General features: G+C 39.8%; 1 protein-coding gene across 2 annotated transcripts; it reads left to right on the top strand.

The window, feature by feature from the left end:
• Positions 1-3,967: 3,967 nt before the first annotated feature.
• LOC140071636 (bifunctional heparan sulfate N-deacetylase/N-sulfotransferase 4-like) lies at positions 3,968-238,387 on the top strand. 2 transcript variants are annotated; one of them, XR_011849178.1, is made up of 15 exons: positions 3,968-4,470; positions 27,935-29,173; positions 84,403-84,490; positions 91,200-91,354; positions 112,196-112,381; positions 126,436-126,564; positions 200,123-200,305; positions 204,774-204,870; positions 220,138-220,261; positions 222,849-223,023; positions 224,550-224,720; positions 229,686-229,795; positions 231,952-232,054; positions 233,697-234,198; positions 237,945-238,387. XR_011849178.1 is itself a non-coding variant. In XM_072119203.1 (15 exons), the coding sequence occupies exons 2-15, from the start codon at positions 28,193-28,195 to the stop codon at positions 237,984-237,986; spliced, it is 2,655 nt and encodes an 884-aa protein (XP_071975304.1). In that variant the 5' UTR covers positions 3,968-4,470; positions 27,935-28,192; the 3' UTR covers positions 237,987-238,385. The 2 variants fall into 2 exon arrangements, 1 of the variants encoding a protein (XP_071975304.1); XM_072119203.1 differs by having other exon boundaries at positions 233,697-233,807; positions 237,945-238,385.
• Positions 238,388-244,713: the final 6,326 nt, after the last annotated feature.

Here is a 244,713-nt window from a genome sequence, read left to right on the forward strand (position 1 = left end):
CTTTCTTAAATGGGTGTTACTGTGTGGTCAAAATGACACATCCCCCTAGGTCAGTATGATAGCTTGATAGTATGATAGTATGATAGCTTATATATAGACGTGACGTCTGAGGAAGGGGGCGTGTCCCTCGAAACGTCACAGCAGGTGGACGATACCACTCTGTCCAACAGTCAGAGACAAGGCAGTCTCAGCCCTGGGGCCTCCAAACATGTGAGTGTTGCGAAGAAAAAAACTACTAGAACGCCAAATGAGGTGAATTTCTTTATATCTCTAAAATTCATGTGATAGCACACTCACTAGGACATACGTACACTAGCCGAAAAAATGTTGTAATATATAAGAAGATTTAAGAAAATGAAAATGAATTGATGTAAATACATGTATATATTTGAAAGAAGTAAAACTTGATGAAACAAAAAAATGGTTTCAAATGGTTGATTTATAGGGCACTATTCATAGATATGTAACACTGCACATACACTGGACTATAAATCCGACTGGTGGAAACCTGCCAGTCTAACACATAGACAACTGCTCAAATCCTGCCTAAGGATAAATCTCCCCCAGAGACTGTAATGGTGGAGTATAGTGAAAAGCCAAATGAAGCCAAGCCACTATTAGGTAGTGAAGTTATTAAAGACAATACCAACCCATTACTAATTCAAGCTAAATTATGTTTATGAACATGAAGTTTTCACTACAGTAGTGATGTATTTCTAAGGGCGATGATAACCCCTTATCATTTTGACCTTTATTTTAAATTATATACTGTAGCACCAGTATGACCTGCAACACAGTACATGCTGAATGTCATTAATCTTTGTCTCCATTGGGGACCACAATATTCCTAACTTAATCAGAACATACAAACTCTATGTAGATGTCACCTTTGGTAAAATGAAAACCCAAGACCCCCATTTCTGTAATAACATTTTACATTTAAAAAGCCTGTAGAAAATCATAAATACACTAGTAGCCATTTATTTTACTAATTATTAACATAGGTACCTGTTACTTTAAAGGGGTTGTCAGATAATTGGCATTTTTCCCAAGTTTTTTTAAGACACAATGGGGGACATGTATCTTTATTTCCGCTAGTTACATTGGGGGATATTTATCATACGCTGGCGCTCGCCCGCCGCTGCAAGTTCGCCTCTTGAAGTATCGGGGCTGGCGGTAGCGCAGCGTTTATCCTACGCCAGACAGGGCCTAGCGTAGAAAAATACCCAGCCAACGATTATTCACGTATGAAAAGTCGGCGGCAGCAGCGAGTGCGCAGGTGCGGGGACAATAATGCCCCACGCCGGCCCACTCCTCCGCTCGGCCGGCCGCGCCCCACCCCTCTTCACGTCCTTTCACGCCCCACTGGCGTGAAGGTGGCGGATCGGGGAAAATAATCTAGCATTTGCGTTTTTTTCAGGGCCTCTGCGCAACGCCAGTCCTGATAAATATGCCCCATTATCTCATTTTTGTCGTTTTTTCTACTGCCACTTGTCGTTTTTGTCGTTTTTTGACTGCCACTTTTGCTGTCCTTTTTCAAGTGCGCCTTGGTACCTTGTGCAGTGTGTCTTATGTATCTTTATTTTCCAGATTTTCTGCGCAACTTTTTACTTATATATCACTTTTTTTCTTATTTTTGTGACTTTTTAGGTGCAAATCTGCACTTGGTCCAGGGCCCTTTTTAACATGTAAATTGGAATTATTTTACATGCTTTAAATGTTTAAAATGTTTCACAGTAACCTGTTTTTTTTAAATTCATACATTTTTGCATTAAGATTTTTTTTTTAAGTTGTTGGTTACTTCTAAGGGTGAGGTAAGGGTGAAGTGCATTACAACAGCTGAGGAGAGGTGATTTGCCTAATTACATTACTGATAATATTTCCGCTTACAAAACGTGCACCAGATTTATCATGCACATCCTCTGTTAAAGGTCCACAAAAAAAACTTGGTGCAATCTGTTGGAGCAGTACAGGGAACGCAAGATTCACAAAGAATGGCAACTGCACATAGTAAATGTGCCCCACTGTGTCAGAATGTGCGAACAAGACAAGGCTTTTTTTTTATTCACTTTTTTTTCATATTCACAACTAAACTATATAAATTTGTGTCACAGGTGCTTCCGCGACCCATCTCCTGGGTCGCGGGCGCACCCTTGCTCCTCCCCGCAGCTCCGGTCCTGGTCCCGCTTCCACGGTGAGTCCCTTACCTCGCCGCATTCCCACGAAGTGTCCGGCTGCGCGGCACGCGCAACCCGCATCCTCGGGCGTGTGCGCTGCCTTCAATAAATTTAAAGGGCCAGCGCGCCATTAATTGGAGCTGGCCATTTTCAGGAAATGACTTAAGCTTGCCTCTCCCTACACTCCCTGCCAGATCTTTGTGCCTCACAGCCTGAGAGAAAGCTCTATTGCGATTTTCCTGTTTTCCAGTGTCTCCTGCGTTCCAGTGTCTCCTGCATTCCTGTGCTTCCTGTGTTCCTGTGCTTCCTGCATTCCTGTGTCTCCTGCATTCCTGAGTCCCTCCGTGTTCCTGTGCCTACCTGAGCCCCTCCGTGTTCCTGTGTACCAGTGTTCCTCTGTGCCGCTGTTCCTGTGTTCCAGTATTCATCCGTGCTGCTGTCCTGTGTGCTGTTTTGGACCTCCTCTTGCTGACCCCGGATTGCACTCTGAAGTTGCATCTCTGCCGCCTGCCCTGATCCTGTGCTTGGACCTGACCTCGAGATTTTCTGCCGTTCCTGTACCTCAACCTTGGCCGCCACTGCAGACAAGTCACCCCTGAGGAACGACCTGGTGGTACCACTACTCTGGTGAAAACCGGGTACCACTTAGACTCCGGTCCCAGGTAGTGGCTTGTGCCATCGTCCGCAGTGGTCCAGAGGATCCACAACCCTCCAGTCTGACAATTTTGTATCTCTGTGATCATACTTACCCAAAGAATAAAGGGGATGTATCATGTCGACCGCAGAGTGAAAGTCATAAAAACAAAGCCCATGGGAAGATGTTGCAACTCTATTCTTTTGCCAATTCCACCACATTGTTTTTAGCTTACCAGTACATAATATTAATTGACGCCTTTGAATGTTTGAAACAGGCGCTCAAATAGCTTTGTATACATAAAATAGAAAAATATGGTGGAAGCAGGAGAGTAAAAAATGGAAATGCAAAAAAACAGGGAAAATGGTCTTGAAAGGGTTAAAAAATAAAGATCCTGTCTGACAATGACCTAAATTCACAATTAATTAAATTAAAACTCAGGTTTGATTAAGTGCCTGGTGTTGACCTCCACTACATATATACAACTTTTTTAAAGAGAAGATGCAGTGCTGTTCAATATTTCACAGATGCCTATACCTTACAAGCCTCACACCTGCCATTCCCTGTCAATAGCCTTCAAATAGGAAAAATAAATCACTTTTTTTTTTACTATGGAACAAGTCACATGGGACATTTTCAAGGACTCTCATGCTGCTTTTTACAAGGGATTCGCTTTGCATTGGCATCAACACTGTCTGTCGCCTGAATAAAATAAAATGTTATTATCTAAAAATCCTGCATAAAGTTTCCTGTATTCCTATGTAACCATTCGCTGACGTAAATACATATCACATATAGGATCCTAATCATGAAACTGATTTCACCCTTTCCTGACTGCTGGATCATTAGACCTTTCAGAATTCATATATGCAGTACTAACACCTTATTACTAGACCCTCAGACTTTGTACATTGTTCTACTTGCCTGATAGAATTACTGGAGAGGGGGAAAAAAAAGGATTTTCTTCTGATGACACCATTGATTGGAGGTGTCAGGAGCTGTATGTGGCGTTACACTTCTGCCTGCATGTAACACAGTCGGTGTGTAAAAAAAGAAGTGTCCCAACTGTATAGTGACAGATTTTTGTAAATCCTTGAAGACTTGTAATAAATCAGTCTGGTGTAAGAGGGATGCAGCTTTCATTGGAAAGGATCCATGTGTTACATCCCACTATCTGGATGACATCACAACAGCTTCTAGTCCTTGAGAGTCCTGAGGGTGATCAGCTGAAGGAATTGGCTGCTTCTGCCAATCATCCTCCTGCAAGGATGCTGTAATAGTGCCAGTGATGAGAGAGGGAGCAGCAAGATCTGACTCCAGCCCAACAAGACATTCAGAGCAGCTGCTCTTCCTCACATGAAATACTTTCCACAGCATCTCTGCCTCTGCTCTTCCCCGAATTCTCCCTTTTGTCCAAGAAGGAAGGTTGCATTGTGTGAAGTGTGATTCCTTCCAGCTGGCTGCCTGCTTTCACTGACTGTACGCATGGCTATGTGTGCTGCTGCTGCTATATAACACCACTGGCTTGGCTACAAGGAGTCCTCAGCTTGCTTGGCTACTGATCCAGCAGATGGTGAGAGATGACAGGTAGCCTTAACTACTGAACTGCCAGCCTCAGCCTTCTGTCTGGGAAGAAACACTCATCGACTCCTTCTACAGGTAAGTCACACTTTCCAAGTGCCCAGAACTAAGTGCACTTAACTATTAGTGTATTGATGTATTGGAACATGTGTATTATTGACATCTGTGCAACATCTTACATTATATTAGGTTAAAGGAAAGGATTTTGGGGCTCTAGAGACACTTAGCAAAATGATTTTAGCAATGTCAAGTATCCAACATACAAAAAGTGCACACTTTTCATTAAGGCAGTTGCATCAAAAATAGGTAAAATCATACATGTCCCATAGTCATATATAAGTATATTAAAGCTATTTGTGAGACTTGTAGTTGAGTGAAGAAGTAACTGGAGTGCTGTCCTATGCAATGCACTGTGTTCTTTGACTGAGTGATGCTGCTTCAATGTGTTGTGTTGTATTCACTGACTGCAGATGACACAATAAGAGTTTTATTTTTCGGCTTTCCTGCACTTTCTGATGCATAATAATTTCTCCGAACTTAATAAGGAATAATCACAAGCCCTTCTCCATTCATTACTCACTTGGATTATTCTCCAGCATATCCATGTATTGCCTCTTTTATTTCTCCATTGATCTTTTTTTTTTGATTCATTAGAGATGCTTCTCTGATAAAGACAGATTGTTTGCAGGTCAATTTTTCTTTTAAAGTGCTGCTTACAAATCAGTTTTCCCATTATCGATCAGGTCTAGATTTGTTGTTAGCCTGCCTATTTGTGACTGTATGTTATCATATGCTCCATAAAGAAGATATGAATTCTCTCTAATCACTGTGGACTGTGTGTCTAATACTGATCTCACATCTGACAGTCCAACTTTACAGAGAGTTGAAAGTAAATCACACTGTTGTTCAGTTGTTGTGATGCTGGTGAGGACTAGCAATAATAGGTGTATATAGGGCTACTTACAATGAGAGAAATATGAAGCTTATAGCCTGCAATATAGGAAAACAAAGTGTTTTAATGCATAGGACAAAGCTGAGTTTTTCATTTTGCTGTATCATTGTATAATCAATGGTATTCCTTAGTATCTTCCCACAATATGCCGCTCTTAAGGAGTTAAATGATAAAATGATTGCGTTGATACATCAGTACAGATATGATAGCTTTGTCTGATATACAGAGAAATGTCCTTCTCATTAACTATGTGGTTCTGTAGACCTTTCTTACCAATAGTTCAAATGCAGGTGCTGCCAAGTCTATTGTTTCTCAAACCATTAATCAAAAAACTTGAGTCAGTTTAGGTTCTGCATATGGCGGTATATGAGAGCTAATCGCGAAAAGAAAAAAAATAGTAGTCCTTGTCTAGCAACCTGTAGCCTTCATGCCTCTTGTAGGAACATGGCGATGTTTGACTTAGAAGTAGTGTATATACTGAATGTGGTAGACAGTGCTTATATAATGATTAAGTCAGGGACCATCTCTTCGGCTATAGAAATGCCACTGTTTACAATGTACTTTACTATGATTCACAATACTGTTGGCCTTTAAAGGATTTTCATTGAAAACTTTATTGTGATTTATCCTTGGATCTAGTCATCCATTTCTAATAAGATGCTGTGACTTACCAGTAGACAGTTCATCAGTAATTGCATAAGGGAAAATGTAATTTATCTACTTTAATAGTGATGAAGAAGCTTTTTAGCCCCTCAGGAGCTGAAGTGGTTAAGGTAAGGTTGACCTTGTTCAGGAAAACACTTTGTGTATTATTGATCAAATTTTCCAGAAATGCTAGACAATTCATACAGACAAGGAAGCCTTTCAAGCATGTGGAAACAAATAAATCTATTTACCATTCCGAAATCCCCCAAAAGTCTTCTGCATAGAAAATTTGAAGACATAAACAGAAAATACTCATCTCCGCCCCCTAGAGGGTTTATTTACGAAGTGCAGAAGATCAGTTAGCTTTCCTTCTGGTCAGTTTACTACCATAGACAAAGCTCCTATTACTTCAAGCAGCCAGTAGCAAAAACACCTGTTCTGCTTTTTCAGTTGTACTTTTGCATTATCGTGATAAAATTGGTCTCTGGTTAGTTTATTCTCTTTTATTGTTATGTTATACAACTTTCTGCATAGTTATCCCTTACTGCCTCAGCAGCTGTTCATTCAGTTTATTTTGACTTTGACATTTAGCAGATAACAAACAAGTATTATAAATATACCAAAACCAAGGTGTGCAGCTTACAAATGAGCCCATATGCCCATAGCAGAAAGGTGGAATCCTATCAAATTAGCTCTGTGACTACGCATAATACAACATTACGCAAAACAATCACGATAGTCTTGTCTTATGTAAATTAAACTATGGAGCTACAGATAAAATATACACTACTCCATGTTAAAAGTTACATTCCAAAGTAACTATTAAGTGCTAATGGTAAATCCCATTAAAAATATGAAGCTTTGCTTCATAGTTAGAATTTATGTATGTAGACATATTTTACAATCAAATTATGAGTACAGTCATAAATATGATTATGAATTTTTCCCTTGCCCCTGTAGGTCTGTAGACCTCAGAGAGTAGAACAGAGTAAAGTTAACCCGTCTGTCCATCAGTTTAATGTTCCTATAATGGATGAAGCCCTCATTAGTCATTTAAACTGGTCGTAAAATAATTGGAGCCAACACAGATATTTTGACCCATTTTAAAAAATTGTCAAAAAGGAAAAGACAAGTGATAAATGTAGAAACAAACAACAGATTTTTACCCTGGAAGAAAGTAACATATAATGGAGCTACAGTGACTGGTGCTGCAATAACATTATTCTATTAGAAAAGTCATATTATAATTGTAGTAATTTAGTCAGGAAAAGCTATGGTGTATGTTAGATAATATTGCAATCTTTAAACATCATACTCTTTAAGAAATCACCAATGGTCCAATTCTGTATATAAAAATAATATTGCTAATAATTATTGCAAAAAATTATTGTTATTGCCGGTACCCCTGTAATGTTGCAGATTTATGGTCTTCCAATACATAACAGTTGTTATTATTGGCTAATTATTAGTTTAGAACTCATTAATATGCTGTGTAATGCTCACTTCCTGAATCAAGTTTCATTACAACTGCATGTTAACTACTTTACACATGGCACATCATCAGAAACCTGTTCCATTGGCAGATTTAATAAGATTTTTAATTTTAACCTTTTTAACCTTTTAACCTTCTTAATATGATACTTGTCTTATACTGAATACTTTACTGCCCTGATACATCCCTTCAGGGTATAAAATCTTCTTATAGATTTTTCCACAGTTTTTATTGTACAAATTGCTCTACCGAACAAACTACAATATTGAGCTGGCCTTCACCACTTTCCTTACTTTCAGAGATTTCAGATTCCCCTTTTCCGGTTGCCACTCAATTCCATTGCTCTATATTTGTCTTCGGGACACCAATCAGTACTTGTACAACATGTAGTGTCATTTGCTAATTGACATATGTTCCCTGGTGTGATTCCAAAGATCAGTCAGTAAACACATTTCGACATAATATACATTAGTAGGTTTCGGTTTGAGATCCCCCATGTTATTTCAGCCCTCTGCCTTGATGTTTCTGCCTGGCATGAGATACAATGTGTAAGTAAGCAATATGCACCGATTCTCCTTGATTAACACAATGATGGACACAAAAGATATGACATCTAGAGATCTGCTGAAAGTTCAAGAAATATAGCTTTGCACTACAATTTACGGGATGGTGGGAAATTATGCAGTGTGGAAAACTGTCAGTCTTCAAAGACAAGTTCACTATAACTAGTGAGAAATTAAAATAAGCTGTCATTCCGAATGATTTCTTGTTGGGAAATGTCATCTCCCAGAAGACTTATTTGTTTTAATTAGCTAATAAATATGTTGCATATGGCAATTAGAATGTAAGTACTGTACTAGCTGTACACTAGTACGTGACAGTAAATGCATTAGCAGATTTCTATTTAAGTTATATATAACACACACATATATATATATATATATATATATATATATATATATATATATATATATATATATAATATTCAATGTGTTCCATACTTTATTTTTTTTATAAATAAAGGTAATCTAATCTGCTTTTTGTTCTGTGTCTTCTTCCTAATTGTTACAATTAAAATAAATACATTTGCAAGTATTATGAGCCAGGCCACCAGTTTTTACAGATGCAAGAACATCTGGAAAAGTCACCCACAGACTACAGAAGCTGTTGCTAGGCAATGGCCAAATTCTTTGCAGGTAGCAACAAGTATTTATAAAGGATTCTGATGGACTATAATGAACAATTACCATGGGATACTTTATGTTCTTGTGAAGTTGTGATTCATGGGAATTTGTAGTGTAATAAGTAGCACCGATTCTCCTTGATTAACACAATGATGGACACAAAAGATATGACATCTAGAGATCTGCTGAAAGTTCAAGAAATATAGCTTTGCACTAAATTGGACTACGATTTGGGGGATTGCAGCTTTTATACTAAGTAGAGCCATAATTGTTAACTAATATGTTAAGAGCCATATTCAGATGGATCGCAGTAAATCCTGATGAATCTTATGTCATATAAATGGATTTGTTAAGCTTTTTGGTTTAGGGTTCTGGCATGGACATTAAAAACTGCTACAGAACACATCTGTTCTGAAGAATAATGTATAATTCCTTCAATAATCAAATATGTTTTCCAGGATGGGATAAGGAAAACATTGCCTCTTTTGCTATTTGTAAGACAGACCCCTTAACATCAAGCATGACTTTCAAGAAGCCTAATGACATAATGCAGGATAAAAGCCAAACCAGTATATCTATTGCAGAAGGAACAGACTTTACAATAGATGTACTAAAAAGTCATGCTTGTTGTTAAGGGGCTTACAATGTATCTAAAAGGCAGTGTTTTCCCTATCCTATTCTGGAAGACTTATTTGCATATTTCCCAGAAACTCCCAGTAGAGCATCATTGGCTGTTATTTTCCACATGCCTGCAAGGCCACCTTGATTAGCAGTGTCTCCGTAAGGAGAGCTCTTAGTTCTCCAATAACCAATAAATATTCAGACACCCCAATTACAAATCCTATATACTTGATGGAAAATATGGACACATTTCTCCTAACAAATTAATGGATATACTAATATGTAGAAATAACAAATGAAACAGCTGCATGTCAGAGTGTTAATTTAGTTAAGAAACTAGTGTAATTGTCAGAAGTTGGGATAAATATATTTATTCTTTTAAAGCAGATGAACATAAACACAGACAGGATAAACAAGTCGGCTAAGCTAAATTCGAGGTACCCATGGTTCCAGACAGGTGCATAGTACACAGGGTTCCAAACAGATTAAACACAGGGTTCTAGACTACTGGATTGGGTCAGGATACAGGGTTCCAGGTCACAATAGAGGATACAATCTGGAGAACCAAAGGTAACAGCAGCACCGGATCAGGACAGAACAGGCAGTAGAACCACAGGTCACAGAATAAGTATCATGATAGAGTATATACATACAATAGATAGATAGATAGATAGATAGATAGATAGATAGATAGATAGATAGATATACAGGCAGTCACCAGGTAATGTACAAGATAGGTTCTGTAGGTTTGTTCTTAAAATGAATTTGTATGTAAGTCCGAACTGTATATTTTATAATTGTATAATTGTCTCTTTGACAATTGGATATAAAAACTTTTGGGTTGTCATAAGAACAAGGATTAACAATAAATATTAATTGCAGACCCTTTGATAACTTTTACAGCTGATAATTGTAGCCTAAGTTTAAAGTACAGTAAATTACCAACATCCAGAGGGCCGTTACTAGGGGTCGGCTGTAAGTCGGGTGTTCCTAAGTCGGGGACTTACTGTAAATATATAGTTAGAAAAAAAAAAGTTGGTCATGTGTAACTGGGATTTTTTCATGTTTGGTCTATTATTAATTTCCCACAGTTATACAGCCATTATGAAGTGGGTGGTTAATTCCCCACAAGTGTACATTTCATATTCTTTTAGAATCCTTTCTCAAGCCTGTCTATCACAGTTTATCACATTGGACTACATAGACTGAGTGATGCAACTTCTTCTGTACTCTGCCCCTAGTTACCAATTATGGGGTAATATGCAGGTTAAGGAAATGTTGCTGATTTCCATATCTATCTATCTATCTTCTCAAGCTTTAGAAAGGTGCACATTGCACCGAAACTACACCTCCTTTTACACCACACGTCATTGGAGTGCTGTTTCCTTTCTTCTGGATATCTATCTATCTCTATCCCCATGTGTTCCACTTGGTCTGCCAGCTATGCAGAAAGACAGCCCTGTGATTATAGTTATTTATGGCATTTCATTGCATAGTAAGAGTTTATTTCTAGACTTTGTAATGAAGAATAGTTTTTAAATGACTCAATGCGTTAAATGGTGAATTATACTCCTTGTTATAATTGGATGATATCCATACAATGGTCAATAAATTACATTTTGTGTTTTTGGAACATGGCTAATAGCAGCTAAAAAGCTTCAATACTCTAATCTCCAAGTTGTGAAGTGGAAATGCTTTTTACCTGAAGGCAATAGGATGACAGATTTATAATGTCACACATGAAACAGCCTTTCCCCTGCTCGTAGAACACTTGTAAACACCATATCATAATCTTTAAATTGTATACATTATTGTCTTAAATGCTTTTGTAATGTGTATTGCTTTACTACATATAGTGTGTTATTTGGGTTGCAATAAACCACATACCACATTGCATGGATGGCTCCCTTCTGTGTTCCTTAATAGACTCCAACAAAGAATATAATATGGCTGAACAAAAACCCATAGATGATTATTTCTTAATTTGCCATAGGTTTGATTCTGTTAATTTGTTTATAGAATACTAACTTATTCCTTGTACCTTGTCCCTTAGGAATCTACATTTTAGACATGTACTATAAATTTTATAGCAAGACCTATCAATATTTTTTCAAGTATTGTACCCAGAGGAATCCTGAAACAGCATTGGGAAACATATAAACTCCATATTTTCATTTGCAAAAAGCACACAAAGCTATCCACCACTGTATGCTAATTTAAAGAGGTTGTACAGGCTTCAGAAAAGGGGTTGTACAATTTCACTTTCCTCCCTCCTTTAGCTCTGTTAAAGATTTTAAATATTAGAACTAATACCAATCAGTCCTGTACAGGTTATCCACATGGAAATTGACATGAACTGACATATATATATGAGGTAGTATGACAAATTCCTGCAACAGTTTTGCAGTGCATATCTCTGCACCATATGGGAAAAATTACATTTAGAGGGAATCCACAACGCATCCACATGTAATATGCGGATTCCCTTCAGTTTTACAAAATTTAAAATCTTTTTGGTGGGGCGATTTTGTGCTGATTATAGAATAGTAGCAATCTTTTACTAAACACTACACTGGGGCAATGTAATAAAGCACACCTGACATGAAATAATTATTGTGGGGTTACAAACTCTTGGATCTCAACTTACAAGTGTTGCATCGGAATTGAAATCTAGTCCAGGTCTGACCTGACATAAATTCAACTATAACTTGAGTCAGTTTTTTGGTGTAAGCTAGAATTAATTTGGCGACCCCTCCGTAGCTACCTTGTATCCCTCCACCGCCGCTTTTTCTGTAAACGGGGCAGAATTTTGCAAATTACATGATGTGTGCAAGGAATTATGCATTTTATGACCTACAAGCCATGATACAATGGCGTCACTGCTGCAGAAAATGTTAACTTGACTCTTTAGGTTTGTTGACAATCAATTTGGGATTGGCTGATACACTACATTTGCTCCTGCTATTAGTAACTTTTTTTAAATTTTTTTTTATTACAATGTATATCCACTATATAAAAAAAGGCAAACATATATGTATATACATATATTTGCTAGTTAGGAATTAACTTGTGTGCATCACTCTGGTGAGTAAAGATTGCAATACATTTTTATTTATGGCCTTTGGGGTATATTTTATTAGCGCTCAACACAGAGGTCTTCTAGGTTAATAAATCCAGACCCTGCTAGAATCTGTGAGTCCTTTTTAAATTTTGCTATACCACTTGTATGTAAAAATTAAAAATAAAAAAAAATAAAAAGCCTTTGAGGCTTTACTAATGAATCATAATAACTCAATTACACTGTTATATATATATATATATATATATATATATATATATATATATACATATGTACACTGCTCAGTATCCAGAGCAATACAACTGTAATATTGCCTACTAGTCAATCAGGTTAATCAATAGCTAATTTAAAAAAAAAATCACAAATATTATGTTTTGACTTTAATCGTGAAGCTACTTTCTGAGAAAATATTTAATTGTTAGTCCTTATCACTGTTTATGGTCAACATTATAAGAAATATTATTGGCCAACGCATTCTATTATCAAGGCAAGTCAACCTGTGTATTGGCTTTCAGGGAAAATTTATGACTCCTGAGATCCTTGTCATGCTACAAGATAGAATTACTGGCTTTGCAGGTCAGAGGGGATAAGGATGACAGAAACCAGTGAGATGATCTAGATATTTTTATTTCTTGAGTCAAGATCTTAGAATACTAGAGGATTCTAACACTGTGACATTGATGCATGCTAATGCGAGGTAGGCCAACACAGGGTCTTGTAACCCGACAGCTGATTTTCTATAAATCATCCATGTCCATACACTCAGTAGAGAGAGTTTATTGGTAAGGTTGTGTTTTCTACAATATGTAAGCCTAATATTGAACTTCCACAGTCACACCAAAATCTGGGTATTTAGGCAAAATTATACTTATTTGTAATAAAAATATATATTTAGTAGCCACAATCACCAAGATTTAGCTATTGAATGAATATTTGGAAAGGCTGTCCCTGTGCAGCGGTAAAAACAAACAATAACGAACCACTGCGCAGGAACAAAATGCAGCCCACCAGTTATCCAAAATGTTATTATAGAGCCACACCCCTATGTCTTTCGCAATTATTAGTTTAGAGCTTTGAAATTCCTTACTTCTGGTATTTAGAATATAATGCTGTTATAGGGTGACAGTGGCCCCCCTTACCTACCAAGACCTGTGCAGCTGCTGTCTTCCCCATGAGCCATGTATTCTTTTTATTGAAATCAAGGAAAGTGAATGTTTGTAGACCAGATGTTATGCCATAAAGCTGTCAAAAACAAGATACAATAAAAATGAACTTCAATAAATATTTATTGCATGGGACTTTGATTGCAAATGGAAAAGTGTCATATTCAGGTGTTCATATATGCAGTATGGTACATTTTAATAACTTATGTTACATTTCCACTATCATCTGGGACCCCTGCGTTTCAGACACATATGATTTCTTGCAAATGGGTACGTAATTATATTGCATTTCTGCCTTGACCTTATTGCATTGGTTACATATGACTATATTAATGTGAAATACTATATCAGAATATTGAAGAATTGATTTTTTGGATGCTAGTAACAATCACTTGGAGACCACTACTACTCTAATTGCAAAAGATATGTAGTCACCTAGTTTACTGCATCTCTTCAACCTTTGGTTTTGGCTTTGTATTGTTTGACTTACGGTTTGTATAGCTATGAGAAATTCAGTAGTCATTTGTTCAGATGTAAATTGGTCTTATAATAATCATTGAATTTTAAGAATTTTAAGAAATATAATGCTGTTTTAGTTTCTACTTACATGCTGAAACTAAAAGCCCTCCAGTCTGGGTGCAGAGGCTTAAATAACCCCTGTGACCAGAATTTTACCCTTTACACCAGTAATAGCTACTGGTAAAGGTTTAAAATTCCTCCCCATATCACTTAAAATGATCTGCCACTGAGGCACTGTACCTTTATTTCTGATATGCAAAAAGTAGAAAATGTGGTCATTTATCTTTATAAAAAACCCCAATGAGTCATTTCTACAGAATAAGTCAATTCTGTAGAGAAAAATGACGCTTTCTCCAGGCTCCCAGTGAACCACACCTCATGATTTTGATTGACAGCTCCGTGTCTCTTCAGACCTCAGCCTGAAGCAGACAGGAAGTCTTCTCCCTGTCCTTACCAGAATGCTGTCCCTCTTACTGCGTGGTGTATTTAGCAGTGAGCACTGTATGACAAACTCCAGATCTTGTCACTATTTCATACACCCCTCAATGGGTTAAGCTAAAATGAAGATGGGTGGAACCAACATAGACAAAGGTATTAGCATACACATTAAAATAGGAATTTATCAGCAAAAGTATAAAGGACAAACTAATAAAGGGATTTTGTAAATCACTGTCTATTTCTCTATAACATCCTGCTAACAGACTACAATGCCTAGGGAGGTGGTACCTCTCTTTAAATGTTCTGGAGAGGTCGGATTAAGTCTGCCTGGGCTGTATTAATATTATAGCCCCTCCTTGTCTGGAATCCACTTCCTATAAATGGTAGTAGAATCAAGCTTTCTACCTGCTTTTATTCTGCAGTGTTAGGACACCTACAAACAGAACACTTGCCAATTTAGACAACAATATAATGCTTTTATTACACACCGTATATACTCGTGTATAAGCCGAGTTTTTCAGCTTATACACAAATCAATGCAATACACAAGTCAAGTAAAAAATACATAAAAAATAATAAACTTATATACTCACCCTCCGGTGGCCCCGATGTGCAGCGCTGCTCCCCCCATGTCCGCGCGGCTTGCCTTCTGGCTTCCGCGCCCGTCTTCTTTCTTCTGCTGGGCGCTGCCATGTTTCTCCCCAGGGCGGCGCCTAGTATGACTGGGGGCAGGCTGTATACTACTGGGGGCAATCTGTATACTACTGGGGGCAGGCTGTATACTACTGCGGCAGGCTGGGCTGGCTGTATGCTACTGGGGGCAAGCTGGGCTGGCTGTATACTACTGGGGGCGGCTGTTTACTACAGGGGGCTAGCTGGCTATATACTGGGGGGATATGTGACCAATGCATTTCCCACCCTCGGCTTATACTTGAGTCAATAGGTTTTGCCAGTTTTTGGTGGTAAAATTAGGGGTCTCGGCTTATACTCGGGTCGGCTTATAAATTTGGTGGGTGGCGATAGGCCCCCTAGAATGCTTGGGCCCAGGCTACTGCTCAACCCACCTGTAATAAAATTTACTCCTGAGTAGCATACATGATACAACTGTCAAACTATTTATAGTCTGCATCTGTAGATTTTGCTATTCCTCAAAGAAATGTTGAATACATTGACAGCTGGGTGTTTCTATTCCCTTTTTCAAGAGTGAGATTTTCAAAAAGTTGTATTTTATAAATCTGGTATACATCGGCTTGACAGGGAAAGCATTTCCACATAAAATGTATTTTATCTGTTTACAATTTTTAACTGCTGTATTTCAATTAAGAAAACATAGAAGACTCTGATTTTGCAACCCTAAACCTGAATGCGTTTTTGTATGAATTGTGTTTGTTACTATATACCTGTGTAGATAAACATTTGAAGCCTGAAAATTATGAGAACATATTCATTACAACCTTTTCAATCTGTAGGACAAAATGGGTTAGCGTTTTCAGCCTGCACAATTACTGGATTGTGTATGTAGTATTGTAGCATGCGATGTGTAAAGCTACCAGTTTTTAATTATCTATCTCCTTCCCATTCATTGACCTTTGATTGGTTTCCACATTTAGTTCTTGTTCAGTAGAGGCTGCTTTAGTTTACTGGAACTCACATCACATCTTAATAAATCAGTGCTTGAAACATTAATTCTTTGTGACAAATGAATGAATTGTATTCAATTGATCTAGATGACAAGAATTCCCAGAGGAAAAAAAAAAATTCTAAATAAGGGATACTAAAGGAATGCTCCTACAGACAGGCAAGGGCACATCTGTTTCTACTGAATTTTAAATTATTTTTCAAATACAGGCAGTCCCCAGGTTACATACAGGATAGATTCTGCAGGTTTGTTCTTAAGTTGAATTTGTATGTAACTCAGAACTGCATACAGGTAGTCCCCGGGTCACATACAAGATAGGTTCCATAGGTTTGTTCTTAAATTGAATTTGTAAGTAAGTCATACAAAAAATCAAGACAAAAATGTTTTTGCCCCAGTGACAATTGGAATTTAAAACATTTTTGCTGTAATTGGACCTAATATTATTAATAAAGCTTCACTACAGACACCTTACAGCTAATCATTGCAGACTGGGACTATAATAAAGCATTCAGAGAGTCGGATTTCCTTAACCTGTTCTTTATCATTTTTGCTCCAGGCAAAATTTTTTGGTCACTATGACTATTGGATTTTAAAAATGTTGGGTTGTCATAAGAACCAGGATTAACAATAAATCTTTATTACAGACACCTTTGATAACTGTTATATCTGTTTATTGTAGCCTTGGGGTAAGGTACAGTAAATAACCAGAATCCAGAGATCCTTTTGTAACTAGGTGTCGTCTGTAAGTCGGGTGTTCTTAATTAGGGGACCGCTTGTACTGCTCTTAAAAAAAATATTTGCAGTATTAGTAAATGTTTTATCCCATGAATTCTCACTGCTGCCCCATTAAAGTGTAACTGTAAAGCTATACTAATTTTACCAAATTATTATATGTGATTCCTCCTTTGAAAACAATTAGAATGATGCCTACTTTGTGCTGCTCGTCCTTTCCTTGCCAAAGTTATGACATTTTCTGAAAGTGCTAGACAAAATCTTTCTCAACAGAGGTGAAGTGGGCGGAGACTAATGTTTGTCTGTCTATGCCCTCAGGCTGAGGCCAGCTAGCTTGCCCACAGATCCCATGATGCCTTGTGTTCTCTCTCAAAGTAATTTAGCATTAAATCCATTTAGTTTCCCACAAGTAAATCCACTGAGCACTGCAAAGTGCACATACAGGATGTATATGGTGACTTGCCTGGCAGCTTAAATGACATGGAGGACCAGGGAACATGTAATAAGTGGTAGAAATCATAAGTAACCCAGTTACATGAAGTCTATAGCCTGTGCTGTGTGAACACTAAGGGTTAATAGCTTATCTGGACAGAGCTGATACTGCTGATGGCAAGTTGGAGGAAGTGAGCAGTGAGAAGAGCAGAGACAGAGATAATTCTTTCGACTCACAGACCGGAATGGGGAAAGGGAACAGGAAGATCTTGTACCTCACTATTCTGTGCAGGAGACATCTGCATACACATCCAGCTCTGCTGCATTCACTGTTACATGACCATGAATCCGTAGCTTGTTTACACTTTGTTTCTCGGACTCCAGGGCTTATAAGCACATGGAGAGGAGGCAGCCATTGCAGAACTAAGGTAATCTGAGAGCTATAGCAAGGAAACTACTGGACATAAGTAATGTAGATAATAGAAAAAGCTGTTTTACATCCCAAGTTATTGATTTGTGTTTAAAGTTCCTCTTAAAAGGTCTTTAGGAGAATAAAAAATTCCAACTAGCATGTATAATGCAGCATACTTCCGTGATCATCCATTCCAATACTATTTGCCCAGTTTCAGTTACTGCAGCTCCAGTCTGTCTGATGTCGTGAAGGCCCCCTCCCTAAAAAAAACATTGTTTTTAGTGTCTGATTTTCTTTTCCCACTATACTCTATGAAAGCTGCCCACTTATGAGCAGAGCACCCATTTAAAGGACCAACTATATATGCAAAAATGCTGTTTGTGAATAGGCCCTCTCTTTGGTGAATGATTGACTGCCAAGGTAACCTGAATTAAATACAGGAAGTCCCAGAGTTATGTACAAGAAAGGAAATTTAGATTTGTTCTTGAGTTGAATTTTTATGTTGGAATAGGTATACATTATAATTGTAACTCCAGACAATTTTTTTTTTTGTCCCAGTGACAATTGTTTTTTGCACATTTACAGTATGGGCTGTCATGGGACCAAGGATTATCAATAAAACTTCATTACAGACACCTTAGATCTGATCATTGCAGCCTGGGACTAAAGTAAAACATCAAGAGAGCTTCACCACAGGTCACACTGGGCAGAGAGGTCGGTCTGTAAGCATCTGTGGGTCGAATGCCCTAAAGTCGGGGACCACCTGTAGTTACATCATGAGACAAAAGCAGAGTTCAGTAGCTATTAGCATGGGAACAGAACGGTTAGGTGAATGTGATTATTATAAACGGTGATTTTTGGTAATAACCATAAAAAAACTTTTATTTTAATGAAGAGAAATAAAAAGTTTCATGGCCTAAGGATGGGACTAGTTCACTGCAGAAATACATTTCGGTTCATTTAACTAATTAATAACATTTGGTTCAATTAACTAATAAAAGCACACAAAAAAGCTGACCATTTGCACTATGGCTTTATGTACCTATGGTGGTGCCCTATGTAACACCCTCGTTGCTCTTCCAAAGAAATCTGATATATGATATTTTTTAGATTTCTTTTTCAATACGTCTGCATGAAATCCTAGTTATTTGCAGGTAGAATAGGGTACCATATAATTTTTTGGATCTTCTCTTATATCTCCCAACAACTCGTGTACATGACTGTGCTATTTCCATGAGCTATAAAAGTTTTGTGAAATTATATTGATAGTCTTCCAAGCATCTGTTGAGCAACTTTGGAATTTGTAAAACTGCATTTCTGCATTAAATATCTGATAATAAAACACAAATTGCCAGCCATCTGAATTGTAACATTAAAACATTGCACTGATTTAAGAATTTTAGCCTTTGCCCATTTTCTTAACTGATCTTGCCCATTATGCATAGACTATGTAAATCAAAATTCAGTCTTGTGGGAGTATGAATAATCTTTGGCAGTTGACATTTAGTCTAGTTCACATTAGAAGATCTATTTAATACAAGCTGTACCCTATTTAAATTGTTTGAAATTACGGAATACCTATTAACCCTTTCACGTGGCGTTATGCTCAATCACATAGTCTCATGTTTTCTTCTAAAAATACATGGCAGATAGATAGATAGATAGTCTGGTTTATATTATTGTGCTAGATAGAGCTTGTAATATGGTGAATTATCTGATTCAGCTAATGTATTTAAATTCATTCTAAATACTGGATAGCACTGTTCTCTAAAGGAACATACTCTATGCTTCCATTCTGCTGTGCAGTGACATTCTGCAAAAATCCCCACTGACGGCCATAAGATATTTCGCCTGAAGCCATGCATACACTATACAGATTTTCCAAGGAGTTTATATGCAGTTCTCTCTCCTTTTTTTTTCATTTCCAAATCATTTTAGTTTTATATTTGTTTTCACAGTCTGTTACTAACTTTAGCCTTTCTCTAATACACTGTTAAATCTAATTTTTCTCCGTCTGTTATTTAACGTCAGTTTTCAATCCATTCTGGAATTCACATTATTTTTCTATAATTTGTAACTTCGTGCCGTGCTTAAAATGATCAACATTTATAACAGTGGGGGTCTGGCTGTTGGCACCCTTTCCAATCAGGTGTTCGATGGGGCACAGCAACTGCTGCAGTATTGTCATTGTTTACACTGCTTACAACCTGTGCTGCCAGATATGGGTAAAGCTCCTCCAAAAGTAAGACCCCAACTGATTTATTGTTACTGATAAGGATAACCTTTCACTGTTTTGAAACTGGAAAATTATTCCTAGTCATCTTAACTCAAGTTATCGTTAAGTGGTGCAGCTGCTTGGAGTTACGTTTTTATTTATGATCTACATCCCAAAGTGAGAATTTGACTCCCAAAATAACCACAGATAATCTATGGATACATATTGGCACATGTATGTTTTATTTGTCTTTTTTTATTATCTACTTTTAGGACTTTTTTGGGCACATGTCCACCTTTGCGCATGTTTTTATACCAAAAACTACCTCCGTTCCGAGTTGGCGTAAGTCACGGTTTCTGCAGTGTTCATTGAGTTATCCCTTGATTACAGATGTTCAATTCCTGATTTTGCTGCACAACTTTTTACAAGGTCAGGGGAAAAAACATAACTGCTTCTTCCAGGTGTAGGATTTAGATTTTGGCAGATTGCATAAAATTTGCGACTCTTTCACTACAGACCTTAACTACTCAAAGACCAGATGCATCAAAAAGATCAGTGCAATATTACAGACTAAAGAAACATGTTCCCATAGAGTCCCAACTGATTCAAATCTACAAACACCCTTAAAGGTAACCTGTCATGAGGAAGGTAATTTTTCCCTGATAACAGATTCCAATAGCCTATGGCATGTTCATTTCAGAAATTCCTTTCTCAGCAATATGAATAAATGAAGTGCTCTTTAATTAATTATTTTACATTACCTGGCTACCTGCCAGCATTGTTTGAGTCTCAGGTGGGGAAGGGGGGGGGGTTGATTTGCAGTTCAAAATGCATGCTCTGTCTTCTAATCAAAGTCTGCTTCCTTCCTCCAAAATAATGGAATCCCTCCCCCTTCTTCTGTTTTTCCCCTGCTCCCTAAATGAGGAGGAGGAGAAGAGAGGAGTTAGTTTAACAGTAGTGTATCCTGCATTATAATGTAGTTTTTATTGAACTGCACAATTTATATTGTGTAATCTCATATACTGGTCAAGACTGGTCTTCTTCATGCAAAAAGTATTATATAATCCCAACACCATTTCTACAGCAGTCCCTATAAAGTCCTTCTTTATTGCACCTTATTGCACTTTAAGAATCATGATTTTTTTTTTGTAAGATTGCATTCATATTGCCCATTTGCTGTAATAATTTGTAAGGAAGAAATATTAAGAAAATGTTTATTATTTAATGTGTAAAATCCAGACAACTTTGTATGAATTTCATGGTCTACTTGAATATGACATCAGCGGTTGGCTGATCATTAGGCTAACTGCACACACATTTTTATTCTCTAAAATTTTGAGAAAATCACAGCTGTGTGTATGAATCTACAGAAAAATTTAGGGGCATGTGCGATAGCCACAAAAAACAATAGAGGAGATTTATCACTAACTTTCTTCTAAATGTTAGAACAAAACAGTTAAAGATTTTTGGCCAATGGAGTTTTTGCCACTTTTTTGCTACTTTTCCACATTTGTACCACAACTCCCTTCTTCAATAGATTTGTGGTATTTATCTAACAAATCCAGGTGTTTAGACTAAAGTTAGATGTATTCGCCAACTGTGACTTTTAAAGAAGTCGTAAAAAAGTCACAAATGCTATACAGCACTCTCCTAACTTCACCACCTTGAAAAAAAATTCAGGTTAAAAAAAAATTTTAAAAGTTCATTTTAAACAGCAATGTAAAATGCATAAAAAAACATTTGGGATCTAAAATTCTTTATTTAGACACATCAAAGGTTGTGAAATTTTAACAAACGGACAAAACTGATCATTTCAATTCTTTTTTTGGCAAGACATTTTTACTTTTGAACAAAAAAATGTTGCCAGTAAACTGTATTTTGGCTGCAACATGCAGACAATATAACTAAAAGCAAAAGGGGGAGATTTATTGGACAGCTGACTGTGAGACTTTTTTGCGCAAAAAATTATAATTTTTTTTTAAAAGTCGCATCTTCCACACCAGGGAGCAATGTTAGACTAATTGCCACAGGTGCAATGTAACACAAGGAGAATCCACCTAAGAATAACTAGACAAAGAATCTGGACAAAAAAGAAACTAGAAAACTAGAAAGAGAAAAGAGTCTAACATGAGAAATATGTGGATGAGGGCTTGTATGCTGATTGGATCTCACATAATGAACACAGTGCAGTGAAAGGGAATAGAGATGAGTGGATCTGATATTCAAATTTGGGTTTGGCCACCTGTCTACAAAGGTGGGTTTGGCCACCTGTCTATTGTCTACAAAGAAGACACTTAGAAAACAGGATATCAAAGTAAGAACCTCTAAATATTTCCTATATTTAAATGATCTCCATATTTAAAAACTGCTAAACCATGAAATACTCATAATCTGCGGACTGCTTTAATATAGCCTACATTAAGATGTCCTTAGCACAGACACATTATAGCTTTCATATTATGCTGACAAAGCTCAGACTTGCTATAGCTAAACCAGATTAAGATTCCCACAGGATATTAAAGGATCCCCTCTCCATGTGAGATCTAACTCTCCATGTGAGATCTGAATATAATGTAAAGCATCATCTCTAATGCAGTCACTAAAAGACATCTGAACATCTGAGCATTATGTTAATCCATTTTGTCATATAATCTCCCACCTTAAGATATAAATAATCATGTATACCGTAATTGCAAAAATCTGTAATATAGGAAATTTTTTGGTAGATCTTAATTATTGGCTAATATGTTAAATTACAAAAGTTACACATATTGAGAAATTAGTGCATTTTTTACAACTTTTTAGAATTTGCAGTCCATCTCATGGCACATCACCTAGAAAATTTCAGTTTTGCCCCTTACATATCTTTAACATCCATCCATTTAAAAAGTCACACATTTTTTGCGAGTTTTAAGCAACATTAAAAAAAAAAATTAAGTAACTCACTGAAACACGGACTCAAATATTACACTCTAAGAACACGTCCAAAACCAAAATATAAAATTTCTACACTAAAGATAAATGACCCCCAAAGAAAAATCACATATGACAAATTAGACCGAGAAACCAAAAACTAGACTTTTCAGAAAAACTAGAACGAGAAAAGATAAGTAAATCTTCCCCGTTTTGGCAGCTATAATAGTTATGAATCATGAGAATTTAATGGTTGTTTCCCCATAATTAACATTGACTTGGTAGGTATTATGAGGGAGGTTTTTACTGTAGTGAAATATGAAAAGAAGTGTAAAGTTAGAACATTTTCCAAAAAAAACACTGTGTGGGGGTAAGTAAAATTAGCTTTTTCTGTCTTCAAAATGACTCAAAATTGGCGTTTCTGGTGATGCCGGACAAATTTGTGACTTTTTGTGACAAAAAGCCAATGGGGAGGTCCTGGCGCAGAAGCCCTGAAAAAATCGCAAATGCTAGCGTATTGCTAACACTTTTGATTATTTTCACCGTTCCACCACCTCCTTGCCAGAGGAGCATGGAGGGGTGTAGAGTGGTGTTCGGCTGGCAGGGGAGTGGGCCAGTGTGGGGTGTTTTTGTCCCTGTGCTAGCGCTCTAGCTGCAACTGTTCATACTCCAAATAAGTAAAGAGGGCAGAGCCTCTTGATGAATCCGGCTGCGCCTGGAGGGCCAGAGGGCTATCATATGTATGATAAATATCCTCCCATGTCTTTATAAGACTCCAGGAACTGTTATCTGGTTGGGTCTATAACTAATAGCAAGTTCTCCATATATTGCAAAACTGACTAAAAAGTTAAAAAAAATTAATAAAAATGTAAAAACCTATAAATTCAAATCACCCCTCTTTCCCTAGAACTGAAATGAAAATAAACAAAATAAATCATAAACTTGTGAGGTATTGCCACCTCACAAGAATATGGATCTACCTGTCAACATGTAAAAATGACATCAAGCAAAAAATGCTTGATGTATGAAAAAGTTATTGGCGAAAGAACAGGGCTAGATGAAGACATTTTTTAACTTTTTAAAATCAATGAAAACATAACTAAACTAATATGAATTTAGTATCGCTATGATCATACTGACCCAAAAATGTAATTTAAAGCACACATTGAAAGCTGTAAAAAAAACTGCGTCCACAAGAAAATGGAGCAAATGCGGGTTTTTTTTCTACAATTTAATTGCATTTGGAATGTTCATCCAGCTTCTAAGTAACCGGTATGGAGAATGAAATACCATCACTAGGAAGTAAATTTGTTAGGAAGAAAACTAGCCCCCACTACAGTTCTGTCCACAGAAAAATATTAAAGTGATGGATTTTAAAGATGGTTAGTAATGGAAATGCAACTGTGGTAATCTTATATTTGTTATCCATGGCCTCCTTCCTTATAAAATCAACTTTTAAAATTATGCCAATGAGCTTGAAGGGCTCCTTGGGGTGTTAGAGCCCTTCCGTGCTCCAGATTCACTGGACGTGGCAGTGGGCAAGGAACATTTCCCCCCTCCGACTGTGTGTTGAAACTTCCGATGCTGCAGTGAGATTACATCAGACAGGGTGAGGGGGGAGTGCTGAGGGAACAAAGGGGGAGTGTGAGACAGTGTAACAGCCTGAGAATATAAAGTATGGAGCAGCACTGGTAGCAACCCAAGGAACTCTTCAGACTCAGTAGCATAATTTTAATTGAGTTTAAAAGAAAGGAGGCTACGGACTACAAATATAAGAAGATTACTACAGTCACTGTGCCTGGATTTATAGATGTGCGTCCCTGATATATTTTGGTTGATTTTTAGTGGCGGATAAAGTATCCATATGTATCAAGCTGTCTAAGTCTTCTCAATTCCCTGACCTTGCCTCTCACTTAGCTAAAACAGTTCCCTACCCTATACTGATAAAATGCAAACACATTGAACAATGTGATATAAACATTTTGCTATTTTTTTTGTATTATTTAGTTGTATGAAATATGTTTTGATTTCAGTCCAGTACACAGCACCATTTTCATGTTTTCTCCATATTGTAGGCACATTATTTTGTCTTTTTTATACACCCACTAACAATGTATAATTTGAGAAATCACTGATCTTCTGGATTTTTATTTTGGGCAGTAAATAAGAGAACAGGACAGAGGGTAACTTCTTTAATACACAGATTGTGGTGTTTAGTACAAAGAGGTGGACCAAGGGAGTTGACTTCCAAATATGTTCTATAGCTACAATAACAGCCCAGCTTGGAATAACACCAATCATTTACTCTATTGATTGCTTTGTATGCGTTGGTCTTGCCACTTATGTCATGAGCCAAAAACATTCTAATCAGCCAGATTGTTTGTGCTTGCTCTTTGGAACATGATGGATTATTGTATGCATTATAAATCCCCAACATGCCATGGTTTTTCCTTTGCGATAATAATAAATAATCATGTTCAGCACAATTGACGGGTTCTGTACCTGTTTTACTACATCAATGCAAAATAAACTAATTTTCACCATATGAATGAAACGTACTGGTAATAGAAAGCCATTGAATGCAAAATATGAGCAGTTTCCTATTATTTTGGTACATTATGTACTTTCCTTGCACATTGTCTTTTATTTTATTAAAGCTGCTCAAGCAACAATTTTATTCCTGAACTTGCTGCCATCGCCTTGACACTGAACTCTTGGAGACAGTGTTTTACCTACTGCTTTTGATTGTTGTGACCTTTGTAGTCCTGGCATGATTGCAGATTCATTTGTTTTTGTAAGTTTATGTGAGGATATTATAAACTGTTGACAAAAATACAAGAAAACACTGCCCTCTTGTGATTAGATGGGGTAGAACGACCTAGATGATTGCACTTGTCTGCTCCTGCGGGTCAAGTTTTATGCTGTATAATAGGGACCTAGTAAAGTATAAAAAGGACTTATAATCATAATTACTGTCCTTTATATTAGCCAATAACACAATGTCAAGTATGCTATTTCTGACGAGTGTAATAAATAAATGAAACGTCACAACACAATAACAATAAAAACATCTAACACGCTGCAGTTAAGCCGCTGTTATAAACACTGACTTCACAAACCATCTCATGTGTCCTTTCTCAAACTGTTGCTGTGGGAACAAAAGATGGAAATACAATTTCACACAAATAAATTGCAAAATCGAACAAGGTGAACTACACAATAAATAAACGTAGTCATCCGTGTTTGGGTATTGTTACAGTCGTTCTGACACTGATAATGCAGGCTCATTGTTCCAGTGGAACAGTCATCAGTGTAAGTGGTTTCTCATAGGGAGGAATTAAATGAAGTGCCTCATCATTATGAGAATTGCTTATTTGTTCTGTGATACTGTAATTAATCATTTACTTGTGTTTATGAGCAAAAGAAAGACAAATGATTGTTGTTGTTTGCAATGTCTGAAAGCAAAATGGTATATGCAAATGCATATGTGTATTCTAGCCAAACAAGAAATGTTTATTTGTGAATAATCACATTCCACTTAGATTTTACTTATTTTTGGCATTTCCGGGGGGCCCCAAGCAAAGGCATGTCTGCAGGGGCCCCGTAAAGGAACAGCTCCACTCCAAATGAGCTTTAAACTATACTGACATCCTTGTGGGGTATAATTTAATGCACACAGGTAGCTCAAGGAGAACTGGCTGCATGAAACCATTTTGCATGAGATCTATGATAGCCATCTGTTGAACAGAAACCTGTCAAGTTGATTTAGTCCATAAAGGTCACCAACCTGATGGTTGGTGTCACAGTGATAGATTCACAGTAATGTCCACCTGTATTCCAGAGCATTCAACAATATATGGCAAAAGCACTTTCAATACTATAACTGCACGGTATCTAATGACAGGTTCTCTTTACATTTTTCAGAAGCTCAAGTTGGGCGCATCATCAGGTCATAAGGTCATATAGGGTGACATGGTAAACTTTCATCATCAGAAACACTTCATTTTAAAATACTGTATATTTTATGTTCAAGTTCTGAGCCAACAAATAACTCTACAGGAGGCCTTCACTGGATGAAAGTTACAGCTTACACAGTGGTGGCTCTGATGAAAGACTTCAGTCTTTCAGTTAAGTATCTTAAACCCAACAAATCACATTGAAGCATTAATTTAAAAAAAATCCATTCTCATGCCAGTATTTTAAAATTTGTTTACATTTGCTTTTTAAATTTGTCTATAATATTTAGATATTAGTTTTATTGAACAATATTGTACATGTACAAGGGATTTTTTTTCTGACCTCTGGGGTGCAGTAATTTCATAGCATGATACATTTTATAATACAAAGAGGGAGATGTTGTTGAGTGCAATATGACCAAATACTGTCAAATATTACAAGTTTTTTTTACAACTTTTACAAAAATGTGCACTGATTACAAAAATTGTGCAAAATTGCTAAATTGTGAAGAAAAATAAATAATTCCAGACAGGCACAATAGTTCCCACTATATATAACCTACAGGCTACACTGATATAATGTATAGATACAAATACAGGCATTCCTTGAATTATGTACAAAATAGGTTCTTGTACATAGGTTCTTGTGACCATCATGGTGTTTACTGTTTAAACGCTACTGGGAAAGTTGCCAGCGGCATTTAAATGACCTCAACTGCGTGCCAACACTAACATGTTGGCGATGCTGTCCGTGTGTGTGATTGTTTTAAAGTTGGGAATGTTGATCCGAACCCGGACCCAAACTTTTAATGAAGTTTGTGGTCAGATCTGGGTGACCCAAACCTGCAAAGTGCTGTACAAACCCTCATTTGTCTTCATCTTAATGTAATGTATGTGAATCCCTTAACTGATTGTACATCACAATGGAATGAATGGTTCTCTATAAATAAATTTATGAATTACTAAATTTTGCAAACAATGTAACAGTATCATTAAACCAGTTCTCTAAATAATGACAAAGTATCACTTTTTTTTTACTTTATTGTCATATCCTGAAAAGTAAACCCCAATCTTTATTCCCATGACTGCATGTATTTCCAGTTGTAATGAATGAGCCAATATAATTTTTATATTGTTTTGTATTTTGTAGGTGATGAAAAATATCTACAGTATCCATTTTGTGATCAGAAAGTTCCGGATGTACAACATTTTGAAAAATACAGAAAAATTGCCTATGCTGACCTGATTTAAGTTGACTGAAAGACTTTATGGTAAATGCAGTGCAATGGTCACATAAACCCTTGCAGAGGAGTGCAAGCTCACTTCATTATCCTGCTCACATCATCACTTTAGTATGAAATAGAAAGACATTGAAAATTAGCAAAAACTCAAAAAGACAAAACAAAAGATGAATCATATTGTAAAGCTTAGAAGGAGCTTCCGAACACTTGTTATTCTCTTAGCCACTTTTTGCCTTGTAAGTATAGCAATTTCTGCTTATTATTTGTATTCTGGTCACAAGCAGGCAATAGTACTCATTGAAACATCAACTCAAGCTGGATGTGAGGACATGAACATGTTGCCATATAGGACAATGGAGTTGAAGTTATCAAAGCCACTTGATATTTCAAAAACAGAACTGACAATATTACTTTTTGTGGAAAGTCAGTACTCCCAACTTGGACAAGACATTGTAGCAATCTTAGAATCCAGTAGGTTTCAGTATGACATTGTAATTGCACCTGGAAAAGGAGATATTCCACCCCTTACAAAAAATGGCAAAGGCAAATATGCAATTATAATTTATGAAAATGTTTTGAAGTACGTAGCAATGGATTCATGGAATCGAGAGCTACTAGAAAAGTACTGTGTTGAATATAGTGTAAGTATAATTGCTTTTCATAAAGCTACTGAGAACAGCTTGCCAAGTACCAAACTAAAAGGCTTTCCTCTACTTCTCTACAACAATGTAGCTCTAAAAGACTGTTTTGTAAACTCAAATTCCCCTCTGCTGCACATAACAAAAGCTTCAACAGTTGAGAAAGGTCCTTTGCCAGGGGAAGACTGGACAGTTTTCCAATACAACCATTCAACGTATCAACCAGTGATTATATCTGAACTGCAAACACCAGAGCAACATGAATACTCTCTATCCAGATCTTCCCACCATGCCACTGTTATACAGGATTTAGGACTTCACGATGGAATTCAACGAGTCCTATTTGGGAACAACTTGAATTTTTGGCTGAACAAGTTGATTTTTATAGATGCTATTTCTTTTCTGTCTGGGAAGAAGCTTAGTTTATCTCTGGAAAGATACATTCTTGTTGACATTGATGATATATTTGTTGGAAAAGAAGGCACTAGGATGAATGTAAATGATGTTAAGGTAAGGCAAATCATTATAAAGATATTTGTGTATAATCATGAAAAATAGCCTAATGCAACCACCATATGGTACATAAAAAACATCTCAAACAAAAGTGACAAAATTAAAGAGGCCCAAAACAGGCAACAATGACAGATGTAGGGTACTTAATTCGCCCAAAGAGTAACATTTCAACAATTTTGGTGAAACAACATGAACTAGCAAGTACCAAATAGAGAAAGAAAATACAACATTTATTACATATGCAAGTTCATTGATGCTAGTTGGCACTGGGCTTTAAAGTTGATTAAAAAATTTGAAAAAAAAATAAAGAACAAGTAGATCCCTAACATTTCTCTTTCACCACTTTAGGACACAGCCTATTTTGACCTTATACTGTAGATACAGTCCTATCTTTAAAATCTGACATGTGTCAATTTAAATTGTAATAACTATGGAGCACTTTAATATACCAAGTTCATTTTGATTTTGAGATTGTTCATTACATATTGTACTTCATGTCAGTTAAAACATTTGGAATTTATTTATTTACTGAAAAAACTGCAAACATTTTTTTAAAAAATGCCATATCTAAAGTTTGAACTTTTATAATTTTTGAACAAATAGTCATATCACAAAAATTACTCAATACTTAGCATTCACCATATGTCTGCTTTATGTTGGCTTTATGTTTTTTTTGTATCTGTAGTATGGTAAAAGGCTTTTATTTCTAGTAGCAATTTTTCACATTTTCCAAATTATTTTTTTTAAGGGCAACTTCCTTTCTAACGTGATTTTAAATGACCCAAACAACAGACATAAATTAGCACATGTAAGAAGAAACTGCACACCTTAAATGATTCAAAACAGGAATAGTTCAAAATAGGAATTTTATTAAAAGGTTTCCTTCGAAGTTAAGTCAAAATGGAGAGGAGAGCCTAGAGGGGAGAAGTATGAAACTGGGCAGAGAAGGGGTTAATTGTTTGTGGTGTGCAAGTGATTTATTGTGTGGAGGGTCACTGTCGGCATCTGATCTCCTTTCTCTGTGAAGTTCAATGAGGAGATCTGACATTGCACCGGGGGCTGTACTAGAAACTGTGATTCTTCACACGCTGCAAGCAACAATGTGAGTGAGCGGATATTCCCTTTCTTTTTCTTTTTTCTAGTTTTTACTAACTGTCCAATCACATTGATCGCTTGAGGGGGGAATCCTAATCCTACCCTGACAAGTTGCTGAGAACATTGGCTTTCAGAAAGAACTAGACATTTGATCCTGTCAAACTGCGTCAGAAGTCATGTATTCCACAGTATCATGGTGCCTTTATGCATAGCAGCCCATGACTGGGGGAACACCATGGTGCATTAAGGAGTTAATTTTTGGAGGCTGCCCTCTTGATTAAAGAAGGTCCCATCTGGTCCCATTGGAGCTTGATCTGCATACCATTTTTAAGCATTCACCTGTGAACTATTTACTTTATAGGCATTTTAAAGTTATCAACCAGGTGAATAAAAAACTTCATATAAAAATTCTTTGTCCAGAGTGTTTGGTAATATCATAGCAGGCGTGTAGGGCCATATGTAACTCTTAAGACCCCTATGTCAATGAGACAGGCTTTGACATACAGTATGACTACTGGTAATCATCATAGACACATCAAACAATCTCTGTGCCTGCGGCACTCCTGAGCTGTACAAAGTGAACCAAACAACACCATTAAATCACCTTTGTCATTTATCTTTCAGCGGATGGCAATGCTGTGTGAATATAATAGAAAACACAGAACAGGAGGTACTTACTATCATGGCATAAATATATTAGACAGAATATGCTCAGGAAAGGAATTCACCTCATGCATTTTAATGGATTTGTTCTGGCTTACCTAAACACATTTCCAGTATTTAGTGATCCTATCTAATAAAGGAAGAATTACAAATGCTGTAAACAAAACTTGTGATGTTAGTCTAACTTTGTTGTAAAAATATTTTCACTTTCCATAATTTAAGCCATTAACCTGAGATATCCCAGTTTAAACCTTTAAGGGGGTTTCCCAGCTTTTCAGCTATCCATAGATATTGATATTGAGATTAATGGTGGTCCAACACTAGGCTGTTTCATCAGTAAGTTGATTGCAGTTGTTTATGGTGTCACAATCAACACAGTGAAGAAAGTATCGAAAGTAGCACAACTCCAGTTTTTGGGTAGTGAGGTATAGCTGATGCATGTGTTTACATTTTTAGGTTATGTTCTTACTAGTCTGTCCTTGCTTTAATCTTAATTTACTTCCTCCACCACAGTCTGTCTCCTGTGGATTTGTTCTGCAAGCATCCCTTGGTATCTCATGCACGCTGGAGGCGTGCATAATTAGGGTATAAGGAAAGTACACAGCACCAGAGATTAATTTGCGTAATTTTAGAATTGTATTTTATCAAAAACATTTCAAACACTAGACAAAATCAGATCCTGCATCAGCATACCTACTATTGTCAAAAGTTATGTTTGGTTAAAAACGCATATTACAAAGCGGTAGATTTCCTTTATGTCAGCTGAGATGGATAGAATCTTCCTCTACTCACACTCTCCTGTTGGTCTGTCATCTCTGCATGTCAGATAACTAGTCCAATCACATTCATAGACCACTTGTCACCTACCTTTTTGGGTAGGCTAGGGAATTAGGTAGGGACAGGGGTTTTAGCCTTAAGACTGACTCTTCTTGTCTTTCCTTAACCCCTTAAGGAACAGGCCCTTTTTCGTTTTTGCGTTTTTATTTATCACTTTGTTCTTGCGCTAATAACTTTTTCATACTTTGGTGTATGGAGCTGTGAGTGGTGTCATTTTTTGCGACTTCTGATGACGTTTTCAATGCTTCTATTTTTAGGACTATTTGACCTTTTAATCACTTTTTATAGAATTTTTTCTATTTTTCAAAATGGCAAAAAATTGCCATTTGCGACTTCGGGCGCTATTTTCCGCTACGGGGTTAAACACAGTGAAAAACGGTTATTATATTTTGATAGATCGGGCATTTTCGGACGCGGCGATACCTATGATTTTTACGGTTTATTTATATTTATATCAGTTCTAGGGAAAGGGGGGTGATTTGAATTTTTATGTTTTTTTAATATAATTTTTTTTTTTTTTACTTTTTTTATTTATTTTTTTTACTATTTTTCAGACTCCCTAGGGTACTTTAATCCTAGGTTGTCTGATTGATCCTACCATATACTGCCATACTACAATATGGCAGTATATGGGGATTTTGCATACCATCTATTACAATGTGCAGATCGCACATTGTAATAGATAGCCTTGATCATGACAGCCTCGGATCTTTGTGTGATCCCAGGCTGTCATGGCAACGGATCGCCGCTCCCCGGTGACGTCACGGGGAGTGACGATCGGAGCCAAGATGGCGGCGCCCATGCGCCGCCGGCTCTTTAATGCCGCCGGCAGCTTTGCCGGCGGCGATCAAAGGGTTAACACCCGCGATCGGTGCAAGCACCGATCGCGGGTGTTAGCGACGGGCGTTTGCTTCATTATGAAGCAAATGCCCGGTGAGTGTGAAGAGGGCTCAGCCCGTGAGCCCTCTTCATACTCCCTCATGCGCAGTAAGACGTAAGGGTACGTCTTATTGCGCTATGGGGTTAAAGTCCATTCAAGTTGTTTCCTTAGTTCATTACAACTGGTCCGTTTTAGTGTAGTTCAACTACAACTACACTTCAGAGGAACCTGAGTGGAAGCAACACAGTATAGGAATAACAAATCTATTCTTCTGACTTAGTTCTCTTTGTTGATTCTAAAACTGAACGTAACTGGAATGAACTAAAGCAGTATATGGTCCAAAATGAAAACTCATCAATCTAATACATAAAGTGGAGTTCATGTGTGTGTATGTCTGCTATAGGAATCTGCAGCGTTAACAATCACCAAATTTTGCGAAGCCACTCTGTCACTCAGGGAACGTCATAGACTAGGTTAACCCATTCTATTTTGTTATAGCTAAGAGCAGTTATTTCAGAGAACTGAAATTTCTTAATATAAAGTAACGATTGACCAAACTTACAGGGTGCATAACAATCTGAATTTTTGGGACAATCCTTCAACTACACAGTATATGTGAGGGAGGGATTTATAAGCATGTTTTGTGACTTTATGTGGGTATTTATCATGTCTTCTATGCCAGTTTATACTTTTTTGACTTTTAAATTAAATTAAATTTTGGTTTTATGTTAAACTAAACAGGTCCCTCCAAACTGCAGAACTATATAGTTCTGTCCTAATCCTTGTGTAGATTAATGTCTTAATCACTTTCTAGTGTAATGAAAGTTTTTTGTCTCTTTCTGGCAATGATGGAGGTAGTGACTGACATTTACACAAAATACATCATGAAGGAAGATAGAATTTGTTGTACAAGTGCTGTTTGATTGCAGCTGTTTCTCATTATTGAGACATTTATAATTATCCCAAATGTATGAAGTTTGTAAAAACTTTTCAACACATTTCAATATTAATAGTTAATAGGACTGTCACTGCCTTTCAGGTATCTTTCCCTGGAACATGCAATTTTCAGCTCAGTGTCAATCTCTGGATTATATAATTGAAATCTTTTTGACTACAAAATAACATTTTTTTGCTAAAAATAAAAAAACTAAGTATAAACATGTTAAATGTCTGTGACCTCAAAAAAATTAAGTCCTCCTTGATGCAAATGGGGGTTGCCTGGAGTGATATTATGCTTATTCAGCACAATGTTAACAAAATGTGTGAATGCCTTAAAGATCAAGGGGAGAGGCTTTAAAAAGTGAAAGCCAGGAGACAATTAAAAAGCCTAGTTGAAAACAAGGAACTACATGAAAAAAATTATTTACCTTGAACAAGGCGATATAATCTTTGCATTTTTGGTGCACTTGGTTTAGAAATGGATAACTTATACACTTGGTCCAGATAAATTGCCATCCCTGTTTGGGTTGGAAAAGGGCCTACTGGGTCCCTCGAAAGAAAACAATCCCAGGAGATAATCTATATCCTATATTGGCTTAAATCTTGTGCTCAAAGAACATAGACATTATCCTGAAGGAACTTAGGAATAGAGACACTGTCATGTAGGATACATGTGTAACATTGCAATCTATCCATATTATTCTAAGCAAACACCTATGAAGTTTCAGATTTATGATGAAACTAAGAAAAGGCTGGCCCATTGCATATCATGTACCAAGATAAGACTTCTTTGGTGGAAGAATGGACTCAATATCTACATCTTGTAAGGTGGTGGATATGGGGTATTAGGGTGGGAAGGTAGATATGGCTCACTGGTAGGAGTATCTCCTCCTATCTTCTGATTGCTAGGAGTAACTCCTCCTCCACTTGCCATCATAATCAATGGGGATTCCAGTATTAACATGGTCATAGTGAACATACAAAAAGATGTGTAAATTTTTATATAGTATAGTATCTTGAAATTATTAGAGACACATTTGACAAGTGAGATTCAAGGGTGAGGAGAAAATGGGCCAGTAGAGAATTCCATTCTGACTTCTCTGTCTACTGCTGTTTAATGAGTGTATATAAACATAACATTGATTTCCAGATTGTTTTAATATGTGCCTCCCACTTTCTCTCTTCAGGTACTTAATAAAATAATTTTATTTATATCCCAAAGGAATAAATCCCCTACCGTTATATATGGGGATTATAACTATGTATTTGATTTTCAGAAAGATACAATTAAAAATAAAGTAAGTGGGAGTATAAAGGTGTCAAACTTTGTGAGGAGGTGGGGCTCCTGGAACTATGGCGCTTTAAATATAGTGATAGGAAAGTTTTGTCATGTTTCTCCAAAACATACGGTTCTACGTCTAGAATTAACTAGCTTTTGAACTCTGTTTTGTCTATCCACAATTATAAACATATAAGGGCTAGATCACATTCAGGGTTTCATATGTTATTCTATTGCAAGAGTTTTATTTTATTCTATTACTAAAACGCATATGTAGCTGAGAGAGAATGTTCAAAATGAATACTATGTTCCCAGCCTGCTATGTCGATATCGGAACTGGTGCTTAAAGAACACTCTATCTATGGACACTGGAGGATTACCTTGGTTCCGCCCTAGGGGTGTGGTCCACCACACCTTGCCACACCTCTCTTTCTCCTATTGGTTGAAAGGATTGCCTTTTTAACTGTACACATTGTTAAAGAATTGATGCACATTACTCTGATGGATCATTCTCACATTGATGAACCAAAGTAGGTCCCAATTTGATCATAGCCTGTATAGCTACTACAGATATATCGCCAGACACCAATACTTTATAGTGTAAATTATAAAAAGTTACATAATCTCAGAGTGAAACGATGGGACTATTCAATGAATGTGGCAAATGAGATTGAATCATTTAAGCCATCAGGTTTAATGCATTTTATACGAAAAATCCATAATTACTTTTTTCTCAAGAAAAGCCCCCTCTTTTCGGAGCAGGTTGTACCCTTTCATGTTCTTTAAGCACCAGTTCCGATATCAACACAGCGAGCTGGGAACATAGAATTCATTTTTAACCTTCTCTGTCAGCTACATATGGGTTTTTGTAATAGAATAAGATAAAACTCTTGGAATAGAATAACATATGAAACCCTGAATATTATCTAGCCCTTATAAGTTTATAATTGTGGACAGACAAAACAGAGTTCACATAGAATAATAATACCAGACAAATTTTAACATTGGGGTTTTTCTTCTTTTAATGTTTCCTAATAAAGTTATATTTTAGTACCCAAAGTACTAATTCAGTGACTCCTATTTAAACTCAGTATTAAGGGAAATTCTAACAAATATATAAAATATGAACCTGGGGGGCGTGGCTTGGCGATGGCGGAGTAAGTCGCACTGACTGCGAGCTCCCGGCCATTCCCGCCAGACACCTGCGGCACAGAGCGCAAAGAGCCCCGAATACATCATGGTCCACAGGAGGGGACCGAGGAGGACCACGGCACCTCCAGCAACTGACCCGGGGGCCATAACTAAATTTCTCAGGACAGCGGAGCTGCCTGAGGACGAGGCGCACGAGGCGTCCAAGATGGCGGCCGCGACCGCCCGTCATCCCCACACCACAGCGCCATCATCCCAGCAGGAGCTGAGTGAAGCGGAGGAGTCTGCCCCGCAGTCCCCGGGCATCACGGTGAGTGCCCCCTCAGAGGGGCATCATGAAGATTTCCCCCCACTATCGGGGAGCAGAGGAGAAGTGCCTCCATCCCAGGCTTCCCCTTCATTATCCTGGCCTCCCACTCCTCACAGGGCCCTACCTCCCACCCCACTGCAAGCCAGGGGGGCAATGTTTCCCCATCCCAGGGAGCAAGTGCCTCCCAACAAGAATGGGACTGGAAGGCTCATATACGTGCCATGCCCACTAGGCATGAAATTAATAACCTTTTTTCAAGGCTGGAGGAATCTCACAAAAGGGACATTGCTGGTTTGCAAAAAGAAATACATCACATTGGCCACAGGGTGGCAGAAGCGGAGTCTGCCCAGGAGAAAATTCTAGATCAATTGGACACTCACTCACAAGTTTTACAGGAACATGCATCCCATATCTCTAGCATTTTGACACAGCTGGAAGATATTGAGAACAGACACCGCCGTAACAATCTGAGGATTAGAGGTGTGAATGAAGACGTGGAACCATCTAAACTTGAGGAGTGGGCCCAAGCGTTTTTTGCAGAGATCTTGAACCAACCTTCTGCCTCTCCAATTGAACTGGATCGTATCCATCGTACACTGGGCCCTAAGCCGGCGGCTTCTGAGCGTCCTAGAGACATCCTATGCCGAGTCCATTTTTTCAAGGAAAAAGAGGAGATACTTCGCCGTGCAAGGGAGCTCAAGGACATCACGTTCCGTGGATCCAAAATTATTGTTCTCCCAGACCTAGCGAAGAGAACCCTTCAACTGCGGAGGGCCTTGCGTCCTCTATTGACGGAATTACAATCCAGGGACATCCCGTATAGATGGGGCTACCCGTTTCAACTGATCGCTAAGAAAAATGGGAAGTCGGCTGTCTTCAGATCCCTCGGAGACCTCCCGAAATTTCTGGGGACGTTCGAGCTGCCACAGATAGCCCTACCTGAGTGGCCTACAATCAACTCGGCCCCGGTTCAACCGCCGAGAGAGAAGTGGCAGGAAGCACGCAGAAGAGGCTCAGATCGAGCTGCGAATCACTCTACCGGAACCTGAACGGGTTTTTTTTGTATACTTTTCTATTTGATAGGTGTTACCTGTTATACTTTCCTTACCATGCTATTATAATCTTTTTTCACGTGGTTATAATAATACCTGTACTCCTCGATTTATCACAGGTTACGATACCTTTGGGAGTTTAGCAGGGGCTTTTATAGTCTTTAATTATCTGAAATTGTAACTCAGAAGCGCTTAGTATGTTTTTTCTTGTATTATGAATACATTGTTTTTTGGCGGAGATGTGCCGGGAGACTCGCCCCCCATTGGTCTCCTCGTCTCCCCCTTAGGGTTGCGGTGCTGGACATCGCCTTGGCTTTTTATGCCTTATCTTAGATTTACTAGGCTCACTAGGGGCCTGGGTTGTACATTTTCTCATGTATGTTATGTTTGTCATGTTTGTTTACCCCTTTCTTCCCTCCCCATTCTTTCCTGGTCTAACCTCCTCCCTCCCCTCACTACATCATCTATACATGATCTAAGCTCTCCTTTACCTAAACTATGGCGGTATTAACATTCTGTACATACAATGCCAGGGGTCTAAATAAACCGGAGAAACGTAGCCAAATATTATATCGTCTCCATAAGAGACGAGTTCTGGTAGCAATGTTTCAAGAGACTCACTTTAAAGTGGACAGCATTCCCAAATTGCATAATAAGTATTACCCTGTATGGCACCATTGCCCCCACCCCTCTAGGAAGGCTTGTGGAGTTTCCATAGCTTTTCACAAGTCGTTCCATCCGACCATATTAGACACGGAGATAGACACGGAAGGCCGTTACATATTTCTCAAAATTGATTTACTGGGAAATGTTTTCACACTCGCTAATGCTTATTTTCCTAACCAGGGCCAGGTGTCTTTTGGCGTGGGGGTTCTGAAAAAATTGGCTGTCTTTGCTGAAGGATCTGCATTGATTCTAGGAGGCGATTTCAACGTCCCTCTTGATCCTGCACTGGACTCATCCACAGGTAGGTCCTCACTTTCCCACCTGGCACTACGTAGGCTGAGACGCTCATTATTAAACCTTAAATTAGTAGATATGTGGAGGGTGCTTCACCCGGGAGTCAGAGATTATAGCCATCACTCTCAAGCACATAACAGCTATGGCCGCCTAGATTACCTCTTCGTATCACACCAACTGTTAGATCGGGGCCCTAGGAGTTCTATCGATTCCACCCTTTGGTCAGATCATGCCCCTGTGTATGGGTGGCTAGGCCACCTAGGCAAACGTACAAGGGAATTCTCCTGGAGATTAAATGACAACCTGCTAAATGATGCCCTCTGTGAAGCTGAAGTCCGGGGTGTAATTACGGACTTTATATCCTCAAGTCAGGCTCAACATCTTACAATGCCAGTTAGATGGGAGATTTTAAAGGGATCCATCCGAGGGGTGTTTATGGCACATGGGGCGCGACTTAAAAAGGAAAATTCTGCAAAACTGAGCTCCTTATTCTCAGAATTGGGTTCTAAAGAAACCGCTAATAAATCTTCCCCAACTGATCTTTTAAAGACGGAAATCTCAACTATTAGACACAAGATCCTCCAAATATTAGATCAAAAGAGCCTATGTTTTAGAGATAAGGTGAGAAAAGATTACTTTGAATATGGGGATAAATGCGGGAAATTGCTAGCCAAAACCCTACATCCTAGGACCCCTCAGTCACCAGTTATGTCCATATACTCACCCCAGGGCACCTTAGTTAACTCACCGAATGAGATTCTTCGGGAATTTAGTAACTTCTACACCGCTCTATATAATCTGGATGTCCCTGCTACTGATCCTGTACGCTTCATGGAGGAGATCTCTGGTTATCTGGAATCTCATTTCCCAAACTCTATCCCCCCAGAGGAAGCCTCTACAATCGATAACGACTTCACCTCAGAAGAAATTCTGCAGGTAATAAAGGAACTGAAAATGGGCAAGAGCCCTGGGCCAGATGGCTTCACACCCAGATTTTATAGAGTCTTCGGGGAAGCCCTTGCTACACCTCTGACGGATTTCTTCAACTCTATAGACATAGACAGTCCCTTTGACCCACAATCCCTTAGAGCCCACATCTCGGTTATCCCTAAACCGGGTAAGGACCCCAACCACTGTGGAAACTATAGGCCCATCTCCTTGATTAATATCGATCTCAAAATATACTCCAAGATTTTAGCTTTACGCATCTCCCCATTTATTCCAAACTTAATTCACCCTGAACAGGTGGGCTTTGTTCCGGGTCGTGAGGCAAGGGACAATACCCTAAAAACGCTTACCCTGATCTTGTGGGCTCGGCGCTCGGGGACCCCTCTGTGTCTGCTTACGGTGGACGCTGAAAAAGCTTTTGACAGGGTACATTGGGGGTTCCTGGGCGCCACTCTCACGAGGTTGGGTTTGGGAGCAAAGACAAGGAACAGAATTATGGCCCTCTATACAAATCCGTCCGCGTGTGTCAGGGTTAACGGGTCGTTATCCTCCCCCTTTCCCATTCGTAATGGCACGAGACAGGGGTGCCCATTGTCCCCGCTTCTTTATATCCTGGTGATGGAGTCTTTGGCTTGTGCACTTCGTGATAACCCATCCATTAGAGGTCTAGAGGTCAAAGGAAAACCTTATAAACTCTCACTGTTTGCTGATGACTTACTCATTTATGTCTCGTACCCGGTAGTAAGTCTACCTAATATTATGAGGGAGTTTGAGGCATACAGTAGAGTAAGCAATTTTAAGGTTAATGTCCAAAAATCTGAGATCTTGAACATTAATATCCCGAATCATCTGGTCTCCTCCCTGACCTCCTCCCTTCCCTTTAAATGGGCAAATGGGCATATTAAATATCTTGGAGTGCACATTCCATCAGATCCTAACCAAATCTTTGCTTTGAACTATGCGCCCCTGCTTAGGAACATAGAAACAGATCTCAAATCATGGAGTTCCCTCTCCCTTTCTTGGTTTGGCAGGATGAATACGCTTAAGATGGACTCCTTGCCTAAGATCCTCTACATTTTTCAGACGGTTCCCTTAGATCTAAGCGCCGCTTTCCTAGATCGACTCAGGAAACTAGCTACTAAATTTGTTTGGAAAAACTCCCCCCCACGGATAAAACATAGCATCTTAACAAGACACAAAGAATTAGGGGGGGCAGGTCTTCCTGATTTCTCACGCTACCATAGAGCGGTCATAAGTAAAGTAGTACTAGATTTGACAAGTCGAAACAGCGGGAAGCTATGGGTAGACCTGGAATGTTCCCTACTGAGTAATGGCCATCTCCCAGATTTGTTCTGGCTCCCCCCTAAGAGTGATTGGGATTCCTACAACATCTCACCACTAATGTTGCACATCTTGAAAGTCTGGGGCAAATTCGCCATCAGGGTCAAACTTATTAATGTCCCCGGTCCTCTGTCCCCGGTCATGGGTCTTCCCGGAATGCCGGAAACCTTAAATAGATGCCCTATTTTACTAAATGACAATGGCCGTCATAAGACTCTGGGGGAGATAATATCCACAACAGGGATACGCTCTCTAAACGACATCCTGGGGGATAGGAGACCTTATCCTGGGGTATGGCTACATTATCTCCAACTACGTAGTGCTATTCAAGCTCTGACTCCCGGGGGAACCTTGACCTCCACACTTACGGCTTTTGAGTCCATCTGCAGTTCGGCCAAACTGACTCCCCATGGAGTGTCTCTAGTCTATGGGATGTTGTCGGGTTGCGGGGGGGAGGACCTACCACTGCCATATATGAAGGCATGGGAAACTGAGTTGGGTAAAACCTTCACCAAAGAACAATGGGAAAAGTCCCTCCTTCTAACCCATAAGATGTCGGTGTCCAACAAAATTCAGGAGACTAATTTTAAAATCCTTACTAGATGGTATAGAACCCCCAATCGCCTACATAGCATGTTCCCTTCTGTTTCTCCTATTTGCTGGCGATGTCACAAGGACAGGGGCACCATGCTTCACGTGTGGTGGGACTGTGGTGTGGTGGCAGCAGTGTGGACTGCCATTTGGGATCTCTACAAGCAGCTATACGGCTCCACAGGGAGCATTTCTCCTGACATTGCTCTGTTATCAATGCTCCCAGGGCGGCTTAGAGACATCAAAAAAGGCCTCCTGCGACACTGTATAGTGGCAATGAGACAGGTAATCCCTAGATTGTGGAAATCCACTTCTCCTCCTACCAGATTATTGTGGGTGGAGGAGATGGACAGACTGAGACGAATGGAGGAACTGAGAGCATTAGATAACAATCAATATGATGTTTTCCATAAAACCTGGTACAGATGGGACACGTTCAGGAACTCACCTGCTCTAACCTCTTGGATATAGACGTCGTAATCGTGGGCTCCGCTGTCTCAGCAACAGGGGGTACCCCCTAACCTTGATGTGTAGTGATTGATTCCTTGTCTCCCCCTTCCCCTTTCCCTCCCCCCCTTTTTTTCCCTACCCCCCTTACTTTTCCACTTCTAGATGTTTAGTTAATGTTAGATATGTTTATATTTGCTTGGTTGAGCTTGAGTTCTACTTGATTATGATTCCTTGTCATAGCTAAATATGGGGCTGCGACCCGAACATGTGCCTGACTTGTAGGCCTGTCGCTCACTTGCAATAAAGTTTATTGAACCATAAAATATGAACCTGCAAGTTAGTCATATCCCTATTTAGTGATCTTGTTGTTGAAAATGGAAGATGAGGGACAAACTAGTGGTAATTTGTAGAAAAAAAATAATCAAATCCTTCAGCATCAGCTCAGCAAAAAATTCTTCCTTTTTGTATTAGTCAATCCATTAAAAATACAAAAAAGTCGAAAGACATTAAAAATGGTAGACAGGTTAGACCTATTCCATTTGGATCTCTGTATTTAATAAGGACAATCAGTTTAGAAATAAGAATATTCTTGGAAAAATAATCAGCATTACGCCCAAATATGTTTTGTGTAAAAATCCACAAGTTGTTTTATTAGTATGTGGTGGAGTAATGAAGTTATCCCAGAAAAACTTTTCTTCAAAATGAAAGGAAATTGAGGAAAGTTATCTCCATGCAGGAATGTAGATGTGCTGTAGCACCAAAAGGGACTCATTGAAATAAACTTGCCAAAACTAAAATGAACTATGATGAGCATATGACACGAAGCACAGTAAAATGTGTTTTTGCCATAAATGATTTAGTGAATTGGTCAGATGTTAGATTTTAAGATTAGGACCATTATTCATAATTGTTTTTCCATTAATGAATCACTTTGTATTTGTATTAATTATTTTTCAATGTTTCCTTGTCACTTGCTATATGTAATTAACTGTTGTATTATGCAGCTCTCACAATAGGCATTAGGCTAAATAAAAGACTGTAGCGGTTTTCTGTTAAGCAGACGCCACGTTTACATCACAGAAAAGATAAGATTACAATACAAGATAACATTAAAAGTTTACGGCAATTTACACCATCATTGACTTTATCACTATTAATGTATAATTATATGAATGGGGGTATACCCTACTAGTGGGGTTCCCACATTCTTTCTTTTTCTCTACCTTCTAATATTTCTTTGTAATTTATCTTGAGGAAGTTAGATTCTATCCACAAACCTGGTATGTTCCACTTCATATAGTATTAAGATTATAACCATATGACACACTTCTCGAGTGGACATGTGCATGCGCAGTAGATGGCACTGGTTTTCTGGTGTCCTCCTGCGGTACTTTTGAGTTCATGGTGCATGTCTGAGAATCCGATAGCGCTGTTGGACCCCGGCCATGTGCAATAATGTTTTGGTGCCGTAAGTGAGGCTTACAGGGAACCGAAAGTTCTTTCAAATCTCATGCACGGACTAACTCCACTCCCGCCTCCCATTGTTTATAAGTTCCGGCATGTGTTTCATACTTCCTGAGAAAGCGTGGGTGAAACGGGCATTGGGCAGTCCGGGGGCAGTCGAACAACCACATTATGGGTTAAACACTTGTCTATTGATTTGATCCACAGGCTTTTTGCTAAGATAAATTTTAGGATGTTAGAATCCATATAAGAGTTATATCATTATATTTTGGGCCTTGGTTATACCTGGTATGTACTGGATGGAATCTAGTCCGATTGGACTTAATATGTTGGTTTCTTCTTGATTACCGTATATACTCATCTACAAGCCGAGTTTTACATGTACATGAGTCAAGAAAAAAATAAAATTACATACCACTAGGCAGCCCCGTTGCTCGCTGCGTCTCCCCAATGCTCACCGCGGCTCCTCTTCTGTCTTCTCCACGATGCTCCGGTCCCGGAAGCTCCTCTTCTGTCTTCTGTCTGTTGTAAAAAGCGGCAGAGCACATGGCAATGGCTCTACAGACTTCATAATGCCATGAACACAGTCAAGCAGTCCAGTGCTAGAAGCAGCAAAGCAACCCCAAAACATCAGGGAACCTTTGCCATGTTTGACTGAAGGGACCATGTTAATTTCCTTGAAGGCCCCTTTCTTTTTCCTATAAACTCTATGTTGATGACTTTTCCCAAAAAGCTCTACTTTTGTCTCATATGACCAGAGAAAATTCTCCCAAAACATTTTAGGCTTTCTCATGTAAGTTTTGGCAAACTCCAGCCTGGCTTTCTGTGTAAGAAGTGGGGTCTTCCTGGGTATCCTACCCTATAGTCCCTTTTCATTCAGACACCGACGGATAGTACGGGTTGACATTGTCAATCCCTCGGACTGCAGGGAAGCTTGAACTTGTTTGGATGTTAGTTGAGGTTCTTTATCCACCATCCGCACCATCTTGCCTTGAAATCTGTTGTCAATTTTTCTGTCCACATCTAGGGAGGTCACCCACAGTGACATGGGCTTTAAACTTCTTGATGACACTGAGCACGGTAGACACAGGAGCATTCAGGTCTTTGGAGATGGACTTGTAGCTTTGAAATTGTTCATGCTTCCTCACAATTTTGATTCTCAAGTCCTCAGACAGCTCTATGGTCTTCTTTCTTTTCTCTATGCTCAATGTGGTACACACGAGGACACAGGGCAGAGGTTGAGTCAACTTTAATCCATTTCAACTGGCTGCAAGTGTGATTTAGTTATTGCCACCACCTGTTAGGTGCCACAGGTAAGTTAAAGGTGCTGTTAATAACACCCCTTTTTTATGTTTGGTGTGGAATTATATCCAATTTTGCTTTTTGTCAATTCTTTTCGTGGTTTTCCATTGAAGACAAATTAAATAAAGATAATACTGAAGATTGCAATCATTTTTTGGAAAAACTGAGTATTATCTCACAGAACTGCAGGGGTGCAAATACTTTTGTCCATTACTATAAATTACAATATATACACTTCATAAGGATGTCTATCAAAGTATTGGGAAAAAATAACATGGATGAATGATCTTTAAAGGGATTAAGCAGCACTACACAGAGCTTGCCAAATGTATTTATTAATGATAAAGAGATAGGAATTAATAGTGCTGTGTGTATTTTTGCAGGTGACACCAAGCTGTGTAGTGTAATACAGTCTTTGAAGAATGTTCATAGGCTCCAGGGTGATTTGGACAAACTGAGTGTTTGGTCATCCACTCGGCAAATGAGTTTCAATATGGATAAATGTAAGGTTATGCACTGTGGGCTACTTGGGGTAGTAAATCTGGGAGAGTCCTTTGTTGAAAAGGACCTGGGTGTACTAGTAGATCATAAATCAATAAATAATCAATAAATCAATAAATAAATCAACTGCCTCTAAATCCAGCATGATTTTGTCATGTTTCAAAAGTGATATGGACTTTCAGGATAGGGATGTAATATTACCACTATACAAGGCACTGGTTCGGCCTCACCTGGAATATTCCGTCCAGTTCTGGGCACTGGTCCATAAAAAGGATGCCCTGGAGCTGGAGAGGGTACAACAAAGAGCCACTAAAATGATAAGGTGTATGTAGGGTCTCAGTTATAAGGAAAGATTAAACAACTAGATTTATTTAGTCTGGAAAAGAGACTACTATGTGGGGACATGATTCATTTATATAAATATATGAATGGTTCATACAAAAGGTATGGTGGAAAGTTGTTCCAGATTAAATCAAATCAAAAGACGAGGGGGCACTGTTTGGAGAAAGCAAGGTCTGATCAACAGAGGTGACAGGGCTTTTTTACTATGAGAGCTGTGAATACACCTAAATAACATAGACGGTTATGTTATATAGAATTGTTTCCCCTAAATCCCATCGTCATCCAATCCCTTTCCTTCCTTGGTTGAACTTTTCAGCCATATAAACTATGATACTATGAAATTTGAGAAGTTTCTTTCATAGACAAACCCCTTTAAAATGTGCCATGAGATGATGTAGCACATCTATTGGATTTTTCCAGATAAATAATATAAAGTTTTCCAGATTCATACATTTGTTTACCCTGTGACTCTTTCTAAAACATTCTCATTGTATATGATCATGTGACACCTCTATTTAGGCAGTACTGTAATAAGCGTAAAAATGCTTTGTCATGAGCAACTTTTGTAATTTAGCTTTAAGAAAATTCTTAGGCCTATCTTTTTGTAAAGTATATTACATTAACACAGTCATAAAAAGTGATTTATATTAAAGTGCCAGAGGGTTATTTAAGCAGCATAACTAAAAACCGACTGTGATTTATATTCCCATCTGGTTTCAAGCCTGTAAGATGTAAATAACCTTCTTTCGTTGAGAACAGTTATTACCCTTATGCTGAAACCGGGGGAGATGATTTTATGTGGGTTTTTATGTAGTTTATTTTTAGATTAAATAAAACCTGCCTGATGTTTGCCTATTCTTTTGTATGTTTATTAACTGAAAGAATTTGATTTAAGATATTTGACAAACAAATCAAGTGGAATTTGGGGTTTCTTTTTTTTCTCTTATATTTCTGACGTTTTTGGCACATTTGTATATTTCTGCCTGAATTTGCAACTATTCCCCTTACCTAGCAAAATCAGCTTTTAGTTTAGTAAAAAGTTGCAAAAACCCCAGAGACTCAGCTGCCTGATATATCAATCTATAAGATAAATGATAAGACCAAAACACAGAGAAAGCAAAGAAAGGTATGCACAAATATCCTGACTAAAGATGAATGACCCCCATTGTCTTATACTGTACATGACAGGTTATCTTTTAATAGTTTGGACTATTGTCTACCTAGAATAATTTATTTGTTTTAAGACTAATTGTATATACTGCAACATGTATTGTATGTACCCACGGACCTCAACGGACTTCATATGTAATGGGTGTCAGCTATCTTACAAAGCTGAGTCCCGCCGGGAACTGGGAGTCAGTGCTGGCACCGGTCATGATAGTTAATACGTCATTAATGGATTAAAATATCTGCATATACATGTGACTCCTAAAAATTTAGGTTCTGTAAGTATTAACAAAGTGGTTGTTCCTGTGATTTGGGGTTCCAATGTTAGTATAGAACATACACAAATAATTCTGCCAATTCATTGGCTGGACCAATAATGTGGAATGTTCTTATGAAACCTGCTCTCAATAGCACAGGTATGGGTCGCCTTCATACATCCATAGCAAACAATTGTTTTCACCATGGGAAGTTTAATTGAGCTATTTATCTTGTGTTATTTTTAAGCTTGAGGAATTTATCTCCCCTCAATATGATTGTCCCTTTAAAGAGGTTAAATTATATTTTTAAGAGAAATTCTAATCAGGTCTCAATCATTAGATTTACTATCTATAAAGAAACTTCACTTGTTTTATATCTATTATTTAAGCTGCACAATGTTCTTTAACATTTCTATGCCCTTATTTATTGCTTAATTTTATTACTTTTCTTCTGTAATTCACAATAAAGAGACCTTTAGCTTTTCAAAGATCATTTTCCATCTGTTAAACACCATATGAAAAATCATCAACACCTAATCCATTCTGAACCGTTGCTGCCCCTGTGGCCCGCTTGTGTCTAAAATTAATACAGTTCCCTGTGGAAATATTATTCACCATGTAACCAGAGAGGAAATACACATTGTAATGATAAATATTCAATGACCTTTTGGTGCTAATCATAATCTATTTATCGGTAAAAAGAACCATTGAGAAAATTCACAAACACATTGAAATAAATATATTCTGAAAGTAGTCTGTCACAATTAGTTGTCTAATATAATATATAATATTTTCTAATTAACTCATATGTAGACTCATACAGCACCTTTATAAACCCATGCATACAAAAATGTTGCATTAACTATATAGATCCAGTTAATGCAGAACACATACAGCAGCAGAACAAAGATCATACAATAAATAAAGCCCCATAACAAAGTTCTATACATACATAGAACTAGAACCAAGCACAATACTTAAGGCAAATACAGCACTAAAACTAAGCTTGTACATATTGCCAGCACCAGATCCATGATCAATAAATAAAAACAGCACCATAATTGAGACTAGAAGAAAAAAATACAGCACTAGGACACAATCATTAAAAAAATTACAGCACTAAAACCCAGTTCAGTACATAAAAAACTACCAGAACCCAGTAAGTAAAATAGAATCAAGTGCAAAAAATATTGAGTATTGAGTGAAGAATTGTGAGTTCATGTTTAATGCCAACACTTACTGTAAATTCACTGACATCTGATCAAAGGATAGACCTCTATCTTTTACTTTTACAAACTCCATTTCAGCTTCTTTCAGCCATGACTCTTCTCTGCAGATTTAGCGACACAAAAAATTGAGATTCCTCACTTCATCATCATCTCCTCTTTGTTCTTATTACTAACTTAGTACTGTTCTGTTGAGATCAATATTTTGTCCCCACAACAACTAATAAAGTAACATTCTTCTCACAATAACCAATATAGGTCAATAAAGTCACAGCTGTCAATAAAGTCACAGTGGGACTTACTTTTATAGTGTATTTAGGACTCTAAAACTCAGAACAATCCCCAAGCCCCCACACCCAGGTACAGGTATACATAGGACAGTCCGCCACCACAGCACCACAAATATAGTCACAATGCCCCCATACAGTGCTCCTACACAGTAACCAATATAGTTAATGTTGCTGTATAGCGGAGAAGAGTCTGGCGGGCACTATCCTATACATGATACACGGAAATGGACTAATGGTGGTGCTCAGTTAGGCAGTATAGTAATCCATAATGGGTATAGAAGGAAAAGTTACTGCACTCACCCACTGAATAGAAAAACAAACGTCCTTTATTTCAAATGAATATACATGCAGGGGGAGCAAGCCTCGGCAACGGGCCGTTTCCCGCTCAGTAGTGCTTTCACAAGCCGATGGTGCCGCCCACTAGCGTCACCACGTAAGTACACATATGATCGCCAGTGTGCGGCACCACCCGAACACAATACAATGTATCCCAATAACTGCAAAACTTTAAAGCACCAAACTTCAAAGATAGCGGTGTACACCAGAGCAGTAGCCAGGGTTAATACATGTAAACAGTTAAGTGCTTTAAAATCAAGATGGGAGGACCACAAATCCCAGAAAGTGCAAAGCATACCAAGGTCTCAAAAAGGGATGTGTTGTCCAGTCCCAAAATTAAAAAACAAACAAAAGAGAACACTTATGCCTTAACATAATCACATGCTGAAGAATGCAGAGTAATAGGTATATGCATAATGTACATTGAGAGTGGACATTAGCATTAGTGTATTTGGCACATGCATAGAATACTAACCGTATAAACGGGCCCCAAAATAAAAAAGTGGGGATGGTATGTAAGCCATATCTACTAATGTACACTATAAGGGAGGTCTAGGAGAGGTCTGAATGCAGAAACAGCATCTGTAGCCTATATTGAACCTACAGGAACACCCCAAGTTTGTTCCTATCGTTGAATCCCAGAGGTCCCAACGCTCTGAATTTTACGATATAACTACTCTCGCGTTGCAAGAGACATTGAGAGCGATCACCTCCTGTTGTGGGGCAATTCACCCTCTCAATGCCGAAGAACCTCAATACCCCCGGGTCGCCCCCATGTTCACTCAATACTAGTTCCATGAGACGGGGACTGCTGTTCCCCTTAGTGATGGATCTTTTGTGTTCCCTAAAGCGGGTAAACATTTTTCTGATGCTTTTCCCAATATTAAACCTCCCACACAGGCAATAAATCATGTTAATGGTGCTCCTTCACAGTAGCCAATATAATAATGGTGTCCCCACACAGAAGCCAATATGGTAATGGTGCTCCCACACAGTTGTCAATATCAGTGTAACCACCCACCCATGCCACAGTAGCCATGCCCCCAATTGCCAGTAGCCATGCCCCCAGCTGCTATGACCTCTGTAGTCAGTAGTCATGCCCCAGTAGCTGTGCTCCAAAAGCCAGTAGCCAGGCTTCCAGTAGCCCTCAGCTATGTCACAGAAGCCAGTAGTCATGCACCAGTAGCCATGTCCCAGTAGCACCATGGAGTGGGGAGTCGTCCAGCATCTTCAGCCTCACAGGACTGCTGTGTCACACTTGTGTATAGCAGAACATGTCAGACACATGTGTGAGACACTGATATCCGCTACACAAGTACCTGACATGTTCTGTTATACACATGTAAGAGACACAGAAATCAGCTACACAAGTGCCTGACATGTTCTGCTATACACATGTGTGACACACAGACATTAGCTACACAAGTACCTGACATGTTCTGCTATGCAAATGTGAGAGACACAGACATCGGCTACACAAGTGCCTGACATGTTCTGCTATACACATGTGTGACACACAGACATCAGCTACACAAGTACCTGACATGTTCTGCTATACACATGCGAAAGACACAGACATCAGCTACACAAGTACCTGACATGTTCGGCTATACACATGTGAGACACAGACATCAGCTACACAAGTACCTGACATGTTCTGCTATACACATGTATGAGACACAGAGATCAGCTACACAAGTACCTGACATGTTCTGCTATATACATGTGTGAGAAACAACAAAACAGGCCCTGCATTCTAGAGCATGGGAGGACCAAAATTTGCTTCAGGAGCACCTGGTTCTAATTTGCATATATTAAAAAAGGATTTTTGCTGAATTTATGTTGTTTTATAGATAAATAAGAGAAGTGTCTGCATCAGCATGCACACAGCTAAATGTGAGTATGCTTGGTTTAGTACATACTTTTCTCATTGGTTAATTTCCTTTATAATCCTGCTTAAAACCTGCTTAATTAACAGCAAGTTATGCTCAAATATGTATATACTGCATTAACTTCCTATCATCTATAATATTACTTTAAATTGAATGTTTGAAAAATGTTCTTAAAAAAGAGATTTCGTTTTTTCAGAAAAGGTGAAAATGGTCACATCACAAAAAAAAAATTGGCGAGCAATTTCTTATGCATAAATTTGGCTGCCAGTTTACTGTGTATATTATTGTGCTTCAAGAAGCTTTTTAGAACATATGGCTCACTTTACAGCAAACAATTTTCGGTTTACCCAATATGGTCATGTAACACATTTATGCACCCAAAAAAAAAATCAAAGTTTAGGTAAAAATTAGACAATTCTAATAAGGCATGTTTAAGAAAAAAATTAAATCTACTAATATATATGTATAAATACAATTTAAAAGTTTAATACGACGCTTGATCCGAATCAGCATGCTCCCTAATTTGTCATGCATGGAGGTTAGTGCAACTGCGCCACAAAAAGGTTGCGTATGACACAATCGCAGTGCAGGCACTTCTTAAATACCTGTGCAAGCAGTTTTAGCCTAAAAGAATGTGCAGAGTCCAACAAGTGTGGTGCAAAGCCCTTAGTAAATGAGCCCCATAGTTTCTATGGCTACGCAGACCACAGATGACATAACATTTTTTGGAATGTGTGGACAGAAAGTTGAGGTGAAGAGGAACAAGATCAAATTATAATGAGTATATTTTTCCTATTTTTGCCATTGACTTTTCAAAATGAAAAATTTACATTTACATTGGAGAGGTAATAAATGTAGCATTTACCTTACTTGTACTGCAAGGATAAATTCAGTTTGATGACCCCCTTTCTTCACAAAATAAATGTGTTCGCATCACAATACTTTAACCCCTTTAGGACACAGCCTTTTTTGACCTTATGGACACAGCTCGATTTTTTCAAATCTGACATGTGTCATTTTAAATTGTAATAACTTTGGGACACTTTAATATACCGAGATTATTTTGAGACATCTAGACATTTTCTAGACATCAGGGGGTTATCTATCTTTAGTCAGGGCATTTGTGCTTAACATTTATTGTTTTTTCCATGTTCTAGACTTGTTTGATTTATCTTTGAGGTTAAAATCAGGCAGTGATACAGGGTTTTTGTGACTGAAAGTCACACAAATGTCTCAAATTGTTCTGCAACTTCTAAGGACTGGAGTTTATTTGCTCATTTTTAACCACAGTTTGCACCAAAATTGCAACCTTTTCATATGTTCACTTAAGGATTTTGAAGATATATCAGGTGCAACACAGAAAAATTCTTGCGCGGCTTACTTTGCAAGTGAAAAAGGCACTAATATATCAAAAGTGCCAAAAAAGTCACAAAAATAAAAAATGAAAATTCTAAGATAAATTACCCCATTGTACTTCATGAAAAACTTTTTCTAAAATTTGCCATTTTTAAACTATGAATTCTAATAATTTTTGAACAAATAATCAAGTCACAAAAATTACTTCATAAATAATATTCAGCATTATTTTGTATCTTTAGTATGGTAGAAGGCTTTTTGTTTAGTAGCATATTTTTACATTTTCAAGAAAATTTCCAAATTCATTTTTTAAGGGCAATTTCCTTTTTCAAGTGATTTTAAGGGACATAAGCAACAGAAACAACCACATTTAAGAAACTACACCCCTTAAATTATTAAAAACAGCTTTTAAGAGCTTTATTAACCCTGTAGGTTTTCTTAAAAGTTATATCAAAATGCAGAGGAGAGCACAGAGAGGTGCATGCTGGGCAGTGAGAGGGTTAAATGTATGTGTTGTGCCAGTGTGTGGAGGGTCACTGTAGGCATCTGATCTACTTTCTCTTTGAAGGAGAATGAGGAGATTGGACACTGATACTAGGAGGAAAGCCTGTTTTCTGCTGTGATTGGTCATTCTGTTCTAACTGACTAATCACAGTGATTCCTTGAGAGGAGACTTCTTTTCTTCCCTTGACATGTTGCTGAGAGCCTTTGCTCTCAGAAACAACTGGACCTTTGATCCTGTCAGGGAGAAAAAGGGGATCACGGATCCAGCTGTTGAATGAATTAAAACCGCCTTTATTTCATTAATTCATGGTGTCCACAGGCAAAAAAACAGGTGTACAGGATAAAAACAGTCATGAGTAAGAGCACACAACAGTGCTAGAAATGCATTGACTGTTTTTATCCTGTACACCTGTTTTTTTGCCTGGGGATGCCATGAATTAATTAAAAAAAAAATGGCGGTTTTAATTCATTCAAGAGCTGGATCCATGATCTCCTTTTTCTCCCTTTCTGGATATATACCTGATAGCAAGGTGGATCCATGCACGGAATGTAAACGCCAAGGATATAAGTGAGCTGGAGCACCTCTTTTTCCTTACTACCATTAAGGCTTTGATCCTGTCACCCTGCGTTTTGTCAGGGGGACAGACAGAAGCTGTGACGTTCTACAATGTCATGGTGCCTCAATGCACTGCAACTCTTGACTTTGGGGAACGTCATGGGGCATCAAGGAGTTGAATACTTTTAATACAATAACATTTGAGAAGGTACACAATCCTGTATCCACAAGATCCTAGCCATATATGTAAACCACTTGCTGCTAACTGAAGTCATAGTACATTGGTATATACAGATCAGGTGTTCGCTGCATATTGCAACAAACACCTAGTGATAACACTAGTCTTAACCCTTAACATGCTGCCAGCAAAGCTGCTGGTGGCATGTAACACCCATCAGTGATGCATCTTGGCTATGATTGTCGCTTCCTGTGACAAAATGCAACAATCCATTACCTTGATATCCCGGGGTCTTTATAAGCCATTTTCTGCTATACTGAAGTATGGCAGTATGTGGTGGGATCAATCAGAGCCCCTAGAGTTAAATTACCCTAGGGGGTATAAAAATTGTAAATAAAGTAAAATAAAGCTAAAAGTTCACTCCCCCTTTTCCCTAGAACTGAAATAAATATAAACAATAAAAATCGAAAACATGTTAGGTATCACTGCTCCCCAAAAGTCCTGATCTATCAATAAATAAAAACGGTTATTCCTAGCAGTGAACCCTATATCAGAAAATAGCTCCCAAATGTTCAAAAGATTACTTATTTGTCCATTTTGCAACTCATAAAAATTGAAATGAAAAGTGATAAAATGGTCGATACAAATAGTATCAATGTAAATGTCATTCAAAACATCCTACAAATAATGATACTTTACACAGCTACATAAGCCACAGTATGAAAAATATGGCAAAAAATTAACAAAATAAAACCTAAATAAATTCCTTTAATCGATATTCCCATAATTGCAACGACCCAAAGAATAATGGGGATGTGTCATTTGGTCTGCACAATCAAACCCATAAAAACATTGCTCACAAGAAAAGGTACAAAAGCATTTTTTTAATCAAGTTCATTGCATTTGGGATTTTTATCAAGCTTCCCAGTACCACTAGGAAGTAGAAAACACACACTTTTAAAGCTCCATACACAGAAAAATAATAAAAAGTTATGGCTATTTAAAGAAGAGAAAAACTGTTGACCACTACCTTTGAACGTATTAATCCATATTTTATTATTTCATCTTCCATAATTTATATGAAATAATTTAGATATTATTACAATTATTTCACTCAGCAACAGTAACCATTATCATGGATTTTAAACAACCAATTGTCAGCATTTGAAAAATTCTGGAATCCCTTTGAGCTTTACAAGGCTTCAAGCCAATTTCTTTTTTTTTTTTTTGTATTAGAGGTCCTTCTTCATAGTTGGCCACTGGTCTCTTTTGGAGGATGTTATATGAACTGATCAAAGCGGATCAATTAGCGGAGTTTAACAGGATGAGTAATAAGTGGAGGTTGTGTCCATGCACAAATCAGATCCCTGCTATACACAGTATATTTCCCCCAACTAAAATGTGGTTGAGAAAGTCTATGAAATATAGCAAAACAAACAAAACCTGTGAAAGGTAGCAATTCACAACATAACCATTGTATAACTGCACACAAACACATTGGGAGAGATTTATCAGAAGCGTCTGAGAGAAAACGGTTGGCAACTCATGGCAACCAATTGGAAATCAGCTTTAATGTTTATACTGCTGTGAGAAATGACTGAATGGTGTGTATCCTTCGTACTATGTAGGACACTTACTAAGCTTTTCTTAACTCATTTTCCTGATTCCCATTGATCTGGCATTGTAAAGTTTTATGCTTACACAATTGAACTTCTAGATGCACCACTAGCTAGGCTACATGTACTGGTGTATCGTTTTTTCTTCATATATCATTTAGTGTCACTCAGAATCAGCCCTTTACAAATTCATTTACATCTCATAAAAATAAGCTGTAGATTACGTGTTTGGCACCTCATAAACACAAAGACTGGAAGTAGAATTTTTGTGGCCCTACTCCTTTTAAATAGTGACCTAGTGCCTATTCTAAGGATATGCCATCAATAGTTATTCCTGCTCAACCCCTTTACTCAATAATACAAGTAACTGGGAACCGATGATAACAACATAAAGTAGATAAAATAATCTTGATGTACATTAACACAGTGGGGCACATGTATCATAGTTTTGTCTCTCTGAGGTGAATTTTAGAAACTTTTGGCGGCTAGTTTTTGCACCTTATGTATGATCATGTCTTTTTACTTGTGATACATGTTCAGTTTTTCCTATCCTGGGAGGCGCAAATTTTGGCTTCTTTTTGAGACTTTTTGTTGCAAATGTCTCAAATCCACAGGGACATAAAGGGGGTTATATACAGGGGTGGTCACTACTGTTAATTTGGGATTTAACATGTTTCCTTTTTAATGCATTTTAATGGATTTTCCTAATTACATTACTGTTAACATTTGAATTTACAAAACGCATAGTTAATGCAATGTTAACACATGCGTTAACGTGGCCTTTGAATAGCATTTTCTAAACGCAAATGTTAACAGTAACGAAATAAGGCAAATCTCCTCCCCTCTTTGTAATTAGTTTCAAAATGCATTATAAATGCAATTAAACTGCTACGTGTGACCTCACCCTTAGAAGTAACCAATAAAAAAAAATGCAAAAATTAAAAAATGTTGGCTAAAGAGGTTACTGTGCAAAATGTTAAACAGTTAAAGGGGTTATGCCACGAAACAATTGACTGCAAAAAGCTGTCAAAGAGGTTAAAATATTTCAAAAATCTATTTGTAATGATTACCTGGAAGTAAAAGTACCTTTCTATTTGTTATTATGATGCTTGTTCAGCCTCTATTCTGCTCCACACAGAAGCAGATGTGGGAGGGGCCTAGCCAGGCACATGCACAGCACTGACAGAGGCAACTCACTGGCCTCACCTCAGCGCTACAGAGCGCTCAGCCTTCAGAGTCTCCTTCCACCTGCTGTGCTCAAATAGTCCCTGCATTTACTGATCCAATAGAAGTCCAATAGAAATGTGTCACACGCCCCATGTTAAAAGTGCACCAAAAAAAGTTGGTGCAGTCTGTCGAAGCAGTGCAGGGGGCACCAGATTCATGAAGAACGTGCGCCAGAAATCCTGAATCTGGCGCCCCCTGCACACTACACAGGACACTGCACATAGTACACATGTACTATGTATTCTCACAGCATCAGGCTGACATGCATGGATGCATAGATAAATAGGTGACAGCTTCTCACATGTTACTGATCTTTAGCTACTTCCCTGCTAGTCAGGGACAGGGGCCCCTTTGCAGGACAGCAGTGTAGCATGGAGGGACAGTGCATGGTGGAGAGTACAGGAGGAGGACTGCAGCACAGCAGGGTAACATGGAGGGACAGTGAATGGTGGAGAGTACAGGAGGAGGACAGCAGTGTAACATGGAGGGACAGTGCATGGTGGAGAGTACAGGAGGAGGATGCATCAGGAGAGGTCAGAGCTCAGCCTGTTACTTGTTTTATCCCTGCAGCCTCCTGTGTGACCTGACTAATGGTGGAGGGAGGAGAGGGCTGCTACATTGCTATGATTCATGTTATGGAGGAATCCTCTGTGCAGCAGATAGTCATGTATGTCTGCAGTTACCTTGTATCTGCTGCTGGAAGCAACTGTGGAGCAGTGGAAATCACCTCATTCACTGGTGTAGACGGCTGAGCTCTCTGCCCCCTCTCTCACTTCCTATTGGCTGCAGTGTGTCAGGTGATCTCTCAGTGTGGAGTGATCTGTAGTGCAGAGCAGCTGGTGGAATGTTTGTGCGCAGACTCGGCCAGATCAGCTGTAGTTCAGGACGGGACACAGCTACCACTAGAGGGCGCCAGCAACCAGGACAAAAGGAGTATCTCAGTAAGCCTGCATATTTTGTAATAAGTGTAAATGGTGAAAGTACTTGTCACAATGCATTGGACCCAATTACAGCTATTTGCTATGGTGACACAACCCCTTTAAGGCATGTGAAATAATTCCAATTTACATGTTTAAATCGGGTCCATGAAAAAAAACCAAACATTTGCACCTGCCCTGGACCAGGTGCAGAATTGCACCAAAATTGGTGTAAAAATGGTGTAAAAATGGCAAAATGCCGCACTGAACTTATGGAAAGTTAAGATACATGAGGCACACTGCACAAGGTGCAGACCAAGGCGTACTTGAAAAAGAACAGAGTTAAAAGTCGCAAAATGGCGCAAAAAAACAGCAAAAGTCGCTAAAAATAGACACTTTGGCTAGCTTAAACTATGATACATTGTAAAAGTTTTTATACCTAATGAACTTTTTTTTTCAAATGTTAAAGACACAAACTTAAACATATTTTATTCATTTTAAGTGACACAGTATTTGAAAAGAAAATGATTTATGCTATAGTTAATGTTTACAAATTGACAACAATGACAACTGCAACTTAGTTTATGTATGTTGTTTATCTATGTCTATACTAGCTTTGCACATCTAGAGCCCGGAATTTTTGCCCAATTCTTTTTGCCTAAAAACTTAGGATTAGTCTAAAGGTCTTCTTGTAATATTGCCCAGTTTTCATATCCATCTTCCCTTCAACTCTGACCTGCTTTACAGGTAGAAAAGTATTTCTTCAGTTTAATACCCCAACCATGCATCACTATGGGGACGATTTGTTCAGAGTGATGTGCGTTGTTGGCTTTCCTCCTTATACATCATTTAGAATTAAGACCAAAAAGTTCTATTTTGGTTGAATCAGTCCAGATCCTCTTCTACTTTGCATTGTCACCTATGTAGCTTTTTGCTAACTGTAGATGGGATTTTCTGCTTTTGAAAATGACTTTCTTCTTGCCACTTCAAGAATTGTGAAGTAGTGCTAATATGTATAATATGGACAGATTCTCCCATCTGAGCAGTGAATGTTTTGCAGAATTTCACTAATTAGTTCCGTCTCCTTTCTTGGTAAGTTAGTGTTGGTGTCATGCTCCTCCTACTAAAGGATGGTGAATTGAACAGTGCTTCAATGTGACAACCCGGCAAAACCCTGCCACAACTTTATCCCTGAGCTGGCGCTTATGTGTTCCCAGGGTTACATGATCCAGTTTATTCAAAAATGTATTTAACAAACCCCTGATGCTTTCAGCTGTAGTTATACTAAGAAAGAAATTGCACACAGATGCATGGGTTATTTTCTGGTGCAACCATGCCCCATTTTACTGAGAACATGTCACTTTTTCAGAGGTGTCAGAAAACAGACCAAAAATGGTCTAAAACCTTCATTAAAGTGCGGTCATTTCAGGTGCAAATAACTTCAGTTTTCTGGCGTAGACATATTGATACATTTCTCCCACTGGCTTTTATTGTGTTATTAAGTGTACAGTCTTCCGAATACATATGCACACCAAACTTCAGTTTTTTAATTTACAAAAAAATTAGGACAGTACATTTTCCTTTCAAATATTTCATACTGTGTCCTACTCTATCACAAAACAATACAATCAAAACATTGAATTTTGTGTGTGTAATGTTTAGAAATGATGAAAAGTTCAAGAAAAATAATCACTTTCCAAAACCATGGTTAGAAAACATTAGAATAATATACAGCTTTAAGTCTTGAATTTTAATTTAGATTTTCCTGAAATAAACAACAATACAAAACCAGATTGTGTAACCTAGTGACAAATTAGCAAAGTACTTCAATCAATTTTCTGTATTTCCTGCATAGATTTACTTTTAAAGTCGGTGAAAATAAAAAAGAGGAAGAAAATCTCAATTGCTTTTCTGCAGTTGGTAGATAGGAATTTGGCTCAATAATTGATTGGTAATAACTGATTTGACCTTTTTCATTCCTACCTCCTATACGAGAGTCACACTATTGTTAGAAAATCTTATACCAGGTGATAAGAGAGCCGGAGATGAAGGAACAAATGTTTCTTTGCCGGCAGACCCTCATGCAAGGCTTAATTAAAAATACTTGTTATGAAAGTTAATATAATAAGTCATGAAGGATCAGTGTTATTACTGTAAAAAGACAAATACCAGTAAAAAAATATTGGATAAAAATAAAGACTTTAATACCAGTGGAAAATTGAATATAAGTATTAAGCTTTAATAGGATAACTATCTAGCCCTGGTTGAATAATACAGACCCAGACTCCTTTTACACCCAGGAAGAAATGCATAAATTATAAATGAACTATAGCAATTGAGGACCTAATTTTATTGAGGATGTTACACGGCATCTTACATTTTAACTAGTTAAATTTACTGTAACATCAGTGCCCATTGGGGCTTCAGCTGAGGATGTGGTGATGAGTGACATTTTGTTTGTAGGTTACATTATGTCCCTACTAGTCTGAACACTCCTTTATTTTATTCCTGGTCGACTTAAATCAATTTCACCACAAAGTTAAGTAAGCTGAGACAGATTCTACCTCCACTCACACTTCTCCTTTGCTGTTCTGCCTTGCTGTATGTCAGGGAACGAGTCCAATCAAATTCTGGACCAGTCCTCTCATAAAAGGTGTGCCTGCCATTTTACCTGTTCCTGGCATTTATCTTGACTTCTTTATCTTGGATTTCTTGGCCTGTTTTCTGACTATCCATAACACCCATTGATTTTCTATCAGATTGGAGTACCTTGGGCCCACCAGTGAAAAGAATTTTTGGGGCCCACCCTATCTTTTTACTAGAAAGAATACCAGACTACTAATAGAAGTATAAAACACACAGTTAACATTGTACAGTATTAAACACGTTGGGGCAGATTTTTCAGAAAATTCTGAGAGCATAACTGTTCTAGTTGATCATGGCAACCAATGAGAGCTCAGCTTTCATTTTCCCACAGCAGCTTATGAAACAAAGTCTGAGCTCTGATTGGTTGCCATGTGTCATATTAAAAGACAAAACACATCTTAATACTTACAGAACACAGATGTGTTTGATGCATTTTGCCCAAAGCATCTGAATTGCAAACGTATCATCATAATGCGGCCTCTGACTGTGTTCACACTTGAATCAATTCCAGTAGAGTGCGGAGGAGTTTCTCCAGATCACATCTGTGTTTACAGTGAAACCCTTGCGATAAGGAATATGCATTGTAGAAATGCAATCAGGAAACACTCCTCCCTGAATTGTGTTCCTAAATGCAATTCAAATGCAGTGTGTTAACACAACCATCGGAAACCTAAATGTGGCCAATAACCCTCAGCCAAATATACCCAGCCCCACTAACCCTAAGCTACTGACCCACTAACATATACTGTGCCCTCTATAATTCAAGGGGTTTGGAGATGTAAGAACAAGGTGTTGTACTTACCCCCCCTCCCATTACCAGCGGTCTGTATGTATAGAGGTACAGCAGTGACATCACAACTGGAAGCCACTGCAGGTCCTGGCTGTGGTCAGGGTAATGCTTACAAAGGCCACAGGCAGAGGCTGCACAGGGAGTGCTGTGGTGGGGACATCACTGCTGTATAGACTCAGGCCAGGGGTGATGGGGGGGACACAGCGCTGCACTGGTGCACCAGAAGGGGTAAGTACAACTGTTTCCTTGTTTTTACAGTCTTCTCACTTCACTGGTAAAAATTACACAAGCCTGGACAACCCCTTTAATCATGAAGGCCATGTGTATATATACATACACACACACACACGCAAAGACTTGTGTAAATACATGAAAACAGAAACAAAACCAAGCTCAGTGTTGTGTATTGAGTGGATAACCTTTCTTTCCCCTGGTGGTGAAGGTGACCAGATGGGCCCCCACCAGTGTCAGGGTCAGGATCCTTCTGGCCACCGCTGGGCCAGTCCGACCCAGACTGTGGTGCAGGAAGGTAATGTTGATCAGTTGTCACCAACCGTTTAAAGTAGGCTGGGCAATTACATAGGTAAAGCTGGAAAGAAAATGTAACCTTAATGCTTGTCGTCTATCCAGCCCTGTTCCCTCACTGCATTATACTTACATATCGATGAAATGCTTCAGTTAACATTTTAGAATTTGATCACAGGCATGAATAGACTGGAGGTTTCACAATGAGAGTGTTGGACATGCTTTTTGCAGGCAGGTGTATAAATAAACTGTGGTATCATATCCTGTCAGTAGGAGATGTTATGATGGTGCTGAAATTTTGTATGTGCAAAGAAAACCCATAGAATTTGCAAATACTAGACTAATATTAAATCCAGTAGTCAGAGTACAAATTGCAGTATATAGTACTTTTTATAATTTATAGGGAAAAAATTTGTAGAAAAAATATCACCCAAAAAGGTAATTTATTGTAATGTGTTTCATTTAAACCAAATATTATGTGGTTGTGTAGCCACTTGTGTAAATAAAATATATGCAAAGCACGTATGACTGGTATTCAATGTGGTATTTTATATATAAGGTAAAATGTAGTTTCATTGTATGTTTAGTTATAAACAGGTAGACTGGTGCCTTTATATCTGTAGAATAAAGAACCTGCCATTTATATTGTCATTGCAATAAAATGTTTATAAGGCTAGTATCAAAATAAAATGTGTTATTCACAGAGGAATTTTATATGTTTTTATATCATTTTTATCGTGCTGCCTATATGTAGTGGAAATCCAGGATTTAACTTCAATTTTAATGATGTCTATGCAGTTTTGAAAAGCAAAGTGAAAATTATTGAATCCTAGAACTGCACAGCAAAGGCAATTTGAACAATTAAACTTATCCTACCCTGCCAATAGCTGTATTACAGAGAACTATGAAATGAGTTGTATGAAAGTCTTTAAAATGGTAATGTGAGTAAATTGCAGAAGCAACCATGACCGTTGTCCTATTTATGACCTTGTATGAAGATACACTCAAACCCTTATTATGAACACTTATGAAAACGTCTACACTTTATATAAGAATACAAGTCACAAATAAATAAGTGGACCACACATTGTCAATTATTGCTTTGTGAAGTCAATGAAATACCTCTAATTGCTCTGCTAAAGCAGTTTACAAAGTAATAGAGGCTGAAAGTGATAATGCTGTTCACGAATCATTACACCAGTGATTCATACTATAAATAATAAAACTGATGATTCCAAAAAAGACATAGTCCTTTCTCAGAATTTAGAGAATGCACAGAATAAACAGTGTTGCTAATTTTTTAAACCATTAGAGAGCCACAAAATGGCAGGCACCATTCAGAAATGTACATCTAGGGTGCAGTCATCACATTAGACTTACAAAAGAGGAAAAGAAAGTTTAACCCCAAAGATATACACCATGAATAAACACAAAATGTAGTATAAATATAAATACTTTATTTAACAAAAGGAAATAAACATTACAGGGTTTTAAAATAATTTAAAAAAAATGTTTAAAACAAACAAATAACAGAATGGGGAGAGGCTATGAGGCTATAGCCCACCAACCCTTCTTCCCACTAGAAATTATGGGGTGTGTATCTCACTTAGAAATATAATACAAGATAAAAATTACACATTATATGTTGTGATCTAACAAACAGTACAATAGAGATCAATGCATGCATATATTCCTAAATTATGTATATGACTATATCAAAGTCCATATGAAATCCATGTGACTAAGTGAAGGTCCAATACATGTTCACATAATAGGAACAATTAAATACATGCAAATAATCCTAAGTAAGCCCTGTTAAAGAGAAATGTGAATATTAATATCAAAATAATTGCTTAATATATCAACAAAGGTTAATAGATCAAAATTTCTTAAAAGAGATACACTACCTTATTGGTGGTCCAGGGTAGTGTGTGTCCCTACGTGTAACGCCATAAACAACGACTTCCTCAAGGTGTCGCTAAAAATAATTAGTTTTCCCCTAACGTTAAGTTCATACCTGCAATATACCCCCTCCATCAAGCTATTCCATTACTTTTAATGGAAAAAATACCAAAAGCCACCCACATTTATTTTGCTATTAAGAATAATGGAAATATCTAACCCTATAGGAAATAGATGAAACTTCATTCACCTTTCATTTCTATATTCCATTGGGCTCTTCCATAACAAATGAACTCAACACAGTGTTTTACTATATTGCTAATGCTAATAAAATCACTCAGTCATTGGCCAAAAAAAGATATTTATTACACTTAGGATGTACTAGGTGAAATCATTGTGTCTCAGCTGGTAAATGAAATGGTTTAATGGCACACATTTATAGTGTTTGAGCCTGTTTTCTGTCTGAAGGAATAGGTAAACTGCTTATACATGTATTTATAAAGTGTCTGCACCAATATTGTGTCATCGCTACACTATGCCACACAAGACACAATTTTCTGCACATAAAGGGGCATTCCAGTGCACAGTCGAAACGTGCAGCACGTTTATTACCGCAATACAACAGAATTGTGTAGCACGCTCTATGTTAAAAGTGCACCAAAAAAGTTTGAGCAGTCTGCCAGAACAGTGCAGGGGCCGCCAGATTTGTGAAGACCGTGCACCACAATTCAAGAATCTTGCTTGCTCTGCACAATTCACAGGAAAAACGGCACGTAGTGCCATTTACACTGTTTTTGATACATGTTGGCCAATAGGATTTTCTGAATTGCCTTCACATGCAAAAGCTTGTGGGTAAGCAGAAGCAGAAAATTCTATTTACTTGATGTCGAAAAAAATATTTTAAAATATTTCAACTAGGTTTAGAATCTGGAGCATGTTAAATGTTTTTGTTCTGGATTTTCACCTTTGCAATGCAAAAAGTAGAACTCTACTCCCCTGCTTTATAAGAGTTTAATGTTTTTTGCCACTGATTTTTTTATTGCAGCTTTTGGAATCAATGGCAAAATATCCAGAAGTATTATCCATCTTGCAAATATTTTAAAATGCTACAGATTTTCTTTTCATTGGCTTATGACAAAAGAAGTATCCTAAGTAAACTTTCTTTTGGTTGTCATTCTCCTACTCACTGCTGCTCTTATCCTTGATCACTGTTCTCTGGCCAATGCTTGGTTACAATTCTCTAAACTTCTTGCTACCTTTATACTCTTTATCAATTTTCCCTCGATGGCCTGTGGTTACTAATGGAATTTCCGCTAATTGTTTCAGGGCCATAATAATGAAAAAGTGCACAAAATAAGTGTTGTCAGACATATCCTGTGATTGCAGCCAGGTGTAAACCCTCAGGTCTCAAGGGGATCACAGATTTCAAATAGTTTGGTATAATACTGAAAATATACATTTTTGGCAGAAGACACACAAGTCTGCTTTCCTCAAGTGATAGTAACCTGCTTGCTTTCCTAACCCAGAGTTCGTCTGACCTTTAATTAAAAGGAAAATTTGTTGTCCTTCGTTCTGAAGACAGCAAATAATGAACTCATTAAAATGAGGTTAGTGTTTGGCCCTAGAGCAGTAAGTGCTGAAGTCTCATTAGCAGCTAACAATTTGGAGCATGGCACATAAATAAAACTAATATGGCACAGCAAAATGTCTTGGCACATTCAATTTGAGAAGAATCGAATATGTATTGTCAGTGATAGCCAAGGCATGAAGTTTTAATGCACTTAATAAAGAAAAGTAAATTACTTTCTATTAGACATGAAATGCATGCAGAGAAATAGCCCTGGAAAGTATAGAATGCAAATGAAGGGTTCTGCCGTAATTAGCCACAACATTGTTACAAAAGATCAATCCGATGAAATAGATTCACCAATTAAGAGAAATACAGACAAGCCGTCTTGACCCACAAACAAGTAAGGACATGGATTAATATGCAGCATTTACAAAGTAGATAAAATGACATCTTCAACATGACATGTTAAAACCCTGAAGTGACACTGCAAAGGGTAAATTAATAAAATATTAAAGCCAACTTTTACTGAACCATCACAAGCAATTAGCTTTAAGTGTTTTATTCAGATATAGAATCTAAATATTAAGCAATGAAATGATTCAGTAGACGCATTCATTAAAGCGTTAGTGAGGTGTTCCATAATTCAATGTTTCTACACTTTCTAATTAATAAAATATTTGAAGTATGTTTAAGCATACTTGTCAGACACCCGTAACAAGCTAAGGCTTATGAATATCCCTAATCATAGGACCCTACGTGTATCTAAAGCACGTGTGCCCGATCGTTTCCCCCTTCTGCACAAGCATGAAAGCAATTCCTTTGAGTTATGATTTTCACATTACTGTATGCATTTATTAAAATTAATGGAAGGGCAAGACTTTTCTCCAAAATAAAAATTTCATAAGTTCTTATATATTTTGGTACATCTTGATGAACAAAGTTATGTCAGCCTGCAATATTAATCATTGCAAAAGCAATAAAAATATACAGTAGTACATTATTTAACGTACATTTAGAAGTGGAAGTGTTCATAACAAACCCTAACTTTACATTGACAAAACTCCTATAGGACACCACTAATGATCAGGCTTTAACAAATTTACATTGGACATTAATGCAAGTAATAGTTCCATTTTTTGCAGCAATGTCACATTATTTTGTGCTTAATATATCTGTTACTCCTGTGCCACTGTCACCCTCTGTAGGATAAGCATGAGCTGACACTGTTCATGGTGTTTTTTGGTTTGTTGTGTTCCTTTCACTGACAGCCTTGATTAATTTATACTACACCCATCAGCTCTACTGCGGTTTATCAATAGTTAACCCGCTGTTACTCACCGAACCTCTCTCCTCTCACATTGCTCTCTTGATTTTCTGTCCTTTGTGGACACCTGGCACAATCACCTTCCAATATAACCGGTCTGTTTGCCGTAGGCTCTTAGCTTGCTATAGACTTAGTACTAAGTAAGCTCTTGGTATTCTGTCATTCTGTACTCTGTATCTTGGTATTTTGACAATGTATTCGTATTCAGACCATGATTTTGCACTGTATTTGTTCTTTGGGTTTTGACTGGGCTCTGGTTACTATTCTTCTATGTTTGTACAGTCATGACTTTGTCTCTGTGTTTCCCACTTTGGCACAGGAAAGGGACATAGTTATACCTTACTGCCTAGGGTAGGTGAGGCAATCAGGCAGGGACAGGTGTAAGTCTCAGGGCTCACTGTCTATGTCACCTGTCCATCCTGTATTACAATATTTCAGTAGGAGATTAGATTATACTGTCTACACATGTCCAATTTCATCAATTGATGATTTTGGATAATAAATGTCACATTTTTGCATATATCCATCATAAAAAAATAAACTAGCTGTTACAATTTGGAAACAATACTGTAATAGTGAATAGAATATATGAATCATTATTACATTTCTGCTGAGCCAGCTCTTCCCCCCTCCCACCTACAGCTGTTGACTGACCCTGTGCTCCAAGCTAATTTCAGTCAGCTCATGTCTGCAGATGGAAGGGAGGAAGAGCTAGATGAGCAGCTACTTTAATTTTTAATTGAATAATTTTGATTAATTTCTTTCTGTTACTTTCTGTTACTGTATTTAATTTTTGCGTTCTAATGGCAATTCTATGAATTGAAAGGCAGGACTCTGTATTATACTTTTTAAGGTACTGCCTTCTAAGGCCCCAAGGTCTGTCCATAGCACAAATCTATTAGACCCTGCCAGATTTAAGGTCTAATAGGAAGCCTGTCATTTACAGGTAAAATACACTGCACTACATGAGTGATCTAATGTTCAAGTGGTTCTATGGGTCTCAAAAATTATCTACAGAATAGTTGTTTCATTTTAGAGCAGTTCTGTCTGTGCCTGAATCCCCGATGATCTACTGTCCGATGCAATTTTAAATGTTGCCTTCTGTTTTGCATGCCATTGATGTCATGTTCATTTGTCACATGGCCTGAGTGCAGCTCAACACCAAGCATTTAAAGGGGTTATGCCACAAAACTAATTATTTTAAAAAGCTCCCAAAGGGGTTCAAATATTTCAAAAATGTATTCATAATGGTTACCAGGAATTATAAATACTTTTTTATTTGTTATTTTGATGCTTGTGCGGCATGTATTCTGTGTCACAGAAAAGCAGATGTGGGAGGGGCCTAGCGGGCACATGCACAGCACTGACAGTGGCAGTTCAACCACAAGTCCTATAATGCTTTACAGGCTCCTCTCTCTCATAGAGTATGCTCCCACCTGATCTGTTAAAGTAGTCCCTACACTTACTACTGCTGATTCTGCTAAAGAAACGCCATGTCTCCTCCACCAAAGCCATGATACTGTTTTGTTCACCTTTCAATCCTTGTGAGATATATGTGAGATACATTTAACAGCTAATAATAGCTAAGCTATACGTATTTCAAACACATATAAAAAAATTAAATATGAGCTAGGATTGGCACTAGGGGCAATATAGACAGCTTTTATAAATATTTTTTCTCATAAAATATAACATATAAATATATACTATACTGAGAACTAACTTGTGATATATATATATACACAAACACTATGCGGGGGGTACACTGAAAATAAGCCCTCACACAGATCTGGACACGGAAAAATTAAGAAGTTATGGATTTTTGAAGGTGGAGAGTGCCGGTGTCTGTATAATGAAACCATACGTGTGTGAATAGGAAATCAGAATAGGTAATGATAGGAGATTCAAACAGGGGTGTCTAAGGGAATCTCAGTTCTCACATCTGGACGCTAGCTCTGTGTGGATGATAATGTGCATGTGCAGACAAGGCAGCCTTGTGATCTAGAACTATAGCAATAATCTTTTAGGGCACAGTCACATGGGACCAGCAAAAGGTCCCGTGTGACAGTGCCCTTATAGGAAATCTAACATCTTAATCCATCCTGATAAACCATAGACATTACTCATAGATCCAGGCACCGGGACTGTGGTATCTTCTTATATTTGTCATACATGGCCTTCTTCCTTCTAATATCAACTTAAAATGATGTTAATGAGCCTGAAGGGTTCTATGGGGTGTTACCTGGGTTCCTCCGTGCCTCAGATTCATAGGTTGTGATTCATAGGTTAGATAGATACATAGATAGATAAGATATGAGATGGATAGATAGATATATAGATAGATAGGAGATATATAGATGGATAGATAGATAGATAGATGGATGGATGGATGGATGGATAGATAGATAGATAGATAGATGGACACTCACATGTTGCTGACCTCTGGATGGTCTCCTGCTATTCAGGGACATGGGTTCTTTGTAGGACACCAGGGTAGTAGAGATGGATACTCAGTAGGCAGGACTTACAGGAAGAGGGCTGCAGGACGTGAGTGAGATGAAGTGAGGTCAGGGCTCAGATCCTTTACTTGTTTTGACTAATGGTGGCTACATGGGGGGAAGGGAAGAGCTGCTACACTGTAATATGTTAGAGCTACAGCCATGTTAGGGGAAGTCTGTGATCTGCATGGACCCTCTGTATTCTTGGGTGTATTTACCTTAAATGTGCCCCTGTTTGCACTGGTGGAGTCTGGTATTATCACTGAGACATTCAGTACAGACCACACTGCACTTGGCTGCACAGCTCATTCGGCCCCTCCCCCTCTCTCCCATTGGCTGCTCCCTGTCAGCTGGTCTCCTTCAGTGTGAGGCAGCGGAGTAATCTGCTGTCAGAGATGTAAACATATGAGCAGAAAGTGAATCTTTCTGCGCAGACTCAGCCAGGGGAGAAGGCAGTCAGGACGGGACACAGCTACCAGCAGGGGGAGCCAGCAGTCAGCTCAAATAAGGATAACTCAGTAAGGCTGCATATTTTCTAATAACTGTAAATGGTGAAATTATAGCTTACAGTGCACTGAGCTAGAGTATGTCTATCCGCTATGGTGACACAGCCCCTTTAAGGAGTTGTCTACTTTAAGCACATTCCAACAAGTATGATATTGGTTGTGGAAACAAAAGTTATACAAAGTGTGGCTTAGCTGCCGAGCTGAATGGACGCTTGAGTGCGGAGCTCCGCTGATCCTAGCATAAAGCAACTAAAGAACTCTATCAGGCAAGCAACTATCTTAACCTTTCGGGTACACATCGATGTCCCAACCACCCATGACGAGAAACCGTGCCAAAAGAAAGCTGCAGAAGCAGTGTAAGCTCGAGTTTTATTTTGACAAGGAGCGCGGCAAAGATGGCTGCAACTCCCCGCCACACGCGGCCTCCCTACATTCAGGTAGCTTACTTACCTCTTCGCCGTCATCTCAGAGGAGCATTGGCACTAGTGGTGACGCCACTACGGAGCGAACCGACTCGGGAGAGACCTCCCTGCCTCAGCGGGTAGAGTCACAGAGCCCCTTGGAGAAAAGAGGTAATGGACACTCGCCATCTTCAGAGACCAGAAGCCCCGTGAAACAGTGCCAGAAGACCCAGCACGTGGCGGCAGACGCAGTAAACCCACAATGAGCCTGCTTAGGGGAACCTCCTGAGAGAGATGCTTCTGACCCTGGGCACCACTATGCAAAGTAACTAACCAACCTGCTAATACCAATCTGGGCAGAAGTCAAAGAGATTGACTGCAGGGTAGCCAATGTCGAAAAACAAAATGAGCGACTTTGCCAATACCTTTAATCAGTTAGCTGATGCACACAATGAGCTATCTGGCAAATTTGAGGCCCTTAAAGCTAAATTAATGGACCTTGAAGATTGCTCCAGACGAAATTCAGGGGCATACCTGAGGACATTCAGGCACAAGAGCTTCCTAATTACATTCAAGGTTTGATGAAACTTCTGTTGCCAGAGTGCTCACTACAGGATCTTGTTATCGATAGGGCCCACAGGGTCCCACGACTGCGACATCTTCCTGACACGACTCCCAGAGACATCCTAGCCTGGATACACTTTTTTCACACCAAGAACAGAGTCATGGCAGCCATTAGGAAAGTAGGCACACTGCCGTCTCTGTACCAGCAAATAAAAGTATTCGCCGACCTCTCCACTGCCACACTCCGCCAGAGAAGAGAGATCCTGCTGATCACTCTCGCTCTAAGAGAACATAAAATCCCATAAAGATGGGGATTACCTGTCAAGATCATCATCCACAAGGAAGGTCTCTTCCAAACCATCAACTCCTTAGAAGATGGTCAGCGTTTCCTCCGAGACTGGATCATTGCCACACAGCTGCCAGACAACCTTGGAATTTGACCCAGGTTCCCTCCACAGGACTGGAAGACTGTCACCTTCAAGCGTGCTACTAAGCACTAACTCACATGCTGCTGGGCTCAAGATGGAGACGGTTTTGCATTGATCCTGTTTCGGCTGTATCCTTACCTTTTCCCCCCTCCAGTGGTTAGCTATATTAGCTTCCCTAGCTGAGCTCCCAAGCGGAGGAGAAGGGAGCAGGGAGAGGGCCAACATGATACCATACAGGGTAAGCACTGTGACATAACAGCACCATAAAACATAATCTCCCACTGTAACCATGGTGCTTAAATTAGCCACCCTAAACGTGAAGGGCCTAAACAACCCTTGTAAAAGGTCTTACATGTGGAAAGAGGCTTTGTCCCTGAAGTGTGACGTCTTTTGTGCTCAAGAGACTCACCTACTTGAGTCAGATGCTCACAGAATCAAACATCCTCTCTTTCCCCACACATGTCATAGCCATTTTAGTAAAAAACAAAGAGTGGTGTTGCTAGCTATTAAAAACACTGTGGCCTTCTCCCTGATCTCTTGCAAAGCTGATCCGATGGGTAGATATATCATTTTAAATGCTGTAATTATTGATGTGGAATACACGTTGATAGGTGTTTGCGCCCCCAAAAAACGTACCCTAAAATTCTTCCATAACCTACTTCGCATAGTGGACGCCTCCAAAAATAACCATATCATATGGTGTGGAGACTTCAACACGGTCTCAGACCCTTCTATAGACTCCACCTCTACCAATAGGTCAGCATCGCAATCCCTATATAATACCTGTGGGGGTTTGGCCCAGTAGAGACCGTGGTAGCGGGGTGCTGGGATGCAGTTCAAGACAGGGACACCAGGGTACAGTCCAAACAGGTCTCGCCTGCGTTTATTGCAGCAAAATAAAACCAGCCTTTACATTCAGGTATTTGAATAAACAAAAGAAGACCTACCCGTCAGGGTGCTAACTATACACAATAGTCCACTAGCTCACACTAAACAAAAGATCGCGTGGCTGCTCCAGACCCACAGGTCAGAGCTGTGTCCTCTCAACCTCCTTCCACAGAGAGACAACCCACTCAACTCTGCTGAGTCATTTTATCCAGGCTAATTAGGCTGTTCCCATCACCTGTGTCCAAGGTGCTGGACAAACCCACCTCAGCACTAAGGCCTTGCATAGAAGCAAAACCTAGGGGAAACATACCGCCCATCCACAGTTAACCCCTTCAGTGTCTCACATACCCTCCCCCTCTGTTTGACCCTGTGGGGACGAACACTTTTGGCCATCAGACAGTGGGTACGGGACAGGGCATCGGCATTCCCATGCAATTTTCCTGCTCGATGTTCCACCGTGAATTTAAAATTCTGGAGCATTAGGAACCACCTTGTGACCCTGGCGTTCCTCTCCTTGGCCTGACTCATCCAGGTTAGGGGAGAGTGATCGGTCACCAGTGTAAACTGCCGCCCTACCAAATAATACCTCAGGGATTCCAGAGCCCATTTGATCGCCAAGCACTCCCTCTCAACTATACTATAGTTCTTTTCAGGAGGTGTGAGCTTGCGGCTCAGGAATGTTACAGGATGTTCCTCACCCTCCACTACTTGGGACAGGACAGCCCCCAAGCCCACGTCAGAAGCGTCAGTCTGCACAATAAAGGTCTTGGTGAAGTTAGGGGTGATCAGTATCGGTCCCTCACACAAAACCGTCTTAAGTCGCTGAAACGCCCCCTCAGCCTCTTCACTCCACTTTACCATCACCGCCCTGCTACCCTTAGTCAGGTCAGTCAGAGGTGCCGCTATTGTCGCAAAATCGGGGATAAATCGGCGATAATAGCCCACTATGCCCAGAAAAGCCCTCACTTGCTTCTTGCTCAAAGGTCGTGGCCACTGCTGGATCGCCTCTACTTTATTTACTTGGGGTTTGATGACCCCTCGCCCAATACGGTACCCCAGGTAACGGGCCTCTTCCAGACCCAGTGCACACTTTTGGGGGTTCGCTGTCAGCCCTGCTGCCCTCAGGGAGTCTACCACTGCTTGTACTTTGGCTAGATGACTCTCCCAGTCGTTACTATAGACTATAATGTCATCTAAGTAGGCCGAGGCATAACTCCGGTGAGGTTTTAGCACGAGATCCATTAACCTCTGGAATGTGGCGGGAGCCCCATGTAGCCCAAAGGGGAGTACCACGTACTGAAAAAGCCCATCAGGGGTAACAAAAGCGGTCTTCTCTTTAGCCCTGTCAGTCAGGGGTACCTGCCAATACCCTTTCGTCAGGTCAAGGGTGGAGAAGAACCTAGCCTGTCCAAGTCGTTCTATCAACTCGTCAACCCTGGGCATGGGATAGGAATCAAATTTGGACACCTCGTTCAACTTCCTAAAATCATTGCAGAACCGTAGGGAACCATCAGGTTTGGGAATCAACACAATAGGACTCGACCAGTCACTTTTAGACTCCTCGATAACCCCCAGGTCTAACATCTGCCTGACTTCTTCGGATATGGCAAGCCGGCGCGCTTCAGGGACCCGGTAAGGTTTTTGGTGTACCCGGATGTGGGGTTCGGTTATGATGTCATGCTTGATGACTGAAGTACGTCCCGGTAACTTAGAGAACACATCCATATTTCGGAGCACAAACTCCTTCGCTTCCTGAATCTGGGCCCTGGAGAGGGACTCCGAGATCCGTACTTCAGGCACCTTGGCATCGGGTACACCTACCTCCGGTGTCCCCTTCTTGGAGACAGATGCCTTCTCTACTCCCATGGCCATCAGGGACTCTCTTTCCCTCCATGGCTTTAGGAGGTTCACGTGGAATATATCTGTTCGGGTTTCCTCCTCCCCGGCTGAGATACCCTGTAGGTTACCTTCCCCACTCTCTCCATGACCTCATATGGCCCTTGCCATTTGGCCAAGAACTTGCTCTCCACGGTGGGCACCAGAACTAGCACTCTGTCGCCTGGGTTAAAGGTCCTGAGTCTGGCTGACCTATTGTAGACCCTAGACTGGGCCTCTTGTGCCCTTGTCATGTGTTCCTTTACAAGGGGCATTACCGCCGCTATGCGGTCCTGCATAAGGGAGACGTGTTCTATCACACTACGGTGGGGGGTCCTCTCCTGCTCCCAGGTCTCCTTGGCTACATCCAAAAGCCCACGTGGGGAACGGCCATATAACAGCTCAAAGGGTGAGAAACCCGTGGAGGACTGGGGAACTTCACGTATGGCAAACATCAAATAGGGCAACAAACAATCCCAGTCCTTCCCATCTTTGCTGACCACCCTCTTAAGCATCCCCTTCAAGGTCTTATTAAACCTCTCGACCAGGCCATCTGTCTGAGGATGATACACAGAGGTGCGGAGCTGTTTTACCTGTAGTAACTTGCACATCTCCTTCATTACCCTAGACATGAATGGGGTACCCTGGTCAGTCAAGATTTCCTTGGGGAGGCCTGTGCGTGAGAACACCTGGAACAGCTCCCTAGCAATATTTTTGGAGGAGGTGTTCCTTAATGGAATCGCCTCGGGATACCGCGTAGCGTAGTCCAGGATAACTAGGATGTATTGGTGCCCCCTGGAGGATTTGACTATGGGGCCAACCAGATCCATTGCAATCCGTTCAAAGGGCACTTCTATGATCGGTAGCGGGACCAAAGGACTCCTGAAGTGGGAGACTGGGGCAGTAAGTTGACACTCAGGGCAGGAGCTACAATACCGGTTTACCTCCTCCCATACCCCGGGCCAGAAAAATCGCTGCAGGATCCTCTCTCGGGTCTTCTCAGCACCTAAGTGCCCTCCCAGCACATGTTTGTGTGCCAACTCTAGCACCAGCCTACGGTGAGATTGGGGTACTACAAGTTGCTCAACCTCCTCACCCCGTATCTGGTCGACCCTGTACAACAGTTCCCCAATAATCACCATTCGGGGGTATATTTTATCAGCCCCTGGTATTTGGAGTACCCCATTTATCACCTTGACATTCTCCCGTGCTTTAACCAAGGTAGGGTCCTGTAGCTGTGCAGCCCCAAAATTGTCACGGGAAATCTCAAGGTCCAGCATGTCGGCCACCTCCTCGTGGCCCTCGACCTCACCAGCTAGGACCTCTAGGGGAGAGAATTCATCACATGGGGTCACCCCTACTGCTGGTGTGTGTACATCGGCCTCAAAGGGTTCAGGGGCCAAGGCCGGACATACCTGATGTCCATTATCTGCAACAGCACCTGAGGTGGGTCTTCGTCTCCAGAGGTCCCAAAACACCGGTAAGTCTCTGCCGATAATAGCCTCATGAAAAAGGGTCCCCACCACCCCCACTTCATGGGTAACAGTACCACAAGGGGTATGTAGGTTGATGACAGCAGTGGGATATTCGCGAGTGTCCCCATGTATACACAACACTCCCACTCTCCGCCCACTGTATAGTCCAGGATCAACCAAAGTTCCCCGCACCAGGGTGACCAGACTCCCTGAGTCTAGCAAGGCTTCCACTGTGTGACCACCGATTGTGACCATGCATACTTGGGGTTCTGCATCCGTGACTGACTCTGCCGCCAGAACTGGCCGGGCAAACAGTGACACTCGCCGGGTCTGGTTGCAGTCCATTGGCTCCACTGACAGTGGACAGTTGGCAGCAATATGGCCCATTTCATGGCACCGCCAGCACTGGATACGGCCATGACCTCTGTCACGAGCCTCACTGGGTTTCTGGGTATCCACGCCCCCCAATGAACCCCCTCCCAACCTGACATGTCTCCCCTTTTCCGCAGTAGCAGTCTTAGCAGCTGGTTTGGTGACCCTGTCACTGGCACTGCTTCGTGTGGGAGAGGTAAGTAGAAGGTCCTCTGTAGCCCGATACCTCTCTACAAGGGACACAAGCTCCTCAGCTTTTGTGGGACCGGCCTGTCCAACCCACCGCTGGAGCCGAGAGGGCAGAGAACGGGTGAACTTGTCGAGGACCACTCTCTCTACCATCTGTGCTGGGGTGCAGTCCTCTGGTTGTAGCCACTTCCGGACAAGATGGATCAGGTCATGCATTTGGGAGCGTGGGGGTAATTTTTCTGAGTAAGCCCACTGGTGGACCCGGCTGGAGCGAACTTGAACGGTGACCCCAAGACGAGCCAGAATCTCCGCCTTTAGCTGGGGGTACTTACGGGCCTCCGTTTCACTCAGGTCGTAGTAAGCCTTCTGCGACTCGCCGGTCAGGAACGGTGCCAGGACATCTGCCCACTGCTCAGCCGGTAACTCCTCTCGCTCAGCTACTCGCTCGAACACAGTGAGATACGCCTCCACGTCGTCGGTCGTCGCCATTTTTTGTAAGGCCTTTTGTACTGCAGCCCGTGCGGAATGCTGGACAACCGGGTACCCTTGCAGACCAGTATGGGACCCCTCAGTAGTCGTCGCTTGCGGTGCTGCCATCATGCCAGAAAACTTCTCCATCATCAGCTGGAACATGGCTCAGGATTCTTCCTGCTGCTGGCGGGACCTCTCCTCCTGCAGCTGGAACATGGCTTGCTGCTGACGGGACCTCTCCTCCTGCTGCTGGAGCATGGCTTGCTGCAGCTGCCGATTAGCCTGAGACTCTTCCTGCTGCTGCTGCCGATTAGCTCTGGCCTCCTCTTGCAGGTATTTAATAAAGTCCTCCATCTTGGCTGTATCCTGCAATTTGCCTGATGCTTTCAGTCAGGCCATGCAATGTTGCAGGATGTATCAAGCCTTCCAGGTGTATGTCTTTTTGAACTGCCCGCATCCTCCACCATATGTGGGGGTTTGGCCCAGTAGAGACCGTGGTAGCGGGGTGCTGGGATGCAGTTCAAGACAGGGACACCAGGGTACAGTCCAAACAGGTCTCGCCTGCGTTTATTGCAGCAAAATAAAACCAGCCTTTACATTCAGGTATTTGAATAAACAAAAGAAGACCTACCCGTCAGGGTGCTAACTATACACAATAGTCCACTAGCTCACACTAAACAAAAAATCGCGTGGCTGCTCCAGACCCACAGGTCAGAGCTGTGTCCTCTCAGCCTCCTTCCACAGAGAGACAACCCACTCAACTCTGCTGAGTCATTTTATCCAGGCTAATTAGGCTGTTCCCATCACCTGTGTCCAAGGTGCTGGACAAACCCACCTCAGCACTAAGGCCTTGCATAGAAGCAAAACCTAGGGGAAACATACCGCCCATCCACAGTTAACCCCTTCAGTGTCTCACATACCCTATATGAATATGACCTATTCGATAGCTGGAGACTACTCCATGATACTGAGAGGGATTACTCTTTGTTCTCTAGCAAACATAATTCATATTCCCGCATAGACCTCATCCTAACTTCCCGTTCCCTTCTCTATCTCACCAAAAAATGTGACATAGATATCATTAAATGGTCCGGCCATGCTGCAGTTACTTTAGAAATAGAGGAATCCTAAAACCGCACTAACTGCCGCATCTGGAGGTGCAATGATTTTATGTTAGCAAACCCAAAAACTATTGAAAACCTCACCATAGCTTTTTTTTTTTTAAACTGATTTTATTGTGCGACATGTTCATAGCAGTCATACAAAATACAATATGCAAGGAAACATTAGCATTTGTGTCATATCGCGTGAAGCGATGGAGTTACAGCGGTATAGCACATGACATATGTGTACATAGCAAGAATAAAAATCTCTCTTTTACAAAACCTGCTAAGTCTCCTTTCTTTTTGCAATACAAATGTGCTATGACATGTGATAATTAGCAAATTACAAGAACAATACAAACAACAACAAAGCAACTAAAACAAACAATATATTATATTGCAAAATTGACTAGAGACCCAACCAACTTCTCCAGTCTCAGCTTGTGACATTTCAGGTGTGTGGTGTGTCAGACCCCTCTTGTTAATCTTATTTTCCTCTCTCCAATCACCCCTGCTGTATTCTCAGTCACTTTTTCCCTTTATCTCTCTCTCCGACGCACTCATAGTCAGCTGGCCCTCGTTTCAGGGGGGTATTCCCCTAGTGGTGAGGTAGTATTTGATTTCTTCGATGCACTACTTCCCTATATTATAGAAGTTATATCTCTCAGTTCTTGCCTCAATCTACGAACGGAGTAATTTGTGTCCCTCGACTCACACCAAGTTCCCCACACTCGATCAAATTTGTCAGGACATTTGCGATGTTTATATACTAGCTTTTCATATGGTAGTATTTGGTTGATTTGTGCTTTCCACATGTTAACGTTTGGGGTATTAGGGTCATACCATCTGAGTGCTATGCACTTTCGGGCCATAAATAGAGTTTCCCTCAGGAAAATGATTTGGTAATGAGACCAATCTTCTTCAGGAAGAAGGCCCAAGAGGCATGCTTCAGGGGACTCGGAGATGGGAATATGTAATAGAGTGGACAAAAAGCTAGTAATGTCCTTCCAGAACTTCTGAATCGGTGGACAGACCCAGCTCATATGCCAGAAGTCTGCACCGAGCTCACCGCATCTTGGACAGGCGGTCGAGGGGACTCGGCCCATTTTGGCCATACGTACGGGTGTTAAGTAGGCCTGATGGGTGAAATATAGTTGAGTCATTCTATTATTTATTCAGGGGGACACCTTGGTATGGGCAGCAAGTAGCTCATCAATCGACTCATCCTCTAATGCGGGAATAAGTGTCCTCCATTTATCTAATACTGGTAGTTTGTTGTTGGCCAGCTTTCCCTGAGTGAGGTGGGTGTATAATGCAGAGATGATGCCCCTAGGGCCCTGTGTTTTGCATATCCCGATTAACGGGTAGGAGGAGATGGGTATCCTAGGGGGTGGGAACTGAGATTCCAGGGCATGTCGCAGTTGTAGGAATCTATAAAAAAAATTTCTCTCAAGTGCAAACTTTTGCTGTAGTTCCTGAAAAGAATGAAGAACGTTCGCGCCATAAATATCTGCCAGTGTGCGTACGCCTTTGCTTTCCCAAAGGGGGCCCCCCTCCAGCTGTTGTAGCTGCGGTAAAACTGGGTTGTTCCAGAGTGGCATTTCCGCTATGGTGCTTGTAAACCCCGTTACTTTAATCGTAGCTTGCCATACTTGCCTAGCTAATCTGTGTAGGGGGAGTAGGGGCAGTTCTAGGTCAGGGTTTGGTACTAATACCGGCCATAGGCTAGAGACGCCCAAGTGATGCATAAGATGATGTTCTGCATTTGGTAGTGGCTGTTCAATGACCCAATGTCTAAGGTATTTGAGCTGGCCTGCTACATAGTAGAGATAGAAGTCTGGTAGAGCCATTCCCGCCTCTTCTTTGGGGCGCTGTAAGGTAGCGAGACTTAATTTGGCTCTGGATGTACCCCATATGAAGGTGCCTATAAGGGAATGTAATGTTTTGAAGAACCTTTTCGGGATCGGTACTGCAGCATGTTGTAATACATATAGGCATTTGGGCAAAATAATTAATTTCACTAGGTTTATTCTCCCAGCTGTTGAGAGCGGAAGAGTTTTCCATGCCTTGCTTTTACTTCCAGCAAAAGCCAGCAATGGGTCTGTCACCCTTTTACTTGTATTGTGATATGTCTTAAAAATAGTGATCCCCAAATAAACAAATTCAGTTACCACTTTCAGCCTTTCCACAACTTCAGGTCCCGTCCATGGGGAGGAGCCCAGAGGCATGAACACTGACTTGGACCAATTCACCAATAGTCCCGAGTATTTCCCAAACTCGCTAATGAGGGAGATTGCATGCGGTAAGGTGGTCTCTGCGTCAGACATAAACAGCACCATGTCATCTGCGTATAATCCAACACGGTCCTCTCTTTCTCCCACTATTATGCCACGGTAAACTGTGTCTTGCCTTAGTCTCAACGCTAGAGCCTCTATTGCCAGGGCAAAGAGGAGCGGGGAAAGCGGGCACCCCTGTCGGGTACCCCTATATAAAGTAAATTGGTCTGACAATTCCCCGTTAATTAACAGTTTACTAACTGGCGACGCATACAGGATATCGATCCAGGTGGAGAATCTAGGCCCAAATCCGAACTTTCGTATGCACTGTTTAAGAAAGGCCCACTCTATAGAGTCAAATGCCTTTGCCGTGTCTAAAGAAGCCAGGGCTTGCCCTCTCCCCTTCACCTGTCCTATCTGTGCCGCCACTTGCACCCTTCTTCCTCACCATAGCTTTACAAGAATATTTTCATTTCACGCAAAAAGTGGAAGAAAATCCCTTTCAAACCTGGAATGGTCACAAGGTATTTAGCAGAGGTCTATTTATGCAACTACGTAGTAGAATGAAAAGAGAAAGGGAAAAGAAGGTTGATTCTCTGCTCTCGCAGATACGGAACCTAGATACTACTAATAAGGCCCAACCATCACCACTTACCACTGCACAAATAACAGAGGCAAGACAGGAACTTAGAAACTGTTTCTTATATACATATGAACAAAATCTTCAAAAAACTAAAGCCCTCTTTTACTCACAGAATAATAAAGGCAGGAAACTGCTAGCAAGTAGAGTTAAACATTTAGAAACCAGATCAAGAATCCCCTTCCTCTCCCCCCAGATAACCCTGCAGCCAAAATTCAGGACCCTAAAAAGATTGCAAACCTATTTAGAGACTATTATAGCTCCCTCTACAACTTAAGTGCAAACCCAGATACTCCACAACCGTCTGAGGCGGACATACAGAATTTCTTAGCCTCCATAAACCTTCCATCGCTAACAGAGACCCAACTATCTTGCCTAAACAAAGCGCCCTCCCAGGAGGAAATCCAAAAAAATAATAAATTCCCTTCCTGCTAGGAAAGCCCCAGGGCCAGATGGCTTCACAAGCCAATATTACAAAACCTTCCAGGATACCCTCCTTCCCCACCTCACAGCCGGCCTCCCTGGGCTCCTTCCCTAAAGATATGTTGCAAGACACCATCGTAACAATTCCAAAACCCGGTAAACCCCCCACCTCTCCTCAATATTTTTGCCCTATTTCATTGCTCAATATTGATTTAAAAATATACGCAAAAATACTCGCTCTCCGCTTAGCCGCGGTCATCCCCTCGTTGGTCAGCCTTGACCAGTCGGGATTTGTACAATCCAAACATATAACAGACAACTCCAGAAGACTCATTAATATTATAGACCACTTGAACAGATCTGGAGAGGAAGCGGTCGTGGTTACATTGGATGCCGAGAAGGTGTTTGACCACATCAACTGGTCATTCGCCTCCTCGGTACTAGAAAAGATGGGATTTTCAGGATCAATACTACAAGCTATAAAAGCCCTATACTCCTGCCCCTCAGCTAATATCTTAGCAAATGGAACCCTTTCCAACGACCAAATTTTGACTAATGGGACGAGGCAGGGCTGCCCCCTTTCCCCCCTCATATTTATCCTTTCTATCGAACCTCTTGCTCAACCTTTAAGGTCCCACGATAGTGTCGAAGGAATTAAAATAGGAGATAGAGAGCATCTAATTTCTCTCTACGCAGATGATATAGTCCTGACCCTGTTCAACCCATCCACCTCCTTAGAACATGCATTATCAGATATATCAGAATATGGGAGGATCTCCTATTATAAACTAAACCTGCAGAAATCCCAAATTATGCCCATAAACATCCCCCCAGCCTCCATCAAAAGACTAAAAGAGAAATTCCAACTAGATTGGCAAGTGAAATATTTAGGGATTAACATAACCACCAAAACGACGCAATTATACAAGGCCAACTACCCTGGGTCACTGAAGGATATTGGTGAGGAAGTACAGAGATTCTCGAAAAATGACTCTTCCTGGGTGGGTCGCATCCCCACCTTTCAGATGATGTCTCTCCCCAAGCTTTTATACCTATTTTGCATCCTCCCTGTTTACGTGCCTACATCATACTTTAGAGAAATGTAAGGCCTAATTATGAAATATATATGGGGTAAAAATAAACCCAGAATAGCCAGCTCCATTATGTATAAACCCCGCCTCCTAGGAGGCATGGGAGTCCCTAACATTCAAGATTATTTTATTGCCCCACAGGTTAAACAACTGAAAGAATGGTGGACCGGTGACTTAACTAAACACTGGACCCACATAGAAAACTGCTCTGCCCCAACAAAAAATCTCAGAACCCTCTTACTGGGGGCCCTAAGTCCCAGCCGTGCACCCCCTCCCCTGCCTACCCTGCTCACAGCTTCTATTGCTATGTGGAAGAAATTCCACAGCAGTTGTAAAACCACTAATCTGTCCATGGAAAAGTTTTATCCCTTGACCGCTTTGGACACCTTTACGGTCAATCTAGATTTGTCCACATGGATAGAAAAGGGGGTCAATTACCTGGGAGACTTAATGCGTGACGGAACCTTGCTGCCCTTTGCAGAAATAACCCGAAAGTATAATATATCCCACAAAGACCACTTCAAATACCTCAGGATCATACATGTATTGCAACAACATAATATGCATAATATAGAAGCTAATAAACACATCTTTGAACTCTGGTCTTCCCCAGGGATCCCATATTCAGAACTACACAGCATTTACAGAGCATTAGGCTCCAAGGACTCTCTGGTGAAATCTACACCCATGCTGACGTGGGAAAGAGAATTGGGCAGAGAGTTTACCCCCTTGGCTTGGAAGAACGCCTTTCAAGGGATAAACTCGACATTTAAATGTATGACTTTCTTTGAAGCAGCAATGAAAACCACTCTACTTTGGTATCTTACCCCTGAAAATCTGAGTGTTATGTACCCAGGCACTTCCCATTTATGTTGGAGGCAATGTGGAGGGAGGGGTACACTTTACCACATCCTTTGGCAGTGCCCACATATTACTGACCTTTGGGGGAGAGTTTTTGAAACACTCAGTAACATCCTAGGCTCCCCGACTGCCCCGTCCTCTGCTCAAGCCTTACTTTTTCTTGATCTGCACCAATACCCCTTAAACTTCAGGGCTCTATCATCCTTTCTATTCATAGCCACTAAGGTGGTTATCACCAGGTATTGGAAATCTGCAGTTACCCCACCCTTTGATGAGATTTTATCATTAATGCATCAAACCTGTATATATGAACGCATGTGGGCGCATAAAAACCACACCCTTAAAAGGTTTGAGCGGGATTGGCGTAGATGGCTTCACCCTAACCGATTTCATCCCCCATGAACGTGGACTCATCCCACCCTCCCAACCCCCCCCTTCACAAACACCCTAAAGCCCCCCTCGCACCCCCCCTCGCCCAAGTCATACAGGACTCATAGAGGTATGCCTTATCATGACCTCAGAATGGATGCCTGCCTTGTTTTGTTTATCTGTTTACTTGCTTTTGTTTGCCTTGGCTTATCTGGAACATAGTGTACATTAACAACTGTATTCAATTATGGAACCTCATAACATGATGGAATATTCTCACTGCTCTACCTAAGTACCCATGTATTGCTCAGATTGACATACATTGCTATAATGTGTTTCTAAGCTTTTGTTTGTTTGTAAAAATGAAAAACTTCAATAAAAAGTATTGGAAATAAAAGTTATACAAATTTCCAATATACTTTCAGTATCAATTCTTTAAGTTTTTTTCTAAATCTCTTCTTGCTGTTATGCAACAGGAAGATATATTATTTACTTCCTGTAGATAAACACTGGTCTATGGTCATATGATGTCACAGAGGTTGCCAGTTTGTTATTATCACAGAGCTCTGATTACACTGTGTGATATAACGAGCCGTGAACCCATGCAACATAAAATGACCATGGACCAGTGTTTATCAACAGGAAGTAAAGAATTAAGTTTCCTGTTGCATGACAGCACGAAGAGATCTAGAAAAAACTTTAAGAATTTATATTGATATTGCTAAAATTATTTGCATTTTTATATATCTATCTGAATATTGCTAAGCATTTCACAGCATGAAAATTATATGTTTTCATCTTGAAATGTGAAAATTTAAAAATTAGATAGTGTGCAAGCTTATGTTCTTTATAAGTTGGCGCTAGTGATTTCATAAGACTTGACAATTGACAGCACTTTAAATATTTTGGCAGAATTCCCGTTACAGACTGAGAGGCAAAAAAGAAAGAAAAATATCTCTCATGCAAATGAGAAGTAAAATGTGAAGATTCTTGAGAACTTTGGAAATATATAGTAATAAAAAGTATCCTTGATTGTAAAGTAAATGTTTTATACTATACCTTAATAAAATTGGAAAGATGTGTAAATAGTTCTTTTCCCAAGTTTCTTTCATCTCTATATGACTTTCTAAGGCTTTGAAAATGTGAGGAAAAATATTCTTGAGTGGACACATGTCACATAGGCTAACAATATCACAAAGTGCACAATGTGTTCATAGCTCATTCTGCATCAAATAGTTGGGAAGCTATTTATCTTTTATCTTTATAGCATGTTTTCAAGTATAACACCGATTTCAGAAAACATTGCATTAATACATTGCAATGTAAAAAGAAATAAGAGTATGGAGACCTTGTTACATGTTTTTAAACTTTATTTAAAACAATCTGTATAAATTTTAGTAGCAACGTGTGGTGTTTTATTTTAATTTATAGCTGATCCCATAATATAACAAATATCATTGGTTAGCCCTAAAATGGGGTTCATATGGTTATCCTTTTTCGGATTCATAAAACAGGAAAATAAACTGGTTTGAAATGCTTCCTGTCAAATCTGAACAAAGCCTCTAAAAGGGAATTTCCCATGACCACATGATAGGGCCTAACTTGCTGATCGATGGGGTCTCAGAGATGAGACAGCCACAGATGAAAACGAGGGGTCAAATGGGGTCCCATGAACCCCCGTCGGACCCCTCGTTGCTCTGTCAGAGTAATTGGCATGCTTGGCAATCTCTGTCAGTTCCATAGAGATAAATGGAGCAGAACGGTCATGCACAGCCGTCTGCTCCATTACTCTGACGGAGTGACTAGGGGTCCGATGGAGGTAGGTGGGACCCCATCAGACCCCTTGTTTTCGTGATATGTGGGGGTCTCATCTTGGAGACACGCACTGAGACCCCCCTCATCACTAAGACCCCCACTGATCAGCAAGTTATTAGGTATTAGGTGCACAGTTTTCTAAAGTGTTGGGAAAAATTCAACACCGACACAATTGTGGCGTAATAAATACATGTGCAAACTCCAAAGACACTTTTTTTCATGCAAATGTACAACAAAAAATTGGCGCAGACGCAATAATAAATCTGGGCCATTGTGTGCAAATATTACAAGTTAGAATTTCTGGAAGGGTCAACAATCCAGAGATTTATTATTATTATTTTGATATACCTGTCATAAGGTAGTTGACATACAGAATATCTGCTGTATACCACAGAAACTAATCTGACATTATTTTAGCTTGAAATTACTAATGCCATAGAACCCATGTGTGTTTAGATGTATTCAAGTTGTTAATCTTTATTTAAGCTAATTTCTATCGTGGTTGTCACCATTGTGTTTAAATTAAAAAAGAAGTACAGTATGTGTGTGTATATTGTTATATGGTACATTATTTTAATCCTTTTATTTTTTTTTCCTAGGCCCTACTAGACACGCAAAAATTATTGCGCACTCAGGTTGCAAATTTCACCTTCAATCTTGGATTTTCAGGGAAGTTTTTTCACACAGGTAAGTATCTTGGAAAAACTACCTATATAAAATTGTTCTTTGTTGCTCAGTAGCTACCACCATGTTGCACTATTTTCAATTCAAACAGGGCCCTAATTCCTATTTTATTTGAACATGTCTCTAATGTATGTCTTATTTTGTTAATATTTGTATGATATGTAGAATATAATGGTGTTATATAACTAAGTAATTATTATTAATAACAACAATCAGGGTACTCAAAAATCTCATCGGATTTGTGACAGAAGTAAGCCTTAAAAGAAGATATATAAGTGCATATCCTGGAATAATAGACATACAATGGGAGAATTATCTTTTCTCTTTCTAGTTTTCTTGTCAGTCTATTTATTTTTTGTCTTGTTTCTTAGTCTAATTAGTATTAGTTGGATTTTTCATGTGTTAAATTGCACCTGTGTTGTTCTGCTTCTTCTTAACAAGTTCGCCACCTTTGACCAGGAAAGCCTTTGCACACTTTATAGACATTTTTTCAAAAGTCACAGATGGCCAATACAACTAACTTAAGTCTAAATGACTTGAATCAATAGATAAATAAAGCAAATCCATCCAAAAATTGTTGAACAAGAGCTGTGGTGCAAATATAGGAATATCGCAGAAAAATGTGCAAAATTATGACTACAGGTGGTCCCCTACTTAAGAACAACCAATTTACAGACGACCCCTAGTTACAAACGGACCTCTGGATGTTGGTAATTTACTGTACTTTAGCCTTAGGCTACAATAAAGAGCTCCAACAGTTATAAAAAGTGTCTCCTTACCTGATGTTTTCTTGGAAGCATTGGACTATACTTCAAACACCCCAATTCCATGGCACAAATATCCAGTGTTTTTGCTTTTAGGTGAGCTTAAGTAGAATGCCTCATTGACGCTGCCTAATGCCATTCAGCTGAGGACAATATATATACTTTTTATTAACCATGGCTGGCTTATTATATAACAAACCAATAGGATAGCCATATATAGCCATATAGAGGTAGCTAATTTCTGGCCAATGAAAAAAAATGCAGACCAGTTATGAATTATTGCTCAGAATTTCAGAAGTTGCATGGTGTTAAGGAGTGGTGGTGTTAAGGATTAAGTTTGACTGATGCCAAATGGAACGCAGAACGAAGTGAGTTTATTTTTTTAGTTTCAGATGTTTCAGTTGAGCCTTTGTAATTGATAGTTCTGCAATGTCCAGCTTCTAGTTGTGCAGTTTGCCGAAAAAGGGGCCTCTGCTATTGTAACTGTTCACCGAAACACCTGAAAAGTCATTGGCCTTTGGAAAAGAAACAGCATCTAGATCCTTCTTCCTCCTCCTCATCTGACCATATATGTACAAATATACTCAGTGGGGGAGATAAACTAAGAAAAAATGTCTAGATTGTTGGCATAATTTACAATACATATTCTAACATCAAACAAAGCCAGCTAAAAGGAGTTTTTTAGTTAGACAAGATAGTCTTGTCTAGATAGTCAAGATAGTAATTGACTGTGTACACTAATACTTTACTGTGTAACTTTTGCAAATTTAGTTATCTTTCCAGTATGCTTAAAGGAAACCTTTCAGCTGAGGACAGTGTTGGTTGACAGCCCTGGAAAGCTGTGTGGATACTGTCAGTAGTGATCAGACTTTCTTGCAAGGGCTCAGGGCAGGTCTATCACCCTGGAGAGCTTTCTGTTCTGCTCCACAGCTCCTCCCCTGGTAAGAGTAGAAACTGTATCAAGTTTTTGGGTGGATAGCAGAAGGGAGGGGCAATGGAACGAGTCATTGCTGAGAGCAGAAAGCTCTTAAGCATCAATAACCTGCCAAAAATAATTTTCTGGAGCAACAAACCTGGATTAAAAGTTCACTTTCACAGTTCTGCTTCTACTTACTACTGCACACCCAAAAGTATGACTACACAGATCTCCAAGACATATACCTAACACTGTCTAGATTTTATTATGGTCAAAACTGATGACACATTCCCTTTAGTTTTAAGAAGAATTAACATAATTATTACTAAAACAAACACATCATCATAATTTTTTTTTAAAACATACACATTCATTAAGGAAAAGAAAAAAAACTACAAAGAGGCAACTTGTTAACAAATAAAGTTAACCAAATGCATGACTTTACATTTCATTTTCCAGGCCTAGGGAGCTCTGAATTAAGTCAATGTAAAAGAAATTTCTATTTGAAGGTAATTTGGACAATATACTGTATCATTACTGTAAAACCTAGTGTCAGCTACTGTGTCCTTTCAATAAAGTTTAGTGCAGTACAGAATCATAGGCAGATATGCCCCATTACTTCCAGCCATAGTAACTACATCAATTTCTTGTAATTTTCTTAAAGGACATAGAACACGAACTAGGACATTATTTTGCTGTTCATAGAACTGGATAGGACAACCAAGGGTGTAACATTATTTTACTTTATAGATTGAAATGGGAGGATGACTTCTGAAGTCATATTTACTGTTCCATTTTATGAATAAATTATCTAAAACACAGATGGAATAATAAATGAACTTGAAGCGGTAAATATGTGCTTCAGAGGCTCAGCGATAAGAGATGATTTATCATGTCTGTAACTTCATTCTTAATTGAGGCATTTAATATATGTGTAAATTAGAATTGCACAAAGAAGGAGAATATCCTAATAATATGCTATATACAGTACATACCATCACATACAGTGGCCTACATTATAAAAATGTAGAGTAATATGTTTAGGTTTGATTTCAAGGTTTTCATGATATTTTTGTGAAGCCATGCATTTGCAGTAAAAGGATGCAAGGGGTAAAGCAACAAATTCTGCAGATAAAAATGTAACATAAGGAGGATATTGCTGTGATACAAATCACAAAACAGAGATAATGGTCTATTATGTTAGTTGTATCATGGCTTTTTAATGCACAACACAATTACTTTTTGCCATTATTTTTCTAAACAAAACTTAATTATAGTCTGTGAAATATCATGTTTGAAAGGTACTGAGAAATTGTATACCCAAGATTTATTACTTCATAAAGTAATAGCTGCGATAATGAACTCACTTCTATGTGGACGCAGATACTAAATGGAAGCCATTTATTTTATTTAGAAGGGATGTTTCCCAGTTGTGTTATATTTTAAGGCATTTTACTTTTGCTGTTTGGGAAACAGTAAAAGAACATAAAATATACACCAATAATTCTCTACAGAGCTGCAGACAAAACAATGGTGTTTCGCACTATAATAAACAACACTTGAGTAAAAGAGTAATAAACTAACATTTAATAAACAGGTTTCAGCTTAAAGGAAATCAAGCCTGATAAACCAGGGACACTTACTGGTAGATGCGGGCACTGTGACTGTGGTAATGTTCTTATATTTGTTAATCATGGCCTCCTTCCTTTAAAATTTATTTATGCTTTAAAATGATGATAATGATGGGTGTTAGTGCCCCTTAGTGCTGTAGCTTCTCAGGCTATTACACTGAGTAAAACAGGTCTCCCCTCCCCCTGTCTTTCCTTCTGCTACTAAATTACCCAGGCTATGTTCTGCTCATTGTAAAAACTAGTGAATCTGCAGTCCTTATGGCTCATAACTTTAAAAGTTGATTTTAGAAGGAAAGATAATGAATATAAGAAGATTACCACAGTTTATCATGCTTGATATGCTCCATCAATATGTTTACCCCTGATTCTCTATGGGCTCTTTGTATGTAACCATCATGAATCTTTATTAAAAGGTCTATGACAGCGATTAGGCATCTGTTTTCAGATAGGTCCAATTGACAAATATTAGATTACAGAATTCTTGCTAACAAAAACAGGGTAATCCAGACAGAGAGCAGAATGGACCTAACAACTAATAATTAATTGTATGGAGAACGCATGGACATCCTTTCCTAAAGATATTTCTCCTTATCCAAACGGAGTAGAATCTTTTTTTTGGTTTAATATTGGCTTGAAAAGAAAAAAAGTGCATTTTTTTACTAGACTTTGGCTTCATACTTCAAACTTTTGCGCAAACATTTTCTCTTTTGTTAACATAAGTGACATTATCTACTATAAACACAGTCTTTTATTATACAAAATAAATTACTAATAGTATTAGAATAAACTGTTACAGCAGTGATACAAGTTACATGCCACAGTAGATTCAGGATATAGTCTTGCATACCAGTCAGTCGAATCCTTACTACATCCACTGTAAAGAATCACTTGGCAGAGTGATAGATGGGCAGTATGGCCCCTTATGGTTCCTGGTTGTAGGGGCCATGTTTTCTTAACTGGACTTTAGCTCCAGGGTGTAGATGTTGCAGGGCTCCTGCCTTGATAGCTCCATTACATGTATTATACACCTAAACCTTTAGCCGCAAGTGACTTTTAGAATGATGAGGAGCAAATTGACAGAGGCAATGGTTGTTGTGTGCTGTTCTAAAGAGAAGACCAACTGCAGTTCCAAACCTGGAAGCCAAAAGCCCGAAAAGTTGGTTGAGAGCCATTGTTGGATCATTCCTTTTGTACTTGAAACTAAGGACAATGGGGCAGATTTATCAAGCTGTCTGAAGGTCAGAATATTTCTAGTTGCCCATGGCAACCAATCACAGCTCCCCTTTAAAATATTCATGAGCACTGGTAAAATGAAAGCTAAGCTGTGATTGGTTGCCATGGACAACTAGGAATATTCTGACTTTCAGACAGCTTGATAAATCTGCCCCAATGTATTTCATTTGATGCTTATGAAAGCTTGTTGAGTTTCTTTTAGACTGTGTTAAATAAATCTATGGACTGTTATTCAGACAAACCTGCCGCTACGCGAATTTGTGGCAGACCACAAGCCTGTCTGAAGGGTCCTGTTTCTCAACCCACATACACAGAAGGTAAAGCTCAACAATGTCAGCTGAAAACACTGACAAATGCTTTTGAGCATTTCCAACAGCAGAGTAAAGGGTATATATTCTTCATTCTTATATTTGGAGTGAAGTGGTTTCGGTCAATGAATCGAATCCGATTATTTTCTGATTCACTTTTGATGTATCTTGTATATATAATAATAATGAAGGCCTAACGGTTGTGTCTGTTGATTGGAGTTTGATGATTTATATTATTGTTGGTTGTACCGTGTCTCTTAGGCTTCCTGTTTATTGTTTTACATATGCAAAAATTCAAACATTTGTAAATAATTCACAAAATGAGATAGGAGTGTTTCATAAAAAAAAACCTTGTCCTAGTTTGGACCCAAACTGAAAAATTATCTTACAAAAAATTGTTGAACAGCTTTTTAGACAAGTTTGGCAATGGCATAGGAAATCAAAATTTCTCTAACAACATATTTTATTTGAAAGAAGGCTGAGATCCACTACTGTATTATTATAATATAAATAATATAACATGTCACTACACATGTGTATATTCACTTATTTCCCAAGACAATTGTGGCCGCATTCTGAGCATGTTGGTCCCAGATTATCACATGCATTTATATACCTGTTAAGGTCAGATGTTTAAATATTAAAATGGAATTGTGATTTGTTTTAAATAATATTCTGTAAATACTAAAGTTTCAACCAGCTATTGGGACCTAGAATAGCAAGTTATTTTGTTACATGAAAATTAAATTGCCTAGCCTGCTATAGGAGTGGTACATGAACTTTCACTGCGTTCCTTCAGTCAGAAGATTAAAAATCTTGCAAATCCATGCATTTATGCAAAAATATGCACATTAGGTCAGAATGTTACCTTTGTTCAGCATTTTTCCTGCTGGGAAGGACTCTGCATGCATTGAGCTGGTAGTGTTCCTATTTAGCTGGTTATGCATATAAAATCTATACATATATTTATAAATACATTGTACATACAAATTTAGGAAGTTAATAAGCAATTTATGTATAATCTTTTCTAAATAATAGAAAATAAAAATATTTCTCTGGACTTTTGAGAGATGTTGAATTCTTTGAACTGTTTTCATATTTGAGATACAGTAGTTCCAAAAACTATATTTATGCTACATGTTTACAGTGTTTACATTCTCCTCACTGTGCCACAATGTCAATCTAATATTTTCCATATTATGCAATTTATGTCCTTTAACAAGTGAATATTATCTGTTCCAAGTTTGAAGTTATCATAAGGAAAATGTTGCCTACAAAGCAGTTTTACATCTTCTAGTGGTAAAGAAAATCTGTATTTACTTAGTACTAAGGCTCTTTTTATGCAAGGTCCAGGAAATTGCCCCCTCTGTCTTCTGTCAAAATACTGTATTAGGCCTCATGCACACTACCAGATGAATTTTTTAAGCCTAGTTTTTGTGGCTACAAAAACATATGTCTATTACTATGGAGACACAATATCGCAAAATAGGACATGTTCTATTTTTATAATTGCGGTCTGATTGCTAATTTACAGTGGTGTGAGAAATATGCTGATCATATACATACTGTAATTGTTTTTCCAATTAAAGTCAAAGATGCAGTTTATTTTGAAACAAAAAAAAAATGCAGTGGCCATAAAAATATGAGCATGTGTGCATGAGGCCTAAGACTGCTATTTGAATAAAATGTATAGAAGAGTGGACCTCCTTAACAATATATGCAATAAGAACCCGGTGAGAATGGGAAATTCTCTGATCATTTTTTAACTGGGTTTGCAATTGTTGTCAATGTAGTTATTGTCTACTAATATCTAAAATAAAAATTTACTGTCCTTTTTATTTTCAACATCTATTCTGCTAGGTACTATCAAGGAGGATGAAGGAGACGACCTTTTGTTGTCTTCCGTGGATGAGTTTTGGTGGTTCCCTCACATGTGGAGTCATATGCAGCCTCATCTTTTTCATAACGAGTCCTCATTGGTGGAGCAAATGATTCTAAACAAGGAATTTGCACTGGTAAGATCAATGTTATTTGTATCATGACAACATTTGCTTTCTGGTTTTACAGTGTAAAGCAGTTTACAGAAAAAATAACTCAAAAACACACCCATTTTCTAGAATCTAGATTTTTCCTTTTTCATGGGTTTGTGCCCAAAGCATGCAAGGTCTTGAGTCATGAATGGCAATGAAGCAGTAAAAAGAATGTACATAAGAGAAACTCTGGAAAGTTAAAGATGAAGCAAATGTTAATTTGACACAGAGAGTAGCATGATATCTTATTTAATACAACAAAAGTGATGTGTAACTGTAAAAAATTCAACTTATAATTTCTTGTAATAATAATTAATCTTAAAATTAAATGTGAATAATGTTACACATTTATAGGATAACTGGTTTGAAACATCAAGTGTATTTTACTGAGAGTATTTTTAGTTGCCATAAAAACATCCTGGTCCCATTGACAACTTCCAATCATTATTCCACTATTTGAAATGTAGAGCAACCAATGATGGAAATGTAGATACCAAAAGAAAGCCTGATTAGTAACAAGTGACCCTTGGACCTACCTTTGATAATGAAACTGTGGGTCCCAGGATCCCTATTTTGATTAAAACAAAGGTTGCATATGCACTCTCTATGGGATTGCTAACTAGTATATAGAGTAACCACTACTCTCTTTTAAGAGACTTATAACCCCCTTTTCCTTAAAGACATATTCCTATATTGGCATTCATATTTAATGTAATTAACTGCTATAAACATATATTTATTCAACTGCATTTATTCTTTTTTTTTAAGTACCATATATACTCGAGTATGAGCCTAGTTTTTCAGCATAAAAAAATGTGCTGAAAACCCAAACTCGGCTTACACTCGAGTAAAAAAAAAATATATCAAAACTCAGCTTTCCGGCTTCCCCCGCTGCTGTCTATATACTCGGGGGCAGGTGATGGCTATAAACTATGAGGCAGGGTCCAGCAGGCTATATACTGGGGAGGCTGTGACCAATGCATTTCCCAACTTTGGCTTATACTCGAGTCAATAGTTTTACCCAGGTTTTTGTGTTAAAGTTAGGGGCCTCGGTTTATACTTGGGTCGGCTTATACTCGAGTATATATGGTACTTGTGCAAACATAATTTCTCATATTTGTAGCCATGTTGCCCCCTAGAAATCAGATTGGACATGACCACTTGTGGAACTCTACCCACTCACTAAGACCCCAACCAATCAAAATGTTAGCTCCTAGCCTCTGCATAGGGGCTAATTTGTTTGTCACAGTAGAATCTCTTTAATGGTCAAATTTTAGTCAGCCTGATTATCAGCTTCTGAACAATGTCTATATTATTCTAATTCTCATGAGTAACAATTAAAATTGATTTGTCTAAAACAGATACATAACATCCCATGATATGCTTTCATTATTAAATTAGTTTTTGAACTTACTCCAATGTGCAGTAAAACTTTTCCATTGTATAGCTTATTCTATGCAGATAAAATATGATATCATCTAAATATTAATACTTGCACTAAGTAATAGAAAAGATAAAACTTCAATTGTATAAAACTAAAAGTCAGCTAAATGTGCCTAGCGAATTTGAGTTGACAGATAAGAGTTCCCCCCATCACACTTTTTGAGTCTCTGACAATTCTTTATATTGGAATTTCTTTGTGGTTTAGAATTACAATTAAATAACAAATACTTTTGTGAGGACTTTAAAACAGATATCCACATTTTAGTCGTTCATTTTTCCTGCGCGCAGATGTCTACTGCAATTGCTATTTTCATAACATTAGGGTAATTTAAGAGTCCTACCACTTGCTGCTTTTCTTTTGTTGATAAGAAAGGTGCTGTTGTGCTGAATGGATCCCACCTATTGGTTCCTTTTGTGTCTCTTTTTAATTGATGAATAGAATATGCCCTACATAAAATGCAAATTATTTAAATTTATATCAATGTAAATTCTGTATAATCCACTGAATCATTATATCTATTATATTTAAGAGCGTACAAAGGAATCCTATTGAGCATTCGGTGCATTCATTACCTTTTAAATAACCATGTTTGAAGTATTGGGCAGGGCTCAAAAGTAATTACAGTGCTTTGCAATTTAATATCTAAAGCTGATTAGAATCCAGAACAATCCCACTTGGTTGTTCTGCATTTCAAATATGTAGTCTAAATTTGAAGGTTATAAATCTTTGAAATTACATTATGAAGCACATGGCTTAAGCCAAGAGTGCTATAAAAATACCTAATCAATTAGGAATTAAATTGTATTCAGCTTTCAGAAAAAGCATTAGTCCCAGTGAGTTCTAATTACTTTACAATGGCCGTAGAGTATTTCCTTTTAGTAAACCAATTTTTGATACAGATTTTTGTTTCTGTTCACTAGTAATGTCATACACTCATATACAGTACATTTAGAAAAAAATAAACCTAAAAGGCCTAGAAATATTGAATAGGTACAATAAAGTGCTATATTTGCACCATATGGAACTATGATTTGAAGAACCACAAACTAGAACTGTAAGGATAGGGTTCATAGCTTTGTTTTATAAGGACCCAGCAGTGTATTACAATACATGCAGTTTGAGCGGTAGGCCAGGGCCCAAGCCATCTAGGTAGTCCATGGTAATCAAGGCCACCCACCAAATTTTATACTCAGAAGAAGCTTCACCAATGAAATCCTTGTACATCTGTTCCAGCTCACAATACACATGTACATAACAGCAAGTAGCTTTTAGGGGCTATAATATTCATACAGCACATGGCAGTCTTATCCACCCTTGTAAAATATGAATAAAATAGTCCAATTTTAAGAACATTAAAGTTATTTTTTTATATTTTTGGAACATTAATGTTCAGTAAGATTTTATTCTAATTTATTATAAGAAACAACAAATATGCACATAAAGGCCACTTTACATGCTATGACCACTGAAAATGATACATTCCAGTATTGATAACAATAAAAAGGATTCAAATATTGATAACAATAAAATTAAGCCAAGAATATATTTTTAGAACATTTGACCCGCGAGCCAAAAGGAGGATAGTGGATTATTTTCATAAATTGTCACTGACTCTGCTTTTGACATAGAAACACTATATACAGTGTAAAATAAGGTCATACGACTGATTTAGTGCTCAAGCCATGAGTATTGATTGCAAGTAAACCTCAAGAGACCGCTGTTTGCCTAGATGAACGTTTTACCAGTACTGATACATACAAACCCATCAATATTCTATGAGGTTTTTCAATAATGCTGTTATTTTTATTCTTGACAATAGGGAAACCTAGTGTCCAAGGGTTGCTAATAAGAAAAGTGCTTTTATATACTAGTTTCAGGAGAAACTCAAAAATGGTATTGTTTTGATCTTCTTAAAAAAAAATAATTTTAATTTTAACACAACTGTTAAAATTTTGGAACATGCTGTCCAATAGCAGAAAATGTGCCAAGCTTTCAAAAAAGTTTGATAGTTTTGATTAACCCAAGTTACTTTATACAATTACACATACTATAAACATATACAGTATGTACACAAGCCTTTCTGGCTATTAATTTGAGTCTATACTGAAACAAAGCACATTTGAGCACACTTGAAGAGTAACTGTAAAGGTTTTTTTTCATAAATCAATAACTCTTGGGAAGTAAAACAACTTTGCCTATTATCTTTGTTACCTATTGTAACGTCCGTGCCTAAACTTCGCTCTATCCGTAGTTTGCAGAATAGATGGCGTTTATTTGTGTGTGAACTGTGGCTTACTGCTTGTGTTTGGATTAACTGAGCCACACCCTGCTCCTTGCATTTCAGCCCTGCCCTGCAAGGTTTACTAGCCTGATGGACAGTTTCCCCAGTGTGTTGCTGGAGGCGTGTCCGGGAACGGCCTTATATACCTGCCCATTCCCATCATACCTTGCTGGTTATTCTTCAAGTCCTACTTGTGTATCTAGTGCTCTGGCTATCTTGTTTGATATTCTGTGTTTTGTATCCGATTCTGCCTGTATCTGGACCTGACCTGTATATACCCGCTTGATCTTGACCTGACCTGTATATACCCGCTTGATCTTGATCTGACCTGTATATACCCGCTTGATCTTGACCTGACCTGTATATAACCCATTTGATCTTGACCTGACCTGTGTATAACCCGCCTGAAGTCCTGCATCTGTTGTTTGTCCCTCAGTATCGTTTACCTCCTAGTGTTATCCCGCTTTCCCTGTCTCAGTCCTGTGTTAGTATTCTGTGCACTAGTGTGAACACTGGTCTATTCCTGTATTCCGGTTACCTGTCCGATCCTGAACTGAGAGTTATCTCAGTAGAACACTGCTTTGTTTTTATGTTGAAATAGGCTTCAGCTCTAGCCTTTTTGTGGACAGCAGGAAATCCCCTTTGCACCCCATGACATACTATTACTGCATGGAGCACTGTCAATTGTGCTCCATGCAGTAGATGTACATCAAGGAGCTGATGTCGCATCCAACTTACAGCAGACATCCCTGTTTAACATATGCAGTTGAAGTGAGCTCTGATCATGGATGTTAACCAGTTAAATGTAGCTGTCAGCGTGAGTGTGGCTTTTAAATGCTTACTAAGGGATTTATCCCCCGACCGGCAACCCCTATTGCATTCTCAGGGGTGCCGATCATTGCCATCTAAGTCTTCGGTGCTGTCCATAGTAACTGCCTGTAAGATCCTGGCTGTTATACATATAAAAGTGACATATAACATAAAAAAGTGAAATCACCATTAAAAAAAACTACATATATGATATCCCTAAGACCGTATTGACCCTACAATAAAACAAAATAATTGCTGACGCCCAATGATGAACAGCATAACAAAAATACACCAAAAATTTTGATTTTTACCTATCTGCTCCCAAAGAAAATGCACTATAAAGTGATCAAAAATGAATCTATACCAAAGTGATACTGTTGTAAAGTACTGTACATGTCCTGCAAAAAAAACAAGCTCTCAAGCTGCTCCACAGACCAAAAAGTGCTATGCTACTTTGTGCACGGCCAGTATGGTGAGCACACACTTGTGTGTCCTTATACTGTGCCGTTGCCAGAAAAAAATAGAGCATTCTCTTTTTCCATAAGAATGTCGTGCCACCCCAACCTCCCCAGCTTGCCCGTGTGCAAGAAGCCTTAGGTATGTTTTCCCTGTGTTAAATTGGACATGTGCCTGTTAGCCTTATATTGCTGCTTGGTGTGGAGGATGCAACTTTTTTTTTTAAAGTTACAAATTTTTGTGCAACAAAGTCGCAAAATTGGTTGTCCTTTTTCTTCCTGCCAAGCTCACCACCAACTGAGATGAAGCAGCTGTAAATTGTCTATAATGAAGCTTTATTGATAATCCTTGATCCCATCACAGCAAAAAATGTTGAAACTCCAATTGTCACTGGGACAAAATTTTTTTAAATTATAAATTATAAAATATACATTTTCAACTTACATATAAATTCAACTTAAAAACAAACCCAAAACTGTGCAAAAATGTGCGACTTTATTGCATAAGCATTAGAAGGAAAACATTTTAAATGCCTCCTTGTTTTCTGTGTTAGGTTTGCCCTATTTATCTAACTAAGACAAATATGCTTGTTTGATTTGCAACTTTTTTGGCCAAAAACAGGCGCCAAAACTATGCCAGCAAAACCTTGGCTTTAGCAAGATTCTTTCAGGGAAGGCATATGCGAAGAGCAAATTTCAACCTTTTGATCAGAAAGCTTACATTTTTTACAAAAAAAAAAGACACAAATTTCACAACTGAAGAATAAAATCAAACATGAGATTGAACACATTTAACATAGCAAAAAGAAATTAAAAATACCTGAAAAAGAAACATCAAGCAAGAGGCCTCACTATGAAAAATTTCCCCAATGAGTATGTTTAGCTACATGAAAATATGTTTTTCTGCTACATTAAACCTCCCTCCCCCCACTCACATGCTTAGCTCTCATACACTTATAATTACTAAATCACCTACAAATCTTCATCTCCCCATCCCCTTACATACAGAATATATCATCAACCCTTTATATTTAATAACTCTACTAACCCCCATCTGCTCTTTATCCCCTCTGTAACACTGCCCTCCCCTTCTTCTGCAGTTCCAGCTACTCACAATCTGTAGCTGTAGAACACTGACAGCTCCTCCCATGTAATCAGAGTCCTGAACTTCGGAGTATAAGACCCAGACACTATTAGCCAGATTTTAATCCAAAAATTACTGAATACATAAATTTTCAGTAGCTCTCTCAGGATGGAGTGAAGCATGACAAGCGGAACTTTATGACCCTGGAACTTAATACCCAGATCTACAAAGTATGATTATTGACATTCTCACATTTACTTACACTTTTGCAATATTTAAAATAAGAGCATTAATTATTAATAAAGAGTTCAAAATCAATACAGGGAGAATTGCATTTCTTGTTTGCATTAATGCTGGCGGAAGGCATTGTGTCCTTGGCAAGTTCAATAAACAAGATGTTTAAATACTGTAGTCTAGTGGTATGTCACTCAATATCACAAGCTGAAAGACTTGCCCTTCACCAATGCAACCATGGATAACTGCTCAACTACAGTGCTCTCCTGACAGTTCTTTGCTTCATAAGACATTGCTGAATAGAAAATGTCAACTAATTTCTCAATCATGTCTGTAAAAATGGCCCAGGCTTGTGCTAACAAAATTATCCATGCCCTTGAGGACTTTATTTCCAGTTCCTGAATGGGAACTAGGCAGTCATAAAGAAATTTCATTATGTTAAAAGTCCCAGATTATTTCAGAAGAAAGAAAATTACATATTTGAATATCCTAGCAAGTAATGGGCTATGGGTCTTAACTTTTAGGGGGCCTACCATCTTGAAAGCTTCCCAACTGGATCAAGGACAAGTTTTCCCAATGGTAAAGCATATTAGTGAAGGCCAGAATTATTTCAGAAATTGATTGCTGCAACCAAATTTATTATATTTCGTGTGATTCAAAAGTTATTAACACAGAGATTCTTCAGAGACTCTCATGTAGGTTTATAACGCTATTCAGATCTGGGTTCGGCAACATGGACAACACGTCAAATAATTGTGCAGGAAATGTTCATGGTTGTTGTTTTAACTTTTTGTGGTAATACCATTTCAACTATGAGATATTGCAATTAGTTTTTCTAGTTTTATTAGTTTTATTATGTTGCAATATCCTGCTAAAATAAATGAAATGTAAGGCACTCTGTACAGCTGTAGAACTGCCCACCGCCATTTGGGGAGGGTCATTGCTCCCAATGACATCATCTGCATCACCAGCATGTTGATGCTGGTTTGCATGCACTCCATTTTATATCTAAATGGCACCATCGTCTTTGCCAACAGAAATTAAATTTAGAGTTAGCACCTGAAATTGGTGCCAGTGTTTATGGAAGTTACCAGAGGAAAAGGGGGTTTGAGCAGAACCCTGTCCCAAACTTCTATTGAAGTTCAGTTTGAATATGAACTGTTCGCTCAAACTATGTACAGAATAAACTCAATTAAAAAACACAGATAGCAACAATAAACCTTAAGCCCATAAACTGTACTCCAAAGTTTTATCACTAAAATTACCATGATTGAAGTAAAAACAAAATGCCTCCTGTCTTTATGCTAACATGGTGAAGTTTGCTTTTATATGTATTTAGAAATAGATTCTCTTTTACTGTGCAAAAATAAATTCAATATGAATTACTCAAAAAAGGTCAAAAGTACTTTCTCTAGATAATTCTGTTAACACTAATATTTAACTCCGTCCTGTCCATTTCCATCTGATCCTGTTTGAGATAGTTCTATTCTGTGTTCAATTAAAATGACTAGGAACACACCTGTCTATGTAAAACCTCACAGCACATGTCAGAGCACATGAAAATTGTGAGGTCTAAGGAGCTTCGTGTGGAGATCAGAGACAGAATTTCAGCAACGCACAGATCTGGCCAACGTTAGAAAATAATTTCTGCAGCACTCAAGATTCCTAAAAGCACAGTGTCCTCCACAATGCTTAAATGAAAGAAGTTTGGGATGACCACAACTCTTCCTTGACCTGGCTGTCCAGCTAAACTAAGCAGTCATGGGAGAAAAGCCTTGGTGAGAGAGGAAAAGACAAATCCCAAGATCACTGTTGGTGAGCTTCACAGATGCAGTAGAGAGATTGGAGAAAGTTCCAAAAAGTCACTGCAGCCTTTCAACAGTCAGGGTATTATGGCAGTGTGTACCATCAGCAGCCTCTCCTCAGTGTAAGACATATGAAAGCCCGCAAAAAAAGCTTGCAAAAAAAAAAACAAAAAACCATGAAGGACCCCCAAAATGTGAAAAATAAGTTTCTCGAGTAGAGATGAGCGAACATACTCGTCTGAGCTTGATGCTCGTTCGAGCATTAGCGTACTCGAAACTGCTCGTTGCTCGGACGAATACTTCACCCGCTCGAGAAAATGGCATCTCCCGCCGTTTTGCTTTTTGGCGGCCAGAAACAGAGCCAATCACAAGCCAGGAGACTCTGCACTCCACCCAGCATGACGTGGTACCCTTACATGTCGATAGCAGTGGTTGGCTGGCCAGATCAGGTGACCCTGGAATAGACTAGCCCGTGCCTGCGCTGCTCGGATCATTCTGTGTCTGGATGCCGCTTGGGAGAGAGCTGCTGCTGGTCAGGGAAAGCGTTAGGCTGTTCTATTAGAATAGTGTTAGGCAGGAGTGATTCTACAAGAACCCAACAGCCCTTCTTAGGGCTACAATAACGTTATACATTTTTTTTTTTATTTGCAGCTAGTACCATATTGTGAGGAATTTGCAGGGGGACTTGCTACCGTTGTGTTTAGCTCTTAGTGACACACATATCCACCTCAAACACCAAAGTGGGACAATTTATTAGGGGTTTGATTTCAATTAGGCACAGTCTGCCATTTACTTTTTATTTTACGTTTATTTTTTCATAACTCAGCGTCATCTCATCTGGCATAGCAGTGTGCTTTCATACTTGGCTAGAAAATAGCCATAGGAGAATCCAAACGGCTTACTTAGGCCTACAATAGCGTTATATATTTTATTTCTGGTTGATCTGCTGGTGGCTGTCCTTGCTGTAGTGCATCTACTACCATATTGTGAGGAATTTGTAGTGAGACTTGCGACCGTTGTGTTTAGCGCTTAGTGACGCACATATCCATCGCAAAGACCGAAGTGGGACAATTTATTAGGGGTTGGATTTCAATTAGGCACAGTCTGCCATTTACTTTTTATTTTACATTTATTTTTTCATAACTCAGCGTCATCTCATCTGGCATAGCAGTGTGCTTTCATACTTGGCTAGAAAATAGCCATAGGAGAATCCAAACGGCTTACTTAGGCCTACAATAGCGTTATATATATTTTATTTCTGGTTGATCTGCTGGTGGCTGTCCTTGCTGTAGTGCATCTACTACCATATTGTGAGGAATTTGTAGTGAGACTTGCGACCGTTGTGTTTAGCGCTTAGTGACGCACATATCCATCGCAAAGACCGAAGTGGGACAATGTATTAGGGGTTTGATTTCAATTAGGCACAGTCTGCCATTTACTTTTTATTTTACGTTTATTTTTTCATAACTCAGCGTCATCTCATCTGGCATAGCAGTGTGCTTTCATACTTGGCTAGAAAATAGCCATAGCAATAGGATAGCATTGTTTGGTTTTAAAAACTAAAAAACACAAAAAAAAAAAAAACACAAAAAAAAGTAAAAAAAAAATTTTTAACTTTCATTTTCAAAATGTTTAGCCCGAGGGCTAGGGGTAGAGGACGAGGGCGGGGACGTGGGCGTCCAACTACTGCAGGGGTCAGAGGCCGTGGTCCTGGGCGGGGTGAGACACCACCTGCTGATGAGGGAGCAGGGGAACGCCGCAGAGCTACACTCCCTAGGTTCATGTCTGAAGTTACTGGGACTCGTGGTAGAGCACTGTTGAGGCCAGAACAGTGCGAACAGGTGATGTCGTGGATTGCCGACAATGCTTCGAGCAATTTGTCCACCAGTCAGTCTTCCACGCAGTCCACCCATGTCACCGAAATCGGCACTCCTCCAGCTCCTGCACCTCAGCCTCCTCCCCCCCAGTCTGCTCCCCCCCCCCAGGAAAATTTGGCATTTGAACCAGCATACTCTGAGGAACTGTTTTCTGGACCCTTCCCACAGTCACAAACCACTTGTCCGGTTGCTGCTGAGCAATTTTCCGATGCCCAAGTTTTCCACCAGTCGCAGTCTGTGGGTGATGATGACCTTCTTGACGTAGTGGAAGAAGTGTGTTAAGAGGTGTCCGACGATGAGGAGACGCGGTTGTCAGACAGTGGTGAAGTTGCTGTCAGGGCAGGAAGTCCGAGGGGGGAGCAGACTGAGGGATCGGAGGATGATGAGGTGACAGACCCAAGCTGGGTTGAGAGGCCGGGTGAACACAGTGCTTCTGAGACGGAGGAGAGTCCTCGACCAGAACAGGTTGGAAGAGGCAGTGGTGGGGCCAGACGGAGAGGCAGGGCCAGAGCAAGTGCATCAGCGCCAAATGTGTCACGTAGTGAAGCTCCCGTGGCGAGGGCTCCCGTGGCGAGGGCTAGATTTTCAGAAGTCTGGAGGTTCTTTAAGGAAACACCGGATGACCGACGGACTGTGGTGTGCAACCTTTGCCAAACCAGGATCAGCAGGGGTTCCACCACTACTAGCTTAACTACCACCAGTATGCGCAGGCATATGAATGCTAAACACCCCACTCAGTGGCACCAAGCCCGTTCACCTCCGGCCGTGCACACCACTGCTCCTTCCCCTGTGTCAGCTGATAGTCAGCCCCCTGCCCAGGACCCTGGCACAAAAACCCCATCGTCGCCTCCACGATCCTCCAAAGCATCCACCAGCGTTCAGCTCTCCATACCCCAGACGATGGAGCGGAAAAGGAAATATAGTGCAACCCACCCGCACGCCCAAGCCCTTAATGTCCACATCTCCAGATTGCTTAGCCTGGAGATGCTGCCCTATAGGCTAGTAGAGACCGAGGCCTTTCGCAACCTCATGGCGGCGGCCGCCCCTCGGTATTCGGTCCCCAGCCGCCACTACTTTTCCCAATGTGCCGTCCCAGCCCTGCACCAGCACGTGTCAGACAACATCATCCGTGCCCTGACCAACGTTTCAGACAAGGTCCACCTGACCACGGACACGTGGACGAGTACTGCCGGGCAGGGCCACTATATATCGCTGACGGCACATTGGGTTAACTTGGTGGAGGCTGGGACCGAGTCTGACCCTGCGGCTGGTCATCTACTGCCGACGCCGAGGATTGAGGGGCCTACCTCGGTCCAGGTCTTTCAGGCCTACTATGCCTCCTCCTCCTCCAACCCCTCCTCCACCTCCTCCTCCAAACTACCATCCGTGGGCATGGCGCCATCAGTCGCTAGCTCTAGGCACAGCAGCAGTGCCGTCGCTAAGCGACAGCAAGCGGTGCTCAAACTGCTGAGCCTAGGCGATAAAAGGCACACCGCCCAAGAACTATTACAGGGCATCACGGCGCAGACTGATCTGTGGCTGGCACCGCTGAACCTGAAGCCAGGCATGGTTGTGTGTGACAACGGCCGTAACCTGGTGGCGGCTCTGCAACTCGGCAGACTGACACATGTGCCATGCCTGGCCCATGTGTTAAATCTGATAGTTCAGCGTTTCCTCAAGACATACCCCAATCTGTCTGATTTGCTCACGAAGGTGCGCCGCATCTGTGCGCATTTCAGGAAGTCCAGCACAGATGCTGTCACTCTAAGGGCAGCGCAGCGCCGCCTCGAACTGCCCGCTCACCGACTGTTGTGCGACGTGCCCACGAGGTGGAATTCAGCATTAACCATGTTATCCAGAGTTTACCAGCAGCGCAGAGCGATTGTAGACTGCCAGATGTCAACTTCCACCAGAACTGGTAGTCAGGTCAGTCAGCTTCCTCAAGTCTACAATGAGGAGTGGACGTGGATGTCTGATATCTGTCAGGTGCTGAGTAACTTCGAGGAGTCAACACAGATGGTCAGTGGCGATGCCGCCATCATCAGCCTCACCATCCCGCTGCTTGGCCTCTGATCAGCATGAAGTCGGAAGCTTTGCGCTAGTCACAAGAGACGGGGGAAGAAGATTCCCTTGTTGATAGCCAAAGCACCCTCAGGTATGTTTCTCAGCGCATATCGGAGGAGGTGGAGGAGGATGAGGAGGTAGAGGAGGAGAATGTTGGCGAGACACAAGAGGGGACCATTGTTCAGTCCTTCACTGTTCAGCGTGTATGGGCAGAAGAAGAGGAGTTGGAGGAGGAGGAAATGGACAGTCAGGCCAGTGAGGGGAGTGAATTCTTGCGCGTTGGTACTCTGGCGCATATGGCAGATTTCATGCTAGGCTGCCTATCCCGTGACCCTCGCGTTCAAAGAATTTATTCCAGCACCGATTACTGGGTATTCACTCTCCTGGACCCACGGTACAAGCAAAATCTTTCCACCATCATCCCTGGAGAGGAAAGGAGTGTGAGAATGCATGAATACCAGCAGGCCCTGGTGCACAAGCTGAAACAGTATTTCCCTTCTGACAGCGCTAGCGGCAGAGTGCGTAGTTCTGCGGGACAATTAGCGAGTGAGAGTAGGCGAGCAGGCAGCTTGTCCAGCACTGGTAAGGGTACGCTTTACAAGGCTTTTGCCAGCTTTATGTCACCCCAGCAAGACACTGTCACCTGTCCCCAGTCTCGGCAGAGTAGGGCTGATCTTTACAGAAAGATGGTGAGGGAGTACGTAGCTGACCATACCATTGTCCTAAATGATCACACAGCTCCCTACAACTACTGGGTTTCAAAGCTGGACATGTGGCACGAACTGGCGCTGTACGCCTTGGAGGTTCTTGCCTGCCCTGCCGCTAGCGTCTTGTCCGAGCGGGTTTTCAGTGCAGCTGGTGGCATCATCACCAATAAGCGTACACGCCTGTCGACTGACAGCGCTGACAGGCTGACGCTTATTAAGATGAATAAAGCCTGGATTTCTCATAATTTCCAATCTCCACCAGGTGAAGGAAGCTCAACCTGAATAATTTATGCACTCCTCCTCCTCATTTTCCTCCTTCTCCTCCTCTTTGTACACTAAAGCAGAGGAAACTGGCTATTTTTTGACAGGGCCCCCTGGCTCTAGCTATAGTACTTTATGCATTTCATTTTTCTGGAGGGCCACCTACCCAGTCCTCTGTTTTAAACAATTTTTGGGACTGCCACATACAGGCACTCAATCTATTCAATTTTTCTGGAGGGCCACCTACCTGCTCCTCTGGTTTGAAAACTTTTTTGGACTGCTACATACAGGCACTCAATCTATTCAATTTTTCTGGAGGGCCACCTACCTGCTCCTCTGGTTTGAAAACTTTTTTGGACTGCCACATACAGGCACTCAATCTATTCCATTTTTCTGGAGGGCCACCTACCTGCTCCTCTGGTTTGAAAACTTTTTTGGACTGCCACATACAGGCACTATCCAAATTAAATTGTCTCCATAGCAGCCTCCACACGTTGTCTCCATTGCTACCTCCAAAAGTCGTCCATATAGCTGCCTCCATACATCGTCCCCTTATCAAACGAGGTGTGTCAGGCAGAAATTTGGGTTGTTTTCATGGATTCCACATCAAAGTTGTTAACTTTGTCGCCACCCTGCTGTGTTATCCACAAAATATACTGGCAAACTTTAATGATTAACCGATATTATTTCAGCGCTTCTTGTGCATCTGTTGATTACACTGCTGTGTAATCCACAAAATATACTGCCAAACTTTTACCATTTACGGATATTATTTCAGCGCTTCCTGCGCATCTGTTTACATTCCCCTCACCCGCCATATCCTAAACTTATAAGAACGCTACTACACTTAACTTGGTGGAGGCTGGGACCGAGTCTGACCCTGGGGCTGGTCATATACTGCCGACGCCGAGGATTGCGGGACCTACCTCGGTCCAGGTCTCAAAGGCCTACTATACCTCCTCCTCCTCCCACCCCTCCTCCACCTCCTCCTCCTCCGAATTACCATCCGTGGGCATGGCGCCATCAGTCGGTAGCTCTAGGCACAGCAGCAGTGCCGTCGCTAATCGACAGCAGGCGGTGCTCAAACTGCTGAGCCTAGGCGATAAAAGGCACACCGCCCAAGAGCTATTACAGGGCATTCCACATCAAACTTGTTAACTTTGTCGCCACCCTGCTGTGTAATCCACAAAATATACTGGCAAACTTTTATCATTTACCGATATTATTTCAGCGCTTGTTGCGCATCTGTTTACATTCCCCTCACCCGCCATATCCCAAACTTATAAGAACGCTACTACACTTGATCTTATACAAAAGGTTCTTAGAAGTGCTGTTTGGGGAGTAGCCTAGAGACAGGGGCTTGGATTGGCGAAAGCTCGTCTGGAAGCGGAGCGCCAGCTCCATCCCAAGATCCAACTAACATAGTTTTAACTGCAGCACCTTTAATCTACTACTAGTTCACTGCCTCCATAATAATAATAATAATAATCTTTATTTATATAGCGCCATCATATTCCGTAGCGCTTTACAAATCATAGGAAACAAATACAAATGTAATGTAACAGAGCACAACATTTGTATGGAACAACAGGAGTGAGGTCCCTGCTCGCCAGAGCTTACGGTTTATGAAGATGATGGGGTAACACGAGGTAAAAGAATATTTAATGGTCAAGCCATTCTTCTTAGGGAATAGAACAAAATATAATAAATGGAATTGCTGTCGTTTGAACCACTCAGCCGTCATCTTATATACCAGGTCCAGGGTGAATGGGACTGCAGAGAAGTCTGGTGCCTGTTGGTTGCTGGATAACAGATAGGAGGACGACACAGGACGGGTTAGTAGAAGAGTTAAAACTTCATGCAGTTAATGAGTGTTATAGGCTTGCCTAAAGAAATGGGTTTTAAGAGCACGTTTGAAACTTTGGAGGTTAGGTATTAGTCTGATAGTCCGGGGCAGAGCATTCCATAGAATTGGTGCAGCTCTAGAGAAGTCTTGGAGACGCGAGTGGGAGGTACGCACTAGGGCAGAGGTTAATCTAAGATCACTGGCGGATCTAAGAGCACGGGTTGGGCGATAGACTGAGTTAAGAGAGGAGAGGTAGGGGGGTGCAGCATTATACAGAGCTTTATGGATGAGGGTTATTATTTTAAACTGTATTCGAAAGGAGACTGGCAGCCAGTGCAGCGACTGGCATGAACTGTAGGCATACATGGTCCCCTTATCAAACGAGCTGTGTCAGGCAGAATTTTGGCTTGTTTTTATGGCTTCCACAACAAACTTGTTAACTTTGTCGCCACCCTGCTGTGTAATCCACAAAATATACTGGCAAACTTTTATCATTTAACAATATTATTTCAGCGCTTCTTGCGCATCTGTTTACATTCCCCTCACCCGCCATATCCTAAACTTATAAGAACGCTACTACACTTGATCTTATACAAAAGGTTCTTAGAAGTGCTGTTTGGGGAGTAGCCTAGAGACAGGGGCTTGGATTGGCGAAAGCTCGCCTGGCAGAGGAGCGCCAGCTCCATCCCAAGATCCAACTAACATAGTTTTAACTGCAGCACCTTTAATCTACTACTAGTTCACTGCCTCCATACATGGTCCCCTTATCAAACGAGCTGTGTCAGGTAGAATTTTGGGTTGTTTTCATGGCTTCCACATCAAACTTGTTAACTTTGTCGCCACCCTGCTGTGTAATCCACAAAATATACTGGCAAACTTTTATCATTTACCGATATTATTTGAGCGCTTCTTGCTCACCTCCTTTGGTTCCTCTCTGCCACCCATTGGTTTTAAGCCTGAGTCCATTTGGGGTATGTTGCCAAGACACTCTCTAGCCTGCCGCTGCTGCCGCTGCCTCTGCATGCCGTCCCCTATAGTGTCAGGGTCAATTATTGGATGTTTTAGATGCTATCTAGCTTCATTCTGTCACTCTGTCATGGCCATGCTGTTGCCCATAATTTTGGCATAATGGTGCGTTTAAGCAGCCTCAGAGGCATCCATGCATGCTGCCCCTGTTGTTTCCTGTCCATTTCCGTGGTGTTTCCATCCTTTTCTGAGGTTTCCAGGTGTTTGGCCAAGCTTCCCTGTGCAGAGCCTTGGTCCCCTTGAAAAATGCTCGAGTCTCCCATTGACTTCAATGGGGCTCGTTATTCGAGACGAGCACTCGAGCATCGGGAAAAGTTCATCTCGAATAACGAGTACCCGAGCATTTTAGTGCTCGTTCATCTCTATTCTCGAGTCTAAATTTTTTGGTGTTAATTCTAAGTGGTATGCATGGAGAAAAACAGGCACCGCTCATCACCTGCCAAATACAATCCCAACAGTGAAAAATGTTGTTGGACCGTCATGCTATGGGGATGTTTTTAAGCTACAGGGACAATAGGACTGGTTGCAATTGAAGGAAAGATAAATGCTGCCAAGTACAGAGATATCCCGGATGAAAACCTCTTCATGTGGTTCAGTGTTTTGGACCTCAGACTGGGCTGATGGTTCTCCTTCCAACAAGACAATGACCCTAATCACACAGCTAAAATAACAAGGCAGTGGCTTTAGAACAACTCTGTAACTATTCTTGACTGGCCCTACCAGAGCCCTTACCTCAACCCAATTGAGGATCTCTGGAGAGTCAAGGAAATGACTGTCCACCAACGTTCACCATCCAACCTGAGGGAACTGGAGAGGATCTGCATGGAAGAATGGCAAAGGATCCATGTGTGACAAACTTGTTGAATCATCTCTAAGGAGACTTTAGCAAAAAATATCTACATTTCTTTTTATTTTCTGTCAAGATGGGGTGCAGAGTTTATATTAATGAGAAAAAAAGAACTTTTTTGATCTTACCAATTGGTTGCAATGAAACAAAGAGTGAAGATTTAAAGGGGTACCCACTGTATGTAATTCTTAAGCATTTTTGTTTAAATTATTGCATCTGAAAACTTTTGTGCCTTTCAGTAAGAAGTACAGAAATATAATATTTAATATAAAGTATATATGTGTATAATATAATGGGAAAGTACTTTTATATTAAAGGTCCATAAATTACAATTCCCAGGTATTGGCAGTGTTTTAGTTAGCCAGGCCTAGGCAAATTTTAAAAAATATTGAAGGCTATTTGTTCACATCTCTTGTATAATATAATTGACAAATGGGTAATTGAGGGGCAGGAGAAAAGTCTGTGGCATTGAGTTAGTACCAGCTTTGATTGAAACATTCTCTCAGATAACTCTTATGGTAGTACGACAATGTGGCAAGCCCACAAGATACATGTGCATGCAAAGTAACTCCCAATGTATGAATGTAGAACAAGGATTAAAAGAAATAAGAAGAGATGAAAGTTCTCTTATTGATCGCGGTGATGGAATATAAATTTTGTAATAATTGTAATAGGGAGTCCAATATTTTACACTTAGATAGTTCACAGCCTTATGCCAACCTTCGTTTTATGTGTTCTTTCTTCTTTTCTAACCTCTTCAGACGAAATCAATACTTTTATCTTTAGGACATAAAACCTGCGGCCCCTATAATTTCACATTTTCGTACTGATACATTACGCTATGCTCAGTTAGACAAGAGTCACTAACGATAGTGTAATAAAATCTGGATAAAAAGAGGATCATGTTGTGGTTTTACAACCTCAATTTTCTAAGGCGTTAAATTCACTCAACTGTTATTCTCAAACAATATTTAAATGTGCAAAACAGCCTGAAAAATAACAGGTTTAAATTGAAGGTCAGTATATCCTTTCTCATTCACTTGTGTTGGACAAGTTACAGGAGAATGCTAGATTTTTGCAGTATGTTTAAATCTATTTATGTTTGTTCTCATTCGGAAACTATATTTGTATAGATTGCCTAACCTTTATTTAGAAAAATCTATATGTTGGATTTTTTTCTCTTTGAGTTTACTATTCATTGCTGTAAAAATTTCAACTGAAGGCTCAAAACATTCTTCTTGTGTCAAAGAAATGGTGAGTGTTTACTACTGTATGGTATATTAAAAACATAACTCACAATGTGTGGCCAATTCAGGAAAAGATTCTTTACAACAGGTATGATGGTGGACTGTAAAACAATGGCAATATATTAAAAACATTAAAAATTATATGAACTTTCAGTTATGGCTTGATACTCTTATTTTTAATATTTGATTTCTAAAGGCTAGGCATCTACATACAATGTTCCAACCTATTTACTATTTGCAGTTGCTGTCTATGGGGGGAATTGTTCTATTTTTGAGAATATTTAGTTTAGTGGCATACAATTCACTTATTACATATACTGTAGTGGAGCTAACAATCCAGAGTGTGGCCAGCTTCTCTAACAATAGAATTGATGTCTTTAAAAAGTAAAATACCTTTCCCAAGGGTTGCTTCTATGTTTATAGCATAAAGTGGTAGATGTTAAATGCGATAGACGAGACCGAGAGGCAGACAGTGGCTTCAGAGTGCAAGCTCTCACCCTACATAGAAATGTCAGTCATATTTCAGTAATTTATAATTTATGAAGAAGATATTTAATCACATTAAATATATGTGGAGCAAAACATATTGTATTTTTCGGACTATAAGACACATCTTACTATAGGAAGCACCCCAGATTTAGGCTTCCAAAAAAGGAAAAATATATGTTACACCAATTAAAATATCCCGATTGGTCGCACTAAAGCACAGCATACACAGCCCTACTGCATCCATACATTTACACACACAGCCCTGATTCACCCATACAGTTACACACAGAGCTCTACTATATGCATGAATTCACACACAGCTCTACTATACACAAGAAGACACACACAGCTCTAGTATACACATGAAGACATACATAGAACCCTTCCTCCCAGCATGTCCTCATTCTCGGCAGTATGTGGTGATGTAAGAAGCATGTGATCAGTCACATGATGCTGAAATCTACACAGGTCCTGTACCTGTAGGCAGAGGGCGAGAGCAGTATGAAGGCTCTCCTCTCTGGGAGATCGGGTGCAGCTCTATATCAGGGAATTGCCCAATCTCCATTACAGCAGTCTAAAGGATCTGGCAATGCTGGATCCTCCTGACCTTCGGTCTATAAGACACAGGCACTTTTTAGCAAGATTTTTCCTTGCTAAAAAGTGTGTCTTATAGTCCAAAAAGTACAGTAGGTGTCTATTTTAGTTTCTATATTCTATTAAATATAAAATCTACTTAAATACTTAATATAGTAAGTCATTTTCCTTGTGATCCCATGATAAAACTATAAAACCATTAAATTGACAACCTTAAATTTGTGTGTTTCATTACCATATTTTCCGGACTATAAGGCGCACTTAAAAGCCTTGGATTTCCTTGAAAATCCAAAGTGCGCCTTATAGTCCGGTGCGCCCTATGTATGGCGCTGGGCAGCGGACCATACTTACATAGGTCCCCGCTACCGGAGACCGGAGACAGCAGATCTCCAGCGGGAACTGCAGACCACGCGGCACGAACAACTTCTGCCGCGTGGTCTGCAGTTCCCGCTGGAGATCTGCTGTCTCCGGTAGTGGGGACCTATGTAAGTATGGTCCGCTGCCCTCCTCCACCTCCCCCTCACCTTCCCCACTCACCTTCCCCGCGTCGCCACGTCTCGTCGGGTCTCGTCTTCGGGTCGCGTTGCGTCTCTTCTCCGCGTCGCGTCGCGTCTCCGCCCCCGGACCTCCGACACGCCCCCGGACCCCGCGCCTTATAGTCCGATGCGCCTTATATATGGAATTATTACATATATAAGGTGCATCGGACTAATGCGCCTTATATTCCGGTGCGCCTAATGGCCCGGAAAATACGGTACCTTCCATGTATTATACATGACACCAAAAGCTGTGATGAAAAGGAATATAGCAATGGTTAACATGACCGACTTAACCTGTTAATGAGACGTGATAGCTCAGTATAGAATGTTAAAGAGACCACCCATTTTCTGTGATTACTAAATGAGTAGTTGTGTTACGAGTGCTACATCTGTCTGGTTTGCTGAATCAGATCCAGCTAACCAGGAATAGTGAAAGTGCAGCATGCTATGTTTTTCTCTTGGGCAAAATGTAAAGAGTAGGGTCAAAAATGAAAGAACTGTGCAATTCTTTCTGGGATTAATTTCTCTTTGGCATTTCTGCACCTTGCCAGAAGGAAAATGACCAGTGGGGGAATTTTATTAAGAAAGACATTTTAAAGACCAGTCTTAAAATCCAGCCCCCTCCTCTTGTATCTACTAGGCAGCTCTGGCTTCTTAGTAGATCAGGAAAATCTTTGCCAGTACAGATCTAATGCCAGGTCTGGTGGAGATTTCTGCTATATTCTGTGCCGTTTATTGCTGCTTCTGGGTTGTGTAGCCTGAATGTAATTTTTGAAATGTACTCATCTCTAGTCCTGATAAAAAATTCATAATAGTGAAACAGTTTGTCATCAGTATTTTATAACTTTTTTTATCAAAACAGCTTTTACCCTTTCCTTGCACATTGGCTATTTTTGACATACAGAACTAAAGCTTGAATTTTATAATGAAATAATTTTATTTTTCTAGACCCCTTGTACATTTAGAAAATGCCACCCACTTTACATTTCAAAAAAAGAAAGTGTAAGCAAAAAACATTCCACAGTATCCCCTGATATATATGAATATATATGAAATGCTGTACCCATTTAGTTAAAAAAACTTGAATAGCTTTATCTTTCATGTCTAGTTGTAATATCCTGTATTAGTGGTACTTTTAAATATTTGTGAATTCCATTAGGAGGAGGGTTGGTGGCAAGAGCATATGGAATCTTAATAAAACTTTTTTTCTTTTCAGGAGCATGGTATTCCAACTAACATGGGCTATGCAGTGGCTCCGCATCACTCAGGCGTCTATCCAGTACACGTGCAGCTATATGAAGCCTGGAAGAGGGTATGGGGCATCAAGGTGACAAGCACTGAGGAATACCCTCACCTGAAACCTGCACGCTACAGGAGGGGCTTCATACACAATGGCGTCATGGTAATTCTATTTTAATTTCCATACATTGAAACTAATCTCAAGGTGTTACATTAGTGTGAAGGTAGTAAAACATTAAAATGACGTGTTTGGTATGTTTAGAATAGTTAACAGATTAAGGGTTCATTCAGATGAGTGGTTTCCACATCCATATGCTAGTGTTTTTTTGTTTGTTTTTTGCGAATAGCATCAAGACCAATTTATGGGTCTGTTCAGATGTTCATTCTTTTTTTTATAATAGAATAAAAGAGTTTATCCCGACAGGGAAATTATTTTATACAGTACAGCTCCTAGATTAATCATTATCAGATGATACATGTCAAATAAATACAATACTATATTTAAAATAACTTTGGTTTGAGTTTGAGGAAGGGGGTATGGGGGAGTTGGGGCCCAGGTCAGTGCTTTTTACCTCCTGCAAGATGGTTGTAAATATCAATCATTTTTGGGAGGAACGGAAGCTTAGCGTCCTGTAGCACATTTGTCAATAGCGATGGCTTATTAGGCTCTGTTGTTGCAGAATTATATTGTGTATCGGGTGGGTGTGTATAGTAAGTTGTAAAATTTGGCCGGACATCTGTCCTTGCACACTTTCTCAAATGGACATCGCCTCCCCAGCAAATGACAGCAAAATAGATTATACTTGCTATTGTAGATTCATAAAATATACTTAATTTCTTGTTACATATATGAAACGATATCAATTTCTATAGAATGTACAATCTTGGCATTGCTTTCTTGCACACTTTATCACTGTCCATTTTCCAGTCCAGCCTGTCATCAATGTAAACACCTAAGTATTTGTACTGTGTATACTGACCTGGTCAATAGATTGCCTTTTGATAGCTAATGGTACTGTGATCATTTTTTTCCCCTTATGTCAATCACCAGTTCCTTGGTTTTATCTACATTAAGAACAAAGTCATTTTTTCTGCTCCATCTCAATTACCTCCCTGTACTCATCTGCATCATCATTGTGAGCGTCATTGGATAATTTTTGCAAGTGGTAGTACTCCAATGTGTAAAGAGTAAATAGGAAAAGTAACAGTATGCTGCACTGCGTGACCCCTGTTGCCAACTACTATTTTGGAGAGCACTTCACCCACCTAGACAAACTGAGGTCTGTTTCCTGGGTAGTAAAGTACCCATTTTTTTAGTTTGCCATTCATATTTACACCTTTCATTTTCTTCCTCATTTGGACTGGATCTATCATATTGAAGGCACTAGAGAAGTTGAAGAACATTATCGTAATTGAACCTGAACTAAATTCCAGGCATGAGTATGTTTTGTGCCGTAGGAACATTACTGTATCCTTTGTCCTCATCTTTTGATTATATGCAAACTGCAGTAGGTCTAGGCTACACGTGAACACATCTTAAAGGTGAATTATTATTACTTTTTCGAAAGTCTTCAAATGTGATCAGGGAGTTAAGGGCAATCGGTTGGAAGTCATTGAAGCTTTTTGGTGTTTTGGTTTTGTAGAGGCCACACCCCAAATGTTTTACACCGTCACACTGTTGCCATGACATTGTCGGCACTCACGTTGATAGCCTCCCTAAATATGCTCCATTCTGTCAGATCAAAGCAGGCCTTTAGGACTTTGGACCTATCAGAGCTCTACTCACATGTTGATTTGCATACTGGTGTCAGTGTATATGGGTTCCCACTCTACTATGTTATGCTTGGATCTTCCTAGCGGTGGATACTTATTTATTTTACATGCTTCTTTAGTAATTACAAAAGCTAAGTCTAGGATTTTTTTATCTTTTTTTGCTGTCCGGACATATTATTGGAAATCAGAAAGAGAGCTGGGAGGTTGTGCTAATCTAAAGTCACCAATTATTATAAGCAAAGAGTTGGGTTGTTTATTTTGTTGCTCTATGATGTAATCAGACAGGATTAACAAGCTCTGTTGGTGTCTGCTGATGGGGTGATTTATATTACTCCTTCATTACTCCTACTATATTATGCCTAGACTATGCTAAATTAGTTCAATGTTAGCACAAAAAGCCTGTTTCTTGTTAGTGTAGAGGGAGATGTGTCACCATTTGTTGCTGATGTAGAGCATTACACCCCACCCCTTTGTTGTGTTTTCCCTGTAGCTTTCCTGTCCCTGTATGCTCTGATAGTCTGGTATCAGGAATGCTTATACTGCTGTATGGCAGGGTTGCGTGTTGGAGGCATGGCAAGGGCACTGTAAGGGCTGCTAGGTCCAATAGATTGACTGATTGACTGCTAAATCCGATACCATAGAAGGGATACTTTGAATGAGTTCCCACTTGAGTTCCAAAGCTCCGGGAGCATGGGTACAGCCATGTTAGAGGCATGGCATGGGTACTGTGAGATTGCTAAGTGTGAATGCTAGGTTCCAGTGATGGTACCATAGTGGTGCCTCTTGAGTCGAGTGCCTATAATGTGGTTCTGGTGCCTTTTATATTTGCTAGATGCTGTAGTCCATGGTCCCAGGATGCTTGTTGTTGGAGCGTGGAGTGACGATTCTGATCTTTGTGTCTCTGTGACTTATACAAAACAAGCAGACTGCCGATCAATGAGTGCTGCGATGCTTGAGTTTATGGAATGTTCTAGTGTGAGAAGTGGATTCCATTCAAAGAGTCGATCAAAGAGTGCTGGAGCTTATGGAATGTTAGATGTAGGGTATCTGATCATGGGGAACATGTAATAGTGAGTAGTTAGATGTGAAAAAAAGGAAGAACAGAGGGAGTAAAAAGTGGGAAATATGGGAAAAATTCCAGGAGCTGAAGTGGACTGTGAAAAAAAAATGCGGCATACACAATTTTTTTTTCTCACATGCAGACCCACAGAGCTTATAGAATTCAATGGATCTGCAAAAAAAATGGATGGGAAAAGGATGACATTTTATTCTCAAATGTTTCCAGGCAACCAATTGGGCAGGGAGAGCAGGAAGTAGATTAAGAACCCATTTCCACCAGAAGTGGAAAAAATTCAAATAACATACAGACGGATGAGGAAACAATATAGGCTGCAAACGGATATCACACATCTGCATTTTTTTGTGGGTATGCAAGGAAAGTGTATATCTGAATGAGCCCTAAGTTTTATTTGGTTTAAACAAAATTAGCACAACATTTATAAAAAGGTATGTAAAAGACAGCATTAATATGTTTTTTCATGTACTTCCCACTGAAAGTGTCAATGTGAAGCAGTAGATGTCAAATGAGCGTCACTGAAAAAAAATCAAAACTCATTCCACAAAATACGTAGCCAACAGAAATCTAAATAAATTTGGGTTATTTACGGTTGAAGGATTAATCAAGTCTAATAATTAAAGGGTTATTGATTCCATAAAATGGCACTTTAGAAAGCCCACTAAGGAATTTCAAGTTTTAGTATATTCTACAATTATTTTTCTAATGTAGAAGAGAAGATTTGTGACATCTTTTTTTAGTCAATAAGAGATCCAAAAAGTTCATTATTTTACTTATATTGTAATAGCCATAAAAGAACATGACACATTTTTGATAGCTTAAAAGTAGAATGTAGAAGCTCAGTGGGGTACACCCGTTGAATAAAAGTACAGTACAATAAAAGAACTTTTAAACTTTATTGAAAGAATAACCCACATGCATTAAAAGTAGAGGTTCTGTCAGTTTTATGCTTATGTAAAGCACCTGGTATAGTTGCATTACCATTGATTCAATTTTTAGATCACCATGGAAACAAATATGACTCTCTATAAACTATATAAATCTCACAGGGTTGTCCAGTAAGAAAAAGAGAGTCATTAATGTTATATAATAATATTGTAAAAAGAATCCAGCATAGTCACAAATTATGACTATTTAAAACGAACCATCCCAGCAAGTTACCACTGTGGCCAAGCTTTGACCTATTGTATTACTGGCATTACAACTTAGAGCTTATCAATTTGTTATAAGAGTGAACAAGACTATTCTTTTTTTCAGAACAGTTGCTTTACAGGCTATAGGCAGTTTTACTACAATTGATTTTCTACAGAATGTTTTGCTTTTAAAATGTTTACCAGTCAATGGGCTTTTAAAATGTTTACCAAACAATGGGCTTAAAAAAGTATCTAATTTTATCGAAAAGTTCATGTGATGTCATTTATACCAGTGACTGTACTTGGGAGTTCTTTGTTCCCAAAATGGTGGACATGAACTAAAAAAATGCATGGCTTACTGAGACAATAGTTATGGTTTCAGGCAAGTAGGCATCACTTAAATTGCACATTAAAGGACATCTACAACCAGGATCAAGGATTGCAAACCATGCAAACCTTATCATCCAAACCTGTAATAGCTAAGTCCAGAGTCTACTAGCTGGAAAGGATGGCAAATTATAAAATTGGTGATAAGGGCAATCACTCACCAGAAATGTCAGGTCCGTTCCACTTATACCTCAGTCATTAACCTTTAAGAAACAGATGCTATTGATTCTAAGAAAACAGCAGAGGAACCTCTGCATTTACAATCTCTATAGCAATGACATCATCAGGCTACCATGTTCTCCACAACTTCAAGAGCTCAGACAGAAGAATCGGTATCTGAATGAGGCAGCTGATGAAGTTTAGTCTTTTTTTATAGATTTTTACCTGGCCACAGCCCCTACATTTGGTGCTATTATGGCTGGATCCACATCTCGTTTTGTGTCATACGTTGTAAGGACACGTCAGGAAGATGTATCTCACTGTATGCTCATATAGTGGAAAACATCACTTGGGGACCTCCCTCCTCCAGAATGCGGGGGGGGGGGGGGGGGTGTACATCAGCGGCAGACTGCGATTGGCTGCTGCCGATGAACAGGTCAGGGACATCACTGGGTCCTGTCTCCTGCCAAGTGACGTATGTGCTCGGCGTGGCTGTGTAGAGAGTTGCAATATGCTGCATCTGCTCTCCATAGCCTTCTATTTACTCGCATATATCCCTCAGCCGGAGGCTTCATGATAGAAAGACGTAGCTTGCTTTTTTTTAGTGGACAGAACGTTTAGTGGCCAGATGAAGGCAACAACTATGTCTCCATCTGCCATTATTTCTCATTGTATATGCTACGCGTATACGTTGGCTGTTTCCCGATGTATATGCTTAGCATATACAAAAGACATGGTATGAACCCAGTCTAACTGATGAGGAGGTCCTGCATATAACTTTATTCAATAAAGGGGTGCCGAATGTAACTAAAATTGTTATGGCGGTCCTGCATATAACTTCATTTTAGAGAGGGGTGCTGCATGTAACTTAATCTATTATGGGGGTTCTGAACATATCATAATCCATTGTACTGATACTGCAAATAACTACTGGGGGTTGTGTTTATAACATAAATCATTACGAGAGTTTTTTATAACTTAATAAGTAAAGGGTACCTCCATTTAATTTTAGAAGGGTGTGACATATAACTTAATTCATATGCAGCTGGTCAATGTATATCCATTATGGGGTTGCTCTAGATAGATAGGTTATTTACCATGTATTTTATATAATTAGGGGTTGCAGTTAATTTTTTAATATCTAAGTGATACACATAAGTTAGGAGGTATGAGCATGGGAATGCTATACATTTAACAATAAATTGTTTGAACTAATTTAGAGAGACCATACATGCTAAAATTACAGGGAGAACAGTATACATTATTTTAATGTGTCAAGTATATATTTATTCAGGGAGTATAATGAATTGATATTAATATAAAAATTAAGGGAATAGTGTTTTAAATATTTTAAGTGAGTCACATTGGGGCACATTTACTTACCCGGCCCATTCGCGATCCAGCGGCGCGTTCTCTGCACAGGATTCGGGTCCGGCTGGGATTTAAGATGGTAGTTCCTCCGCCGTCCACCAGGTGGCGCTGCAGCGCCGAAAATAATCTTAACGCCCCGGAATGCACCATCCCATAGAAGGTGAAGGTGAGCGCTCCCCAAGCGACACATTTTCGGTTTTTAAATGCGGCGGTTTTTCCGAATACGTCGGGTTTTCGTTCGGCCACGCCCCCCGATTTCTGTCGCGCGCATGCTGGCCCCGATGCGCCACAATCCGATCGCGTGCGCCAAAAACCCGGGGCAATTCATGTACAAGCGGCGCAAATCGGAAATATTCGGGTAACACGTCGGGAAAACGCGAATCGGGCCCTTAGTAAATGACCCCCATTGTGTCAAGTTGTGGTGTGAGGGGTATATTAAATTCCACAGCATCCTATGGGCAGCACGGAGGCTGAGTGGGTAGGACTTCTGCCTTGCAGCGCTGGTGTCCTGGGTTCGAGTCCGACCCAGGTCAACATCTTCAAAGAGTTTGTATGCTCTCTCCATGTTTGCATGGGTTTCCTCCGGGTACTCCGGTTTCCTCCCACACTACAAAAATATACTGGTAGGCTGCTTAGATTGTGAGCCCCATGGGGACAGGGGCCAATTTGGCAAGCTCTGTGCAGCTCTGTGTAATCTGTGTGCGCTATATTAATAAAAAATTATTATTATCCTGTGGACCTGAAATTCCGGGCCTGATGGAGCAGACCATCATCTTTGAGTTGCTTGTTACCACTTCTCCACTTCTGTCTGACTGATCAGTACAGTAGCCATTAACTAACATTCTAGTGTGTGAATGTGAGCTGACAATGTTATGTGATGTTATAAATTAGGTTTTTTTGTTCAGATGTAGGCGATTTTTAAAGATTGCCAATAGAGATGAGCGAACATACTCGTCCGAGCTTGATGCTCGATCGAGCATTAGCGTACTCGTAACTGCTCGTTGCTCGGACGAGTATTTCGCCCGCTCGAGAAAATGGCAGCTCCCGCCGTTTTGCTTTTTGGCGGCCAGAAACAGAGCCAATCACAAGCCAGGAGACTCTGCACTCCACCCAGCATGACGTGGTACCCTTACACGTCGATAGCAGTGGTTGGCTGGCCAGATCAGGTGACCCTGGGATAGACTAGCCGCTGCCCGCGCTGCTCGGATCATTCTCTGTCTGGATGCCGCTAGGGAGAGAGCTGCTGCTGGTCAGGGAAAGCGTTAGGGTGTTCTATTAGCTTACTGTTAGGCAGGAGTGATTCTACAACAACCCAACAGCCCTTCTTAGGGCTACAATAACGTTATACTTTTTTTTTTATTTGCTTGTGGCTGGGCTTGCTGGCACTAGTAGTGCAGCTAGTACCATATTGTGAGGAATTAGCAGGGCGACTTGCTACCGTTGTGTTTAGCTCTTAGTGACACACATATCCACCTCAAACACCAAAGTGGGAAAATTTATTAGGGGTTTGATTTCAATTAGGCACAGTCTGCCAGTTTCTTTTTATTTTACGTTTATTTTTTTAATAACTCAGTGTCATCTCATCTTGCATAGTAGTGTGCTTTAATACTTGGCTAGAAAATAGCCATCGGAGAATCCAAATGGCTTACTTACGCCTACAGTAGCGTTATATATATTTGATTTCTGGTTGATCTGCTGGTGGCTGTAGTTGCTGCAGTGCATCTACTAGCAAATTGTGAGCAATTTGGAGTGAGACTTGCGACCACTGTGTTTTGCGCTTAGTGACGCACATATCCATCGCAAAGACCGAAGTGGGAAAATTTATTAGGGCCCGGGGTTGGATTTCAATTAGGCACAGTCTGCCATTTCCTTTTTTATTTTACGTTTATTTTTTTAATAACTCAGTGTCATCTCATCTGGCATAGCAGTGTGCTTTCATACTTGGCTAGAAAATAGCCATAGCAATAGGATAGCATCGTTTGGTTTTAAAAACTAAAAAACACACAAAAAAAAAAAAAACACAAAAAAAAGTTAAAAAAAAAATTAAAGTTATAACTCTCATTTTCAAAATGTTTAACCCGAGGGCTAGGGGTAGAGGACGAGGGCGGGGACGTGGGCGTCCAACTACTGCAGGGGTCAGAGGCCGTGGTCCTGGGCGGGGTGAGACACCACCTGCTTATGAGGGAGCAGGGGAATGCCGCAGAGCTACACTCCCTAGGTTCATGTCTGAAGTTACTGGGACTCGTGGTAGAGCACTGTTGAGGCCAGAACAGTGCGAACAGGTGATGTCGTGGATTGCCGACAATGCTTCGAGCAATTTGTCCACCAGTCAGTCTTCCATGCAGTCCACCCATGTCACCGAAATCGGCACTCCTCCAGCTCCTGCACCTCAGCCTCCTCCCCCCCAGTCTGCCCCCTCCCAGCAAAATTTGCCATTTGAACCGGCATACTCTGAGGAACTGTTTTCTGGACCCTTCCCACAGTCACAAACCACTTGTCCGGTTGCTGATGAGCAATTTTCCGATGCCCAGGTTTTCCACCAGTCGCAGTCTGTGGGTGATGATGACCTTGTTGACGTACTGGAAGAAGTGTGTAAAGAGGTGTCCGAACATGAGGAGACACGGTTGTCAGACAGTGGGGAAGTTGTTGTCAGGGCAGGAAGTCCGAGGGGGGAGCAGACTGAGGGATCGGAGGATGATGAGGTGACAGACCCAAGCTGGGTTGAGAGGCCGGGTGAACACAGTGCTTCTGAGACGGAGGAGAGTCCTCGACCAGAACAGGTTGGAAGAGGCAGTGGTGGGACCCGACGGAGAGGCAGGGCCAGAGCTGGTGCATCAGCGCCAAATGTGTCAACTAGTGAAGCTCCCGTGGCGAGGGCTCCTGCGGCGAGGGCTAGATTTTCAGAAGTCTGGAGGTTCTTTAAGGAAACACCGGATGACCGACGGACTGTGGTGTGCCACATTTGCCAAACCAGGATCAGCAGGGGTTCCACCACTAATAGCTTAACTACCACCAGTATGCGCAGGCATATGAATGCTAAACACCCCACTCAGTGGCAACAAGCGCGTTCACCTCCGGCCGTGCACACCACTGCTCCTTCCCCTGTGTCAGCTGATAGTCAGCCCCCTGCCCAGGACCCTGCCACAAAAACCCCATCGTCGCCTCCACGATCCTCCACAGCATCCACCAGCGTTCAGCTCTCCATACCCCAGACGCTGGAGCGGAAACGCAAATATAGTGCAACCCACCCGCACGCCCAAGCCCTTAATGGGCACATCTCCAGATTGCTAAGCCTGGAGATGCTGCCCTATAGGCTAGTAGAGACCGAGGCCTTTCGCAGCCTCATGGCGGCGGCCGCCCCTCGGTATTCGGTCCCCAGCCGCCACTACTTTTCCCGATGTGCCGTCCCAGCCCTGCACCAGCACGTGTCAGACAACATAATCCGTGCCCTGACCAACGCCGTTTCTGACAAGGTCCACTTGACCACGGACACGTGGACGAGTGCTGCCGGGCAGGGCCACTATATATCGCTGACGGCACATTGGGTTAACTTGGTGGAGGCTGGGACCGAGTCTGACCCTGCGGCTGGTCATATACTGCCGACGCCGAGGATTGCGGGGCCTACCTCAGTCCAAGTGTTTCAGGCCTACTATGCCTCCTCCTCCTCCCACCCCTCCTCCACCTCCTCCTACGAACAACCATCGTGGGCATGGCGCCATCAGTCGGTAGCTCTAGGCACAGCAGCAGTGCCGTTGCTAAGCGACAGCAGGCGGTGCTCAAACTGCTGAGCCTAGGCGATAAAAGGCACACCGCCCAAGAACTATTACAGGGCATCACGGCGCAGACTGATCTGTGGCTGGCACCGCTGAACCTGAAGCCAGGCATGGTTGTGTGTGACAACGGCCGTAACCTGGTGGCGGCTCTGCAACTCGGCAGACTGACACATGTGCCATGCCTGGCCCATGTGTTAAATCTGATAGTTCAGCGTTTCCTCAAGACATACCCCAATCTGTCTGATTTGCTCACGAAGGTGCGCCGCATCTGTGCGCATTTCAGGAAGTCCAGCACAGATGCTGCCACTCTCAGGGCAGCGCAGCGTCGCCTCCAACTGCCCGCTCACCGACTGTTGTGCGACGTGCCCACGAGGTGGAATTCAACACTGACCATGTTATCCAGAGTTTACCAGCAGCGCCGAGCGATTGTAGACTGCCAGATGTCAACTTCCACCAGAACTGGTAGTCAGGTCAGTCAGCTTCCTCAAGTCTACAATGAGGAGTGGACGTGGATGTCTGATATCTGTCAGGTGCTGAGTAACTTTGAGGAGTCAACACAGATGGTCAGTGGCGATGCCGCCATCATCAGCCTCACCATCCCGCTGCTTGGCCTGTTGAAAAACTCTCTGGTCAGCATGAAGTTGGAAGCTTTGCGCTCCTCACAAGAGACGGGGGAAGAATATTCCCTTGTTGATAGCCAAAGCACCCTTAGGTCTGTTTCTCAGCGCATATCGGAGGAGGTGGAGGTGGAGGAGGATGAGGAGGAAGAGGAGGAGAATGTTGGCGAGACACAAGAGGGGACCATTGTTGAGTCCTTCACTGTTGAGCGTGTATGGGCAGAAGAAGAGGAGTTGGAGGAGTTGGAGGAGGAGGAAATGGACAGTCAGGCCAGTGAGGGGAGTGAATTCTTACGCGTTGGTACTCTGGCGCATATGGCAGATTTCATGCTAGGCTGCCTATCCCGTGACCCTCGCGTTCAAAGAATTTATTCCAGCACCGATTACTGGGTGTTCACTCTCCTGGACCCACGGTACAAGCAAAATCTTTCCACTCTCATCCCTGGAGAGGAAAGGAGTGTGAGAATGCATGAATACCAGCAGGCCCTGGTGCACAAGCTGAAACAGTATTTCCCTTCTGACAGCGCTAGCGACAGAGTGCGTAGTTCTGCGGGACAAGTAGCGAGGGAGAGTAGGCGAGCAGGCAGCTTGTCCAGCACTGGCAAGGGTACGCTTTACAAGGCTTTTGCCAGCTTTATGTCACCCCAGCAAGACACTGTCACCTGTCCCCAGTCTCGGCAGAGTAGGGCTGATCTTTACAGAAAGATGGTGAGGGAGTACGTAGCTGACCATACCATCGTCCTAAATGATCACACAGCTCCCTACAACTACTGGGTTTCAAAGCTGGACATGTGGCACGAACTGGCGCTGTACGCCTTGGAGGTTCTTGCCTGCCCTGCCGCTAGCGTCTTGTCCGAGCGGGTTTTCAGTGCAGCTGGTGGCATCATCACCGATAAGCGTACACGCCTGTCGACTGACAGCGCTGACAGGCTGACGCTTATCAAGATGAATAAAGCCTGGATTTCTCCTAATTTCCAATCTCCACCAGGTGAAGGAAGCTCAACCTGAATAATTTATCCACTCCTCCTCCTCCTCATTTTCCTCCTTCTCCTCCTCTTTGTACAGTAAAGCAGAGGAAACTGGCTATTTTTTGACAGGGCCCACTGGCTCTAGCTATAGTACTTTATGCATTTAATTTTTATGGAGGGCCACCGACCCGGTCCTCTGTTTTAAACAATTTTTGGGAGTGCCACATACAGGCACTCAATCTATTCAATTTTTCTGGAGGGCCACCTACCTGCTCCTCTGGTTTGAAAACTTTTTTGGACTGCCACATACAGGCACTCAATCTATTCCATTTTTCTGGAGGGCCACCTACCTGCTCCTCTGGTTTGAAAACTTTTTTGGACTGCCACATACAGGCACTCAATCTATTCAATTTTTCTGGAGGGCCACCTACCTGCTCCTCTGGTTTGAAAACTTTTTTGAACTGCCACATACAGGCACTATCCAAATTGAATTGTCTCCATAGCAGCCTCCACACGTTGTCTCCATTGCTACCTCCAAAAGTCGTCCATATAGCTGCCTCCATACATTGTCCCTTTATCAAACGAGGTGTGTCAGGCAGAAATTTGGGTTGTTTTCATGGATTCCACATCAAAGTTGTTAACTTTGTCGCCACCCTGCTGTGTTATCCACAAAATACACTGGCAAACTTTTACCATTTACGGATATTATTTCAGCGCTTCTTGCGCATCTGTTTACATTCCCCTCACCCGCCATATCCTAAACTTATAAGAACGCTACTACACTTGATCTTATACAAAAGGTTCTTAGAAGTGCTGTTTGGGGAGTAGCCTAGAGACAGGGGCTTGGATTGGCGAAAGCTCGCCTTGCAGCGGAGCGCCAGCTCCATGCCAAGAACCAACTAACATAGTTTTAACTGCAGCACCTTTAATCTACTACTAGTTCACTGCCTCCATACATGGCCGCCTTATCAAACGTGCTGTGTCAGGCAGAATTTTGGGTTGTTTTCATGGCTTCCACAACAAACTTGTTAACTTTGTCGCCACCCTGCTGTGTAATCCTCAAAATATACTGGCAAACTTTTACCATTTACGGATATTATTTCAGCGCTTCTTGCGCATCTGTTTACATTCCCCTCACCCGCCATATTCCAAACTTATAAGAACGCTACTACACTTAACTTGGTGCAGGCTGGGACCGAGTCTGACCCTGGGGCTGGTCATATACTGCCGACGCAGAGGATTGCGGGGCCTACCTCGGTCCAGGTGTTTCAGGCCTACTATGCCTCCTCCTCCTCCCACCCCTCCTCCACCTCCTCCTCCTCCGAATTACCATCCGTGGGCATGGCGCCATCAGTCGGTAGCTCTAGGCACAGCAGCAGTGCTGTCGCTAAGCGACAGCAGGCGGTGCTCAAACTGCTGAGCCTAGGTGATAAAAGGCACACCGCCCAAGAGCTATTACAGGGCATTCCACATCAAACTTGTTAACTTTGTCGCCACCGTGCTGTGTAAGCCACAAAATATACTGGAAAACTTTTTTCATTTACGGATATTATTTCAGCGCTTCTTGCGCAGATGTTTACATTCCCCTCACCCGCCATATCCCAAACTTATAAGAACGCTACTACACTTGATCTTATACAAAAGGTTCTTAGAAGTGCTGTTTGGGGAGTAGCCTAGAGACAGGGGCTTGGATTGGCGAAAGCTCGCCTGGCAGCGGAGCGCCAGCTCCATGCCAAGATCCAACTAACATAGTTTTAACTGCAGCACCTTTAATCTACTACTAGTTCACTGCCTCCATACATGGTCCCCTTATCAAACGAGCTGTGTCAGGCAGAATTTTGGATTGTTTTCATGGCTTCCATGTTAACTTTGTCGCCACCCTGCTGTGTAATCCACAAAATATACTGGCAAACTTTTATCATGTACCGATATTATTTGAGCGCTTCTTGCTCACCTCCTTTGGTTCCTCTCTGCCACCCATTGGTTTGAAGCCTGAGTCCATTTAGGGTATGTTGCCATGACACTCTCTAGCCTGCCGCTGCCGCTGCCTCTGCATGCCGTCCCCTATAGTGTCAGGGTCAATTATTGGATGTTTTAGATGCTATCTAGCCTCATTCGGTCACTCTGTCATGGCCATGCTGTTGCCCATAATTTTGGCATAATGGTGCGATCAAGCAGCCTCAGAGGCATCCATGCATGCTGCCCCTGCTGTTTCCTGTCCATTTCCGTGGTGTTTCCATCCTTTTCTGAGGTTCCCAGGTGTTTGGCCAAGCTTCCCTGTGCAGAGCCTTGGTCCCCTTGAAAAATGCTCGAGTCTCCCATTGACTTCAATGGGGCTCGTTACTCGAAACGAGCACTCGAGCATCGGGAAAAGTTCGTCTCGAATAACGAGTACCCGAGCATTTTAGTGCTCGCTCATCTCTAATTGCCAACCAAATTTATTGGACATCTTGAAGCAAGGGATCATAGATTGTGGCTGGCCGGGTCAAGATGTGTTGGGTGTTTAGAAAAGAGTCCTATGGGTGCCTTGATCAGTGGCTGGGTGGAAGCACAGCATCATACACTTTATAGTGGTCATGTCTGGCTATCTGCAGTTCTCATCCACATTTAAGAATGAGACTACACCTCAGTAACAATGCACAGTCAACCCCTTTAATGGAAGCGATCTGTACAGTGAGCTTCCCTGGTTTAATTTACAAGGTGCCAACACTCTATAAGAGAGATGTAAGAGATGATGTAGCTACCACTAGCTTTAATGATAGTTGTTAAGTTATAGACTATCCTCCCTACCTGTTATTCTCATTAAGACATTGTGGTATGAGAACACTTCATCTGATAAGTATTAGTAGGCCAGACTCTAATTACAGGCAAAGTGTAAACTATTTACAATACTAAATCACATATAACTTACTTACTGGCCTATTGATGACTTTAATATTATAATCTGGCTTTATCAAATAGGTTCTGCCTCGGCAAACTTGTGGTTTGTTCACACATACAATTTTCTATAAAGAATATCCTGGAGGACCCTCTGAACTGGATAAAAGCATCAAAGGAGGAGAGCTTTTCCTAACAGTGCTTCTAAATCCTGTAAGTGTTTTTTTTATAATTTCTCTTTGTAAAAATATTGAAAAAACTAACTCGGCTAAGAGATATAAAAAAAATAATGTCTATTGTATCACTCAGATCATTGTAAAAAGATCTTTAGTTTGCTGTGCAGTTTACCATTGAAATAACCTTGCTTTACTGTAGCAATCAAACTGGTCAGCTTTGTCTCAATTGTCCCAATCGGCTTTATTATGTCTTTGTAAAACTGAATGCACAAAATTTAGATTCTATTCAAGGAGTTCTCTTTTGTATGTAACAAGTTGTCCTAATTTTGTGTTACGGCACCACCAAATTTATTTAGCGAGTTTTTATATTAAAGGAGGTTTCTCAGAAATTGGTCGCCATCCACAGGATAGGTAAAGGGAATCTGATTGTTATAAGTCCCACCACTGAGTTCCCACTGAATAGAGTGCTGGTCGCTCAACTCTTAGCCCCTACAAGCGCCCATTTCAATGAACCAAAACAAACACAAAACATACCAGAAAAGGGGTTCAGGAGAGAGGGTAAGAACATAGGGAGGCAAAGAGAAGGGAATGGGGGATAGAGAGAGCCTCATCTCTTAATGTAAGTAGGCGCAGTATAGTGATAAATGTTGAAACATAATCCAATAGTACTACATTTTTAAAAAATTTTCTTGATGACCATGAACCGAAGCCATGACATCCTCCATTAGCATAACCTCATTATTATAACCAAACCAGAGTGCCACTATTGAAGGTGCAGATTGCCTCTATATCAATGGGTTTCATGTCCTGGCTGCATTGATCAGTTGTCTCACGGTATGCGGTTAGTGGAATGTTACAAACTTGCAAGGGGAGCAACTTAGGGGATTTGGGAAGAGTCTAATCAGTGAAACTGAAGGTAATATGCCAGACGTTAACCAGCACACTGCATTCCTAAAGTAATATTATTGCTATGTTACCATTAGTACTATGCTCTTTTTTCATTCTGTACATGTTTATGAGTTGTTACAATAAGCAGTAAATCTTTTCTACTAAATTATTTTATTCAAATGTTACTGCAGTTTTAATGTCTGAATGTGGCCCTTGGTGTTTGTGTGTTTTGACTGTATTTTAAAGAGCAAATAATATCCTTCAATCATGTATATGATGGAATAACATTCTATATTGCTTGCCATCAATTAGCTTGAGTAGTTTCAGTTGAAATGACTGGACTCCCAGTCACAAACAGAAGGAAGAGTGATAACTGTGGCTGTTTTGTTATAAATATGTGACACACGTTATCTTTTGTTTGGCTGCTTCTTATTAACAATATTCCCAATAGCTGAATAAAAGCCCTGATTCTAAAGAAATACCAGTCATAGGGAGCTCATTATATGTATATAAATAAGAGATGAGTATAGGAAACCAGTGGAAAGACAAATTTCCATAAATGCAATCCACCCCTCCTATCACCTAACTGTATATTATACCATGCACTGCATTTTTAAGTACAGGCAGTCCCTGACTTAGGGACACCTGATTTATAGACGCCCGATGGTTACTGATTGGCTCACTGTACCCACCTCTGGTGATACTCTTTGGATGCTTTAGTTTAGTCCCAGGTTACAATAAACAGCTATTAGGTGTCTGTAATTCTTGCAAATTTGTTTTCCCATGGCAGCTCAAAATTTTGAAAATCCAATTGTCACTGAGAAAAACAAATTTGGTTTGAATTATAAAATAGACCTGTTCCTGCATACATACAAATTCAACTTAAGAACAAACCTAAACAACTTATCTTGTACATAACCCAGGGGCTGCCTGTACATCCTGTTCTCTACTAAATAACTCAACTTGCGCTAGGAACATGGACATTCAGAGGCGAACTAGCTATAGCTTTCCACCCATTCCTAGCACAGGTTATATTGCAATTCTATGCCAGATAGGCTGGAGCCAGTGGAAGATGCATACAAAATACATGTGAAACAATAAATTCATGGCAATGTTATCCTGAGTAATCTACCATCAAAAACATGATAAACCATGGATACTTAGTTATAGATCAAGAATTTGTGAGTTTGGTTTCTTCCTTATAAAATAAACTCTTAAAATACTAATGAGCCAGAAGGGCTCTTAGGATGCACAGGCTGTTACAATGAGCAGAACATGAATAGAGAAAAAAAAATCCAGCTCAGCACTCCAACAGATGATCCCCTTGGTGCACAGAGATAATATTGGAAGTCCAACATTGCAATACATAAAATAGAAACACTCCAGAACTTCTACAGGAACAATGTTAAAAATTCTTTCTTCAATATTTCATCTTGTAAGTCCACTTAGTACGAAACGAGCCGGTCCTGTTATATGCTATGTCCTATCTGATGTAATGTTTGCCACAGATTTTACAAGATGAAATAGAGGAGAAAACATTTTCTAACCTTTTTCCTGTGTAAGTGCTAGAGTGTTTCTATTTTTAATGAGCAGATCGTGTCTCCCCCTCCCATCTGCTCTCTTCTTCCTCCCTCTACCTGTGTAATCTGGCAGCAGAAGGAAGTACAGGGGTAGGGCAGCCTCATTAGCATAGTTTTAAAAGTTGATTTTGGAAGGAAGCATGGATAACAAATATAAGAAGAATACCACAGTCATGATTCCTGGATCTATGAGTGAGTGCCCCTGGTTTATTATGCTTGATTTTGATGGTAGATTTCCTTTAAAAGGAAAAGAAATAGTCAAGTTGCTAAGAAATTATTTTTCTTTCTGGCTGCAGCACAAAACACTATGTAGCAAGATGGTGACTCTTCTGAAAGGTCACGCATTTGATATGCATGATAGTAGTCTAAGGATCAGGACCCAAAGGAAGATCAGTACATTTTGTTATTTATGGTCTAGTCACCATTTTCCTGACCATCTGTGTGCTGATATTATTGAAGAAATGTTCTTACTTGTGAATAAACGCAATGAAAGTCTCACAATGAACTTAGAACAGTGTTACTTAACATTTATTGAAACTTCATGGTATAATATGCAACAACTCAATTGCCTATAAAAAGTTTATTATACTTTTGATGTATATATATATTGTAAAATCATTAAATCATGATTTCAAGTTTGGCTAGATAATGTTTAGTACACAACCATTTTGCCTGTTCAGTGTATTTTTTTATTTAAAAAATATCTCTTGCCCATTACCGTCACGCATAAATATATTGAAGTAGGTAAGGCATAAGATTTTCCTTAGACCTATCATTTTTTCCGGATTTGGGCAGATTTGCCAACAGGGCGAGTACTGTAATCTGTTACATGCTGACTGCAGCAGTCTGTGTGCTTGATCTTCAAGCAATGGGGGAGTACAGGGAGACAAAAGGAGAGGAAAAAGTTTACAGGAGTGGAGCTTTTTACCTTGCTGATGTTTTTTTATTAACTAACGCAAGAGCTGAGAATGATAAAGAGGAGGGAAGATGAGTTCACTACACAAAGCCTGCTCTGCAAAGCTCATTGGGAATTATATTTTATCATTTAAACAAACTGATGGAAGTGTGTGCAGGTAAATATTTTTTCTTTCTAAACATGAGTGATTGGGCATTTCTAAATGATAACTTGGAAAACTACTTAGGACCAAATAAAACTTGTGCTGTATATATCAAATCATGAAATCTAACTCAAAGAAGTAATAGAATTTGCAATTTCACAGTTTTTGTAGAAAATACAGAAAAGAAAAATTATGTGTGTTAACCAGGCAACATTGCTAAATGGAGTCATCCAGATCCCAAACAAACTCACAGGTACAAAAAAATTGGGAGATATATTAGTCTGTCCACCATAGAATTCTGTTGTATTTTTTACATAAAAATTGTCCTCACAGCATTTATAAAGGACCTTAGACAGTTTTCAGGCACTTAAATGACTAGAAGGACAAAAGGGGTGTGGCCTATGCAAATGGCCTGCGGCTTCATGCAAAAAAGGCCATGCGCCAAAAATAATGCTGATTTGACAGAATTATGTCCCAAAAATAAGATAAGCCAACAAATAGGAGGTGCAAAGTATGACTACACACATCTGGAACTTTAACTAGGACAAATTTTTCATCCAACATTAGACATTTATATGAATGTTGTGCAACATAAAAACTGTCTACTCTAACTGTGCGCTGTCTTACCTTACTTTTTCACTTTTCATAAATGTGGCCCAATGTTTTATATGTTTTTAAGTTGTACCATTCCTGTTGGATAGCCCACTTCATGCGTTGGTCACAGTAGGGACAACAGAGAGCTTCACGAAGGGCCTAGATGCCTTTTTACACCTAAATAACATTGACTTTTATGTTTTCCCTAAATTCCTTCCTGATCCAATCCTTTCCCTGAAAATCTGTGGCATAAATGCAGAGGAATCCTTTGTTTGCATTTGTATGGAATTGAACATTTTGCTGCAAAGTGAAAGTGACCAGAAGAACGTGTGCAAGAGTAAAAACCTCACAAACCTCATGTCTATGGTGCACTGAAATTTTATTACAATGTATGTAAATAATAATGAACATTTAATCATAAATTCAGGACATGCCATGTGAAAATGATTAATTGTGACTAGTGATGAACCAAGAAACTTTGTCTTTTGGTACTGGCACCGATCTGTTTTGGTGCTGTTGCCGATTAAAAATTTTGTGTTTGGCAATGGCACTGATCATGGGTGAACCTCTGGCTGAAGTTCACGTCCCTCTTGAAGTACCTAACCCCACAAAGTTCGTCACAGACCCAAACCTTGCAATTCAAGTCCTCGCAACACTAATTGTGACTCAAAGAACTTCAACTATAAGGCCATAAACTTAGTTTATATGTGACCAGTGTCCCTTATCCCTGCTGCCTTATAAATTATTTGCCTATTATTGTAATGCGCATATTAGCAGTAATAAGAGCTTCTGCACATTGACTCCTTAATTTTCTTTCATTCTATTTCTGTTGCATTACTATGGTATCAGTAATAACAGCAGAGTAGGAAATAAATGTGCATTACCTGTAGGATGTAGGCGGATGTACTGAAATAGCGGTTACTGATTCAACTTATCAATGTTAAACATTACTGTACATAATAGAAGAATAGGAAATCCCTTATTACTAATAATATATACATATATGCATATGTAGATAGTTTTGTTCATCAGAAATGGCTTAACTTAACAAACGAAAGTAATTGATATAAATACCCTTTAAAGAGAAATATGATGGAGCTTGATGTGATTACGTCCTTTGCTTGGCTTCTTAGGAAAATTCTTTTACAGATCCTTCCATTTTCACACTTCTAAGCAGACAAAGGAGTCTTTGATGTAGATCAAAGAATATATTCCTGCGTATCATCTTTGTTTTCCAAATAATAAAGCCGACATATAGGGTGCGCATTTATAGAGAATGATTGTCATTAGTTTTTTAACAGCATTGTGAAAGACGGGCTTTTGACTCTTCGCACATTACGCTACAGTTTATTCTATTCTCTGTCACAGTATTCATGCTTTAGATCAAACAGTTTAATTTCCCTTTTGCAGTCCAGCTGGGCCACACCAGGAAAACTGCCTACAGATAAAACCAAATTGTCCGTTTTTATTCCCTTTTTTCAGGTAAACTAGAAACTGTCGCCACTAAAACTGTAATTCTCTATGAAATACATACAGAACTGTAGATGGAGCTCTGAAGCTTGACAAGACTCCAGATTTTGCCTTTTTGGACATGGGGGTCAGGTTTTAAGCAGATGCTCACTTATCAGCTGATACCATAGCTGCATATTTGATCATGGATCGATAGAGGATTTAATCACAAAGCTTTCTTTGAAAAAGTATTTACCGATCTCACAGGACAGGATCAATCCCATCATTAGCTCTATGTACAAGCTACTACCCAAAACTATAATCTGGTCATGTGGGCACTTTACCTGCTCCACAGATCAAAGACATATTTATATTGCCTATAAAACTCTCAAGTAGAAAGGCACATGGCTTCTATATGCTATTGATCAGGCTACATGCAGCACTGTCTCGTAGAAGCAAGGCTTCCATGCATCCAGTCTTAAATGGGACCTACTACAAAATATATTGTTTCAGCATGGAACAAAAAAAAACCCTCAATATAATGCAAGGGTGTACCCAGCCTCTCTGCTGCCTGAGGCGAATTATAGAAACACTACTGTACATACTGTATATACCTACTACTATACATACCGTATATGCCGTCTACTATACATACTGTATATACACATACTACTTTACATACTACTATACATACTGTATATACATTCTACTATACATACTGTATATACACATACTACTTTACATACTACTATGCATACTGTATATACCTTCCACTATACATACTGTATATACACATACTACTTTACATACTACTTTACATACCGTATATGCCGTCTACTATACATACTGTATATACACATACTACTTTACATACTACTATACATACTGTATATACCTTCTACTATACATACTGTATATACACATACTACTTTACATACTACTATGCATACTGTATATACCTTCCACTATACATACTGTATATACACATACTACTTTACATACTACTATACATACTATATATACCTAATACTATACATACTGTATATACACATACTACTATACCTACTGCATATATGCATATATACATACTACTATATCTAATACTATACATACTGTATATACCTACTACTATATATACTGTTATATACTGCATATACCTACTACTCTACATACTGTATATACATACTACTATGCATACTGTATATACATACTACTATAGATACTTTATATAAACACTACTATACATACTGTATAGAGACACTACTATACATACTGTATATACCTAAGTATAAGCTGATGTGCCTAATTGAACCACAAGAAAAATGTGAAACCCTATTGACTGGAGTATAAACCTAAAGAGGGAAATATATTCGCTACTCGTTAATAAAATGTCCACAGAAGAGCTCCCATTTAATGTAATGTCCACAGCAGAGACCCGCTGACTGTAATGCCAACAGCAGAGTTACCCTTTAATGTAATGTCAGCTGCAGAACCCTCCTTTTAATGAAATGACCACAGCAGACCCCCCTTTTAATGAAATGTCCACAGCGGAGACTCCCTTGAATGTAATGTCCACAGCGGTGGCCCCCTTGAATGTAATGTCCACAGCAGGGTCACCCTTGAATAAAATGTCCAAAGCAGAGTCACCCTTTAATGTAATATCTAGAGATGAGCGAGCACTAAAATGCTCGGGTACTCGTTATTCGAGACAAACTTTTCCCGATGCTCGAGTGCTCGTTTCGAGTAACGAGCCCCATTGAAGTCAATGGGAGACTCGAGCATTTTTCAAGGGGACCAAGGCTCTGCACAGGGAAGCTTGGCCAAACACCTGGGAACCTCAGAAAAGGATGGAAACACCACGGAAATGGACAGGAAACAGCAGGGGCAGCATGCATGGATGCCTCTGAGGCTGCTTAATCGCACCATTATGCCAAAATTATGGGCAACAGCATGGCCATGACAGAGTGACAGAATGAAGCTAGATAGCATCTAAAACATCCAATAATTGACCCTGACACTATAGGGGACGGCATGCAGAGGCAGCGGCAGCAGCGGAAGGCTAGAGAGTGGCATGGCGACATACCCTAAATGGACTCAGGCTTCAAACCAATGGGTAGCAGAGAGGAACCAAAGAAGGTGAGCAAGAAGCGCTCAAATAATATTGGTACATGATAAAAGTTTGCCAGTATATTTTGTGGATTACACAGCAGGGTGGCGACAAAGTTAACATGGAAGCCATGAAAACAATCCAAAATTCTGCCTGACACAGCTCGTTTGATAAGGGGACGATGTATGGAGGCAGTGAACTAGTAGTAGATTAAAGGTACTGCAGTTAAAACTATGTTAGTTGGTTCTTGGCATGGAGCTGGCGCTCCGCTGCCAGGCGAGCTTTCGCCAATCCAAGCCCCTGTCTCTAGGCTACTCCCCAAACAGCACTTCTAAGAACCTTTCGGATAAGATCAAGTGTAGTAGCGTTCTTATAAGTTTGGGATATGGCGGGTGAGGGGAATGTAAACATCTGCGCAAGAAGCGCTGAAATAATATCCGTAAATGAAAAAAGTTTTCCAGTATATTTTGTGGCTTACACAGCAGGGTGGCGACAAAGTTAACAAGTTTGATGTGGAATGCCCTGCAATAGCTCTTGGGCGGTGTGCCTTTTATCACCTAGGCTCAGCAGTTTGAGCACCGCCTGCTGTCGCTTAGCAACGGCACTGCTGCTGTGCCTAGAGCTACCGACTGATGGCGCCATGCCCACGGATGGTAATTCGGAGGAGGAGGAGGTGGAGGAGGGGTGGGAGGATTTGGAGGTATAGTAGGCCTTTGAGACCTGGACCGAGGTAGGCCCCGCAATCCTCTGCGTCGGCAGTATATGACCAGCCCCAGGGTCAGACTCGGTCCCAGCCTGCACCAAGTTAAGTGTAGTAGCGTTCTTATAAGTTTGGGATATGGCGGGTGAGGGGAATGTAAACAGATGCGCAAGAAGCGCATGATGCGCATGGAGCTGGCGCTCCGCTGCTAGGCGAGCTTTCGCCAATCCAAGCCCCTGTCTCTAGGCTACTCCCCAAACAGCACTTCTAAGAACCTTTTGTATAAGATCAAGTGTAGTAGCGTTCTTATAAGTTTAGGATATGGCGGGTGAGGGGAATGTAAACAGATGCGCAAGAAGCGCATGATGCGCATGGAGCTGGCGCTCCGCTGCTAGGCGAGCTTTCGCCAATCCAAGCCCCTGTCTCTAGGCTACTCCCCAAACAGCACTTCTAAGAACCTTTTGTATAAGATCAAGTGTAGTAGCATTCTTATAAGTTTAGGATATGGCGGGTGAGGGGAATGTAAACAGATGCGCAAGAAGCGCATGATGCGCATGGAGCTGGCGCTCCGCTGCTAGGCGAGCTTTCGCCAATCCAAGCCCCTGTCTCTAGGCTACTCCCCAAACAGCACTTCTAAGAACCTTTTGTATAAGATCAAGTGTAGTAGCGTTCTTATAAGTTTAGGATATGGCGGGTGAGGGGAATGTAAACAGATGCGCAAGAAGCGCTGAAAATAATATCCGTAAATGGTAAAAGTTTGCCAGTGTATTTTGTGGATAACACAGCAGGGTGGCGACAAAGTTAACAACTTTGATGTGGAATCCATGAAAACAACCCAAATTTCGGCCTGACAAACCTCGTTTGATAAAGGGACGATGTATGGAGGCAACTATATGGACGACTTTTGGAGGTAGCAATGGAGACAACGTGTGGAGGCTGCTATGGAGACAATTCAATTTGGATAGTGCCTGTATGTGGCAGTCCAAAAAATTTTTCAAACCAGAGGAGCAGGTAGGTGGCCCTCCAGAAAAATGGAATAGATTGAGTGCCTGTATGTGGCAGTCCAAAAAATTTTTCAAACCAGAGGAGCAGGTAGGTGGCCCTCCAGAAAAATGGAATAGATTGAGTGCCTGTATGTGGCACTCCCAAAAATTGTTTAAAACAGAGGACCGTGTCGGTGGCCCTCCAGAAAAATTAAATGCATAAAGTACTATACCTAGAGCCAGTGGGCCCTGTCAAAAAACAGCCAGTTTCCTCTGCTTTACTGTAGAAAGAGGAGGAGAAGGAGGAAAATGAGGAGGAGGAGGAGTGGATAAATTATTCAGGTTGAGCTTCCTTCACCTGCTGGAGATTTGAAATTAGGAGAAATCCATGCTTTATTCATCTTGATAAGCGTCAGCCTGTCAGCGCTGTCAGTCGACAGGCGTGTACGCTTATCGGTGATGATGCCACCAGCTGCACTGAAAACCCGCTCTGACAAGACGCTAGCGGCAGGGCAGGCAAGAACCTCCAAGGCGTAGAGCGCCAGTTCGTGCCACATGTCCAGCTTTGAAACCCAGTAGTTGTAGGGAGCTGTGTGATCATTTAGGACGATGGTATGGTCAGCTACGTACTCCCTCACCATCTTTCTGTAAAGATCAGCCCTACTCTGCCGAGACTGGGGACAGGTGACAGTGTCTTGCTGGGGTGACATAAAGCTGGCAAAAGCCTTGTAAAGCGTACCCTTGCCAGTGCTGGACAAGCTGCCTGCTCGCCTACTCTCCCTCGCTACTTGTCCCGCAGAACTACGCACTCTGCCGCTAGCGCTGTCAGAAGGGAAATACTGTTTCAGCTTGTGCACCAGGGCCTGCTGGTATTCATGCATTCTCACACTCCTTTCCTCTCCAGGGATGAGAGTGGAAAGATTTTGCTTGTACCGTGGGTCCAGGAGAGTGAACACCCAGTAATCGGTGCTGGAATAAATTCTTTGAACGCGAGGGTCACGGGATAGGCAGCCTAGCATGAAATCTGCCATATGCGCCAGAGTACCAACGCGTAAGAATTCACTCCCCTCACTGGCCTGACTGTCCATTTCCTCCTCCTCCAACTCCTCCAACTCCTCTTCTTCTGCCCATACACGCTCAACAGTGTAGGACTCAACAATGGTCCCCTCTTGTGTCTCGCCAACATTCTCCTCCTCTTCCTCCTCATCCTCCTCCACCTCCACCTCCTCCGATATGCGCTGAGAAACAGACCTAAGGGTGCTTTGGCTATCAACAAGGGAATCTTCTTCCCCTGTCTCTTGTGAGGAGCGCAAAGCTTCCGACTTCATGCTGACCAGAGAGTTTTTCAACAGGCCAAGCAGCGGGATGGTGAGGCTGATGATGGCGGCATCGCCACTGACCATCTGTGTTGACTCCTCAAAGTTACTCAGCACCTGACAGATATCAGACATCCACGTCCACTCCTCATTGTAGACTTGAGGAAGCTGACTGACCTGACTACCAGTTCTGGTGGAAGTTGACATCTGGCAGTCTACAATGGCTCGGCGCTGCTGGTAAACTCTGGATAACATGGTCAGTGTTGAATTCCACCTCGTGGGCACGTCGCACAACAGTCGGTGAGCGGGCAGTTGGAGGCGGCGCTGCGCTGCCCTGAGAGTGGCAGCATCTGTGCTGGACTTCCTGAAATGCGCACAGATGCGGCGCACCTTCGTGAGCAAATCAGACAGATTGGGGTATGTCTTGAGGAAACGCTGAACTATCAGATTTAACACATGGGCCAGGCATGGCACATGTGTCAGTCTGCCGAGTTGCAGAGCCGCCACCAGGTTACGGCCGTTGTCACACACAACCATGCCTGGCTTCAGGTTCAGCGGTGCCAGCCACAGATCAGTCTGCGCCGTGATGCCCTGTAATAGTTCTTGGGCGGTGTGCCTTTTATCGCCTAGGCTCAGCAGTTCGAGCACCGCCTGCTGTCGCTTAGCGACGGCACTGCTGCTGTGCCTAGAGCTACCGACTGATGGCGCCATGCCCACGGATGGTCGTTCGGAGGAGGAGGTGGAGGAGGGGTGGGAGGAGGAGGAGGCATAGTAGGCCTCAAACACCTGGACCGAGGTAGGCCCCGCAATCCTCGGCGTCGGCAGTATATGACCAGCCGCAGGGTCACACTCGGTCCCAGCCTCCACCAAGTTAACCCAATGTGCCGTCAGAGATATATAGTGGCCCTGCCCGGCAGCACTCGTCCACGTGTCCGTGGTCAGGTGGACCTTGTCAGAAACGGCGTTGGTCAGGGCACGGATTATGTTGTCTGACACGTGCTGGTGCAGGGCTGGGACGGCACATCGGGAAAAGTAGTGGCGGCTGGGGACCGAATACCGAGGGGCGGCCGCCGCCATGAGGCTGCGAAAGGCCTCGGTCTCTACTAGCCTATAGGGCAGCATCTCCAGGCTTAGCAATCTGGAAATGTGCACATTAAGGGCTTGGGCGTGCGGGTGGGTTGCACTATATTTGCGTTTCCGCTCCAGCGTCTGGGGTATGGAGAGCTGAACGCTGGTGGATGCTGTGGAGGATCGTGGAGGTGACGATGGGGTTTTTGTGGCAGGGTCCTGGGCAGGGGGCTGACTATCAGCTGACACAGGGGAAGGAGCAGTGGTGTGCACGGCCGGAGGTGAACGCGCTTGTTGCCACTGAGTGGGGTGTTTAGCATTCATATGCCTGCGCATACTGGTGGTAGTTAAGCTAGTAGTGGTGGAACCCCTGCTGATCCTGGTTTGGCAAATGTTGCACACCACAGTCCGTCGGTCATCCGGTGTTTCCTTAAAGAACCTCCAGACTTCTGAAAATCTAGCCCTCGCCGCAGGAGCCCTCGCCACGGGAGCTTCACTAGTTGACACATTTGGCGCTGATGCACCAGCTCTGGCCCTGCCTCTCCGTCTGGCCCCACCACTGCCTCTTCCAACCTGTTCTGGTCGAGGACTCTCCTCCGTCTCAGAAGCACTGTGTTCACCCGGCCTCTCAACCCAGCTTGGGTCTGTCACCTCATCATCCTCCGATCCCTCAGTCTGCTCCCCCCTCGGACTTCCTGCCCTGACAACAACTTCCCCACTGTCTGACAACCGTGTCTCCTCATCGTCGGACACCTCTTTACACACTTCTTCCACTACGTCAACAAGGTCATCATCACCCACAGACTGCGACTGGTGGAAAACCTGGGCATCAGAAAATTGCTCATCAGCAACCGGACAAGTGGTTTGTGACTGTGGGAAGGGTCCAGAAAACAGTTCCTCAGAGTATGCCGGTTCAAATGGCAAATTTTGCTGGGAGGGGGCAGACTGGGGGGGAGGAGGCTGAGGTGCAGGAGCTGGAGGAGTGCCGATTTCGGTGACATGGGTGGACTGCGTGGAAGACTGACTGGTGGACAAATTGCTCGAAGCATTGTCGGCAATCCACGACATCACCTGTTCGCACTGTTCTGGCCTCAACAGTGCTCTACCACGAGTCCCAGTAACTTCAGACATGAACCTAGGGAGTGTAGCTCTGCGGCGTTCCCCTGCTCCCTCATAAGCAGGTGGTGTCTCACCCCGCCCAGGACCACGGCCTCTGACCCCTGCAGTAGTTGGACGCCCACGTCCCCGCCCTCGTCCTCTACCCCTAGCCCTCGGGTTAAACATTTTGAAAATGAGAGTTATAACTTGTATTTTTTTTTTAACTTTTTTTTTTTTTTTTTTTTTTTTTTTGTGTTTTTTAGTTTTTAAAACCAAACGATGCTATCCTATTGCTATGGCTATTTTCTAGCCAAGTATTACAGCACACTACTATGCCAGATGAGATGACGCTGAGTTATGAAAAAAATAAACGTAAAATAAAAAAGGAAATGGTAGACTGTGCCTACTTGAAATACAACCCCGGGCCCTAATAAATTTTCCCACTTCGGTCTTTGCGATGGATATGTGCGTCACTAAAACACAGTGGTCGCAAGTCTGACTCCAAATTGCTCCCAATTTGATAGTAGATGCACTGCAGCAAGTACAGCCACCAGCAGATCAACCAGAAATCAAATATATATAACGCTACTGTAGGCGTAATTAAGACGTTTGTATTCTCCTATGGCTATTTTCTAGCCAAGTATTACAGCACACTACTATGCCAGATGAGATGACGCTGAGTTATGAAAAAAATAAACGTAAAATAAAAAAGGAAATGGCAGACTGTGCCTAGTTGAAATACAACCCCGGGCCCTAATAAATTTTCCCACTTCGGTCTTTGCGATGGATATGTGCGTCACTAAAACACAGTGGTCGCAAGTCTGACTCCAAATTGCTCCCAATTTGATAGTAGATGCACTGCAGCAAGTACAGCCACCAGCAGATCAACCAGAAATCAAATATATATAACGCTACTGTAGGCGTAATTAAGACGTTTGTATTCTCCTATGGCTATTTTCTAGCCAAGTATTACAGCACACTACTATGCCAGATGAGATGACGCTGAGTTATGAAAAAAATAAACGTAAAATAAAAAAGGAAATGGCAGACTGTGCCTAGTTGAAATACAACCCCGGGCCCTAATAAATTTTCCCACTTCGGTCTTTGCGATGGATATGTGCGTCACTAAAACACAGTGGTCGCAAGTCTGACTCCAAATTGCTCCCAATTTGATAGTAGATGCACTGCAGCAAGTACAGCCACCAGCAGATCAACCAGAAATCAAATATATATAACGCTACTGTAGGCGTAATTAAGACGTTTGTATTCTCCTATGGCTATTTTCTAGCCAAGTATTACAGCACACTACTATGCCAGATGAGATGACGCTGAGTTATGAAAAAAATAAACGTAAAATAAAAAGAAACTGGCAGACTGTGCCTAATTGAAATACAACCCCGGGCCCTAATAAATTTTCCCACTTCGGTCTTTGCGATGGATATGTGCGTCACTAAAACACAGTGGTCGCAAGTCTGACTCCAAATTGCTCCCAATTTGATAGTAGATGCACTGCAGCAAGTACAGCCACCAGCAGATCAACCAGAAATCAAATATATATAACGCTACTGTAGGCGTAATTAAGACGTTTGTATTCTCCTATGGCTATTTTCTAGCCAAGTATTACAGCACACTACTATGCCAGATGAGATGACGCTGAGTTATGAAAAAAATAAACGTAAAATAAAAAGAAACTGGCAGACTGTGCCTAATTGAAATTCAACCCCGGGCCCTAATAAATTTTCCCACTTCGGTCTTTGCGATGGATATGTGCGTCACTAAAACACAGTGGTCGCAAGTCTGACTCCAAATTGCTCCCAATTTGATAGTAGATGCACTGCAGCAAGTACAGCCACCAGCAGATCAACCAGAAATCAAATATATATAACGCTACTGTAGGCGTAATTAAGACGTTTGTATTCTCCTATGGCTATTTTCTAGCCAAGTATAACAGCACACTACTATGCCAGATGAGATGACGCTGAGTTATGAAAAAAATAAACGTAAAATAAAAAGAAACTGGCAGACTGTGCCTAATTGAAATACAACCCCGGGCCCTAATAAATTTTCCCACTTCGGTCTTTGCGATGGATATGTGCGTCACTAAAACACAGTGGTCGCAAGTCTGACTCCAAATTGCTCCCAATTTGATAGTAGATGCACTGCAGCAAGTACAGCCACCAGCAGATCAACCAGAAATCAAATATATATAACGCTACTGCAGGCGTAATTAAGACGTTTTTATTCTCCTATGGCTATTTTCTAGCCAAGTATTACAGCACACTACTATGCCAGATGAGATGACGCTGAGTTATGAAAAAAATAAACGTAAAATAAAAAGAAACTGGCAGACTGTGCCTAATTCTACTCAAACCCCTAATAAATTTTCCCACTTTGGTGTTTGAGGTGGATATGTGTGTCACTAAGAGCTAAACACAACGGTAGCAAGTCCCCCTGCTAATTCCTCACAATATGGTACTAGCTGCAAATAAAAAAAAAAAAAAATTATAACGTTATTGTAGCCCTAAGAAGGGCTGTTGGGTTCTTTAAGAATCACTCCTGCCTAACAGTAAGCTAATAGAACACCCTAACGCTTTCCCTGAGCAGCAGCAGCTCTCTCCCTAGCGGCATCCAGACAGAGAATGATCCGAGCAGCGCGGGCAGCGGCTAGTCTATCCCAGGGTCACCTGATCTGGCCAGCCAACCACTGCTATCTACGTGTAAGGGTACCACGTCATGCTGGGTGGAGTGCAGAGTCTCCTGGCTTGTGATTGGCTCTGTTTTTGGCCGCCAAAAAGCAAAACGGCGGGAGCTGCCATTTTCTCGAGCGGGCGAAATACTCGTCCGAGCAACGAGCAGTTACGAGTACGCTAATGCTCGATCGAGCATCAAGCTCGGACGAGTATGTTCGCTCATCTCTAGTAATATCCACAACAGAGACCACCTTAAATGTAATGTCAACAGTGGAGAACCCCTGATAGTATTTTACAGAGGGGGACAGCGCTACCCCAAGATGCCGCCCCTCCATCAAGCAGCAGCGCTGCCGCCCTGAGGCGACTTTCTCAAGCACTTATTACATGTGTGCTGTTAGGACATGTGCTGTTGCATTAATGGCTGGCATATTTTTCCTTGAGCTCATGTCCATGGCCGTGTTTTCCACAGTGCTGTGAACCAGTGGACTGACCAGGCTATACATTTTTGATGTGGTCCTAATCATGACCACATTTACTGCCCAGGAAATCTTTTTCCATTGTCACTGGTTTGTTCAGTCTCCTCTTACACTGATGAGAAAGGCACCGCAAACAGACCAAAGACCCATTGTTTGGGGATTGGGAGCACACAACGTTCCAGTGCATGAGGCCTTACTGTGTCTGAAATTCAAAGACAAGGCAGAGATATTGTTAATTTATCTGCCACAGTTATTTCAATACTCAATTTGTAACACAAACCTTGAGAATAGCTGCAGCCCAAGGATTCTAGGAAATGGTTATCCTATTCTTGTAAATGTGGATACTGATGCTCTGTATCTGTGTCTAGTTTGGGGTCCAAAAACTGATTAATAAACTTTAACCGAATTCCTATGATAAGATGTATTCAATACGTTATTATGAGAAATAATGAGATCTGATCTGTTACTAATTTCACTTAATCTGCTCTATGTATTGTACCACCCAGCACATTACACATATTACATATTAATTCTTGAACCCTACTTGTATTGAAAGGGCATGAAATAAAAATGAAAAGGGTTCTAATCAGATCTCCCTGGATACAGCGATTGTTGCCTGTGTCTTTGTTAATGGGTGATTCATTTATTTGATTACTCTCTGTTTGAATATTGAACTTCTCTAACATGTGCTTTCTCTGAGGTTGCCAAACTGATTTCTCTAAACTTCTTGTCATGTGGCTTGTGTCATGATGACACGTGTATATCTTTGTCCTATAAACACATTACATGATATCATGCGTAGAAGAGTTAATCAATTGATGTTAACTTCTATGCATTAAAATGGAACCTGTCACCATACAAAATGCACTGCAGTCTGCACCAGAGATACAGAGGGGGGTATTCATTATTGGCTTTCCGCCAGTTTTTTGGCAGATTTATTTTTCCCTTGCTGTGCCTTGTGCATCATTTATGAAGTGTTGGCGCCACAACATTGCTCCTTTTCCCACACTCACACCTTTGTTTTTTGGTGCACAAATAGATGAGATGAGGGTAACACTTTTCCTGCATATCTCACAATTTGTGCAAAAAAACATACCCTTCACCCTAAATGATGAATGCCCTCAATAGTATCCCATCTCTGATTGATACATAATTTTATAAGACTGATATTTAGAATGTCAGTCTTAATACTTCCCCGCTGGCGTACTACATGCCTTATTTACTAATAGTGTCCGGATTCTTAGTAGATCCAAAGGTGTATTTAAAGGGGTATTCCGGGAATATGAACGTCTGACACAAAAACCCTTAAATAAATAAATAAATGAATACAACAATACTCAATGTCATTAGTCACAAAACGGAGCTAAAATAATATGATTTTATGATTTACAAAATTTATGGCCTCTCTAAAGTAGGTGGAGTTATCACTAAGATGGCCGCCACTGGAAACTACAAGTTCCATGATCCTTTAGTTCTCAGTAACTCCTCCTACCTCTTGTGCTCTGCTAGCAGTGATGATGTAACAGGTTTTCTTGCTCTGTTACCATAATAATGATGTGTAACTGCCATCACCACAACACTGATCATACTGCATGCACTGCAACCAAACGACTACAGCCAAATATAGTGGTGATCACATGACCCTGCCCAGGCAGGTACAGGACATGTGATGTGGACATGTGACCAGCGGCCATCTTCTTTTCTGCGACGGACCGCGCGGAGGAAATTAACGGACTGATTAAAGGGCCGGTAGCATTTTAATTCTTCAATTACAGTCTATGTCACCAGCATTTTCTGCTAAGGGGAGCAAAATTTTAAATAACAACTAATTACACATTAGCTTATATTTTGAGTGCCCACTTGTATATGAATTATGCTGATTCCTGGAATACCCCTTTAACTTCTCTGGATTCCTTTCTGGAGAGAAAAAATATCACGGGTTATGGGGATAAAACATTTATTTAATTCTTAAAGGTTGGACTTGATGGACTTGCGTCTTTTTCAAGCCTTATATACTATACTATACTATACTAAGTTAGACAAGATCAGGCCTGGCAGAGATTTAGCTGCAGTCTCTATATTAAATATAGTGATATATAGATGGAGCAGGGCATTCAAATTGTAAATAGTATCCTACCTGCAACCAAATTGATGAAGAGCCAACAATTTTCTACATAATGAGCAGTCAACAAGCAGCACATTGGAGGAGCTGAGAAAATTGTACAAAGCATTCTATCTGTAAGCATGTTATGGAGAAGGGAAAATATTCAGAAGGCTATGCATTTATTTATTAAAACCTCTCCTGATTCTGGTCTTAGGTGTTCTTTCTTAATATCTGATAGCCTAAGTGCAAGTTATATAAATTATGAATTCTAATGAAAATTTTCCATCAAAAACTGTATGCACAACATAAACGTTTGTTTAGCTTTTCTTGCTCTACTACATTTTTGGGTTGCTTTACAAGATAACTAATAATAATCTCTTACTTTTTATATATTACCAATATTTATTATGCTTTTGACAATAAGCAATATGTCAGATATCCTGTACATTTATAACTCTCAAAAAGTCATACACTGCTTTGGTAAATAGGAGCTGGTACACCGTCTGAACTTTTTATATCCTATTCTACTAATTTTCAATAAATTAGGGATTCTCCTTTTAAAGCAACACATGTTTATCGGGATTCAAAACAGTGACAATATAGGCATTCAAGGAAGAGTTGGATACATTTCTTGCAAAATTACAAACTTCTGTGGTGATTAATAACGCAGATAAGTTTTATAATTCACTTGAATGGTTTCTGGCATTTCATTGAGATTTTAATCGCCATCAGTGATTTTCTCTAAGTCGCTCCTGGCATTATGCAAATTAGAAGGAGATAATGACCTTGCAGTGCAAATTAATTCTTGGCTCTTCAAGAGAATAGCATCAATGTAGATTGATAAAATGGGTGAAATGGGTGTGGTAGTAAAGAAGCGATGTATCCTTGTTCTGTCTAATGTCCCCATTTGGAGTCCTGAAGTCAATAAAATAAAAACTGAAGGCTCATTTAAGTAACGCTGCACAATATTTGCTATGTAGACATCTTAGCATGCACAATCATTTACACATAATATAGTTGGGATACTTAGATAATGAGAAGACATACATGGAAAGTCTGTCTAGTTCTGCACTTCAGGATTGCACTTAGTATTTTATACATTGTCTGTAATGTTAAGCATAAGGGAAGAGCAAAATTAACTTTCATAGCTCAGACTTATTTGCTCAGGGGATAGGGGAATTGAGCTCCAAAGTGTTGTCATCATGAGATCCGGTCCCTATAGCCTTTGTCTAAAAGAAGCTAATGCAAGCCATTTGGAGTGAAGCATATTACATGCATTTATTCAACAGTATCAGTGGTGTTTTTATCATGAAGTTTTGTTTCGTAATATGCTCCCATTGTTATGATAGAACCACATGGAATACTGCGCACGGTATATACTGTAATGTTCAGCCTCATTTATTTTCAATTAAAGAATGGTCATTTCTCTGTGAAGCGCAAAACTGAATATGTCTGTTTTCTAATTATATTCATTGTATATACACAAATATCTAAATGACAGATGCACATAAACAAACACTGAATGTATAACATATGCAGCATGTCCAATTAAAAAAAGGCAAAATGGCTCAACGATTGTAAGGAAACCTATCACATACTATGAAGCTGAAAACTGACGTACAAGCCCTGATGTCAAATACTGTATAAAGAGGTGGGCAAAGGGAAACCATTTGCCATCTTCTCACCTCAATATAAATTTACTGTATATATAACATTCTGCCCAAAGGTCACAGCGTTCACGTGACCGATGTGAGAAAGGTGATGTCAGCAGTAATGTCATAGTTCCTGTTCCTGTGACTGCTGAATCCACTGATTGGCTGTTGTGGTCAATTGATGACCAGCATTTGTGTGAAATCAATGATTTTAAATGGGTGACAAAGGATTGAACCATAGTAATAGGGAGCTAGGCTAGGGTAAGTGCCTTTTATCGTTTTACCTACCCCTAACCCAAGCCTCTTCTAAATAGTTTTTAGTAGTAATGGAGCAAATTAGGTGATAGTAAAGTACTGTAATAGTATAAACAAAAAGACTCAAGTGTCAATATATACTTATTAGATGTAATGCTAATGTTATGGCTAGCTATTTTTATAATGCATTTAATGTATAAATTTAACTTACTGAATGTACACCTATGGTATACGATTTCTGATATACTTCTGCAAGACCTAGTCATCCTGGCCCAGGACCACCTGGGTGTGATGTTTTTTGAGACTTTCATTGATAGGTCAGCAGCCTCTCTCAGCAGGGAATGTGTGTGCATGCAGTCCTATGAGGGTTGTGGAGCAATGAACCATACACCATATATCCTTGCCAGTCTATTGTACAGTTATTGAATGCTATTGACTTTGTCTTTCCGGCTCTTGTGGTTGTTCATACATATTCTACTGTGACTTGCTTTGACCCTGACCTTTTGCATGATCTTGACTATTCTTTTGTTTTTTAATTTTCTATCTCTCTGTAATCTCGGTTTTGCTCCACTTTGTCTAGTTGTTTCTCTTGTGTCTGTCTTTATGTACTGTGCACTTATCCAGGGTAGAGGGCGCTGTCCAGGTGTCCCATGCGGTTTAGCGCAGGGCTGGAAAGTAGACAGGGTTAGATGTTTTTGGAAACTCAAGGCTCACATTTCTTCCCTGTTTTGACTCGTACATCAGCAACAGTTCATTTTATTAGTATACTGTGCAAATAAAGAAATACATATAATGACCACAAACTTTTCTTTATTAATCCCATAGATATAAAAGCCATTAAACGAGACTGAGTAAGAGACAGGACAAAGACATGAGCTTTTCCGGTCTACGTATCTGATCCCAGCCTAAGGTCTTATGGCTTGTAAATTGTGGCTTTCTCACAGCTCGTATTGAGGTCTATTCTGCATTGTCATGGTGCAGTGAAGCTGTACCTATTCCTGCCCATAATGCTGTGCAGTCGGGAACTTTCAATTGACATGGGCGGGGTGAGCTTCATGTCAGTCTGGCCGCAGAGAATGGAGCACGGCCCAGATGTGCCCTCACGTACAATAGTAGATTTCCTTTAATTTATTTAGTTGCATGTTGCAATATTCACTGATGTTCAAAAACATTATGTTGCCAACATCAATTCTTTCATGTAAAAAAATTATTATAAAATTACCAATATAATGCTCTGATATGAAGCACGAGTACACAAAGTATGATGGGAAGTCCCTGGTGATCGCTTGAAATGGATGAAAGCTGCATGGAAGTAAAAGTGGAAAGGCCACATCACTGATTGAAAGGAAGAAAACACAGCACATAATGTAATATTACAGCTAATTAAAACCAAACATCTGCTGCTTATGAACATCTATCAATATATTTAGATTGTTTATAGTATATTCTTGATGCTTCACAGCTGGGGACAATTAATACGAAGAAGCCAAGTTATTCTCTTAATGTACCCCTACCCCCACAATATGACATCTATATTGCATATACAATAAATTCATTTAATTGTCAATAGTTTAACTAAGTTACAAGTGTTTATAATGACATCCATGTCAGAAAAACATGATTAATGATGTTACGCTCTGCACTTCCATACAATATATACATCTATGAAGCAGGTAAAAAACACTGACATTTCAGAGAAAAAAATAAAGTTGGATGGGGCGGATCCAAAGCCGACTTCACGAGAAGGTCTTAGAGGAAAATTGAGAGCCTCGAGGTTAGCAGGAAAATATGAAACTTCTGTTCTTTTCTGACTTACAATATGATATGAAACGTTCTGTTTTAATGACTTTAAGGTAAAGATATGACCACATGGAGTGCTCATTCATAAAGTAATACATAGAAATATTTGAAAGTTAACATGCCTGCCTGAATTTATCTTCCACTAGAACACCAAAATATCTGTATATATCCAAATAACACATCTTAAACTTTATTATTCTATGTTTGCTACACCCACCTGATCCAAGCTACACCCCATAATCTTACAGTTGTACTCCATTCTGTGAAAAGTGATACAAACCCATTTGGTAGTTATGTTTGGAAACTGCATGTTAAACACAGCTTAATTGACATACTTACTGTCTTTGTTATCACAGGTGTAGCCTTCTGAGGAACCAGTTGAGGGCTTTTTAAATTTCATTTACTCATTAACACTGTCTGAGTGTGTATGGGGGTTATGTAAAGAAAGGGGGTTGTTCCTCCGCATGTAATAGCAGCCATCCTCAGCATGTTTGGTACTAATTATACATATAAGAGATGAAATGTCCTTGTCAACATGCAGTCACAAGTTTAACAGGGGCATTTAAAAAAAATAATAATAAAGTATATTACAAAAAAAAAACCAACTGGCCTCTTAAAAACCTAATCAACTTGGCCTACTAGCTCCTAATGCAAGAATTTACTTTCCTTCTTATATTAACTTAATTTTTAGCTGTGCATCAGGTGACAATAAATATATATTTATATATTTATCGAATATTTCCAAGAAAGTAACAGAGGGGCACTATCTCATTTCTTCTTGTTTACTGCATGTACACTACAGAATCTTAGGGTAGGCAGAGAAGTGCAAAAAAAAGTGGTGCTCAGCTCTTATCAGCAACTAGACACAGTGCATCACTTCATAAAATAGAGAGAAACTCACATTTACTTGTAAAGGGAGTAATTCTTATAATATTATATATAAAAAGTAAAGAAAATATAAAAAATTCTGTTCCCCCAAATCACTGCTATAAAAGGAACCTGTCAGTAGAAATTGACTTTATAAACCAGCATGTTATTGTTACAAGTATGTTATCAAGCAACTTCCAGATCATGTGTCTTTCATAACACAATGCAGTGGTGTCATTCTGAAAGTAAATTTTGAAGTAAAATGCTTGTATTAAGTGGAGGAGGCAGAGAATTTAGAACTGAAGCCAGGTTTTCCTTTTCACTGTTATTTACAGCCCGGCATGCAGGGACATAACTATATGGCCCTCAAGACCAGAGGGGATGTTCTAAGATGGGGGAGCTTGACTTCAGAGCTAAATTCTCCTTTGTGACTTTATACTACCAATTTCAAAGTGGATTTTCTGGATAATGCCACCATGCTTGGGTATGAAAGAGCAATCATCAGGAAGGTGCTTAGCTGCTCAACAACATACCGTAGTGTTGAGTGAACTCAAACCACAAAGTTCAGGTCAGTGATGAACTTTGGCGGTTCTGTTACCCTGGGCATGACCCAAACTATATCAAAAGTCTGGCTCAACCCATTTCAGGTAATGCCTGCAATTGGAGCTGGCACAGTTCATGTGTGTTAACTGTTCAAATGCCGCTGGTAAAGGATTGGCACTCTCCAATGACATCATGGGGACCGCTCCTCCCCAAAATGGTGGGTTGGCGCACAGCAGCTCAATAGTGTTGGCACACACCCGCCACATTGATTTAAATGCTATCTGCTTTCAGTGACAGCACTGATCACTGGCGTTACTAGGGCTGCGGTCCAGGTTCGGGTTCATTACCCAGACACAAACAGAATTTCAAATTTGGCCGAACCCCAACTTTTATTGGTACACTCATCACTATTAGTAGTTTATTGGTGCTATTAGTGGTCATTTCTGCTGACAGGTTTCTTTTAATGTTTGCAACATTGACATGGCTTTTTCAATCTTTCTTTCACATACTCAGTTTTGCCTTTATTTACAATGGTTTTAGCAAAATCCAATTTTCAAAGAAGGACTCTCAAAGTGGTTTTGATCTGACGTTAATGGTAAGTAGTGTGTTAACAGCACAGCATACTTAGGTTAATAAACAATCCACAATGTGCTTTTGTACACAGCAAACAAATTACCAATTGACTACAGTAATTAAATTGGACTCATTAATGAGAAACAACTCAGACGCTGAAGCAAAACTCTGATTGTAGCATATCCCAGCTATTAGAAGGAATTGTCTGCTTGCTGATGGGAAATAGTAAAACACATGAAAAACAAAGGAGACATAGTCGGTAAACTTTTCAGATCTTTTTTCCATAGTTACATGGAATATAAATAATAAATAGAAAAGCAATTTAATGAAACAATATGTGGTGCACAAATAATGAATAACATCTAATAAATTATTCAGTAATGCTTGTGAAATAATTTGGCAGCCTAGTTCTCTGAAAGCATGGAGTAGAAAGGAATAGGCTATGACTCTGGGTATTATACAATTCCATATTTATTTCTGCTTTTACTATGGTCTCCATAATTCATTGTTAATTGTACAGCAATTGTGTTTGTACAAAGACTACTTCATATATTTTTATTTGTAGTATAATAAAATGTATTTTCCAATGTATGTTGTGCCTATGTTAAGAAAGAAACTTGTAATTGTAAACAATGGGGCATATTTATCAGGGCCTCTGTGCCATGTCAGTTATTGCTAGCACTTGCAATTATTTTGCCCTTTCCGCCACCTTCAAGCTGTGCAGAGGGGCATTATTGTCCCCACCCCGCTGCACTCGCTGCTGCTTGCGACATCAAGAGGAGGAAGGGCATAACCTTGGGCGGATTGGGCATAACCTTGGGTGTGCTTGCTACCCACTGCCTCAGGCACAGAAGTGTGGTTTCATTATATTTGTTTACATGACATGCTCCATCATGTGAGCATATGACATCATCAGTTGTGATGACTCTTACTATGGCCACTTGGTGCTATTGGTATCGTGCTACAAAAAATGCAGCAACGGGGCAATCCTATGGTAGCGCATGAGCACCGGTGTATGATAAATATGCCCCAATAATTGTATAAACATTGCAATATTTAGAGCATGACCATTTTCCATAGTGACATGTCAACACTATGCTAAACATGCTGAAATCATTGAAAAATACAACCGACACCTTTACCAACAAGATGGCCATATATATGGAGGGAAATTATCATGGCAATGACAACAGTTTTCTGGCATAAAAACCGTGAAAATTTCACATTTACTGGCGCACAGCTTTTGTCGCCCACTCGGTGGGTGTGAAAGAGCAGAGAGGTGGCATGTGTGAGGGGGGAGAGTATCATAACTGGTGCACAATTCGCCCAATCATGATGTACTCAGATAGGATAGCTAACATGCTTTTTAAATAATGTTGCTCTGAGCAAACCTCCTTAAAGTATAATGCATATTTATATGTGAGGTAAATTCTCAACAAATCATACATATGCAATTTCAGTAATTAGTAACTAGTTTTGATCTTTCGGTGGTTATAGCCTGATGTCTTTTTTATTATTTTATATTTTTTGATAAGACTGTTCTCTTTGGTTCATGAAATGTTTTGCAAACACCTTTTGAAAATAACATTCCTTATGTATATTAGTTCTATTTTTTTATTTTCAAGTTTTTTCATATTTTTCTCTATTATTCAACATATCTAACTTATGTCTACTATACTTTTTTATTTTTCTTTTATTCAAAATGTTTCAGTTTTGAAATTTTTTTTATAATTTTCAAAAGACTAAACTGATTTTTTTTTTCCTCATTCCTCTCAAGCACACATTTTGTTTTCCAATTTTTACACCATCACATATCTTGTCCAAACTCATTATGCTTCATTATTCTTAGCATGTCATTTGATATGTCAATAACAGCAGGCTGCCTTTCTGGTGGCTCTGCAGTACATATCGTCCGAGCCTCTTATTTTTGCACTTCATCTCATTAAAATATTTTATACATTTACTATTTTTTATCATGAGTATATGTTTCATTTTTTTAGTTCTCTATTTGCTCTTGTACTTGTTTTCATTAACACCACCTTGCATTCCATTGTCACAGTAATCTGTCACACCCTCTCACTGCCTTGTCCATAATTAATCTCTTTTCATGCATTTGTAAATTATGTTTTTGTTTGTTAACTCACCTATATCAGTACTTATGCCCTTGAACAATTATTATATTTTAATAATAAATGAATACATGTCTTACATTTATATATCAAGATTGATGCTCATAGCATTGCATTGTCCATTGTATAATGTTTGAGTGGATTGGGCATAACCTTGGGTGTGGTTGCTACCCACTGCCTCAGGCACAGAAGTGTGTTTTCATGATGCTTACATGACACGTTTCATCAACTGTGATGACTTCAGTGTCTCGGGAGTGACATGATGGGACCACATGTGAGCTTACTATGGCCACCTGGTGCTATTGGTTTCTGAGAGATAAAAGAGAGATAAAAATCATCAACATTAGTGAGTTAGCCACTATCTCCTGTTTCTCTTTGTCCTTCCTTGTCTTAATACTGTTTTTATCCTTCCTAGCAACCTTAGTTAATTTCCACCACACCAGTCTGGCTCCAGTGGATTGTGCTCTGGTTTGCAAAACTTAATCATCTCTGATAGACAGAATCTCTTAAAACTATTATTGCTGCCCTGTCTGATATCATAGCTTGTCCAATCATCTTCTGGACAGGGGTCCTGGCATCTCATTGATATTTTCCTGCTATAGTATTTTGCTTAGCAAGTGTTCATTCTGCCATCTGTATTCTGTTATTTTTGATCCTTTGCTATGTTTTCTATCTATCCATTTGGCTTGTGATTTTGTACTGCATTGTTCTCTTGGTTCTGATCTATATTTGATGACTATCCCTTTCTGTTTGTATTGTCTTGTCTTTGTCCCTTTATTTGCACTTTGGTGCACAAGGGGACATCTAAGAGTTATCTTCTACCGCTTACATTTAGGCAGGGACATCTGGGAAGGAGATTTACCCTCAGGGTACACTGTCTCTGCTGTCATTCCAGTCTATCCAGTCCATTCCCTTTCCTTGCATTGCATATACATTTAATATATTGTTTACTTTACAATGTAGTAGCCAAAGCATGTGATTCAAGGTACCTTGATCTAAGTGACATCTCCAATAGACCGGGGATATCCCTGAAAATATTTTATGTAAATTAGTCAGAGCAAGATGCCAACTGGACACTACTTTGTATCCAGTTTCCTGAATTTGACTAGAAATTGAAGAGCAGTGTATTTGGATTTTTTTTTACATTGTGCATCCATAACTGCAGTCTGAAGGTCATTTTCCCATTTTGTTATACACCAAATGTTGAGATTGTTAAATGGATTGAAGAAAATGGCGAACTTGCAAAGTAGGTGGATAGTCGTTTATTGCCGTTATAGGTTCTTAAGAGTGCAATAGTTTTTCAAGTTCTAGAAGTATTGAGTCAAGTTAAGTGGGGAGACCACCTTTAGTTAAGTATTCTCTTATTTCATCCATTTAAATGTCATTATCTCTATACAGGTTTTGAAGCTTTAGATCATTTTTATAATTTTGAGTAATATTGGCAAAAAGCCCCTGCCATCTGGGAGGGAAGGGTTACCAGATGTCCATTTGAATTTTTATTTTTGGAATATATGACCTAACTCTTTGAATCCTGATGAATTCAGCCAATGACTTACTAATTTTATTACTGGATTCATAAAAATAGAATCTACACTTTTGGAGTCTGGATTTTGCATGTGCCAATGTCAAAGTTCTCAGCTGTTCCTGGAATTGGCACAATTAGACCCCCATTTAAGCTAGCTGGTACCTTTTATGTACCCTGTCTAGCTGTTAGATTTTCTGACCAGTTCTGTAACTGGAGCAGTATGAATTTAATAAAGTTTAGAGCCTATATTTATAAAGGAACCTCTGGTATTGCATTTATGTCATTTGTTGTGAGTCATATGATGCAAAGTGCTCTATTAGGTCTTTACAGACCTATTCTACCTTTTTTGGGTCTCGTAGAAGTGATTTGTTCATTCACCATTGCCAAATACAAGAAAGTTTGAAGTGTTTTTTTCAATCAGAAAACTTTTATTGCTTTTACTGATAATAGAAAGATAAAATACAGAAAAACATTGGACATTGTCCAATACACATTTGTCAATACCTGTCCAGCAACCGCACAACCAAAACCAGGCTTAGCGCTAGCTGTCAGACTAGGTAAGTGGTGGTGAACTCACCATGAGATGTCCATGCGGGCTAAGGCCCTGCCTGCAGCAGATAAACTGCCCTGACAAGGGCAAGCCCGCTATCTGCAACCTAACTAAGGGTCCCTGAGTTACCCTACAAGATGGCAGGAAAACTCACTTTGTGTGACTGGACCAACTGCTGGATGGAGCGGACAGGTAACTGGAATACAGATATAGGCCGGTGTTCACACTGGTACACAGAAACCGACATAAGACTGAGACAGGAAAGTGGGGTCACATTAGGAGATAAACGATACTGAGGGACAAACAACAGATACAGACAGAAAAGCAGAGTCAAACAAACCGGGACAGAACCAAGATGGTGGCAAAGGTACAGAATCGTATAGCAAATAGAATGGTCAGTAGGTAAAGCAGAAGTCAATACACAGAATAGCAAGAATCACAACAGCAAGAAAACTAAAGATCACAGGAGACTGAAATAACCAGCACACATTGAAGGGGCTGGGCAAAATATAAGGCAGTACTGGACACTACCTCCAGAACTGAATGGCTCAGCCATGCATCACTCAAACTGCAGCTGCAGACTATGAGTCCAGCTTTCCCAAGATCAGAAATTGAGCTGTCAATTACAAGCAGCTCAGTGTGTGGTTTTCCGGCAAGAAAAATGTCAGAGTTCTGACAACATTATTGCAAGTATATAATAGTATGGATACATAGGACTTCAAGACCCCCCCCCCAGAATACAGCTTGTCTCACCCCTTTACTACCCCACATTTGCATACCCTCCAGCATATATATACTTCCCCCAGGACAGGAGTTCCCCCAGATTTAGCCTATTTCTGGCCATCTCCTAAAATCATCCTGCCTGCAGCTACTAGGCCCATAATGCCCTCTAGGTGCAATAAAGCCTTCGGGAAATCAATCACTCTTTCTTCCCTGCCCCACCCATTCAAATGTTGCCACTATGCATACCCATGCATTTGACAATGCCACGCCACCCTGAGTTTTAAGTAGCTGCAATTTCTCTAATTTGATCTGTGGCACCCTCTTCTCCCATACCAAGTCCTGGAACAGATTAAGGAACCTGTAGAACCAATAACTGGGGATACACACTGGGACATTACGCAAAATGTAAAGCAACAGTGGCAACAATATAATTTTTATTAAATTTGTCCTGCCGAGGGCTGAGAAAGGCAACCTATTCCAAACGAAAATCCTATCTTTGAAATTCCCTGATTAAGGCTGTAGGTTCAGGTATAAATAGTCCTCCATTTTTTCCTAGTTCGCTAGGTACCCCACCAAGAGGAAGTAATATTTTTAAAGTGCTCTACAGAAAAAAATTTTTTGGGAGGTCTCTAATCTTTACATTTTTACGCCTCCTTTGATTTTCTAAGTCATCTAGCTGGAGCGTCAACTTCACATCAGATTTGGATCACATCACAGAAAGCAGACTCTGCACAGTCTGGTCCACATCAGCAATGGGTTGTTGAGTCATAGCAAGATCAGCTGTACAGAATGAGACTGAGATTTTTATTGCCTCTATTTCTATCTTATGTCTTTCCTTTATTCGTGCAATCTGGCTTTCCAATTCAGCTAGATAGGGATTGTGACATGATCTTGTCACATAAATCCATTACAGTCTGGGAGTTATCCTGGTTAGAACCACTGGACCTTTATTTAGTCACTCCACTTATATTCAATGGGGACTGGGGGCTAAGGTGTTGAACAGTCCCTTCATAGCCAGAGTTTTGTTTAGGGATAGGGGGAGATAACATTAAATGTTCCCTTTCTTAGATGTATTATGGTTCACTGTCCCAATAGAGTCCTTTGTAATAGTGTGAGCATACGTTACTCTTATAGAGAAGTTATAGATATTTAGTGAAGTTGCAAGTTTTTGTACCTGTGGAATGATGGTAGCAACATGTGCCTGCAGGGATCAGAAGCTGTAAAATTCCATTCAATACTGAAAAGGAGCACAGTGAAGCAGGAGTTATTCAAAAGGTCCAATTAGCATAGCAGGTTTTCCCAATAATCATAAACACTTGAATTTTGATTGACTAGGAAATATAATGGCATCAGCTTATGGGAGTTTTATTTTGGCCACATTACCGGTAATAACACGGGGCCCACTTCTGGGCTTGCTGTGGAACACCCTTTTTCTTAGCACTCTTGACCAGGTCTTTGATGGCAGTACCTTAAGTTCTGCCTATATCTACCCTTGTCTGTTATATCTATATGGATCTATGTGGCACCAATAAATGTCAATCTAAAAGAGGTTGATAGAAGATTGCACATAATAATAAACATCCACATAAAATCAGAGAATGAGAAAACTCTAGTCTCTTTAGAATAAAGCTATAATATAGGGACAATAAATTCTATAAAAATAAGACTGCATTATATGAAAGCTACAAAATCAATGCTATGATTTCAACCACATGGCTCAGAGGAATTAAGTTTGGAAATCTAATACAGAGAGAAGTAGTGTTTCAAAAGGACAATATTGTTTTTCTCTTTATTATCAATTTTTCATTCTAATCACCAAAAATGACCTTTAAGTATATTGCAAAGCACATGATTGGCATGCTAACCTTAAATATTGTATTTCTCAGTTCAATTGGCAAAGCTGCCATGCAAGGTGCAGTCAGAAATGTATAGAACCTTGGAGAAACGGGGCAATCAAATCGGCAACATACTCAACAACAATGTAAATACTCCACAAAGAATCGTTTCTTGAGAGAAATACAATATTATCGAGCTGCAATATAGTTTTCATCAAGGCACTGCATAAATAGATAGAGAAATATTCATAGCACTAAAGTTGATATATATTTACGATTTTTGAGACAGATTTATGTTACTAAAGTTCCCCAGCAATGAAAGTACATTTCTTCTTCTGGGTACAAATAATTTACTTTGCAGAAACATTTTAAATAATACAATTTCATATTCACATTTGAAGGAAGGATTTGTCCCATACTGTATCAAAGGAATGGCTAGATGTTCTGTAGGGGACATCCTTCAAACTGGCAGTCAGTGTCATAAACATAAAAATATAGCTGTGATGATAAAAACTCAGTGGAAACATTTCATTTCATAGATGTGTGAAAAGCTTTGTGTCAACTTAGGATATAGTAGTTCTAAGTGCATCTAGAACACATTCTAGCATCAGTTTGGGAATTGTTACATAACCGATTGAAGTAACTGTCCTATGTTTGATTGTTACATGCTAGTACTAGTTAACTAATACTTAGAGGAGTGAACAATGCTTTAGGTTTGATTGTTTCAAGTAATCAAGTAATATATTTTGTAAGCCATCACTTCACAGGATTAAACAATAGAATAGAATTATTGCTGTCTGAATGCATCAGTCAGGGAAGTTGTTCATTCTTTTATTGTTATAATTTTTATTTTATTATAATTATTATTATTACTAATAATACTTAATAGGGATCAGAGTTTTAATGCACCCTAGGGGGCCTAATAATAAAAAACAACCTATACTTTCCTACTCTGGCTCCCCAGTCCAGTTAAGCCCCTCCCTATTTATATAAACGGTATACTAACAATGAACTCCTGCTACAGTCTGCAGGTGCCTTATATTATTCAGTATCCGGTGCTCTTTTTTAGACCGCCTTTGGCCAATATACAAAGAACACACCAAAAGAAGAAGAAAGGGGTGGAAACAGGACCATAAACCACCCCCTCAAATCAAATACGACAAACCCAAAAAGAATGAAAAATATGATGAAAGATAGGATGTAAAATAGTAGAAAACTTTATTGCATATTAATAATGATAGCAACAAATAGTTAAAAAGTAGGCAAACAAATAGGGTGACAAACAGACAAAGAAATCTTACAATGGACCGGGTGTAACCATAGAACAAATAGGAAATGCTCATATATACAGCTAAAGTGCTTGAATAATAAGACCTGAAGCGGTCAGCATAAATAGATTGAGCATAGAAAAGAAGTAATGTAAACATGCATACAAACCACGGACCAAGGAGGAAAACACAGCCCCGACACGTGTTTCGCCACTAAATGGCTTCCTCTGGGGGAGTGCTGTAAAGCAGAACTGATCACTATTTAAATGCCCACTGACCAATCACGCCAATATTTACTTACTTGGGTTGTTACGTTACCCTGGAGACTGGTCTGGCTTGTATTGGCCATTTGATTGGGTAGACTCCCGCCTGGTGCCGCCCTAGTTCCGCCCCCTGGCCGGCTCACCTAGTGTGCCGGGTTTTCCACTTCCCGCGATATGCGGGAGTCGTCAAGTGTTTCTGCGATGACGTGCCTTATACCAGGTGATCCACATCTCGCGATAGGCGAGAACTACTATTAATTATGCGATGCCGTGACTCATACTTACCCTCGTCACGGCCACACCCCCAATTCCCTGTGATGCGTTTATTCCGGTGTTCGTGATTGGTCAGTGGGCATTTAAATAGTGATCAGTTCTGCTTTACAGCACTCCCCCAGAGGAAGCCATTTAGTGGCGAAACACGTGTCGGGGCTGTGTTTTCCTCCTTGGTCCGTGGTTTGTATGCATGTTTACATTACTTCTTTTCTATGCTCAATCTATTTATGCTGACCGCTTCAGGTCTTATTATTCAAGCACTTTAGCTGTATATATGAGCATTTCCTATTTGTTCTATGGTTACACCCGGTCCATTGTAAGATTTCTTTGTCTGTTTGTCACCCTATTTGTTTGCCTACTTTTTAACTATTTGTTGTTATCATTATTAATATGCAATAAAGTTTTCTACTATTTTACATCCTATCTTTCATCATATTTTTCATTCTTTTTGGGTTTGTCAATATACAAAGAAGTCTGATTCTGGACAACAATTCCAGTTCCAAATAATTCCATGGTACTGTACATTCAATTTGGGATTTACGTACATTATATTAAGATAAGAATAAATGCAAGTACAAAATGCAAATAATACATAGATCTAGAAAAATAGGAGCGATAACCCTGCATGTGAGTGCTCACAATCTCTATCTGAGGGTACTCAGAAATACCACATAACAGTGGTGTTTTTGTGTAGTATAGGTTATTATAATTTGGTACTTCGGTTTGTTTTAAGGTTATTCTTGAACATTAGGTTTAGAAGCTGGGAGACTGACACACTTTGGTAGATAGTTCCAAAGCATGGGAGTTGCCCTGGAGAGGTCAAGCAAATGGTTGTGAGAAATGTGGATTGTAGGAAAGTGAAACAGCGGTTTTGTGAGGACTAAAGATTAAATAAGTTACTTCTTCTTTGCTGCAAGGGTGTTTTCAGGGTTCAAGCTTCTATAAAGTGGGCAGTCAGTATATGTTACCAACTGTTACCAACTGCCGATGTGGCGCATCGGCTCTGGCATGCGCGCGACGGAAATCGGGGGGCGTGGCCGAACAAAAACCCGACGGATTCGGAAAAACCGCCGCATTTAAAAACGGAAAATCTGTCGCAGAGCTTGCACTTACCTTCACTCAGCCCGAGCCGGTGAACTCCAGCGCGTTCTGATGCTTTTCAGCGCAGCAGCGCCACCTGGTGGACGGTGAAGGAACTGCCTTAATAAATCCTGGCCGGACCCGAATCCAGTGCAGAGAACGCTCTGCTGGATCGCGAATGGGCCGGGTAAGTAAATCTGCCCCAATATACTTCTTTTGGCTCTGACCAGTGGTGACCGCAAATATACAACTCTGGTAAAAAAAAATTAAGAGACCACTGCACATTTTTCCAGATCTGAACCCCATTAAACACCTCTGGTGCCAGTAGTAACCCCAAAAAACAGGGTGAAAGACTGGTGGAAAGCATGCCACGACACGTGAAAGCTGGGATTAAATATCATGGTTATTCCAGCAAATATTAATTTTGACCTCTTCTGGAGTTAAACATTAATGTTGGTGTTTCTCAATGAATTTTACCTTATTTCTTTGCATCTTTTTTTTTTTATTATTTTTTGACACATGCAACATTTTTAGCTTGGAAAACTCAGAGACATGTAAGTAGTTTTTATAATAAAAGAACAATGTACATTTTACTCAAAAATATATCAATGAAGAGAAAAAACAGAGAGACTAAAAATTAAATAGGAAATAAAGAAAGAAAAGATACGTGAGCAATTTGATATTGGTTTAATATCCAGCATCCCTGCCATATGGCTTTTAGGTTGCATTGCAGGTCGATGATGACACGTCCATGCATCCTATGGCAATGAAGCTACAACACAACCACCATACTCATAATCATGGACAACTCCTTTAAATGGGCTTTACAGAAAAGTGTTTAAAGCATAATTACCCTTTTAGTCTCCAGGGAATGCACAGTTTTTGGAGTTTTGCAATAGTCTTCTTAGGGCAAGGTAACGTGGCTTCTATTTGTAAGGTTCAAAGGTTAGAAGTATCTCTACTGATGGTAAGCATACTTAAGTACTACCTGAAAATCACAAACTCCCCATCGCTTTGGGCTCTCTAGGCTATATGATATGTGATCACCATCACATACCAACTTCAACCATTTATTCTCTCCTTTGAAATAAGTAGTGCTGCTAGGGTAATTTTTGTCTCCTGAAGAATACAAGAAGCAAAAACAGCTCAAATTGCTGAAAGCAGAGTGAAATAAACTCTACCCCTCTGTCTCACGCCTTTCAATTCTTTAGGCTTATTAAGGGACAAAAAGATTGCTAAAAAGTCATGTAAACATATTTCTACATTTATACACTGCACTGTAGACCTAAGCCTCCATAGTGCTGAAGTACCGGGACAACATGTCTTCTATAAGCGGGATACCTTCCTTGCATTTGTATTATACAGCAAAATGCTGATAATTTTATGGTTCTATATTTTATCATTTGAAATGTATGGATGCTGTATTTTATGATGTGACTTACCGAGTGTTTCTTGCAAGTTGGATTCATGTTCCTTGCAACTCTTCTCTCATGCCACATAGGACCAAGCATCCAGTGATCACATTAGGACACAACTGATTAAAAAGAGAAGGTCATGAAAATCCCCAGGCCACTGGATATAATGGGAAAAATCTATCCATTATACCAACTAATGGAAAAACAAAAATGTTAATTGAAATGTAATCTCCCCACACACCTAATGCTCCATATAAAGCGTGATTTGTGAAACTCATCCAAGTCCAAATAAGGAGTAATAAAAAAGCTTCATGTCACACATGTAAGGATATGCAGAAAAGAGTAAACATTTAGCATTTTTATTTGACCAATTATATTTATATATATATATATATATATATATATATATATATATATATATATATATATATATATATATATATATGAAACCACAATCTTTATTTCTGTAGCATTTTCCTTTACTTTTGTAATTGAATCTGTTCCTCTGCACATTAAATTATTCATAGGTTGGTTCTTTTCCTGTTGGTATTTGTTAAGTTCATTTTATTCTTTCGAACTTTATTTGAGGTTATCCATTTCTAATTTCATTTTTCATACTTTCCTTATTAGATCCATCAATTATTAACAGCATTAAATTGAGGCTACATTTATTCAGGATGCCTTCCCAGTGCTGGACAAATAGAAAACGTTCACAGCCAAGTCCAGAATTTCTGAATGTGTAAAATGCTGGGAACTATTATTATTTTCTGACTCCAAAAGAATGAGAGTTGTAGCTGCATGCTAATCTAAATGCATGTGTGATTTCAATGCAGACGATCATTTGATTGAATTTTTTATTCCAACTCTTTAGTAACATTGCCATCTGTACCATGTTGAGAATTGTGGATATGTTAAATTAAAATACAGAAAGCCTTGTCCTCAGAGAATAAGCATATTAAATATTCTTTCAACTGAGAACTTGTGATGAAGCATAAATCAATCTCTAAAAACTTTATATAATATATATGGGGATTATGATATGCTGCAGAGTTACGTTTTTGCATTGCCAAGAGATTTAGAATAGAATAATAAGCTCTATGAATGCATAATACCAGCCAAAATGTGACAAAATATTTAGATTAAGATTCTTAAATTGCAGATGTGTTCTTCCTCACCTCTTCTCTGGGCTGGACATGTCAAAATATGTGTGTCACCAGTGAGAATTTTCAAACAATAATCTATTAAGTCACAAATTGATATGCGTTATTTGTGCATGTGGGACACCCGTAGTTTCCTGATATGAATTAAAGCCTTTTAAGGGTGTTTCACAATGTTTAAGTCCCGATAAGCTGCAGTTTTGAACCAAAGTAAATTGGCAATGAAAAACATTAAACAAAAATTATATTTCTGACATAATATGTTAGAAATATATAATATATGGGGGGTCCCTCCTCTGGGAGGCACCTACTTCAGGAACAGATGATGGCTGATCTCCTTCCCACAGCTGAGCTGAATGGAGAGTGTGTTGGAGCCATTCTCCATTCAACTCTATGGGAGCACTGACAAGAGCTGAGACTATACACTCAGTGCCCCTGTACAGCTAAATGGAGAGTGGCTACGTATGTACACCACTCTCTCCATTCAGCCCAACTGTGGGGAGGAAGTCAGAAGATCTTGGATCCCAGAAGTTGGACCCACATCTATGACCTATTTATGAATAGTTAACATAAGAATACCCTTAAACTTCTCTTACATCCGTTATTTACATCCGTCTGGCATTTGTTTTTCACTAACCCTCATAAACACAAGTCTATGAGTGATGCTTGCATTGATTGTGTATGTTCTCTCTTTAAATGCTTCCAGCAAAGCCCCCTGATGGCATCACAGGGAGTGAAAATCCTCTCCAAAAGGTGGTGCCCTACACATGCCACCACTAATTTAAATTAACCCTGCGGCATTGCATTTAAAAAAATAAAACACAATTCAGCACAGATCGTGGGTTTTTACTTCAGGGCTACAGAACCCAGATGCAATTTTTAAATTAAGGTTGCCCAAGCCACTTTAATAATGATAAAGTAGGGTGACAAATAAAATACCATCGTATCACCCTTCCTACATTGCCTACATTCATGAAGCACCCAAAATGTCAGTCGTTGTGCTCACCACCATGTCTTGCAAAATGCTCTGTTAATATTCCTGATGTAGGGTCCTAGAATCATCTTTGACAGAGTCTCAGCTAAAGAGACTTTACTTTTCTATTTGAGCTAAAATGTGGAGAGGTAGAGATTAATGGTCTTCACATGTCTTAGCAGCATGATATGTTGGCTCTGAATGTTGTACACCTTGTGCTGTGCTGCTGTGACATTCTTCTCTCTGTGCCTAACCCTTATTTTCCAGAAAATTGGGGCACCAATTACATAGTGAGGTCACTCCACCATCAGTAGATTAAATTAACATTCATTGATATTTATGGCCAGTAAACCAACACATGCTGTATTTTTGACTATGGATATTAAGATGAGCTGCAAAATCTTTTTTCTCTTAGATTGTTAATGTACTTTGGTTTGAACTGTGAAATGTTAAAGATATATAAGTATTTGGCAATTACGTCTTAAAGGTTCACTTATGAATTGCTCCCATTTTTCTGGATTATGTTCAATTATCTATTTTTATGTCTGTTTTGATTTAAGAGTTTCCCAGTGTTTCCTATGGTAATTGACTTACAGTGTGATGAATATTGTGACAGTAGTCCCAAGTGCTCACTTCAGGGAACTGAAGGTACTTTTTACATATTTGGCACATTTTTCTCAACTTCATAGTGGTAAGATTGAAAACATAATGAACAAGTCATTATGAACCACTGTGGAATATGCAAGAAATATATTGCTTTTAAAGGAAATTCCCTATAGAAAGATACAGTATTGGTAAACGATAATCAGCATAATATGTTTTACTGAAATGATCACCCTTACTTTAGCTGTCATGCCACAACGCTATCTAGGGGAGGCATAAAACATGCTCTGAAATGTGGAATTAAGAAAAAACTTGAAATACTAACATGCAACATTATATCAGTTTCAAGATAAAGACTCCTAGATCTGTATGCATATGCCCATATTTTGCTCTTCATATAATTATTTACTTTTTTCCACATTGTTTTCTTTAAATATAAAGTTGAAAGTTTTTTCTAAAAAATACAATGACACGTGTTGTGCCCCTATTATTGTCATGTCAATACTTTTGAGACTACCATGATAATGAGAGAAAAGTTCTCCAAAACTGTTGGGGGTAATTGTACAGTTGCTGAATACAGTTTGGTAAATTGCTGTTGATGGTGTAAAGGTAACTTTATATTTACATAGGATATAGCAATGTCCACAACCATTTATAGCTCAAAGATAACATGATAAAAATTTTTTTTAAAAAACCCTTTAAAAGCCGACACCATAAAACTACATGAGTTGCTCGATACCTCTATGACTTAGCACAACATACCTTCTTTTTATACAGGCGGTCCCCTACTTAAGGACACCCGACTTACAGACAACCCATAGTTACAGACGGACCACTGTGACCTCTGGTGAAGCTCTGTGGATGCTTTACAATAGTCCCAAGCTGCAATGATCAGTTGTAAGGTGTCTGTAATGAAGCATTATTGATAATCTTTGATCCCATTACAGCTAAAAATTTTGAAACCCCAATTGTCACTGGGGCAAAAAAAAAAAATTGTCTAGAACTTCAATTATAAAATATACAGTTTCGACTTACATACAAATTCAACTTAAGAACAAACCTCCGGACCCTATCTTGTACATAACCCGGGGACTGCCTGTACAGGAAAAACATATGCTGACATACAGTATATCAGCTTAATGGCTTAATATATGTATGTTTAATGTATATGTTAGATGCTTTTCTGGCGCATACAACAAATGGACACTTCAAAGCACAGAATAGGAATATAGCTTTACAGTGTTTACGGTTATTAGAATATTAAAAATAAATGTTAATTATATTCTCTATATCCATTAATCATATGTGCAAATTGCATTTCTACAAGAAAAAATGCAAGAAAAAACACAGTATTAATATTACTTTATACATGCATTATTTTCTTCCTGTAGCAATGCATTGCTATACAGTTTGGACTGCAAGCACCAGTAGATGCACATTTTCATTCACACTACATTGTAGCGATAGAGTACCAAGGGGAAGCGTCCTCCCAGGAATTTACAAGACACGTCTCGTCATTACAGTTGCCAGGTGCTCAGTGCTTTCTGTGTGTAGAAAGCCTCTCTTATGCAAATTGGCTTTCCGTGTCCCTTTTATTTATGAATACACAAATGTACTCATGGGTGTCGCATGTTTGTATAAAACTCTGGAGATATCTCCAAAATAATGAGTTTATTTAAATAAAACAAATGAGGTATTAAAACCGCTTCTTTATTTAACACACACGCATTCAAGCTGCTAAATGATTTCTGTAGCTCTGAATGCACAGTGTGGTTGTAGCCGATAGCCAGGACTGGCTTGGCAGGCAAACCGGTCTTTTCTAAGCATGAACAATATAGAAGTTACCGCATCATCGTGCCATTTATGCAGGTAAAGTACTTCCCTCTAGATTCCTGTTGACGTAAATTGCATTTTCAATGAGATAAACATTCCTTCAACAGTAATTAGAAATGGTTGGTTAGCAGCTTTAATTCTGTTCTTAAATTAGTGGCTATAAGGGAATAGCGGTGCTCTGGAGCTCTTCCTTCTCCGTAAATACTACATAATGCAGTAACCAAGCTTCAGAACAAATAGCTTGTCTGAATATGCTTGATTACAATGTGAAAACCTAAAGTATGAAAATATAAAGTATGGATCGAAGGCAATGCATACAGACACCGACGCATCAAAACCCTGAATGAAACTATTTTGTAAAAGGAAAACAAATTATGATTATAAAACTTTGTGCACTGCCAGTTTTATATTATGAGATCAGCGTTTCTGTTGTGTTAATCCAGCTGCATTGAGTTCTGAAGGTCCAAATGTAGGCTGCAAATTACCATGGGCGAACTCACTGATGGCTCATCATCATCTATGTGTGATGTGAATGGCTCTTAATTCTCAAGAAATATAAAAAGTCTCATTTTCAAGTATGACAATATGATAATAGATGACATATTGTAACAACTCTGAATATATAATTTGCCACTCTATAGAAATATTGTTTCTATGGTTATAGACCTGGAGTAACAAGCCATTCATTAAGCATCTTGTTATTTTAAGGTTTGGAAAGATGGGGGCTAACTGGAAAATAGCTACTCATGGAAATTACTTCTTCTAAGCCTGTCCAATATGAAAGTGTGTACACTTGTTTTACACGCTGAAAACAAATTTGTGGATATTAACCCCTTAGTGACCAAGCTCATTTGTGCCTTGATGACCAAGACCTATTTCTCAAAACCAGCGTGTGTCACTTTATCCAGAAATCAATCAATCAATTAAAAAGCTTTAACATGCCCAAATGCATTTTGTACTTCAGTTAGTGATACATTTTGGATATATTTAGCATTTATTTATGGAAAAGGTGAATTTGTTAAACATTTTGAAAAAATTAGCTATATGTCTTATGAAACTCACTTATAAAATGATGCCACACACAAATACTAGTTAGTAACTAATTTTGAAAATAAGTTTTATTACGATGCTAGAAATATTACAAAAGAAAATTTTAGAATCAATTATTTTAGGCACCATTTTATTTCTATAGAGGTTTTGGAAGTTCTGTTAATAGTAACTCCCCACATACCATCCCCTTCTAGTATCTTCACCCCTAAAACTATTCAACACAGCACGTAGGAAGCTTGTTAAACCTCTGAAGGGGTTTTCCCCATGAAAGAAAATTCTCAAATTTCAATCCCCTAGTGGTGTTTGCACTATAAAGATCATTTTTAACTCCTTACTTTACAATTTTACTCAGTTGTATTGCTGTTTTAACTCCTATCACTGAAGCAGACACATAATGATTCCTGTTGTGTTGTATGGTGACAATGTGCTTAGATTATCAGGGTACAAGTTTATATACACTTTGATTTAGCTTCTGATCATTCACTTGTATCTGAGACATAGAAAAAGACAGATCAGAGATTATGAGATGCATATTACACATGACTTTACACATTACTAGCACAGCCATAACAAAGACAGCTCTGCTAAATCTCACCTATAACACATATTGTCAGATCTGCTGAGCCTCCCTCTCCCCTGGATAAAGACCTTATCTGGCTGCAACATTAACCTCCTTGTCATGCTGACAGGAAGTGTCTCTGTGTTTGTCTGTGTGAGCAGGTCCTGGAATGTGAGGGTGAGGGACACTGCAGGGAGCAGAGAGCTCAGCTCAGTGTCAGACAGAAAAATAAGATGTCTTCCCGGGACCTAAAATCAGAAGATCCAGAGTCGGGTCTAGGGGTAACCAAAATTGTGTACACCAGGACAGGTTGGAATTATATCTGTGAAATGCTGTTTTTTATTAATTACATCAAATTACAGAATGTATTATGTATTGTTATTTGTTATCCTGAGTACATTCAAGAAACTTGTCTTCGTAGGAATATTCCTCTAAGTATTTGACAAAATTTCAAACAAAATGAAGTTTTGATTTGGAATTCACTAATATCTATCATTAATACATTCATTTATCCCTAAAACTTACCCACATAAACTGAATAAAAGTAAGGAACGTATCTACAAATATATTGTGCAGTTTCTTCAGAGTAAGAGGACACCCCACATGTGTATGTAACCTGCTGTCTGGGCACAGGAACAGAAGGGAAGCTGCACCATTGAACTTTTGTAGGGAAGATTATGATAGAGTAGTTGTGAGGTCCCGATATCCTGCATGTGTCGCTTCCCCGCTGAGGTCTGCAGGAGTACACCTTCTTATTCCCGGTGTATGTGAGTGCGTGTCTTGCGACACAATTTGAATTTTAAATCCTGTGCTTAGTCCGAATCAGCCAGGTTGTCCGACAGCCACAGCCCCCGATTTGTGTCACTTGTAAGTCGGAACGATTGCACCAAAATCCGATCGTGTGTGCCAAAAATCCCTGTTTAATGTGGTGCTAATTGTAAAGCCGGTGCCTATGGATTGTGTTTCAAAACGCAACCAAAATGCTACGTGTGAACGCTTTGCCACTGATGGGCTTTTTCCATTGTACTTTCTGCTTATGGCTCCCCACTTGTTTTCTGCTTAACAAATTGGGAACCGTATTTTATATATCATGGCGTGAACTGGGAGTGAAAAATGTAAATTTCTGTAAAATTGACAAGAAACCACATTTAGAACATTTTCTTGTGGGCTCTCTTTACGTCTTTCACTGTACATTCCAAATGGCATCTATAATATAATTTTTGGTTCAGTACGATCACAGGGATACCAAATTTATATAAGTTTTATTAGGTATTAATAGATTTTTTTTATTTAATCCTTTTGTTAGAAAAAAATGTCTTTTTTATACTTAGGAGTACGGAGTTGGCCTAGGTGTAATTTTTTCCGAGACAAGCTGATATTTTCATTGCAACCATTTTGGGGACCGTGCAACCTTTCATCACTTTTTATAATTTTTTTTATGTGTTGCAAAATACAAAAAAGTGACGATTCAGACATTTGTGTGCATTTACCCATTACAGGGTTTACCACCATTTTTATAGATAGGAAATTCTGGGAAATTAATGAATTTAATTTCAAATTTTTATTTATTTATTGAGCAATTTTTTTTTTTACTGTTTTACATTTTTACATTCCTGGCATATGAACTAGTGATCATGTGATCAATGGTTTATACTTATGCACTGCAATAGCCAGCATAGGCTGACAGGCAGACTGATCGCATCATGGGTTGCTGGAAAGAGAAAGACTTCTCTCTCTGCAGGTATGTAGATCTAAGGGGTTAAACAGGCCATTCCTCTCCAGACTGTTAGAGCAGGGGCCCGGCTGTCTAATGACAGCTGGCTAACCACTTTGCCCTGCACGGGGGACCTGTGCAGAACTTGGGTTAGGTAGATGGAAAACCCCATCGGACCAGCCCAAGGCCCCTTAGAGACTGACGTAGAAACCTGTATTGGTGGTCACTAAGGGGATTAAATGGTATTTGTATCTTTTCCTTCATTTTACTTACAATGGCATTTGTCCGTTCAATTTCTTTCACTTGTCCTCAAAGAATGGGAGACCAGGGAGAAAAATGGAGGCCCCACATAGTGGGCTGTCAAGTTTTTGGATAGGAAGACAAGAGAGACAGGTTCCTGGGTTGAAACATGTTGCTGCTTAACTTCTTTAACAACTGCTTTAACAACAGCCATGTAATCAAATGGCTTGTAAATATCTTGATTGCCTGCATTGAGACAATTCTGCCAGACAACTTAATCTTCTTCCTCTGGGCCGCTTCTATCATGTGCTTGCACTATGACCCTCAGAATAAGGCGTGTTTATCACTGTTAACCAGGTTTCAGTCATTCCATATATGTGTATGAGGTATGCACTGGCCAGTGGTGGTCGAACCTATGGTACAGGTGTCAGAGGTAACACTCAGAGCCCACTATATGGGCAACCTGTCCATCTATACAGCTTAGAGTTTGCCAGACAGGACTTAAAGGGAACCTACCACCCTGATTCTACCTACCTATAAAGGTAGAAGGGGTGGTAGGTGGATGGATGGGACGTGAGGATAGCCCTTTTTTGGGCTAATCCTCACGTCCCGGGTGTCTTTTAGAAAACTTTATTGTAGCTATATGCTAATTTTTTTATGCGGCTACTGGGGCGTGGAGCATCCGGACATGAGGCTACTAGTCGCGGCTACTCCACGCCCCAGTAGCCACGTTACTCCGCCTACCAGATAATCTTCGGCTACCAGGAACTGCGCGCCCTCGTCCGAGTCCCCCGTCTACTGCGCATGCGCAGAACGCAGGGGACCCGGACGAGGGCACGCAGCTACCAGGAGCTGCGCGCCAAAGATTATCTGGTAGGCGGAGTAACGTGGCTACTGGGGCGTGGAGTAGCCGCGACTAGTAGCCTCATGTCCGGCTACTCCACGCCCCAGTAGCCGCATAAAAAAATTAGCATATAGCTACAATAAAGTTTTCTAAAAGACACCCGGGACGTGAGGATTAGCCCAAAAAAGGGCTATCCGCACGTCCCATCCAACCACCTACCACCCCTTCTACCTTTATAGGTAGAATCGGGGTGGTAGGTGCCCTTTAAGATCTTCTCCTACAGTCTTGAACCTGTCTGGTGCTGCAAAAAGAGTGAGAAGATTTGGACAGAACAAAATTTTCATTGGTGCTATTAGTATTCTTCATTAGGCCCTGTATTTCTTCATGTTCAGGGGCCCTGGATGCAAACTACAATGATAATCCAAATTTTTCCACCCCTTTAACAGTATTGCTTAGTTACTGCTTAAATTGCCATGTTGCCACTTTTCACTAAATGAGTCATTTCTGGGGTGCAGTTTGGACACTCAGGGGAAGATTTATCAGAAGTGTCTGAGAGCCAAACTGTTCTAGTTACCCATGGCAACCAATCAGAGCCTAGCTTTCATTTTCCCATAGCCGTTTATAAAACTAAAGATGAGTCCTTAGTTCTTTCCAGTGACTACACAGAGATAAAGTATAATGGAAAGACTTGCAACTGTTCTGTGCATTCTACCAGGAAATAACTGAAGACATAACACAGATGTGAATTAGTGAGCGGAGCCATGGGGTAGTGGAGGACCAATGTAGACAAAAGGAGAAAAAGTTAGGGGAAATATATTGATGGTGGGAGGAGGAAAATTAAAGCTGAGATGTCTGTGCTACAATTTTTTAACAAAGGCACAGTGGGAAGTGAGTAAGGTTTACTGTGCCTGTTCTTGATGACAGGTAATAAATATTGTAAAACCACTGCAGTAATATTGAGTATTTTTATATGTTTAATCATTGGAAGTGCTATAGAAAATAAAATTTACTTTCTTATTTTATTTTATTGTTTTGTTTTCTTTTGTTAGCTTCTTTTGATACCAAGAAGGTATATTCAGACTGAGCTAGGAGCAATTATTGTGTCTGCCATATCTTCCAGGAAACAGGCAAGAGAAGTTGACAGACCACAGCAGGGACTTGAAACACATTGTTCTGGGTACTTTATATTAAATTACTGTTTAACCCTCTCAGTGCCACACATAGTTTTTGGAAACTTTGCTTTGGCAAGACCAGTATGCCACATATAGTTATTTAGCATCCTTAGGCTGTGTGCGCCTGTATTTTCATTGGTATTATAAAGGTTTATTCAGCTTCACACAAATTGAATAAATAGGAATTCAAAGAAGTATGGAATGTAAAGGGAGAGAGAATTGGGATGGAAGAATAAGAACACTGTGAGTTTCCAGTAGTGTATTAAGTTATGTCCACCTTTGGTGACACACAAGGGTCCAAGGCTTCTAGAGCACCCATTGCCATTCATACACCCATCAAGTTTGATACTGTCCTTTGATAATAGAAAAAGGGAACTCAAACCCTGAAATCGTCACACATATGTGCAGGCTCCTGACATGTAATAAAGTGCCCTTCCAGAACCTTTAATTTGAAGGTCTTTTATTGGTTACTTAACTGCAAAGATTAAAGTGGACATATGGGACCCTCCTCCATTTTAAAAAAGCTTAAAACCATTAAAATAAATTGACTTGCCGGTGGCCCACAATACAATCCATAGTGGTTTTTATCATCACTGATAAAGTGGATGATAACATTTAATGAGTTTTGTTGTCTTTTGCAAAGATGGCATACTATAGTATCAGAATAAAGTTAAACTCTGCTACTTGGGTTTTAACTACTTCAGGTACAGTGTCCTCTGTATTGTGGTTATGTTCACTTTTTCAGCAGTATTCCTGCCATCTTCAAGCCAAATCTGGCAAAATGTGGTCTCGACTAACCACAATCCTCCATACAATTACAAGTAAACTTTAATAAATTAGTTACCATGGTGGTGTAAAAACAATTCTCCCAGCTTCTATTTGCAATCACATTTATAAGAAGTACACCACATCAATATTTCTCTCAAAAGCTTTCTTCTGTATAAGCATTTCAATCAGCTGTAGGAACAAACAGCATTAGATACAGAGTATATTCCACTAATAGTGCATGTTGAGTTCTTCTTTCAGTTGAAGATATTGCAAGCTGAAGCACACTATAGGAGGTGCTCATCACCGCAGTGACAATGACAAGTTAAAGTGCTTTAGGGGACATGGCCCCTTCATTAGGAGCCCCCAACCAGAAACGCCCAGAACGAAAAGTGTTCAGATCCTTTAAAATTTGTAATTGAAGCGAATTTGTTCAAAAATGTTCTTTTTTTGCACATTAATGTAGACTTTGCACTCCAACTCAACAGAAAAAAAGCAGAAATAACACAGGATCATAAGCATTCAGACCTTTTTCTGTAACACTCATATTTAACTTATTGGAGTCCAGCTGTGTTTAATTAAGATGATTGAACTTGATTAGGAAAGGCAAACACCTGTCTACATAAGACAACACAACCTACAGTGTATGCCAGAGAAAATGAGGTCAAATCATGAGGTCTAAGGAACTGCCTAAGGGGCTCAGAGACAAAATTGTGGCATGGCCTAAATCTGGCCAAGGTTATAAAAAAATTTCTGCGACACTCAAAGTTCTTAAGAGCACAGTGGCTTTCATAATGGCCTTAATAATTTAAAGGAAGAAGTTTGGGTCGACCACAACTCTTCCTTTACCTTGCCATCCAGCCAAACTAAGCAATTGGGGGAGAAGAGCCTTGTTGAGAGAGGTAAAGAAGAACTCCTAGATCATGTTGGCTGAGCTTGTATATAAAAAATAATGGGGGGAATTTATCATAAGCCAGAGCTCAGGCACCTGGATATGATAAAGGCCACATTCCAATTCTCCCGTTGAAAACATCAAGAGGAAAAATTATGCATGGACAAACCTGGCAAAGTTTTGCTTAAAAACCTGCAAACCCTCCCCCCAAGCCCACATGGCATGGGGGTGATGTAGGCGCAAAAATAATTACAATTTCTTATTGGGGTAGAACTGATAAATCATCCACTATGTGTTGTTCCTCTGTTACTATTTTGAGAAACAGTAAACCCTGGAGTAATGAAACCACAGAACAGGCACAAATATGTCTGATATAACTAATTTCCTTTAATCCGGAATTATAACCACATCTGGTTTGTCCAACAATATCTGATAAAAAAAAAAATTGATGAAGTACCTAAGCTGTGACCTTAAAGGGGTATTCCCATCTGGGCATTTACATTTAATTAAATTAATTTGCCATCTGTAAACATTTCTTCAATTGGATCTTAATTAAAAAAATGTTCCTGTGTGAAGATAATTTCTCATAAATGTAGTCATGTTGTCCCTTAGAAACGAGATAGCTTCCTCGGATACGACCACGTCATACTCTAACAGCGGTGGCCAGACTTGCGCTATAGAGTCCTGCTGGACCACCAGGATTCAGCAATCATTACCACAGGACGGCTGTGCGACATGTAGTAACTCCCGGACATTTTATATACAATAACCTTTTGTTTCTTTGTGCAATCCCTCCAGCAGAGGTGGCCGTATCCGAAGAAGCCAAATGGTTTTTAAGGGACAACATGGCTACATTTATGAGAAATTATCTTCACACATGAACATTTTTTTAATAACATCCAATAGAAGAAATGTTTACATATGGCAGATTAATGAAACTGAATGTGAGTGCCCAGATGAGAATACCCCTTTAAGCTAAAGTAATAATTGACTGTTGGCAGTTGAGGGTCCTACACAATCTGATACTATCTTGAAGTTATGAATTTGGGAATGGCACGATGCAGACTTCTGAGAAAATATTATATGCCCCAGAATTATTTCTCAGGGGATACAAAATAATATTATTTAATATTAATTTTAAAAAAATCATACTGAGAAAAGTAAACATCCACTAATATTTGTGTATACTAGGGTATATTAATTAATGATATAAAGTGAGTACAGGACACAATAGAAGCGGTAATAAGATAATTCTTGCCTCTGCCCTGAGTCTCTTGCTTTCAATGACTCCCGGCCTGTTCCTGCAATCTGTGCAGGAGCAGAAAGAAACAGCAGAAATGCTGAAATATCTTGTTAAAGATTTAGTACACAGTTAGTTTTCCATCAAAAGATGATAGATGGTTGCATAGAGTTAGGAGTATATCAATATGTGCAGGAATAGGAGATAAGGAAAAATAATTTACCGTAGATGGTACTGTACATGCACTGCCTGCCGTCTAAAGATCCGGCTTGTTCAGGCTCAGAGTAATGTTCTGTTAGACCATCATCATTTGCTGAGGAGTACCCACAGATAACTGTGAATGTTGTACAGTAGTATCATTATGCCTCTGCCCAGATGTAAGAAGATGTCCCAATATTGCAAGGCAGCAATCCTAACCACACAACCTAATATGGTATATCTTTTGAGTTAACCTTAATGTTTATGGTGGTTATCACTATCCACAAATGTTTTATGATAGAATGAATTTTCATAGTTCTTTTTTGAGAAAATGATACTTCTTCTTTTTTTGTGGTTTGTGGTATAAATTAAAACGATGCTGCTGATTGCTGTATAATCACTATCATAAATCAAGGATTATTAAGTGTACTGTAGAATTCTTTTCTTTAATTCCCAGAAATCAGGCATGAAATGTATTTATAATCGCATTTCAAAACCAATTAACTTCCACGTACTGAGGTTTAATGTGTAGAAATGTTGTTTGCAAACTCGTAGCCTAGAAAGTTTCATTACTGTATACTCCACCATCAATCTTAGCTCTGGTTACTCTTGTAAACCCTGTAAAGAAAAACATGCTCTTCTTTGTAATTATGAATGCTCTTTATACTATACGTTGCTGACATATTTACAGAATGAACATGATTGTGTGCGGGGGGAAAGGTATACAATTTCATCCATAATATTAAAATAACATAACAAGCCATATTGTCAATTTGTCATGCACCACAAACATACAAAAGAAAAGGTCAGCGCTTTGTGCTCCAAGTGTGAAAGTTACTGAAGACTAAATTTATAATTTATATGTTATAATATTGTAAATGTATACTAATGTGAAGTAAAATTATATTGGAATCATTGTTATTGTATGAAAATACAGATTTCCAAAGAACACCTGACTTTCACTAAAATGGTCACTAACTTTCAACATATTTTCCATAAATTAATAGTTTGAAAGTATTTTAAATATTAATGAAACTTTGTAATATTTCAGATAACAGAGAAATTAGATGGCCCTTATCATCTTCAATCTTTCCTTCTTTATCTGCCTTTCACTAGCAAGACAGTAAGTGGTCCTCATAGAAGCTAAATGCATGAAGGAGGAAAGGCAATGAGTCACAGCAGCTTAGTTTCCACTAACCACTATACGCTTGCACGTCGGCACTAATGCCGGAGATACTGAGCATGCGCAGAGCTTTGGTTAAACACTCAACAACGAGAGCTTTAGCAGGAGAGCACCATGGACAAGTAGGTAGGCAAAGATCGCAGAGACCACTGGGGAATGGAATAGTCTTTGCTCCCTTTCTCAGGAGAGGCTACTCCACTCCCCAGTATCATCTACTTAAAAGTTACATATTAGTTAGATAAAGTTTATATTAGTATAGAAGACATTATAGGGTTAGTATATATAGTATATATTGGGGCAGATTTACTTACCCGGTCCGTTCGCAATCCAGCGGCGTGTTCTCTGCGGTGGATTCGGGTCCGGCCGGGATTCATGAAGGTAGTTGCTCCGACGTCCACCACGTGGCGCTGCTGCGCTGAAGAGCATCGGAATGCACTCAAATACACCGGCTTATCCTGGATGAAGGTGATTGCAAGCTCAGTGCCGATGCGCCAAAATCCAATCGTGTGCGCCAAAAACCCGGGGCAATACAGGGAAAATCGGCGCAAATTGGAAATATTCGGGTAGCACGATGGGAAAACGCGAACCGGGCCCTTAGTAAATGACCCCCATTATGTATGAACCTTACTTACAGACAACAGCTGCCTTGAACTGTGCACAGGTCTGCCACCTGCTGGTCTTTCATCCTTATAATCAGGTGTGCCTTATAATCTGGTACGCCTTATATATGAACCTAAACATTTTATCAGGCATTTATTGATGGTGCGCCTTATACTCCGGTGCGCCTTATAGTCCAAAAAATACTGTGAAATACTGTGTGTGTATATATATATATATATATATATATATATATATATATATATATACATATATATACAAACATTGATGTAGAATTGCATATTTGAAAGCATTTTTCATTTTTAAATAAGTAACAGATAATTGTATTTATAATATGCAGAACATTTCTCTTAAATCCCAACATGCCAAAAAAATTACATTTTAAACTTCCAGAAGACACACATACCTTTAAAAGCCTGCTCCATCAATGACACAATGATATAGCTTATAAAGAGAAATTGGATGCATTCAGATACAAAGTATTGTGCACATTTTTAGTTTAAATTCGATTATCGCTGTCATTATTATTGAGGAGTGTACTGATGTTATCTCCAATAAAAGCGGAGAAAGAAATCAACCCTGCCAGAGTGTAACCTAGTTTAAATTACACAGATGGTGCAGACAGATGCTTTATAGCTGTTGATCTGTTTCCCTGGACTGAATCAAATATTTGTGATCAATTTTCCCTCTTCTACTTTTTCCCCCTGGGTCTTGCAGGTTTGGCAATGCATTAATGTTTAAAGCCCTAGTGTACACATGCATTTGGTGAAATGTATCTTGCCGGACAATAAAATATATTACACAATCTGCCTATTACCGCTACAATTGTAGACATATGTTTCTCGAAGGTATAAATCAGTAAATAAAAATTAGCTTAAAAATTTAAAAAATCTGTTTCGGATATAACATATAGATATGCATAAACATTAAATATAAGATTAATAGCAATTTGTATTAGTAGAATTTAGATAAAAAATGTGAATATTGCAGATATAGGCATAAGAAAGTAATGAAACACATTTTTGTGAGTAAACACTAAAAGAGATACTCTGGGTTACAGAAACTGTGCTACTCTACCTACTGTAGGGCTATGTCTGGAATTAGGCTAATTTAACTGCTCCCATAGGGTTCACTTTAAGTCAATTGTATCAGTAAGTTAACGTTTCTTTATACACATAAACTTAAATATTTATATTTAAAGTGAATCTTTAATGTTGTCTTTTTGCAGAGGCTTTAATGTTGTATTTTTCCTGCATCTTTGAAGATTACCATTGAAAACTCCAAAGAAAATGAAACGAAAAATGTTAAAACACATTTGGGGACATGTATCATAGTTTTTTTCTTTCTTTGGTGAATTTTTGAGACATTTGGCAGCTTTTTTTTGCGCCTTGTGATACATGTTCAGTTTTTCCTATCCTGACAGGTGCAAATTTTGGCTTCTTTTTGAGATTTCTTTGTTGCAAATGTCTCAAATCCACATGGTTGCGTGAGGGGTAATATACAGTAGAGGATACAAGCCACGTGAGGGGGTTATATGCACGCCTAAAAAGTAACAAAAATTAGCTAAAGTAAAGGGATAGATAAGAGAAAAGTCTCACGGAACATCTGGAAAATAAAGATACATAAGGCACACTGCACAAGGTGCAGACCAAGGCATACTTGAAAAATGACAGCAAAAATTGCAGTGAAAAGTCGCAAAAATGACAAAACTCACAAAATTGAGACAATTTGACTAGCAAATGAGGGGAATCTATTATCACCAGTCTTTTTATCAGCCCCCTCCCCTGCCGGTGCTCTGAAAGACCGAGGGGGTGATATTAATCAGCGGTCAGGGTCCAGCAAAATCTCAAAAAATGTGGGCCTGCTGCCTCAGAGTTATGGTAATAACATAGAGAGCAAAGGGGAGGTCAGGTTTTAGGTGGTTGATAGATGGCGGAAAGACAAGAAGTTTGGTTTTAGAAATATAACAATTCGAGGACAAGATGTTAGAGATGGCAGAGAAACAACCACTAGTGTTCTGAAGTGAGGCGGGGGTGATGTTACGTGCAGAAGTAAAGATGGGTTTTTCCAATGGGACAGTATAGTGGGAAAAGTGAAGAGGTCCCAGGACAGAGCTCTGAGGAACCCCGAGGAATTTATTGTATGTCTGAGGTTCTATTACCTCATTTTATAACAACGAATTGCCAGATAATTTTTAATATGTTCTGATATCTAAAACCATATAATTCAAAGAGGATGTATTTTGTTTTTCTGATGACTGTCAGAATTGTAGAAATATTGGATGTATAGTCAGTGGTTAAATACATTACTTCTGTTTCCCCAAGAAATCTAGTTACATGACTTGTGATTTATGTGCAGGAAAAATAGCTAAGAATTCACTGTGAGAGAAAATAGGGACGTCTTGTGTAAAATAAATAGTAACAATACATTATTTGGATTTATGAGTAATGGAGTCTGAAAACTGCTAGTAATAATTATATAATCTTATAAAGGCGATAATGTTAGCTTACAAAAATGAAACAATGACACAAAATAAGGGTATATGCTAACCAATGTACCTTTGTTATGGTAAATTGAACAGTGATCTTCTCCACTGGACCCCAGTGTAAGCTTTTTATCAGGATCCTGTATGCACAAACAGTAAATATCTCCCTGTGTGAATATAAAACATACCAACAATCAATGTACCACAAAAATAAATATATACCTGCAATAAATATACCACATACATAAATATATACCAGCAGTGACTATTCCTTGCACAATTATATAATGACAATGAATCTACTTTACAGCTGGGCGACACTCAGACAGACATAGACAAACATTTGCGTTTACAAAACACAACCATTAACACATGGGTGGATGGCTGTGCTAACAATGAATGCCCCTTTCCTGTTTTAATTAGTCAAAGATACTGCATATTCTCTCTTGGATAGCTAGTCCCCCCTGGTCTTCATCCTGGTGTACTCCTCACAGGTGACTCCTTTTGGACATGACATATCACTACAGAATTTCAAGCCCAAGTAACTTGAAAATACTAAGTTGCACCATTATATCCCCTGGATATCATCTCCCTGTGCACCTAAATTAAATGCATTCAATATTTATTAAATATAAACATATATTAATTTATATATTAAATTATAAACTGTTATATTAATTAATTTAATATAATATTTATATTTTAATATTAAATATTAATAATATATCAATATAATAATTAATATAATATATTATACATTATATTCCCTGCACAAATAATTTTTTAGTACTATTTAAAGGACACCTGTCATCAGGTCTGTGTCACTTGTCCTGTCACCTCTACCTGTTGGAGCAGCTCACAAGGATCCCATCCCAGCCTTTATCTAGTTATTTCATACATTAATCATTGTAAAATCATCTTTTCTTTATTATGTAAATGAGGCTGGTCACATGGTCAGAGGCAGTGATGTCACTCCTGTTCCCCCTCCCCTCTCCTCCCCCTGCTCATGTCTGTGTGTAATGTATAGTAAAGCATTGCTAGTGTGTGCGCTGTTTCTGCTGACATGCTGCATCCTCCTAATATACAGGTGAGAGACACAGACATCAGCTACACATGAATCTGACATATTCTGCTGTAACATGGCTGCCTGGAGCTGCTGTATCTCTCCTAAACACACACACATGCACACACAGGCTGCAGGGGGTGTGGCCGCCAGCACCAGGAAGCACATCATTATACAGCCTCACTCCATTATACAGGCTGTCAGTCAAGCACTGGGGGTGTGGCTGTGCCTCCCACTCATGAATAGAGTGGACAGCTTGAATATGCTAATGCTTCATTGGACATTTCACAGGTCATTTGCATACAGCTTTAGGACCTCATTGCTTAGGTTTACAGGCATGTAGAGGGACAACGAAGGGATAGAGGCAATGCTCTCTAATGGGAGTTTATGAAAATATATTTAGTTTAGGAGGGTTATTTTGCATGACGGGTTCTCTTTAACAAAAATGTACAAGCATTTTATTCTTTTCTGGGACCCACATGGCAGATGTAGGCCCACGCCACCTGTCCACCTGAAGACCCAGCTGTAGATCCAGTTGAACCTCTCACAATCTCAAATCATTACTCCCCTATAAAAGTGTGTGTATGTATATTGCAAGTAAATATCTAATTTGAATATTTTGTCTATTTTTATATTTTTATAAGAGCAGAATTTTATGATGACAGGTCCAAAGAGCAATTAAAGTGTGGCTCAAAAATACAGTTGGATGATAGCTCAGGGTCTGCTGAATTCACACATAAATCTGACATTCCTTCTCCTCATAAGTGACTGATGGATGCCAATGTGTGCAGGTATATATAATGATGGTTGTCAATCATAGGCGTGAGAGGTAGGAGAACAGCTCATGAATAGGATGGACTTCTAGCAATGAGCTGATTTTTCTTCTCTGCTACTTCTACAATTTTTATGCTGTTTGGTATGCATTTAAATAATTCTGTTGATATAGTAAAAAAAACAAAGCTACAAACTGATCTATAGTCACAAAACAAATATTTCATATCTATATCATTTTGAGAAGGTTTAACACATTTTATAATTAGTCAATGGCGAAGCGGGCCATGTACAAAAATGAGAAAAAAATTATATGTATCTACATTGATATAGAATCATATCTTGTTTAATCCCTGAGTTGAGTGGTTTTGCTGAAAAAAACAATTATAACATTCAGGATCTTGGGAAAGCTGGGTTACATGCTGCTTGCATTTCATAAACACATTACATGAGCTAATTGCAATGTTCAGACAGAACTGCCTGTCATGGATAACACAGTGATTACATCACAGTTGATTGTAGCTTGTGATAATTCAGGTACAACAATGCGCCTCATTTAGGCGCAAAAACGGAACTAGTACGCCACAACTGTAATACATCGGTCACAAACTTTATAAAATAACCTAGACATTGCTTGTTTCATTTGTAGGTTGGTTTATGAGCTGGACTCAACTTCCAGGTGCTTATTCTTGATATAAGGACATGGTTCCTTTAGAAAAGAGGGAATTCCAAATAGTTATACATTTTTATATTTATTGTGTGAGGATCTGCCAGCTTTTCTTACATGTCTGTTTAGTAAATAATTGTATTCTTTATAAATACAATACAATATGAGCAGTTTTCTTATAGTTCTATGTTGTACTGTTTCATTGCTATTCCTTCAAATTATAGCAATTAGTGGTTACCAGCTAGTGGTGTGTCCTTGCACAATCCGACGCTTTCTAATTATTGCTGCCAGTGTCAAACTGTGTTAAAAAAAACCCTGTTACACCCACATGATTAACTACTCATGAATTGCTATATGAAATGTCAAAGGAACTTTACAATAAAGAGTTATAAAACAATGATACAGAATAGTCTTTCCATGGAAGACCAATTATAGGAATTACAATATATTAGATATTATATTTCATTAGAAGACCCATTCTGCTTGGCGGACTAGCCATGGGCCACTCTTCTCAATCTCTAGCCCAGTACTCACTAGCTAACAAATCAGTTATATTTCAATGGTATGCGCCTTCTCTCTGACACACCACATCACATCATGACGTTGCCTGTTTCATCCCTCAGGAGCCAGAGAAGGATAGAAGGATGATGTGGCCCATAGATGGAAGAATTGTCACTGTATATTATTAGTTAGTAGGGCTGCCAGGGGAAATGAATATTAAGATGTTAGCGTATTGGAGTTCAGGTTTACTACTCAGGTAGTACTACAAATCAAGGAGTGAGTATAACCAATCCTGAGTAAACTTCGATCAGCTATTTATCCAGTTCCCAGATGCTGCCCTAGCAGCTGACTGGCTAGGCCCTGCATCACTCAACCCACATCTGGGACTAACACTAAGCTCCAGAATGAACCATACAGCTTTCCAGGGAACAGAAACTGAAAACTCAGCTCCCAGCAAGGCAGACCAGAACCCATTCAGAGAGTTCTGACAAGAGCAGAATATATATGTATATGATTAAACACATAGGAAAGCACTGTATGTAAAATATGGGTAATGTGGTAAATAAGGGTGTCTGATGACAAGTTGTGTCTGATGATAAGTTATGACATCCTCTCTTGTTGTATGCAATGATGCTGTAACATGTAGTGAATTACTATGGGTGACAGATGCCACTGTAGCATATTGTATAAGTTTCAGGCATCCATTACATGTATTTGAATATGGTTACCTACGACATAGTGTAAAAAGATCCTTAATCTTCATTTGAGGATAACACCATTGGAAAGAATTGGCGGTTACCGGCAGACATTGTTTATTTAGACATCTGTATTTTGTAAACTATAATTGTCTGTAGTATGTGGTGATCAGTCATGTGAATCACATTCTTCACTGATGATTAATAAGAAGGCAGCATAAAGATATTCCAGGTATATCTGCTTTTGTCATTCAATAAATTACACAAGTTTTGCATAAAATGAAAAATGTCTAGAGGGAAAGAAAATGAATAAACTCAGTCATTCTTCCGTGCCAGAGATAAATACTCCCTGACTAGCAGAACAGGAAGCCAAGAACAAATTGCACAAAACCGAGCATGTGTTGCCATTTAATAACCAGGTGCATGACAAAGAGAAATTCTTTTTTGCTAGCAAATATAATGTAATTTTCTAATTACATGGCCCAACACAGTTGTCATCCTTGTATCATGATGCTTATTACTGTAAGTTAGTCCATCATATTCATTGCCATGATAATGGTTAAGATTCAACTCTTTCTCTAATAACAAGTCTATAACATTAGTCCAAGTTTAGTTGAAGTTTGGTGCAAATCCAAGCATTTTTATTTTATTGCATACACATCCATCAGACTCCTTATGAAACTTTGTATCCAGAGGCGTGTGGAGCATTTGCTGTTCCACTGGGGGATTTTGGAAAATATGCAAAAATATATCCCAGGATGGGATAAGGAAAACATAGCCTCTTAGCTACCTTGAAAGCCAGCTCCCTTTAACAAAGACCCTAATGGCATAATGTGGGATAATAGACAAACCTGTATATTTATTCCGTAAGAAATAAACTCCCAACTGTAGACAGTGCTGTGTGTCGATGTGTTTGCGTCTCATCGGACAATGTGGGAAATTGTTTTGGCTAAATGAGAGCTTAAAGGCAAGGCCCAGAAAAGGAAGAACACTCCTTTTAGTGACTTTGCCATTAAAGACCACCCCTACACCTCTAAAGATACTTTCCAGCAGTTTGATTAAACTTGTTGATTTATGTTGGGGTACATCAAATATTTTTAGATTTTTATCATTTACTTTTAGTTAATGATTTTGTTAGTGTAGTAAAATAAAAAAGATTCTAAATTTTGGTTATTGAAAATGAAAAGAGACAATGGGTGGGGCGATTTTGATTGGTTTTGTATAATGGGTTATTTTATTGCAAATGTTGACAATGTGTTGAGGCCAAGCATTTTCCTTCTGATGTGCTTCAGACCAAGCCAGGTCCTTAGACATATATCAATGACTAAAGACCCAGCCTTTCAGAAAGCCAACAGAAACATGGATACTTGGTCTAAATACATGCTATCTATCGCTTGATATTTAATAAAAGTATGCTTAAAGAGTCCATCACCGATTGTTCCCTCCTCAACAAGTTCTGGTGTTTAAAAGGATACATTCTAGAGCTTGGAAGAACATGTTTGACTTAAATAAGGAGATACTTAATAACAATTATCACAATACAGTTTTTACTTTCTGTTGTGTTTTTTTTTAATCAATAACTGCCCAAAATATAACACTAGTTGGTTCCATGTGCAAATATGAAAAATCCATAAAAAATCCAAATGAGATTGAAAGTAGAGTGATGGATGAGCAGCATTTCTAATTAAAAAAAGAAAAGGTTTGTTCCTCCCCTGGCACGTTGTACATCATCTATGGAGAAAAATAAAGTTTTGTGGTGGCAGTTTGATAGATAAATCCCTCTGCCCTTAAACTATTGGTATAACAGGTTTGTTTACCTCTCTGATGAATTGGCACTAGCATTTAGATGAAAATAGATTCACAGCTGTCTCTGGAGTTAACAGGTCTAAAATTGAATCACAGAAGCATGTGGTGTCCCAAACTGGAAAAACAATTCCAAAATACAATGATATGTCAGCATGAATTTGTCACACGGACCGTTTAACTGAACTGATTGGTACACAAGGTGCATTTTAACCTTACAGTTGATAGCACAATGGAATAAACAAATTAAGGGTTCATCATGAGGATATGTGTTTACTCATTCTTCCGACTTTATGTAACTATGCTTAAAGGTAATTCAGGAGAACTTGTTTTCCCTGGCTTCTCTGCTCATTGCACAGTGTTGGGAATTATTGAGAGCATTGGGTACCTTATTCGTCCTAGAAAAAGAAGGAAGACAGAGGTATTGAAATCTTAATATTACTATGGCTTATGGTTTAATCAAGAACTTCTGCTTGGACCCTATTGAAACGTGGTAATTCTAGCATTATTGCTGCTCTATTAACTTTGATGAGACTACTGCAGATAGTTATGAGTGCTGAGGAGGCCTCTTTAAAACTCCATAAGGCGGTAGTGCATGTTCTAAATAGGGATGAGCTGGCCACCCACTTAAGTTCAGGTCCCACCAAACTGAAAAAAAATCCTGTTCGGGCCCGGGTTCCGGGCAAGCAGCAGATCAATTTAAACGTTGCCAATGGAAGTTAAACAATTACACAGTTAACGGTGCCCGAGGTTAAAGTCAGGGGTTGACCCGGCTCGCTTATTTATGGGGAAAAATTATTTAGTTATTATATATTACAAAACATTAGATCATTCGATTACTTTCTGTATAGTGTTCATTCTTCTTTTTTTTATTATAAAAAAAATTCTCAGATTTTTGTGCAGCTGTGAAAATGTTTATAATTTTCCCCCGACTTTCTGTGTTTCCATCTTAACTGGCTTTGCACTTGGGTGAGTTGAAGTATCTTATGGATCCAGATGTTTACACACATTTAACACTAATTGGCCGTCTGAGACTATTTAAAAAATGCATAACAATTTTTTGCAAAAATAGTCACCACTCAGCTGGTCAACTTAGGGTTTTAAAAAAGATAAAAATAAACATGTATAATAGAATAAGAGGAATTACCTTTGATAGAAATAAAAACAAACAAATGGAAATCATTTTTTTTAAATTAGCTATTTTAACATTGTGCACATTTTTTTCCACATCCTCTGGCATTTATCCAAAACAGTCAGATGATGAAACCTTACCTCCCATACACACCAATGAAGGGGGACTATTCATTGTCTGCTGACTGTTTTCTTTATGCATGTAGAGGTTGCCTGAGTACCCGTCGTTGTTGTGTGCATCAATGTATGTTTTGAGGAACTTGCTCTAGTGGAATCTTCCTTCTAGCAGAGTATCTTCCATATGTGTGGCATTGCAATTTATTCTTTTTGGATGAGACTTTCTGCACATAAATTTGCAACTAAAAAAAATCCCAGCCACAGACTAGACAAACACATTAGAACACACCGTAATTAACAAAAAAAAGCACTAGTCACTAGCACACTCAGATGCCCATCATGGCCTGATCAATATCCCATAGCCCAGATATCTCATCATGAGTAGCTTGTGATGATGTACCTTTCCTATGGGACGAAGGTTTTGAACTCAAAATCATAAGCTTAGCTGTTAAAAGTCTTTCTCCAATAATCCAAAAATGATAAATAATCATACAATTCATTAGGATTCACTAAGACCTCTCTGCCCTATCATGGTAATTTAGTTATTGTACCAATCTCAGTTTCTCAGGGTGATGTGACATTGGTCCTCTTTGGTTTCGTATCCATAGCAACAGCTGCCCTTGTAACCCTTGGTGTATTAATGATGCTCACATTCACAAGGTCTTCTATATCAGTGTATGGCATATGGTATTTCCACCTTATATGTCAGCAGGGTAAAAGTTCATGTATTTTGGAGCATAGTACTGGAGATTCTTTGCTTGATTTAGCTAAATTAATGAGCTTCTGTTCTGGATGATATTGATTAGCACAACTTCTTTGCTCCCTTATGCCTATGGTGACATTCATAAAAAGTTCACTTGACCTTACATACCCCTCCTCCCTTGAAAGTCACATAACATTGGAATGAAGATGCTTTTAACACATCCCATCCTGTTTGTAACATTTACAGAAAAGTAGTAACAATTCCAAAACATTTTTTGTAAATCTGTGGAAGCATTAAGTACAGTACCAAGCTCAGTGCAATACCGCTAATAAAAATAATAAATAAACTAAGAAATAAAACAATGTTTTGGAAATGGAGCCACAATTAAATTTGCTAAATTTGTAGCATAAATAAATAATCCTTCACTGCCCCTATCCCATCTTTACATATACATACTATCTAGTGAATTCTGCCTTCTTGTAAATTATGCATATCAATAAAAGTCTTTGGACTGGAGTGAGAAAGATAACTGCGCTTCGCGGCTCCATCACCTCGTGTCTCCATCTACCCTCCCATATATAGATTGTGAGCCCTCACTGACAAGGTCCTCCTTCCACTTGTCTCCTGATCAAACGGTATTTGTCCTTGGCTTTATGTGATGTATGTAAACTCCTTACTGATTGTACAGCACCATGGAATTAATGGTGCTCTATAAATAAATTATAATAATAATAATAATAAGTTGCAGAGGTAAAGAAAAACAGACGCTAAAAGTTTCTGATAAATTCTATCTTGCTAGAGCATGAAGAAGTGAATGTAGAGTCAGAATATAACTCACAATAGAAGTCTAAGGGAGGAGGAAAGTGAGTGGGAGCTGATGAAATAAAGTTGACATAAACTATTATGTAGAGAAATAGTCAATAGTCTGAGGGGCTGTAGGTATGAGGCCATGAACTGTCCGTGGAGTGTCCAGAAAGGGGTATCAAAAGATGACTTCATACCGTGTAGGGGCACCAATATGCCATAATGCTGTTTGAGAGCAGTGACAGAGCATTTTATTGTTTGGGGAAACAAAGAACATTTTTTATTTGTAATAGTTTATACAGTTTAAATTTAAGAACCATCTTATTTTTAACCTTACCTGTATCTGTGTTGTTGGGTTGTAGTTTTTCCCCTTGTTTAATTATTTTCTGCTGTGAGATAAAAGGGGTTGGAAAATCTAGGACCAACATTTTCAATTCAATGTTGTAAAAAAAAATAGTCAATTTACTAATAGGTGATTTTCATACATTCTATTAAATTTCAAGACTAAGGGGGAGATTTATCTATTTCTTAGTCTTATTTGTCTTAGGTTAGTTTTCCTTGAGTTAAATGACACCTGTGCCTGTTAGTCTAACATTGCTGCCTGGTGTGGAGAATGCAATTTTTTTAAAGAAAAATTTTGTAAAAAAGTTGCAAAGTTGGTTGCCTTGCTTCTTCCTACCAAGTTCGACACCTGAGAGCAGGCAAGTCTTTTCTTTATTTTCTCTGCGATTGTATAAAATCGCAAGGGGCCAATACAACTAACTTTAGTCTAAACAGCTGGATCTCTTAAGCAAATGCAGCAAATCCATTAAAAAACGGTAAACCATGGGGTTAGATTTATTTGTTCTCCTGTCAGTCTAGTTTCCTTTTTGTCTTGTTTCTTAGAGTAATTTTCCTTGTGTGTGCCTGTAGGCTGACATTGCTGCCTGGTGTGAAGGATGCAACTTTTTAAAAAAGTGGCACATTTTTGCACAAAAAAGTTACAAAATTGGTTCTGCTTCTTCCTGTTAAGTTTGCCACCTGAGACTAGGTAAGCTTATGCATACTTTTTTGTTACTTTTACGACTAAGTTTAGTTTGATTGGATTCATTAGATAAATAAAGCAAGTCCATCCAAAAACTGTGCACCACAAGTTGTGGTACAAATATGGCAGCACATAAAGCTTAAACTATTTTCTGCTTTTAGGAAATTCCAGTTCATACTTATAGTACCTTTACAACAGTAAAGCAGCACAGTATATGTTTATTTATTATGGCAATACTTTTTTTTTCTTTGTCAATCATTTGATCTTTATCCTTATATAATGGTGGTCATTTACTAAGGGCCCGTAAGTTTCCCGACTTGTTACCCGAATATTTCCGATTTGCGCCGATTTTCCCTGAATTGCCCTGGGTTTTTGGCGTACACCATCGGATTGTGGCGCATCGGCGCCAGCGTGCACTCGACGGAAATCGGGGGCGTGGCCGAGTGAAAACCTGACGGATTCGGAGAAACCGCTGCATTTTTTTAACAAAAGTGTCACTGGACACGCGCTTACCTTCACCAGGAATAGGATCGTGAACTCCGGCGGACCCCGGTGGATTTCAGCGCAGCAGCGACACCTGGTGGATGTTGGAGGAACTGCCTTAGTGAATCACCGGAAGACCCGAATCCACCGCAGAAAACGCGCCACTGGATCGCGAATGGACCAGGTAAGTAAATCTTCCCATTGTGTCTAGGATAAAGACAAAATGAATATATCCACAAATATTAAGATTTACGTAATTTTCCATATAACTGTATATGAAAATTACACACTTTGATATAGTATTCTAATAAATCTTAACCTGTAGTTAACTCCAATTGATTTTTGTAGGCTTGGCACAGTTTGAATCTAGAGCACAGGCTGTATTTTACGTATTCCTTTAACAAGCCTCGCCAGAAAAAAAATTAGCAGCTTGTATTTTATTGTTTACTCTAAACAGAATCTGGGAAGTATCGAGGGATATTGTGGCATTGTGTGATAAATTGCTTTAATAAAACACAGTCTTCATTTTGTCTTTGTGCTCTCTTCTTATAGCTATCACACAATTTACAATGAGCACAAAAAATATATTGATAGGGGGACCAGACAAGAATGAGAGCAGCCTAAGTAGGTTTCAGGCTTTAATTATCCTTTGTCTTGAACAGAGAATAAACAATACTTTCTGAGCTATGGAATACTCCAACAGCAGCCATAAAGCATATTTTTACATAAAACACTGCAGCAAAGAAGATAATTACCTATGTTTAACTTACATTAAATTATGTCTAGTGTCATTGAACACAAGGGTTGTCAGACTGCAAAATTATACTTTAATGAACTAAATCACAACTTTATCTTTTGAGCTTATGAATTCACTGGTACTCTGTATTTACCAATAATATATGCCTAATATTTCCTAAATATATCAATGATATTATTATTAATGGTGATAACACAAGCTCGAAAGCTGTGCCTTTGTTATCACAGTGAAATAGCAGGCAATAATAACAGTAAGTTTCTATAATACCTGTGCCTGTTTGGGCTTCAGCGCCATCCTCTGCCTATAAAGTACATCAAAAGATGTTATTTCTCATTTTCTTATTTCACTCCTGTCTGTCTTAATTGATTTATGCCAAACCCTTTTACCTGTCAGGAGGTCATTCCAATCACTTTTTGGACCAGGAGTCTGATATTTCATAAGATGATTATTCTTTGGAGCTTTCTAGCATTTTATTTACTTCTATAATTTTGATCTTCTGAGCCTTTCATGCCATCCATTTGTCTATTGATTCTGTACTGCAATGCCCTATTGGTTTGGACCCATATTTGTATTCTATGTTTGTGTGTGTTTTTGTATGAGTATTTTCACTTATAAGCAAGAGATTGTTGGCCAGTGGTCCCCTATGATAAGCAAGTAGGTAGGGACAGTTGGGTGGGTGCAGCTTTAGGACTCACTGGGGCACATCTACTAAGGATCTTGCGCCAGTTTTCTGTTGGCCTTTGCACATTATTTTACGTGCAAACTGCTTACACATATACCGTATATTCCGGCGTATAAGACGACTTTTGAAGACAGAAAAATCTTCTGTCTTCTCTGGGGTCATCTTATACGCCGGTAATCCCGACTGCCCGCCGTGTTTTCACGGCGGTGGTCGGGTCCCGGTGCATGGAGAGGGCTCACGGGCTGAGCCCTCTCCATAGCCGGTAAGTCTTTGCCAGCAGCCTCAAAGAGATAGCGGCGCATGGGCGTCTCCATGGTAGCCTCGGGTCTTCCGAAGACCCGAGGCTATTTTGTTTTAGCACATAGCACATTGTAATGAATGAGGAAAATCCCCATATACTGCCATACTGTAGTATGGCAGTATATGGTAGGATCAATCAGACAACCTAGGGTTAAAGTACCCTAGGGAGTCTGAAAAATAGTATAAATAAAAATAAAAAAAAGTTAAAAAAAATAAAATAATAAAAAGCCTAAAATTTCAAATCACCCCCCTTTCCCTAGAACTGACATAAATATAAAAAAAACAGTAAAAATCATAAACACATTAGGTATCAAAATATGTTAACGGTTTTTCAATGCGTTTAACCCCGTAACGGAAAATAGCGCCCAAAGTCGAAAATGGCACTTTTTTGCCATTTTGAAAAATATAAAAAAATCTATAAAAAGTGATAAAAAGGTTGTACAGTCCTAAAAATGATATCATTGAAAATATTATCAAATTTCGCAAAAAATGACACCACCCACAGCTCTGTACACCAAAGTATAAAAAAGTTATTAGCGCCAGAAGTTGGCAAAATCAAAAAAATAATTTTTGTACAGGAGGTTTTCATTTTTGTAAATGAATGAAAACATTATAAAACCTTTATAAATTTGGTATCCACGTAATCGTACCAACCCAAAAAATAAAGTAGACATGTCATTTGGGGCGCTCAGTGAAAGACGTAATATCCAAGCCCACAAGAACATGCGTTTTTTCACCATTTTCATTGCATTTGGAATTTTTTTCCCGCTTCTGAGTACATGTCATGGAATATTTAATAAAATAAAAATTTAAGGTACAGTATGGTAACATTTACAGTAAAATGGACGATGGTAATGTTGTTGTTGTATGCCTTATGTTTATGAGTGACAGTTTTCCTGCAATATACCTGCATGTCATAAGAATTTAAATTAAAAAAAGGACCATGTTAAATTCAAATCTGTTTTTTTTTTAAATTTTTACTGGTGTTTTGTATGCGTTGGAAAAGGGGTAGTCTTATACGGCGAATATATCTTAAACTCTATATTTTAAACAAGAAAGTAGGGGGTCGTCTTATACACCAGGTCGTCTTATACGCCGGAATATACGGTATTTAAGAAGTGTCAGTGACACATATGTGTTTCACATGTCTCTTTTGGGTCGCAGCTGCACCATACCCAATACGACACACATTTCTGCACATAAAAGGGCGTTCAGTCAGAGCATGCGCTAAATTTATCATGTATAGTCATGTATAGTCTGACATAAGTGTGTCGCACACCCCATGTTAAAGTGGCACCAAAAAAATGTTGGTGCACACTGTTGGAGTAGTGCAGGGGGTGCCACATTTATGCAGAACTGGCACCACAATTCATTAATCTGGTGCCCCCTGCAAACTTCACAGGAAAAATATATATAGTGCAGTTTGCACTGTTTTTGATGCCCTACTCTGTCCTTACTTTTTCCACCTTAATATCCGTTCCCAAATAGCAACATTACAGGTTCCATCTGTAGTGGTTGGGATTAATAAAACTATTCCAGCAATTTAAACCCTTACAAATAGCAGCCAATAACAATCCTTGATGTTCTCTATCTATTTTGATGCACTGATGCTAGTTCTTCAGTAACAGGCTTAACAGAGAAGAAATCCTTCACTGCAGTATGTTACACTATGTATGTCATTAATTTCCACTCAGATACAAAACTAATTGGTACCTTGAAATGGCACCATTGAAAAATACTGCATGTTCCTTCAAACAACAAACCCTAATACTGCTACATTGGCAAATAAAATATGTTTAAAAATTATACATCTAGTACATAGTATAAAGTATTTCAAAGAATAAAAATGTCTACTCCACTAGCCCAATTTAGACCCAAAGGGATTAAAGTTCTCTTCAGAATAAGAAGGCAATGGATCACATGTTATTTGCTTATGTTGTGTTATTACTTGACTCTGCATAATATTTACACGTTGCAGCCTGATTTTAGCAATGTGTTTTATTGTCTGTCATGTCTTTACATTGATATGCTCCAAGAGGTAAAGGTTGACACTTGCTGTAGCTACTCTTTAAATCATTGGTAAATTTGGAAAAAAATTAATGTAAATAAAAAAAATTATAAATGATTAAATATAGACAAATTCTTATCAATTTATTACAATTCTTTTAGCCAAAATCAATTTTAGCTCATTTTCAACCGTGGAATATTAATAGCAAGGAGAACTAGTAGAATATTGTCTCATCTTTATTACATTATTATGGATTAATCGGGGTGACAACTTCACTGTTGGCACATATCAATTTCCTGGAAAGTATTTTATTTTTTTTGCTTAGAAGGACACAACACCCCCTGATTAATTATGTTGCTTATTTTTTGTCTATTATAAATAATAAAGAGGTATCAGATAAAAAGTCCTCTATTTTGGTCTGTTTGAAAAATAATTTTTGGTGGCAAGGAGTCTCTTAAAAATGTTTTCCATTCAAGAAACACTCAAATGTGTGCAATGATCAATTCCCACTTATTTTATTGGAAGCTAAACTTGAGTAATAAAGTGAATCTGCTACACTCACTGTTTATCCTTTGCCTTTAAAGGTGGACAAATCTGTAAAGCAGGATGTTTTCTCTCAACAGTATAGAGATATCTTACCCTGTTTTTAAAGACAACATAGCAGATTCAAAGCTGGTCTGTAATATCTGTGTCTTTCTCTGTCCATGGAGTGCGGCTGAGGAGGTGCTGATAGTGTCTCTGTGTCCATCTTGAACAGTGTAGTGTGAACTTGGGTTTAAGCTTTCTTAGCTGTTTGGATTGATTAGCACCACTCTAGTGATAGTTTACCCACTGTGATTTACAGCTTACCACCCTACTCACATGTCTCCCGAACTCTTTGTATTATTCAGGTATCTGAGTTCTGGCTCCATACTGCTCTTGTGATTCTGATCTCTGCCCCCTGTGTGCAAACTATTCTACATTCTTGTGGTTTTTAACTTTGTTTGCCCTCTTTGTTGTGATCTGGTGACTATTCTTATCTGTTTGTTCTGTCTTGTATTTGTGTTTTGCACTTTGGCGTAGAAGGGGACTGTTGACCAGTTGTCCCTTGCCTTTAGGGTATATAAGGCAATTAGGTAGGGACTCGTGATACTGGGCTAAGCAATGGAGTCTTCTGTCATTGTCTCCTTCCCTTTTATTTTCCCAGAGTGTGCATTACTTGGTCTTTATAATATGTACACCCTTGCTGCAGAACATTACATATAAATGCAGATATGTTTTTGACGGATGTCGGCTGTGAACCACCTGCTTCCTACATCCATGGGGATCACTGAAACCTATAATAAATTCAGAGAACGTGTTTTTTACAGAATATGTTAGAAGTAAGAGTGAATCCTTATACTGCCTCTTTCATTGCAGTTGTCACTGAGTAATTGCACATTATCTTTCAGTGCTCTGGTCCCTATCCAGGAGCCTTTTAAATCTTGAAACATAATGTAAGGTTCTCAGAGTTTAAATGCAATCCAAATGGCCTTGTCATATTGTTTCTGATTAGGGACCTAATAAAAAGAGATTGTATTTCAAGCCTGCCACAGCTGCCGCCATTAAAACTGTGTTTCTAATGCTTAGCAGAAAAAAAAATAACCAGCAAACATTTATTTCCAATTTCACATCGCCCATAAGAGATAACTAAACGTGTCTCCACCTGTCAATATAAGAAGAGATATTGTTTCTGACCATGGACCATGGACAGGAAAGCAGCTTTGGGCACTGTTATTCAATACTGCAAAGAAAAGGAGAGAGCTAAGTAAGGGACATGACTGTGTATGGCATGTTGTTTGCATTATTTACAGCTTATGTCTCTTTGGGATAAACACAAGGGAATCCCACATCAATATAAAGTGTAGGAGAAACTGAACCAGATGCCAGCAGACTGAAACATTTAGGATAATGGGAAGAAAAGGTCACTTGAGCCAATTTGCCTTAAGTTCCTGTGTATTTTTAGAAATCTTACCTTGGGTGCAGAAGATATTTAGAGTAAATATTCAGTGAGCACAAAATAAAACAATCTCACATTCCCTTTTTTTTAGTGTAGTCAGTCTAAGGAGGATATGGAAGGGAGATATACTTGCATCTTACATATGTATTTTTCAGATACTCTTTTTATAAGCTAGAGTAGGTACAGAGTGGATCATGTCTACCCGCTGCATTGCAACTGTGGCTTATTCTCATTAGTTCTGAAAAGAAAACACACAAATAAACAAACGTGAAATTTATATTTTCTTTTCTTCCTAACTTTTCCCTGAAACAGATACTACAGTAAATATAAAATAAATATCTAAGCCACGTATAATAGAATACGGTGCATATTGGTATCTGTTTATTTATCATTATTCTCCTTCAGGGGTTGGAAGCAGTGAATTAAAGATACAGCAAAGCTCAGGTTAACACATTCTTACTTTTACTACCTACCAAAGCCAATACAGGCAGTCCCCGGGTTACATACAAGATAGGGACTGTAGGTTTGTTCTTAAGTTGAGTTTGTATGTAAGTCGAAACTGTATATTTTATCATTGTAGCCCCAGCCAGAACTTTTTAGGTCTCTGTGACAATTGGATTTTAAAAATGTTGGGTTGTCATAAGAATCAATATTAACACTAAAGCTTCATTACAAACACATTTGATAACTGTTATAGCTGATCATTGTAGCCTAGGACTAAATTACAATAAATTACCAACATCCAGAGGTCCTTTTGTAACTATGGGTCGTATGTAAGTTGAGTGTTCTTAAGTAGGGGACCGCCTGTACTTAACATTTACTTGACTAGAACTGAGCTTTACACAGGCCATGTGACATATGTAGATAACATCACTAATCTGTGAAGCAGACGTGGCACCCACCACTGCACTGCAATTGCTTCTTTAACCAACATGGGGGGTGCCATGTGTCATAACCCTGCCAATCTGAAATTGATTTACTACCTGAACGCTTGGTGATGAATGTAAATAAAAAAAACTATCCCTTACACCCTTCCTGACATTACTATTTAATTTACTCTCTGGGGGGTCAATTATTTTTATTCTGGCAATTTGTGCTTGTCTATGTTTGATTTATATTATAATGTGTTTTTTTTTTATAAAAGAAAAGTCAGACAAAAGTTGCATATTCTTGAAAACTCCTTTTTATCTATATCAGCAGCTAAGCAAGCAAGGTTTATTTATCTAGAGTGATGGAGGCAATTTATGTTATTTTTTTCACAGATAATCTGGGATGAAGGGGTAAACCCCAAGAGAACCTACCACTAGTAGCACAGCCTGACTACAGATCACTTGTGCAATCTATCCTACTATATAAAAAGTATTCTAAATGAGCGTTAAAGGGAACCTACCACCCTGATTCTACCTATAAAGGTAGAACGTTCGGTAGGTGGATGTATGGGACGTGAGGATAGCCCTTTTTAGAGCTAATCCTCACGTCCCCACTATCTTTTTCAAATCTTTAATACTGGGGTGTGGAGTAGCCGGACATGCGGCTACACGTCGGGCTACTCCACGCCCCAGTAGCCTCTTTTCCCAGAGCCTAACGTTTTAAAATGCTGCCATAAACATTTCAGCTATATAGTCAACAGTGAAAATTGGATGGATGCCATCCTTTTATTTAAATGGGTGGCACATGACTGTGCTAAATGTAATGGTAATAAATACCCCCCATTGTGTATGTGTATATTATATAATTTTAAAGAAACTTGTTTTTACTTCAGTAATTGCACTGCGTATATACACTCACCGGCCACTTTATTAGGTACACCTGTCCAACTGCTCGTTAACAATTAATTTCTAATCAGCCAATCACATGGCGGCAACTCAGTGCATTTAGGCATGTAGCCATGGTCAAGACAATCTCCTGCAGTTCAAAGCGAGCATCAGTATGGGGAAGAAAGGTGATTTGAGTGCCTTTGAACTTGGCATGCTTGTTGGTGCCAGAAGGGCTGGTCTGAGTATTTCAGAAACTGCTGATCTACTGGGATTTTCACGCACAACCATCTCTAGGGTTTACAGAGAATGGTCCGAAAAAGAAAAAACATCCAGTGAGTGGCAGTTCTGTGGGCGGAAATGCCTTGTTGATGCCAGAGGTCAGAGGAGAATGGGCAGACTGGTTCGAGCTGACTCAAATAGCCACCCGTTACAACCAAGGTAGGCAGAAGAACGCACAGTACGTTGAACTTTGAGGCAGATGGGCTACAGCAGCAGAAGACCACACCGGGTGCTACTCCTTTCAGCTAAGAACAGGAAACTGAGGCTACAATTTGCACAAGCTCATCGAAATTGGACAGTAGAAGATTGGAAAAACGTTGCCTGGTCTGATGAGTCTCGATTTCTGCTGCGACATTTGGATGGTAGGGTCAGAATTTGGCGTCAACAACATGAAAGCATGGATCCATGCTGCCTTGTATCAACGGTTAAGGCTGGTGGTGGTGGTGTCATGGTGTGGGGAATATTTTCTTGGCACTCTTTGGGCCCCTTGGTACCAATTGAGCATCGCTGCAACGCCACAGCCTACCTGAGTATTGTTGCTGACCATGTCCATCCCTTTATGAGCACAATGTACCCTGTAACATCTGATGGCTACTTTCAGCAGGATAATGCGCCATGTCATAAAGCTGGAATCATCTCAGACTGATTTCTTGAACATGACAATGAGTTCACTGTGCTCAAATGGCCTCCACAGTCACCAGATCTCAATCTAATAGAGCATCTTTGGGATGTGGTGGAACGGGAGATTCGCATCATGGATGTGCAGCCGACAAATCTGCGGCAACTGTGTGATGCTATCATGTCAATATGGACCAAAATCTCTGAGGAATGCTTCCAGCACCTTGTTGAATCTATGCCACGAAGAATTGAGGCAGTTCTGAAGGCAAAAGGGGGTCTAACCCGTTACTAGCATGGTGTACCTAATAAAGTGGCCGGTGAGTGTATATGTTTGATCAAGTACTGTACATGTACAGGTTATATTTGTATGTATACGAATATGAGGACATTTGTGCTCACACAACAATGCGATCTTCAACCAGTGTTGTTGCGGTAGATTCCCTGACTTTTTGCAGCAATTTACTTGAACAAATGACTTGGGATGCTAAAGCCAAATTAAACAGCTGTCTTTTCAGTAAAATGTCAAATATTCTTCTTCCACTACCTGTATCTGTGCATATGGGAATTTACAGCCTTCATGGTTTTACCTTATGTTAGTTGAATCTAAATAATGAGTTCAAGATTCCAATTTTGTAGATTTATTCTGAAGAAAACATTGAAATCAGAACCAGAATTATATTTCTATCTATATTTCCATTAATTCAAAGTTAAATGTGCGGTATATACTGTATATGGTTGTCTTCTACTTGATATCAGAGGACTTCTTATTTGTAGCGTTCCATTTACTTACCATTCCATGCTCTGTAAAGTCAATAGCTCAGGGGTATGCTGAGAAAAATGCTGGTACTGAACCAGAAAATTGCAAATTTAAAGTAAAAAGTATATTCAGTCATGTTATTGCCCTTGACCAATGCCCATAAAAAACAAGTAACTCAGCCTGTCATTTAAATATGCTGCTATAGCGAAATGACATTTATTGCTTACTATACAACACTAAATCCAGCATTTATATGAAAGGGGAATATGTTGCATAAAATCATTTAATAATTAATAATTCAATTGTCTATTTTAACAAAAAAATGTCTGTGTCACCATTATTATTTTGCGGGACACCCAGGGCAGGATTGTCATTAGCGTTTATGGAGTACCTGCGCTGGGCCCCATGATCTTGGTTATTTCGTTGGGGGCCCTCAGCCTGGAGCTCCAGACATCACTTACTTTTCTTTAAACCCTATATATAATTTAGAATAGAGAGTAATCCAAGCCCTCTTTTAAATATGATGCCAAGTGGTGACTTTATTTACATGAAAACGATCAAAGTTTTAGTGACATTTTAGCCAGTCACAGGCCTTTGTCAAACACAGATCGGGTGAGCTAGAGGGGTATAGATGGCATGCATAGTGGCCACCAGGTATAGGCACAGTGGGGTACATTTACTTACATTCCCGCTGAGCTTCATCGAAAGTGCATTGTCTAACAATAATGTACTGTACCAAGATTGACTAAGAGTGTCGCATGAAAGCCAGCAGTGTGACCATAACTAAATGAGCCCCATTGTGTCAAAGAAAACCAGAGATGAGGGAATCGATTTGTAAATTTGGTACGAATTTTAAATTTTTCAGGCACCAAATCGAATGTAAATCTTTTATGATTTGCTTAGGACAAGTTTTTAAAAATGAAATATGTTATTCATCCCATAGCTGAGGGAGGGGGGATGGGTGAGGTGAAATGAATTTTTTTTAAATTCATAAAAATATTAATGAAACAAGATTGTTTTATTTAAAAAATATTTGTTTTAGAGGACTAGAAAGGGTTATATGCCAATTTCTAGGACAATTGAAGCTTTACTGTTTCATTTCGAACCCAAATGGAATCAGTGACAATTCTGTGACTCGAATATTGCAATATTCCATTATCTTTAGTGGTAACATTGTTTGTTTTGGAAAGTGATCCCTTTGGCCATAGACATATAGGCAATAATCCATGGACTTAGTCAATCCAAAATGTCTTTGGTCATCTACATGCTGATGAATAAAAAACTTTGTTAATTTTTGTGATTTCTGCAGTGATTTTGGATTCTGTACCATGGTAAGTATTCAGGGTGCAGAATTCAACCTTACCAAAGCAAAGGTTGAACCGTGTCCCCTTTCCACAGCAAAATTGCAACTAACATTTAGGTTAATTTCCTCTTGTGATTGAGTATGAAATAAAAGACACACGCTGTGCTATTTGATTGCATATTGAGTCTACTAAAAGGTTGCATTGGAGTCCTGTGACAATACCAATTTTCATTGACTATGATTTACAGTAGTGTCACTGCCTCTTAAGAGTGTCAGATCACACGAAAGATGCAGTGCATTTCCACATCAGATTCCTGAAGCATCACAGATGCATTGAGTCGCAAACAATGTGTGTCAGAAGGCATTTCTATGCAATGTGACATTTTGCTACAACACCTGCAGACACAATTCATGAGATAAAGGTGGTCATATAGCCCCTGCATCCCATTAGGGGTACACACTGCAGGTGAGTAATAGCTTGTTTATTGTATAACATATAAATTCATATTCACCAAACATTTCTTTTTTTTTTCATTTGGAGATGTTTTCTGGCATCGTCTCAAGAATGCTGCTGTCCACAGACTTATTGATACAATAGGAAATGGTGCAATAATTGTCCTTGCTTCCTAATGCTGCTCTCAGAATAATGGCTTTCTCAGATGGATTTCTGCATGGTTGTCTAAAGCAGTATTGACTCTATCTAGATGCATATCCGCAGCAAAACAAAAAAAAAGTAATTCTTGAATGCTCTTTCTCCATTTTCATGTAATGTAACTTTATGTGTAATAATTGCTTGATATAATGTGTAGGTGTCATTACCCTTATAATGTTAGCTATTCTTTGTTACCTTGGGGAGAGAACTCATTAAGACACGTTTCAAGTAGCCAGTTTTTCACCGTGTGTTTTCTCCCTTCTTCAGAGGAATCTTACTGCCATCTACTGATCATAAGATTTATTCCAGCATCCCAGGTCTGTTATCTCTTACACATATCTATATCTGTTACAGATCAGCATCTTCATGACGCACTTGTCCAATTATGGAAATGATCGCCTTGGCTTATACACATTTGTTAATCTTGCTAACTTTGTACAAACTTGGACCAACCTGAAACTGCAGACCCTGCCTCCATTACAGCTTGCCCAGAAATATTTTCAACTCTTTCCTGAACAAAAGGATCCTCTCTGGCAGGTATTCCCGCTGCCTGCATGTGAATATACGTGTGCGTAGAAAAGCTTGGTTTGTCAATTGTATCACTATTTAGCATTGCTTCTAAAAGACTAATACTGAATATTTCATCTGATTTGTAAGTGATCATCACAAATAGTCCTTGACCCCACTGTGGCTGCAAAATGTACACATATACACCTCTCAATTTTTGAAGGAGAGAAAGACACATGATGCAGCACTTCACAAGGTGCAATACCTGCTGACCTGTGCCCCCCCCCCCCCTACCTGTATAATGTATCCCTCACTTCCAAGTTAGAAATAGTGGGGAACTGGGAATGTTAAGTATCTTTTATTTTTTCTTATATAACATCAAGAAAGGAAGAGAGCAGGGGGGGGGAGCAAATATGGGGAACTCTTTGAATGGGGTAGAGTCATTATAACTGAGTGAAGTGATGGATACACAGTTTAGAAGTACAACAGATCCCAGCTCACCTATTTAATCACCACATGGACCACACTCTTCTTAGTAATGTTAGTACTTAGGAAATATAAGGACTGTTCAGTTTGTTATCCGATTACCCCTGAGGAAGCCGCAGGACCACAGCGATATGCATGGGGATGTTTTTGCCCTCACCTACATGTGGACTATGGTGATATTGCATATTTATTGTTACTACTTTTTCTTGCTGATTTCATATGTCTTTTTGATCCTTTATTATTACTGATTTGGAGTCAGAGTTTCCTTTGGCACTTTACCCGCACTTTGTCCATGCTGCCATATTGATCAGTATAGGTGAGGAGATCACACTGTGTTACCCTCACGATGGGATTTAGGAGCACACAGGGGTGTGCCGTCTTTTAAGTGTTTTTAATGCACACCAATAAAACTTTTTGATTTTATCTTGTTCTATATCCATTTGGTACATGACACTGGCCTTTGGTTTTGTTTGATATATGTATATTCCAGTGTATCTACCTCGCTTACATGATTACTTGTAAGAGGCTATCAACGATTATCCATGACTTTACATGTGACAGAAGTGTAAAAGCAGTTTATGCGCACCAGAAATGTGTTGACTGCTTTTAGTAAAGTCATGGAGTAAATAATAAATGATATTTGTAGGCCACCTTACTGGCACCTACCTTTTCAACTTTCAGCCAGTAAATTTACAATAGGATTGATATCAGGGCTTTGTGATGGTTACTCCAAAACATAGACTTTGTTACCCTTAAAGGACATCTTTGTTACCCATAAAGTATGCCCTGGAGCTGGAGAGGGTTCAACGTAGAGCCACAAAGCTGATAAGGGGTATGGAGGGTCTTAGTTATGAGGAAAGATTAAAACAACTAGATTTATTAAGTCTGGAAAAGAGACGACTACGAGGGGACATGATTAATTTATTTGAATATATGAATGGTCCATACATAAAATATGGTGGTAAGTTGTTCCAGATTAAATCAAATCAAAAGACGAGGGGGCACTGTCTCCGTTTGGAGAAACCAAGGTTTAATCACCGGAGGCGACAGGGCTTTTTTACTATGAGAACTGTCAATCTGTGGAATAGCCTGCCTCAGGCGCTGGTCACAGCAGGGACAGCGGAGAGCTTCAAGAAGGGTCTAGATGCCTTTTTACACCTAAATAACATTGATTGTTATGCTATATAGGATTGTTTCCCCTAAATCCCTTCCTCATCCAATCCCTACCCTTCCTCGGTTGAACTTGATGGACAAGTGTCTTTTTTCAACCGTATAAACTATGAAACTATGAAACTATCTACCACCAGGATTATAAACCAAGCACACTGACATACTGGTGTGCGCCCCCTCTGGCAGGATCTGCTCTACGTTAAGCTTCTTGTACCTTGCAAATGAACCTGAGGGGCTCCAGTTTCCATTAACACCTATGGAGCTCGGTGCCCCTCAGGCTTATTTTAATACTTTTAAAAGCCTTCTTTTGTAAAAGCCAGGGCATAAAAAGTTTAAAGAAGAGCAGATCCTGCCAGAGGGTGCACACACCAGTATGTCAATGTGCTTATTTTACATTCGTTCATCCTGGTGGTAGATTTCCATTAAGCCACTTTGTAACAAGTTTAGCAGTTTGCTTCATTCTCACAGTCTGGTATGTAGAGAGACCCTGAAATCCAGGATTGTCCTGAAAGACCCAGGATGGTTGGGGAAGGGGGGTATGCAAAAATACTAGGGAGAAATTCATGGAATAACAGTATTCCCATTATATGTTTTACAGTGTATCCTTTTAGATACTGTGCACACAAAACAAATGTTACATTTGCTGCATTGTAACTTGTCAGAATTTACATGGGATATTGTACATGCCTTTTGGTACCAGTGCACCAGTACACATGGCAGACAGCCTGCAGCCTGGAACACATGAACTACAGAACCACAAAAGATTTTGGAAATTGAACATATGCAGAGCAAATGATCACTGAAAATTTTCTAGAAGAGTTCAAGCAGAGCCTGATAGTTTCTTTAGTGTAGGATTTATGTTTAAAGGCCAGTAACTCTTCAGTAAGATTTGCTTAAATCAGTAGTATAGGCAAATATGGGTATAGTAGTGTAGGCAAATATTTTATCACAGAAATTCAGTGGGGGAATTTAGCATGTTATTATTAGCTTTAAGAACAAACTCAATCATCTATATTTATACTACTGCCTACAAATAATCCAATGAATGGCAAATTCTGTTCTATTAAATGAAAGTTCACATAACATCTAACTATAAGCTGCACAGTAGTTTGCTTCTACAGAGTCCTTTCCTACACTACAAACCTTGACAGGCTTATACAATACAGATAAGAGGTTGTGATTGATTAAAGGAAGTCTAATCCAGATCTATTGATTTTATTTAACTGTGCATTACGGCAATCACCAAGCATGCCTGTAATCAGATAAAGGAAATACTGTAGTTTCAATGTTAAATTTATTATTAATGGAATCCAAGAAACGGAATGATCCCTAAGGTTCTAGGTAATGGGTCAGTTTTATTCAATTATTTGTATTTCATGTTGGCTATATATGGAACTCTGCAGCCTCCATCAGGATGTATGTATAGTAAAGAGCAATATTATTGTTTGATAATGTCTGCTTTATTCCCTAAGCTGTAGTTAAAGCTGTTCTTATACTATACCGCTATGATATACACTATTAATGCTTAGGTTGATGACACCCATGGGTATCATAAGTCTCTGAAACTATAAATTACAAGTATTACTTCATAAAGTACAATCAATAGAACAATTTTGCTGTAATTTATAAAATGTTATTAAATTGAAGGCAATATGTATATATAAGATGGGTTCTTAAGTCCATTTAAAGCAAAAGTATTGAACCTGTTTAAGCCTAGGTCTTCACAGCAACAGAAATACACTGTAACTGATTCCACAATGTACTTCATTCATTCCCTATGGAGAGGAAGGACATATAGTCTCATGTAAATTTTTCAAATACGTAATAATGGACGTCCCAATGATTTTTTTTACAATAAACTATATAACCTCCATTTTGGCTCAATCTTATGTAGAAGTAAAGTGAATCTATAGATTTATAGTTGTAACTCTGTGTAATGTTGATATATAGTAAGACTATAGATGAATTGTTGAAACTCTTTGTAATTTTGAGGTAAAGTAAGACCATATTAGGGTTTTTGCAGCTCTGTGTGTTGTAGAGGTAAAGTAAGACTGCAGTTATGTTGTTGCCGCTCTGTTTATTGTGGAGGTTAAAGGGGTTGTCCTCTTTCGGGAAAATATTTGATATGATTTTGTGTAAGGAAAAGTTGTTCAATTTTAATATATACTTCCTATATCAATTTCTCACAATCTTGAAGATCTCTGCTTGCTGTTCTTCTATGTTTACTTTCACTAAATAGAAATCTGTCCATGGTCCTGTGATGTTACTATCAGAGCTGTGTGATACTAATGGCTTCTGCACCTGTATGCCCATCACATGACCATGGACAGATTTCTATCCAGTGGAAGTAGACATAGAGGCATTCTATAGAAGGACAGCAAGCAGAGATAATTGTGAGAGCGCTGTGAGGAATTGATACAAAAAGTATATTAGAAAATTGTAGAACTTTTCCTTACACAAACAATATTCATTATTTGCTGAAAGTGGACAACCCCTTTAAGTAAGACTATGGATGTATTGTTGCAGCTCTGTGTAATGTGGAGGCTGTGTTACTTCTAGGGCAGTCTTTGTCATTGCATACTTCAGGTAGACCTTTAGTCATGATTTGAGGATGTCCCAAAAAGAAAATACCTGTAAAAATTCTGGTGTGTTGCCAATAATTATAAAATCGAAGGAGATCCTGAAATCATTAGCAGTTTTCTCACAGTCTATACACAGTTGTCTTTGTCCTATTTGCAGATTGCAGACTGCCATTACAGCAGTATACAGATTGCCAAAGGCAGCCCAAGACTTTAACAATTGGCTAAAGGATATAGTGTACTAAAGAATACTCTTTCTGCAGAATCCATGTGATGACAGGAGGCACAGAGACATCTGGTCTAGAGATAAAACCTGTGACCGTCTACCAAAATTTCTTGTGATAGGACCTCAAAAGACTGGTAAGTATATGTTACAAGTAAGACATTTTATTTAAATGGGTTGTACAAAATTTTATTGTGATCCCATATCCACAGTAGAGTGGTTAACAATTTTAATGTAAAACCCAGGGTTAAGCTGGTTATCTTTGACTGTTTCTAATACCTCTAATACCCACAGTAGAAGTAGACTCTGGATAGAGAGCTCAACCCCATTTTGAAATTGATAAACTACATATTTCAGTAGCTTAATATCTCTAAGATAAGCTAAAGGAAGTTTTGGTAACTCAAATCTGAAAATAGAAACTGATCTGGAAGTAAAGGAAAACAAGAATTCACAATGTTCACTTTTGGCATCATGTGAATCAATTTGTCTAGAATTACTATTTACGAGGAGGTCCCATTGCCATATCTTGTTGCCATTTCAGGAGGCAAATACACTTACAATATTTAAGGGGCTGCCCAGTTACTGCCAGTTATTAAAGTCTAGAAATGTATGACAAAGCAAAAAGCTTTGCACTATTTTATTGCAAAAAATGATCTATATAAATTGATCAAACCAAAAGAAGTTATTGCAAAGGTCATGTTATTGTTTGTATAATCCTAAATGATATGTTATTCCAACATACTTTCTTTATCAATTTGTTATGGTTTTCTAGATCTCTACTTGCTGTCATTCAACAGGAAGCTTCAGAACTAATACAGAAAGTATATTGGAAAATTTTAACTTTTCATCATACAAACATTAAGGATTATTAATAGAGATGAGCGAACACTAAAATGCTCGGGTACTCGTTATTCGAGACGAACTTTTCCCGATGCTCGAGTGCTCGTCTCGAATAACGAACCCCATTGAAGTCAATGGGAGACTCGAGCATTTTTCAAGGGGACCAAGGCTCTGCACAGGGAAGCTTGGCCAAACACCTGGGAACCTCAGAAAAGGATGGAAACACCACGGAAATGGACAGGAAACAGCAGGGGCAGCATGCATGGATGCCTCTGAGGCTGCATAATCGCACCATTATGCCAAAATTATGGGCAACAGCATGGCCATGACAGAGTGACAGAATGAAGCTAGATAGCATCTAAAACATCCAATAATTGACCCTGACACTATAGGGGACGGCATGCAGAGGCAGCGGCAGCAGGCTAGAGAGTGTCATGGCGACATACCCTAAATGGACTCAGGCTTCAAACCAATGGGTGGCAGAGAGGAACCAAAGGAGGTGAGCAAGAAGCGCTCAAATAATATCGGTACATGATAAAAGTTTGCCAGTATATTTTGTGGATTACACAGCAGGGTGGCGACAAAGTTAACATGGAAGCCATGAAAACAACCCAAAATTCTGCCTGACACAGCTCGTTTGATAAGGGGACCATGTATGGAGGCAGTGAACTAGTAGTAGATTAAAGGTGCTGCAGTTAAAACTATGTTAGTTGGATCTTGGCATGGAGCTGGCGCTCCGCTGCCAGGCGAGCTTTCGCCAATCCAAGCCCCTGTCTATAGGCTACTCCCCAAACAGCACTTCTAAGAACCTTTTGTATAAGATCAAGTGTAGTAGCGTTCTTATAAGTTTAGGATATGGCGGGTGAGGGGAATGTAAACAGATGCGCAAGAAGCGCTGAAATAATATCCCTAAATGGTAAAAGTTTGCAAGTATATTTTGGGGATTACACAGCAGGGTGGCGACAAAGTTAACAACTTTGATGTGGAATGCCCTGTAATAGCTCTTGGGCGGTGTGCCTTTTATCGCCTAGGCTCAGCAGTTTGAGCACCGCCTGCTGTCGCTTAGCGACGGCACTGCTGCTGTGCCTAGAGCTACCGACTGATGGCGCCATGCCCACGGATGGTAATTCGGAGGAGGAGGAGGTGGAGGAGGGGTGGGAGGAGGTATAGTAGGCCTTTGAGACCTGGACCGAGGTAGGCCCCGCAATTCTCTGCGTCGGCAGTATATGACCAGCCCCAGGGTCAGACTCGGTCCCAGCCTGCACCAAGTTAAGTGTAGTAGCGTTCTTATAAGTTTGGGATATGGCGGGTGAGGGGAATATAAACAGATGCGCAAGAAGCGCATGATGCGCATGGAGCTGGCGTTCCGCTGCCAGGCGAGCTTTCGCCAATCCAAGCCCCTGTCTCTAGGCTACTCCCCAAACAGCACTTCTAAGAACCTTTTGTATAAGATCAAGTGTAGTAGCGTTCTTATAAGTTTAGGATATGGCGGGTGAGGGGAATGTAAACAGATGCGCAAGAAGCGCTGAAATAATATCCCTAAATGGTAAAAGTTTGCCAGTATATTTTGGGGATTACACAGCAGGGTGGCGACAAAGTTAACAACTTTGATGTGGAATCCATGAAAACAACCCAAATTTCTGCCTGACACACCTCGTTTGATAAAGGGACGATGTATGGAGGCAGCTATATGGACGACTTTTGGAGGTAGCAATGGAGACAACGTGTGGAGGCTGCTATGGAGACAATTTAATTTGGATAGTGCCTGTATGTGGCAGTCCCAAACATTTTTCAAACCAGAGGAGCAGGTAGGTGGCCCTCCAGTAAAATGGGATAGATTGAGTGCCTGTATGTGGCAGTCCCAAAAATGTTTCAAACCAGAGGAGCAGGTAGGTGGCCCTCCAGTAAAATGGAATAGATTGAGTGCCTGTATGTGGCAGTCCCAAAAATTGTTCAAACCAGAGGAGCAGGTAGGTGGCCCTGCAGTAAAATGGAATAGATTGAGTGCCTGTATGTGGCAGTCCCAAAAATTGTTCAAACCAGAGGAGCAGGTAGGTGGCCCTGCAGTAAAATGGAATAGATTGAGTGCCTGTATGTGGCAGTCCCAAAAATGTTTCAAACCAGAGGAGCAGGTAGGTGGCCCTCCAGTAAAATGGAATAGATTGAGTGCCTGTATGTGGCAGTCCCAAAAATTGTTCAAACCAGAGGAGCAGGTAGGTGGCCCTGCAGTAAAATGGAATAGATTGAGTGCCTGTATGTGGCAGTCCCAAAAATTTTTTAAAACAGAGGACCGGGTAGGTGGCCCTCCAGAAAAATGGAATAGATTGAGTGCCTGTATGTGGCACTCACAAAAATTGTTTCAAACAGAGGACCGGGTAGGTGGCCCTCCAGAAAAATTAAATGCATGAAGTACTATAGCAAGAGCCAGTGGGCCCTGTCAAAAAATAGCCATTTTCCTCTGCTTTACTGTACAAAGAGGAGGAGAAGGAGGAAAATGAGGAGGAGGAGGAGGAGTGGATCAATTATTCAGGTTGAGCTTCCTTCACCTGGTGGAGATTGGAAATTCTGAGAAATCCAGCCTTTATTCATTTTAATAAGCGTCAGCCTGTCAGCGCTGTCAGTCGACAGGCGTGTACGCTTATCGGTGATGATGCCACCAGCTGCACTGAAAACCCGCTCGGACAAGACGCTAGCGGCAGGGCAGGCAAGAACCTCCAAGGCGTACAGCGCCAGTTCGTGCCACATGTCCAGCTTTGAAACCCAGTAGTTGTAGGGAGCTGTGTGATCATTTAGGACGATGGTATGGTCAGCTACGTACTCCCTCACCATCTTTCTGTAAAGATCAGCCCTACTCTGCCGAGACTGGGGACAGGTGACAGTGTCTTGCTGGGGTGACATAAAGCTGGCAAAAGCCTTGTAAAGCGTACCCTTGCCAGTGCTGGACAAGCTGCCTGCTCGCCTACTCTCCCTCGCTACTTGTCCCGCAGAACTACGCACTCTGCCGCTAGCGCTGTCAGAAGGGAAATACTGTTTCAGCTTGTGCACCAGGGCCTGCTGGTATTCATGCATTCTCACACTCCTTTCCTCTCCAGGGATGAGAGTGGAAAGATTTTGCTTGTACCGTGGGTCCAGGAGAGTGAACACCCAGTAATCGGTGCTGGAATAAATTCTTTGAACGCGAGGGTCACGGGATAGGCAGCCTAGCATGAAATCTGCCATATGCGCCAGAGTACCAACGCGTAAGAATTCACTCCCCTCACTGGCCTGACTGTCCATTTCCTCCTCCTCCAACTCCTCCAACTCCTCTTCTTCTGCCCATACACGCTGAACAGTGAAGGACTCAACAATGGTCCCCTCTTGTGTCTCGCCAACATTCTCCTCCTCTTCCTCCTCATCCTCCTCCACCTCCACCTCCTCCGATATGCGCTGAGAAACAGACCTCAGGGTGCTTTGGCTATCAACAAGGGAATATTCTTCCCCCGTCTCTTGTGACGAGCGCAAAGCTTCCGACTTCATGCTGACCAGAGAGTTTTTCAACAGGCCAAGCAGCGGGATCGTGAGGCTGATGATGGCGGCATCGCCACTGACCATCTGTGTTGACTCCTCAAAGTTACTCAGCACCTGACAGATATCAGACATCCACGTCCACTCCTCATTGTAGACTTGAGGAAGCTGACTGACCTGACTACCAGTTCTGGTGGAAGTTGACATCTGGCAGTCTACAATCGCTCTGCGCTGCTGGTAAACTCTGGATAACATGGTCAGTGTTGAATTCCACCTCGTGGGCACGTCGCACAACAGTCGGTGAGCGGGCAGTTGGAGGCGGCGCTGCGCTGCCCTGAGAGTGGCAGCATCTGGGCTGGACTTCCTGAAATGCGCACAGATGCGGCGCACCTTCGTGAGCAAATCAGACAGATTGGGGTATGTCTTGAGGAAACGCTGCACTATCAGATTTAACACATGGGCCAGGCATGGCACATGTGTCAGTCTGCCGAGTTGCAGAGCCGCCACCAGGTTACGGCCGTTGTCACACACAACCATTCCCGGCTTGAGGTTCAGCGGTGCCAGCCACAGATCAGTCTGCGCCGTGATGCCCTGTAATAGCTCTTGGGCGGTGTGCCTTTTGTCGCCTAGGCTCAGCAGTTTGAGCACCGCCTGCTGTCGCTTAGCGACGGCACTGCTGCTGTGCCTAGAGCTACCGACTGATGGCGCCGTGCCCACGGATGGTAGTTCGGAGGAGGAGGTGGAGGAGGGGTGGGAGGAGGAGGAGGCATAGTAGGCCTGAAACACCTGGACCGAGGTAGGCCCCGCAATCCTCGGCGTCGGCAGTATATGAGCAGCCCCAGGGTCAGACTCGGTCCCAGCCTCCACCAAGTTAACCCAATGTGCCGTCAGCGATATATAGTGGCCCTGCCCGGCAGCACTCATCCACGTGTCCGTGGTCAGGTGGACCTTGTCAGAAACGGCGTTGGTCAGGGCACGGATGATGTTGTCTGACACGTGCTGGTGCAGGGCTGGGACGGCACATCGGGAAAAGTAGTGGCGGCTGGGGACCGAATACCGAGGGGCGGCCGCCGCCATGAGGTTGCGAAAGGCCTCGGTCTCTACTAGCCTATAGGGCAGCATCTCCAGGCTAAGCAATCTGGAGATGTGCACATTAAGGGCTTGGGCGTGCGGGTGGGTTGCACTATATTTGCGTTTCCGCTCCAGCGTCTGGGGTATGGAGAGCTGAACGCTGGTGGATGCTGTGGAGGATCGTGGAGGCGACGATGGGGTTTTTGTGCCAGGGTCCTGGGCAGGGGGCTGACTAGCAGCTGACACAGGGGAAGGAGCAGTGGTGTGCACGGCCGGAGGTGAACGGGCTTGTTGCCACTGAGTGGGGTGCTTAGCATTCATATGCCTGCGCATACTGGTGGTAGTTAAGCTAGTAGTGGTGGAACCCCTGCTGAGCCTGGTTTGGCAAATGTTGCACACCACAGTCCGTCGGTCATCCGGTGTTTCCTTAAAGAACCTCCACACTTCTGAAGATCTAGCCCTCGCCGCAAGAGCCCTCACCACGGGAGCTTCACTAGTTGACAGTGGCGCTGATGCACCAGCTCTGGCCCTGCCTCTCCGTCTGGCCCCACCACTGCCTCTTCCAACCTGTTCAGGTCGAGGACTCTCCTCCGTCTCAGAAGCACTGTGTTCACCCGGCCTCTCAACCCAGCTTGGGTCTGTCACCTCATCATCCTCCGATCCCTCAGTCTGCTCCCCCCTCGGACTTCCTGCCCTGACAACAACTTCCCCACTGTCTGACAACCGTGTCTCCTCATCGTCGGACACCTCTTTACACACTTCCACTACGTCAAGAAGGTCATCATCACCCACAGACTGTGACTGGTGGAAAACCTGGGCATCGGAAAATTGCTCATCAGCAACCGGACAAGTGGTTTGTGACTGTGGGAAGGGTCCAGAAAACAGTTCCTCAGAGTATGCCGGTTCAAATGGCAAATTTTGCTGGGAGGGGGCAGACTGGGGGGGAGGAGGCTGAGGTGCAGGAGCTGGAGGAGTGCCGATTTCGGTGACATGGGTGGACTGCATGGAAGACTGACTGGTGGACAAATTGCTCGCAGCATTGTCGGCAATCCACGACATCACCTGTTCGCACTGTTCTGGCCTCAACAGTGCTCTACCACGAGTCCCAGTAACTTCAGACATGAACCTAGGGAGTGTAGCTCTGCGGCGTTCCCCTGCTCCCTCATCAGCAGGTGGTGTCTCACCCCGCCCAGGACCACGGCCTCTGACCCCTGCAGTAGTTGGACGCCCACGTCCCCGCCCTCGTCCTCTACCCCTAGCCCTCGGGTTAAACATTTTTAAAATGAGAGTTATAACTTTTTTTTTTTTTTACTTCTTTTTGGTTTTTTTGGTGTTTTTTTGTGTTTTTTTTTTTTTTTGTGTTTTTTTTTTTTTTTGAGTTTTTAAAACCAAACAATCCTATCCTATTGCTATGGCTATTTTCTAGCCAAGTATCAAAGGAAGCACACTACTATGCCAGATGAGATGACACTGAGTTATTGCCTAATAGAAATCCAACCCCTACTGAATTTTGCCACTTCGGCCTTTGCTATGGATATGTGCGCCACTAAGCGCAGAACACAGCGGTCGCAAGTCTCACTACAAATTGCTCAGAATTGGCAAGTACATGCACTGCAGAAACTACAGCCACCAGCAGATCAACCAGAAATCAAATATATAGAACGCTACTGTAGGCTTCAAGAAGCTGTTTGTATTCTCCTCTGGCTATTTTCTAGCCAAGTATCAAAGGAAGCACACTACTATGCCAGATGAGATGACACTGAGTTATTGCCTAATAGAAATCCAACCCCTACTGAATTTTGCCACTTCGGCCTTTGCTATGGATATGTGCGCCACTAAGCGCAGAACACAGCGGTCGCAAGTCTCACTACAAATTGCTCAGAATTGGCAAGTACATGCACTGCAGAAACTACAGCCACCAGCAGATCAACCAGAAATCAAATATATAGAACGCTACTGTAGGCTTCAAGAAGCTGTTTGTATTCTCCTCTGGCTATTTTCTAGCCAAGTATCAAAGGAAGCACACTACTATGCCAGATGAGATGACACTGAGTTATTGCCTAATAGAAATCCAACCCCTACTGAATTTTGCCACTTCGGCCTTTGCTATGGATATGTGCGCCACTAAGCGCAGAACACAGCGGTCGCAAGTCTCACTACAAATTGCTCAGAATTGGCAAGTACATGCACTGCAGAAACTACAGCCACCAGCAGATCAACCAGAAATCAAATATATAGAACGCTACTGTAGGCTTCAAGAAGCTGTTTGTATTCTCCTCTGGCTATTTTCTAGCCAAGTATCAAAGGAAGCACACTACTATGCCAGATGAGATGACACTGAGTTATTGCCTAATAGAAATCCAACCCCTACTGAATTTTGCCACTTCGGCCTTTGCTATGGATATGTGCGCCACTAAGCGCAGAACACAGCGGTCGCAAGTCTCACTACAAATTGCTCAGAATTGGCAAGTACATGCACTGCAGAAACTACAGCCACCAGCAGATCAACCAGAAATCAAATATATAGAACGCTACTGTAGGCTTCAAGAAGCTGTTTGTATTCTCCTCTGGCTATTTTCTAGCCAAGTATCAAAGGAAGCACACTACTATGCCAGATGAGATGACACTGAGTTATTGCCTAATAGAAATCCAACCCCTACTGAATTTTGCCACTTCGGCCTTTGCTATGGATATGTGCGCCACTAAGCGCAGAACACAGCGGTCGCAAGTCTCACTACAAATTGCTCAGAATTGGCAAGTACATGCACTGCAGAAACTACAGCCACCAGCAGATCAACCAGAAATCAAATATATAGAACGCTACTGTAGGCTTCAAGAAGCTGTTTGTATTCTCCTCTGGCTATTTTCTAGCCAAGTATCAAAGGAAGCACACTACTATGCCAGATGAGATGACACTGAGTTATTGCCTAATAGAAATCCAACCCCTACTGAATTTTGCCACTTCGGCCTTTGCTATGGATATGTGCGCCACTAAGCGCAGAACACAGCGGTCGCAAGTCTCACTACAAATTGCTCAGAATTGGCAAGTACATGCACTGCAGAAACTACAGCCACCAGCAGATCAACCAGAAATCAAATATATAGAACGCTACTGTAGGCTTCAAGAAGCTGTTTGTATTCTCCTCTGGCTATTTTCTAGCCAAGTATCAAAGGAAGCACACTACTATGCCAGATGAGATGACACTGAGTTATTGCCTAATAGAAATCCAACCCCTACTGAATTTTGCCACTTCGGCCTTTGCTATGGATATGTGCGCCACTAAGCGCAGAACACAGCGGTCGCAAGTCTCACTACAAATTGCTCAGAATTGGCAAGTACATGCACTGCAGAAACTACAGCCACCAGCAGATCAACCAGAAATCAAATATATAGAACGCTACTGTAGGCTTCAAGAAGCTGTTTGTATTCTCCTCTGGCTATTTTCTAGCCAAGTATCAAAGGAAGCACACTACTATGCCAGATGAGATGACACTGAGTTATTGCCTAATAGAAATCCAACCCCTACTGAATTTTGCCACTTCGGCCTTTGCTATGGATATGTGCGCCACTAAGCGCAGAACACAGCGGTCGCAAGTCTCACTACAAATTGCTCAGAATTGGCAAGTACATGCACTGCAGAAACTACAGCCACCAGCAGATCAACCAGAAATCAAATATATAGAACGCTACTGTAGGCTTCAAGAAGCTGTTTGTATTCTCCTCTGGCTATTTTCTAGCCAAGTATCAAAGGAAGCACACTACTATGCCAGATGAGATGACACTGAGTTATTGCCTAATAGAAATCCAACCCCTACTGAATTTTGCCACTTCGGCCTTTGCTATGGATATGTGCGCCACTAAGCGCAGAACACAGCGGTCGCAAGTCTCACTACAAATTGCTCAGAATTGGCAAGTACATGCACTGCAGAAACTACAGCCACCAGCAGATCAACCAGAAATCAAATATATAGAACGCTACTGTAGGCTTCAAGAAGCTGTTTGTATTCTCCTCTGGCTATTTTCTAGCCAAGTATCAAAGGAAGCACACTACTATGCCAGATGAGATGACACTGAGTTATTGCCTAATAGAAATCCAACCCCTACTGAATTTTGCCACTTCGGCCTTTGCTATGGATATGTGCGCCACTAAGCGCAGAACACAGCGGTCGCAAGTCTCACTACAAATTGCTCAGAATTGGCAAGTACATGCACTGCAGAAACTACAGCCACCAGCAGATCAACCAGAAATCAAATATATAGAACGCTACTGTAGGCTTCAAGAAGCTGTTTGTATTCTCCTCTGGCTATTTTCTAGCCAAGTATCAAAGGAAGCACACTACTATGCCAGATGAGATGACACTGAGTTATTGCCTAATAGAAATCCAACCCCTACTGAATTTTGCCACTTCGGCCTTTGCTATGGATATGTGCGCCACTAAGCGCAGAACACAGCGGTCGCAAGTCTCACTACAAATTGCTCAGAATTGGCAAGTACATGCACTGCAGAAACTACAGCCACCAGCAGATCAACCAGAAATCAAATATATAGAACGCTACTGTAGGCTTCAAGAAGCTGTTTGTATTCTCCTCTGGCTATTTTCTAGCCAAGTATCAAAGGAAGCACACTACTATGCCAGATGAGATGACACTGAGTTATTGCCTAATAGAAATCCAACCCCTACTGAATTTTGCCACTTCGGCCTTTGCTATGGATATGTGCGTCACTAAGCGCAGAACACAGCGGTCGCAAGTCTCACTACAAATTGCTCAGAATTGGCAAGTACATGCACTGCAGAAACTACAGCCACCAGCAGATCAACCAGAAATCAAATATATAGAACGCTACTGTAGGCTTCAAGAAGCTGTTTGTATTCTCCTATGGCTATTTTCTAGCCAAGTATCAAAGGAAGCACACTACTATGCCAGATGAGATGACACTGAGTTATTGCCTAATAGAAATCCAACCCCTACTGAATTTTGCCACTTCGGCCTTTGCTATGGATATGTGCGCCACTAAGCGCAGAACACAGCGGTCGCAAGTCTCACTACAAATTGCTCAGAATTGGCAAGTACATGCACTGCAGAAACTACAGCCACCAGCAGATCAACCAGAAATCAAATATATAGAACGCTACTGTAGGCTTCAAGAAGCTGTTTGTATTCTCCTATGGCTATTTTCTAGCCAAGTATCAAAGGAAGCACACTACTATGCCAGATGAGATGACACTGAGTTATTGCCTAATAGAAATCCAACCCCTACTGAATTTTCCCACTTCGGTCTTTGCTATGGATATGTGTGCCACTAAGAGCTAAACACAACGGTAGCAAGTCCCCCTGCTAATTCCTCACAAAATGGTAAAAGATGCAAATTAAAATAAAAAAAGTAGAACGTTATTGTAGCCCTAAGAAGGGCTGTTGGGTTCTTTGAGAATCACTCCTGCCTAACAGTAAGCTAATAGAACACCCTAACGCTTTCCCTGACCAGCAGCAGCTCTCTCCCTAGCGGCATCCAGAGACAGAATGATCCGAGCAGCGCGGCCAGCGGCTAGTCTATCCCAGGGTCACCTGATCTGGCCAGCCAACCACTGCTATCGACGTGTAAGGGTACCACGTCATGCTGGGTGGAGTGCAGAGTCTCCTGGCTTGTGATTGGCTCTGTTTCTGGCCGCCAAAAAGCAAAACGGCGGGAGCTGCCATTTTCTCGAGCGGGCGAAGTATTCGTCCGAGTAACGAGCAGTTTCGAGTACCCTAATGCTCGACCGAGCATCAAGCTCGGACGAGCATGTTCGCTCATCTCTAATTATTAATCATATGCCATACGGGGACAGGAACGCCAGCCCCACACACTCCCAGGCGAGCCCTGAACCCCGGAAGGAAAGGGGAAAATTTTAGGGTTTCAACACAATTGTCTAGTCTTATTTAATTGTCTACTTCTTTGCAGAAACTGGAAATCCCTTTAAAAAAGCAGATGCTTTTCTTTTGAAAATATTTTACTTAAAATTCAACACATAACATTGGACATGTAAAATGGCTGAATTATACACAAGATGAATGTAGCTGAAATATGTCTTTAAACCCATATTACACTGATTATAATCACAAGCCGGAATATTGCTTCAACTGTCGAAACTCAATAGGCCAATCTGTCAGGTCTCAAAACATCTGGTAATTAAGTGAAATTGTAACAATGAGAATTATTTTAAGCCTAAAATATTGTTATTCTGCCAACAAGAAATTTACCGGCTGAACTGGGATAGTGTAATGAGAAATATTACCTTCCACAGTTCAGGGACGAACAGGTCTCACTGGTTATATGCTCTGGGTGATATTGTTTATGCAGCAAGAATGTAGCCAAGATCAGGAGTCACGGGAAATTCTAACGGCTGTAGATTTACAGTCATTAAAGTCTAAATAAATGTCAGGAAATATATAACAAAGCAAAAATAGCATCAGCTTCCACTTTTTTATTGCTAAAAATTTGCTATATCAATTGAAAAACAGAAAAAAAAAGTTGCAAAGGTCAGTTTATTAGAGCAGAGAGCACAAACTATATACAGACAAGAGCAATTTGTTACTGAATAATGATATATACCTTCAGGAATGAGAACAAAGGACGTGGACTCTGAAAGTATATTCCTCCCATGGTGTTTGTATATTTAACAACAACATTGTATAGGAAAATGTGCAGTGCTTTCTGAGTGGATCTTTTCTCCCTGGGTGGGGAGGATGATATGTTAAAACATCCATCACTCAGAAACTAAAATGAAATATACATTAGGCATGAATAGTCAACATACGTGATGCCCTCCATTCTGCTCTGGGTTCCTCCAATTCTTTTTTTTCACCTCCCCTGTTGAGTTTCTTCTAAAATGGCAATAACTTCCCCCCCCCCCTTCATTACCCAGTTCAGAAGACAATGGACAGGCATATATGTGGTATATTTAAGTCATGAGCTTATTTTACTCATAACCATGCCAAACTGAAAGTTGACAACAGGGTTGTAGGTAATATCCACAGGACCCCTGTAGATAGGTGCATAGGTTACAACAGGCAAGAAATTTGACTGCATATTTGTGTGCACAAGAATCCAAAGTAATCACAGTGCATCATATCTGAACCCTTCTATCTGCAGTTAGCGTGGGAAGAGCTATAAGAAGAGGCTGCTGCTTTATTTTAAAAAATTCTGAGCAGATTAAATGATTAACATTAATGAGTACATACTGTATATATTTTATTATTTGGGTTGTGGTGTGAAAACATGTCTTAACAAACCACAGAATTAAGAAGACAGAGAGATAATGTAAAGCAGGCTCCAATGATCATTGCTCAGGAATGTGTAAAAGAATATGTTTACTATTAGCCGTTGAATCCATAAGGACCATGTTCACATGTTCTTATGTTACTCTTATGGGTCTTGGCTGTAAATCCTTCTACACAGGATGATGATTGGCCAAACAAGTGCTCACATGAACATCTACATATTGTCAATCATTGCCCCATAGTTAGTTTACATTGTTTTATATGGGCATAAAAAACAACAACAAATACAATCTTACAGTGAAAAAGTATTAAGAAGATAGCTCCATGTAAAGTTAATCAATTGATTAAGGACAACCAGTGGTGAAACAAGACACTAGTGGACCCCCATGAAAACTTTGGATTGGGCCCTATATACCTAAACCATCACTACAGCCCTCCATTTCACACAATACACTTCATAATACAGATATATGCTGCAGACATATGTTCCGGCTTCTACTCATTCATGAAATGTCCATTAAAACTCCATTAATAAGGAAATGTCCACCAGCCTTCCCTCGTTTATGAAAAATTCAGCAGAAACCTCCCGTTACTAATGGAATGTCCAGCAAGCTTCCCTCACTAATTAAATGTTCAACAGCCTCACCTCACTAATTAAATGTCCAGCAATAGCCTCCCCACACAAATTGAATGTACAGCAGCCTCCCCTCACAAATGAAATGTCAGGTGGCCTCCCTTTAATAATGAAATATCCAACAGCCTCCCTTCACAAATAAAATGTACAGGAGCACCCTACCCACACAAATAAAATGTCCAGCAGTCTCCCCTCGCTAATAAAATTTTCAGCAGCAGTCTATTCATAAAAATGAAATTTTAGCAGTTCCCCCCCCCCATATATTGTCCACACAGGAATCCTCTTTATTAAGAAAAATTGTATTGCTTACCTCCTGCTCTCCGGCGATCCCTACGGCTTCCTCTTCATCCTCGGGTCTGTGTGTTCTGCCTGTGCACACTGTGCTACCTGATGACTTCATAGAGTGTGCTCAGGCAGAGAGCACAGACATGTCTTTGTCTGTGTAACTGTTGTAATCATACGTATGTGTGTCTTACATGCAAATAATTTATTGTCTTCCCTCTTTTGGACCCACATTCTGCCGACTGATGGCAGACTGCAAGCCGCCTCCATCCCTGGTAACGGCCACGATCGGTCCCCCTGCAACCATGATTTTTACGCCTCTGAGGACAATTCCCAGACTGATGTTAAAGGACTTTTAGTAACAGAAAAAGACTAAATCTGTGATGCCTCTATGTCTGGGGAGTGCTGCATAGATATGTTTTATTACAGCTGTACATTGATATAAAAACAGATTAGTAACTATAACCTCATGCCCCACATTTGCAGACACTGTAAGGGGCAACAGTTCTCACTCCTTACTGGATTGTGTACAATTTAAAATACTGCCTTTAAAGGGCCAAGGGCTAAAATAATAAATGAAAGTGTCTAGTGCTGTATATATTGTATACATCTTGTATATGTACTGTATATGCATCCTGTTTATTAGCTTAGTTTACTTAGGAAAACATTTGCACCAAAATGTTGTCACATTTCTATAGTTTTTGGTATATACCCTATTGCCATGTCTTTTAAGGAACTAAAAGTGACTGCTTCTGCGTACCAATCGAGATAGCATAGGCCATGGAAGTGTTATTTTTTTCTAGAAAGCCCTACCCCTACATTGTATCCATCTGATCTAATAGCTTCACTTATACAATATGTATTATTGTTTGTGTGAAAACAATGTGAACCTAAACTTCACACACAGTACATACATGAACAGCATTGCAATGAATACAAAGAGTTGGCTTCATATAGCATTTAAAAATTATTTCTGACATCTGAATCCTGTTGTAAGGACATTGTTCCAAAGAAAGGTTAAAATTGGCTGTCACTTGTAAATGTCAGGCCGATGACACTGACCTTTTTTTTGAAAGCAATGAAAGTTTCATTAAATTCCCTTATTTCAGTTTTTATATAACTGGTCTACATATTGTGAATAAAAGGAAGTGACTGTACATTTTTACATATCTTGAACTATTTATAAATGCTGTAACCTATCTTTTTCAGTTATGCTCAAGCAGACTTAGGGCTTAATCACATGACCATAATGGGGGCTGTGATCATGGCCCCAATAGAGGTCTATGGCACCTGGTGTCTCACCAAACCACGACCAAGCTAAGCAGCTGTAACCGCAAGTATAGGACATGTCCTATATTTCAGCAGATCAGTGGTGTGACCGCTCAACCTTCTATGGAGAGGGGAGGGGTGAGGAGTGCTCACCCCTTCTCCTTCCTCCACCTCCTGGCTGTGTGCTATGCCTGGGTTCTGGCCTGGGGAGCACACAGGCATCTGAATGTGACCTAATAGATGTTATTTAATTCACCCAGGGGTCCTTTTCTTCTACTCAATCAAGATTTGAGTCCTTGTTACCTTAGACCATGGGCAAATGGCTCAACTGTTTCCCCAATATACAACACAAAAAAAATTATTTTCTACAATATATTGTAGAAGTAGATGACTGCACTTGTGCCTTATAATGTCCCATAGATTATCCCATAGATTGTAAGCTCTTGTGAGCAGGGTCCTCATATGACTTTGCTATTCCTCTGTAATGTCTCTTTTTTTCTGTCTATGATTTGTAAAGAGCTGTGTAAATGTTATGTTTTCTAGGCACAACTGCACTTTATTTATTTCTTCTGATGCATCCCAACATCATAAGCAACTTTCCTAACCCAAAGACATTTGAGGAAGTGCAATTCTTTAATGGAAACAACTATCACAAAGGAATTGACTGGTAAGATGAATACATTAAGTTTGCAATTAGATTTTGGTGCAATGCAACACCTGCCAATACACCTGGGAAAGACATGTTGTGGTTTTATTACTGATAGTCTTACATGGATAGAAGGGGCTGCACGGCACCACAGGGCACATGTCAAAACCAATCATTGTGCACTTTACTGGAAAATATGATAATGAACTGACTAAATCAGGTAAAAGTGAAAGAATCATGTGTATTCAAGAGGAAAAGAAATACAATGTACCAGGACATTAAGAAATTTTTTCATAGTCTTGTCCTTTGGGTCAGTCGCTTCAATCCTGTGGCTCTGCTGTAGCACAGAAAAATAATCTCAGTGCAAGATTCCTAGTAAGCTTCAGCCCAGAATATTAATAGGGTAACTACTACATGGACATTTGAAGTAAAGGAAAAAGCTGACCAGTTTGGAGCCCACATTTACTATTTAGAACATGGCCATTATGGGAACCTATATGCAGGGCTAGGATATTTCTCAAATTATCAATTGGAACCTATGTGAAGGGCTATATAATAGTCTCCATAAGGGTACATAGAATCTCTACTTTACAGCTATATGCTTCTGATTTCACATTCTTGAACAGACATGTTTTATCTCTTAGATTTCACATGAATCCCTAGGAATACAATGTTTCTATGGTCTCCTTGTGCTTGGAAAATAGTGCTGTACAAAAGGAGCAATCTTTAGCTCATAACATGTGCTTGCAGGAAAATTCTCAATGCATTGAAATTAAGTTAACTTGCTTTTGCAGAAATTTTAAAACAGAACTCAATGTTGAAGTCATTTTTTTTTCAAAAATTAATAGTGCAGGTGATAAGAGGAAACTTTGTAATATATATTATTGAAGGAAAATGCTTCTTTTGTCTCCTTTTCTGTGTGCATCACTGTTTAAAATGAACTTTCTTTCCCATACTGACACAGAGAATTAATAGATGAGGAAAAGTTGTTAAAGTTTTTAACGACTTAAATGGGTAGTCTTATTTTGGCAAACTAATGTTATATGATAAAAAATTCTACATTTTTCCAATGTACTTTCTTTATTAATGCCTCGCGGTTTTCTACATCTCTGCTTGCTGTCCTTCTATAGAAAGCTTTCATGATTACTTCCAGTGGACAGAAATCTGACCATGGTCACACAGGTGCACCGCTCATTAGTATCATAGAGAGTAATCAGAGCTGTGTGATGTAACGAGCCGTGCACCTGTGTGACCATGATCAGATTTCTGTCCACTGGAAGTAACATAGAGGCTTTCTTCAGAATGACAGCAAGCAGAGATCTAGAAAATCATGAGAAATTGATACAGCTGGGAATATACTGGGAAATTGTATAACTTTTCATTATACAAATGATAACATGTATTTGCCAACATGGAAACAACCCTATAACTCCCTACACAACATCCCTACAGAGCTAAATAATCAAATGATTTTTTTTTTAAAACCTCTGTTACTAAGTTCCTCCAACCAATTTGTATATGTTGCATCTGCAAAGTCCCTGAGATACCTGAACACTGAAAACGCCTTCACCAAGAGGTTGAATTTGTAAATTTAAAGGGCATCTACCTCCAGGATGAAAGACGGAATGCAAATGAGCCTGAGGGGCTCCAGGCTCCATTAACACCTATTTGAACCTGGAGTCCCTCGGGCTCATTTGTATATAGTCCTTCATTCTAGTGTTAGATGCCCTTCAAGCACTAAAAAGGTTTCCTAGGGAAATGCTACAGCTGTCACTCAAGAGAAGAGGGAGGGAATAAATATTATTTAAAGCAGAGAGAGCAGATCGGAATGCCCAAAAAAGACCTGACTTTACGGTGTGGGATTAAAGCAAAAACAGTTTGTAATATTTTTATTTTATCATATGGTAGAAATAAGAAACAATATCTAAGCAATAGAATGTTATAACTAGTCTATACCATTTATTCATCTGTCCTACTCTAATTATTGTAGAATGTTTTTCCCTTATGAAGTCGATAAATGTAACATAAGGCAATAACCCCACAAAAAGTAATACATTGTTAAATTCTGTTGATAGATATCTGGGTATTTCCCAAACAACCAAAGATCACTAGATACATTTAGTGATCCTTTCCATACAATTCAGAATTGTGCTCAAGGTAATAGGGATCGTTTCATTAGTTTGGACGATAGCCATTGCATTATTTCTGTCAGCATGGGCTTTTACACAGAAATTTCCCTTAGTCAAGTAGCCTTAGCTTTTAAAGTTGCACTGAATGCAATAAGCTCTATTCTATACTGTAGTTGTATGGCAACAAAGGTCCATACCAATGTTCTAACAGTGTGACTCATCTTAAAGCTAAGTTTGTGGAGTGTAGTAATAGGAGATAGATAAGATGAAGATAGTAGAATGAGGTTGTGAACAACTGTATCCAGTTATTTTTATTGTCAGAGATGAGACTTCACTAGAAATGGGGTAGTGCAACATGTTGCTCCTTTGGTCCTGCAAAGCATTTGCCAATTCTTTACTTCCAAGATTGGATCATGAAAAATTCCTCTTTCTTTGTTTAAATTGACATAGAAGTAAAATTATTTGTGATTTTTACACAGGTACATGGATGTTTTTCCTTACCCATCCAACACAACCTCAGATTTCCTATTTGAGAAGAGTGCAAATTATTTTCAGTCAGAGGAAGTACCCAAGAGAGTGGCGGCTCTGTTACCAAAATCAAAAATTATAACAATCCTCATCGATCCATCTGATCGAGCATACTCCTGGTATCAGGTAAGAGGACCTTAGCTTGTGGAGCTAAATGTGGCAGGCATTGCAATGTAAATATTTAAAAAAAAATGAATTTAAAAAGACTTGTAAATAGTCATAATATTTTCCTTTGCTGATGTGAGAGAAGTAATTTAAAGGCATTGGTTCGTACTCACCTGGAAGATGCCATCCAGTTCTGGGCACCAGTCCATAAAAAGTTTGCCTAGGAGCTGGAGAGGGTTAAACGAAGAGCTACAAAAATAATAAGGGTTATGGAGGGTCTCAGTTATTAGGAAAGATTAAAACAACTAGAGTCTGGAAAAGAGACGACTAAGAGGGGACATGATTAATTTATATAAATATATGAATGGTCCATACAAAAAATATGGTGGTAAGTTGTTTCAGGTTAAATAAAAAAAAAAATAAAAAGAGGGCACTGTCTGTCTTCTGTAGAAAACAAGGTTTTATCACAAGAGACAACTGGACATTTTTACTATGAGAACTTTAAATCTGTGGAATAGCCTGTCTTAGGTGCTTGTCACAGTAGGGATAGCACAGGAGCTTCACGAAGGGTCTAGATGCCTTTTTACACCTAAATAACATTGACGTTAGGTTATTAGGTTATATAGAATTGTTTCCCTTAAATCCCTACTCATCCAATCCCTTCCCTTCCTTGGTTAACCTTGATGGTTAAACATGTGTCTATTTTCAACCGTATAAACAATGTAAATATGTAAATCAACCACCGAAAATCTAAAAAAAGCTAGAAATACTCACCTCCTCTTCACGCTGTCTGTTGCTAAGCTTAACATGCCGGGGCATATAATTGGCAGCCCAAAGCGTGGGGACAAGATGTTCAGCACTGCGGGCTACTACTTATGTACACGATTGCCACCTCCCTCTTCCTTGCTGGGAGCATGGAAGAGCAAGGTGACTTAACGCAATAGGTAGGTGCGGAGCCGTGCATAATTTGCAGCCCAGAGCTCCAGACATCTTGTCCCCGTGCTCCATGCTGCTAATTATAGGTTTGTTTTCTAGGTGATCCCTGCGAGTCAAGACTAGCAATGGACAGTGCCAGGATCAAGGTGAAGCAAAGCTGAGGTGAATATTACTAGCCTTTTTTTCTTATTTTCGGTGGTTGATTTTCTTTAAGTTGAAATCTAGTTTCTGGTATACGTTGTAGTAATTCTACCTCGATCCTCACTTTGTTCTGCCCTGAGAGCCCTATACAAATAACAGCGTCCCATTTTGTGGAAAAAATCATGCACCATAAAAAAACCTTTACGTAGAAACCAAACATCGATACTGACATAACTTTGATACAATTTCCCCTCCTTCCTTACAACTGATGTTTTTACTTATGTTTCTTTTCCTTTTGAAAATTATTGTTAAAAAAATAAAAGTAAATGAAAAATGCACCCTCCTTTCACTCTAATTTGCATGCAACATAATGTAAATTATAGGGAGATGTATAGGTTCACATTTTCTTTTTTCATTCATAACTAATATAGTTCTGTTAGATCACATTTTTACATTCTTCTTTTTTTCAGCATCAGCGATCTCATAGAGATCCCACTGCCCTAAAATATAACTTCTATGAAGTCATAACTGCTGATCGTAAAGCTTCCACAGAGTTACAAGCTCTGCAGAAAAGATGTCTTCAGCCAGGCCAGTATTCCACACACATAGAAAGATGGTTGACCTACTTTCCACCTTCACAGGTAATATATATATATGTATATCTCTGTCTTCAATCAAAGTCATATTTGTTTTGTTCTCCAATAAGAAGAAAAAATAAATAAATAAAAATCAGTACACATTTTCCTAAGACGTAATAGAAAAGGTGTGCAGTGGAGTAAATACTAAAACAACACGGTGGTGCTCAGAACAAATCAATAATCACATCTAGTAAACATGGAGATCTTTGACACTCACCAAACTTCCTCATCCATAACACATCCTTTACTTTTACATCATTATATAAATTACATATGAAGTGGTGCAGTAGCAGAGCACCTTCACATGATCGACCGACTTTTACGTTATGGATTTCCACTTTCCAATGTTATTAGGATGAGATGCAATTTTTCTTTAATTTCCATTATATATTGAAAAGCAGCAGCACTTGTGACTAAATGTATTATACTCGGATGCACAGCCTACAACTTTGACAAATAGTTCATCTCGATAACAATAATGAAAAACGGCAGCACTCCAAGATTTCAAAAAACAAAAAGGGTACTTTTATTCCCGCATGTCAGGACTGATTTCTAATTTCTAATATATATACACTGGAGATCAAAATAAGAGAACAAACAATGTACTAAATGTCAAGGCCATTGTGTAGTCCAATGTGAATATAACCTAACATGAGTAAAATAGCAGTGTTTCAATCTTTTTTCATAAATTGTATATAATATGAAGCTCATAATAAAAATGTAAATGAGATAAATGAAAAAAGAACACATAGCCAAATTAGAGAGCGCTTTCATATATTTCTGTTCATCTAGCAACTCGTGCTCATTTCCTTAATTATGTGACAAAGCCTCTTCCCTTTTCACTGGCAGTCTAACTTTCCAGTTTTCACTAACTTTTCAAAAATGGTGTGCCATTCCAAAGTCACTGAAACTCTCTGGCAGCAGGTTGTCCAGATGAAAGCCAGAAAGGTGGCCGTAACAGACATAGCAAGAAAAGTTGGTCATTCCAAGCCCTCCAAATGCAAAAGAGAACAGTATAATGCAAAGAATCTCCATGGGTATTAGCAGAAAGAATCCAAAGTCTATACTTAACTACTGAGGAACATGTTGTATGGCCAGATGAAAAGTGGTTCCCAGTTCATTTTAATGTAAAAGCAAGTTTAATCTATTTGGGTCTTTATGTTCATAAAAAAAAACTATAAAAAGGCTAATTTTAAATTGTGTAAAGAAGTCAGTGAAATGTGATGGAGAAAGTGTCATGCTTTGGGGAATATTTTCTGCAGCAGTAGTTGGACCTCTCGTACAACTACATAGCAGAGTGAAAGCAAGTGTGTATAAAAACCTTCTTCAACAACATGCATTCATTACTCAATCAGACAGCTATTTCCATGCAGAACTATGCCCATATCACACAGCAAAATAGGTAAAGCAGTTTCTTGTAACAAAAAACAATTAAAGAATGAAATGGCCATCCTAGAGTCCTGATCTATACCAAATAGAAAACCTCTGGAAAATCCTTGGTGACAAAGTTATGGAAAAGAAACTCATAACAATCTCAGAACTGTGAAAGGGACTGGAAGAAGAGTGGACCACAATCCCACCAGAGCAGTGTGATAGACTAGAAGTGGCTGCAGATGTGTTAAATTCATTAAATGCACTTCCTTATGCTTGCTTACTGTTGTATCCTTCAGAGAACTTAGTTACAATCCTTCTCTGTGCTACAGTCTTTAATGCTCTCTGATTATGATCATCACATTTTTTACAAAATAATGTGATATACTTTGGTAGCTTGGTAAAACACAGTTCTAGTGACATGGTGAACTGAATATAAAAATCCATCAAATGTTCATCAATGTAGATGGCACCATTTGTGTAATTGTTCTCTAATTTTGATTTCCAGTGTATTTGTTTTCTTTTTGTACTTACCGTATATACTCGTGTATAAGCCGAGTTTTTCAGCACAAAAAATGTGCTGAAAAACGTCCCCTCGGCTTATACACGAGTCACAACGAGTTAAAAAATACTTAAAAAATAATAAACTTATATACTCACCCTCCGGTGGCCCGGATCTGCAGCGCTGCTCCCCCGATGTCCTCTTCTGGCTTCCCGGCGCCTGTTCTGCCTCCTCTACATCGCGCTGGGCGCCGCCATTGCTGTCTCACGGGCGCCCAGCGCGATGTACAGAAGACGTGCACGGAAGGCAGAAGAGGACCCGCGCAGACATTGGGGGAGCTGCAGATCGGGGCCACCGGAGGGTGAGTATATAAGTTTATTATTTTTTTTAATGCTGGGCAGTGCTGTATACTACTGGGGGCAGGCTGGGCTGTGCTGTATACTACTGGGGGCAGGCTGGGCAGTGCTGTATACTACTGGGGGCAAGCTGGGCAGTGCTGTATACTACTGAGGGCAGGCTGTGCTGTGCTGTATACTACTGGGGGCAGGCTGGGCAGTGCTGTATACTACTGTGGGCAAGCTGGGCAGTGCTGTATACTACTGGGGGCTGGCTGGGGTGGCTTTATTCTACTGGGGGCAGGATGGGATGGCTGTATACTACTGGGAGCAGGCTGTATACTATAGAGGGCTGGCTGGCTATATACTGGGGGGGGGGTCTGTGACCAATCCATTTCCCACCCTCGGCTTATACTCGAGTCAATAGGTTTTCCCAGTTTTTGGTGGTAAAATTAGGGGTCTCGGCTTATACTCAGGTCGGCTTATACTCGAGTATATACGGTACTAAAATTTTGAATAACTCCCTTCATTGTCAGAGCTGTACATGTGGGGCACTTAGAAGTAACTATATTTGACTACAATTAAAATACTGTACGCAAGGAGCTTTGTCTCAAAGACTTTTGCTAATGTTTTAATGCATATTTTTTGCATTTTACACAGAAACATACTGTATGTATAACCAGAGTTTTACAGCACAAAATTTGTGCTGAAAACCCCTAACTCAGCTTATTCTCGAGTCTATAAAAAAAATTAACACTGTACTCACCTTTCCGACATCCCCCATAGGTCCTCTTCTGCTTCCGATGTTCGGTTCCACCTTGAGTCCTTCGGATCCTCTTCGGGTTCTTCCTCTCCTCTCCGGCTCCTCTTCGGGAAGTTCCACTCCTCTTTGGGTACACTTGCAATGTCGTCGGTCGGCAAGCAGCAGACCTCATTCTGTGTGCCGGCCGGGCGCGAAGACTCGAAGAGGAGCGGAATGTCCCGAAGAGGAGCGGAAGAACCTGAAAAGGATCCAAAGGACCAGAGCATCAGAAGCAGAAGAGGACGTACGGAGGGCGTCGGAAAGGTGAGTTCAGTGTTATTTTTTTATTTCTACATGTGCTGGCTGTATACTACAGGGGTTGGCTGGCTATATACTACAGGGGCTGGCTGGCTATATACTACTAGGGCTGGCTTGCTATATACTACAGGGGCTGTCAGGCTATATACTACAGGGGGCTGGCAGGCTATATACTACAGGGGGCTGGCAGGCTTTATACTACATGGGGCTGGCAGGCTATATACTACAGAGGGCTTTCAGGCTATATATTGGGAGGCTGTGACTAATGCAGTTCCCACCCTCGGCTTATACTCTAGTGAATAGGTTTTCCCAGTTTTTTTGTGTTGAAATTAGGTATCTCGGCTTAGACTCGGGTTGGTTTATGCTCGAGTATATACATTGAAGCCGCTGAGCATCAATGCAAAATCTATACCAGGCCCCATAACTATAATCTATCATTTATTCTACCAATCTTATATTACAAAAGTAACCTTCCCCATTTTTCCCTAGCCTGTATTGTACCATTTGAACCCTCTTTGTCCCTAACCATAGAATTGAAAAGGGTAGGAAGTTGTACATGCTGGAAGAGTGACTGCTCAAGTTGCTTTAAAGGAAACCTTTCAACAGGCTCACACATTGCATTAATTTTTAAAAGTATATAAAATTATTTCTGTCACTCTGCCATAAACTGCATTGAATCACGGGACCTTCTATTACAAGGCTGCAATCATATGCTCTGCTAGACCTTCCTCTTTCCTTCTTCATTTCTCCCTCCCTTATGGAGTGGTTAGTTGACCTCTTGCTACAAGCAAATCTTGGTCAGCTCAAGTCTGAAGAAGAGAGAGGGGGGGAGAGGAGAGAGAGAGTTAGAAAGCTAGCGGAAGAGAGAGCAGATGATTCTGATGATAACACCAGGGACTTCAACACCCCTGGGACTTGGTGTAGTGTGCTGGCAGGGAGTCAGATAAATGTTTATCAACATTTAAAAGTGTGTGGAGCCATTCATTTAATTATAAAAACAGAGAAGTAGTATTAAAAAGGCTATGGGAACCTGTCAGTAGCTGAAAATGTGTGTCCTGATGACAGGTTCCTTTTGAGTTACTCATCAACATAAAGTTCAGAGAAAAGCATAACTACATCATTGATTTTATAGCAAATGAAGTTCGATATTTGTTTCTTGAGCTTTTTCTGTTGTTTTGAATATTGGGAACACATTTTTCAGAAATAATACCCTTAAAGAAAAGTATCAGTGTGAAATTAAACTTTCTAGTATGATTAATCATAATGTTTATTTTCTATATTGACACACGGCGTAGTAAAATCACCCGGTTGTGATATTTCTAATCCTCCATGCTCCATCAACTATATTACTTCAATAAATGTCTAATGATTGCAGGAATTTATCTCTGCATAATATTACCTGTGGCAATTTGCATTTAATAGAGAATTGTACCTGTAGTGGAATTGGTCTTTCATGCTTTCTTACAAAGAAATATATAGTCACCAGTGTGACTATATATAGTATACAGCCGTGTAAAACATTGTTGGTTGACACAAATATATGTATCTTGTAGGCTATTTTAATGCTTAAAAATTCTAAACTCTATTGTTATCAAAACGGTTATAAAACTGGTTTGGAAATACATATACGACTTGTTAAAGTTTTATCCTTGAACACTTTGAAATAAACTTATAAACATAATGAAATTGTCTCATTTCAGCTGTTAATCATTGATGGACAACATCTAAGAAGTGACCCAGCAATTGTAATGGATGAAGTCCAGACCTTTTTAGGAGTCTCTCCTCATTATAATTACTCTGAGACTCTCACGTAAGTACATTCCTCTTGCTTTTTATCTTTTTATCAGAAGACCATCAGGAACATTGTATATCATTAATATTTACAAGGTAGATCAATACAAGGGTGTTTTAGCACTCCCAGCTAAAATATAGCTTGTGAACAACAATCGACTCTGGAAACTATGTTCATTTTAGGTAAATCTGAGCTTGGAGGATAGTTAAAAAGCACATTTTACTTCATTTTCAAAGCACATTGTATAAAGTGCCCTCATGGGGAATTAAGGCAAACATTATACTGCAGACTGAGTGGATATAAAATCTGAGGAAGATTAACTGTACTATGCTGGCTCTTGTCCAATGATTCATTTAGAGAAATGTGCCTTCAAATGGAGACAAAACATATGACATCTAAGGGGGTCGAATTAATATTTATCGTCAGGTTGGGAAATTACAGAGGCTTTCTCTTTGTATTACTGATTTAAGTATTTGACATAAAAATGAAGGCTATGTATTTAAAGTGATCATTGTGGTGATTTAATGCTAAGAAAGGGGTTTAATGAAGGCTCCTATATAATTGGTATTGCCAAGCTCATGACACTCTGTAAAAGTATACCGGAAGTGCTGTGTTTGATTTGGTTCACTTCCTAAAGTTCACAGGAAGGATCAGGGGAGCCAGAACAGGAGCTCCAATGATAATCCAGCTCTGTCTATACCTTCTCGCTCCTCCTGTAGTCCCAGACAGCCAAGGATGTATCCCTTTAAAATAGCACTGATCACAGCATGTTCTGGGTGGCCTCAGACTGCAGGAGGAACCTTGACTGGTCTTGTCTGGTTAACTATGTGCTGAGGTGACGGCCAGGTTGCCCACAGAGAAGGCTCTGAGTGACACTTCTGGTACCTGTGACATAGGTTCACCACCACTGCCACCACAGGATATTGCTGACATAAAATCATTTTATTGTGTTTCTTTTATCGAACATTGGAAAATAAAAAAATACATACATTTTAGTATTGCCATTTGGTATTACCATAACAAATTCACATATCATTTTTGCTACACGGTGCAACACTCGAATGTTGCAATATTGGTAACCCCCTTTTCTACTCTCTTACAAAATTAAATAAATTGGTTTTCTAGTCAAATAAAAAAATATGATTCTATTACTACTGCTATTACTACTACTTCTACTACTAAAACCAATAATAATAAATCATAAGTTAGGGAGAGAGAAGGCAGAGGTAGCTAAAACTTAGTCATTTAAATGTCTCCCTTTGTGTATTCTATAATGCCTTTGTGTATACTTTTTAACCACTTCCTTACTGTTGTACCACTATATATGTCACACAGTAGTAAGGGCTGTATGGAGAGGGTTCCCGAGTCCTCTCCATATACAGCAAGTGTCATCCTTATTACAGAGCACATCACAACGTGCACCAAGTTGTGATCTTATTTCTAAAAACTGTAGCTACATTGAGATACTAAAACTGAAAATGACTTTACAATGGCCCCATCCAATGGATCCACAACTAAAAGGGGAGACTTATTAGAGTTTATAGTAAGCCAAGACAGGTACCACCCCAAAAGTCACCCACAAGACACATGGCAACTGACATGGAAGGCTTAGTGTCCCCAAAGAATAGCAGGGTGCCATCCCCAGAAAGTGAGATCTTACTATGAACCGATCCATCTGGTAACCCTACTATATTCAGATATCATCAGTTAGCCGCAGCCAATGGCTTAGACAACCTTTTTTGATGAAAGTTGATCAATAATTAAAAATTCCATAAAATTATGCCTTTGAAAAACACAGTTCATCATGCAAAAACAAGTCCTCAAACAATTATAAGTTAAGTTATGAATGTTAAGTTAAGAATGAGCCAACAGCAATCCAAACAATGCTTGTGATCCAGAGTGGCAATTGTTTCATAGATCAGATTTGTTTACATACTATAGTAAATATAGATACATACATATGGGATGCCGGAATAGACTGTAGAGGTAAGAATATGTTTATTTTTTTTCAAGCAGCCCCGTCTTGGCCACCAATGTTTTTTTTATGGTCTCGCACAGCCCCTTTAATAGGCTCACTCCCTAAAAGCATGTCCAAAATAAAGATTGTGTATAATTTCATATAAGAAAATAATGCCTGCATTGTTGAATTTTTTCTAAATCCTGTATATTTTCAGATTCAGTACAGAAAAGGGTTTCTGGTGTCAGTTACTGGATGGAGGCAAAACAAAATGTCTTGGAAAAAACAAGGGACGCAAGTATGCACCTATGGATTTGGAGGTAATGACTTTTTTTTTTAGATTTACATTAATTACCAGCATTGTTAGCAATATTATCTATAGTTCTGCTGAGTAACAACCTTAAATGTGTTTTCCCATGAAACAAGTTAGGCCCTATTCACAGAATAGGGTGTAAAGGGCTGTTCGGTCTGGGTGGTCTCAGGGATGGTCCAATGGGGTCCAATGTACCTCCACCCTCGTCAGTCCCTGAGATGAGTAGAGCAGATGACCGCACATATTTGTACTGCCCCAATTATATCTATGGAGCCATCAGAGATTTCTGAATGGCACTTTATTGAAGCAGTAATAAAATAATTATAGATTGAAAAGCTAAAATCAGATATACCATATGTGCCAGGATGCATGTGGTTAGTACTGAACAAGCTTAGTAAACATGCCCACACCTTTGTCAGTCTAATTTAGTGCATACGCTCTGTGGCAACTCCATTAGAGGTAATAACAACTAGTTCACATTCAATTGGCAATGAGTAGCACCCACTTTAAAGGGGTTGTCCCAAGTTTAGATGTTATCCCTTAACCACACTATAAAGGATCACTAGTTGATCAATGAGGATCTTTGTTCTGGGACTGCCAATAATTATGAGAATTGGACCCTTACAATCCAGAGAATGGACAATCCGCTCTCTCACCAATTAATGTAGTGGCAGATAGAATATACACCCTGCCGCTCCATTCACTGTCTTTGTGAGTGCCGGAGATAGAAGACCACATGGTCCATGCTCTGCCTGCTGTTCCTCAACCAAGTGAGAACAAAAGAACAGGATCCTTCATTCTCTGGATTATGGGGGTCCCATCCTCGTGATCAATGGGGGTGTCAACAGTCAGATCCTCACTGATTACCTAGTTGTCCTCTATCCTGTGGATAAGATATAACTTCTAAATTTAAGGAAACCCCTTTAAGTGTTACATTTTTCCACAGTGTCCCTCTTGGAGTATCAGCATAGAGAGGACGTAGAGAAAACTTTGGCCAGTGTTACCTGAAAAAATTACTTGTATAATGGCCACTGTGGCCCTAACTTGCTGATCAGTGGAATCTCAGTGATGAGACCCGCACTGATCAGCAAGTTAGACCTTATCCCGTGGATAGGGCCTAACTTTTGTTTGTGGGAAAACCCCTTTAACTATGGCCAAGGTGTGAGCACCCCTGTTCCCAGCAGTGCCCTAACATGCATCCTTGATCCAACCACTACTTGTCATTATCGGGTACACCTTGTTAACTAATACCCATAGTATGCCTTTTAAGTATCCATTAATAGGGTAGCAATATTGTAAATTTTGCTGTACAATGGAGCTTTTAACAAAGACAAATACTAAATGAATTAGTAATATAAAGGTATCTTATTTTTTAACATGTAGCTTTTTATCTCTCACTGGCAGCTGCTCCTTCTGCTTTTCAATTCAGTCTAGTGTTGTGTGTTGCGTACTTATTTGTTCTCTTATTTCTTTTATGCATGTGAACCTGTTACTTAATGGAATTAATGGTGCCTACAATAATAAAAAAAATTGGGAATTTTTGTTATAACACTACAATAACATTTGATAAGTATATAAAATATACAATTTTAGATTGTCATTGAATGCTTTGGATATTGGTCCTAACAGTGATTATTTCTTCTTTTCAGTCACGAGTATTTCTTTCGAGCTATTACCAGGATCACAACATCGAACTGTCCAAACTTCTCCACAGACTGGGGCAACCTTTACCATCCTGGCTGAGACAGGAATTACAGAAAGTGAGATAGCATTGAAGAAATGGACTAATACACAATTACAGCCTTGTGGTTTCTCCACTCTGAGAAATGATAATATAATTCCCTTCCCTCACATTTAATGATTATCAGTAATGATCCCCAGAATAAGTCAAGAACATTTCTGAATGCACAGGGTGCTATTTATCAGCACCATTACTGTCAGAGCTCTCTCAGCCGCATAGCTGAGAATGACTTTAATGTAAAAGATATTTTCCTACATTAAACATGGGACTCATACTTTACCCATTTCCTTTGATAACAAGTGACTTCCAGTAACTTTTTTAAAGATGGGAATCCTTCATTTAACACAACATGCACTACTGTCTGAGAAAACCAAAGCAATGGACATGAGTAGCTTGCAGTGGAATCGAAGGTTAGTTTTACAATCAGGTTGAATAAATCAGTATACATCTTCATAATAATATGCCATTGGAATGCTTATCATTCATACAGTAGCTTTACATTTACTTTTAGCTTACACAATGCTTGGAAAATTATGTTTACTTCACCAATCATATTGGGATTTTGCAATACACAATTGAAATGCTTTTGCAAAAGCAAAGGGGGTTCGCTGTGTGTGGCACCTCCAGCTGTTATCTTCAAAAGACTTTAGTTCAATAATAGCTTCCTGCAGCTCTCTGAAGTGCTGTATAAATCAGTTTTTCCCTTTGGTCATTGATAATTTTTTTTCATCGTACACATCTACTGCCTAAATGTGTATTTGATTGTATTTTTGACAGAAAATCCGACTTCAGTCTTTGCCATAATGTCACTAGAGCTTTATAGTAATCCTTGAAAGGTCATCACTGCACAAAAGCTTTTAGTTCAATTATACTTGCAGAGTCACAATGGCTAAACTTTAAGAACCCAATTAACGGATTTTAGTCCTAAAGTCTTTAGCTCTTAGGGTACTAATGCATTGGAATTTTCTGTTGTCATTTAATTCCCAAGTAAAGTGACATTTCTGCTATTCCATTCTATATTTTACGGTTTACACCAAACACAGAAAATCTATTGTTTTGTTTGTTTGTTCCAACAAAATTCAGTTCAGGGCCAGTTAGTTTGAAATACCATATATACTCGAGTACAAGCCGACCCAAGTATAAGCCGAAGGATCTAATTTTACCACCAAGTGTTTGATACTGTGAACCAGCGGCTCTTCCTCAGGATGCTTTGCTCCAATGGCCTAAAAGTTTTTTTCCTATTTCTCTGAGCCCGCTTTCAGTGTCTACTGTTTTAGATCTCTCTCTTTTCATCTTCCTATCACTGTCGGGGTTCCTCAGGGCTCATTTCTAGGTCCTCTTCTCTTTTCCCTCAACACTGCCCCATGGACAAGCAATCAGAAGATTTGATTTCCAGTATCATCTCTATGCTGATGATACCCAACTATACATTTCTGCCCCTAACATCACCCCTGCCTTAATCCAGAATACTAGTCATTGTCTGTCTGCTGTCTCCAATATCTTATCCTCTCTCTTCTTGAAATGTATTCTTTCATAGTCAACTTCTTGTCTTTCCAGCATCTACTAACCGACCCAACCCTGACCTCTCCATCTTGGTTTGTGGGGTCACCATAAACCTGAGGCAGCAGGTCCACTGTCTTGGGGTTGTGCTGGATTCCAACCTCTCATTTCTCACAATTGAAACCTGTAAAATGCTAAAAATTGCTCTGATTCACTCTCTCCTGGACTTCTGTAACTCCCTACTAAATGGTCTTCCACTCACTGAACTCTCTTCTCTTCAATGTATTCTAAATGTGACAACCAGGCTTGTCTTTCAGACCACACACTACACGCATGCCTTTGGCCTGTGGCAGTCACTGCACTGGTTGCCTGTCTCCTTCTGAATACAGATTAACCCTTTAAGGACCAGGCCCTTTTTCATTTTTGTGGGTTTTTTTTCCACTCCCCACCTTCAAAAATCTAAAACTTTTTTATTATTCCATGTAAAGAGCTGTGTGATGGCTTATTTTCTGCGTAACAAATAGCAATTTGTAGTGGTAGTATTCAATATTCCATGCCATGTACTGGGAACCGTGAAAAAAATTCTAAATGCAGGGAAAATTATGAAAAAACACATTTGCGCCATTTCTTGTGGGCTTGGTTTTTACAGCTTTCACTGTGCGCCCCAAATGACAGGTCTACTTCATTTATTGGGTCAATACAATCACGGGGATACCAAATTTGTATAGGTTTTAAAATGTTTTCATACATTTACAAAAATTAAAACCTCCTGTACAGAAAAAAAAATTCTTCATTTTGCCATCTTCTTGCGCTAATAACTTTTTCATACTTTAGTGTACGGAGCTGTGGGTGGTGTCATTTTTTGCGACTTTTGATGACGGTTTTATTGCTTTTATTTTTAGGACTGTACAACCTTTTGACCACTTTTTATAGAATTTTTTCTATTTTTCAAAATGGCAAAAATGCCATTTCCGACTTCGGGAGCTATTTTCCGTTACGAGGTTAAATGCAGTAAAAAACGGTTATTATATTTTCATAGATCAGGCATTTTCAGATGCGGTGATACCTAATGTGTTTATATTTTTTACTGTTTATTTATATTTATATCAGTTCTAGGGAAAGGGGGGGTGATTTGAATTTTTATGTTTTTTTAATATAACTTTTTTTACTTTTTATTATTTATTTTTTTTACTATTTTTCAGACTCCCAGACTCCTTTAACCCTAGGTTGTCAGATTGATCCTATCATATACTGCCATACTGCAGTATGGCAGTATATAGGGATTTTGCACACCATCTATTACAATGTGCAAATCGCACATTGTAATAGATAGCCTAAAACATGTAAGCCTCGGATCTTTGTGTGATCCGAGGCTGTCATGGCAACGGATCGCCGCTCCCCGAGCCAAGATAGTGGCGCCCACGCAAAGGGTAGCGAGTGTTAGCGACAGGCGTTTGCTTCATTATGAAGCAAATGCCCGGTGAGTATGAAGAGGGCTCAGCCCGTGAGCCCTCTTCATACTCCCCCATGCGCAGCAAGACGTAAGGGTACGTCTTATTGCGCTATGGGGTTAATATAATCACTCTCATCCTCAAAGCTCATAATGTTGCACCACCTCTACCTCTCATCTCTCATCTCAATCTCCTAACCCATGCTCTTCCACTTGCCAGTGATCTTAGATTATTCTCTACCTTAATTTGAACCTTAGTTTCAAAGGTGCTCTTCAAACCCATCCATTTAGGCAAGCCTATAACTCTTGCTGACTGCATGAAATTTCAACTCTCTCTTTACTAACCCATCCTATGTACTTCTCCCGTCTGTTATGTGGCAAACACAAGATACCAAGGTATAGACTTCTCTGCAATCCCATTGACCTTGAACTTTGTATATAAGATGGCGGCTGTTGACTGGTTCAAGCAGCAGCATCTTTATTTATTAAATTACTTTATTCTGTTCCCTCACAAAGAATCGCCGGACCGTTATACATGTTCTTGTAACTCTTGTGTCACCCCCTCATCCTCATATCCTGTAAGCTCTTACAAGCAAAGACTATTTTTCCATATGACTATTATTACTCTGTACTGTCTAATTTTATTTGTATATGTCCCATATGACTTGTAAGGCATTAGGAGGAATATAATGGCGCTATATAAATATAAAGATTATTATTAACTGGCTCCAAGAGCCTAGATGGATTAGTACTTTTCCTAATAGGAATATGTTCAAGTCAAATTAAATCTCCGGATCAAGCCTTTGATCATTGTTGCAATCTATTTTTTTCACAGAATAGGCAGCATCACCAGTGTTTGAGTGTACCAGGATGAGTTTTATTTCATGTGCAACATTTTTACTTTCACAAAAAGCATTTCACAAGCAAATGCTCACTGAGATCGATGAAACTTTGCACATGGAATAAAACTTGTCTATCTCCCTTTCTCTAGTTGTATATCTGTTTATCTATATATATTTGTATAGTTTCCAATGTTCTGTTTTTAGATATTGAGTTACTTGCTTAGCATGCCATTCTTATAGTACTGTTGAGGCTTGATACTTATCAACTGTCTGGCATTGTAAACATAAGGGTTTCGGTTTTTTTTAAATAAAAACTTCTATTTCCTTATGTAGATTTAACATTTATTTGTTTTTTTTGTTGCAGTGTATTAACTTAATGAGGACATCGACATGTGGTCTTAGCTAATTCTGGAGACCTTAGCTTCTGGAAACCATTTTTGCCATCCTCTCGGGCATACTATATGACATCAGTTTACAAGACGCAAATGAGAAAGAGAAAAAAACTATGCTTTTCCACTAAGATATATTTATTTTTTACTGGGATGTAATTAATATGTATGTACTATATATATATACAGAGATAATAACCACTAAAAAAAACTTTTATTTAGAAAAAAGTCTTTTTATTTATGCCTTTATTACATCTGCTGTGTTGAGCACTTTGATCTCTAGAGCAAAATAAAGATTTTTTGTTGGTATTGGCGCTTGAATGACTGTTTGTTCAGAAATTCAATACTGTCATCACACAAGTATATGCAGTTATTGTGCCAGTAGCCAGCATTTAGTCACAATCATTTCTTCCATAAGCTTATTGTGTAATTCCAGGTCTACGTTTGTGCAGTTTTTGTTTATATATATATATATATATATATATATATATATATATATATATATATATATATATATATTTACACTAGGTGGCTAGGTGTTTATATTTCTTTTATAAAGCATATGTGATGGGCCCTGGATGAGAAGAATCCCCTGTTTTCCAGAAAAAAAATCTGCAAAAATCTCCAAAAACTGAAAAAGTTAAAGCCAATAAAAGTACAAATGCAAAAAGCTTAAGGTCCTGAAGGGCTAATTACCCCAGTCCTGAACTGGTGAATCCAATAATTGTGCCTCTACATGATTAACGTAGGCCTTTTTTCATCTTCACATGATTAAGACCTGCACTTTCTCCACCCCTAAATACCACTGGCAGCCCATGGAATCATAGTATTCTATGGGAACCAGAACCTTGATATGTTGGCTGCCCTATAAGATAGGTAGGATGCCGCCTCAGCAGACACTACGTCAACTTGTGAACAGCATGAGATTTTCATGTCAATCTGTAATTGATTCTCAAGGCCACATGAAAAGTGATTGAGACATTGGGGGTAATTTTATCATTGTTTTTTGCATTGTTTTGCATTGTTTTGGCACAGTGGTGTACAAATTCTGCGACTTTCCATTGTGCCAAATGAACGTAGGACAGTGCAAAGTCACTTTGACATAAACCATGCTGGCACCAAATTCATTATTTGACTAGTTTTCACAATTGGACTGAATTCATGCTTCATGACTCTCCGTTTAGGCAAAGTTTTGGAAAGAAATTCATACCAGTCCCCACCACTGGTCTGCGAATTTTGATGGTTTTTTGCAAATTTTTATGTGACTATAACGAAAAAACAACCCACATATCATAAGACATTGCCAGTGGATTTATCAAGGGCCAAAGCCATTCTAACAAATCTGATGGCAACAGAACTGCAAAGAACTATAAAGCTTTTTATGGTTCATGAAAGGAGAAGTTTACATGTAATATGTTTAACAAAAAAGTTGAAATTTTGAAATTATATTCGGCAAATAACCTCTGGTTTTAAAAGAAGTACAGTGTCATATTTTTACTTGGATTTTTTCCTTCTGAATTTGAAAGGTTGCATGAAGCATGTAGCTGCAGAACAGACAATTAATTAGCACAGCCCAGATAAAGTGCAGAGAAATATATTACCCTGACATTCAGCATAATATAAATGCCAGTGGGTGTAATTGGAACAATCCTCTTCATTTCCAACTTCATGCAATTAAAGCACATTTTCTGCTGGTCTTTGAAATTTCATGTAGAGCTATGTGTTTTTTGCTGAAGACAATGAATATATAATAAAAGGGCATAAGGTCTTTCTTTTTATAATATTACCTCATGATTTAAGGGCAGAAAACTTTTATAATCTCTGCATTTGGTATTTTTTATATTATACAGATTTAAAGGAAACCTGTCTCCATGAAAAAACAGTGTAAGCTGAACATTTTGTTATATGCAGAAGTTTTACAGGAAAAGATCCAGTTTAATTAGTATTTTATCCATTGAAATCTCTTCATTTCTTCAAGACAATATGGACACTATCCTGTCAGTGATTAACAGATATTTCTGTATGCACACAGAGGCTGGGATGACTGTCAGTTACTGATGGGACCACCCTCATGATTTTACAGTAACAGGAAAGATATAAATGTATAAAATACAAGTTATACTTCACTTTCCCTGCTGTTTTTTAATATGTTTAGCTTCTCCTATGCTATATCATGCTGCTGACAAATTAAAGTGCATTTGGTAAAATGGCCTGTGTCTGGTGAATTTAATAATAATAATCTTTATTTATATAGTACCTTCAAATTCCATAGCACTTCACAGATTCTGAGGAACACACAAATAAAAGACATTACAGAGTAACAACAGTCATGTGAAACAATAGGAGAGAGGGCCCTGCTCACAAGAGCTTACGGTCTATCGGGATCAGGGGGTGACAAAAAAGATATAAGCATCTGTTTAATGGTCCAGCCATTTTTATAAGGCGATGGAATAAAAATAATTTGATAAATAAAAAATGCTTCTGCTTGAACCAGCCATCAGCCGCCATCTTATATACAAAGTTCAAAGTCAGGGAGACTGCAGAGAAGCATTTTCCGCATAACAGACGGGGGATTACCCAGAATTGGTAAAAAAGAGTTATAGTTGTATGCAGTTAGCGAGTGTGATAGGCCTGCCTAAATAAATGAGTTTTTAGAGAATGTTTGAAGCATTGGAGGTTGGGTATTGATAGAGCGGGGTAGGGCCTTCCAGTGAATTGCTGCAGCTCTGTAGACGTGCGTGGGAAGTTCAAATTAAGGAAGAGAATAATCTAAAATCACTAGCAGATTGAAGAGCACAGGTTGGAGGATGAGAGTGGAGAAGCAGGGAGGTGCAGCATCATGCAGAGCTTTGTGGATGAGGGTTATTAACTTAAACTGTATTTGGAAGGAGATGGCCAATCAGGGCAGTGACTGGCACAGACTTGAGGCATGTGTGTAGTGTTTGGTCTGAAAGACAAGCCTGGCTGCTGCATTGAGAATAGGTTGTAGAGGAGAGAATTTATTAATTGGAAGACTGATTAGTATGGAGTTACAGTAGTCTAGACGAGAGTGAATCACAGCGACAATTATTGTTTTAGAGGTTTTGATTCTAGAAATATTTTTTAAGTGCATCCAACAAGAGTGTGCAACAGATTGAATATATGGTTCAAAGGAGAGGTCAGAGTCCAACACAACCCCAAGACAGCGGGCTTTCTGCCTCGGGGTTATAATGACATCACAGTTTTGGAAAGATGACGTTTCAAGAAGAGAGAGGCCATGATTTTAGAGACAGAAGAGAGACAGTTACTGGTGTTCTGCAGTACGGCCGGCAGGATATTACTTGCAGAAATATATAGCTGGGTATCATCAGGATAAAGATGATACGGAAAACAAAATCTGCTGATGGTTTGTCCTATGGGGAGTATATAGGGAAAAGAGAAGAGGACCTAGGACTGAGCCCTGAAAAACCCCAACAGTGAGAGGAAGAGGAGAAGAGAAAGATCCAGGAAACACTGAAGGTGCAGTCAGAGAGATAGGAAGAAAACCAAGAGAACGCAATGTTCCTTAGGCCAATGGAGTGAAGCATTCTGAGGAGCAGCTGGTTGTCCACAGTATCGAACGCTGCCGAGAGATCCAGAAAGACTTTAGAAAGAGTAGTTTCAGTGGAGTTCATAGAGCGGAAACCAGATGGTAGGGAATCAAGGAGAGAATTAGCTGAGAGATAGCAGTTTAGTCGGGAGTAGACCAGGTGTTCCAGGAGTTTGGAGATGAAAAGGAGATTACATACTGGTTGATACTTAGCAGCACTGGATCGGTCCAGGGAATCTTTCTTTAGCAATGGGGTGACAACAGCATGCTTGAAGGAAGAGGGATAGACACTAGAAGAAAGAGAGAGGTTTAAGATTTTAGTGAGATGAGAAGTAACCATTGAGGAGAGAGACTGTACACGATGTGAGGTGATGGGGTCACTAGTGCAGTTAGTGGGGCAGGCAGAGGAAAGAAGCCTGGACCCTTCTTCCTTTGTGACTGGCTCAAAGGAAGTGAGCAAACAGGATGAAGTAGCAGAGGGAAGTGGATTAATGGAGTTGGTGGATTGGGACATGATTTCCTGTCGAATACAGTCAATTTTATCTTTAAAGTAGGTGGCCAGATCTTCAACCCTAAGGTTTGTAACAGGTGGCCTAACCTTTGGTTTTAGTAAGGAATGAAAAGTATCGAAGAGCCTTTTAGGATTGTTAAAGAGAGAGTATATTATATTAGTGAAATAGACATGTTTGGCGAGATGGAGGACGGTTTAAATAAGTTCTAAGCAAGAATTTGAAGTACAGAAAGTCTCCACGGACGTTCATCACTCCTGGAGCACTGCCGAAGGAAACGGATTTGGTGTTGAGAAATGTATTTTAGGATCAACTTCCCCTTTAGTTAGTGAAAAATGCATTGCATTATCTGCCTGAATATTGTGGAATAATATTATATTGGGATTACCTGTCCATTTATTCCATACATGGCAATATTTACCTGGTTCTATTTGCTAGTTGAAAATTTTATTTTGTGGTCACCTTCCCCTTACTTTACATTGCTTTATCTGCCTCAGTGCAATTGCCTGGAATGAGATCCCCTTCCCTATAGGTTAACAATATGCAAGACCTTAATAAATGCTTGTGGGCCACTACTGATGTTACTGAGCTTACCAACACTTAACAGGGTTTGTATGCACTCCAACTGCATCTTCAAAAGTACAGGACACGCAGTAAGGAGTTGCAATACCTTTCATTAGTTCATTATTCACTGTTAATAACTGGAATCCTACATTCACATATACATTTGGAGGTATAAGCATTGTTTTGCGATGTCAGATTTATGGACATGGAGAGTTGCTTTGCTGTGGTTCCCTATCAGGAAGGAGAGCACAGCCATATCTTGTCATCATAGATACAAGATTAACAACTTGTGTGCGTAATTGACTAGAATTAAACAAAATTTCATATAGGGACCGGTTTTCCAATGAGAGGTTGAATAACTTAAAAATAGGCTGGTGGAAAGAGATTATTATGTATCTTTGTTTAACAGAAACCACAATAGAGTCCAGGTAGTGGGTCGTTTAAATTTCCTAAAGTGAAACATGTCTTACAGGTGTGGTCACAGCAAGTGTATTGCGTGTTTTCATACTAACAATAAAAATTCAAAGTTCACACCATCAACAACATATATTTTCTGCACAACTGTACCTCTGAAAGCAAGTATTACATACCATCTGATCCAGATGATCCAATAGTGGTGCATGCTCTCAGTAAACCTTTTTTTTTCTTGGGCCACTGTTTCATACTGTTGTGACACAATTGTGTCAAGTCGCAGTAGTAAATGAGTTGCTAACTTTGACTAAGCACTACCACACCCCTTTTACGTACACAGTTTTTTAAAGTGTCAGACAAAATGAACTGCGTCGTAATAGTGGTGCAAATACTTAATACATGTGCAAGCTCCAAAGAAATTTTTTTTGTGAAATCTTTCTCAGACACAATAATTCATCTAGGCTTTCATGTATGCTGTGTTTGGTCTGATGACCATAAGCATTTTGCTGGCATTTTCTGACACAAAAGATTGTGTTTGTCACCCATATGCAACCCATATGCTACCATAAGGGAGCCAGTTCCGCAAAATTTCAGTAGGCTGGCTCCCACGTGGCCTTATCTCGAGACCCATAGACTAACATGGAGGGACCATGCCGCAAAATGTCAAAGCATAGGACATGGTCTACTTTGATTTGCGGTCTCACAGCCCGTGTGGTGAGAATTATGGCTATCATATAAGCTCCAGAAAATAGATTACTGTTCACACTGAACAAGTTTAATAGCAGCAGTCATGTAATGAGGGGCATAACTAGGAGAGGCAGGGTCCCAATGCAGACTTCTGAAAGTGGCCACTCTTCCACCTTAAAACAAATACACGCTTATATACTCACACGTGAGTTACTTTCACACACATTTTTGTAATTCTATACATACACACATTTATGCACAGATATACACATTTATACACTTGTACATACAGTATACACATCTTATACACACATACAGTATATATTCTTATACATACCAACAGTATATGCACATCTTATACACACATATAATATATACAGATCACATATGTGCACACTTATAAAGCATGTACACGTCACATATACACACATATATACAATGCCATCTACAGACATATAGCAAATACACACACATTCAATATATACACTTCACATATACATACAGCACATATACACACATATAGCATATACACATCACATATAAGCATACATATAGAGCATACACATATTACATACACAAACACACACACACAAACATGCATACAGTACCATACACAGACATAGAGCACACACATACAGCATATGCACCATATACACATAAATAATATACACATCAAATATAGAGCATATACATATAGGAAGGAAGTAGAGATGAAAGATTGCAGTCTGGTCATTCTGCAGTCTGCTCCCCCTTTTCTGACATGAATGTAATTCCTTTATCAAATTTACCAATTGCCTTTTAAAATTGATTCATTTAATTAATGAAAATAAGAGTTAAAGTATTAAAAATAATTTAATGGGTAAAAATATATGATATAATCAATGGGGAACAGGCACTGTTATAATATGATTGCTTCAGGATAGCAGGAAGATGTATGTAATTTAAATTATTCAAAACATGTCTCTTTATATAAAGTAATTAAATCAAGTCGCTTTTTATAATATA

This window comes from Engystomops pustulosus, chromosome 1 (assembly GCF_040894005.1).
Source record: "Engystomops pustulosus chromosome 1, aEngPut4.maternal, whole genome shotgun sequence".
In the NCBI taxonomy this organism is placed as follows: domain Eukaryota; kingdom Metazoa; phylum Chordata; class Amphibia; order Anura; family Leptodactylidae; genus Engystomops; species Engystomops pustulosus.

Coding starts and splice junctions, on each gene's coding strand:
- LOC140071636 (XM_072119203.1), top strand. CDS start 28,193: ATGAATCATATTGTAAAGCTTAGAAGGAGCTTCCGAACACTTGTTATT. Junction 112,382..126,435: donor TCATACACAATGGCGTCATG/GTAATTCTATTT, acceptor TTTATCAAATAG/GTTCTGCCTCGGCAAACTTG. Junction 200,306..204,773: donor AAAAGGATCCTCTCTGGCAG/GTATTCCCGCTG, acceptor CTCTTTCTGCAG/AATCCATGTGATGACAGGAG.